Below are 288,358 nucleotides of genomic sequence, written 5' to 3' on the forward strand. Positions count from 1 at the left end.
TGCCTGTCTGCCTGTCTCACTTGGCTGGAGGTATATTGAGCCTTGAATCAGTGGTTTATCTCACTGTATCTCGTGTGAGTAGTAAGCAGGATAGGTAGTAAAGCAGACCCCGCAACAGTTCCGTCTGTAGAAGGGAGATACTGTCTCCCTATCACCATGAACAAAGAATTCGAGTGTCCTGGAGTAAGGAGAAATTGCAGCTGATTGGCTGTTGCTGGGGAGTAGCTAGTCTCGCGCACACGCCGTTTTCCTTGGCAACATGACTTCTGTTTGGACATAAGCTAGAATGCCCAGGAGGAGACAAAGGAGGGGTGTAATTAGAAAGCTGCCACTGCTGCCAAGTGAAGGGCAAGCAAAGGATCTCCATCTGGTCGCACCACTGGGGTACAGGGGCCACAGTGCTGATGTCATAGGCACACTTTCTGCTTTGGGATAAAAGGGGCAGGGATCTTAGAGGGACAGCAGAGTAAGACCTACATCCTGGACTGAGGGTGAGAAGGAGATCACCTCACTGTCTCCATCGTGTGACATTCACATTCACTCTTGGGCTTCCTGCTTCTATGGATACCAGCCAAGTGGAGTTATTCTAAGTGCAGAACCAATAGGGGGCGCCGGAGCGCAGAGTCTGAATGGCAGTGCTCCCCCACAGGCTCATGTGTTTGAACACCTGCTCTCCAGATGATGGCGCTGTTTTGGAAGACTGTGTGACCGTGGCAAGGCTGAGCCTTGCTGGGGGAAGTGCATTACCAGGGACTGGTCTTGATGGTTTAAAGTCAGTTCCACTTCCTGTCTGCTCTGTTTCCTGACTGCAGAAGCAGTGTGACCAACTGTCAAACTCCAGCCACCACTGCCCTTGCCACTGTGAGGGACTGTGCTCTCTCAAGCCTTCCTTCTTTCCCGTTGCTTTGCCAGGCATTTTGCCACAGTAGGGAAAGGTGACTGATGTGAAGAGAGTTCCTGTCTTAGCTGGGAGAGCTTAAAATGCCGGCATTCAAGGCTATCTTACTGAGATAGCCTTGAATGCCGTCTGACATGCTGCCTAATGGGCCATCCTGGGCTTCTCTTACTCTCTGAAGAGCATTCAGCTAGAAAGTTCATACACTGAAGCACCTCTTTGCACAGAAACACGAGGGTTGGCATCCACAATAATCTCTACTATGTGGGTCTCCTGCTCTTTTAAATACAAACTGGCACCTTCCCACCTGCTGCAAAAGCAAGCCACAAACTGTTTGCATTCCCTTCTTTTCCCTTGTCTCTTGATCGATCTGGTGGATTTAACTCTGGAATTTTCTCTCAGCTTCACTTGCATGATCGGAGGACGGAGTCTCCTCTGCTGCTTTGCTAGACTGTTAGAAGAAGGGGCCTTTATCAGGAGGGGGTGGGGGGCGGGGGAGAGTGTCCTAGGATTCAGCTATGCTCATACATACATTTCTTCATTTCTTCTTCCTCTTCCTCCTCCCCCTCCTCCTCCTCCTTCTCCTCCTCCTCCTCCTCCTCCTCCTCCTCCTCCTCTTCCTCTTCTTCTTCTTCTTCTTCTTCTCCTCCTCCTTCTCCTCCTCCTCCTCCTTCTCCTTCTTCTTCCTCCTTCTTCTTCCTTCTTCCTTCCTTCTTCCTTCTTCCTTCTTCCTCCTTCCTCCTTCTCCTTCCCCTTCCCCTTCTCCTTCCTTCTCCTTCTCCTTCTTCTCCTCCTCCTCCTTCTCCCCCCCTCCTGTTGCACTCATTGGGCATCTTTTTGTTGGTAGTAAAGGAAAACAAGTTGGATCTGGTTTAAGCAGAAAAGAGTGTGCTAGCTCCCATAGCTAAATAGTTCAAGGGTGTTCAAAGGGAGCAACCCAGGCTTGACCATTTCTTGGCTTTCTTTTTGATGGCCTCTCTGTGTGGTAGCTCCCTGAAGCCCTGGGACAATCTTACCTCTTTTGTTTTGTTGAGACACAGGATCTCACTCTGGCTCATTGTGAATTACGGATTCTCCTGTCTCTGCTTCCAGAGAGTTGGTCACCACACCTGGCTTGCTTTGTCTCTGGTCAGCAGTTGCAGAAGAGAGAACAATCAGCCTTCTAGATTCATCAGACATTCAGGGACCAACTTGTACTGTCCCTTTGAGTGACATCTCAGAAACACTTGCTGTGACCCAAGGAACTCGGGGCTTGGACTGAACATAGGTCTGGATCACACGACCATGCCTATCTCTGAGATTGAAAGACACCCTGATCTGCAAAGAAGAAAAGAAGAAAGAAGAAAGAAGAAAGAAGAAAGAAGAAAGAAGAAAGAAGAAGAAAGAAGAAAGAAGAAAGAAGAAAGAAGAAAGAAGAAAGAAGAAAGAAGAAAGAAGAAAGAAGAAAGAAGAAAGAAGAAAGAAGAAAGAAGAAAGAAGAAAGAAGAAAGAAGAAGAAGAAGCTGCTGCCTGACACCTGTAGAGGTGGGAGAATTGAGGTCCATGATGGCTAATCTTGCTTGTTAGTTGGACTGGATCTGGAGTTAACCATAGCACAGCTGCTGCATGCTTTTTTGAGGGATTGTCTTGGTAAGAGTATCTGAAGTGAATCTCACCCTGCATATGCACAGCGCCTTCCAGTGACAGCCAGGTAACAGGGAGATGAAAGAAGGACGCTCTACATTTTGCCTGCTTTCCTTGACTGTTGCTGGCAAGTCCATCTATCCTGTTGCTGTGACCGCTGCATTTCTTTACTGCTATTAGAAGCTTCTTTAGGCTTCCAACATAAGACCAAAGACCAGTGGCTCTTTGGGAATCCTCCAGGCCATCAGTGCCAGACTTGGACTGCCACACCGATAGTCCTGTGGATCGAACAACTACTGGACTCCCGGACTCTCCATTGTGAGTCAGCCATTGTTGGACGACCCAGGCCCCTTTAGATCTCCCTTAAATATATTTTCATGTTATCAGTTCTGTTCCTACAGAGAACCCCAACTAAGTAAAACCTAAAGGAGAAGTACTGGGCAGGCAGACTGTGTGTTTTTACCTTTGCCTTGGTGTTCTGGCCAGGGGTTCAACTACAGAGCTGGAAGGGCATGATCCTGTGAATAATAGCTTTTTCCTTGCCATCCGACTGTGTTGCTAAGTACCCAGGATGTATTTCACAGGACTGCCTTCGGGACATGCAGCAGCGGCAGGGGTCCCTAGACTACACTTTTGCCCAACTGAGTACAATTTAGGGATTCCATCAAGTAACCCCCAGATCCCAAAACATTTCTTAGAACAACCCAACACTCAATGAAGTACAACACATTAGTTACAGTTTATTGTTCTTATAGTAACTATTATCATCACCATCACCACCACCATCACCACCACCATCATTAGCATGGATAGACTGGTTCTCTCTCTGAAGGGATAAGATTGACTGAATTAATGATTCTGTGATTGAACTTGGCCTTTGGGGCTTCCTTCCTTACAGGACGGAATGAATGACTGATGGCTAGAACTCCTAACCTTCTAATTCCACAGCTGAACTTTCTTTTGTCTTTATTATTTTTTATTATTTATTTATTTTTGTGGTAGGAATAATATTAGGCCCACAGAGTGAAAGATTTCCAAGGAAAGGGAGGGGTGTGCGTTCCTGTTACAAATACCCAAAAGCACCCTCTGGAGAAGGCGTCCTAGATGAAGGACCATCTTAGCCAGGCTGACAGCATCCTGTACTCCTTGTTTCACCAGTGCAGGAACCGAGGCATTTGGAGTAAGCCTCTTCAAGATCACGGGCTTAGGGGGAGAATCAGGAGAGAAGCAGATCAACTCCTGGTCCCCATCCACTTTCTCCATTGATGCCTCTGCGTCTAGGCCCAACTCTGGTGGAGGCTCTTTTTCCCATAACCCAACAGGGCCCCCTCTGGGGTAGCCTTCTGAACACTTGTTCTCTGTTCGAAACCTTGCCTTTTCCCCTAAGACTGTTATCTTGAAAAGGTTTACTCGGCATGCCTCGGTTTCCTCATTTGTGGAATGTGGTTTTCGGGGTGTTGTCAGCCTGGCTAAGACGGTCCTTCATCTGTGAGCCCAATATCGTTTGAAGTGGTGCACATAAAATCTCAACAATGTGGTCACCTGTACAAGACCAGCACAACCAGCAAGCCAGAGTGCATGGGGGCAAATTTCTCAAGGCTTGCCCTGGTTGAAGGCTACAGGCAGTAACAGCTGCAGAGGGAGGAAGAATCAGTCTTCCCAAGAGATGATGAACCCCTGATAGGGAAGAGGTTTTCTGTCCTTAGATACAAACCTATGAGCAATGCCAACTCTACTTGACAGGAGATATATCTATAGCTGTCTATCCCTGTATGTATGTATGTCTCTCATCTATCAATGTATCTATCTCTCGTATGTATGTATGTATGTATGTGTCTATCTATATATCTATGTATCTATCTATCTATCTATGTATCTATCTATCCATCATCTATGTTTCTATGTATCTATGTATCTATCTATGTATCTATCTATCTATGTATCTATGTATCTATCTAATCTATGTATGTATGTATGTATGTATGTATGTATCTATCCTATGTATCTATCTATGTATTTATTCATCTATGTATCTATGTATCCTTGTATATATCTATGTATCTATCTCTTCTACCTATGTATCTATCTGTCCATGAGTCTATCTCTCCTATGTATGTATGTATGTATGTATGTATGTGTCTATCTATATATCTATGTGTCTATCTATCTATCTATCTATCTATCTATCTATCTAATCTATATATCTATCTATCCATCATCTATGTTTCTATGTATTTATGTATCTATGTATCTATCTATATATCTATGTATCTATCTATCTAATCTATGTATGTATGTATGTATGTATGTATCTATCTATCTATCTATCTATCCTATGTATCTATGTATTTATTCATCTATGTATCTATGTATCCTTGTATGTATCTATGTATCTATCTCTTCTATCTATGTATCTATCTATGTATCTATCTGTCCATGAGTCTATCTCTCCTATGTATGTATGTATGTATGTATGTATGTATGTATGTATGTATGTTTGTATATATGTACAGGAGATGATGAATTTGAGAGTGAGTGGGGGGGCACAGAAGGTGTTGGAGTGGGCAGGGTGATGGGTGGAAATAATGTAAACCCAGGACACATGTATGAAATTCTCAAAAAAAAAAGATTTAAGTTGCAAAGGCCAGCTGTGTTTTTTCTCATCACCGGGTTGAGAGTCTGTGACTTTGGCTTTACAATCAGCCTTTATGTTCTCAGAGGCAGTGATGGGAGGACTTGGGGTGCAGTTAGCCAGAGTCAGACACTAATGCTTGCATGTGGGGACAGTGACTGATGAGCCGTCCTCGACATGCAAGATCGGGGACATGGGACCGTGCGCTCCATGCACACCCCATTCCCTGTCCCCCTTCTCACTGTTGCCATCTCTAACATGCATGGAGTTCCTACCATGAACTGGATGCTGCACACGGGGTCCTTGTGGCCTTTTTAGTGGTCTCCACACCTGACAGATGTGCTGCCCTTTGAGGCTGTGTAGGGGGTTAGGAGCACTTTGGGGACCAGATACATTTTTTGCTGCTCTCTCAGATTCCGATGAAGCTGAAATAATCCAAAAATATTTCTTCCTGGGGATCTTGAAGCCCAAGAGATGGGAGATGATGCATGTGTTGCTGCCCCCTGCTCTTAGTCATGTTTCAGTAACAAATTGTTTTCCTTGTCTGAGCCTGTAGGTCTTGTTACTCTTGTTAACAGTCTCTGACTTCCTTTTTGGCAGGACAGTTACATTTAGCTCAAGGGCATGGTGTAAGTGATACTAACAGTCGCCACGAGATGGCGCCTTAGTTCCGAGCAATAGACCGACCAAGGAGGAGCCTGGAGTGGAGGAAGCAGAAAGCCTTGTGAATTCAGGCTATTTCCTGCCTTAGACAAGACTTCATTCTAGACTCTGCTTTGCCACAGGTCTTCTGTGTCTGTCTTTATATGCTTAATTACAAAAATAGGGATTTTAGTAAAGTAATACTCCCCTTTCCCCTAGAGAAATGTGAACATCAGGAGACCAGACTGCAAACACTAGGTTTCTCAGTGCACAGGTGCTTACCAGAGCCATTTTCATGACCTCTTTGTATGGCAACAGTGAGATCCTGGGAACAGGGGTGGCAGTGGGGGAACCCACAGTTGGGCAAGGTTGACCAAAGGGTTCCAAGCCAAAGCTGAATGAAGGCGGGAAGTTCTAGGTTACCGTGGCACACTCGGGATGGCTGCAGCTACAGATGCTACAGTTTGTTTAAAAAATGATAACAGGAAAGGATTTGGAACATTTCTTATTATACATGTTAAATCATTTGAGGAATGAGTTATGTTTACCGTGATTGAACACAGTACAATGTACACATTAAAAAATCACCTAGTACAGTATGCACAGTTTTGATGTTTTTATGCAATTATCAATCAGTCACAGATAAGTTTAAGGTCTGGGAAGATGGCTCAGTCACTACTGCACAAGCGTGAGGGACTGAGTCCTCAGCAGTACTCATGTCAAAAAGCCAGGTAGGGAAGCACGTGCCTAGGATTCCAGCACTGGGAAGCAGAAACAGGAGATCTCCGAAGCCAGCCAGTCTAGTTGAATCCACAAACCCCAGGTTCAGTGAGAGACCCTGCCTCGAAATATTAAATGTGAAGAATGTTTGTCAACTTGACCCAAACCTGGATACCCCAGGGAGGATGGAGACTGAGCTGAGGCATCCCTCTTACCACCTAACGCATGTCTGTAGAGGGGATGGGGGTTGGGGTGGGGGATTGTCTTGATCCCTAATTAATGTGGGAGCGCCCAATCCACTGTGAGTGGTAACGCCCCCTGGCAGGTGGTCTGGGGCTGTCGCAGAAAGCTAGCTGAGCAATTCAAAAAGAGCAAGCCAGTGGGCAGCCTTCCTCCATGGCCTGAGCTTCCATTTCTGCCTGGAGTTAATGCCTGGACTTTTTTCATGATGATGGACTGTTCCCTGTCAGCCAAATAAATCCCTTTCCTCTCCAAGTTGCCTTTAGTCAGCGTTTTATTATTAGTTTTTTGTCTTTTTTGAGACTGGATCTCGCTGTATAGCTCTGGCTGGCCTGGAATTAAAGGTGTACACTGCCATCCCTACCAGGGCAGAGTGTTTTTTATCATAACAGCACACGAAAAAGACAGAGTGGTGGAGGGCCACTCAACATTCATCTCTGGCCTATGTGTATACACATGCACACCACACACGCACACACACAGGCACACGCATGCATGTGTGCACATGCGTGAACACATGCACACTTATGCACATACACAAGTATATGCACACACACACACAAATAACCTTATACAAGCAAAAATAAATTTAATTTAAATTTAAAAAGAGTGCAAGAATTCTTTCGAGCCTCTCTGTCTCATCGTTGGCAGAATAGGAACAGTAAACGAGCGAGCACATACGGGCTGTGGAGACAGAATCGGATAATCCGTGTTGGGTTATTTCCACACTGTGTAGAAGGGAGCGACCAATCAGTAAATGTCTCCTGAGCAAGTGGCTTGTCTATGAGTCTGTCTGTCTGTTCCCAGGGCCCCCCTCTCCTCTCGCTTCTTACTTTACCGGAAGACATCCTGATGTCAACCTCTGCCTTCCACATGTGCCCATGCACAGCGTGTATGTATGCATGTGCACACATACATGCCATTTCTTTATGTACATTGCAGTTGTCCATCCATCTCTGTTTTGAATCTATATTCTACTGAAGAGCCCCATACTCGGGAGACCCTTCCTCAAGCCTCCGGAATCGCGACCACCCAAAGATCACAAGAAACCATACCTGGATGCAATCAGCAGAGGTTTATTAGGGAAAGAGCTGGCAGCCAGCGGTCTGACCAGGTACTCGCGCTGGAGTCAAGGTCCGACCCCCTCGGCCAGTCCTTGGAGGGTTTTAAAGGGAAAAACCACAAACCAGGGGAGTGGGATGGGGTTGTTAAAGATACAAAACATGAAAACAGTGGAACAATTCAGAGGTATTCACTCTAAATGATTAGTGTCATGTGGAAATCGCCCTGCATTCTTCTCAAAAATGTGGTTTTTACCATGCCATTGTGCCCTATCCGGCCATTTCAGATTGCTATCTTTACTTTTTCCGGCTATAGGGCTAGGGCCCCACCTAGGTGGTAGCATCTTTATCTGTAATCAGGAATGCCTTCCTGCCTTGGGCGAGGCTTGAGGAATGTAATCCAGCAAGTGTCCTTCACCTGGAATGTGAAGGCCTGAAATCTTATTTTCAGTTCTGTAAGGCAAAAAATCTACACATATTTCATAAAATGGCCTTTATAATTTTTCACTCTACATTCCTCACTTTTTCCGATTTGGTTATGTTTTTAATCATAAAAACTCAATTATTAATAAGTCTATTCTCACCCCACTTTTTCCGATTAGGATCTTTAGAAAAGTTTAAACTCCAGTGTCATCATAATTACCATTTTCTTGACCCAAAGTCTTATATTGGTGGCGCAACACAAAAAGCTGAACAGCATTTATCCTTTCTCTAACAAAAGTTACTAATCTATTTTAAATGTAGGGGCCTATGGTTAAGAGCAAAAGTAAAATCACAAGGGGTCCAGCAAGGGAGGATTGAACCAACTCTCGAATCAAAGTTGCTGTGCATCTCTATTTTGTCTCTGGTCTAACTTTTTTCTGAATTTACTCTCTGGTCACTCTTGAATGGTCTACATAATAGTAACATTTTTTCTTAGAGCAGCACACAGACTTTCTCCTTTAAGAAACAGCAAGTCTAGTAACAACTTAACTTTGTTACTGACTGTTCTAGGGCTCTCAAATCCACATCAGTGGCAGCTCTCAGCTGATGAAGATAATGAGGTGTCTGTATCAATGTAGTTACACCTGTCTCTATACCTATGGCCACTCCTAGTCACAATGTAACAGCTAGAGTCAAGGAAAATAGGCTGTCTGCAGAATCATCTAGGGTGTATCTCAAACTCAGTTCAAGAGTACCTGCGGGATCTAGCTGGACAAGTACACAATAATCTTTGTTTTCATCAAAGATAGCAGTGGAAACACATGGTGTTAACCCGGAGCTGTAAGTCTACCATTTATCAATTTTAGGCAATAGGTATCTGTTAGCAGGGGTTCTTGGGCTCTATTCTATTGACTAGGGGTTTCAAAATATTTCCTTTTCTTTGTAGCACACTTTCAAAGTTGTCTTCTGACTTTTCCACATTTTGTGGCACATAGCTGTCTACATATACATAAAATCACATATATAATAAAGAGAAATTGCAAAAGGAACAAATCTATATAACTCTAGATTCACATTTCAACTTCAATCTTGTAATCACAAGCTGTCATTTAACCTTGGGTGTACACACACTAAGTCCCACCCTCCAAGGCAGCATTTTCCCTGTGCCTCTGGGGTGGTCTCAGGAGTCAAGGCCTGCTGCTTCTTTAGCCTTGTAGAATAGCAGAAGACCTGGAGCCAAAGAGTAGGGGGTTGTTCAGGCATCTGGATCTTCTCCAGTTGACATCAGTCACAGGTGGTGATGGTGAACTTCAAGGAGGTCGGATGGTCCACAGCACCAGGAACAGTCTTTTAGTAGCCTGAAAAATCATTTCTCACACAAAATGGGCATTCTGGGTATGGAGCAAGAACAAGGGACACTCTAGCCAGCGCCAGTTCCCAAGGGTAGTTTAATTTTAGGGTCCTGTATATTCTCTCTACCTGTCCTGAGCTTCGGAGACAATATAAACAGTGGATCTTCAATTCCTGACTTACCTTAAAACTGCTCTTTGATCTAATTACCTAGGACACTTGAAACCTCGGGAAGGTCCCTATTCTAGGCTGTTTTCTCCTAGGTATTTCTTATCTACTCTAAGTCTTATTATTTCTCTGGCTTAGAACCTAAGGTCCCTTATACGCTTTAAGTCTCTTAGCTGCTTGGTTGCACTCATATCTTAAGAGTCCATCTGTGTATTTAGCCTGGTAAATCCTTTGCTTTCTGGGGAGTATAGTTCTCTCTTCTTGTGTGCGCCATTGTCTATTTTAGGCCCCAAACCTGGGAGGGCTCCTGTATCAAGCCACTTGATCTGTCCGGTTGTTGCCTCAGGCTGGAGTCTCCTCCCTTTTTGGTATCCTGGGCAACAAATATTTACAGCTTCCGGTTTCATCAGGGTTTCCTCTCTTGGCATATAGCCTTGCAGGCATGGACTGTGGCAAAAGCATACCTGTTGTCCATGCAGATGTTGGCTTTCTTGTCAGCCCCAAGTTCCAAGGTTGTTCTCTGCACCGATGATCTCAGGGGTGGGGAGTCAGTCCAGATGGCATGTGTCCACCACAGTAGCGCTGGCTTGTCTCTGGCCAGCATGGAGAAAACTGCTCCCGTCTGTAAAGCATGTTACCTCGGCTCCCGGCTGGAGTCAGTAGGAGGAGCCTTTCCTCTACCCGTGAGTTCTTGTCAGTTAGTTGCAGCCTGTCTGGGCCCCAATCCTGGGGAGTAAGTCTCAACCCGACAGAGGGTAGGAACAGTCTAGGATGACCATAAATGAATGGGATACCCAGCCCATCTCTTAGTCCACCATTTTCGGGTAGTCCATGAATACCTTTTGACCCATTGGCCTGGAGGAAGCCCCTGTGTCTATCAAAAGTTGGGTGGCTCCAAGCTGCCCCGTCTATCTCAATAGCCATCTTCACACAGAGCTGTTATCTTCGCCACTTGGGGTGTTTTTCGAGGCCTGGGACTTTCTGGCCCTGGCTTCTATTTGTTAGGACCCTCTTGGACCCTGAAGCTGGCTCCTTTACTTGCAATGCACACACTGGTCTTTTTCAAAGAGTTTTATCTCTCTTTGATTGGAGTCCCTTTTTTCTGCTTTCTGTAAATTCTTTCCTGTCACCTTTCTCTTTCTTCACCTCTCTCTAGTCTCCTCTATTCCTCTCTATTCCTCTGGACTCACAGCAACTGATCTCTATTCTTCTTCTCTACTCTTTTCTTCTAGACTTACACTAAACCTTCTCTATTCCTCTTCTCTATTCCTTTCTTTTAAATCTTCTCTCACTTGCTATTACCATCAATCATTTTAATATGTAGTATACTTCCTAAATCTTTCAATGACTTATCTTGTAGTCTCTGTAGCCTCTGGAGCCTTGTCTACACTGACAGAATGTCTCTATGAGCTAGTCTAGAAAGGCTGTGGGTAACTTATCTGATCTCTGCTTAACCTCATGTGTCCTGATCAAACTTAGTGGGGTCTCATATAATCTTCTCTCTCAAGACCTATCAGCGGAATCTGGCGTGGGCCTCTGGGTGTCCCTTACCTTCTGTCACATGGAGGTCTCAGTCAAATCTGCTCCAAATTGACCTGCTGCTGACCACGGCCTGATCAATTGACGGGGTCCCCAATCTGAAGACCAGAACCTGCAAAGGTCTTGTGAAAGCAAGGCTTTTACCTTATTTATTGCTTTGAACTCTGTGTAGACTGATGCATTTGTGAGGCTGCATGACTGCTGTTCACATCACACTAGAGACCACAACCTAATTCAGTCTGCAAACAGTACCTTGTCCACAGGTGTAATGTGAGCTCACCTCTGAAGCTCTAAGAAAGAAACCAAATCAGAATGAATAGCCTTATCTATAGCATTTCACAGCAAGGATTATTAAGATGTTGAAGGTTCATACAGTTATTAACAATTTTTAAAAGGCAACTTGAGTTACATTTGACACTTATTTGAATTTAACTTTTAACAAAATAGAAACTTTGGTCATAGTTCTATAAAAACCTTTTAAAGAGTTATTTCTGATTACAACAAGAACAATAAAGTAAACATTTTTATGTCTAACGTAAGAGCACAAGTCTTCACCACTTCTTTAATTTTATCTTGTCAGAACTCTCATCTTTGAACCAAATCTTAATGAAAATCTCATACAAATAATGAAATTGTCTCAAACAGTAATGGCTAAAAAATTTATCAAAACTGAAGGATATATATATATATATATATATATATATATATATATTCCTGACTCATATATATATATATATTTCTGACTCAGGGCAGCCTATAACTTTTAAGCTGTAATTTTAGAAAAAAGCACTCCTTTACTTATAAAACTGGGAAAAATCATTATCAACTTCCTTATTACAGAAGCTAAAAAACTGCTGGCCCCCTTTTTTTTTCTACTTTCTGCTGGTGTCCTTCTCCTAGCCACAGAGCAGGGCGAATTATCAGTTTTTCTTGTGTAAATCAAGACTGCCTCACAAGTAAGTTTTAAACTAAATTAAGTAAGCAGTTTTAACCAGTTCTTGTCTCTCTTTTTTTTTTAAAAAAAAAAAAAAAATAATTAACTCTCAGGTGAACAATCTTGCTGTGGCTGTTTGTCTAGCTGTCCTGGCTCCACTGCCAGGTTTTTTTCTTTTTTCTTTTATCACCTGGGTTCTCATCTATCTTCATAGGCGGCAGGTGGAAAACCGCCATTTGTTGCACTAGTGACCTCAAGGTACCCAGTACAGCCAGGAATACCAAACTAGGTAGCTGTTGCACGCTGTTGCTGTGCTGGGGAACCATGAGTTGTAGCCCGCCAAGTGGGGGCTGGGTGAGCGGGCTGGGTGAGGGCACCCTCCATGTGCTGTTACCTGAAGCATACCCTACATGCGGTAGGCGGGCTGTAGGAACACGAACCGCGAGCACGAACCGAGGTAGCTGCCCCTTATTAAAGGACCTGCCCGCCTTTCTGCAGTTGTATTCTTGTACCGGCGGCTTCATTTCTCTCTCTGCCGGCAATCATGTTACCTATTTTTAACTCAAGATGTTTAACACAGTAGATTAACAGCTAACACACAGATGATTTGCCAAGAAAAGACACACACATATAAAAAAACAACACAAATAACTCACCCCTCTCACGTGTAGTACATAAAACACAGCTCACCCCTGCCACGGGTGGCACAAATAACACTTAACTACATTTGGTCACGACCCCAGATGGAGAAGGATTCCACATCTTCTCCCAAGTAGGAGCGCTCAGTCTCTTGAAACCTGACAGTCAGATCCTCTGACCTTCTGGAAGGCTTCTCACCTTCCCCCTGAAATCCAACGGTCAGATCCTCTGACCTTCTGGAAGTCCTCTCGCCTTCCAAGTAAGACTCCAATAACCAGACAACACGGTCAGTCTTCACAGATTCAGATTTAACAGATTCAGACAACTTGGTCAGCCTATGCTGGACCAAGTCTAACAGATTTCTAACATACCAGCAATGAACAACCCAAAAATAGACACACTGCCATGAGAGCACAACTACCACGGTGGCCATTTCTGACCTTTTCTCTCTAGTTTTCATTGTTAACACACAAAAAGACTAACAAAAAAAACCTGTCTCAATCTCCAGTGCCAGCCAAGAGGGATTCCACGTCCTCTCCGGCACCTAGATGCAAACCTGTGCCAGCCTAGAGGGATTCCACGTCCTCCCCGGCACCTAGATGAACCCCCAAACGTCTCTGGAGGTGCAGCAGCTAGTGACTCTCTAGCACGTCTGCTAATCACTCATTTGTCCCCTCTCGAAACAAATGGTTTACTGCCCCTCACGAGACAGAAACAGCTGCCAGTCTAAACCGAAGTGCACTTTTCAGAAACCAAATAATTCAGACAGACGGGCACAAACAACTTAGAAACCAAATAACTTAAACAAACCTAGACAAAACAGCACACGATTTAGGCAACCCTAGCACACGAGAAATCAGACGATTTAGGCAAACCCGCACATGAAAAACCAGAAATCAGTACATGAAAAACCAGGCAATTTATACAAAAGGTCACACAACAATCAGACAGAAAAACCGCGGTGTCCCTTTACCTCCCAGCGTGGTTCTTGGATTAAGGTGGTCGCATATCCAGGACGAGCCCCCAAATGAAGAGCCCCATACTCGGGAGACCCTTCCTCAAGCCTCCGGAATCGCGACCACCCAAAGATCACAAGAAACCATACCTGGATGCAATCAGCAGAGGTTTATTAGGGAAAGAGCTGGCAGCCAGCGGTCTGACCAGGTACTCGCGCTGGAGTCAAGGTCCGACCCCCTCGGCCAGTCCTTGGAGGGTTTTAAAGGGAAAAACCACAAACCAGGGGAGTGGGATGGGGTTGTTAAAGATACAAAACATGAAAACAGTGGAACAATTCAGAGGTATTCACTCTAAATGATTAGTGTCATGTGGAAATCGCCCTGCATTCTTCTCAAAAATGTGGTTTTTACCATGCCATTGTGCCCTATCCGGCCATTTCAGATTGCTATCTTTACTTTTTCCGGCTATAGGGCTAGGGCCCCACCTAGGTGGTAGCATCTTTATCTGTAATCAGGAATGCCTTCCTGCCTTGGGCGAGGCTTGAGGAATGTAATCCAGCAAGTGTCCTTCACCTGGAATGTGAAGGCCTGAAATCTTATTTTCAGTTCTGTAAGGCAAAAAATCTACACATATTTCATAAAATGGCCTTTATAATTTTTCACTCTACACTACCTGTCCATTCATTCATCCGCCCATTCATTCATTCACCCATTCATTCATTTAACCATTCATTCACCCACCCACTCATTCATCCATCCTCTCATTCATTCATTCATTCATTCATCTACTCATTCATTCACTCACTCATCCACCCATTCATTCATTCATCCATCCATCTACCCATTCATTCATACATCTATCCATCTATCCTGTTATCCATCTCTCTGCCATCCATTTATCCACCCACCTGCCTGCCTATACATCTACCTATTTATCCATCTTTTTATCCATCCATTTAGTCATCTGTCTGTCCATCAAAACGGTGTATGTGATATTGAGAACAACACTCTGGCTCCAATGGTATGGAATAGGGACACTATTAGTATGTACTCAGGAATGTTAGATGCTAATATAAATAATTATGCAGGCAAAGCACCCGGCACTGGGTTGTCGCAATTACAAAAGCTCACAAGAGATAATTTGTTTTATTAAGATCTGACTGCCACACCCAAAGGTCACACTTTGAATTCTTCCTTGGGCAGAGGTTAAACATCCAGCTCAGTTTAATTATCTGGGGTTTTGGGGGAAGGGGAATGGTGATGGAGACTGGGAGAGATGGCAGAGTAGGCTTTGAACAGTGAGTGGAGACAGGGAACCCAGTGGGGGAGGGGGGTTCGCCTGGGACCATCCTCTCAGACAGCTGTACTGCTAGAAGAGTTTTCAGCTGATCTCAGTGCTCCGTGCTGTGTGTCCATGAGGGAGGAGAGGAGGCGACGGCACAGGCTGGGCTTAGGGACATGGTGCCGTCTTGCTTTCCTCCACGGGGACCAGCCCCTCTATGTCAGGATAGTACGCTGCCGGATGGGCATATTGACCCGGCTCTGTAGCCAGCTGACGTAATCCTCCTGTGGCATATGGATGATGTGTTCTCTCACAAACTGTGGGGTAAACAGAGTTACTCTCAGAGTCTGGTTTGAAAGCTAGGCTACACCGCCACTCCCAACCTTTCCTTGCTATCCCAGAAGCCTTTGTAAGTGAAATCCAGGATGCCCCTGACGACTCAGACACTCATATTTAGGTTGGTGCAAAAGTAACTGAGATTTTTTTTTTTTTGCATGGCTGAGAAATGTATTATTTGACGTTGGAATACATACGTAAGTAAATGTGGCTATGTTAAGTACGGGTTTTAGTGCGCATTTCTTGATTTACATGTTTGGTAATGACTTGTTGCCTTGATGTTTATTTTGTACTATGGAAATTTATGTTAGTCAGAGGGCAAATTTGAGTTGCTTTCTTTTTAGAAAAAAAATTATTTTTCATTTTGTATGAGTGAGTGTGCGTGTGTGGAGGCCGGAAAAGGGCATCGGATTCCTTAGAACTGGCGTGACAGGTGGTCGTGAATGACCATTTGGGGGCAGGGAACTGAGCCTGGTCCTCTTCATATCTCCACAGTCCTCTGATGTTCTTATTTGAATTCAGCAGAGACAATGTGTTTGTTCTAGGGGCTAATGAGAGCCACCACTGAAGCTGAACCCTTTTAACAAGACTCAAGAAAGCTGCTGTTTGAACTGTCAGTTTCTCTTACTGTGCCCAACAACACCCATTTCTTGATTTGAGTTGTGACAGGGGCCAAAAGGTAGACGGGGGTAAGATAACCAGTGATGGTCATCTCTGCGGCTGGACTGAAAGCAGCTCTAAAGCAGTTCTGGAAGCCAAACTTGGTATATACCAACACCCATCATGGCCACTGTTTGTTGGGCTGCTGGTCTGATGCTTTACATCAGGGAATGTCCCGGGGGATCTGGTGACCTCTTCTGGCTTTGGCGGGCATCAGGCATGCATGTGGTCCTTCTAGGTACACACAGGCAAAACACGTGTACATGTAAAACAAAAATAAATCTCAGAAAGGGAGGGAAAGCCACTCAGATTTGCTGTGGTGGCTCTTCTTGGTTGTCAACTTGGCCACCTCTGAGAGCAACTAAACCCCAAGCCTCTGGGGGGTTATCCGAGTGAGGGAATTTTTCTTAATTAAATTGTTTGAAGTCAGGGGTGGGGGTGGGGGAGGGAAGCTGCTTTTGATCTGGATCTTTTGGAGTGGGAAGATAACACCTTTGATTTGGGCCACACCTTTCCGCTGGCAGCCTATACAGAAGACACGGAAGAAGGGAGCCCCTCTCTCTGCCAGCTTGCTCTCGCTTTGGCTGGCAAATCCGTTCATTCCCTGGCACCAGAGCCTGCTTCTTTGAAGACCAGCTCAGACATCCAGCCTTGTGGGCGACATCATGACTGGACTCTTGTACCTTCCAATGGTAGACAGCCATTGTTGGGGGTGGCAGGGCTACAGCACATAAAGTGTTCTGATGAATCTCCTTTCTGTATATACATATTCACTCTATATGGTGTCGGAGAGAGAACCCCGACTGATGCATTTGCCTTTTGCCAACAGACCAGTGCTTCCAAGGGTGAGTGAAGTGGGCTGAGTTTGGAGCTCTGGGACATGGGGCTATGGTGCTTTGGTCTATAGACACTGGGGCTGTGGAGTTTGGGGCCATGGAGCTGTGGGCCGTGTGTTCATCCAGCATGTTCCTCTGACTTCCTTCCGGCTCATGTCTGCTTCTTCAGTCACCTAGACAACCCTCTTGCTGGGAAACACTTCTGTAACCAGCATCGTGTAGATGAAGCTTTCCAAGAGTTCACTGGATACGAAGGCATGGGCTTTTACAGTATTAGAAAAACCAAACATGTTTCACTGGGATAAAAAAAAAAAAAAAAAAAAAGTGTATCGATCAGAACGGTCCCTGTTCTGGCTCACAAGCGTGTGTCTGAGCCTTGTCGGACTGATGCAAAACTCACCGTCTGACACCTCAGTTAGTCTGCACTGACCTGTACTTCGGGCCAGACTGGTCGTTTGGGGGAAAGGGCCCCGCTCCAGTTTCTTGCTTCGATTTTAAACTAATCTTGTTTAAGCTCATCTTGTTGCCGTTCACCCAAGAAAATTTGAGGAGAGGGAGAAAACCCAGCTAGATACATATATTTTTTCTCTTTTACTTCTTAATATCTTAACATTTCATCAGTGTATATTCATTATATAAAGAGATGGGTTTATAATGGCTCAACCAGAGCATGCTCATTGATCATGTCTCTGCCAGTTCCCCCTCCTGTCCCCACTCCCGTTAGTCCCCTTAAATTTTCATGTCATGCGTGTGTTTGTGTGTATGTTTATGTGAAATCTAGGCTCTACAGAGAGAAATTCTGGTAATCTGGCTTTTAAAGCTTACTATAACAACGCTAAGTTATGTCCACTTCTCTGTAAACAGGCCGTGTCTTGCTCGGGGCCTTCACATGGGTCTTCTTGTGGCGTGTCTCGTGCCTTCTCTCCATGATTCTGACTTCTCAAGGTTCAAGTTGAGGATTAAATCTTCCCTTTGTCAGTTGCCTTGGTTAGCTAGGTCCTCCCTGCTTTACTTTAAACCTGGATGTATTACTGGGCATCCAGTGCACCTACACACCTGCATCACCGAGCATCCAGCCTGCTTGGGACCTCATTGACATGTCAATTCTCTGTTGGCAAATTTGGTCTGGTGCTTGAGGCTCCACAGTTTCCCCCAAGCACTCGGTGAGGGCCACAATGCTGGCCCATGAACTCACCACACATTCAAATTTCAGTAGCATGCTTTGAGATGCCGGTTTCAAGGACCAACCCACTTACATCCCCTCCAGCCTCCCTGTCTCCAGGGAGTACCACCAACAGAGACTCTAAGGACCCAAGGACATGAATAAGAATAAGAACTCCTGGAGGGCGGAGTCCTGGAGGGCGGGGTCCTGGAGGGCGGGGGGGGGGGGGGGGGGGGGCGGGCGGGGCCCTGTAGGGCGGAGTCCTGGAGGTGGGGGTGGGTGGGGGGGTGGGGGTGGGGGTGGAGGGAGGGTCTGTGTCTTGGGATGACTGGGTCTAACACACTTAAGCAGTGATTGACTGAGAACACCTGAGGCGCTGTGGGGGAGGGGTGCTCGTTACCTCAATGGCCACCGCAATGTCGGGGGAGCACAGCTCCCAGGTCCGCAGGTCCTGGAGCACTTTCAGGAGGACGTGGGGCCGGATCCTCAGGTCTAGGTTCTCTCCAAACTTCTGCAGTTTCGTCAGGATCTTTTTGGCAGGCCGGAAGTTCTTCAGATCCTCAGGGAGTTTGGACAACAGATCAAAGTACCTTCCGGCCCAAGAGGAAAGAGGCGGTGAGGGAGCCTAGGAGGGGGCCGAATCCCTTGGTCCCTCTTCATTTTCATTTCTACTCCTCTTGGGTTGTTATGGAGGCAGCCTGAGGCTCTCCCTGGGGGACCTGTCACCTAAACCCAGTTTCTGTAGGGTCACACAGGAGGCAGTGTTAACTTTTAAGGGGAAGAAAATCCAGGCAGGGCTAGCTTCTGTTTCACGGGTTAAGGAGGAAAGGGCTGCTTTAAAAGATCGAACTCGTAAGATAGCTTTCTATAAGGCAGCTAGTGTGGAAATCCAGAGAACAAGATGCGGGCGGGGCATTTAGGGTTCCTTTCTGACTGTTAATCATGCCGGGATGGACATGGACACATCTGGGGTTGTTTTCTGGGTGACAAGGGCAGCAGCAATGATGATGGTGATGATGGTGGTGGTGGTGGTGATGGTGATGATGGTGGTGATGGTGGTGATGGTGGAGGTGATGATGGTGGTGGTGATGATGATGGTGGTGGTGGTGATGATGGTGGTGGTGGTGATGATGGTGGTGGTGGTGATGATGGTGGTGGTGGTGGTGGTGATGGTGATGATGGTGATGATGATGGTGATGGTGGTGGTGGTGATGGTGGTGGTGACGGAGGTGATAGCATGTGCATTTTTTATTGCCGTGATAATAAGCTCATCTGACAGTCTGTGTCTCCTGCCACCACTGGGAATTCGATGTTGAAATGGTAGGACAGGCGGGTTCTAAGCCATCTCTGTCTAACATGCTAACCTACCTTAGTTCTAGGAGCCTGCTTTCAGTGTGGTCAGGGCTTACTTGGGACAAGCGATGGATGCCACGGCCTTACAGAGTGTTCTCAGGGCCAGCAGGTACAGCATTTGCCACCCATGCCTGACCCCTTGAGTTTGATCCCCAGAGCCCACAGAAAGGTGGAAGGCGAGGAGGGAATCCACAAAGTTGTCCTCTTACCTTGACGCGTGTCCCCCACTTTCTCCCCCCCACCCCCAGTGCACTGACAATTCAATGATAGAGTTATGTAATTTATGCTGACAAAGATGAAGAGTGCTGTCCTCCATTGCACATAGGCCATGGTAGAAGGCTCTGAAGGAGAACGTCGCCCAGCCAACATTCTTGGATTCTCGTTTTCATACTTACGGAATACATTTGTCTAACACACAGTGGGTGCTCAGTGGTTAGTATCCAGAGAACTAAGAAATAACTGGATGAGTAAGGGGCCCAGCCAAGCACCCTTTGTTGGCCAGCCACGCTTCATGTGACTAGGTTTTAATCCAGCTTATGGCGGCCCCTGTTACCCCACAAGACCAACAGCTCTGACCTTACACGGGCTCTGAGGTCAGAAGCACAACACTAATTCTCCACTCTAATATCTCCATGTGAGTTCATTTCTAATTCTTCTGCTTTCTTCCCAGACAGGGAGGGTTATAAACTAACTCCCCCTCCCAACACCCCCCCACACACACACACACACAAGCACTTTGGGAGCTTGTGTATCTCTGGGGATAGCTCTGCCTCATCAGACAGCAAAGCTCTGGAGGAGTGAGGCATTGTGGGTAGTTCTCCACTTCTCCTATGACTCAGGGTCATCCTGGCAACGTCACAGAAGTAAGACTGTGGGGGGAATTCTAGGTCCACCTCCCCCTTTTGCTCCTGTTTTTCTTAGATCTTCCTTTACTCATCCTGGCAGAATGGGGGTCGTGACATGATATGTCAGACTCTGACTCAACATGGCAAGCGGGCGAGCAGTTTGGGAGCAAGCAGAGGCTCACGTCCTGTGCTCAACCAGGTTCAAACAAGTGTGGCCTGGGACGAGGGAATGGACTCCTTCGAGTCTCAAGTTTCCTTGTGAAATAGGGGTGTCATGTGTATCTCCCAGGACTTGGGGGAAAAGTATGCAACATTAAATTTTCTTAGGGTAGCCTCTGCCACATCTGTCATTCTCTCAGTTCATAGTGATTTCTTACAGCTGGTCACTATTTCCTTTAAAAATACTTTTTGTCCTTTTTTTTTTAATTGACATCACTGACGTATCTCTAGTATATCTAGGGCACATGTTTGACATGTCAGGACTTTGTCCTTTTAAGACAGAGTCTCAGTATGTAGCCTTGGTTAGCCTGGAACTTGCCGTGTAGACCAGACGGTCTTGGACTCACAGGGTTCCACTTCCCCCTGCCTTCTGGGTGCTGGATTAAAGCAGTGTGGCACCTCGATCAGCAAATGTCAGAACTTGTGTACGATGTGTGATGTCCCAATCTGGATGCTTACTACATTCACTGAACATCCAACACTTCTCTGGAGAGAAGACTCAGCATCCACCCTTCCGGTTATTCCGAACCGATTAGGGCCATCACCCTGCCATGCGGCAGCCCCCAGCCCCCACTATGTAGCTGCCTGTTCGCCCGTGCACTGAGGTACAGCGTTCCTAGGGTATGTCTGCCTGTGACTGTGTCCCCTGAGAGATTTCATTATTTTGTGGGGTTATGCAGTGATAACTTCACAGAACCCAGACTCTACAGACATTGCTTTGATGGACAGGTTTGGTTGCTCTTTAGCGTGTGTGTGTGTGTGTGTGTGTGTGTGTGTGTGTGTGTGTGTGTAGGGTTGGTGAGTGAACCCTCCTTATTTTTAAATCTGGACCAAACACAAGGTAACTGTGAAACCTGGGCAGGTTTCATGACATGTGGTTCTGAGGCTGATAGGTGTCCCGATGATTGTGCTTGGATCTGAGTTTCGGGGGGCGGGGGGACCCAACTGGTGGCCAACAGTAGATGGGAGGTGATCTCTAGGCTACTAAAGAACATTGGGACTGACTGTGACTCAAGTCCCGGAGACCGTGTTGTCTGGTCTGCAGGGTCTTACCAGTGGTCGGCAATCTCCTCCGCATCCCCCTTCACTATGGAGACCTGGTGTCTCATCTTTGACATGTCCTTCTGGAAGTTCGAGGCGACAATAAAGGAGTGGAACTTCTGCAGGCCTCGTTCCTCCTGGCGCCTGTGGAGTCGTGTGGAAGAGGGGGAGAGCAGTCAGACACACAGATCCCCCTCCCCTCCTTCAGTCACCTGGTGGCTTCCTCGAAGGGTAGTGTGGTTCCACCTCTTCTTCCACAGGGCTGTTGTTACATTGTAAATTATGGCCAGGCCCGGGTAGGCTTCTACAGCGGAGATCGACGTCTCCCTCTCTGGGCTGTAGTTACATTGTAAGTTATGGCCAAGCTTGCCTGACAATAGCTCCTTTCAACACTCTGAAATGATTTTGCTGCCCCTAAGAGACAACGATTAAAATCTGTGTGCAGAGCACACTGAGTGTACTGCCAGGCACACAGTAGGTGCTTAACTCGTGTTGGTTCTTCTCTCCCCTAGTCTTATCATTTGCACATGTGCCCTCCCTCCAAAGACGATTCATACTGTGAGTATGTCCGTGGCTGATTCCCCCCCCCCCCGCCCCCAGCACCACACTTTGCATCTTAGAATATTCCTTGAGGTCCCACGTGACCCAGTGGTCCTACCCTTTCCAATGGCGTCATCATGCTTAGCATTTCACGCCTCTTCTCCGTGATGAGAGTGACCTTTGGGACAAAGTGTGGCCTCTGCTGGTAGGCTAGTGAAGCCTTTATGATCTGGTCTCTCTGGCTCTCTGATCCGCTCTGCCCTCTGGGATTTTGCTTTTTCGTGGGAGTTCCTTCCTTTCCTAACTTCCTAGCTGGAGTCTCGGGTCTGGGTCCTACTTTACTGCTTTGCCATGTACAGAGCCCTTGGTACGAGACTTCTCTGAGCGTGTTTGTGGTGGTGTAGGGGTCTAAATAATGCCCCTCACCTGTGGGGTTGCTCTGCAGCATAAATGGTGAGGAACGGCAAAGTCCTTAACTCAGTGGGAGAGCACACTACGTAACACGGTACCCTGGAGATGACCATCACTGCCGTGCACTAATCTGAGAATGTTTCCTTTACAAAGATGTTCAGATGACTTTCCCAGGTCGGGGGTTGGGGGAAGGGGACCAGCTCTCTATACCCCCTCAGCCCTCTGCTCTCCCCCAACCCAGGCTCTCCCTGTATGGTAGATTCTTAGGTACCCATCTTTGACTCTAGACAGTGAGCTCTGAGCAGGGAGGGAGGGTGAAAGAGTCACCTGGGAGCTCCAATGAGATGAGCGAGCTCCCGGGGAAAACTTAGGAGATGGGCCGAGGTAAGGAGAAGGAGCCCAGTGGCCACTTAACGTTGAGGCCCATGGTTGGCATTCTGACTGCGTGTGACTTTCTTGCCCCTGCCAGAGTCCCCAGGTACATTCCTGCTTTAAGAGTTTGGATGTAGTTTCCCTGCCACCTGGGATAATTCTTGTCTCTGTTCCTTCTCTTCTGGGTTCCTGAGCATCCTAGAGCCACCTCCTTAGAAAGGACCCGCCCGCCTGTGTTACCCAGCCTGACTCAGGATCCCTGGTTTCTGGCTCCTTCCCTCCAGCTTCTCTTCTCACCCACCTCTTCCTCCTCCTGCTTCTCCTCCTCCCCTTCCTCCCCATCTTCCCCTGTTCCTCCCCTCCTCTTTCTCCTTTGCTGTTTCTCTTCCCTCTTCCTTCCATCCTCGTCTCTTCCCACACAGGATGATTCTAACTTGTGTCTCTGCGGATGCAGAGATTTCATTCCTGCTTTCCCAGAGGCAGAGTCAGCTCCCCAAGGAGCGGCCGGGGATGTCTCTCTTTGCCATTACTCTAAGCCCCGGCTACTGGACACATGCTGAGCATGCAGTAGGTGCCAGGTATCGGTCCCTGCAGTGAACTGGACATATGTGAGCTCTTACTTCCTGAGGATTTCCATCCTGTCTTGTAGGCAGAAGCCAGCCTCCTGGGCTACGCTGTAGAACTTGGCCCGCATGGTGTTACACACCCCGGTCTTGCAGTAGATGATGTCACGGTTAGCTCGGCTGTTGACAAGAGAACAATTGGGGAACAGGGCCCAGTGGATACTCCTGGTAGCTTCACGAGTCCCATTAGCCTCCCCTAGCTCAAGATGCCCCGAAGTGGGAACTGCTGGTGTCCAACCAGGCTCTCCCTGTACACCGTGAGCCTCCCTCTGCATCCCCTTAGGAGGCTGGGAGAATGGGTGGTACCCAGGTCTTATACATGAGTCCACAGTGAGGCAGCTTCCACAGGAGCCCAGCAAAGGCAAGGGCAGTGAGCTCCACCTCCATCTCTGCCCCATCTCAGCTGCGTGGCCTCACGTGGGACACTGCACGTGGCCAACTCTCTGCCTGTTGCTGTGTAAAATGAGACAGTGCTCCCGAGTGGCAGGAGACCTGGGAACTGTACACTGTCACGGGTGTAGGATGCGGCCCGTGCACTGCCGAGGGATCACACATCACTTTCTACAGTGCTGTCCAGTGTCTGGTCTGTGAGACCTGTCTCCCTCTCTCCTGTCTATGGCTTCGGGGAATCTGGTCTGCGCTGAAGCTATGCCCATGGCCCCGGGAGACAGAGGATGCCATTACTACAGTGAGGTCTGACTCTGGCCCACGCAGTCCACTTCCCCACCTGGCTTACCTCTTCGACTTCTTCTGGGTCACCTGAATGTGGCTTTCTCCACTCGTAGTGCTGGACCGCTCGCTGAAACACCAAGGAGGCAGTTTCTAGTTGTTTCCATATGAGGTCCCTCTGAGGCCCTCCTGGCATGTGCTAGGCCCCCAGAATTCAGGCGCAGTGGAGACTCTTAATCTGGGCACCAGGATCCAGCACTCATCGGTGTGATCCATCTCCAGACTTGGACCTTGTGTCTGTCACGCTTTCTGCCTGGAGTGTCCTCCTCACCCCTCTTCTGCCATCCCTATGGTTGTTGTTTTGTCTCATGGTCCACAGTGAGCCCTGCACCCTCAGACTCCTCACCTTTGACCTTTTGCCTCAGCATGCATCTTCATGGACGACATGCATCTTCACAGGTGCATGCTGGTAAAGGGGTGGCAGAGACTCCACCCCACCCCACCCTACACCGCCTTTGGTGTTCTTCCCTGCAGACTCAGTTTATTCATGGAGCCGCTTTTCTAAGCCCAGTCCCCAGGACTGACCGCTAATCCAGGTTGTCAACTTGAGCACACCTGGAATGAGCTACAACTGAAGCAGCTGGGCACTCCAGGTGAGGGGTGAGGGCTTTTGCTTGATTGGCTCATTTGAGGTGGGAGGACCTACCTTAAACTTACACCACACCTCCTGGTGACATGCTACGTAGAAGGAGGAAGGAAGCCTGCTTGCCCTTACCCTTTCTGGCAAGTTCATCTCTCCTGCTGCAGGGGCATTCCCTTCACTGCAAATAGAACCCACTTCCTCAGGATTCAAACATAGACTGAGGACAAGCGGAGACTTCCAGCCTTGTAGAGTGAAGGCGTACTGGATTCTTGGCCTTTCCTTAGGGAGACGGCTATTGTCGGACTAGCCAGACCACAGCCGTAAGTCACTCTAATATGTCTCCCCACTACAGCCTTTAACTCTTTCTAGTTGTGGAGTGATTAGGTCCCTTGCATTAGGGTTCTGCCTGGGGACTCGAGCTGAGCCAGCTCTCATGAGTAGATGATCACTTTCTAGATCAGACCCGCCCCCCCGCCCCCGCCTTTCTCCTAGGACACTTGAATATCCGTGTGTGTGTGTGTGTGTGTGTGAGAGAGAGAGTATGTGTGTATGTGCACACATGTGTGTATTACATATGTATGCAGCCACCTTGCTTTTCATGTAGGTCCTTCCTGCTTGCATGACTAGCGCTTTTTACCAACTGAGCCGTTTCCGTATCTCTGAGCAACATCTTTTGTTTTGAGTCGAGGTCTCACCGTGTGGTTCTGGCTGGCTTAGAACTCCCTGTGTAGACCAGGCTAGACTTGAACTCACAGATACCCCATTGCCTCTACCTCTTGAGTGTTGGAATCAAAGGTTGTGGGGAGTCGACATAAGGCGGCTATCATCCTTGCAGCCATCTTGAGCCACATACCCTGACAAGAGACTTGATTACAACAGCCTACAACAGCTGAGCACACTCTGATAACATCTTGTTTTAGATACCCAGGATCTTCCCTTGGGCGTGTGAGACTTAAAGGTGTGATTTAGAGCCGAGATTTCAGGCCCTTTGCACATGCTGCTCCTCTGCTTGGACCCAGTTTCCACATTTCCCCTCCTCACGGGTGGGCTGGCTTATCCCCATTCTGTAGGTCTCAGCTTAAATACTAAGCTCAGCCGTGGTTACAACCTTGGTGGCCAACGGAATTCCTATCCCTCCTCCATTTTTTTCTAGAATACTTTCCATGGTCATGGCTCTGTGGCCAATCATGGTGCTATTCAGGGGATACCTGTTATGTTCTCAATTCTCAAGCATGGAAAGAATTCAGGGATCCATGGAGACAGACTGTTAGCATTTCTTCTAGGCTCCGCCCCACCGCTACCTGGCAACAGCCAGGTGTGCGTGACTCAGTATAAAAGGGACTGCTCATTTCCTCCTCTCTCTTGCTCTCTTACCCTCTCTGTCCCTTCTCTCCCCATCCCCCCACTCCATGTGTTCATAGTGAGCCTCTATGCTTGCCTGCCTGCCTGCCTGCCTGTCTGTCTGTCTGTCTGTCTGTCTGTCTGTCTCTACTGTCTTCCCAACTCCTCCTCCCCATGCCCAAAATAAACTCTACACTATACTATACCCATTGTGTGGCTGGTACCTCAGGAGAAAGGGATGCCTCAGCATGGGCCTGCAGAGGCACCCCCTCCCCCACACCATACCACACCTCCACCAAACAGATTCCGGGTTCTTGATATCTATCTATCTATCACAGCACAGACAGAGAAAAAAAATTTCATGTCTATTTTACCTAGCCTTTCACTGAGGAGGGAATGATGGGCATTTGGATCTCATGACAGTTGTGAGAAGCGGTCTCCAGAACCATTCCTGCTCAGGGCTAATCCACAATCAGTGCTTGTTAGACCTGCTGCGAGGGCTTACTCTATAATTCAGGATTGAGGAAGCTCAGAGCATGCTTCAAATTGGGAAGCAAAGTAATCCAGCAACCTGTATCGCCCTCGACGCCTTCAGAATCCTAATCTATCGCCTGCACTTATCCTTCTGAGACATCTCCCTGGGCTTCCTTGTACTTGCTAAGGGCCCAAGGCACAAGGATGTCCCAGTCAGATGTATGAGCATACTTGTGCCATCTGCTTATTGAAGCTTCCGGACCTAGTGCAGCTCCTGACCCACAGAGGGGACCTAGGAAGGCTTGAATCAGGGGGACTGACTCCATGTCACATGACAGTTTATTCCAGGAAAGGCAAGAGGTAAAGTCCTCTCAGAGTAAGTTTCTCTAGTCCTATGTGTATTTGTCCCACTGTATCATGCTGCAGATCTCGGGTAGGCAAGATGAAATTTAATTTTAAAATAGAGGGCAAGGAGTCACGTGGCATGCTTTCTCAGCTGTGTCTCTTCATGGGTGGGAGAGTTCAATGAAAATCATGGGATAGAAATGTCGGGGAGAAGTGTCTGGATGCTCACTATCAGGTGCCCCCCCCCGGGGGGGGGGAGGCAAAAGGAGCCTGTTTTCAGTTATGTCAAAAGAAGGGAAAGGTGCTCCTCCCTGGGCATCTGTGTGGTAGTCCTCAGACAGGACCTGCTTCCCTGCCTCTGTATCCCACCACTACCCCCCACCCTACCCCCCAGCTGCTGCAGGCTTCAGAATTTCCTACCTGGACTTGTGTGTGGTCTGCCATTCCTTCCACCCACACTCACTCTTGATTTGCTTGTCTAAAGACAGGATGCTGCAAAGCAAGAGGAAGCTTTTAACAAAGTGTCAGATGCCAGGCGCCCTGTAGCAGCAGGTGTCAATGGCAGGACCAGATGCCTCCTCCCCAGTGAGCTACAGAACAGAGGAGGCGCAGCAGAGGGAATGCTTAGGGGGTTTGCTGAGAACACGGATTCTGGGCCACGTGTCCAGAGATTTGCTGAACCAAGGATTCCCTCCTTTCCCCAGAGTCACACACCAAAGGCCAGGGTGATCCGCCCCCTTTAGAGAATTGCAGAACCTCAGAAACACATACATAGACACTGGAGACCTGCACCTAACTCAGGAACTCATAGTCAACTTAATCACACACTCTCTCTCTCTCTCTCTCTCTCTCTCTCTCTCTCTCTCTCTCACACACACACACACACACACACACACACACTCTACACAATTATATACACATTTCTAGAATTAAAAATGTACCTAGAATTTTACATACACAACAGGAATTATACACACATGTATAGGCAGATGAGGCATTTGTAAAACACACCCAGAATTCCACATTTAGCTAGAATCACACACTCACCTAGAATCACACACTCACCCAGAATCACACACTCACCCAGAATCACACACTCACCAGAATCACACTCACCCAGAATTACACACTCACCCAGAATCACACACTCACCCAGAATCACACACTCACCTAGAATCTACACTCACCCAGAATTACACACTCACCCAGAATCACAAAATTACCCAGAATCCACACTCACTCAGAACATACTCACCCAGAATCACACACTCACCTAGAATCTACACTCACCTAGAATCCCACACTCACCCAGAATCACACACTCACCCAGAATCCCACACTCACCCAGAATCACACACTCACCCAGAATCACACACTCACCCAGAATCACACACTCACCCAGAATCACACACTCACCTAGAATCCACACTCACCTAGAATCCACACTCACCCAGAATCACAAAATTACCCAAAATCCATACTCACCCAGAATCACACACTCACCTAGAATCACACACTCACCTACAATCTACACTCTCCCAGAATCACACACTCACTTAGATTCCACACTCACCTAGAATCACACACTCACCCAAGATCACACACTCACCCAGAATCACACACTCACCCAGAATCACACACTCACCCAGAATCACACACTCACCTAGAATCTACACTCACCCAGAATTACACACTCACCCAGAATCACAAAATTACCCAGAATCCACACTCATTCAGAACATACTCACCCAGAATCACACACTCACCTAGAATCTACACTCACCTAGAATCCCACACTCACCTAGAATCCCACACTCACCCAGAATCACACACTCACCCAGAATCACACACTCACCCAGAATCACACACTCACCTAGAATCCACACTTACCTAGAATCCACACTCACCTAGAATCTATACTCACCCAGAATTACACACCCAGAATCACAAAATTACCCAGAATCCACACTCACCCAGAATCACACACTCACCTACAATCACACACTCAGATTCCACACTTACCTAGAATCACACACTCACCTAGAATCACACACTCACCCAGAATCACACACTCACCCAGAATCACACACTCACCCAGAATCACAAAATTACCCAGAATCCACACTCACTCAGAACATACTCACCCAGAATCACACACTCACCTAGAATCTACACTCACCTAGAATCCCACACTCACCTAGAATCCCACACTCACCTAGAATCCCACACTCACCTAGAATCCCACACTCACCCAGAATCCCACACTCACCCAGAATCACACACTCACCCAGAATCACACACTCACCTAGAGTTTCACCACACCTAGAATTCCACACATATCTGTAATTTCACACCTATAGAGTCTCAATGCTCCTGGAAATAACCCCCACCCCTCCACCCCATATGAGCATCTACACAGAAGCCCAGAACTACATTCCTCATGGAATTCTATATCCAGTCAAATTGCCAGGACTTGGAGATAGAGCCCACTTGAAGGGTTTCCTGGAAACCAGAGCTGCTTTGGGGGTCCTGCCTTGGTAGGTCTGAGATGAAGTCTAGATGCTGGTGTCTTCCCAAACACATGGTTCTGGTCCCTAGCATCATGTAGACGCCATCAGTACATGTGACAAAGAAGCCATCGTCCTACAGCCTTGGGGCTGGGGTTTGGTGGGGCTGGTTTTTTAGAGAGGTCTCTGTGAATCTCTCAGCCTGTCAGCTGACCTTAGGTGCTGTGTGAAGTGAGGGGAGCTAAGGCTTTTCCTGTCCCTATTAATCTCATAGAAGCTTCAATATCTGATGCTTTACTGAGTTGGTGAGATTTTATTTTTTTTTTCTGAGAAAGAATTAACAAGGAAGGGCGATTTCTATAATTTCTCCGTAGCTATGGGTATCACTGAATCAAATGCAGAGTCCACGTGAAAGATTTCTCCAGGGTCAGATGCTTTGTGAACCACATGGGAGTCATCATGGATGACCTAGGTGCTCCACATACCTAGGTGCTCCACATGCCTTGGTGCTCCACATCTGTGAGGTGAGCTGTGCTGGGTAGGTTTTTGTTTTATTTTATTTTATTTTATTTTATTTTTTTCAGCTTGATAGAATTTTGAGCATTTGAGAGAAGTGAGCCTCGATTGAGAAACTTCCTCCATAAGTTTGGTCTGTGGGTGTGTCTCAAAAGAACGGAATTGACTAATGACTGATGTGGGAGAGAGCCAAGCCCACTGTGGGTGGTATCATCCCCTAGGCAGATGGTCCTGGGTAGTATAAGAAGGTAAAGCAAGCAAGCCACGGGGGTGGGTGGGGTGGGTGGTGGGTGGGGGGTGGGTGGGGTGGGGGGGGGGGGTGGGGGAGGTGGGGGGGGGAGCAGCATTCTTCTGTGGCCTTTGCTTCAGTTTCTGTCTCCAGGTTCCAGCCCTGACTTCCCTCAGTGTAGGACTATGTGACCTGGGAGCTGCAGGCTGAAGTTAACCCTTTCCTTCCCAAGCTGGTTTAAGTTGGTGTTTCATCACAACAATAGAAAGCAAACTGGAACACGTGGCAATGGTGACAGTGGACACACTTGCCTTAGCACAATGCTGCAGAGGTTTGTGCCTCTTATATAAAGAATAAGAGTAATGACTGTGCCCCTCCCGGCATCTCTTGGTTGCTAACTCTATGTCAGGGAGAAGCTGGCATGTTAATAAATGCGTCATCTCGCTAAATGCTCCAGAGACTCATTGAGACAGGCATAATTTCCAGCATATTCACAGTGCTTTACAAGCTCAGCATGGTTTGCTAATCTCACCACGGCCATTTTGGATAGGTTGCTAAGGGGATTCATTTTACAGAATGGTGAACAGACTCCAGAGAAACAGCGTGCCAGATACTCAGAAACTTAATGATGGGGATGGAGACATTCCCTAGTCTATTTGGTTCCAAGCCACACCTTGGTGCTCCACATGCCTTAGTGCTCTACACGCCTTGGTGCTCCACACGCCTTGGTGCTCCACATACCTTGGTGCTCCACAGTCTCATTCCACAGATGGGAGGACACACGCTTAGAGAGGATGGAGACACCTGTCCATCAGGCTTTGGATCTGTACCAACTTGACTTAGAAGCCTTTACAAGAAGGGAGGTCTCTGTCTGAGTGGACATTTGCCACCTTCCTTCGCCTGTCACTAATGCTGACTGCGCAAGCGCCTTATGGACTGGCACTGTCTCGGAGGGCCTCCACGTTGTGCCACCTTAGGTGGTGGGTTTGAGCTGAGGCGGCAGCAGAGAGATTCATCAGTAACAGGCAGGGGTGGGGTGTGATGTATTTGAAAACATTGGGCCGAGTATAATTACAGTGATAACGATAACCAGTAAGTCATGGCTGGTGTCCCGGTAGGCTGAGACTGATGATAAAACTCTTCCTTGCTTCATTTGTTTTCCGTAAGTAATTTGCTTTCTCAGAGGGAGCCGCAGGGGAGGAGGGAACTTTTGACTCCACACCCGGCATTTTCTCTGGAGCAGTTTCAGAGGCCGCAGGTCCGTGGATGAGGCTTCTCACCAGAAAGATGGACACCTTGGGTTCAGGCTCAGCACTGCTTGGAATGTCCAAAGACGCCTGTGCTTTTAGAGTAAGAGTAAAAATCCTCCGGGCGAGGGCTTCCAAGATGAAGTCCCTCACTAGCGCGTGCTTTTCTCTATCTATTCGGCTCTGTCTCTGTTCCCTGACTGTGCTGTGGTCCCTCCTAACCATGACAGCATGAGGCTGCCTGCATGCTCCTCCCCCATGAGGTACGTCTATTTGCATATGGCTGCCCCCATGCTCCTCCCCCTCCCCCTCCCCCAACGCTGTACGTCCATTACCTTTGACAGTTTATCCCAGAGAAAGAACACACTGATTCTCATGACTATCCTTCCCTGACTGGATCTGTACCCTACCCCCACCCTGATGCTTTCTGAGCCAGGGTCTTGCTATGTAGCCCAGGCTAGCCTCAAAACTCAGGATCTTCCCGCCTCATCTCCCGAGTAATGAGATTATATGGATAAGCCACCACGCTTATCCTGTGTTTATATTTCTCTGACTTTTTCTCAAGTGCTGGGGATGCAGTCCAAGGTTTTGCACACACTAGCCCCGGAGCTGTCTGTAGCTCAAAACTCCCCCCCCCCTTCCCGCTTTTTTTTTTTTTTTTTTTTTTTTTTTTGTTCATCTTTTATTTAATTTTGACAACTCCATGCCTGTACTCAATGTGTCTTAATCATATCCATTCCAATCCCATCCTCTCTGGCCTGTAATTTTAAAACCATGCTCTTGCCTTTGCCCAGGAGCTCTGGCCCCTCCCTGCTTAGTTCTGTGATTGGCAGCCGCCAACTTCACCAAGCCGCCATCACCAACCCGGCTTCTATTTCTACCTACCTGCGCTCCATGAAATGAAAACACTCAGACCATTACTTTCGAATTTACCTACTATCACAATTGCTGGGCACAGAATCTCCTGCCCTAAACTTATGGGCTAGCCTGTATCTACTAGCCTCTGCCGACCTCCTTGGCTATTCACCAGTTAGAGTCCAATGGTGTTAGCTTCCCCAAGATCTTACCTGATAGCTGCCTGCTTCTCATTCCAAAGCCTGTCCAAAAAGCGCCCCCCCCCTTCTTTCCCTGCGTCTTCTTTTCCTCCTGGGACCCGGAAGTCCCACCTGTCCCTTCCACCCACCAATTGGCTCCTGGCCTCCTTTATTGACCAAATCAAGAACCAATTAGGGAACCAGGCCTTACCATCAGCGCCTCCCCCTACACTCCACCCAACTCCCCCACTAGACGCCCCTCAATATGTCTCATCTAACCTCTGTGTTCTCTCTCCCCCCTCTTGCACAACCCACTGAATCACTGCCGTCCACTGGAATGTTGACTGATCTCCATGCCTGGCTCTTGCTCAGATCTTAGGCATGTCGCCATGACAGCAGTACGTTTAAGAGTGCAGCAGCCATGTCGTATCCATGAGACAGCAGTTCGAGGCACTCCACCACACCCTCCAGGTCTTACATTCTCTCTGCCCCATCTTTTGCCATGTTCTGTGAACCTTGCGGGGCGTTGGTATCGCGTCTAGCACCCAACAGCCATTTGTCCTCAGCATTTTGACCGGTTCTGAGTCTCTATTGACTGACTACCGCCCTCTGCAGAAGAAGCTCCTCTGGCTGACACTGAAAGCAGTGCTATTTTATGTAAAAACCCCTAATTTTTTTTTTAATACTCATGTCTTCAGGCTCTCGTTGAGTACAGAGTTTACACACTCATGAAGAAGGTGGGTAACAACAGGGCCCCAGGCAGGCCGAGTGGCGATGTGTCAAGGTGGCTGCCTTTGGAAGTTAGAATCATCCAGATGTGAGCAGTTTGAGTCACCTCACTGTTCACCAGCTGCGTGCCTGTTAGCTTTAGCCTCTCTGACCCCTGTTCTTTTATTTGTGAGGTAAAGAGAGTAGCTCCCACCTCGTGAGGTTGTTTCAAGAATCCAGGGCAGTTGCACACATGCACAAGTACACAGCTCAGGGTCTGGCTCCATGGTTGGTAACTGCTACTGTGGCAGCCATCGCTCTTTGACTGACACCCTTTAGCTGCCCAAGGAATTAAGATGGCATACCTGGGGGCCTTCCTCTGTATCTCGTTCTCCACCAACATGGTTCTTCGGGCGTCCTCCCGGACCATCTCCAGCAGCTTCTGCAATTCTGATGGGAACAGGAAAGGTTACCCTTGACCTGGAGACGGGATGGTACATGGATCTCATGCCTGGCCTGGGGATGCCTCTGCCTGTGGGAGCCAGGGGCCCTGACAGGGATCCTACCTGGCACTAGAAGGGGCAGCTCCTAGGGTCTGGCAGGTTACCTGTCTGTCTTAGGGTTTCTATTCCTGCACAAAACATCATGACCAAGAAGCAAGTTGGGGAGAAAAGGGTTTATTCAGCTTACACTTCCACATTGCTGTTCATCACCAAAGGAAGTCAGGACAGGAACTCACACAGAACAGGAAGCAGGAGCTGATGCAGAGGCCATGGAGGGATGATACTTACTGGCTTGCTCAGCCTGCTTTCTTATAGAACCCAGGACCACCAGTCCAGGGATGGCACCACCGACAATGTCCTCCCCCATCAGTCACTAATTGTGAAAATCCCTTACAGTGGGACCTCATGGAGGCATTTTTGTCAAGGGAGGCTCCTTTCTCTGTGATAACTCCAACTTGTGTCAAGTTGACACACAAAACCAGCCAGTACACTACCCGACCACCACTCCTTGACTTAAACCCACCCTATGATTTCCTATTCTTTTCCTGGCAACAGGGCTCCACCTGACTGAAGAAGCCTTGAAAGATCTTTTAAAACAGGTTATTTTTTGCATGTGGTGTATACCTGTTCCTGTGTGTATGTGTAAGTGGACATACGCATGTCTGTACATGTATGTGGACATAACACGTGTGTGTGTGTGTGTGTGTGTGTGTGCATGCATACGTGGGATCAGAGGTCAAAATTGGGTGTATTTGATCTCTACCTCATGTTGTTGGGCTGAGAGAGTCCGTTTCTGAAGCTGGAGCTCACTGACAGAGGAGACTGGCTGGCTAGCAATTCTTTGTCCCGTGTCTCCCTGCTGGGCATTGAGATTGCTGGCAGGCACCACCACATCTGTTTGGTTTTTTGTGGGTGAGGAGATTGAACTCAGGCTCCCATGCTGGCATAGCAAGCAGTTCACCGACTGAGCTATCTTCTCTCCCCCCCCCCCCCCCCCCCCAAGATCTTATACTTTGCTTAAACCAGAGAAAGCTGTCTCAGGTTCTGCCACGAAATCTTGTTTGGGGAAGTTGGACCGATTATTTTTCAAACTGGTGATTTGCAGCCTGAATCCAGACTAAAATTGCACTTTGTGTGATTTGAGCACAACCTTGGGAAACCAAGCTTTTGTTTGCATAAACATCCAGACTCCCTAATTCCTTCTCTGAAAGGATCTAAGACTTGACTGCGCTGTCCTTGGTTCTGCCACACACTGACTGGGTTTCAGACAGGCTTGTGATTTCCGGCCCGCAGCGCCGTGTCAGCTGACCCTCATCATGGTTCCCTGTGTTGGAGGTTTTGGTTTCCGGTTCCTGATGCTTTGGGAATGCTGCCACGGGTCTCCAGGGGGCTAACTTCACCAGTGTCGAGTCTGTTCTGGATGAGCTGCCAGAAGACGGGGTGCAGCTGGAGGAAACAGGGTTATGGGACCATATGTCTTAGAGGGCTTGTTCCAGTCTCTTCGTTTCCATATGCCTTGCAAATACTTTTTGATGCCTGGCCTCCGCGATTTGGAGCTTGTCTCTCAAAAGATGCACTGGATTCCTAATCTCTGGGACTTCAGAATGTGATGTTGATCGGAAGCAGTTACGGTAATTGTGATTGGTAAGGATGAGACCACACTGGAGGGTAGCGTGATAGGCTCTCTCATGCTAGTGTGACTGGTGTCCTTGGAGGAGGAGGGGGCACGTCAGGGTGAGCATGGCCGTGCGGTGCCAGAGACAGAGGCGAGTAGCGTGTCTATGAGCGGAGGGATGTCAGCCTTCCTAGCATCTGCCAGCTAGAGAAGGCTGGCAAAAGGAAGGACAAGCATCTCTTCATTGACCTCATGATTTTGAAAGCCAGGTCCCCAAAAGTTTGAGGTGATATATTATTGTTGTGTTGAACCGCACATACTGGCATCCCTAGAAAGTCACAGATACTCTAAAAATTTAGAAAATATGATGCAGAGTGAGCTGTGTGTTTCATAAAAGACGAGAGTGGGGTGTAAGTGAGCAACAGTGTTTTACACAGTGTTTTAAAACAGTGTTTTACAGGTTTGATAGCAGACCACCAGGAAACACCACGTCCTGAAGCATGTAGCTGTCCAGGGTGCTGAACCAACCCTTGGTTGGGGATGGTACAGAATTGGGGGTGGGGGAGGGAGGGAAGGGAGGGAGGGGAGGAGGATTGAGGTGGCCTTGGCACAAGGGGAGTAGAGAACACAGATGGGCAGAGCCACTGACATAAGGGGAGAGTTCTGAAGTAGTTTTCAAATAATTTGGGGAAGCAAAAAGGAGACAAGGAGAAAATGAAATTTGAGCATTTGAAGGGAGAGTCATAAGACTGTGCTCTTGGATTTGCCTCAGAATAAACATATTACATGGCTGGCCTCATTGATATACATATATTGATATATATGTATCATATATAAAAGATATATCAATGTATATTTTTATTAACATATGTTAATATACTAACCTACACATATATATTTATTTATATTTGCTTTGTGGTCCCCTGGAAGGGAGTGCAGTGGATGGTATCAGACTCACACACACAGACACACACAGATACACACACACACGCACACATACACACACAGACCCTGGCAGAAACCTTCCTTAACGATGGCTTCACATCTAGTGTGCACCAGGCTGAAGGCATGAAGCAACACACCCAGGCCTGCAGGAGTCTGATCACTCTGCATCTTCAAAGCTCTTTAATCTTGGGAACTTTTATTCTTTTTGTTTGTTTGTTTGTTTTTCATCTGAAAGGCGAATTTTTTCCAGTTCATTTTCCCTGCATCCTTTGCAGTTAGATGTAGTCCTATGACTGAGAGATCTAGGCAATGAGGTTTTACTATTCTCTCCTTCCCACCCTCTCTCCCTTCCTCCCTTCCTCCTCTCTGTGTGTATGTGTGTGGAGGTCAGAGGGAAATCTTGGAGTCCCGCCTCTCCTTCAACCGGTGGAAGGAGACTCAGGACCCTTCTCAGGCAATCAGGCTTGGTAAAAAGTACCTTTCACTGCTCGGCTCATTTACCTCCGTGAGGTTTTGGAAGTGCGGTGTAGAGCTGCAGAGAAGATTGCTTACCACCTCTGGGTATGGGTGCTTTTATACCCTGTCTGCTGCCTTCTGCTTCAAACCTGGGATATGGGTGTGATAGGTAGAGCTCTGGTGGCCACTCTGGGCCATGAAGTGATATTGGGGTTGGCCAACTGAAAAAAAAATGGAGTAAAGCAGCCCTGTGGTGACACTTATCTGTGGTGACACTTTTGAGGGTCATTTTTATCCACTCTTGCTTGCTCAGCCTTCTTTAATCTGTAGGAAGATGTAAACATTGATCTTTTTAAAGTCACTGCCCCCTCCCCCCAGGCCTCTGTGCCAACCAAAAGAAGTGTCTCTTTGACGCCAGCAGATAAAAACAGTAAACTAAAATTAAATCTTCAATAAGGCCTGCTACAAAGTATCAAGAGACTTTGAAGAGAGAGAACCCGGTTGGGTCAGGTCAGGTTTCACAGGGGAAAGATGCACCAGAATTGGGGTTTGAAGATCAAGGGAGCATCTACCAGCCCCAGGTGTGTGTGTGTGTGTGTGTGTGTGTGTGTAGAGACAAAGGAAGTGACATAGGATGACGCTCTTCCCGAACAGGAGTTCAGCTGGTAAGGCTGGGCTGCTCTTATGAACCAGCAGGATGCTAGCTCTCAGCGTCCCGAATAAGTTGTCTTGGAGGCCAAGGACATGACTGAAAGGTGCTCCGCTGAGGGTGGAGGCCAGGTGGTCACTGTGTCCAGCATCTAACTCTCTGGGTTAATGTGGAGGAAAAAAAAACAAACAAAAAAAACAGCGAGTAGGGGCAGGGCAAGCAGCAGTCTATTAGAAACTGTCAAGCCTTGATCCCTCTCCCCAGCCTCATCTCTTCGGGTCTCAGCTCAGTGGTCGGAGGTGAGAAGGGCTTCTGTGGACCAACCTTGCTTGAGTTTTAGCCACTCCAAGCTGGCAAGAAGACCAAGCCTGCTCTCTAGATCCAGTACTATCTGGCCTCTGATGACTAGAGATCTTAAGTCGTCTTGTGCCTCATGGCTTCCTTGTTTTCCCGCCTGAGTTTTCCTTCTTAAATTCATGATCGTCTCATTCCTCTTATCACGGGTGCTCAGCACACACACGCACACATACACACACACACACACACACACACACACACACACACACACACACACACACACACACACACACAGAGGAAGCTTCCAAAGTTCTTGTGAATCAATGTCTTGCTCCCTCTCTGTCTCAAGTAATGCCTCTGCCCAGAGAGTAGCTTTGAGTGCTCCAAGTCTCCCCTGGGCACCCATTGACTTGTCTTGACTCTTCCTTATACTTCTGGAGTTTTGCTTGGTTTTGGTTCTGATAGACCTGGTGTAATCCAGACTATAGGTCCACTCTGACCTCTTTGAATATAAACAGCACCCAGTCCTTGCCAGTTCTTCCTGGGCCAGCCTCAGCTCAGCTGTCAGACTTCATCTTCACCTTGTGACAGGAACTCTGCCATTTTTTATACTGTGTGTGTATACTGTGTATACTGTGTATACTTTGTATACTGTGTATATGAGGCTCAATGGCTCATAAGCTCCTGGGAATTCTTGCCTTGGTCTCCCATCTCTTTGCAGGAATGCTGGGATTATGGAAACTTGAATTCCACATCTGGCTTTTTTTGTGGTTCTGGGGATTTGAACTTGTGTCCTTATGCTTGCCCACAGAAGCCCTGCTATGCATCTTATTATATTTGCCCAATGCAGGGAATACTGAGAATGAATATTTGACATGATTTGTGGAATAGAGCCTTGAACAGTATTCATGGTTTTAGATTTCTTTCTTAAAAGAAGACCCATAGCTTTCAGGAGATTCTTAGGAAGTCTAAGACTGACTTGTGGACTGATATAAAGGTGGCTGATATGAGAAAGCATATACTTCTGTGCAAACATGTAGATCTACGGCCCTTCAGGTTCGGACTTGGGAGGGAGAGGGTCAACAATGGGCTGTGTCTTCTGCTGGGTCGATGGGAGCCTTTTAAAGTCAAACTGGGACAACAGATACACAGGTACAGACTCTGTCAACTTCATAAAACTGTTGGCTCGTACATTTAACCATGCACAGTTAAAATAGATGGTGCTTCACGAGCTGGGGGTGGCAGCAAATGTACGTCTTTAAGTCCAGCCTTCGGGAGACTGAGGCAGGAGGATTGTGAGTCACAGGACATCTTGGGCTATTCTCTCTCTCTCTCTCTCTCTCTCTCTCTCTCTCCCTCTCTCTCTCTCACACACACACACACACACACACACAGAGACATGTCTGTAAATCAGTGTAGACATCAGGTACTGAATTTGAGGAAGGCAGAATAAGATAATGTCTCCATCATAATTTCTATCTTCGTGAAGTGTGGAAAGGCTAAAATTCTATAGAGATTGAGGTGAATATGATATTTTTAAGGTGTTATGGGGGTAAATGGTGATTGTGGCTGCATCCCTGTGGGGAATGGCCCTTAGTGACACAACTTATGGGGGGGGGATATTTTCAGTCTTTTTGGGGCTGTGGGTGCGAGGAGTGAAGTCAAGGGAAAGGACTCAAAGGCTTTGAAACAGCCAGACTACTGAGACCTTTGACCTCCGCATCTCTGCTGAAAAGACTAGGAGGTGGGTCGGGAGGGGCTCAAGGACCTAGGAATGTAAAGGCAGACCTCAGTGGGCTCTTCAGTGGGACTTACGGAAGTGGAGGATTTCCTCTTCTGGCTTAGTGGAGGATGACTCATTGTCTTCGATGTCTTTGCTGCCCGTGGGCTCATCAGAGCTGGGGTTCACCGACATCATGCTGCTCTGGGGAGAAGAGCCCCCACTGGTCCGAGTCAGGCTGAGGGTGGAGCCTCGCTTGCTGGGCTTGCGGCTGGCTGTGCGGATGGCGGGGGCTTTGAATTTCTTGGTCTGAAGGAAAGAGGGAAGAAGGAGGGATGTCAGAAAGGATGTCAGAAGATGGGGAGGGAGACGGATGGGGGATGGGAGGGGGAGGAAGCCATAGGGAGGGGGACAAGGGGAAGGGAGAGAAGGGGGAAGTGGGAGGGGGAGGGAGAAAGAAAGAGTGGGAGGGAAGGAGCAAGGAAGTAAAGAAGGAAGTAGGGAAGGAAAGGAAAGCGGTATTTTGAGTCCCTGTTGAGGTGGAGGTGAGGGTCAAAGAACGCTGAATTCCTCCCGGGCTCCTTCTGAACACCACGGGCTCATGCTGGACCTGGAGTGATTGTCCATCACTGATCATCACCCAAGCCCATCAGAAGACACTAGAAGTACCCTTGTCTTTATACTGATGATCCCGAGAGAGTCTCTTACTGAGCCAGAGCTCTGCTGGCAGCCAGCAATCTCCCGTCTCCACCACCCTCCCCGAGGAGCCGAGGTTAACAAGCACACAGCACACATCACCGTGCCAGGCTTTTGATGGAGGTGGCGGGGATTTGAACTCATGGTGGGGATTTGAACTCAGGTCCCCATGTTTGTGCAGCAAGCCCTCTGACTCACTGAGCCAATCTCCTCAGCCCCAGAAGTAATTTCCCTTGAGAGCTTTTAAGATGAAAGTGCTTGAGAGAGACTCGGGTTGACAGCGTATTTATAGGTCCCAGGGAGGAAGGTGTGTGGGGGGGAGCAGCTGGGGTCCTGTAGGCCTTACTGAGATTTACCACCACGATGCTCTAGATGGGGAGAATTGCACTCAGCAGGTTTGCTTCTGGGAAGTGCGTTAGTAATGCTTTGCTCAGCTTCCTTGCAGGGTCCTGACTATAGGCGGAACTTCCCTGCACTGGAAGCACGGAGCAGGGAGAGGAATATTTTGGTTGCACAGAGGAAGGGAGAAGGTGAGGGAGAGAGGAGAGGGGTGATTCTTCACCTCTCATCTCTTTCTTTGCTTTGTTCCCTTCCCCAAGGTTTTGTTTTTTGTTTTTTGTTTTTTTTTTTTTTTGCGTTTGTTTGTTTGTTGGCAAAGTTTTGAAGGAGGAGGTTTCATTTCGGATGGGACAGGCAGGGAAGGCTGGAGTTTGGGTTGGGTTTAGCCAGTTCTCAGAGGCAGCACACAGAAAGGCGGGAGATGGAGGGGAAAGTCAATCAACATCGAGACCTTATGTCAGCCAGGACGGGCAGCCAGCAAAGTCAGGAAAGTCCCTTGTCCTGACCTTGCAGCTTAGCCAGGAGCTTGTCTGCCTGACAGGATGATCCTCACCCCCTGCCACCCCATGAGAGAAGATGTCAGAGCTCAGGGTTGACCCACGCAGAGGTCCCCCCTGCCTGCTTCAGCAGGCACTTGGCCCTGGAGAATAGTCTTTAGACAAACACCATTGTTGAAGGTTTAACAGCCTGTGTTTGGGGAGGTGGGGGGCAACCTGGAGTCTGGCAAGGAGCCCCGGACTCCTAGCCGATGGACGGACTAGAGCATCCAGTTTCCCCATTTATAAAACATTGGGAACGGACTGAGATGATCACAAAAGGACCTTGGTGTCCTCTGCAGTCCTACACACACCTTCCCTGAGCAGGGGATTTCATCTGGTGTTCCTAAAGTTGTTGATAATTAACATTCAATTAGCCACCCGGGCCAGGAGACCCAGAGCAAAGGGCTGACACTTGTGATTAATTGAGAGCATTGGGGAGGTGAAGTGTGGGGGAAGGCATGACCACTCCAGCCTGTTGTTTGCTCTTTGTGGAGCTGACTCCCCCTGACTTACATCTCCGTGTGCTTTTCTTCATTTCACAGTTTGCTCAGGACTGATACGACCGCTGCCATGTTCTGCCTCGGGAGAGCCTGGCTTTTTGTTGTTGTTGTTTTTGTTTGTTTGTTCCTTTTCTGTAATAGGGGAAGCTTTCCCTGAGTGAATCCTTATGCTTTGTAAAAAGCAGGGGCTGAATGCCCATAGGGAGACATATTTTGCCACTTTTTTTTTTAATTACAAATTTGGAGAAAACCCTACACATTTGGCTTTTGTTCAGAGTGATGAGTCCTGGGTTCCTCTTTGCATGGGGGTAGTATGGGTCCCCCTAGTCTCCCTTTTCGATATGCTTCATTTTGCTACGGACCTCACCACTCCCTGCTGTGTTTCAGTCAATGTGATTTTTTTTTTTTTTCCGTTGACAAGATTTTCTGTCTTCAGGAACATGGCATGCTATGGATGAGGTCTGTGCATACCAAAAACCCACTGTTGGCTAGGGTCTGTTTCTAGATTCCCATTTTATAGATGGATAAACTGAGGTCAGGGGAGGAGAGAGGGTTCATCCAAGATCACAAAGTAGCCTGAGCCAGAGTGGCTGCTCCAGTGTCCTGCCAGGCCTGGAGTGGACCACACTACTGCCAAGGTCTGACCCATATACTCTGCAGGGGATTCGATTGTGAGAATTCCGTGGTAGTGTTACTGAACATTCTGGAAGGACACTCCCCCTCCCCTTGCCCCCAAGCTCATGGCTCCTACTGCTTTGTGTGTTTCTAGAGATAGGTGTACACCGTGTCTCCATAGCAACTTTGTGTGAGAAAACAAAAGCTCTTGCTTTCTGGGTCTTGCTGATGAAAGAGGAGGAAGCAGGAAAAAAAAACAAAAAAAAACCAAAAAAAACCAAAAAAACCAGTCCTGCCATGGGGAATGTGACTCTGAAGAACCTTAGGTTTCACACATAGGCCCAAGGTGGACTCCCAGCCCAGCTGTGTGACCCCATGCAAGTCGCTCAGACTCTCTGAGCTCCGACTAATTCTCCCATCAGAGTGTAAGAATGGTGTCCTGTGGGACATTAAGAAGGCAGTATGAAGGAATGTTTGAGGAGGTTGGCCCATTTGTAAGTATATTGAAAAGTGCTTCTCATTAACTGTTCGTCTTAGGTTTGTTGCCTCTCTCTCTCTCTCTCTCTCTCTCTCTCTCTCTCTTTCTCTCTCTCTCTCTCTCTGTGTGTGTGTGTGTGCAAATGTGTCAGAGGACTCTCTCCTTCCACCATGCCAGTCCTGGAGATCGAACTCTGGACATCAGCCTTGGCTGCAAGCCCCACTACCTCTGAGCCATCTTGCCTGCTCCCATTCTCATGCTTTCAAGTGCGTTTGCATATCCTTTCCCTGAGCTTCTCGCTGGCCATGTGGTAGGTGGAGGTGGGCACTGTTTTGGTTCTGTGGGTGAGGGGACAGGATCTCTGTACACCCAGCTGATAGAGGCTTTATCTGTGCTTGCGGACTAGATGGACTCGAGAAAGGCATAGCTTTGGGTTGAAGATAACAGACCTCAAAATACCCTCCTGACAGCAAAGACACGTATGGCCTGGAAGACTGTCTGGGGAATAGGGGGGAAGGGAGGGAGGGAGGAAGGGAGGGAGGAAGGGAGGGAGGGAGAGGGAGACAGAGAGAGAGAGACAGAGACAGAGCTGAGAGCCTATTGGTTTAAGAGCAAAGTGAGCCTGTTTCCTTCTTGACATCTCACTAAGCAGGTGCCCATCAAACCCTTCTTCCCCTTTCCTCTCTTCTTCCAGTGTGTCTGGCCAAATGTCATTTTTCCCCCCCCTACAATCCCCAGATAACCATTTTAATTAAAATTTACAAACAAACAAACAAACAACAAAAACCCTAACAAAGGTGGCATATGGTATTTCCTTTGCTTGGAGAACCACCTAGACAGACACCTAGACAGCCTCCTAGGTGGACACCTAGACAGACACCTAGACAGACACCTAGACAGACACCTAGACAGACACCTAGACAGCCTCCTAGACAGACACCTAGACAGACACCTAGACAGACACCTAGACAGACACCTAGACAGACACCTAGACAGACACCTAGACAGACACCTAGACAACCATCTAGACAGACAACTAGACAGACACCTGGACAGACACCTACACAGCCTCCCAGACAGACATTAATAAACCTTTCCCGTTAGAGACTGACTATGGGATGCACACTCCTCCCCTTGCCTGGGGCCTGGGCTTTCTCGGGGGTATGGGCTCTGTTACCTTGGGTGCCGTGACGAAGTGATCCCACCTCTGCCCCATGGACTTGTCCTTGTTAATCTTCTTTATTGTGCTCTTGCTGCCGCCTGGGTCCCTGCGTGAGAAACAGCTTAATGAGTTTTCAGTTTGCAGAGTCTTGGTTTATTACAAGGTCCCCCCTTCTTACCTTTTCCCTAAAGAAAGGTAGATTCAGGCTGCTCTCTGGTATGGTTTTCTCTCTCTGCTACTTTTGGAGTGTGGAGGGGTGCAGTTCTCCATAGATGTGTCTTTTGAGGGGAATAAACTGAAGGCTGGGAAAGACCCATTTCCTGGGTGAGGACTGAGGGAGATAGGATACATTCGCACGTATTCTGTACCTACTTGTGTTCTGGACTTGGACGTTATGGAGTCCAGGGTGTGAATGCAGTTATGTCAGGGGTGGACCAGGAGGTGTGCTTGTTTCTGGCCATGCCTTGTGTGTTGTTCACAGGCAGCAATGTCAGGGACATTCCTGAGCATGGCAGAGCTCAGAACAGCTGGGCAGGAGCAGGGAGGGTGGTCGAGGGCGTGGTGAGCTGCATGACGAATCCCCTGGTGTGAGGCCTCAGGGTGAAGTTATCTGAGATGCTCTGTGTCAGATGCTTCCGGGCACTCATGGAATCATCTCCATCACTATCACATTAAACCAGATTCATTATCTCCCCCTCTGCAGCCAAGGAGAGGACCAGAGGCAGGGGTCCCTGCTCCAGGGCTCTGCACCTCTCTTATGCTGTGATCTTGAATTATTATTATAGTGCCCCCTCCTCCTCCCTGTGAATATGTTTCAGGCCTTATAACACCATGCCCTTCCCAGGTGGGAACTTTCTGGATAAGAGACAAAAGCCCCAAAGGGCTCTATGGGTGATTGTTCCCCACAGGGTGATGACAGACATGTCACCAAATTTGCCATAGTGGCATTTTTCAGTGGGAAGTGCTGCATGCACCATGTATAATTATAACCCTTCCACTGGGCTCGGGGAAGACCCTTACAGTGAAACACATGAGCACGCCTCGGAATATAGGATGTGGATATTTATACTTAGTGAAAGAAAGAGAGACTCTAAAATTGGGGCTCCATGTCAAGTTTCAGTTTGGTTCATTTTGGTTTTGGGTCTGACTTTATGGCCAAATGAGGTATGAAAAAGCTGAGGGTTTTTTTGTTTGTTTGTTTGTTTGAGCCTTTAGATTTCCAATTTAATGGTTATGGGACCTTGGGTCTTCATTGGTTCACAAGTGGGGAATCTCACTGTGTGATCTAACTACCTGTATGATCAATTAATTGGCTTATCAAAATTTCCACCCCCCTATTCTTTCATTATCTAATCTATCCATCTACTTACTGTACGTCTATCTATCTTTCTACCCATCTACCTAACCATCCATCCACCCATCTATCATCATCCATCCATCATCTGTCCATCCATCCATCACCCATCCACCCATCCATCCATCCATCACCCATCCATTCATCTGTTATCCATCCATCATTCATTCATGATCCATCTACTCATCTATCCATTATCCATCCATCAACCCATCCACCCATTGACCCACCCAACCACTTATCCATCCACCCATCCACCCATCCACCCATCCATCCACCCATCCATCCATCCACCCATCCATCCATCCATCCACACATCCATCCACCCATCATCCATTCATCTACCTGCCCATCCATCCACCCCACCCCCACACACCCATTGTAACTTCCTCACTCACACTTACCCCTTCACACCCCCATCTATCCATATTCCTATTCATTCAAAAATTTCACTAGCCATACATCCATTTTTTAAAACCCCATTTTCTCTGCAGGGTAGTTTTGGGTGCGTGAGACCCGTGATGTACTTGGCTGGCTCTCACTCAGCCTGTACGGAGCAGGGATTTGAGGAGATGAAGTGATCAGAGCGACTTTGATGGCAGGGGCTGGGGGCTGGCACTCACAGTGTCCAGGCTTGTCAGAGCCTGCCCCCACATGATGGCTGTGGATCACAGTATTCAGGTACAGGGGACAAGAATGGCTGGGTGAACTCAACTTCAGGCTGGCTTCTTGTAAGGAGTGCAGAATAGCAGATCCACAGGCTGTCACCAAGAAGGAGAGGGACTCTTTTGCCCCTGAGGCAGGGACCCATTGGTTGTCTAGAAGTTCACAACCGTGACATAAGAAACAGACTCCAGAATGGGAACCAGGCTGGGGGGGTAGGGGTGGGGTGGGATGTGCCTCCAAGCCTTTTGTAAGACTTTATATTTGATTACACAATAAAGAGTTCTGAATAATTAACAGAGAAGCTCATTTGAGTTGGTTCTGCTTGCTTTTCCCTTGAGTAATCAAATTAGGCAATGTTTAAAATCCAATGTTTAAAAGCCCCTCTCCTGCCTCACGCACAGTGTTTCAGCAGAGGCCCTTTCTGAAGCCTGGTTGCAGGCTAACCAATAGGCGGCCTTGGTGTTCCACGGTGCCTTTCATGACCACAGGGCTTTTGGCTTTCTTCTTTGCTAAGGCAGCCCCCCCCCCCAACCCCCCACCCCCGCTGAGCTGCCTGCTCCTTCTTGAAGTTCAAAAGCAACCCCCTTTCCCTTTCAAAATTAAATCTGGGCCCAGCCAAGCTTTCAAAATCTTAAATATTCAGGCCCAATCGGGGAGATGGAAGCTTTCCGCTAATGCTGACTTCCAAGGCGACCTGAAGTCTATTGCGACTTCAAGCGGCAGACTAAATGAACTAAAGCTGCAGGCAGATCCCCGCAGACCTTCGGCAGCCCTCAGTGCCGCCTCTGCAAAGCCGTTGATAAAGGAGAGGCCAGGTTAGACAGGATCGGGCTCTCTGATGTTTCCTTCTCGGTAGCAAATAAACCCAAAAGGAAGATCAATAGGTGGGGAAGAGAGATTAAACGCTGCTGGAGCCGGGAAGTCCACTGCTCGCCTCCCCGAGGAAGCTAAAAGCCAGTCAAGAACCTTCTTCAACTAGTGCTGTTCACCTAATGGAACCGGCTTCCCTGGCCTGTGTCCCCGAAGTCCCGTGTCTCTCTGTGACTTGCTTTGTTTAAAAATTATATATACACACCAGCATAGAGTGAGAGTGGGTGACCTTCTTGTGCAGATGCTCTGCCATCTGGATCCCGTGTTCTGCTTGGCTGACGGTAGGGACTTGGGTTAGGCAGGATCTCCGTCAGCCTGGCTCCGCCCATCCCCACCCCCACCCCCGCTATAATGAGCAAGGGTCTGGTGTTGGATACAGAAGCAGAGCCAAAAGCCAGCTTCAGTGACAGGGAAGAGGTTAGCACATCTGTCTGGCTCACTGTCTGGGGGACCTCTGGCGACTGTCCTTGCCTGTCAGAACCTGTTGTTATAGGCTGGAGTCTGCCTGATCCACTGCTTTCTATGTGCGTGGCTTTGTGCAGGGCCGCTTAGCTTCTCAGGGTCTCCACCTGTGAGAGGTGGGTAAGGATATTAGCTGGGCCCAGGGATTGCTGTGGATGTGAAGAGAAAAGACTCTCAAACGGGTGAATCAGGTTCAGCCATTAGCAAGGATAACACGCTTTCATCGGCGGGAGGGAGCTGACAGTAGTGGAAACCGAGGTGGGGCGGGCATCTCTCAAGGGGAGAGAGCTGTGATTTTCAGACCATAATTTTCCCCCTGCTGATGCTTTCTGGGGGCGCCAGTTTCCCAGAAACCAAGGGAAGAGAGCATCCGGCAGAGGCTCGGCTCTTTCAGTTGAGTCCTCTGAGCACATTTTGCTCTCGGAGGTCACTTGATGATGTCTATCTGTCGGGGCAATCAGAGCAATTTTCTCCAACGCTTTACTCTCAGTTTCCCGGCTCTAATACTGGGTGAAGAGCCCTCTTCTCAAGATGAAAAAAAAAAAAAATCTCCTCGGCTAGTTTAGGATGTGCGTATGCGCACGCGCGGGGTTCTGTGGCAGAGGGGAAGAGGTGCCGATTACACATGCCAGGGAGGGTCCAGTGGTCCACGCTCCTGGGATCTTCCAGGCTGGGTGGCTCTGTCCTGCTTCTTCAGAAATAAGTGACCATCTAGATGATCCTGCTGTGTTCTTTCCAGAGATGTTGGCTTGGGTACCAGAGTGGAGATTGATGCTGTTGTGTTGTCTGGGGAGAGGAGTGTGTGTGTGTGTGTGTGGTGGGGGGGGGGTATAAGTCAGATATTTCCCCAGGATGCCAGGCAAATCCCCTGACTCCTTGTACATGTCCTTCTGCATGTCAGCTCCTCCTCTGGTGGCCAGGTCTGGTCCTGGTTCTGTCTGTAGGGAGCCAGACATGTTTAGGTCCTTGGTGGGTTCTGCCCTGATGTATCCTGGTAAAATACTGGCTCCTCTTAGTGTGATCTTAAATCTTTTTAGTCCATGTTGACAGCTCATGCCCCTGTCCTGAGCACATTTCCGAGAGCAATCGAAGGCAGTGTGTAGGTTGACGGTCATATCATTCCGATCCAAGTCCTGCGTGATCAGCTTCCTTCCGTGTGGAAGAAGGGTGTCCATGCTTTAAAGGAAAATGTTGTGTGTGTGTGTGTGGGGGGGTGACGAGCTGAGGGATGAAGTGCTATCGAGCATCTCTGGGCTCGGGGGCTTGAGTCTTTAGACAGTACAAGCGATCCAGTGTGGGGGGAAATCTACATGTTGATTTGACCTAGTAAGTAGTGCTTCTCAGAACCGAGTCCCAAGAGATCTCTGCACTTTTCCGTGAATGAGATGCAGTCGGGCATTCTGTGAAGCGTGGGTTTTAACGCCAAGGATTTGGGAGCAGTGTGAGCATCTGTCCGTAGAGATTAAATGTGCTTCTCCATCTACTTGGGAGTGTTCCCTGCTGGGAATTCTTTTCCGTGTTAAGCATGTAGTACTGTGGAGTCGCTGAGCTGCTGCCGCCCTGCTGCTGCCGTGTTGGTGCATATTCACAAGGGGGAGGTGCCACAAAGATGTGGGACACACCACCTTATACCTTTACAAAGGGGTTTACGCTCAAGGTGGGATTTCCCAGCTGGTAGAAAAGCCTTCACACTTTGTATATTTACATGTGGGGTTAGGGGGAAGTTTTTGCAAGTGAACACCCCATTACCTTATAGCTTGGGCAGTTTTATTTGAAAGGAAGATAGGTGGTGCGTGGAATGTATTTCTTTTGAATGAACTGAGTTTTGGTGCATGTGATGTATGACTGTGTGTATGTGCAAGCATAGGTGTATGTGGGGTACATGCATCTGAGTTGGTGCACGCAGGGGCTGGCCAGGGGCTAACAGTGAATGTCTTCTTCAACTCCTATCATCCTGAGCTTGGAAGTCATTGTTTTGGCTTGACCAGATGGCCAACAAGTCCCTGGAATCTACCCATCTCTACTCAGTGCAGAAGTTACAAGCATGGATCACCATCCCTGGATTTTTCTTCAAGTGTGGGGGATCTGAACTTGGGTCTTTGCTTGTACAGAAAGTACTTTACACAGAAGACCATCTTCTTATCCCTGGGAAGCTGTTAAGGTCACAGTGTTTATACAAACTCTGGGAACCTACAAAGACATTTTGAAATAACTGGGACGATGTGGTTGGTCAGTGTGGAAGGAAGCCGTGGGAGGGGAGTGTGTTTCCCAGACACCAAAACTTGTTTCAGACAGAAAGCCCATTGGAATGACTAGATTTGTGGGTAGGTGACTGGTTTATGTTTGTGACTGTGTTTGTGATGAGTTTGGGTTGATAAATATTGATCGTCAACTTGAGGGTGCTGAGAGATTCCTAGGAGATCAATACTTTTATACCCATTTGGTGTATCTGTGGGCATGTTTCCAGAAGATGCAGGCCCTGGCTTGGCGAACGCTTTCATTATTTGATGGATTCAAAATTTTGAATGCATTGCCTGTGTCTGCGCGCCGCACACACACACACACACACACACACACACACACAAACATACAGTGTGCAGGCAGTACAAGAGGGTGCCACAAGAGGGCAGCAGATCCCTTGGACTTGGGGTATAGACTGTTAGAAGCTGCCACATGGATGCTCTGAACCAAACCCTGGCTGTCAGCAAGAGCGGCTGTGTTCTTAACCAACAAGCCATCTCCCCATTTCTGGGTTCGAACTCCACTATTGGAGAGGGAGTGGGCGGTGGCTGAGGTGAAGGAGCGACCAGGGACAACGCTGAAGAGCATGAGGAGGCCCAGAGAGAAATTCGTTTGTGAGTCCACAGCGTGCTGGTGTAGCTTGCCCATTTCTGTGGTGTAAATGATCCCACCACGGTCTATTTTATGCTGCCACTGTGTCGCGTGCAATATGGCACCAGGCAGAGACGCTTGTAAAGCGGTGTGTACAGTGGGCTCTGGGGAGAGGGTAGGTGCTGGCTCCAGCTCACCTGAGCCCACCGTAGGTGCTCAGCTCATCCACAGAGTGCATTAACTCCTAAGGCAGACCACCCGTCAAACAGACCAAGGGGAGTGTGGGAAGGGTAAGATCCCCGCCCCTGCCCCTTACCACCCAAGCGAGTCCCAGGTTGCAGTTGGGTACAGGGCTGCTGGGCTTACTTGGGGTTCCAACAGGCAATCAAGGGCCTCATGGTGTGGTGGGTGTGGTCGATAGTCAGGGCCTCTAGAAGCCAGTGGAGAGCACACAGCTGGCGGTAGAGGGGATCCCTGCAGAGACAGAGGGAGAGGACACAGGGACATCTTTTTAGAACACCGTTCACAGAGACTGCAGCTGCTCCGGCTTCAGTCGGAGCGCTGGCACACAGGTAACTGGTTTGGACCCATTGTGTATGACATGCCTGTTGGTCCCACTGTGCAGATGGGGACGCTGGAGGCCCGGGGGCCTTAGGGAGACCACATGACCATGTCACCGAGCTAGCAAGACTGAAGCATCCAGTTCCTCTGAATTTGAGTGTAGTGGGTGGAGTCTCTCCTAACTAGAGGTCATGCATGACTCAGGGAGACAAAATAAGGAGTGAAGGCATTAATATTACACCAATCTCTGATAATTTATCTGATCTTTAAAACATGCAGTAAATAGCCTGAGGGTTTAAGAAAACCTGGAAATAGGAAACAGTATTAGCAGGATTGACGGGTAGCTGGCCATTGAAGAAAAACACGCCGGGCACATCATTGGAAAATGAAAGAGAATGCACTGCTCAATAGTGTGTCTGATTGACATTTTTGGTCCTCTGGGGACCCCATACTAACCATCTGCAGTGGACTACACGTTGGCTGGTGCTACTCTCTCCACATTATTTTAAGGTTCCCAACAACCTGGCCGGGCATGAATTATTATCCATATTTTAGACAAGGGGGAAGCTGAGGCCCAGAGAGGCAAAGCCAGTGTTGTTCAAGGCCACACAAGCTGGTTGTGAGCAGAGATGGTGTCTGAATATTCGATTTGATGCTCACGGCAACTATAGGGTATAGTATCTGGTGGGAGACCTGAGGCTCTGAGAGGTTCAGCGAGTTGCCTAAGGTCACACAGCTGACACCGGTGAGGGACTGAACCAAGGAGTGACCTGGCCCAGAGATGGTAGCCTTAGGGAGCTGACTAACAGAGTGACCAATGGAAATGTGTTGTGGTCACTCTGTTAGTGAGGTCGGGAAAGGGTTAAGCTGACGCCTGTAGCTTTCTTGGAACTGAGGTGTAGTCCTGGAAGCTGTCTCCTCCCCCAAGAGTTCTCATTCTTCACTAATGGAACAGAGCCTTCAGTTACCAAGCTTTGTGATGGCTTTTTCCTGAAACTGCATCTTGCCCAGACCATTGCTCCCCAGGGGTTTCCAGGCGCAGTTCTCCCAGGCCCAGGAAGGGATGGCTTCTCAGTTTCCAGGAAGATCTTGCCTCATACCCTGAGTGCAGCTGCCTCAGGGTGTCTCCTGAAAGCTTTCTAGTCATCTAACATGGAACAGAGCTGTCTCACCTCTCTCAGCTTCTCTTGCTAGGGTGTAACTCTCACGTCCGAGGACAACTAGGACACCTCCCTCCTGCCCACTCTCTCCTCTTCCTCCCTCCCGTGTGTGTGTGTGTGTGTGTGTGTGTCTTCTACACACATCCATCTGGATAAAGAACAATTTACTAAGTATGACTCAGCCCTCCTTTGCCTTGGGTCCCATTGTAGGGGACAACACAAGTCTGTAGCTCCCTGTCCAGCGTTTAGACAATGAAGTCATCGTGTCATATGCCTGTTTCTGGGCCTTAAGTATCTCGATGCTTCCTAATTGTAACACTAACAAGTTGAGAAAGGCTGGGACAGGGGCCCTTGCAGGTCTTGGCTATGGGGATCCATGCAATGGGAGATGGGGTAAAGCAGGATGGGTAGTGGGGGATGGAGTCTGCTTGGTCGTGAGGTGGTACTGGAGACATGGGGCCTGTGAACATCAGACTCATTCATTCCCTCCCTCTTCCCCTCCCCTCTCTCCCTCCTTCTCTTCTTCCTTACACCTAGGATCCCACATACCCACCCCTTCTTTCAGCACTTCCATCCTAGTGATTTATAAAACTGCCCAGCACGAGTCAAAGTGGACCCTCTTTGCCCTTGCTTAACATCTCCAACCTCCCCACACCCCTAAACCACCTATCGTGTGGGCTTAATTGTGGAGCTCGAAATTTCTTCTGTTAAAACTGTAACCCGGGTACCTCCAATGTGTTCGGCGATATGGCCTTTGAAGAGGTTCTCCATTTAAAAGGAAGCCATTTTGGAGGGCTCTAATCCAGTCTTAGTGGAAAACAGAGGGAAGGTGACGGTGAGGAAACAGAGAGAGGACTACTGTGTGCCGTCAAGAAGGGACCGACCCTGGCAGCACCTTCCCCAGAACTCTGAGACAGTAAACCCTTCTTTTAAGGTCACAGGGAAGCCTACCTTGATCTCTCTAGGTCTGGGTTAGGTACTGTCCAAGGATATCCCTACAAAACTTCCCTGAGTCTCTGCACCCCAGGTCTCTGTTTATCACGGCTGCTTGGTCATTTACTGTCCTTGCTCTCAAGGACCTGCAAGTCATAGTCCTGGCGAGCACATGGCGTGGATACAGGTGGGTTCAGCATCCTTCTGCTTATCCAATGGAAGATGGCAGGAATTGGATGCCTTGGATCTGACATTTTTCCCCAACTGATAGTTTGGGATTCGATTCTTATGTCCAGGGCCACTGATGTGTGGTGACAACTCAGCCCCAGCCCCAAAAGTAACTGTGGGCATCCCAAGATCAGTGTTATTCATTCACTGCCAATGGGTCACTCTCATCCTTGTGAATCTGGGAGGAGGGTAGCACCAGTGTCCCTACTTTGCCAATGAAGGAAACTGAGGCATAAAGAACCTGGAAACTCATCTAAGGTCAAAAGGCCAGCAAACGTTAGAGTCAGAATCTGAGTCTAGCCTCCTGAATCCCTGCTGTAAAATAACCAGTTGATGCTGGTCTCCTGCCGTGGGGTGGCACCTTCCTTTCTCATCAGGAAAAGCCTTCATCTTCTGGGTCTAGACCACCTACTCTGCTTGGGAGAAGTCTCAAACCTGACCCTCACTCTCCTAATCTGTAGTGAACAGACTGGAAAAAAACCTATCACGACCAAACCTGGAAGTGAGCCTGGTGGCAATCTGTCTTTTCTCTCCAGGTCACAGGAAAAAAAAAAGACCACCCTCAGATTTAAAGAGAAAGCACTTATCTGCTTGAATGTAAGGCACAGTGGGTAAACTCTCCACATGGGCTTGTACAAGGCTCGAGTCTGCAGTGCCCAGGCTCAGGACCTAGGCGAGCATCACACACCTGTACAACTCCAGTGTGTATGAGCATCCCTGTGGGTGGGGTGGAGGAGACAGTCATTTCCTCTTGTTAGCTGCCAGACCCAGTGTACAATGCTGTCCCAGCCCTTGTCCGATGGCAGATCAGGACACAGGGTGTGGGCATGCTTTCACTGAGACTTTGTCACTTCAGAAGTGTAGTGAGCCGCTGTTTCAGTGGCTACACGTTTGCATTTCCAAGATTGGCCCTGGCCGCATGTTTCTCCAGATGTAAACATTTAGCTGCGCAGTTGCTAGGCAGATAGGCGTACCTTAGCCACTGCCAATCCCGAGGCATATTGGGTGGTGAGCGAACAGCCAATCAAAAGTGAATACGTCACTCTGGATTGTACTTAAGCGGGACCCCTTCCTCAGCTTGGCCCTTCCGCGTCTCTCCACGTTTCTCCACGTGGGTGATAAAGATTAAAAAGCCTCGTTTACAGTAACTACCTGATCTCTGCGTCTCGTGATTTCTCCGCGGATGCAAAGCTCTAGGGGGGGCGCGTTAGACAGAAGGATGGTAGGAAGCTGTATCTCAGAGCTCTAGACCGCCCCTCCCATTTTGAAAAAGGAAAAGCCAGATCTCACACACCCCTGGTGATGCAATCGATCCCTAAACGGCTAATTCAGGATTATCGGCCGGCTTTGGGATCAATCTCACTGGGATTGAGGGACTAGCCAGGCTTTGATCTACATTGGATGGTGTGGTGGCTGAGGGCTTAAGAAACGTCAAGTGGAGACTAATGTTATGGGTAGAATGTGAAATGTTCCCAAGGCTCAGTCTTGGTGTTGGTCCCCAGCTTGGGGTGCCCTCTGGGGAGACTGTGAAACCCCTGCTTTGTGATCACTCCATGTCAGACTCAGGGCTCTGGGAGCAGGCCCTGTGAGTTGTAAGGCTTGCTCTGTGATCGGCTCAGGATCAGCAGACTGCCTGATACATCCTCTGCCACGGCATCCCCTCTAGGCTGGGCTGTACCTCCTCAAACATGAGCCAGAATAACTTCTCTCACATTGCTTCTTTGTCTCTCGTCTTTTTATAATTGTTTACAATTGTGGCTGTGGGGAGGGGATGTGTGGTGCTGCACTTGTGGGGGTCAGAGGACAGACTGCAAGAATCAGTTTTCTCCTTCCACCTGTAGGTTCAAACTCCGGTCACCAGGTATGGCAGTGGGTGCCCTTACTGGTCTAAGTTGCTTCTTGTGCCCCTTAAGTTGCTTCTTGTCAAGCGTTCTGTCACAGTGGAAAGAAAACTGGTGAACACAACCAATTGGGAAGATCCGGAGAGATGCCTCAGCAGCCAAGAGCACTGGCTGCTTTCCCACAGAACCGGGTTCAGTTCCCAGCATCCACATGAGGCTTACAACTACCTGTAACTCCAGCTCCTGGTCTGCTTCCCTCTTCTGAGCTCTGAGGGCATACCACACACACACAGATCCATCCATACATACACACCCACACATACACACACATATATACCTCAACATACACACCACACACACATAGACACATATACCCATACACACAGACATGCACCCACACACACACACGCACACACACACATAGACACACATGTGACACCCACACATACACCTTTATACATACTTACCTATACACAGATACCCTAATATACTCAAACATATACACATATACACCCATACATACACGTACATGTACACCCCCACATACTCCCATATATACCCATACACACACAGACACACGCATACACACACATACACATATACTCACAGGCACAAATATACCCATACATACACACACATGTACACTCCCACATATCCCCATACACATATACACCCATACACACACAGACACGCATATACACATATACACATATACTCACACACACACATGTACACCCCCACATACACCCCCTACATACACCCATATACACAGACACATAGCCCCCACATACACATATACACACAGATACAGGCATATACACCCACTCTCACACACACCAGCTACACATATGCTCACAATTTAAAAGTAGTAAAAGTAAGTCTTTAAAATACCCAGTTTCTCCTCACTCTTCAGTATGATACTCTGTGCTCTGACTTTGCTACCTCATCTTATCAGGAGATCGAGCCTTTCCCTCCCTCTCTGTGCATTCTGCAATTCTGACCAACTTGCTCCAGGGAATGGCGGAGGGCGGTTGACCCTCCTGTGAGCCTTTGCCTTGAGAAGCCTTGGGCATCGAGGCCCTTGTTCTTAGGATTCTTCTGCTTTCTCTTCTGCAGAGAGGGACAAGGAGACACCGGGGTGGGGGTGGGGGTGGGGGTGGGGGTGGGGGTGGGGGTGGGGGTGGGGGTGGGGGTGGGGGTTCAGTGCGTGTGGTGTCTACAGAGTGGCAATTCTTACTGCAAAGACTTGTGGGCCCACAGTAAATCTAGAAATGTATGGCAGCACTGTGAATGCCTTGCCCCAAGGCAGAGGTTTTCGGGGGTGAGGGTGGAGGGCATGTGCAATTTTGGACTGAGGGGACGTGCGTGCGTGCGTGCGTGCGTGCGTGCGTGCGTGCGTCCGTGCGCGCGTCTGCCTGCAGATATCCGCGGTGGTCACGGCTTGTTGGCCGAGGGGTGCTGTTGACATCTGCTGGGCGGAGGCCCAGGATGCTACTTTTAAATACCCAGTGGGACACAGCAGAGCCCTTCACAAGGAGGCTCTCTCAGTCTCCAGACTGCAGCGGTGCCGAGGCGAGAAGCTTATCTTTGCCTGAACGTTTCCCAGTGAAGAGCTGTGGACTTGTGGCTCTGGAGCAGACACGAGAGGGACCACATGTCAAGGTTTCTGGAAAGCGAGCCTGCTCTTTGGAAGGTTGGCTAGTCTCTGAGTACCATGGGATGGGGAGATCATGCCTTTAGGCATGGGCCCGCAGGGGCTTGTGGGAAATAGCTCTCTGAGTCTTGGGGGGTAAGGGATCATGACCCCTGAGCCTCAGCTGAGATGATGACGACGACGATGATTTTGTACAAACTCTGCATAGAGAGCTCAAGACAGATTTTATCTTTGGCAAATTATTTGGTGTTTGAGTGTCTGGCTTGGTGAGGGAAGGGATAACTCCGGCCCTGCATACTTGCTGATGTGGTCTAACCTATCATATCCACTCTGTCTATTCTGGGTTTTGTTTTTGTTTTTAATGAGCCAGTTTTGCTGGCTCCAAGCCCCTTGTCCCTTTCAAGGGGACAAAGGAGCAACTTAAGGGCTCCTGATGCGTTAGCTCTCGGGGTCGTTTTAGTTTTCTCCCCATTCCCGACCCAGCAAAGCTATGCGGAGATAGGGCCTGCTTACACATGAGACTCAGGCAGGGAGGGCGCCATGATACAGCTGTGGATGGGCGTGAACGGGCGGATGATGACACCGGCCTCCAGCTTCTTTATCTTGTCGTAGTCGTAGGTACTGAGGGGAAGAGCAGAAGGGGGAGTGGAGTGAGTTGGATGGAGGAAGCAGCGTTGAGGTTCATCTATGTCAGGGCTTGACACGGGGTGCTGGGCACCTACGGGGTGCCTGGCAGTCATGCCAGTGTGCTGGGTGAGAATTCTAGAGGTAATCGGTGAGCACGGCACACTGAAAAGAAAACAAGGCTCGCCCCACCAGAGGAGACAAGAAAATAAACAAAAAGGTAAATTCCTTGTTTCTGAGACACCAGGTGTAGGAAGGCCTCCTCCAGAAGGAGAGGGAGGGAGCGAGAGAGGGGATATGGTGGGAGAGAAGGGGAGAGGGAGAGGGAGCGAGGGGGAGAGGGAGGAAGGGGGGAGAGAAAGAAACCTGTGTTGACTTGCTCGCTCAGACTCCCAGCTTGTAGGATTGTGTGGCTCACACCCAGGGTCCTCTCTGGAAACCCTCTCCCAGACACAGGCCGAGGTAGACGCTATACACCTTGAAGGTGTTTTTCGGTTCAGTCAGGTTGATAACCAAGACTGACTAGCACGCTTTCTGACTCCATTCTACGAAGGATATTTTTGAGACCACATTTCAGTGCCCCCCACCCCGTGTCTCTCACAGAGGAAGTTGTCTCAGTTACAGAAAATGGTATTCTTTCAAATATTCCTGCATCATAGGTGTCTTCTAACTGAATTCAGCCTGCAGGTGTGTTTTAATCTGTCTCTCTCTCTCTCTCTCTCTCTCTCTCTCTCTCTCTCTCTCTCTCTCTCTCTCTCTCTGTGTGTGTGTGTGTGTACAACTTAATCAACTACCCCTGTTTCAAGTTTTAGACATTTCTTGTAAATGTTTGGTTTTTAAGACCTTAAAAATGCCGGTCACTCTGGGCCATATCTCCACTGGGTATCAGTAGCAGCTGAAGATTGGGAATGGCTCCCCACTTCGCTGGGGTCATGTGCCCCAGGCTTGGGAGTCACTGCCTTCTCTCGGGTCATGTACCCCAGGCTTGGGCACCCCTGGTTTCTCACTCTCCTGTTCCCTTGAAGCTCTGATTACCCAGGAGCCCCATCTAAGTGCTTTTCTTACAGGATGGGCCCTTGGTTCATTGACTCTCACAGTAGCTACTGAATATCTTCTCTGTGCAGGGGCAGCGGGTGTAGCAAGGAAGGAGGCCGACCCACCCTTTCCCCTCCTGAGACTTACAGTCTCGTGAGGGTCAGGGGTGGGCATAACCAAGCGCACAATGGGGCTAGGTGTGTATAGGGAAAATGCTCAGAGTTTCCAGCTGAACACTGGCTGTAATCCCCTGAGGGCGTCATGACAGTTACAAGGGACAAATGAGAGATGGGTCCCAATACGCTTCCATCCTTGGATCCTGGCTCTGTGGCGGGTTGACTCATTAGAATTTGCAAAAGTGATGTCCCACCGGATTCAAGAGTGAGCGGCCTTTCCTCCTTGCCTCCTGGGATGCTGTGGACATCCACTCTATGAGGGATCCCTCAGCCTGCAAAGACAGTGTGCCACAGGGAGAGGCGCCAGGCTGGTGTGAGGGAGCCACCTACTTTGAGCCGCCCTGACTGGAGGGATAACTTCTCTCCTTTGATCCCAGATCTGGGAAAGCTGTAGTTGTTGCTTTGAGTTAGTGTGTTTTGGAGTAAGCATTTCACGGCTGCAGGAATGAACTGGACAGACGGAAATAATGAACTGGAATCTGAGGGTCAAATGGAATTGACCGGACAAGTAGAAGGGAGGACTGGCTGGTACTAGGGAGAGCTTCAGGGGGCATGTGGTCAGTGGGGTAGGGGGAGGCAGTGAGCACAGGCAGGAGCAGCAAGCCACGAGCAAGGCTGTCTGGGCCTGTGAACTCTACCCAGAGTTTTCTTTTTTCCACAGAGGAAAGGATGCCCTTGAGAGAGTTCTGTTGGGAGCAATTTCTCCTTTAAAAAGATTACCCTAGCTTCCTCTGAGGTTGTGCTGGCACGTGAGGACCAAGCACCTTCCTCTGATGAATCTGAGGACAATCCTTGGGTCAGAGAGCTAATTAAAAGATAGCCCCAGAATCTAGGTGCCCCAGTTTCCGTGGGCATTGACTCCTTATTTGACACTGGAGCTGAAAAACAAACAAACTAGGAGGAAAAATAAACCCTCATTGGCAAATACATCTCTTCGTTCTGTCCTGCTGAACATGGTTACATGTTCCGTGTCTCACCGAGGAAAACAGAGTCAACCCAGACCTCACACTCCCAAGTCCCTGGTTTGATGCCTTCTCTTGATTCCAATAATAAGACAAATTCCACTCCCCCAACGTTTTTTTTTTTGGCCTGAATCTGAGGCTGAAAAACAAGGTCATTGAGCATAGTGGCAGGGACGGCTCACAGGCAAGAATCTGTGGTACATGCTTGATTTTCCCTCTTCCTTACCTAATCTGTCAGACTTAAAGCTTTTGCCTGCAGTCACTTAGATCCTGAGGTGTGTGTGTGTGTGCATGAATGCATTTGTGTGTGTTTATGTTTCTGTGTATGTGTGTATGAGTGTGTATAGATATGTGTATATGTATGTATGTATGTGTGTATATGTGTGATTGTATGTATGTATGTATATATATATGTATGTATGTATATATGTATGTATGTGTCTGTGTATATGTGTGACCTCTGCTTTGTAAAAGCAAAAGGTCATGTGCTTGGTTAGCAAGAACCAATAAAAGAACACGTGCATTCTTAAGACCTCTACATTGGAACCATATTTGTAGAAGGCAGGCTCTTAGATATGCGATGCGTATCTCTGTGGAAAATATGATTTGGGGGCCAAAAAATATAAGGAGGTTAGCTAAAGGAGACCCGGAGAGGTCAAAACCACTTTGTTGGGTTCTAGTCGCCGACAGCCGAGCGTGTTGTATAAGCTTCGACCTGCGCTGTTTCATTTCATGGACTCCTCATAGCAAGCATGGGCATTCGGTTCCATCCGTAGGGCTGGAGTACATGGAGGCTCAGAGAGGTCCAGCGAGCTGCAAAGTCCAGCAGTTGTACAGTGGAGTCAGGACTCAACTCCAGGTCTTGCTGTGGACAGTCTCTTAATGCCAATTCATAAAGCAAGCCCCAGCCCTGCATCTGTTGCTGCATTCATGGAGTGGGCAGCCATTTATTTTAATAACTGGTCTTGTCCAGCTCAGAGACCCTGCCAGATAAGACTAACAGGACCGTAGAAAGGAATAAGTATAAACTTATTAAACTTTAAATAAACCATGTCTTGCATACCCAGGGGGAATGGCAAAGGACCAGAGAAAGGTGTGGATTCAATGAAGCCTCTTCAACATTTTTCTCTCCTTATTTGGTACAGGCTGGGTAGTGTCTCAGTTAGGGTTTCCATTGCTGTGAATGGACACCATGACCAGGGCAACTCTTATAAAGGAAAACATTTCACTGGGGCTGGCTTACAGGATCAGAGGTTCAGTCCATTATCATCATGGTGGGAAGCATGGCAGCATCCAGGCAGGCATGGTGATGGAGAAGGAGCTGAGAGTTCTATATCTTGAGCTGCAGGCATCAAGAAGAAACTGTTCCATACTGGGCAGAGCTTAAGCATAGAAGACCTTAAAGCCCCACCCCCACAGTGACATACTTCCTCCAACAAGGCCATACCTCCTCCAACAAGGCCACACCTCCTCAGGCAAGGCCACACCTACTCCAAGGCCACACCTACTCCAAGGCCACACCTACTCCAACAGGGCCATGCCTTCTAATAGTGCCACTTCCTAAGGGCCAAGCACTCAAACATGTGAGTCTATGGGGGCCATCCCTATTCAAATCATGTTCCACTCAATGGTTTCCATAGGCTCGCAGCTATAATATAATACAAAATACATTTAATCCAACTTCAAAAATCTGCACAGTCTATCACAGTCTCGACATTGTTTAAAAGTCCAAAGTTCAAAGATTTATGCAATCTTGTAACTGTAATCCCCTATAAAATCAAAATCAAGAAGCAAGTCACATATTTCAACACCATAGGATATATACATTTTCAAAACACAGGGCAGGGAACATAGTGAGGAAATACTGGACCAAAGGAAGATCAAAAACCAGCTGGGCAAACTCGAAACTCTGAATCCTCCATGTGTGACGTCAAAATGCTCTTCAGATCTCCAATGCCTTTCATTTTTTGTTGACTGCAACACACTTCATGCTCTTGGGTTGGTTCCATTCCCTGTCAGCAGCTTTCCTCAGGAGACATCCCATGCTCTGGCATCTCTACCATCTTGGGGTCTCCAAGGCAGTCCAGGTTTCACCCTCACAGCCTCACACAATGGCTTCTCTGGGCCCTTATGCAGGAACACCCTTGCCACATGCCTGGCCTCGGCAGCTTTACTTAGTCACAGAACCCCTTTTACGCATGGCCTCTTTAGTGCTCCACGCAGGAGCACCCTGCCACATTTCTAGCTTCAGTGGCTTTCCTTTGGAAGGAAATTCCATCCTTGATTCTGAATCTGTAACTATATGGCCAAAGCTGCTTGCTGGGGCTGGAGCATGGCCCCCTTGTTCAATTACATCTTCACCAGCTTTCTGTTTTCCATGGTTTCCTTCACTGCCTAAGCTTGGCTGTCCTGGAACTTGCTCTGTAGATCAGGCTGGCCTTGAACTCAGAATTCCGCATGCCTCTGTTTTCCTGAGTCCTAAGATGTCCATTGGTTTTCCCAATGTCATTAGTTAGAGCATCCTTAGTCACCTCACCTGGACCTAAGCTTTTCTTTAATTCATTTTCATAAAACGGAAGCTTAGCCTGGTGGGGTCTTGCCCTGAGGTTGCTACTCCCTTAATTCATTTAATATCAATGAACACAGGATTTAGCTCCATTCTCCTTTAATCCTTGAACCACATGCTTTGTATCTTTTCTTTCTAAGCTTGCTATGTTTCATCAAAACACTCCTCATTAGAGTGAACCACAGGACAGAGTCTTTGCTAGGCTGGTTTGAGATTTCCTTTGTCAATGCAATTAATCTAAATCTCTTCACCTTAACCTCTGATAGACCCTTCAGACAAGGGCAAAATGCAGACACAGTCTTTACCAAAAATACCACAAGAACAATCTCTATCTATAGAATACTAAAATTCTTTTATGAAAACCCTTGAGCCAGGCCTCCAGAGTTCAAATCACCCTCAGTATCAATGTCTTCCATATCCCTACTAAAATAATCCATTAAGTCCCACTTAAAGCATTCCACTGATTTCCAAATCCGAAGTCCCCAAATCCACATTCCTTGAAACAAAAACATAGTCTGGCTTATCATGGCAATACCCTAGTCCCTGGTACCAACTCTATTTTAGTTAGGGTTTCCATTGCTGTGAAGAGACCTCACGACCAAGGCAACTGTTATAAAGGAAAACACTTAACTGGAGCTGGCTTACAGTTCCAGAGTTTAGTCCATTGTCATCAAGGCAAGCAGCATGGTAGCATGCAGGCAGACATGGTTTTGGAGAAGGAGTTGAGAGTTCTAAATCTTAATCCATAGGCATCAGAAGAAGACTCTGTTCCACATTGGGTGGAGCTTGAGTATAGGAGACCTCAAGGCCCACCCCCAAAGTGACACACTTCCTCCAGCAAGGCCACACCTCCTAATAATGGCACTGCCGGTCGGGCCAAGCATTCAAACACGTGAGTCTGTGGGAACCTAACTATTCAAACCACCACAGGTGGCTTTTTCATTAGAGGACAGTTTCTACAAAATGGAGGGAGAACTTTTGTTCTTTTTATCCTGGGGTAAGTAAGGCTGCAACTTCCACAGCAGCAGGAGATTGCGATTGATGACTTAGGGCTGCATGCTTCGGTGGCGTGAATGGAGCCAGCTCTGAATCTTCTCTATGCAATGTGCCTGAGGTGATAGGCCCAGTAATGATCCCAGTCCAGCCACTGCATATTGCATGAGTCATTGAGATCCCACACTGTACCCTATGAACACACATGGTCTGTATATGACAACTAGGTGAAGGCATTTTAAAGAAAGAAAACACAGTACTGCCCTAATGACATACGCTGGATACCAGGGCTTCCTGATGGACCAGTTCTGCTGTGTCATCATTGTATGTCTTGGCATCGCACGCAGTGATCCATCAGCCTTATGGCCCTGACCGAGCCTCCACTCTCTGGATGTGTTTTGTTTTTCCTTCTAGATTCCTGTTTGTTCTTTAGACTGAAAGGGATAGGTAGAGTGGGGTTCAGGGTACTGTGTGTCTACATCTTTCAGTACCTCACAGTTAGGTACATGATAAGAATTCCTCAGATTGTGGTAGTTTAACCAGTGAAGGGCCCCTACGGGCCTGCATGTCTGAACTCTTGGCCTCCAGCTGGTGGTGCTGTTTGGGGATGGTGGTGGTGGTGGTGGTTGTTGGAGGAGGAGGAGGAACAGGAGGATGAGGAGGAACAGGAGGAAGAGGAGGAGGAGAAACAGAAGGAGGAGGAAGAGGAGGAGGAGGAAAAAGAGGAAGAGGAGGAGGAGGAAGAGAAGCCTTGCTGAAGGAACTGGGGCATTGGAGGTGGGCTTAGAGCCTTCACAGACCAGATCTGTGTCCTGCTCACCCCTACTTCCTGAGTGCAGGTGCTGTATGACCAGGCAGCTTCCTGATCCAGTCTCTATGCTTTCCCACCACGGTGGAATGAGTCCCTTTAGAATTTTAAACTAAGCCAAGCCCAAACAGAAACCCTTTCTCTTGTCATTTGCTCTTGTCCAGGGTACTTTCTCACAGCCAGGGAAGAGAGCAAGAGATTCTCTTTCTACTCTCCTGTCTTCTTTGAACCTGGTCCAAGACTTGATAAAGAAACCACTGATGTTTTGTGAAAATCTTCTGGTCATATCTCACACCATGAGGCAAAAACTCCTGAAAGTATGCCTTCTGTCTCCCTCTCCTCATGAGGAGGGCTCCCTCAGCTCTCTGCTTGGCTACTCTCAGCCTGCTTCTGAAAGGCAGTCCTGCTCACTGCTGTGACAACTAAGCTATCCCTCCTGGTGCTTTCTGGGCTGAGTGTGTCATGGCCATTCAGAAGTTTTGTGGGGTAGGAAGTGTTGATGAGGGGCTGTAAATCATAAATATTGTTCTCTCATCTCAGATTGAATAAATGGCTCATAAATGATGAATGAATGACAGCCAGCTTAGCTTGAACAACATTTTGGATGAAAGCAATTTAAAAATGCTAGACAAAATGGAAAAAAAAAATTAAAGAGGAAAATTTAAGGGTGGTAAGTGGCCATTGAAATTTCGGTAGAAGTTGTTTAGCCTTAACCAGCATGGGCACCAGAACCTCTAACCAGCATGTACGGTGCTTTCATCGGAGGACACTTGTCATCCACTCTGGCATAGCACCAAGGAGAAGGCTCAGAGGAGGCTGAGACAGTTCCACAGTGGGTGTCACCTGGAATGTTGGACCCTGCTGTCCTCTGACCCCTAAGTGAAGTAAGCCATACAAAGGTCACACGTGGTAGGAATCTGCCCATAGGAACTCTCCTTTGTGTAGGATGTGCACATCAGTCTTTCTTTAAGTTAATGCCCTGATGACAGAATTTAGGGAATGACGTAGAGGAAATTTGCTCAATCATAGTTTCATGTTGGAATCACTGAGGGAAACTTTAAAAATGCTGAAATGCTGTGAACATGTAACTTCCCTACCCACGACAGAGCCCGTTATAGCTGGCTTGGATGTCATCTGGACACTAGTGGTTTAAAAATCACTCCAGGTAATACTTGTTTATTATATATGTGTGTGTGTACACACACATATACTGGTTGGAGACTGTATATATATGTGTGTGTATATATACACACAATATATATATTGCTTGGAGTTTATGTATTTACCCCCACATATCTATATCTATCTATCTATCTATCTATCTATCTATCTATCTATCTATCTATCTATACACACACATATATGTCTGTCTGTATATATATATATGTATACATATATATATACATATATAATTACTCTCTATATATGTTGGGGTCTAAGTATATGTGTGTGTATACACACACATACACATATATTGGTTGGGGGGTTTTGTGTATGTATATATGTGTCTATACACACACCTACACATCCACACACATATATACCCATATATATACACACACACATATATATTGGTGTCTGTGTATATATGTATGTATTCACACACACACACACATTTTCAGGGTATTTCAACTCTGCTGTCTCAGCTTTCTGGGTAGCCGAGATAACCAGCATGTCCTCCAGGAGATTCTGTGGGTTGCTAGGGTGAGATCTGCTAACTGGTTGCCGCTGCAGCTGGTTCCTGTTGCCTCTCCCTGTCTGCTTTAGCCGTCTCTCTATTGCCTGCGTGTGCTGTGCATGGACTGTCTACGCAAGCCGAGTCTCCTGGGACCTTGGTTTGTAATAACTGACTGGTGAAGCCGGTAGGTTTTGTTTGCACAGAGTTTGCGACTGGGGATGTTCTAACTAACAAGGTTGGGAAAAGCAGCGGGCACTGTAGTCCCTGTTTCTACATCTCTCCAATGCGGCTGATAGATTCCTGTTTTGTAGACACACCACAGAGCAAACCCTCATCCCTACTGCTGTGCTTGGTGCTATGGTTCCTCTCGCTGTTTTGTCTGTGTGAGCATCTCAGAAAGGACTGGCCTGCGGATCGTCCTCTCCCAGCTGAGAGATAGGCGTCATGGAAGAGAAGTGCTTTTACTCAGAAGTCAGACTCTTCTGTGTACCCGCAGCGTGTCGAACTATGGGCTGCAACTGGTGGTACAGAACGGAGACACTGATTTGGGATAAAATGAGTTAGCGCAGGCACACGCTATGAAGACCAAATGGCATGGCATGTGGTTGGCTAGAAAAACCAGGGGAAGGCAGCACTGAAGATGGCTATTGAATATGGAGCAGAGCTTTGGTTGGAGGAGGATGTGGGGAGGGATGGGCTAGAAGAAGATGTGGAAAAGACGGGGAGTGAGATGCATACGGGAACCAGCAAGCTTTCCTCTGTCCCTCTCGCTACCACCAGAGAGGAGAGTGGAGTGTGCAGCAGAAGATTCTCCATTCAATGTTGGAGAGTGGAGATGGCTAGGATGCCTAGGCTGGGCTGAGGAAGGCATTGAGTGCCAGCCTGGGGAAGGGGAGCCGCCCAGAGCTAGCCTTCAGCACCTTGTGTCTCCCGAGGCCGCTGCCCACTTACGTCAGCAAGGTGTCCCTGCAGTGGATATCCGAGAACTTCTTGGCCGGCTGGAACTTGTTTAATTCTTCCTCCTGCAGCTTCTGGAGCTGCTGCTGCTGCTTTTTCATGGCATTTTCCTCTCGCAGTATGGTGAAGTAACCGCGGCCTATCTTCACACACTGGATCAGGAAGCTGAAGGAGAAAGAACAGGATGGGGAGGGAGCAGGAGGAGGGAGGGAGAGGGGTAAGGTGGGAGGGAAATAGCAAAGATAAATTCTTAAACATATCAGGACAATAACCGTCTGTCTTTGCATCAATCAAAGGGCACCACAATCAAGCCCACAGGATAGGACCCTTGAGTGTGACATGTCCCCCACAGGCTGCTCCTTGGCTCCAGCTGCTGGTGTGACTCTGGGAGGCTGTGGGGATTCTGAGATGAGGGAGTAGCTGGAAGAAGTGGGTCATGACAGGGGACCTTTGAAAGTTCTCTCCAGCTTCTGGTTCTGCTTCCAACCATTGTCTCCTGGTCAGCTGAGAGTCTCACAGGACCAGCGACTGAGCTGAACTCTGTCTGGCCATCCCTGCCACGATGGAATGAATCTGTGAGCCAAATTAGAGCGTTTCTTCCTCAGACTGTCTCTGAAGTAATGAATATTCTCTCCTGTCTCACATTTCCAGACAGACAGACCCCAGCTTGAGTTGTGTATCTGTCTTTGACTGAAGACTCGAGATACATCATTTAATCCCTGGGAAGCTATGTTATGCCTCCGACTTGATTTATGGACTGTGCTTTCTACCCTGGGCCTGCTAAGGATGCTATGAGGAGACACAGATTCAGAGTCCAGGCCAGGGAGGCAAGTCAGTGGGTAAAGTGCCTGCTACTCAAGTGTGCAGATTTGAGTTAGGACTCCATGTAAAAAGACCAGAGGTGGCACCTGTTCTTGCGGGGGGTGGGGTGGGGGGGTGGGGGTGGGCGTGGTGAGATAGGCAGATCCCTGAAGCTCATTGGCCAGCCAGTCAAGCTGATTGGTGCACCACAGCTGGAGGGAGAGACCCTGCCTCCAAAAATAAAGATGAAGAATGACTACAGAAGACCTCAGGCCTCCACATGAATGGAACTCACAGGCATACACACTAGTATGGAAGTGTGCACACACACACACACAGTACCAACCACCCCACAGTACCAACCACACATACGCACACACACACATACACACAGAGTACCAGCTGCCCTACAGTACCAACCATACACACACACACAGTACCAACTGCCCCACAGTACCAACCAACCACACACACACACACACACACACACACACACACACACACACACACACAGAGTACCAACCGCCCCACAGTACCAACCACACATACAAAGTACCAACCACACACATATGCATACACACAGAGTGCCAACCACACACATACACACAGTACCAACCACACATACACACATGCACACACACAGTACCAACTATATACACATACACACTCATAGTACCAATCACACACACAGTACCAACCACACACACACATGCACACACATGGTACCAATCACACAGAGTGCCAACCATACACATACATGCACACACACAGTACCAAGATGCACACACAGAGCGCCAACCATACACATATACGGTACCAATCACACACACACATGCACACACATAGTTCCAATTGCATACATACAGAGTGCCAACCACACACACACACACACACACACACACACACACACAAAGTACCAATCAGAATACCAACCACACACATGCACACAGAGTACCAACCATACAGACATGCACACTCACAGAGAGTACCAATTACACACACACACACACACACCTATGCATGCCACACAATTCACAGTCCACAGGATTAGAGGATTTTAATGCACAGGAAGAACTGGACAGTGCCAGGCCTTCAGAAGGACTCATTCATGATTATTGACGGCACAGCAGGTGGCACACAGGGGCTGGGGTCTGGCCAAGGCTTCCCTCTCTTCAACTTGCACACGTACATTTATGGGCTTTGCTTAGGCATCTAAGTTGTCAGGTGTTGGTGCCTGCAGTACCGAGTGACCTGTGTTGGGACTTGACTTTCTTTGCCAACTCAGCTGCAGCTTCTTGATCAGCCCTGATGCTGGCTTGCTGGGAGGAGAGCCGGGCCTTACAGCCACACCTCCTTCCCTTTCCCCCTCTTTACCCAGAGATAGGATCTGATAGCTGTGAGTTGCAGAAGAAGAAGGAATGCATGAGTGTGTGCATCTGTCTGTCCCTCTGTCCGTTTGTCCACCCCTCTGCTTGAGGTATTGTCAGGCAACACAGTAAACTACCACCTTTTGGGTTGGGGCCTGAAATTAATTTGTTCTTCAAATTCTTGATAAGCAACCTATGTATGGCGTCTACTGGGGATATGGCCCGTGGACAGGACCCCGGGGGCTTCGGTGCTCATGGCCTTTTAGGGGAGAGAAAGGCACAAAAGGCCAGCAGTTACACAGAGTGAGGAGAGGGGACATTCTGGGCTTTCGGGGAGGGGGTACCTAATTCAAACTAGAGGGTGTTTGGAAGCCTCTCTTGGGAGATAAGTGGTGTTTGATTCCTCTCTTTTGAAGTAAAACCTTTTCTCTTCTCAGGGTTCTCGTTGTGTGGGCCTGACTGGCCCTGGATTCAGAATTCTCTTGCCTCAGCCTCTGAGTTCTGAGATTACAAGCCTGCACTATCGTACCCTGGTATTGTTTAATTTTGGATGCAAATCTCAGACATTGTGTTACTTTTTGCGGTGACAAAGTACTGGGCAGAAGCAATTGGAAGGAAGGAAGGAAGGAAGGAAGGAAGGAAGGAAGGAAGGAAGGAAGGAAGGAAGGATGGATTTATTTTAGTTTCCAGTTCCAGGGCTTCCCGGTGGGGAAAAGTGTAACAGCAGGAGCAGGAACTGGGCTGGTCATATGGCATCCATGGTCAGGAAGCAGCACAAGAGGGAGGGATGGGCTATTAAACCTCAAGGCCCGCCCCTATGACTCACTTCCTCCAGCGGGGCTCCTAAATGTTCTACAGCCACTGGGGACCAAGTGTTCAAACCCTAGAACCTGCGTTTCCCACAGTAACCACTAAAGGACGCTACTGTGACCAGACGCCAGCATGGCTAAGCTGATGCCTATTGATTTTCAGAGGAGGATTAAGATGTTACTAGGGGCATTTTCAGTTTACAGGAGTAATTGTAACTATCCACCTGGGAAACGCTGGGAGGTTGGGGTGGGGTGGGGTGGGGCTGGTTTTTACCTTTTCTAATTCACGCCATTCAAGTGCTGACGGATGAACCAGAAAGCATAGATGCTGACCAGGGTGTGCTGGTGGCCTGCCGTGGCGGGGCTGTAGCACAGAGTAGGCAGAAGCCTGGAGCCCTGCATTCTGAAGTGAGTCTGGGTTTAGCGGGCTGCTGGGACTGTGCCTCCTAAAGGTGCTTAGCGTGTTTGTGGGGGCTTTCTAAGTTAGAGAGCTCCAGGGACAGGCTGAGAGTCAGAGGCTGGTAAACTTGAGGAAAACGACTGAGTTTTTAGCCCCATCTCCAGGCAAGGCAGCTGGAATCCCAGCTGCTGCACCTTCTGGAAGGACCCAAGTGACAGGTGAACGGGAACGGGCGAGGGGAGAGTCTAGCCTTGATGCCAGACGTACCAGCCTGTTCCTGGAACTTCAGATGGTGGGGACTACTGAACGAGCTCCAAGGCGTTCCCTAGATACTGCAGAGGCCCATTTAAAAGATGTTTGATTTTATTCTGCACAGTCCCTGCATGCGTCCCACACCTTCCTTCTCTTCGTTACTGCTGAGTACTGATTACTAGGTTATTTGTAGCACGGGGGCTATTTGCCGGGAAATAGCAGTTTTTGGTTTTAATCCACTTATGGGGGTTCTTTTGCTTATGGTTCACGGGGTGTAAAGCTCCCCTAGCTGACATAAGAGGGGATTGGTGTGGAGGGAGATGATCTCCAGTGCCAGGGAGCAGAGGCAGAGAGACATGTTGTATGATGCAGGTTCCTCTGCCAGACATAACTTCTTCACTGTTGCATGGGGTGGGTGCTTGCATTTTCAAGGGACATAGGTTCTCTGTATGGGAGTCTGAGAGTCCATTGTAAGCCCCTGAGAGGACTGCTTGCTGTGCAATAGGGAGGACTCTGCATGGCTCAGCCAGGATAGGGCAGAGGAATGGGGGAGGGGTGTGTGCCTCGAAGGCAAAGGAGGGGATGGCTTCATGTGGGATTTTTGCTTTGTCACTTTTTGGGGGGTGTTATTTGTGTGTATATGTGTGTACGTGTGCATTGTGTGTGCACATGTGTATTTGTAGTGCATGCACACGCATATGTGCATTGTGTACATGTATGTGCACATGCATGCATGTATGCAGTGTGCACATTGTGTACATGCACGTCTTCGTGTATGTGTGCACCTGTGTACACGTTTTTGTAGTGTATGCATGTGCATGTGTGTACACATGTGTGAGTGTGTACACATATGCATGAATGTGTGCAGCGTGTGCACATGTATGCTTGTATGTGTACATGTGTTTGCAGTGCATGTATATGTGTGAACATGTGTGTGCATGTGTGTTCACATGTGTACACGTGTGTATTTGTGGTATATGCACATGTATCTGTGTTGAGCCTGTGTGCAGAGGCCAGCAGAGGATGTCAGATGACCTGCTCTACCATGTTCCATTTTATTTTCTCGGCATGGATTCTCTCACTGATCCTGGAGCTAGGCTGGTAACCAGGAAGCCCTAGCGATCTGCCTGTCTCTGCCCACCCGCAGCAGGGCTGGCATCACAGACAGGAGATTACCCTGACTTCTGATGTGGGTTCCCGGATTTTAACTCAGGCCCACATGCTTTTACAACAAGAGGTCTGACCTGCTGAGCTATCTCCCCAACACCTGGGTGGGCTTCAAAGTACCATTTATTTTCAAGGCCTTGAAAAACAGATGTATTAACCAGCTCTGGATGGGGTCCCACAAAATCTCTGGCTTGGCAGAGGACAGGGTGCAAACAGCTGAACAGCGTTGTCTCTGCTGCAGCCCCTGCCCGCGGGTGGTACAGGTTGCGGGGGTGGGGGGTGGGGGTGGGGGGTGGGGGTGGGGGTGGGGAGTGGATCTCTCGCCCAGTGTTAACAGCTCTTGCTGAGTCCGTGAGGGACCCCGGCTAGCTGGCGAAGAGGGAGGATTCACAACAGAAACTCTCGGACAACAGGGATGATTCTTGCACCCCTTTTACTTCTCAATTAAGCTCAATATATACAGTTTGGGGTGGGTGAAGGTTTTAGCAGCAGGTGATTCCATTGGCTTGGTCTGAGATTTTGGGGGGATGCCTCATATGCATGAGGAGAGGCTGGGGCACTATTCCTACATGACCTGATGGCCATAACCCTCTCTCTGTGGGAGGGGCTGTGAAGGGTGGAAGCCGAGAGAGCCAGGGGCCCAGGAACAGAGCTAAACGCCATCATCCCAAGGGGTCTCTGGGGTTCAAAAGCTCGTTCTACCAGGCGCCTGGTTGTCTCTCATAGCTTAGCGCCCCACAAACAGACACCCCACTTTGTCTCTTGAGTCTGAAATTCTCTGCTTTGGACTTTCTCTGTGGCCAGTGCTCTTAAACACCCTGTGTCTAAAGGATGACTTGACTGTCTGTCTGTCTGTCTGTCTGTCTGTCTGTCTGATGCTAAAACCTATGGAGAAAACAGGGATGTAGTAGGGCGGCTTCCTAGACTCCTTTATCTCTACCTCCAGGCTCCAAGCTCAGAATTCAGCAGGAAGTTGCGTTTCTGTACCACCCACTGCTTGGTATGCCCAGGTTATCCCTAGTAACCTAGTAGTAAGCAGTGGCTCGCCCTCTGCCTTTGGGGTCATGTTCTGCCAATCTAAGACGATGTCTACTGCAGACTAGGCCATCGCTCAGCAGGTCTCTCTCCCTTGCCCATCCTGTGTGCTCAGGGTAGGGATGTCTTTCCCACTGGGACTTGCTCAGTTGACTGGATGTTAACACCCTGTTGTGCAAGTGTATGGAATGAATTTTCTCATCTGGGCCCAGGAGAAGCTGACAGCTGTCATGTCTCACTAGACCCAGAAGCGAGAGAAAGGTAGGAAACGTGTGTATAGGAACCCAGAAGCTTCAGCCCAGATCCCCTGACCCCACAGCCCCACGCCTTACAAAAAAAATGTCTATTAAACTTACTGAATTTGGGGGAGGCTGCTTGTTACACAGCCTCAGCATGGAAAGAGCTGATTAATTAGTTAATTAATTTCATCTATTGTAAAACAAAATATTGTTGTATTGAGGAAAACCAGGGAAACATGTCTGTTAAATGAAGGTATGATTATATGTTGGCTTCAAGTTTGGGTATGTTAAAACGTGAGGAAGTGTGCTTTTTAGATATGGTAAAACATGCCATTAAACAGCCGTTTTCCCCAGACTGTAGAAAAGGGGGGGGGGGGCTGTAGATAAAGCATGGAACACAAAAGAATGAATGGTTTCTTTTTTTTCTGAGAAAGGTGGGGCTATTAGATAAAATATCAGTTCTCTTCTGTAACATTTACATTAACTAACATTAACATTAACATGTAAGATTCCTCCATGCCCGGGATGTTAGGTTTATAAAATAGTTGGTTGTTTTGTTTTTTAAGACAGAGTCTCAGGTATCCCAGGCTGGCCTTGAACTTGTGATGTAGCTGAGGATGGCCGGACCCTCTTTCCTCCACCTCCTGAATGCTGGGTTGCAGCGTACACGGCCATGCCCTGTTTTATGCTGTGCTGGAGATGGAACCCAGGGTTTTACCAACTACCCTGCATCCCCAGCTCAGTGCTGCTAGGTCTTAATCAGCTCTGCCTGCTGGAGATGCTGCCGTTTGGTCTCTTGATCCACACACTGTGAGGTGAGCAGAGCTAGTTCTCGGTCACTAGAAATGGGTCTTGGAAGGTTAAACACACCCCTGCTTCCTGGTTGGCTGTGATGGGGACAGCCTCGACCACACACTTCCACAGCCGGGAACCAAGCTGATCCACCAAGCCCTCCTGGCCACTACAGACTGGAACATTCCGAGACAAGGAACCCATGCTAAACTGTTTTGCCATTATCTGATCTTTGTCAGGTATCTTGTCACAGCAACACGATGGCCATCTTGAATTCTGGACACATCTCTGGGTGAACAGTGAACCCACTGCAGCCCTGGCCTAGCTACTTTCTTTTGTTTCTTACAACAGAACTCTCCAGAAAGCAATGGTCTGACTGACTCATTAGACACCCGTTTTCCTTGCTGGACTTCGGAAGTAAGGTTTTGACACACATCATCATCTCGAAGTTCTTTCTAGGTTCCTGGGTTGGACAGTCCCACCCTGTGTGGGCACTCTGTGTGTAATAAGCCTGAATCCAGCCCCTAGGAACACCGAATTTTGATGGTTCCTGTTGTACAATGTCTTTGCTTCTGTAAGTTGGCTACAGTCCTCAACCTTCATGTTAAATCTCTAGATTCTCAGATATGTGTCTTTTTACACACCTCTATGTGTTTCCCCTCTTTGCTCCTCATTACGCGCCCCCCCGCCCCCAGTCAACCCACATCTCCGTTTAGATCCTGCGTAGAGATGTATGATATGACATTTTTTTTCTTTTTGTGTGTGTGTCTGACTTAAGTCACGTCACGTAAACGCCTCCCAGGACTGAAAGGAAACCGGAACTGGGCAGCTCTCAACATGCATGTGGTTCTTGAAAGAAGTTGCAGACTGGAGAGTTGAGAGAAGGCTTGAGATGAGAACACACTCGTGTGTGTGTGTGTGTGTGTGTGTGTGTGTGTGTGTGTGTGTTCAACCTCCATTAAGGAGAGAAGAGGATTAACTGCTGTCACGGACGGATAGCCCAGCCATACCTCAAAAGAAAAGAACCCAACTTTTAATGGTGTTACAGCTCTGCGTCCTGCCAGTTTTCACTCACATTTTCTGTCTCTGCCTACAAAAAATATGGGGTTATAAAGACAAGAGTGCTTTGGTGGAGAAGGCTGGATGACTTTCCTCTGGAGAGATACTCCTGGCAACAAGACTTCAGGGGTGCCCTGCTCCTGGAGGGGGTTATCGCCTACACGGGAAAATTTCATGTAACCAGTTTTACCCTTTTCAAAGAGTACCAGATAAATCAGTGTGCTCCCCAGGTGCCGAGACTGGAGGTTTAGAGAGCCCACTTCATCTGGCTGGCTCACCCATTCCTCGATTTGTCGGCCCACTCTCAGGAGGGCAGGGTGAGCGTGAGGGAGAGCGGACAGGATGGAAAACACCATCCTCTGTCTCTCGCCCATTCGGAAAGCTGGATGGGGCAAGTTAATAATGCCGCTCTGGTTCCGGCAGCTCGTCAGAGCATTTATTTTGCATTGAGATTCCCTGCGTTTAGAATGCCCTGTTTATACAATAACTTAATAAATCTAGTCTGGCTGCCAAATTGACAAGAAGGTGAGACTCATTCATTAAAATGCAAATGCGGCTGAGAGGAAATTTGGGATCTATTTATTACAATAATTGAACCTCACTCAACGGTAATCACAACAGAGTTTGAACTGCCTTTTCAGACAAAAGGAGGGTGTGTATTAAGCCCCTCCCAAGTTACCGTCTTTGTCAGCGTGCAGGTTGAAGCTCTCTTCTGGGTGCTAACGAGGGAGGATTTTCCTCTCTTGCTAGGACAAGATTGCCCAGACAGAGGTCGACTACATACACAGAGGGTGACGCTGGTAGCATATTGTATGAACACCAGAATTGACTGAAAACAGATCCGAGTGTGCATTTCAACCCACTTATTAGAGGAGAGCAGAAGTGGCCCTGGGTCATTTGCTGATTGTCCCCAGCCTCAGGACTTCATCTCTCAGACCCCGCATTCATGACCCTGCCTCCTGAGTGACTCTGAATGAGGGGCAGCAGAAAGGCTAGTTCTGGTGGGGGGGCGCAGGTCACGTGACTTTGTGGCTGTTCTCTTCAGCTCCTCTGTGAAGTACAGCCTGTGATTCTTAGGGATGGGCAAGGCACTTCTTGCCTCACAGACTCTGCTTAGTTGGTGCTGTCAGTGTCAGGGGCCCTTGGGGTGGGAGATATGGTGGCTTCTGTGCTGCTGCTGCTGCTGCTGCCGCCGCCTGAGGTCTCCACTGAGGTGATGCTGGGTGTCTCCACTTTGCCATAGAAAAGAATTTCAGAAAAGAAGTTCAGAAGAAAAGCTGAATTTATTTATAAAAAGGTTTTGATATAGAGTTAACAGTGGTAGAGCAGGACAGAGGGAGGGAGAGAAGGAAGGAGGGAGGGAGGCAGGAAGAAAGAGGGGGGAGGGAGGTACAGAGACACAGACAGAGAGAGTGAGACAGAGAGAGACTTCATTTGAGGTCTCACTTGCTCATTGTCTGGAGTGCTCCTTCTCTTCCCAGCCTGCTGTCCGTGGGGCTGGAGGGCTCTTTTTTGTTTGTTGTTGTTTTTTGTTTGTTTGTTTTTTTTTTCCTTTTCCCTTTTGAGACAGGGTCACTAGGTACTTCAGGTTGACCTCAAACCTTTATCTTCCTGGCCACCCAAGTGCTGGGATTCTGTGTGTGTGCCACATGCCTGGCACAGGCTCATTCTAAATCTCAGGTCCAGCCACTATGACCAACAAGCTCCAGTTTGCCCAGTGGCTGCCTGCTGTCCTCAGGACAACGTCATAGCCTTTCCTCTTCTGGGCAGTCCTCCAGGACTTAACCTCTAACCACACCCCTGAGCTCTCCGGGGCATCTTCCTGGGAACTAGATGTGCTCTTCTGTCTCTCTCTCTCTCTCTCATTCTCTGTCTATCTGTCTCTCTGTCTCTCTGTGTGTCTGTCTATCTCTCCCTCTGTTTCTTTGTCTGTCTGTCTCTGGCTTTGTCTGTCTCTATCTGTCTTTTTTATGTGTCTGTTTTTGTCTTCTCTTTGTCTCTCTCTGTCTCTGTCAATCTCCCTGTCTCTGTCTCTCTTTGTCTCTCTGTCTCTTTTATGTCTCTCTCTGTGTCTGTCTCTCTGTCTCTTTGTCTATCTCTGTCTGTCTCTCCTGGTCTGTTTCTTTGTCTGTCTCTGTCTGTCTGTCTGCCTGTCTGTCTGTCTCCCTCTCTGTCTTTCACACACACACACACACACACACACACACACACACACACACACACCCCACCTCGGTCTTCACTTGGCTGGTCCTGGCTTAGCATCCTCTCCAGCTCTGTGCTCATCACACTGAATGATGGTGGTCCATTTACTAGTTGGCCCTTCTTTCCAGGCTGTGGGGTTATTTTATTTTATTTTTAATTAAAAAGTTTAAAGCCTCTGTGTGTGTGTGTGTGTGTGTGTGTGTGTGTTTTGCCTGCATGTATGTGTGTCTGTGTACCTCACAAGTGCTTGCTTGGTGTTTGGGAAAACAAGAGGGCATCAGATCCCCCTTGGAATTTGAGTTACAGACGACTGTGAGCCACCAGTTGGGCTAGAAGTTGAACCCAGGGCCCTTTGAAGAGCAGCCAGTGCATGTAATGTCTGAGCCATCTCTCCAGCCCAAGCTGTGGGCTTCATAAAGGACAGAGTCTGTCCTTTCTCCCCGGTTTCCAAATGCCCATTCCCCAGCTTCCTTAGTGGCAGACACCATGATCTTGGGCTTAAGTGTGCCTAGACAGACAGGAAGGAAGGAAGGAAGGAAGAAAGAAAGGAAGAAGAAGAAGAGAAGAAAAGGAGCCGTACAATCCTCGGTTTTCTGGCTACCTTTTAGACTGAGCAGGCTAGTGAGACACAAGGGAGGGTCCTGGGAAAATTCTTTGATGGATTTTGGTGTACCTTTTTTGGCATGAATTCTAGTCTCTTTTCTTTTTATTGCTTGAGGGTTGGCTGTAACAATGTAGCCTCCCACACCTCCCAACCATGTTGCTACTGGGGGAATCCTTGCAGCTGAAATGCATTTGAGTTGCATGTCAGCAACAGAGCAGGGAAACTGGATACTGGTGACCATGGGACCACCCTGTTGGTACTGGATTGTCTTCTTCCAGAAGGAAAACTTTTATGTGAAGGATGACAATGTTGTTGTTACTATTATTGTCGTTGTTACTATTATTGTTGTTGTTTGAGACAGAGGCTTGTCTTGTAGCCTACCCTGAACCCAAACTGGTGATCCTTCAATTTCATAGCATTCCAAAAGCTTAAACTATAGGCATGGGCGGGCCACAAACCCAGGAAGGGGTGTGATTGATTTTTTATTGTCCGTTGGCTTTTGCTTGTTTGTTTGACATGGTCTCACTGTGTGGCCCAGGCTGGCTTCCTCAAGTGCTGGAATTACAGGTATGAGCTGTATACCCGGCTCGAGGGTTGTAATGTTTTATTTGCTGCAGCCAGGTGACTTTGGGGCTCTGCTGCCTACAGAACAGTTTCAAGCAACTCCTCTCTTAGCCAAACGGCCACAACACTAACACTGAGCGCCAGCATCTTTGGTTAAGGAAAGAGGCACAGAGTCTCAGAATAGGACCTCTGCAGTGAGCGTTAGGTCTGGGAGAGGTTTTAACATGCAGTTGGTGGGTGAGACCTGGAGGAACCGACCCTTTAAGGACCGGGGTCTTACAGTGAGGGGGCAGGAAGGTGGCCTGCCGTTGGATATAAACAGGCATCTTCTGCAGCAGTGGTAGCGGTGCCTCGTGGAGGCACAGTGAGAACCCAAGCTTGGTGCTGTGGTCACTTCAGTGAACTCCCCCAGTGTCTGTCATGCATCTGTTATCTGTGTTCTGCTCATAAGGAAACAAAAGCTCAGAGAGATCAGGTAGACGAAGGGTCGAGTCAACACCCAGTGGAGTTTGAGTTGAGATCCCAGCAGCCTGAGTCGGCAGACAGGCACAAGGAGGAGGTGGTGGCTTTGCACACCGTCATTTCCTTGTCACCCAGTGTCTGTGACCATGGGGTGACTCGTGTCACTCTTTTGAGATGCATCTTCCTCAGTTAAAGCAGCAGCTCTCAACTTCCCTGACACTGTGACTGACCCTTTAATACAGTTCTTACCTTGTGGTGATCCCCCAACCATAAAGTTATGTCCCTTGGTACTTTGTAACTGTAACTTTGCTACTGTTATGAATCATAATGTAAATATCTGATATGTGCCCTCTGTAAAAAGGTCACTCAATCCCAAAGGGGTCACGACCCACAGGTTGAGAACCACTGGGTTAATGGCTACCAATCTGTTATAGTTTGAATGTGAATTACATCCCCCAAACTCCCAGCCCCTGCCTCGCTCATGAGTGAACGCTTAGTCTTCAACATCTGTGCTATTTTTTTTTGGGGGGGGTGGAAACTTTGGGAGGTGGGAACTAGCTGGAGGAAGTATGTCACCAGGGAGAGTCTTTCAAGGTTATAGCAGAGCCCCCATCTCTCTGCTTCATGTCAGCTAAGTAGTGAGGGACAGGCTCTGGCACCCCCACCCCTATCCCTGACCTCTGTGGTGTTCTGCCTTGAGTACAGGAGGCCAAGAACCACATATATCACCCTCTGAGGACATGAGGCCAAGTGTATTTCCCTAGCTGGGGCCATGACTCAACCAGCCAAGTGTTTGCCACCCAAGCAGGAGGACCCAAATTCAGATCCCTGGCTGTCATGTAGAAAGCCAGGTGAAGCACCGTTCACCTTTAACCCCAGCAGAGACAGGTGGGATGGATCCCTGTGGGGCTCACTGCTCAGCTGTTCTATCTAAATCTGTGAGCCTCAGGTTCACTGAGACACCCTGTATCAAAAAATAAGGCTGAGACCAAGGAAGACATCCAAGGGTGACCTCTGCCTCATAATGCATGGGATACCCCACAAGTGTGTGTATGTGTGTGTGTGCGTACACACACACACACCGTCCTTTAAGCTATTTTGGTCAAATATTCAGTCAACACACCATCCTAGGGTACTGCTGGAGATTACACATGAGCAGCAGTTGCCAGAACAGCAGGGGGATCTGGTTTATGGCACCAGCTACTGCTTTCTTCTTTACTGTCACAGTTCATCACCAACAGTCACTGATGCCGTAGGCACTGTTGTGACTCCCTTGACTTGCGCACAGCCAGGGTGTTGGTTTGGCTGTAAGCCCCACGAGGCTGCTGGGAAGCAGTGCTTGCTTTAAGTGGCAAGCTTAGGTGCTTGTCTTCCAGGAGTGATGGCAAGAACAGTCTAATTAGACCACAATTATGTTGGGATTTGGTGAATCGCGTTATGAGGCAATTCACAAAGGTCCGGTGAATCTGCTGTGCAGAGTTGGTGTGGACAAGTGCCTGGCTCTTGAGCAGTAATGAAATTTATTAAACCACAGGACCGGGAAGTTAACCTCCACGCTGCTGAAGGAGGAGCTCACACAGGCGCCTTCTAATTATTTTAAGTGGTTTTTTTTTTTTCTGGGTTTTAATTTAATCGCTACCTCTGATTGTCACTGAAGAAAATAGGGTACGCGGGGGTGGGGGTAAGGAGAAGAGAGTAACAGAGAGAGGCTGGGGAGGCAGGGCCTGCAGAGCTCACCCCTATGCATTGGGGAGTCACACTGGTCCTGCTGACCAGTGAATGTCAGTCAAGCTAATTGGTTGATGTGCACTGAGCAGACAGAGTTTGAAGATCAGGGAATCTGTCAGACCCAGAGGTCCTTTTCACATTTGTGACCAGCCATGCATCATATCTGATCGTGTGTTTGGCCCCCTACACATACAATCAGTGTTGGCCATCAGTGTGGTAGTGTTGACATCCAAGGCCTAGTGAGCACTGCAGAGGAAGGGGTGGAAGACAGTAAAAGCTGGAGCATGGAGAAGAGTCCACTGATGCAGCCTTATGGATATGACATGCTACTGCATTTTGAACATGCATATATATCTACCTGCATACATTCATGCACACATACACACATGTACATATATACATAATACACATATGCACACATGTACACATATATACACACATGCACATACACATGAATATACACACATACACATATAATAATACATTTGCACACATACATATGTACACATGCACACACATATACACATATACACACATATACACATATATACACATATGCACACATGTACACATATACACACATGTGCATACATATACACACACACATGCACATATACATATACATATACACATAAATATATGCACATACATACACACATGCATGCACACACATGCACATATAATACACCTGCACACATAATATACATATACACACATATGCATATACACATGCACATACATATATACTCAGACACACATATACATACATACATACACATACATATGGATTCACACACATACACACATTCATATACATACACATTTATACACATATACATATACACATATACATATACACATACACATATATACATATATACAGACAGACACATACACACACATACACATATACATACATAATACACACACAGACACATACACACACACACACCAAGAAAGAAAGTAGGAAGGCGTTAACTGGGAGGAGGGAGTTGAGGATAGTGACTAATGGGGGTGACGGTGATCCCAATGCACACATAGAACTGTCAAAATAATGAAAGTTTCCTGGCAAAATGGGGGTGCCATGTAAAAGAGGCTGATGACGGTGTTGTCTGTGAGGCAGTTTATAATCTTTAAATCAGAAAAGCTTCTGTAGGCGTCCTCTAAATAAAGCCAGCTAAAAACTGCAAGTTAGAGGCTGGAGAGACAGCTCAGTGGTTAAGAGTGCTTGCTGCTTTTGCAGAGGAACCAGGTTCAATTCCCAGCTCCTACCTCTGGCATCCAGGAGCGGAGAACCTGACACCTTCTTCTGACCTCCACAGGCACCCATAGAGTTGTGCACCCACACAGACACACAGACATACCAAACACCCCACATACCCCAAGCCCCCCATACAAACTCAAAACAAAAGCAAATCTTTACAGAAACATCCCCCACCCCCCCACCCCCCAAGTGAAACGGGGATGTGAGCCTCTGTCCCTGCTTTCTGACAACTCGAAATCCACAATTCACAATGGCGGTCCTCAGCTGCCATGAACCTCACCTGAGGTCCAGACACTGCTCAACCCCAAGGGTGTGCGGAGGCAGCATGTACTCAGGGGAGGCTAAGGCGGGGTGTCCAGGCTCTGATTCTAACTAAACCGGCCACTCTGCTCTGTCAACTGGAGATGTGTAGCCACCACCAACGGCAGCTGCACTGCTCGCATTGTTGGTTATACCAAGCACCAGCTGCACTGCCATCACCATCATCACCATCATCACCATCACACACATCGATAACGGCATCACCATCATCTCCCCCCCCCCCCCCCCCCCCCCCGTGGTTGTGTGAGTATCTGTGACTTAGGGTGGGGTCACCACCTGAACTCTGTGGGCTTCAAGCCTGAGCTGGTTTCTTTTGGTGATTTTGCAAGGCCAGGTTGTCTCATCTGACTTGTAAATGAGGAGAGGTGAGGGTAAGGCACACAGCAGCAGGGGAGGATTTAAAAAACAAAACCCAAAACAACAACTAAAAAAATCCCGGTACAGAATCCTCAGCTGAACATTCAGACAGCTTTAAGGAAGAGGGGGTGTTGGTCCTTGCCACCCAACCATGTTATTGTTAGTCAACGGGTCCACAGCAAGCCCACTCACCATGCAGGAGGCAAACACTGATGGGGTGTGTGGCGGGGGAGGGGGGAAATAATATGCAAACTTTGAATGTTCATGAAAAACAGCACCCATGTTTCTGGAAATCTCATCTCTTGCAGGCAGATACAAGCTGGACATCCCCTCCCCCAACTGTTCGGTACATAGTAGGGACCCCAGAGGTAGGTACATGCTGGACTCTTCACCCTGCCCCTCCCCATTGCTTGGTGCACAGTAGGGACCCTAGAGGCAAACATGCTGGATTTCCCCCCACCCATTGTTTGGCACATAGTAGGGACCCTAGAGGCAGATACTTGCTGAACTTCCCCCCACCCATTGTTTGGCACATAGTAGGGACCCTAGAGGCAGATACTTGCTGGACTTCCCCCCACCCATTGTTTGGCACATAGTAGGGACCCTAGAGGCAGATACTTGCTGAACTTCCCCCACCCATTGTTTGGCACATAGTAGGGACCCTAGAGGCAGATACTTGCTGGACTTCCCCCCACCCATTGTTTGGCACATAGTAGGGACCCTAGAGGCAGATACTTGCTGGACTTCCCCCCACCCATTGTTTGGCACACAGTGGGACCTCATACTATTTGTCATCATCAGTGAATAAAGCACCCAGTTTCTGAAGTGAAGGGAACAGAAGGATCTGGCCGGCAGTTTGATCCAGTTTGATCTCCTGTTGACGGCCTGTTTCAGTTTATGCTCGACTGTAGTATCTGCGTATCGACAGTTCTGTTACTATCTATTGCTGTAATTAGAGGCCGGCACCTCTGGCCACACTTCCCATGATTCCCTGGTTCACTCCAGACACCCTGCTTTCTCTGCAGGGAGCATAAATCTTCCCTGTTTTTACAAATGCACTGTCACTAAGTAAACATGATCAAACTGCCTGGCATTTGCATGCATCCTGCCTGGCTGAAATGCATTCATCCCTCACCCCTCCTCTTCCGTCCTCCCCCCCACCCCCACCTCTCCCTCCCAGGTATCTTTAATAAAGACACTGTTTCCAAGGTTCTTTGCACAACTCAGAGAACATGCATAAAGGGACACTGGCCTTTCCCTTCAAAAACTGCCCACTGTGGGTGGATGGTGTCTGGGCCTGGAGCCCTCCCTCACCCTTCCCCTCCCCCTTCCCCTCCCTCTTCCCCTTCTCTTCCCTTCTGCAGCCTCTGGCTTGACACTGGGAATTGATGTTCCTGACCTGACTCAGAAACTGTACTGAGTCTGAGAAAGACCCTGATTTTCAGAGTTGCAGAGACGAGAGCATCCTGTGGTAAGTTAGAGACAGAACCTGGACCACTGTGAGGGAGCGGGGTGCCTGTCCACGGTTTCCAGAGTCCTGTGCCTTCTAGAGACAACCCTTGCTGACTTAAAATGGCAGTAGAGAAACCGCAGCAGTCTTTGGCCTTCTGTAACCCCGGTATATCATCTTTCTACCGTGCACCAGTGTTACCTCCTAGTCCGTGTTGTGACAAACACATTGTGTGGCTTTCCAGGTGCTTCTGTGACTTCCTTTTTTCATGCTGGCTAGATTCATCTGGGGTCTGTTCCCAAAGCATCTAATCCAGGCTTCTGGGTGACAACCTCTCCCTTGGACAGCTCCTTCCTCCTGAGAGACCCAGCCCTCTCTTCTGTCCCCTGTCCTGTCTTCCTAGGACTGGGTTTGGAATCTCCTGGGAGACACAGTGCGCTCTCTCTCTCTCTCTCTCTCTCTCTCTCTCTCTCTCTCTCTCTCTCTCTCTCTCTCTCTCTCTGTGTGTGTGTGTGTGTGTGTGTGTGTGTATGAAGTTGATTCCAAAGAAGCTTAACTTCTAGGGTCCTGGATTGATTATAAAGAGACAAAGGAGGAATCAGCTGACAGGAAGCACTGACGTCTCCCCTGTCTGTGGTCGTGAAGTGACCATTCAAATAGCCACGTGACCCTTTCCCTCACCTTCTCTGCTGCATCCTACCACGAAGGACTTCGTTGCCTCTTAAACTCTCATCACCACAGATCTCTATCCAGTCACGATGTCAGGTGTCTTTGTCATAGCAGCTAGAGAAATGACCAGTGTGCTTTGCTGCCTTACAGGCTGCAGATCAACTCACTGGGTCCCTCAGGTACCAGGCTTGTTCTCCCTCTTATTAACCTCTTTATTGCCTCTGGTTATTCTAGCAGCACCAAGGACTGTGCTCAGAAGCCACACCACTCCATAGCCCAGGGCTCTGCTTGTACCACCTATGAGGAGCTCACTCTTCTGAATCACCAGCATCCTTCAGACTTTGTTTAGTCACAAGCCCCGACCCCATGCTCACCGGAAGTCGCTCAGGTGAGGTGAGCTGCACCTGTGAACTGCCTCTTCCCATCCCTGCACTAGAATGGGCACCTCAGGAACTTTCTAAACTTTGCTGTGCGCCAGAAGCTGGTGTGGTGTGGTGATCAGCACACGGGGCGTGCTCTTTGGAACACTGCTGCATGGCAGATGAGGCCACTTGGAATTCTTGAATTTATAATACCAATTAGACACACGCCGACTTTGCCTGGCATATAATAAGGGCATTTCTGGGCGCGCCCCCTTTCTCTTTGGGTGGAGCAGGCTGTAGAAGTGTTTGTGCAGAAACAGAATGTTGAAAACAGTGTGGAGATGAATAGCTGTGCCCCTGCATGTACGTGTACACACACACACACACCTGCATGTGTGTGGATAGTCACATATTTACATATACACACAAATGTATAAGATATAAAAACAAATACATATATGTACAAACACAAATATATACTTGTACATATTTTTTTCAGTCAATGAACAAATGGAATGGCCTTCTGCACACCACTCAGGGAAATTACTTCTTTATGCCATGATTCAATCTCTGACCGACTCCCTTGTGCTACATGACTACACATGGTGCCCAAGCCCCCCAAAGGGAAGGCAGATCCAGCCTTTAACATCAGGTCACACAGTGTGCACGCATGGTGCTGGGTCATGCTTTGATTGATTACAGGATTGAGTGGGTGTTTCAAGCTTTGTGATCTCACTGAGCACATGAGTGTGTGTACACATGTACACATGTACACATGTACGTACACACACACACACACACTTTGTCCACAAAGACACCACAGTCCCTGGAAACACTCCATAATGATTTTAGTGGCAGAAACTTTAGACAGTTGTCTTGTTGGAGGAGGATGCTCACCAGGGCTGCACCCTCCCCTCCCCTCCCTCCCCTCCCTCCCCTCCCTCCCCTCCCCCACCTGGCGCTCTCCTCTATCAGGTTAACAGATGCCTTGGCTCAGGACTACTCTTTAATTACTGTGAGTCAGCATTTGCACAAGAAGACCGAGACTCTTCTGGAAGAAGAAGAAAAGAACCTGCTGAGCCTCGACAAACAGTGCCATACACATCCCAATTAGGGAGATTGCTGGAAGGCAGCTGAAGCCCCACCGTGGCTCTGGTTTCTAAGCAACTGCCATTACAAGTTCTGAACCTCATCGGAGAGGGAACATCACCAGGCCTGCCTTGTTAACGAGCGGAGCGATGCGGTGCACGCACCTCTTCCTGGCTCCCCTCCCTCCCTGCCTCTGCTCTTGTCTGTTTCACACCCCATCACATTTAGAGGCAGAGGGGGTGGCTTTGGCAGGTGGGTGTTGATGAAGCTGCGTGTGTCCTCGAGGTCAGAGTCCCTGGCGAGGGCTTGGGCTCCCAAGATGCTCCTGATGTGACCCATTGCCAATGGAGCACGTTAAAACCCGTGTCCGGTGGGACTCACGTCTTTTGTGTTAATTCATTTGATTCCCACAGTGATCTTGTCGTGCAGAAACTATCATTTTGGAGACTGGAGGAGTGAAGCCACTTGCCCTGCCTCTCACGATGGGAAGGTGGCAATGCCAAGCTTCTGACTCTGCCTGTCTGAATCCCAGAGCCTCCCCCTCTTCCTGTTCCTCTCCCTTTCACCAACTCCACTTTCTTTCCCCTCTCCTCTTCCTCCTCCTCCTCCAACTGTATATATTTTAGACCAACAACTTCATAGCTCAGTATCTGCACACATGGAGTAATCACTGTCGTCAAGGTAATCAGTGCGCCCCTCATCTCCCACCCCACCCTCTCTTCAATGACGAGAACAATGAAGATCTAGCTGGTTGATGAGTTTCAAGCGTTCAGTACATCACAGAATCTGGACCACCGTAATGCAAGTCAGGGCAAGGCCAGGCTGCACGGCTGGGGCATGGACCCCACCACTAGCATCCTCCTGGGCTACCTCTACCCCTGGTCCCTAGCAGCCACCGTCTGTCTCTGTTTCTGTGAATTTGGCTGTTGCAGATGCAGAATCTTTCTCCATCCCTTCACATCCTGGTAACTGCCAGCATCCAGCCAGGTCCCTGCCCCTAGCAGGCAGGAAAGCCGTATGGTGCGTGGACGCAGACTAGCACTGCATATGAGCCACACAGATGCGGATACAAACCCTAGCCCACAATAGCCACCCTTTCCTATTGTGCTACAAGGGCTTAATGACTAAATGGAATGGGAGGGGTTGCTTTTCCGCGACCCGCCAGGGTGGCCATTTAAAGACGCATTAAGCGGGGAGAGAGTAGTTTTTCCCAGGGCATACAGGCAATTTCCGAAGCATCGCTGGTTTATAATTTCAGGATGGACAGCAGAACAAGACACAAAGACCATCACCGGCCTGCATTCTTCCTGACAGTGTGACGGCTGTCTGGAGACACGCATGTCTTTACGGATCTACAGTGGCTTTTCTCTAAGTGATGTTCATACAGGGGTATGATGCGATTGAGGAGGGTGTAGTCAGTGGCTTCTTCTATTTAACTCACAACCTCACCTTGCCTGTCATAAGAGGAAGGATCCGACAGGCTCCTGGATACAGGGTGGTTTCCTGTCACTCTTTGTCCTTGCCACAGTTCATTTCTAGAGACCCTAGGCGGATGCGGTACCTTTTTCAGGACCATGGCTAGCTCTTCCTATTCACCCAGAGCCTGCTGGTTGCTGTCCCTCTGCCAGTATTCCCTTAATGGTCTGACTTGGAGGACTGAGCGTCCAGTTCCTGTCTTTCCCTTACCTTGGTGATGGTAACCTACTGAGTGCTACCTCAGGGCCTGGCACAGAGCAGGAATGTAGTCAAGTCACCCAGCTTCCCAGGGCCTTTCCACCTCACGCCTGAGAAGGCTGCTTTTTCTGCCTAGGGTGTGTCTCCTGCCTCCTGGCGTCCCCCTTACCTAGCCACTGCCTATTATTAACTAGTTCTAAAACTTCCAAAAGGAAAAAAATATTTGAAAAACTTACATGGGCATCGAGGGGGAAGAGGCAAAAGTGAGCCAGATGTATGCATGTGTACATGTGTGCATATATGCACATACTTTTTTGGTGTGTGCTTGCAGTGTGTGTATGGATGCACGTGTATGGAAGCCACACATCAGTCATCAGTGTCGAGTGTCTTCTTCAGTCAGCTTGCAGTTCAGTTTGTGTACACATGCATGTATGTGCATGTGTGTATGTGTACATGTGTGGGTATGTGCCTATGAATGTGCACATGTGTGTGTATGCATGTGTAAGCATGTACCTGTGTGTGCATGTGCTTGTGTGTATATGTGTGTGCATGCATGTGTGTGTGCGTGCACACACATATGTGTAAGTGTCTGTGTATGCATGTGCTTGTGTGTGTATGTGTGAGGGTGTATGTGCTTACGTGTGTGTCTGTGTGTGCATGCACCTGTGTTTGCCTGTGCTTGTGTGTATATATGTATTACATGCCTGTGTGTGCACACATGCGTGTATGCATGTGTGTATGTGTGCCTGTGTGTGAATATGTGTGTACATGCCTGTGTGCATGCATACCCATATGCATGCATGTGCTTGTTGGTGTTGGTATGCATGTGCATGCATACATGTGTGTATGTATGTGTGCATGTGTGTGTGTGTTTGCCTGCATCTGGGTGTCACAGATTGTATGTGGAAATCAGAAGACAGCTTGTAGGAGCGGGTTCTCTCCCTTGACTGTAAGGATCCCGGAGACCATCAGGTTATGAGGCTTGCCAGCAGGTGCCTCCATCCATCCAGCAGGTCCTCTGTCTGTTGAGACGGAGTCTCTCAATGAATCTGGGTGCAGTTCTGTCTTACAAACATGCAGCGCTGTGCCCAGTTTTGACTTTTATTTTTAAACATGGAATCCTGGGGATCCGAACCCAGGCCCTCTTGCTTGTGCTGCTGGTACTTTGATTAACAGACTGGGCCATCTCCCAGGACCCCTCTAAAGTGGTGTCTAGTGAACACCTTCACTCTTCAGCTTTGTAAGCTCTTGTTTTTAATCTTTCTATAACTGCCAGGAAAGCAAGGCTCACCTGCCTAGCCCCGTGGGCCTGGGACACTGCGTTGCTCACCCTGTGGTGACATTTACTTTGGAGCACACATTGTGGCTGACACCCCAGCATGCATGCTTTCCCACCTGCCATGCCCTTGGGCTTGGGTGATGGTAAGGCCTTCAAGTGGAGCTCATGGCGTTTCAGGGCTGCTTGGCAGTAAACGTTCATTTGCTGTCTTGAGACAAAGATGAAGATTCAGGTTTCTCGTTGACTTGTAGCTACGATTTAGCTTTGTTTCAAATACTCCAGTGGAAGCATTTCTTATTTAAAGACTGTTGTATAAGCGCCTTCTAGGTGGTTTCACACTCATGTTTCACTACGGGGCTATTTTGGCAGCTAGACCTGAGAGTCCAGTGTGCCGCAGGGCTGTCTGTGCACTTCCTATAAATTGGACCCCTGAGTCTGGCAGTCAGGTTTTCCCGACCCTCAAGCTTGGCTCTGGTACAGCCTTGGGGACCCGGAGGAATCACTAGTCTCCACGCTACTTGGACTGTTTGGCTTTTCTGTCTTGTGTTTTTGTTTTGTTTTGTTTGGTTTTCTTTCTTTAAAAAAAGAAAAAAAGAATTGCTTCTCTAGGCCTTCCGGCTCCCTTTGTTCTGGTTTTCATGGGAAGTTTGAGGACAATCAAATTCATGGCGGTTTCTAGGGGGTCCTCTTAATCCAGGGTTGGGGTAAGAGCGGCTGTGATAAGCTCAAGAGGGTTTTGGCTTTGGGGAAACCCACCTTCCACCTGCTGCACCTCCACTGACTTGCTTTGTGTGATCTTGTAGGTTCCTCAAGGAAGGGAGAAATTGTGCTCTCTGTACAAAATTGTCAGCAAACCAAAGTCCAGAAAACCTCAAAGCTGAGCCTTGTGGAAATCCTCGAGACTGCCTTCCTTATGTAGGCTGCCTGAATGTCTCTGAGCAATGTATGTAACCTATGAATTTTAAGAGCTATGGTGGTATGGACCATTAAGATGTTGGTCAAGCAGGGCCAGCCAGCATGGGCTTTAAGGTCAATGTGGTGTATTCTCTAAAGTGACACCTTGTGGCCGGGAGGAGCAATGGCAGTGTAGCACCACCGTTCGCCTATGTTTATCAGAAAGTCAAGAGGGGAAGAACAAGTTCCTAGAGGGAGACACTAGATATCCTTTGAACGGTTCATTGTGCTATCTGGAAAAATGAAAGAGGTGGGAACTGATATTTGTGGTTCATGCTACGAAAGAAACAGCCCTTACGTTCCAGTTCTGTGTTTTCCTCCCCATGATGGGCTGGCTCATGGGTAAGGAGAGAGGAGATAGCCTGGTGACCTTTAGGGTAACTGACCTTTTACCACTCCATTGCTTCAGGCCATTGTCTCTGGGAACAGTAATACTACTGGATCAAAGTGATAGTAACAAAAATGTTAACAACTACGACGTTGATGACGGCAAGATCCGACATGTGCGTTAACCATCTTCTGCGTGCCAGCCAGCATCGTACAACTGATGTCTGCAGAGCACCTGTCTGTTGTCCCACAAGACGCAGCACCCCGGGTCCCTGAGCTGTCTGCTCTGTACTACGGCTTCTCATTTTCCAGTCAGACAGGGACTCGACAGCTCAGGGCCACTGGACAGAAACAATAAGAAAGTCTCGGCTGGAGGATGTTTAGATCCCCCGTGGCAGAGTCAGGCATCTGGGCTGAGGCTCGGCTGCAATGATCAGCAGTACCGACTGCAGTCACTGTGTGTGATTGCCGGGCAGTGTAAACCCACTTGTAGGAGTCAGGTCTTGGAGCCAACCTGACTCCTGGCTCTGCTCCCCATTTACTGGTTGTTTGAATGTGGGCAGGTCACCCAGTCTCTCTGGGCGTCACTGTCTTCATCCACAAAATGGGAATGATAATATAACCTGACTTGCAGGATGGCTGCAGATTAAACAAATGGAATTCGTGTGCCTGGCGCATAGACGTCAGAGTGTTGTGCTGAGGTCCCAGATGCATGCTGTTATGTGTGGCTTTTTATGGGTGGGGGATTTGTACTCAGGTCCTTTTGTGCAGTGAGTACTTTACTGAGCCATGCCCAGCCCCCAGCCCGCACTTCGCTTTTAAGTGAGATCGTACGTGACTGGGAAATGTCAGCTACTGTTACAGAGGAGGCTGAGGAAAAGAGATAGTCGAAGATCGTCTGGGTTAGAAAGGATGAGCAGGTTAGAGGCGTGGGCTGTGGCCTGTCTGAGCAAAAACTGTCGATGTAACCAGCTGGAGATGTTGGTGGCTGCAGATTAGAATGTGCAGTCTCTATCATGCTTTAAGGCTGAGTTCCCAATGCTAAGCCATTGGTAGACCATCGAGGAAGGCTTCTGGGGGGGCGTGTCCTTGAGGGATGTACTCCGCCCCCTTTCCTTCCAGCCTGCTATACAGTGAGCAGTAACCTCTGCCATATGCTCTCACTCATGCACCAATGCAATGGGGACAAATGACCATGGATTGAGATGTCTGAGACCATGAGCCAAAATAAGCTTTATTTAAAAAAACAACAACAACAAAAAAAAAAACCAAACAAAAAAAGATGATGGCCGGAATTTTGTTTTAGATGAGGTAAGGTGATAGACCTGTAGGCATTACAGGAAATGGTGAGCCCAGGGTGTTATGGGTAAGACTCTGTGTGAGTTTGGATAGTGTTCCGGGCCTGGGTGGAAATGAAGACCTAGCTTTATCTGTGGCTCTGCTGGGCGTCATCAGGGAGTTTCGGGGGAGGGGGGTCATTTCTTCCACAAATGCACTGCGCTTTCATTCACTTTACCGCCCCCCCTCCCCCAGCAATCCACCTATTTGTTGATGACTGCTGTGCTAGAGCGAAGGGGCGAGCGTTAAGTCTGAGGTTTTCCAGCTTCAGAAGCAGCAGCCACCGCTTTCCTTTCCGTTTTGGTCAGAGGCTCATTCTGTTCCAAGAGTGTCTGAATTAGCTGTTTTCGGTATTTCTGTGTGTGTCCTGAGGAATTCAGTTAAGAACCCCAGAGCTATGTATATTTAAGAATCAAAATATATAAAGAAGTAAACTCTGAGGATGTCTAAGCATTGCTTCCCCCCCCCCCTTTTTTTTTTTTGCTAACAGGAGAAAAACAAGAGGAAAATTTAAAATAGCTGAGAACTCTAATGGTAATTAGAAATTAGTGTATAAATTAAGGCTCCACTCTTATGGTGAAATATTATATAAATATTGGTGTAGTTATGATGTTTGCATGGATATTTGATATCAAAGAGTTATGGGTAATTTTAGGTATCATGGTATTATGATGTATGTACCTTTAAAAAGAGTTCTTGTCTTCTTATATGATTATCTAAATATTTATAGATAAAATATATAATGCTTTAAAATGAGAAGAGGAAGATGTTTAAATGAAGCATATTGGATTTATTTATACTTTTATTGATATGACTGACACTTCTGTAGGAGTTTGCTGTGTTTTGTCTTTGTAGATATTTTAGTGTCTTCATAATAAAAAGTTTAGAAAATGAAACCACTTATTATGCTTGTTTAAATGATAGAAGATATTAACATCATTTTCTAAATTGAAGTCACATTACTAACAGTGTATTCAGAACACTGCTTTTAGTGAAGATACCCACATCTGTGTGTTTGCACCAACAGTCACTGCACGCTGCACTCTTAGATTCACTGGTTAACTTTCCTAGGCTGTACTGTTTATATAGTTCAGAAGGGTCTTTAAATAATCCGCTGAGGCTTGTGATACAGCTCAGTGGGTAAAAGAGCTTGCAGCCAAGCTCTGCAATCTGAGTTCAATCCCTGGGACCCACATGGTGGACCGAGAGTGCCAACTCCTGAAAATTGTCCCCTGACCTTCACACATGCACTGTGGCAATGCATGCCACCTACACGAAATAAATAATTTAAAAAACCTGGGCTTGGGAAACACATTATCTGCTAATGCCAAGCACATACCAAGTGGGTGAGCCCACACCTTCACTTCTCGGCAGTAGTGCTTACATATGCTCAGCTCACACTGTCTTAAGAACGTTCCCAGCAGCTGTAACCGTCCCAAAGTGCAAAGAAACCAAATGTCCATTGACACCAGAGCAGAGAGATGCTGCTGCGTTTGCACGGAGAACACGCAGACCCAAGAGAACGAGTGTCACTCAGGTGTCGTGGGAGAATGTCTGAGTCACGGTAGTGATGAAACAAGCCCCACACTGAGTGCCAAGGGGACAGTTAGTTTCATTTTATAAAGTCCAAGTGTGAGGACTCGGGGTAGTGGCTCTCTCTTTGCAGGGCCTTAGTGATCGGGAGGGGAGCATGCTTCTGAAGGCTGGGAGGCCGCAGTGAGGTGTCCATGTCTTTTCTTCCCATGGATGTGAGTTACACTTTCCCTTGGAAACTCAGAAGTGCCTCAACAGGCAGTTAAACCTCCTTCTGGGAACCTTGCGTGTCAGAACTGGTTTCCACGAGGATATAAAGGCCTGGCTGTCCTGCTTGATTTGACATCAAGACATTTGTGAGCTATCACAGCTCTGAAGTAACCTGTGAGGTCCACTGAGTACCCCAAATTGCTTCTCAGCTCAGTGTGTTACAGACACTCCCCTGGGAGCATTTCTCAATGAGCACCCCTTACAGACCCTGCTCCTGGGAGCACTTCCCAAATGAGCACCATGCTACAGTGGTTGCTGTGGGAACTGTACTCAGAATCCCACCAGCCAAGCAGCAAAGGGAACACATCCTCAAAGTGTGCAGAGCCAATACATTGGCTCACGGGAGCTAGCTGGGCCCGCCTCTTTCCTGCTTTCTGTTCTATGTCACCAGGCAGATGATGTTGTACCTGAGACATCAGTACATGTTATACATCAAGACCTATTTGCCCCATGGAGGGCCACACGGTGAGTGCTGAGAAGTGGTCCTCCCTCCAGTGCAGGGCGGGTTGCTGGGAGCACTGCACACGCTGGGAGCACTGCACTTGCCACATCTCTTCACGAGGGTCAGACGGGCTGCTGAAGGTGAGCTGGAACTAGAAGCTCGAGTTTAGTTATCTGGGATGTCCAGACAGGTGCAGAGACTCCTCTACTACCGGATGTCACAGTTGCTTTAAGATGCTGCTGTCTGGACATGGTGACACTTGCCTGTGATCCTGTCTACTCCATAGGCTGAGGAGGGAGGGTGGCAAGTTCAAGGCCAGACTAGGTGAAACCCTATCTGACAATAAGAAAAACTGGTTGGGATGTCTCCTGGTGGCAGTTACCTAGCAAATGGGGCCCTGAAATTAACACCTCGGTACCACAAAGCAAGCAAGCAACCCACAATTGGCTCCGATGCATCTTTGAGATAGGGATACAGTTTGTAGTGCTTCTCAAACATCCTGGGCTCCAGAACCGGCTTCTTCAGAGTGTATGGAGTAGGATGGATGCTCTGTTCAACTGCCCTGGGACACTCTAGGCAAGACGATGTTTTCTTATGGTGTTTATTTATTCATTCATGTATATGTTTATTTATTCATTTATCTATTCCCAGGTTGGGGGACACAGTCTGTGTGTTGAGGTCAGAGGACAACTTGCAGGAGTCAGTTCTCTCTTGCCATGTGAGCCCTGGGGACCAGGCCCAGGTCATAGGCTTTTATGCAGAGCCATCTACCTAGCCTGTGACCTGTTTTCTTACACAGCTAGAGTGAAATATGTCTATTTAAGTCCCTTGTGTTATGTTGGGGGGACAGAGAGAAATGATATTATCATTCTGATGAAAATGTTGGAAGACTTAAAATCATCACTGTCATTTTCTCTCTAGATTTCTCTGCTAATTGTAGCGGATCTGGAAAGTCCCGTGGTAAAGGAGTGGAAAGGAACTCAATCACAATAGGTATGCCTCCCTTCTCTTGGTTTTGGGTACCCCTGCCCCATTTCCCTAAAATCCTGGTAGGAAGTGCAGGGACCAAGGGACCAAGTGAACTCATTTGTGTGTGATTGTGTGTGTGTCTCTTTCTCTGTGTGTATATGTGTATGTGTGTGTGTACGTGTGTATATGTGTGTGTATATATATATATATGTGTATCTGTGTGTGTGTGTATATATGTGTGTGTGTGTGTCTATCAAAGAGAAAAAAACATTTGTACTTCTGTTCTGCAGCATGAGGGCCCATCCTCCATCTTTGGTAAGGAGGAAGAGGAAGAGGAGGAGGAGGAGGATGAAGAGGAGGAGGTGGCGGTGTTTGTGTGGCCCAGGAGAAGGCAAGGGTGGACTGAAGTATTGCAGCTGACCAAAAAGGGGTCGGGCCACAGGCTCAGGCCTCCTGGCTTCTGTCTGTTTTTGGAGGAACCAAGGGGAGCAGGTGATTTGCTGGATTATTTTGTCCTTTGTAGAAGTCTCTGAGGGACGGTACTGGGTTCCATCTGGGTACATCAGAGAAACGGACTGGCTGGTCCAAGTTCACACGGCAGACAGGAGATGGACTGGGCTGCCTTGTTTCTAAAGCTTTTTTTTTTTTTTTTTTTTTTTTTTTTTTTTTTTTTTAAATCTGGGAATACTTTCAGGTTGTCTCAGGAAACTCAGCATGAAAACATCAAAGCGTCTTCTAACTGGTCTGCCCACAACCCCCGACACCTGTTCCTTTAAATCTCAGCTTTATCTGCCTTCCATACTCTTTCTTTGTTAATCAATCCAGGGAATCAGGTTGATTGACTTATGTCTATCTTTCCAATTCCTCACCAATGGCTAGCAGTGGTAGGATTTGAACCCAGTTCCCAAGCCAGCTAACTTTCTGCTATGCCAAGTGAACCCTCCGAGCCTTGGTCTAAAAATGGCCGTGCTGCTCCTTATCTGGGAAAGAATTTCATGAGACGACTTTTCATACAAATCTTTATGCAAAAAGTTTTCATAGAAATCTTGATGCAAAAGTTCCAGAGATTTTGGTGTTTGGGTTTTAAGCGCATGCGCCTCTGGCCACGCCCTCTTCAAAATGGCAGCCGCTGTGATGGAGGCTTAGCCTTAGGAAAGGAACAAAACCAACCTTTTACTCTCAGCTGAGAGTGTAGCCAGGGAGAGCAGAGGAGGAGCTAACCCCAAGACTCTGGTTGACTAGAGGCATCAGATACACAGAGACACGGAGACAGACAAGGAGTGGGCAGGGTGCTTGGGTCACAACCAGGATGGTAAAAAAGCAATTAGCTTGAGCCAGCTTCCCCCAGCATGAGTGTGTGGCTGGGTTTATTAATTCCAAGTCAAGAATGTGGGCCAAATGTTTGTCCTCACAGAGCATACAAGGGACTCATTAATAGCAACATCACTGGCTTCAGGGCATGGGGGAGATGTGATTGACATACATCTTGTTTTGGGTACAATCCAGAAATTTTAACTAGGCCTACGGCCAGTGCATATACTGGTATACAGGTCTAGGGTCTTAAACAGTTCTGAGGCTTTGAGACAAGACCCCAAGTGTTGCAGAAGAGACAAAGGAAAGACTCAGGGCTGGACTTGGGGCTGTGAATGTTCGTGGCTATGTATATCCAGGCACTGGATGATAGGATGCAGAAGCTAGAGGCAGCACTCAACAGATGCCAGAGGCAACCAATAACTTCCCAAATGTTTAAATTCACTGACTGAAATCCAGTCTCATCCAAACCCCAATTCAAATTAACGAGACGTTATTATAGCTGCCACAATATACTCTTGTAGCTTCTAATTTAGAGATGATAAGGTAAAACCTGTACCATGACATCATCTGGGAAAATGGCTGGAAACCAAGTCTGCGCTCAGAGGAAAACAACACTGTGATCCATTAGTGATGTCTGTCAAGAGCTCAAGGTAAGGGCGTGCGTGTCACACATCTGTAATCCTACACCTAATATTTTTTCTCAGTTGAATGATGAATTTGATATCGTATTTGGGGAGTGGGAGTGGGGAGGTGGGTCAGTTGGAAAGATCAACAGGTGAGCAATTATGAAGGCCTGGGTTTGACTCTTCAGCCTACATGTAAACAGCTAGGTATGGCTGCCTGTATTCTTGTAACTCAGGGATGGGAGGCAGAGACAGGGACACCCCTGAGGCTTGCTGGCTTTCAGCTTTACTGAGAGAACCTGTCGGAGGAGAATAAGAGACACCAGCACCCTCCCTTAGCCTCTGCATATGTATGTACCCACTCACAAACGTGCATATACAACACATACTCACACACACACACACACACACACACCACGGGGGAGAGAGGGAGGGTCATCTCACTCTATCTACGAATCCAGACACAGATAATACTTCCAAGTGAATACCAATAACATTATCAAACAACATTTACTTATGAAATAGCCCGAGAAACGGGCTGGGATGCTAAAAGCACTACATTTCCTCTTCACGTCATGAACAGGAAACCATTTCACGTTTCTTGGTTGGTGAGCTGACCTCCCGAGAAGGATGTGTTCTAAGAGCACACGTACAGGGCACCAGGGCTATGGTAACCTCATGGAAATCCAAGTTGGAAAGTTGAGAAAGGGTCTGGACCAGCATTTAGACGGTAGCTCATGAGGGTGTGGCCCATGGGGGCGTGGCCCGTGGGGACGTGGCTCCTGGGGCGTGGTCTCTTGGTTGAGCATTGGTACAGTGCAGGGGCTGGCCCTCACTCCTCTCTTCCCCACCCATCCCCACCCCTCCCATCCCCACCCCTCCCCTCCCCTCCTTTACTCTTTTCTGTGGGTTCTTTCTAATTCATCTCTCCTTTCAGCTTCACCCTGGCACCTCTGCCCACCCCACCCCTCCTCACCCATCCCCACCTTTCTTTATTTTTAATAGCCCAGTTCCTCCCTCTTCCACTGCTAGCTGCCTGACTGTTGACGCGGTTTCTGTTGTACCTTCCCCACAGCGAGACTGATGTGCGCAATAGTCCTTGGGTCTTAGTTCATGGCTCCAAAGCCTTCTCGAGGTCAGGTGCGTGGTTACAATAGACAGAAAAAGGGGTTTGCAGTACCTAGTCTTTTGCAGCAAGCCCCTGCAGATATTGCCCACTGTGAGTGGAATCATTATTCCCCGTCAATCTGGGCTGGGTTGTGGCTTACTTTGTCCACAGGATATGGCAGAAGTGATGTTTTTGCCACTTCCAAGAAAACAAATCTCGAGGTCTTTTTTAGGACCTGCCTTACCACCAGGAGACCAGGCCCAGGTTAACCTTAAGAATGGGAGAGCATAGTTGAATATCCCTAGGGTACAGTGTGGAAGGATCACTGTCAATGAAACTCTGATGGCCAATGAGCTGAGGCAGGGTTAGAAGGTGGGACATCCGGCAGAGAGAGAGAGGAACCCTGGAAAAGTGTCAAGTGTGGGAAGATTTGCCACCTGGACTCAGAGAAAGTCCAACTGAGGAGAGGTAACTAGCCATGTGACAGACATAAAATAGTATAAACAGGATAAGTGAGCTAGTGAGAACAAATCCAGCTTAGCTTATGGCCAAGGCATTTTAAAATAAAGATTACCTCTCCAAGATAGAAAAGCCTGGGGTTACACATAGTGCCCCTGACCAAGGCCATCCTTGGCCTGCCTATATCTACATGATCTCTGAACACGGTCAGCAAAGCCACCCACCCAATCCTCCACTAATTACAGACACACAAGGGAGTCCAGGAGACATCAGAGGTGTCCTGGTTTGTCTTAACTGTCAACCTGACCCACACAGAGGTATCTAAGAGGAAAATCTTGATTGAGGAATTGCCTAGTTCACGTGGTCTGTGGGCCTCTCTGTGAGAGGTTGTCTTGATTGCTACATGGTGTATGAGGGCCAGCCCACTGTGGGTGATACCATCCCTAGGCAGGCGGTCCTGGTCTGTATAAATACTTTCTTCTTATTATTAACAAGAAGAGAAAGCCAGGTAATCATGAACCCATGGGGGAACAAGCAGTGGTCCTCCATGGCTCTTCCTTGGAGTTCTCATTTCCTGCAGTGATGCCCTGGGACCTAGAAGCCCAATAAACTCTCCCCTCCTGTGGTGGTTTGAATGAGCTTGCCCAGGGAGTGGCACCATTAGTAGGTATGGCCTTGCTGAAGGAGGTGTGGCCTTGTTGGAATGCGTGTGGTCATGTTTGAGTGGGTGTGGCCTTGTTGGAGGAAGTGTGTCATTGTGGGCGTGGGCTTTGAGACTTTCCTCCCAGCTGCCCGGAAGTCAGTCTTCTCCTAGCTGCCTTCGGAACAAGTGGTAGAAAGAACTCTCAGCTCCTCCTGCACCGTGCCTGCTTGGACGGTGCCATACTTCTGCCATGATGATAATGGGCTGAACCTCTGAACCTGTAAGCCAGTCCCAATTAAATGTTGTCCTTTATAAGAGTTGCCACGGTCATGGTGTCTGTTCACAGCAGTAAAACCTTAACTAAGACACTTCCCAAGCTCTGTTGCACAGAGCACGTCATTATTAGGGTGCCAGGCTAGAGCACGTCATCACAGCAATGGAATGAAACTAGGGTGCCAGGCTAACTGTGGGCTCACAGTTCTGTCAAACAGGTTGTGCTGGTGAATCTTGGTTGTTGACAGGACTGAGGAGTGCCTAGGAGACAAGTAAATCACACCTTTGGGTTTATCTGTGATGGCGTTTCCATAGAGGATCGGCTCAGACAAGGGCTCCCCTTAATGTGGCCAGCTCCTCTAAACTGAGGACCCAGGGAACAAAAGAGGGGAAAGCCCACAGTATAGGCATCCAGGAACCCATGTGTGTGCATGTGCGTGTACCTGTGTGTGTCTGTGATGTGTGTATGTATATGTTTGTGTGTGTCAGTGTATAGGTGTATGTGGTGTGTATGTTTGTGTTGTGTATATGTATGGTGTATATGGTATATCTGTTTATCACATATGTGTATGGTATGTGTGTATATGGCATGTATATATGTATATGATGTATGTATGGTGTGTATATGTCTGTGGTATGTATGGTCTGAATGTGCATGTACATGCATGTGTGTATATATGTATATGATGTGTATATGGTGTGTATATGTCTGTGGCATGTACATGCATGTCTGTATATGTGTATGGTATGCATATGTGTATGGTGTCCACATACATGCACATGTATGTGTGTGTATGGTATATTTTATGTGTATATGGATGTTTATGGTGTGTGTATGGTATGTGTATTGTGTGTGTGGTGTGTGTGTATGGTGTGTGTATTGTGTGTGTGTATGGTATATATGCATGTGTGTGTATCGTTTTTTACTAGCATGTTGATCTTCTTCCTTAGTGTTAACTGAGTTATCAAGGTGAATAAGAAAATCCATCCCATGAATCCTTGTTTGGGAGCACAACATGGACAGGACAGGCTGCGAGCCTTTACATCCTAACAGGTAGATAGGGGTACCACAGTAGGTCTTCAGACACACGAGTGCTGCCTTTCTCTTAGGCTCTCATACCCACACCGTCACCCAGTCTAGTGGCTGAGCCATCCTCTTCCCATTGTTTCTTTTCCTGACCCTCAAAGGTGTCACCCTCACCATGGCCTTCCAGGCCATCTTGATGCCGTGGGTGTAATTATATTCTTAAAATCGGAACCTCCCCCGCCCCCGCTCAGAACCCTCCAGTGGCTTCTCCAAATGTTTCTGCATGGCCCTCAGAGCCTGCCTAACAGTTCAGCTCCATCTCTTCCCTCTGTCAGCCTCTCTCACCCTGCGGCTCCACACAGACCTCTCTGACGCTGTAGTATGCCCAGCATGTCCTGACTTCATCACCCCCTCGATCCATGCTCTGAAATATCCCAGCTTCTCCCCCTTTGTGGGAATGGCTGTTTTCTCCCCTTCAGGCATCAGACCTAGGACCTCTCAGTATAAATTATTACAAACCTTACACACAGACACACACACACACACACACACACACACACACACACACAAACACACACACTAACCATGTCCCCTCCATCTCCTAGTCTAAACACCATCTTGGTGTGTACATCTCCAACCCTCAGGCTCTGTTTGCCAGATGACGAGTGACCTCATCTTGTTAATCTGGAGTTCTGTTCATTGCTTTATTTCTAGCACAAAGGTCACTCTGCTTGCTGTACACCTGGTGGCACCTCATGCTTAATATTTAAAATAACAGATGAACTCAGAGAGCCAGAGGTACATCATGAGGATTCATTTTTATTGCCAGATTGCCTGGACTTAGGATCGCATATAAGACACATCTCTGGCCATGTCTGTGAGGGTGTCTGTAGGGCAGTTTAACTGAGGAGGGGAGACTCTTTCACATGTAGGTGGCGATGTTCCCATTGCATGGGACTTAAACTGAATGACAGGAGTCTTGAACTGAATAAGAAGGAACAAGGGGTGGAGCCAGTGGAACAGCCTCTCCCCCCTCCCCTTCCCTCCCTCTCTCTCTCTCCCCCTTCCCCTTCCCTCTCTGTGCCTTCTGACTGTGAGGTGACTGGTCACAGTCACACCGTATTCACAGTGTGAGCAGGACTATGAGCTAGGACACAAAAATGGGCAGAAAAAAGAGTCTAGGGTCCCAAATGCCTTTTGAGGACACAGCTCTAAACCTCTAATGACCTGAGTATCTTCCTCTAGTCTCCACCTCCATAAGGTTCTACTATTCTAGAAAGCACCACACAGGACACCAAGTGCCCATGGGCCCTGGAGGATCCCTGACCCAACCCAGAGAAGTATTTACCCTCAACAGTATGTTTGTGTGTGTGTATATGTGTGTGTGTGTATGTGTATATATGTATGTGTGTGCATATATATATACACACACACATAAATATATATTGTATATATACACACATAAATGTATACATTATATATAATTAATAATATGTGAATGTAATTATTATCAATATAATTAATATTAATATTGAGCATTATATAATTATACTATTGTTTATACACACACACACACACACACACACACACACACACACATATATATATATATATATAATAAATTTGGTCCCAAACCCACTTTAGTCTTAGCTATTTCTAATTGCCTTACTTTTGCTTCTGCTGTGTACTGAATGCCATCTGAAGAGACGGCATGCCAGATCTCCTAAATATGTGCTTGCTATCTGCCCTACTGGGTCTCCCATGGGGCAGAGGGGCTGGGAACCCAACACCATTTGCTGGTGCCTGAGCCCAGCTACATACATTTGTGTCGTGGTTAGATCATGGCTTTGGGCGAAGCATCTCTGTAATAGGCATGTTTGCCTTCCTCGAGGCACATGCAACAACAAGGGTCTGCAGGAAAATACACCATTGTTCCCAGGCTGGCTCAAGAGCCGGGCCCACAAGGAGACTCTAGTTGTCTCTCACCTGTGCTAGCAGAGAGCCTGCAACTTGGTGGCACAGGCTGCCCCTCCCCACCGAACATCTGGTGGAACAGGCGAGGAGAAGGCAGTTAGGGTTATTCTGGCTTGGCATCATGTTAAATTGGCCACGGAGCCAGGGGCGGTGTGACTGAATTATAAGGAGGCTGGAGCGTGAGATAAAAATCCAGGGGCTTTGGCTCACGGTGGGCTTGACTCTAATGGGAGATGATACAGATTGAGGAAAAAAAAAGCAGGTCGAAGAGATGGCATCTCTTCTGCTAACAATTCACCTCACTTAGTAATGTAGATAGACTGTGCAAATGTGCATGTGTGTTCACATATGTGTGCACTCGTGTTGTAACCCTCTGCAGGCAGCATTCCCTGGAAACCAGAGCTATTCCTTCCGAAGGGGGTTTCCCTATTCCTTGACTGTCAGTGGGGGTGGTAGGGACATTGCAACGCTGTGTCTCGTTTCCTGCTTGTGGCTCTTCTGTGTGTCCCTGTCTCCCCGTCCGTTTCACGTTCATCAGTCAAGCAGGCTGACCCTGTCTGTACAATGGCGATGTTAAATTCTAGCTTACTCCAGATCTCTGGGAAGTGGCGCATGTGACAGACTCCCTCAGCCAACTGCAGGATGTCAGAAAGCATCACCTGTCCCATGGAGCCTCCTCAGTCTCCTGAGCTGGTGGCATCTCCTGCCTTCCGTCTTTCTCAAGGCTTATACCACAGGTGTGCCAGTGAGCGGTTCCCAACCATTCCCCCACCAACCCCGCAGGGAAGGAGGCGGAGAAGCCCTGATTTGCTTTCTGATTTCCATCCCATGAATATTTCCATCATGGCTGATTGGGGATAATATGGCGTCAGTAGACCCGGAGCTGGGAGGGCGTTTGGTTCAACTCTCTCTGTATTCATTATTTTTCTGTTGCTGCGATGGAATGCCCCACCTAAAACCAACTTAGGAGAGGAAGGGTTTATTGTAGCTGACTTTGCAGAAGGAATGCAGTCAGCCATGATGTGTGGCCTCAGACCCACAAGCCCGCTGGCCGGCAGGACTCTAAGAGACCAGGAAGTGTGGCCGAGCCATAGAACCTCAAGCCTGGGTCCTAAAGCCCTATCTTCTCCAGGGAGGTCCCATAGCCTCCTGAAATGGCGCCACCCACTGGGGAACCATGTGTTCAAACATATGGGCCCCTGGACATTTCCTATGCTAACTGCGATGATGCTTCGTGGGGCCTTTTGTTCTGTGCGTGGATTTCTGACTGTTCTCCACACAGACTGGATGAGGACATTTGACCTCATTTACCCCCAGTTACCCATCTCGTGGCCCTTGTTACAAACAAAAAGACACATGGGGTTTCGGGACTAGTACTTTCTCCAGGGCATGAATGGGGGCGGGTGGGGGGAGGAGACACACTGGAAACCTGGCCGGTGCATGTTAGCGCATGACGCATGCGTGCTTCCTCTGGGAACTCTGGACTCAGAGCTGTTCATTGCTCTTCCCCTTCTCTTTTATAGAATGTTCTCGTTTGCTCTCTGTGGCTGCAATGAAATACTCATCAAAAGCAAGTTGGGGAAGAAAAGCGTTTTCTGGCTCAGGACTCCATCCAGGCTACAGACCATCCTTTGGGGAAGTCGGGGCAGGGATCTGAAGTAGCTGGTCACATGACAACCACAGCCACGGGCAGAGAGAAATGAATGCACCCAGGGCCCAGACCATGGAGTTAATGCCGCACACACTCAGGGTGGATTTTTCCACCCCGATTAACACATTTATGAAGAAACCCTTCACAGTCATGGCCACAGGCCGACCCAATCCACACAGTTCCGGGTCTCAATACATTGTGTTCGGTCAACAATCAAAACAGAACATCGCACGAACTGAGCTGTTTCCAGCCCTAAATCCTGTTTCCTTATTGAATACAATTTCAGTGATAGTATTTTGGGTTAAATAAAACCTTATCGGAATCGCTTCCGTCTGTTCCCTTTCTAGTGTGGATTGGCACAATTTAAGAGATTATATCATGGCTAGGCCCCAGGAGAGTAGACAGGGCTACCTCGCACACGGAAAGGCCTGCTGCTCTTGGGGTGGTTTCTTGGCCCCTTGCTTAACCCTATGACCTATCCTCCAGCCCCTCCACATAGGCTCGCCCATCATTCTGCAGTGCTGGACAGAGGTCTGGAAGGGAGGCATCGAGGATACGCTCATCCCCAGTGTTCTTTTCCCAGCATGCCTCACGTGTGTTTTATGCCAAGTCTTCCAATGGATGTCTACGGAGAGACTTGGCCCTGCCCCCTGTCCCCAGCCCTGCCGGCAGTGTCTGCGGCTCACAAGTCATCCCTCACAGAGCTCACTCACCGGCTTCGGATGAGGTCCTTTTTAAGGTTTACTACTTCCTTGTCTATAAACTTGATGTTCTTTGTTGTCTTGTCTGAGGCCTGCTGGGAAGACAGGAGAGGAGAGGGAAGGGGGACGTTACTACAGGTGCTCCAGGAGACGCTGGATTAACATAAGAGGCCCCTGTATCTAGCGAGAATCAGTTTACACAGAGCGAGGTTCTGCTCCAGCTCATGGTTTGGGAGGCTCCGGGCTGTCGCTGGTTGGCCCTGTTTTGCTTTGGACCTGTGTGAGGGTCAGGGAGCATGGCACAGCAGAACGGCTACTTCTAAAGCTTGTGGGAAACACACTGTGAAAACCTTTCGGAAGGACCATTCATGCCCCTTAGACACAGTATCTGTGGTTAAGCACCCTGCAAGAGAATATCCCTGACACGGATGCTGGGGCTCCCTGGCAAGGCTGCTCAGTTGCTTGTGAAGACAAACACCTGCACATGCCACAAGAGAAGACAAACTAAACAATCCGGATGCATCTAGACCATGAAAAGCGATGTCCTTTCAACAGAGTGACGCAAGTACCTTTATGGAAACAGGGGGATGTTTTGCATACTTTGATGGGAGGCCATGTTAGAAAGCACCATTTATAATATAATTTTGGCTTCAGTTTTAGAAAAATAAAAAAATGTACCTTTCAAAGATAGGGAAGGACATGGCCCCCAGATGTAGAGTTTTCTCTCTGGCTGTGGCTGTGACCGTGGTGGGTTTTATTTATTTATTTTTCCTAGCTGATGTGGATTGGATATCATATGACTTTGCAGTAGGTATGAGTTAGTTACATCATCAACACAGAGAAGAACTTTAAAAAATGGCCACACAGGTGCTGGAGCGATGGCTCAGTGGTTGGAAGCTCTGTCCGCCCTTGAAGATCATGGCTTCTCACAACCATCTGTAACTCCAGTGCCAGGGGACATACGCCCTCTTCTGGGAGTTCCATGGGAACTGCATGCATGTGGGACATACTAACCCAGGAAAAGCATATACATACACACATACACATACACATACACTGTGTGTGTGGTTGCGTGTGGTATGGTGTATGTATACAGTAGGTGTGTACTGTGTATATACAGTGTGTGATGTGTGTGTTGTGTGTACATATATATATGTGTGTGTGTGACTGTGTGGTATGTGTATATGTATGTACATGTATGTATGTGGTATGTATGTCTGTGTGTTTGTATGTACATATGTTTGTGTCTGACGTGTGTGTGTGACTGTGGTGTGTGTATATCTATGTATGTATATGTATGTCTGTGTTTGTATGTATGTATGTATGTATGTTTGTATCTGATGTATGTGTGTGACTATGTGGTGTGTGCATGTATGTGATGTGTATAGTATGTATTTGTGTGTAGTGTGTATGTATTGTGATGTGTATATGGTGTGTGATGTATATATGCATGTATGTTGTCTCTATGTGTATGTGTGCATGTGTGTGTGGTATGTATGTCTGTGTGTTTGCATGTGGTATGTATATGTGTCTGTGTATGTATATTTGTGTCTGATGTGTATGTGTGTATGGTATGGTATGTATATGTTCTATGTATGTGTATTTGTGTCTGATGTGTGTGGTGTGTATATTTGTGTCTAGGTATGGTGTGTATGTATGTATGTGGTGTGTGTGGTATAGTGTGTATGTGGTGTTTGTGTGGTATATGAATGTGTGCATGCCTGTCTCTGTGTGTGTCTGTGTGTGATTTGTGTGTGTGCATGTACATCTGTGTGTGTGTGTGTGCTTGTCTGTGTGTGATTTGTCTTGTATGTATTTGTGTGGTGTGTTTGTGTGTATCAGAGAGAAACCACATAAAGGAAGAAGGATTTGTTTTGGCCCATCATCTTAGGTTAGAGGTCTCTATCTGTGGCGAGGCCCTGTTGCTCTTAGGATTGCAAGAGGGTGAGGCAGAGAGGTGGAGGCAGGAGGGCCTGGGCGGGGGGGGGGGGGGAGCCGCTCACCCCAAGGCAGCCTGAGAGAGGGTGGAGAAAGGTGAGCTGAAGGGGGAACATGAAGGGGTGAGAAGGTAGATATGCGTGACGAGGGTCGGGTGCTGGGAATAAGATACAGTCTTCAAGGTCACATCCCTCTGATCTCCCTTTAATATCTAGGGCCTGTCTCCTCATTTCCTCCCCTCCCAACTCTGGTATCAAATCATAAACCCATTAATAGACTGATCTCCTGATTGAAACTTTCATTATCTAACGAATCCCTAAAGCACCCCCCACCCCCAGACATTATCCTTCCTGATGCTGTGACCCTTTAACACAGTTCCTCACGCTGTGGTGACCCCCAGCCATGAAATTATTTCATAAATAATCATGGCTGCTTTATTGCGTAATTTTGCTACTGTTATGACTCATGGTGTAGATATCTGATCTGCGTACCCTGTGGGGGTGGCCGCCCATGGGTTGAGAACCGCTGACACAGGGTGCTCATCTGCGTGCATGTGTGAATAGGTGCAGTTTGGGTGGGGGTAGCCATGGGCACTTGCAGGCATGGATGCAAGCATGTGCATATACTGTGTGCATGTGCACATATGGGTGGCTGCAGGCATGTGTGCAAGTGTGTGCATATGCTTGTGCGTGTGTGTTTGTGCACGTGGAGGTCAGGGGGACAACCTTGGGTGTTGGTTCTTGGGTGATTTTGTTTTATTTGAGACAGGGGCCTCTCACTGGCCTGGAGCTTTGCTAAGTAGGCTAGCCTGGCTAGCCCGCTGGCTTCCGGGGATGGCCGTAGGTCTTCCCCAGCCACTCTTGCAATTGCTGGATGCACATGCTGCAGTGCCTGGCTGTGTGTGCGTGTGCGTGTGCGTGTGTGTGTGCGTGTGCATGTGTGTAGGTTCTGGGATCAAACACGGGTCCTCATGCCTGCAAGGTAAGTGTTTTCCTCAGTGAGCAGTCACCACAGCTAGGATGGGTGAACCTTCAGAGTGCAGGAGACGCGTAGGAACCAAACCATGATGGTGTCCAACTTTCAAGTATATTTCAATTCTTTTTTACTTTATTCTTAAATTATGTGTACATGTGTCAGTCTGTGCGGGTGAGTGCGGCCGCCCACGGAGACTGGAAAGAAGTGGGTGCTGGGTCCCCTGGAGCTACAGTCACAGGAGGCTTTGTGAGCCAAGCAACGTCGGTGCTAGAAACTGAATCTGGGTTCCGTGGGAGAGAAACACTCTTAATGATGGAGTTGCCTGTCTAGCCCCATGTATTATTTCCATGAGTGACGGGGGGAAATGTGCCTGTGTATCAGGGCTTTGTGTCATCACACCAGTCTGTATTGCTGTGTTAGAGAATTTACAACCCCATCATCAGCCTGACACATCTAGGGGATAAGATAGCTCTGCAGCTCGGCTGGCACCACAGTGCAACCTCAGGAAACCACTCCTGGCGATTTTTCAATGGCAGTCCCAAGCCAGCAGTGATAAACAGCTGGAAGAGGGAGCCCTGGTTCTCGGGACAGACATGAGTATCATTCAATATGAACAAAGTTAGAAGTTTGAGAAGCATCCCAGAATTACTCTTTTAAAGGGAGTCGTGCCTTACGGCTCAGAGATCTCTCAAGCTTGTCACTCTCTTGTATCTGCCTCCCAGGTGCAGCCACCACCCCTGGGCTCCAAAGTCACTTCTTTTAAAACTATTACAGAGTTCATGTAGCATATATGTGAAAAGCCTCAGAAGTGGCAGTCCCAGCCCACAGGGCAGCACAGACAATGCTGTCTCATGGAAATAGCCATGGGGCTGGGTTGTAGCTCAGTGGTGGAGCACTTGCCTGGCAGCTTCTGCAGAAGCTGCTGCCGCACCATGGAGAGCAACAAGTGAGATGCTGTCCAGCTGCCTGGTGCTGTCACAGGACAATGCAGTGTTCCTGAACAGTAATGCTGGAGTCAGCACACCTGGAGCCTGCCACTTATGTAAGAGTGCACCAGGGGCTGGCTCAGTGGTTCATGGGCTTGCCGTGCAAGCTTAGGACCCGAGTTCAGATCCTCAGAACCCATGTACTAGTCAGATAGGCATGGTGACCCACCTATAACTCCAGCCTGGGAAGGCTGGAGATGGGGGGGGGGAGGGGAGGTCTCTAGAGCAAGCTGGCTGGCGAGGTTAGCCATATTCAGTGAGCCTTTGGGTTTGACCAAGAGACCCTGCCTGATTGAATAAGGTGGCTCTGGGTTTGATTGAGAGGACCTGTCTTATTGAATAAGGTGGCTCTGGGTTTGATTGAGAGGACCTGTCTTATTGAATAAGGTGGCTCTGGGTTTGATTGAGAGGCCCTGCCTGATTGAATAAGGGGGAGGCACATGAAGGAAGATTCCTAGCATCAGCCCTGGGGCTGCCAACGAACACACACCCATGTGCATGTGCTCCCAATACACAGGTGAGCACACAGGTGCAAACAGGTATACACACATGCACACCATGTGCTGTTTATCACACGTACACAAAAAGCTGAAATAAGATTAAAGACTACGGCAGATGCAGTTACATGGAGCATGGGGTGTTTGCTTGTGGTGCTGGTCCTCTGTGTTATTGGCTTAAGGGTTTTCTGTTCTTCATTTTTATGATTTTGAGAGTGCAATTCATTATGTATATACACATATATATACATACATATACACACACATATATACACATACATACACATATATATACATACACATATATACACATATATACATACATATACACACACATATATATACACATACATACACACATATACACACACATATACACACACATATATACACACACATACATACACATATATATATACACACATAAACACACATATATATACACATACACACATATATATACACACAAACACACACATACACATATATATCTCTTCACTCTAAGCCAGGTAGCAGGTTGTTGCCAGGGCAGCATCTCTGAGTGGTCTTGATTGTGTCACTTTATTTCATGGTGGATTTAATCACAGGTAGGCAGCAGGCTGGACCACCTAGGTTTCTATGGGCACGTTCTATGATGTCTGTACAGTGGTGGCGTGGCCCCACACTGCATTCCTCTGGTGTCCCCACCGTAGAGCATAGCTGCCTGCTCCTCACCCCAGCAATCCCACTGCCATCCAGAGAAGCCAGGTAGCTTCCCCTCACGAATGTCTCCCACAGCAGTGTGAATCATTCTGTCAAACCCCCAATTCCCCAGCAAGCCGGCATCGTGGGGCTGAGCCACGGTTGGCCCAGACGGCGAAGATGGTTCTGTTCTGTGGCTAATGTTTTGTGTTGCTGTATATGTTTGTTTATTGGCATGGAAGAGTGTCAGCAGAATATGATTTCACGTGGAAATGCAGCTTATGTGTAAAGAAATTAGACTGTACAGAGTGCTCATATTTCCACTGTGTAGAAATTTCTCACAATTTTCTATCATCTCGTCTAGACAACTTTTTTTTTTAAATTGATGTTGAAGAATCCATGTCATGATAGAGTAATATGGAAGTAAACACAACAAATCAACAATGGGGCTGTCATATCAGGGTGTCGGAATTATAAGTTAATTAAACAATCATTCTGACTTGGGTTGTTCTTTTTCCTAATTTTCTGTAATTTACATATATTAATTCTAATTAAATAATGGCGTCTTTCATGTTTGTAGGGCAATTTTTGACTAATTCTCTCGATGCGCGAAAATATAAATGTTTAACGCTGATTTGAATTGAGCTGTCTAAGGGCCTGGGATGATGTGAGTGAGCCGTTGTATGCAGTTTCCAGATGGGAAGCAAGCATGTAGTTCTGTAGAAAGAGTGGAACATCCCAGAGCAGTTACAGAACTGTTGGAAGACCCGGAGAGCCAAGCAGGGGCAGCAAAAAGAAACCCTGGATATACCTTGGCCAGCCATCAGGCAGGACGAAGGGAAAGGGGCCTGAGAAGCCCTGGGGTTGGCCTGCCTGCCACAGGAGGGCAAGTTCAGGTCTTCTGAGAGACAAACAGGGAGACTCTTGGGCCCTCCCTTCTTCCCACTCTCTGATTTCCTGCTGGATCTTTTTATTGTTTGAACCTAGGGATTCTGGGAAATATAGTTTTTAATGATGTGCTCCCCATATGGGATTTAAGAAATGATGGCTCAGAGGAGATGGTTTTGGGGCTTGTGGTGTGGGTTTAGTAACTGGGTCCTAGCTAAGTCTGGGTTAGCAAGGCATAAGTGGCCTTTTGGACCAGAGGGCTGGTTCTTGCTTTGATTTAAGTGTGTCGCCTTAGACTGTAGATGGCCCTCATCCTTTGATCCTGAGCCAGTGTTCCCAGGATTTCCCTGTCACTTCCTCTGAAAATCTTCACCAAAAGCTGTGGCAGTCAGTTTTCTATCACCATGACAGATATCCTACATGGTCAACTTATAAAGAGAAAGGGTTTATTCTGTCTCACGTGACAGACCTGACCATGGCTTTGAGGCCATGGGGAGGTGGATGGTACATCATGGTGGAGCCCATGATGGCTAAGTGAGGGAGATACCTGAGTCCCTCAGTCCTCTTAAGGGGCACCCCCCAAAGACCTCAAGACCTCCTAGAGAGTCCTTGCTCCTTAAAGGCTGTCAGGCCTCCTAGTAGTGTCAAGCAGTGTTGAAACATACGAACCTTTTTGGAACGTTCCAGATCCATGGTTCTAGGCTATCTACAACCCTCTTCTGTGTTCTGCCCTTTTCTGGAAACCACTGGAAGTTCTGCATTTTTATAGGGACCACCTCTTCCGTTAGATCTATACGTTCAACCAGGGTCCTTCATGCCTTGTGACTTTGTATCCCACATTAACATTGACACTGGGTCTTTTTACCCAGGGGACTCAACTTCCACAGGACTTCACACTGAAGACTGTGTTCCCTCTACAAAGCTAGAACGCATCATCGACAGTCAGGGAACAACCCACAAAGGTGACGAACGCAAACACCGTGTGAAGCCCCCGTGCGCCCAGCTACTCGATGACTCAGCCTGCTTGCAGGAGACACGCCTCAGGGACAGTTCACTTTGGTGACCTGTTCTTGCACTACTTGGGTGTGTCACTGGCCTTTGGAGCCTCCGATGGCATTGTCTGTTCCCTGCGTATCTCTCCTTCAGCAGGTGGTGTGAGGTGTGCAGACAAGGACTGTGAAAAGATGCCTCTGTGATGTCTGTGATGGACCACGCTGGCAGCTGATGGGTGTGAGGAGGAGGGCAAGCATGCGACCTCTAGGGATGGCCACCCGTGGAGGTGACTCGGTTGGAGAGAGAAGGGCTTCACTATCAGCAGGAGGCCCCGGGTCTGTTATTTAGATCAGACTGATGCTGAGTGAGCCACATTCCCTTCCAGAGCCTCAGTTTCCCCATCTGTTCAGTGGAGCCCCTGCTAATCCTACCAGAACCATCATCTCTTTGCTAACCCATTATCCCAAGGACATTCCTGCTCAATCATGTGATGTCATCTGTCCACGCCACATTACAACTCCATGTTATGTTATAAGGGACTGGTGGAGACTTAGGAAGGGTAAAGAAGACGCATGAAACAGTGAAGAAGATGCTGCCGGGTGACAAAGCCTGGGCGTGGCATTGGGCTCAACTGACATCAGAGCATCTCTGTGTGAGAAGGGTGTCACTATGTAGCCCAGGCTTGACCTGAAGTCATGATCCTCCTGCCTCCCCCATCCCCCAGTGCTGGGATTATAGGCATGTACCACCGTAGCCTGCAAAGCATGTGTTCTTAATGACAGTAGCCGGCCTCCCCCCGACAGGGTCCTGTTTCCCATAGTAGGGACTACCTGTTGATCTAAAGACAGCGTATCCTCTGAGTTTTTGTGACATGTCACCATAAAGACTTCAATAAGGCAGAAAATCGGCAGGATCCGTTGAAGGTCATGGCCAGAGGAGCTATCTTCTAAATATCTGTTTTCTCTGTGTTTTATGAAAGGGTGTTCTAAACTCATCTTTGTTAGGCCTGAAAATACGATCTTCCTGGAATCAGATTAAGATGGAGATGAATTCTGCTGAATGAGCTGGGTTTGATACAGACATCAGGGAACAGCTGGGATGCTCCAAGGAGCTGTGAGGGGGAGGGGCTGCTTGAAAAGAGATGACTGGTGGGCAAGCCAGAGATTTGGCAAACTCTGGACCCCTCCTGGGGACGGCTCAGTGAGCTGGGGATGGACGCTTGACATTGGCTTGAGGCTGACAGGTAAGTTTAGTGGTGGCTTTATAGTGGGGGCAGGCAGTTTCCTTCTGGGAGAATGGGTGTTTTATTTTTTTGATCATTGTCTTAGGGTTTCTGTTGTTGTGATGAAACACCATGACCCAAAGCAACTTGGGGAGGAAAGGACTTATTCAGCTTACACTTCCACGTCACTGTTCGTCACTGAGAAGAGTCAGGGCAGGACTGGAGCAGGAGCTGAGGCAGAGGCCATGGAGGGTGCTGCTTACTGGCTTGCTCCTCAGAGCTTGCTCAGCCTGCTTTCTTACAGAACCCAGGACCACCAGCCTGGGGATGGCTCCACCCACAGTGGGCTGGGACTTTGCAGATCAATCATTAATCAAGAAAATGTCCCCCTCCCCCCCCAACCCCCCCGCATGCCTATAGGTTAATCTTATAGAGGCCTTTTCTTAGGTAAGATCTCCTCTTCCTAGGTAGGGTCTAGGTTTGTGTCAAGTTGACAAGAAACAAACAACAGTCAGAGACTCATAAAGATATGAAACAGGTACTGGGATGCAGAGTAAGGGGCCTCGGCCACAGCACACGCTTCAAAGTGAAATATGAAGTGTTGAGTTCATCACGAACCTCTTTGCCAAGGGTCGGTGGCCCTCCCCTTCCCACACCTTCTTATGAACCCAGGGGACACTGAAGGAGAAAAGAGAAGTGACAGAAGAAGGGAGAAGACTCTCTGTCTTGTTTGTGTGTGGTGAGGGGGGGCTATAAGGGAGTTTCTGCTAAGAACTCAGAGTTTTCAGGGTGGTAAAGGGCCACCACCCTGGGGGGGAAGGAAAGCCCCTGCTGTCTGGGTTCAGACTGTGAGGAGAGACGGCTGCACCGTGGGGCACTTATTATGAAGGGGGAAATGGACATGGTGCCTCTAATGTGGTAAGGGCTGCAGATGCCACGGGGTCACTCTGGCCATGCCGGGACAGACATATTGCTTGTGCTCCTGATGTGTGGATCTACTGTGTGTCTGTAGAGCATCCTTCCTGTACTGTCCCAGCTTTCATGGCTTAGTGGCTTAGTGTCACTTCCCAAGGAATCCTCCTCACAGGCATCCTTAGTCCTATCTTGCCAAAAGGGATCCACAGGATCCAGAGACAGGGTGACTTCTTCAAGGTCACAAAGACACTGGCGTGGAGTGCAGCCTCCTGCTCCTGTAACCCTTCTCTGATGTCTGAGGGGGGGGGGGAGGTCAGTGAACTGCGATCCTCTGTACTGGGACGAGGCTAAACCCTTGTGGGAACTGTTGCCTGTGTGTGGTTTCCTGATCTGACAGCTGCCCCTTAGTGATTGTCTTTCTTCAAGCTGTCTTCCCTCCATGCCCGACGTCAGTCTCTGTCACTGCCAGCTGTAGACAACACACACAGCCTCCCACCTCTCTGCTCCTGTTCCTTGTCTCTGCAAGCAATCAGGGGTGCAAAGCAGCGCCTGCCTGCCTGGTCTTCATCAGAAACCGTGAGAAATTAGACTTCATGCTTGGTACAGGGAGCTTAGCTGGGCTTACGAGCAAAGATTCCTGCCACTATGTCACGAGCACTTGTGGCCTTTACCCACTGAATCACGCACCACGAGTTAAAAACGAGAGAGAGAGAGAGAGAGAGAGAGAGAGAGAGAGAGAGAGAGAGAGAGAGAGAGAGAGAGAGAATGAGAATGAATATGAGGATGTTTCCAGAGCTGGGTAGCCAAGGGCCTCCAGGTCAGCAAGGGCAGGATGCGGAGATGTACCGGTAGGTGGCGCTAGAAGCCGTGGCTTTCAATCAAACTCCAGTTTCTTTTGATCTGCCCGAGTCTGCCTCTCTCAGCTCTCGCCTGATTGAAATGGAAATTGGCTGCCAGCTCCCTCGAGCTCCCACCAGCCAGGGTCTAAGCTGGAGTGCCAACGGAGGTGCCGGTTTAAAAAGATAACAAACCATGTTCCTCTGAAAGACCAGCTATGGGCTGGAGAGAAGGCTCAGGGGTTAAGACTAGCTATGTGGGATCAATGGTACAGCTGTCAGATGCTGGTAACCAACCCAAGCCTCTGTGAGGGGCTCAGGGCTGTCCTTCATAATCCTGGATGAGCTTAAGGAAATAGGTTCTGGGATGGAGCTTAAATTCCATGTCAGGGAATGCACTAAGATTCTTAGGAAACAAGGGCTTCCTCTCCATTGCCAGCTTCCTGCCAGCCAAAGACTGGTTGGAGCACCCCGAGGTCTGCCCTCATCAGAGAGTTTTTCTGTAATTGATTAGCAAGGTCTGTCACCGCCTCTGGAGGAATCAGTACACTAAAGGATACATGGTGGCCAGCCTGATCAAGGAAGCAAGGACTTCCGTTCCACTGCCAGCTTCCTGCCAGCCAAAGACTGGTTGGAGCACCCTGAGGACCAGTCTCATCAGAGAAATTTCTATAATTGATTAGCAATGTCTGCCACAGTCCTGGGAGGAATCAGCACCCTCAAGGATATGTGGTAGCCAGCCTCAAACTGTGAGCCCAAAGAAAGCCTTCCATCCCTGTGTTGCTTCAGCCAGGAGCTAGCCCAGCCTCCCGGTGGTACCCAACTTTTCAGCCTTGACTATCCTATGGAGAGCGTCTAATGTTCCATACTGGAGCTGACTTTAAGCTACTGCTGAAATAGAAACCAAGGGACAGAAGAGCTGGCTGGAGTTGGTTAGAGTGTGGCCCTTGTGTGAGCCTTGGTGTGATCACAGGGCTCCTAGGGTGGGATGTCTATGGTGATTTCCCCAATGGGAGACACAGAGGTCGTCGAGGATAGCCCAGGTCTGCCACTGCTGCGGATGCAGGGTTTAGACAGCAATCCATCCTTCCTCTGCCTAGCGAATGCTGAGATTACAGCCACCCACTTGAGTATACTGTGAGGGTTCGAGGCTGCCTGAGGGTGTGATGGAGGAGGAGCAGGTATGAGTGTGTCAGGAAGCTGGGGCCTGAGCTGGCAGTGGAAGCGTCTATAGGTGACTCTCCCTCAGTTGGGCAGTGCCACGCAGACACCACACATAGCTCACAGAGCTCATGTCAACCTGAAAGCCAGCAGTTGATCTCTGATCTTCCCACTCTCCCTCCACCTCCCCTGAAGTAGGTCATGGAGAAGCTAGAACTCCACCTCCAAGCCACAAAACCAGACAGGTGCCTCCATGTGCTCCAGCAAGGTCCTCCCTCCTGTGACAAGTGGACAAGTATTCTGCCTCCTCTCTCTCTCTCTCTCTCTCTCTCTCTCTCTCTCTCTCTCTCTCTGTGTGTGTGTGTGTGTGTATGTGTGTGTGTGTGTGTGTGTGTGAGAGAGAGAGAGAGAGAGAGAGAGAGAGAGACAGAGACAGAGGCAGAGAGAGACAGAGAGACATCTAAATAGTCCTAGCTGAAACCTTAACACTATTTCTTAATGTCTGTGATTCTTTCTCTCTGGCCACCCCCTCCTGCCCATGCCCCCCAAATCTATTTCTTTAATCAGACTTAGCATAGAAACACACAGTTCCTCCTGGGGCTTCCAGCCATCATTTGGAAGACTGGGTGTCATGGAAAAAGCAGGCTTCGATAAACCCACTGTGCCTTTCTCCTGTTGGTCTTTCCTTGCCACAGGCCACGCATGGCTCTGGAGATGGCTGACAGGAAAGTGCCACTTTTCTTCCCCTGGACAATTTAGACGGAGGATGCGGCCAGCAGGAGCTTGGAATGAAGAGTATGATTGGGGGCTGGGGTGAAAGGAGGGTGTGTGTCATGGGGGTCCTTCTGATGACCTAACACACAGAACACGCCTGAAGCTGGCAAAGCCATGTGGAGGCCATGGGAGGTCATGTTAGCAAAATCAATTTTGAATTGAGGAGCCCAGCCAGCTACTGAAGATACAGGAGGGAAGTCCATTTCATTAAAATAAAAAGAAAAATCAACATAGTTTTTTTCTAAATGGCTTAAAAACAGACAGAGGGGAGGAATCAAAAAAAAAAAAAAAAAAAAAAAAAAAAACCATCACTCCTGTCTTGCCAGGAAGGTGTTCACATTCTTCTCTGGAGATGACTGGAGTTGCCAAGTTTTGTGGATCCTTCTAGAGAGACATGCATGCATACACGCATGTATACACATACATACTTATGTACATACACACAGTAAAATTTGTCATGTAAGCATGAGGAGAACTGAGCCCATGTAAAAGTGCTGGGCGCAGCCCACACCTGTAACACCAGCACTCAAGAGGTAAAGATTGGGGGTACCAGGGCTCCATGGCCAGCCTACCAAAAGCAGTGAGCTCCAGATTCAGGGAGAGGCTCTGCCTCAAAAAATAAGGTGGGGAATGATTGAGGGAGACACCCAACATTTACCTCTAGCTTCTATATACATACAAAGACACAGAGGAACACACACACACACACACACACACACACACACACACACACACACACACACAAGCTCAGGTCTCATTTTCTCCTATATCCATTTACAGTATGCAGTTTCTCAAATGGCTCCAGAGACCCCTATTCCCACCTCTGTGTAACCCTCTTTCTCGGGAGCCCAGTAACCTCCTTGGAATGAATAGAAAACGACAGAAACGGTGGCTTCTGACATTGGGTGGCAGAGGGAGCGTGACTTTAACCTTGGCCATTGGCTCCTGCTCCTGGTTGTGAGGTTCTCCTTTTGAAGGAGACCTGCGTAAACAAGGAACTGAAATCTCTGCTGAAGCCAGTGAGCAGCTGACATGTGCCAACAGCCTTGCGGATGAGCTCAGGAGCAGGGACCTTTCCACGCAGGGAGCCCGAGAGACCAGCTGCCCTGGGGCCATCTTGGTTGGGGTGGAGACAACCGCAAGCCAGAGACCTGCCGCTGAGCCACACCTGGATTCCCAGTCTACAGCAGCTGGAGGTGATAAATGTTTGTTGTCTTAAGCGGCCCACTTCTGGAGCAATCTGCGACATGGCAATACATCACTGAAACCCAGCCATGGGGGACTAGCCCTCCCTGGGAAACAGGTAGTACTCGGGGTTGCATAAACTCATTTAATTTCTCTTCAGGGCCTAATCACGGCTTTCAAAGAACTTTCTAGACCAAAGAGGTCCCAATGCTTTCCAAGGTGTGCGCCGGCCTGGACACGGCTTACTGGCAGTGTGCTTTCACACCTAACTTACCACGGGGGACAGGCGACGGCAGCCTAACTGTAATTAGTAACATGAGTTACTGGTACAGATTTGTGTGATTCCCCGTGGCTCTTCCACACATGGAAGCATCATGTCTTGCTCATGCCTTCCCTGGCTTCTACCCTCTCTTGCTCTCCTCTCCCTCGATGTTCTATAATCTTCATTCAGATCATTTAAAAAAAAATTTCATAGATGACATTGAAAGTGTATTTGTATGTGTCTTACATGTGCACCACATGCTTTTTTTCCTTGAGGCAGGGTCTGTCATGAACCTAGAGCTACGGTGGTGGCCAGCAAGGCCCGGGGATCCTCCTGTCTCTGCCCCTGCCTGGTGCTGGTGTTTGCATGGGTGCTAGGGATTTGAACTCAGGGTCACAGATGTGCAGCTCGCCCACAGGGCCTTTGTTCCAGCCACGGCTATTAGTCTTTCTGCCTTTGGCTTATTTCACTCAACACAATATTCTCTGGCTCCCGGCCTTTCCTTCCAGATGACCTGAATGTACTTTTTTATTTTGGATATATCATTCAAACAGTATTTGTTGCATATGTGAGCAGTCTTTGCTTTGTCCACTCTGTTGATTTGCATCTGAGCTGATTCTGTGTCTCTGCGGTGCTAATTCATAGTCCCTGCCGCCCCCCCCCCCCCCACTGGTGTATGAGAGTTCCCTTTACCCACCCATCCTCTTCTTATCAGGGCTGTTTTTGTTGTTGAGACTTTATTAGTATGCTTGTTAAATTTTGTATCTTGTTTTAATTTCTCAGTGCACTCGGTTATACAGAGTCTACGTTTGCCATGCTCCCCGTCTGTGTCTTTGTCAGGCACGACAAACCCAGTTGGAATGTTCCTTTCCGTGGCTCCAGGCATCCCTTGTGTGGTGTTCTGTGCTGGCGTTGCTGGCATCATCGGGACTGACCTGGCGCCTTTTACAGTGACCAGATGTTTGTCCCCAGCTGTTCTCAAAGCCGTATTTTGAGCTGGTGTGTTCCGGACAGCAAAGGGAACAAAAGCATCAGGCGAAGGAGCTGGGCAAACACAGAATCCAGCAGCAGCTCAGCCCCCACCCCAAAGGAAGAGCTTAACCCCAAGTAAGCTGCTTCTGCTGCTCCCAGCTTCAGCCTGTGGTTGGCAAGTGGGTCAGAATGTGAGTTTTCAAGATTCTGCTTATGCTTATGAAGTAAAAGGAAAAGCAACCGGCTCTGATTTGAAATCTCCTGTATTTGGCTCAGCTCTTCTCTCTTGCATTCATATTTAAAACCACCCGTTTAAATTGTTCTTCTCTGCATGCTGTAAGTAGGGTCTCTCCTCTCTCCTCTGGTCCCGTGCAGTGTGTGTGACCTTGTCACATGGCATCTGGCGTGTGCAGTGTGTGTGACCTTGTCACATGGCATCTTTTGTCCAGGGCACGGTGCCAAGCACTGAGTGGTTTCTTGGCAGTTGTTTGGTGAGTGACTGGATGGATGGGCGTGATCATCGATTTGCTGTTTGTTTTTTTTTTAACTTTTAGACTCAACTCAGAGACAAAGCCTGGAGTCCCAGGTGTAGAACGGAGACGGAAATCAGTTGACCCTGGCAATGAGGCGGCAGTGCTAGGTACACAGAGGGCTGGTGAGATGCCGGTCCGTAAGGTAAAGGGCCAACAGTGCTCTCTTTATGGTGGGTGGAGAAGGGAACGTTTGTATGCAACATAGTTTCTTTTTTAAATTATATGTTTCAAGGCTGGAGAGAAGACTCAGAGGTTAAGAACACTGGCAGCTCTTGCAGATAGATGTCCAGGATTCAGTTCCCAGCACCCACACGGCAGCTCACAATGGTTTCTAACTCCAGTTTCTGGGGAACAGACGCCCTCTTCTGGTCTCCTCAGGTACTGCATGCACGTGATACCCATACATATGCTCAGGCAGAACACACAAAATAAAAATAAAGCAGGAGAACTAAAGGCAGCGTTGCTTTTGAGGGAACAGGAGGTGACATGGGGATAAGGAGGAGTTTGAACTTGTCTCTCATAACAAGTCACTGAGGTTCTGGGTGTACTCGAGCTGAGACATGCACACAGGACTTGGGATAATGTGCATACTGACTGCTCAGACTGCCTGAGATGGGTTAAGGGAGAGTCACTTTGGCCCATGGTTTTAGTCCATCACAGGGGTAGCCTGTGGCAGGGGCTATTCACCTCACAGTAGACCAGGGAACAGAGAGCAGGGTGTGGACTAGGGGTCAGCAGTAACCTTCAAAGCCCACCCCCGCCAACCCCCGAGGAGCCGGTCTGCCCCTTAGATCACTCGGGGTGGGGGGTGAGTGTGAGCCAGGTGTTTTTTTTTTTTTTTTTTTTTTCAGTCAAGCAGGGAGATCTAGGAGTGCATTTTAATTGGCATGGCCAGAGGGCAGAGAATGTAATTTGTTTTCTGATTCTTCCCCAGCGCTGGGACTAGGATGCTTTGCTGAAGGTGAGGTGGGCTCTTCAGGGAGCGTGTCTTACACAAACTGTGACTAGCTCAGGCTGGCCAATCAGGGGGGAGGATTGAATAAGTATGCCTAAATGGCTAGATTCCCCCACCACACACCCTGCTACAGGGCTAAGTTCCCCTCACCCAATAATCCCAGCAGCTCCGGAGAGGAAGGCGGATTCCTGCTCTTTGGGGCTCTGATTCTTTGCTTCAGAGGTTTGCTTTGAATAAACTCCAACTCTGCTTGACTTTCAAACTCTGTCCTGCCTTTTGATTCTTTAACTGGCAGGAGAAATAGACCCAGTCTTGCACCTCTACACTTTGACACCATGCTGTGAAGTTTTCATGACCCCCCCCCAAAAAAAAAAAAAAAAAAAAACCCAACCCAGCTCTGTTAGCTGAGAAAAAAACCCTTCAGAACATGAACTAGCCAGGGGCAATTTTTTCATGTTCAAACCTATGATACCTGAAGTGTCAGAACTGGCTGCCCTGAGTGAAGGTGGATGGGGATGGGGTGGGGTTGAGGGTAAGGGGAGAGGGGTTCCTATTCTCCAATTCATTTTCTGTAGTAATTTTCAAACTTCTTATGCTTTATATTAATTTTCTAAAACAAAAAACCAAACAAACGGTTTGAGAACCCTGATTGAATTAAAATACAGAGCCCCACTTCGTCCCCTCAAAGCTCAACAAGCGTGGAGAGCGCCAGCAAAATCCATCTGCATTTCAGAGTCAAGACAAAATTAATTTGGAAAAGAAAATATGGCCAGGGAGCAGAGTTAGCAACCTCAGGAAATCCAGGGAAATGTAATTGAGTAAGAATTATCTCCTTAATTACTTCTGACCAAATCAATAACAACGCCAGATGAGAAGCCCGAGGTGGCCACCAATGAGCACCAAGCTGCCCAGGGACTAACTGGGGTTCGGACTTGTTTGAAAAGCAAAGCAGCTTCCTTTCCACCCTTAGCCAACACCGTTCCTGGGGTGGGGTGAGGCAGCTGAGGCTTTGCAACTGTCAAAAGCTGAATTCACCCAGAAGCATTCAAAGAGGTGGGCTTAGTGTCTTTGATAGTATCAGATAGGCATTTTCGAGGCTTCTCATCTTCTTGGGGCAAATAGGGGACAGAGGCGGGACCGCCATGCAAATTAGGGAGAGGTGAGCAAGTGCCCCAAGGTAGGAGGCCCTAGGCAGAGCTGCAGAGATGTCTTTAGCTCTCCCTATCTTGGATGTAGAGGTAGGGGGCAGTGAGCATCTAGGCTCAGAGAAGCCCTGCTGGGTACACTTCTTAGATCTCTCCAGGTTTGGGCTCTGGGTTAAGGTCCTACCTGTGGCTGAAGCAAAGCTGACTCCTTTGCCTAACCTCAGACACCTCCACACTGCTGGAGGCTCCTGATAAGTGGCCAGTCTCCTTGCTTTCCTTCCACAGTCTGCATCTTCATCCATGCTCTCCCAAGATTTGTCAGAAAATCATCTTCACTGTCCAAGACACTGGATCCAACTCATAAACAAAAAGCAAAACAAAACCCACCCACCCACCCAAACTAAACAAATCAACAACAACAACAACATCAACAAAACCCCCAAACAACCAAACCAAACAAAAAAGAAAGCAATAACAAAAACCCCAACCAGATGTCTTCCTGGGTGTGGTGGCTGACACTTAATCCAATACCAGAACACAGCAGGCAGAGACAGGAGGATTGCTACAAGTTTGGGGCCAGTCTGGCTTACCTAGTGAGTTTCAACCCAACCGAGGCATAATGAAACCCCAATAAAACAACCCAACCCCCACAACCAAACCACCACCACCAAACACAACGCACACCTTTAACGCTGCCTCAGAACATCTCACGGTAGGTGGATAAGGCAGGCTGTGGCAGTGCCATGCCCTGTGGGCTGTGGGCATTTTACTAGCAAGGAGGAAGGGCGTTTGGGATTAAGGGGAATGACTTCCAGGTCAGAGCAGGCTCTGAAGGGGCTGGTGGTGATGAGCATGTAGGACTGTGGGACTGTTAATTAGCTCACTTTAATTCCTGCGCAGTGGAGCCATACACCAGAACCTATGCTACATCCCAATATGTACCCTTTCCGTTGGTTGACTAAAACATAAAAGGGCTAAGAGGGAAGAAGATGGTGTGCCCTCAGAGTGTGCACAGGTGAGCCAGAGCTGGAGGAGAGACCATCCAAATGCAGCATACAAACAGGGCTGGGGAGGGCAGAGCAGTGAGGGATGAGGAAGGGTGGGACCTCTCCTGGGGAGACAGCCAGATGTGTACTGTGGCCACCTCCTCCCCCTCCTCCCTCCTCTTCCTTCTCTTCCTCTACCCTCCTCCTCCTTCTAACCTCCTCCCTTCTCCTCCTTCCTTTTCCTTCTTCTCCCTCCTCCCTTCTCCTCCTCCCTCCCCCCTCCACTCCTCTTCCCTCCATCTTCCTCTCCCCTCCTCTCTTTTCCTCTCCCCTCTTCCTTTTCCTCCTCTCCCCTCCTCCATCTTCCTCCTCCCCCCCTTCCTTCTCCTCTGTTCTCCCCCTCTTCCCTCCTCCTCCCTTTTCCCTCTTCCTTCTCTCTCCTCCCCTATTGTAAGGAGCAGGCCTTTAGCAGGACCGACTCCATTTTGTAATAGGAAAGAGAACAAGTTTTGATATATTTTAAAGCACTATGATAACTAAAAGTTGTTTTGAAACCCTGTGAATCAAAATATGTAAAAATAAGCTGTTTTAAATAAGTAAGATAACTACCTACAATGAAGTCATAGCCCAGCGATAACCAGACACGTCTGGCTATGTGCCATGCACGTGAGCAGTAACCCCAAATTCAGCATAAAAGAGGAGCCCTGACCGGAGCACGATATCACACTGGCAGCCATGACTGGCTAAGGTGATCCCAGGCCTCCTCTGCACCCGACCATCAAAGCAGCAGTCGAGAGACCGACATCCCTGACTGCATGGTCAACCCCCCACCCCCTTTCCGCTAGGTCAAATTCAATCAGCTGGAAGCCGCAGCTCGACCTCCAGATTCTGGACCTGTAGCGGAAACCATCATAAGGACTCAGGTTGTATAACCCATGAATGAATGATGTATTCATTACTATGTTTATTTCTTTGGTAATTAGCAATTTATTATTTGTGTTCATTGTGCTGATATTGATAAAGGCAATGCATAGGAAATGTGGCAATACCTCATTGTGACAATAGCCTTGGCATTGGTAATAATATATTGTTTGCTGTGCATTATTAAAGAGCAATTGAATGCCAACTCTTCCGACTTTGGCGTACTCTCTCTCCCCTCGTGGAACTGACAATCTCACAGTCAATCCAGTATATGACCCCTGAGTGGAGAAAGACCTGTCTCTCTTCTCCCTTCGGGGATACTAAAGCCTTATCACAACCTGCTCATAACAAATAAGATACTGGGCTCTCGACACCTATCCTCCCCCTCCTCCCTTCTGCTCCCTCTTCCCTCCTCCTCCCTTTCCCTCCTCTACCCTTCTTCTTCTTCCTTCTCTTCTCTTCCCCCCTTCCTCTCCCTCCTCCCTCCTCCTCCTGCCACTAATGCCATCACAGAAGTCCCACATTCAGAATGTCACCCAGTTCTCATCATTCCCCAGAGGCCCTGTCTCTATTACCATGAACACAGGAGTCTGTGGACCGGCATCTGGGAGACACCCCACAGGGCACGGCAGAGTCAAACTCAACCTATGCACTGGTGAGGCAGTCTTGTGTTCTTTCTGCTTCTTCGGCGGAATGTTCCCAAGGACACCCGGCTGGAGACCAGATCACACACAGCCTCACCTGCCTGTGTGCCAACAAGTAGGCACTATGAATCAAAAGAGGGTGGGATGGGAGTCTCACAGATCTGTGCTCACTGCCAAGAGTTGTCAGCACACGAGTCAGTGCTGTGAACTCCACTTTCCCTGTGCATGGAATGGAAACAGCCATGGGCCCCACTTCATAGGGCCATGGTGGAGATTCAGCCCACTGATATATACAGAATATCACACCTGGGTTTATGGCGAGGGGGTGCCAGGGATGGCAGTTGTTAATGTGACTGTTGTCATTAATAAGGTGTGCAGTTCATGAAGCGGTGAAGCACAGGGGAATGGCCACGGGACCTCAGGCTTGGCGTGGAATTACAGCGGCCGTTGGTCTGTGGGGGCCCGTCGGTGAGGTAGGGTTATTATCTGCCCTCTGCTCCCGACATGGGAGCTTTATGGAGCTTTATGAGGATTAATTACAAGTTTTATAATGTGCTGCACACTTTGATGATCTATAAACAGAGACGTGTGGTGGTGGAATAAGTTATAGAATCCCCGTTACTGTGGACCTTGAATGGCTTCCCTCAGGTATCTGGATCAAATGTAAGAGGATGAAGTGTTTAATGTCCCCATCACTTTATAAGCCCCCAGGTAGGGGGCCTGGGCACCGTCAGATGATCTCAGTGCCTAAGGAAGGAGGTATGGATGGAGATCCTGAGATCTGGAGAGCTTCTTCATGGCCAAGACCCCATCATGTGTTGTGCCAGGAAGCGTTTGTGAACCCCCAAAGACCACCAAGGAGACAACTCCCACGCAATCGCACTAGAGGCTTAATTTACAAGTTCCAGCTTGGGCCACACTGCCGTCTCTGATGCAGGAGAATGGGAAGGTGGAACCCTCAGCCTAGTTTCAGGTAAGCATTTATAGAGGTGAGAAGTGGGTATCCAGCCTGGAACACATCTGATTGGGGGGTGAGGGTGCGTTATAGCCTTTAATATAGTTGGCTGGTGCTGGGAGCCAAACCATAAACTCAACTTCTGTGTTTTTCCTAATAGGGGGTTGTTGGGAAGTGAAGTGTCAGGGGAAGGCTTGTGACCTGGAGGTGCAGATTTGTTGGGGGATAACCAAAAGATCTGGTCTCTCACACGTCTGCCAGTGGATCTCAAGCCTTGAGATGGGGTTTGATCTACAAACAACTACTAACTAAACGCTCCATGGGTGGATGGATGAACTTATGGGTAGACAGAGGAAAGGACAAGGGACAGACAGATGGACAGATGAATGAGTGGATGAATAAACAGAAGGAAAGATGGATGGACAGATGAGAATGATAGGTGGGTGGGAACAGGAAGTGCTGAATGCGTGTGGTAGGATGGGCAAATGGGTAGAGACACATAGGTGGATGGATGGATGGATGTGTGAGCTGAGGAAAGGATGGATGGACAGAGGTATGGGAAAATGTATGGGTGGAGAGATAGATGGATGGATACAGGAAAGGATGGATGGGATGTTTAAGCCCCTAGAAATTGGGTAGATTTGAACTCACAGACTTAGGGTCTGATAGGAGGAGAGTCACAACTGGGATTGGAAAGGAAGGCTTAGTAGACAGTATCACGACCCAGAGGGATGTTTGACCCCAAAGACAGACTTATGTGGGTTGTCAGCTAAGAGACTGTTGGCCTTTAGTTTCCCTTCCTAGTCTGGTGATGTCTAAAGATATCATTTTCTCTGTTAATCAGGACATCTGAGAGCCGCCTCCTCCTACTGCTGCCTGGACCACTTTATAGTAAGGTGGGAATGGCAGGATGCATTTTACAGCCTTGAAAATGGGGTGTGTATGTATACTGGGCAATGCTCAACACAAACAGAGGCTTGGCACATAGTGTGACTTCAGGCAGCGCCTATGAGGCACCAGTGTCATCTCATCCTCGAATTACATGGAACAGCAGCCTCCTTCTCTCTCTCTCTCTCTCTCTCTCTCTCTCTCTCTCTCTCTCTCTCTCTCTCTCTCTTTCTTTCTTTTTAGAGCTGAGGACTGAACCCAGGGCCTTGTGCTTGCTAGGCAAGCACTCTACCACTGAGCTAAATCCCCAACCCCCAGCCTCCTGTTCTCAACACACTGGGGAACCTGCTGGCTGAGTGGGATATCCTCTGGTATCTGCATGGCAAGAGGCAGGTAGCCACAGGTAGGATGGGGGGCAGCTGAGGCTAGACCAGATATGTCAGCCCTACCTGCCCCTCTCCTGCATTGTCAAGAGTCTTATTGTGAAGTCAGGGAAAACAGAATCCCTCTCGGTGTTCTCATCTTTGGTCCCCGATCTCCAGACTCCCCCTGAGATGTAAATATAGTTGAAACAGAAATCAAAAGCCTTGTGGTATTAAAGAAGAGAAGCTGGAGTCTGTCACTGAACCAGGAAGTCACTGGTTAAGCTAAACAGGTTGGCCAGCGAGCCCCCCCCCCCATCCCCATCTCCATCTACCCAGAGACGAGATTGCAGACACCCACTGCCACACCTGCCTTCTTGATCTAGGTGCTGGGGATCTAAAATCAGGTCCACGATCTTTAATAACTCAGCCAACTTCCTATCCCATATTCCTCCACCAATCTTCTGCCTCCTCCTTTGAGGAACTTCCTTTGCCATCTGGTGGCCCTGGGTCCCGGTTCAGCTTCACCCTTCTGTGACCCTGGGTAGATTATACTTCTCTCATCTGTAAGAACAGGGATGTTAGGAATACTGCCTTCCTCTTTAGGTGTGGGGAGAAATGGAGATGATGAATTCGAGGCGCCTTGCACAGCACCTGGCATTTAGTGTGTGCATAATAAATGCTGGCTGTTAAGACGATTATGGGCTCTGTTAATGGGCCCCTCAGATTCGGAAGGCTGTCCTAAATGAAGCCACCCTAGAAAAGGTCACTGTGCATTACAATAAGCTTAAGACTCAAAGGTGTCCTTGAGGTGGGCAGGCTGGTTTTGTCAAGTACGGTTATGGTTATCTGTGGCTGTGCTCATCGGAAAATGGGAAAGCATGTGTCTGGACCAAGATCCCTCTAACTACCTTCCAGGATTACCAGTTTCCTCTTCTTGAGGATGTCCTCAGTAGGGTGCCACACCCTCCTTCTGCAGCATCTATGACTCCTTCCTTCTCCACAGGGCTGGCTTCCCTGGTTGGTCTCCCCTGTTCCCTCAACAGCCCGGTCTCTTCAGTCTGTGTTGAATAGGGAGGTCCCCTCGGTATTCATATGCCCACACCCAGGATTGTGGAGGAGTGGGGTGGAATTTCACTTTTCTTGACAAAATACCAGACAAAGCAGGGAAAGAAGGAAGGTTACCGTCCATCATGGTGGCAAGTACGTGGGGGCAGCTAGCCACACTGTGCTCACAGTCAGAAAGCAGAGATGGATGCTGGTACTCAGGCCCCGCCCCCTGCCTGCCATTTTAATTCAGTCCAGGTCCCCAGCCAATGGCTTGGTGCTGCCGTATTCAGGGAGAGTCTTCCCACCTGACGGTAGTTCTCTCTAGAAATGCTCAGCGCTGTGCTTCGGTGGTGATTCTAAACCCGGGCAAGCCGACTGTGAGGATAAACCGCCAGGGTGGCCTGATCTAGAAACCAGGGCTTTGCAGATAAGTGCAGGGGGGTTAGGGCAGGTCTAGAATCCCTATCCAAAAAAGATGATGCAGCGCGCGGGCGAGCTAAGCAGACAGCGGGGTCGAGGAGCATCAGAGGCTGCGGAGCCAGCAGAAGCTGAAGCTGGGAGAAAGGCAGAGAAGATTGTCTCCCTCCAGAGAGATCTTGCTGACGCTCGGGCTTAGGACTTCTGACTTTCTCAACTGCCAGAGACAAAATTTCTGTTGCTTGAAATGACCTCATTGTAGATAATTGACCATCACAGCCACAGAAAACAGGTCCGGCATCTTTATATAGAATGGGCCTTATTAGGCCCACTTAAAACCCTTCAATGGCTCCCTGCTGGCTCCGGAAGGAAGTCTCAGCTGTGTATCTGTCATTTCCTCTTCTACCTACCCCTCACACACTGTCCTGACGTCACTGAGTCATTTTGAAACAAGCTGAGCTCTTGGAAGCACACTGGGTCCCCTGTGGGGTGACAGCTTTCTCTTTCTTTGTGATCTACTTCCTGTCTCTCACTTGAAAAAAAACTCCTAATCACCCTTCAACACCCAACTTAAATATCATTACCACCATGAAACTTTCCTATGCATGTTGGTCTTCAGTTCTTTCTCAGGTGGCTGGGTCCCACAGCAACTGGCCAAGCCTCTCTTCTTGGGACACCCAAGTTTGGGCCACCACAGAGCTTGTTAGCTGTGAATGTTTCCCTATTCAGGTGTGAGTTGCTGGAATCAGAACTTGTCTTTTTTTTGGGGGGGGGGGCAGTACGTGCTTCTAGGGGCATGTATCATGAATATGGAGGTGAGGTAAATTTTATAAAGTGAGATGTGACAGCTGGGGAGCAGGGGCGGCTGTTTCATCTAGGCATCTATGGAGATAGATGCTCAACTTCCATGACCCGTCTTGGGGAGAGCCGTCAGCCATGTGGCTATTCGTGTCATGCCTCTGTTGCCTGTGGGAACTACAGCTTTCTGTACTCCTGTGAACCCTCCCATCATAGTTACATTTTTATAGCTGTGAAGAGACAACATGATCAAGGCAGCTTATAGAAGAGAGAGTTTACTAGGGGCTTGCTTACAGTTTCTGACAGCTAGTCCGTGGCCATCATGGTAGGGGGCGCAGCAGCAGGGAGGCAGGCATGGTGCGGGACCAGTATGTGAGAACTCACATTTTGAGACATGACCAGTAGGAAAAGAGGAGAAGTAGAGAGGGAGGGAGGGAGGGAGGGAGGGAGGGAGGGAGAGAGAGAGAGAGAGAGAGAGAGAGAGAGAGAGAGAGAGAGAGAGAGACAGGCAGATGGACAGACACATAGACAGACAGGAATGTTATGGTCTTCGAAACCTCAAAGCTCACCCCCAGTGACATGCCTCCTCCATCTCGGCCACACCCCCTAATCCTTCCCAAACAGTTCCGAGTGCAGACCAAGTATTCAACCGTGAGCTTATGGGGGCCGTTCCGAGAACACCTCCTGTTCTTGGGAAGAATTAGAGGCTGCATCTGAGATTTGAGAGAACAACGCTTGGGAGCAGTAAGAGACCCTAAATTTAACAGGAACCCGAGAATGACCCCCTGCTGGTGGTATGGTAATCATACAATCCCACGTGTGCCAAAGAATTACCATGTGCTTGCTCCATGGAAGTCAAGAGGAGCTGCAGGAAATAGTTTGAGCCTCAAGGGGCGGGCAACAGAGACAGGAACTAAGCACACAGACTTTAGCTCCGGATAGATTCTGGTTTTGAACACTTGACTCTTCCCCCTTGACCTTTGATGTGTTCTTCAGTCTCTCTGAATCTTAATTTTGTGTGTGTGTGTGTCTACACTGGTAAAGATGCTGAACCCTGTCTGCCTCATGGTGTGGCTGTGACCATTTTACCTGGTGTACCTAGCCCTGCCTGATGTGCAGCAAGCTATCAGCCGACAGTTTTTATAGTATTTTAAGGTCTAGTAGGGATATGACTAGTTCAACAACCATTTCATAGGGTGGGTTCTAAGAACCTGCTATTGGTAAGGGATCTTGGCATTTGAGAATGCAGATGCTCAAGACACCAATGGTGGGCCATGGGCACAAAGAATGAAGTCATTGAAGAAAGAATTGAAGGAACATATATTTAACAGTGTGTGTGTGTGTGTGTGTATGCACTTGCTTTCAAGAGGTGCTCTTTAATGTCTGACGGCTTCAGTGTAGCCCTGCTGAGACACAGAAGGCCACCTGACCGGCTATGATCCTGCCCTGCCACTGAGGTGAGCTCCATCAACCGCATTCACGCTTCCTCGATGCCTGCCTTTTGCTGAGAATGTCACACAGGAGCAGGAAGCTCAGCCTGCTGACGGTTCCCTTCCTCCTGAAGCCTGTCCAGTCGTAGGAACAAGGATGCCACTATGGAGGTTCTTTCTAAGCCACTGGGAGAGGAATTCCATTAGCACACGTCTCCCCATGACTTGCTGTCTGAGTTGGTGTGCACCCACTGTACATCCTAGAGGTTGTTTATGGTGACTATACCTACACAACAAAGCTTGCTGCTTACTAAAGGTGAAGGCCTCTGGGATGGCCAGTTTCAGACATCTGGTATATAAGTGGAGATGCAGGAAAAATACACGGCATTCCCAGGCAGATTAAAAAGCTTTGGGAGGGATGAAGGGAGACATTGCTGGAAGGCCTCTTCCCGCCACCGCCACTGTCTCTCTGTGCAACCCCTCCCCCTCCTTCATCCCCCCTCCCCACCGCTGCTTCTGAGCTGTCTTTGCAGCAGCAGTAGGAGTCTCCTCGTCTCTGTAATGGCCTAGATCTCATTTTAACGAGTGCACATGATTGAGTTTGTCTAGCTAGAGATTTAATGACCTGTAAAATGTGCCCTGGGCTCCTGGGAACCCTTCCGTGTAGCATTTGCACCTTGCAGACTCCAGGTCTAGGCTTGGGATGTTGCACTTGCCTTGGTTTAGAGGCCAGAGTTTTAAAGCCACCCCCCCATCCCCATAGAGAAAAAAAAAAAAACAAAAAAACAAAAAAACAAAAAAACATTGTGCCTGGCTCTGGTCCATGTGCTGTAACTGAACATCAGAGAGCACGTGCACTCCTGACTCAATCATTCATTCATGCACTCGTTCATCCTGTAGGTATTTATTGAGCATCGTATGTGCCAGGCTTTGTATTAGGCTCGCACTGTGGGAACCAACAGTGGCAGCCTGCTCTCCTGGTTGTGCACCATGAACCTTTGGTCTGTTGAGACGCTAACATGGAGGCTCTCATCTGATCCGGGCTACAATCCTCCAAGCTAACCGCCCTCCCCGTTGAATTGCAGCTTCCTTGGGATTGAAATGTTCCCACTGGGAGTGGGAGGGAGGCTCAAGGGACCCTGGAGGTAAAAGAAATGTCAGGTGTCTGAGAGAGTGGAAACTCATGAGAGCTTCTTGAAGGCCTCTTTCTAGCTTTGCAGAAGGAACAGGTGCCTGCTGATGGAGGTGGGCTGGGGCTGGGGGTGGAGTGGGGATAAGGATGAGGGTGAGGTGGGGATGAGGGTGGGGTGGGGATGAGGTAGGGGGATAAGGTGGGGTGGGAATAAGGTGGGGTCGGGGTGAGGGTGGGGTTGGGGAGGGCAGGCAGCTCTGACAAGCCAAGCTGCAAACAGATTTCTCAGACTCATTGAGCTGCATATGAGGGGTGCAGAGAGCTCTGTGACTGTAAATTTTGGGGGTTTGTCACTCATGTTGGGGGGGCGGCTGTTTTGGAGATGCAGCCCTGCTCCTGTACCGCCTCACCCATATTCCTGTGAGCGACCCTCATAAGAACTCAGTGGCTCACCAAGTTGGACTCTGGGGTGCTCTTTACTTTGGTCTGTCCTGTGTTCCCTTTCCAGGGTGAATAGGTGTGGGTGGAAAAGTCTGTCACACAACACACTGCTGTTTTTAATTTTGTGCTGTTTTGGAGTGAAGCCAGGTCCTCGTGCATACAAAGTGTGTCCTCACGAGCAAGGGCTGTTAGGACAGCTTAATCAGTAAGGAGCGTGTTTGCCTTGCAAGCAGGGGATCTTGAGTTCAAACTCTCAAAAACAAAACAAAAAAAAAAAAATGTTGTTAACTGTGTTGGTAGGCTCTTGTCATCCCAGTGTTGTGCATGTGGAGACAGGGGGATTGCTGGCACTCACTGGCCAGCTGGCCTTGCCTAATCGGTGAGCTCTGGGATAAATGAGAAGACCCCCAACTCAAGGAAACAGGATTTACAGCTTCCCAGAGGTGGTACCCTGGTCTCCACGCATGCACACCCTCCTCCTCATTCATCTACATGTACAGGAACACACACAGGAACACACACAGGAACACACACAGGAACACACACAGGAACACACACAGGAACACACACAGGGCAAATGACATCCTCTAGTGTGAGTTGACCTTCCAGGCTCAATCCTTAAAATAGAAAAAAAATAGCCAAGACTGATGGGCCTCGACTAAATTCTCAGGGGAGGGGCTTGGGTTAAGGGTCCTTTGCTCATTTAGTGTAAAGTAGACTGGGCTGCTGTATATTGCAAAGTTGTGGATAGTCTCATCAGAGGATGTTCTCAGATGAGCAGGACTTCTGTATCTGTTGCTCATCAAAGAGTGTGGGACATTGTAAAAGAAATGATACTGAGGCCCAAAGCACACATTGAACCTCACACAGAAATAGTGGGAGTTTTCAACACCCCACTCTCACCAATGGACAGATCATGGAAACAGAAACTAAACAGAGACACAGAGGAACTAGCAGGAGTTATGAACCAAATGGATTTAATGGATACCTACAGAACATTTCACCCTAAAACAAAAGAATATACCTTCTTCTCAGCACCTCATGGAACCTTCTCCAAAACTGACCATGTAATTGGACATAGAACAAGCCTCAACAGATACAAGAAGATTGAATTAATCCCATGTATTCTATTGGACCACCACAGACTAAGGCTGGTCTTCAATAATAACAAAAACAACATGGAACATATACACATGGAACTGGACAATTCTCTACTCAATGATAACTTGGTCAGGGAAGAAATAAGGAAATTAAAGACTTTCTAGAATTTAATGAAAATGAAAGCACAGCATACCCAAACTTATGGGATGCAATGAAAGCAGTGCTAAGAGGAAAACTCATAGCTCTGAGTGCTTTCAAAAAGAAACAGGAGAGAGCATACACTAGCAGCTTAACACACTTAACACTTACATCTGAACACTTTAAAACAAGAAGAAGCAAATACACCCAAGAGGAGTAGAAGGCAGGAAATAAACTCAGGGCTGAAATCAACCAAGTAGAAACAAAGAGAACTATACAAAGACTCAACAAAACCAGGAGCTTGTTCTTTGAGAAAATCAACAAGATAGATAAACCCTTAGCCAAACTAACTAGAGGGCATAAAGACAGTATCCAAATTAACAAAAATCAGAAAAGGGAGACATAACAACAGAACTGAGGAAATTAGAAAAAAAATCATCAGATCCTACTACAAAAGCCTATACTCAACAAAACTGGAAAAGCTAGATGAAATGGATGATTTTCTAGATAGATACCAGGTACCAAAGTTAAATCAGGATCAGATAAACCATCTAAACAGTCCCATAACCCCTAAGAAAATAGAAGTAGTCATTAAGTCTCCCAACCAAAATAAGTCCAGGGCAAGATGGTTTTAGTACAGAATTCTATCAGACCTTCAAAGAAGACCTAATACCAATACTTCTCAAACTAGCCCGCAACATAAAAATAGAAGGAACACTACTCAATTCATTCTATGAAGCCACAGTTACGTTGATACCCAAACCACACAAAGACCCATCGAGAAAGAGAACTTCAGACCAATTTCCCTTATGAACATCGATGCAAAAATACTCAATAAAATTCTCGCAAACCAAATTCAAGAACATATCAAAACAACCATTCACCATGATCAAGTAGGCTTCATCCCAGGGATGCAGGGATGGTTCAATATATAGAAATCCATCAACATAATCCACTATATAAACAAACTCAAAGAAAAAAAAAAAACACACGATCATCACATTAGATGCCAAAGATGCCTTTGACAAAATACAATACCCCTTCACGTTAAAAGTATTGGTGAAATCAGGAATTCAAGGTCCATACCTAAACACAATAAAAGCAATATATAGCAAACCAATAGTCAACATCAAACTAAATGGAGAGAAACTTGAAACAATCCCACTAAAATCAGGGACAAGACAAGGCTGCCCCTATTTATTCAATATAGTACCCAAAGTTCTAGCCAGAACAATTAGACAACAAAAGGAGAACAAAGGGATATAAATTGGGAAAGAGAAAGTCAAGATATCACTATTTGAGGATGATATGATAGTATACAGAAGCAACCTCCAAAAGTCTACCAGAAAGCTCCTACAGCTGACAAACCTCTTCAGTAAAGTGGCTGGATAAAATTGACTCAAATAAATCAGTAGCTTTCTCTACTCAAAGGATAAATGAGCTGAGAAATAAATTAGGGAAACATCACTCTTCACGATAGTCACAAATATAAAATATCTTGGTGTGAATCTATCCAAGCAAGTAAAAGATCTGTATGACAAGAACTTCAAGTCTCTAAAGAAAGAAATCCAAGACGACCTCAGAAGGTGGAAACATCTCCCATGCTCATGGATCTGTAGGATTAACATAGTAAAAACGGCCATCTTACCAAAAGCCATCTACAGATTCAATGCAATCCCCATTAAAATTCCAACTCAATTCTTCACAGAGATAGAAAGAGCAATTCTCAAATTCATCTGGAATAACAAAAAACCCGGGATAGCAAAAGCCATTCTCAACAGTAAAAGAACTTTTGGGGGAATCACCATCCCTGACCTCAAGCTGTACTACAGAGCAATACTGATTAAAAACTGCATGGTATTGGTACAAAGACAGGTAGGCAGATCAATGAAATAGAATTGAAGATCCAGAAATGAACCCACACACCTATGGTCACTTGATCTTTGACAAAGAAGCCAAAACCAGTGGGGGGAAAAGACATCATTTTCAACAAATTGTGCTGGTTCAACTGGTGGTCAGCATGTAGAAGAATGCAAATTGATCTATTCTTATCTCCTTGTACAAAGCTCAAATCCAAGTGGATCAAGGACCTCCATATAAAACTAGATACACTGACTCTAATAGAAGAGAAAGTGGGAAATAGTCTGGAATACATCGGCACAGGGAAAAATTTCCCGAACAGAACACTAATGGCTCATGCTCTAAGATCAACAATCAACCAATGGGAACTCATAAAATTGAAGAGCTTCTAAAAGGCAAAGGACACTGTCAATAGGACAAAACAGCAACCCACAGATTGGGAAAAGATCTTTACCAAGCCTACATCCAGTAGAGGCCTAATATCCAAAATATACAAAGAACTCAAGAAGTTAGACTCCAGAGAACCAAATAACTATATTAAAAATGGGGTATAGAGCTAAACAAAGAATTCTCAACTGAGCAATATCAAATGGCCGAGAAGCACCTAAAGAAATGTTCATCATCCTTAGTCATCAGGGAAACATAAATCAAAATGATCCTGAGATTCCATCTCACACCAATGGCTAAGATCAAAGATGCAGGTGACAGCAGATGCTGGTGAGGATATGGAGAAAGAGGAACACTCCTTCATTGCGGATAGGACTGAAAGCTGGTAAAAACACTTTGGAAATCAGTCTCGCAGTTCCTCAGAAAATCAGAAATAGTTCTACCTGAAGACCCAGCTCTACTACTACTGGGCATATACCCAAAAGATGCTCCAACATATAACAAGGACACATGTTCCATTATGTTTATAGCAGCCTTATTTATAATAGCCAGAAGCTGGGAACAACCCAGATGTCTCTCAACAGGGGAATGGGTACAGAAAATGTGGTACACTGACACAATGGACTACTACTCCACTATTAAAATCAATGACTTCATGAAATTCACAGGCAAATGGACAGAACTAGAAAATATCCTGAATGAGGTAACCCAGACACAAAAGAATGCACATGGTATGTACTCACTGACAAGTGGATATTAGCCCAGTCTCAGATCTACCCATGATATAACCCACAAACCATATGGAGCTTAGGAAGAAGGAAGACCAAAGTGTTGATGCTTCAGCCCTACATAGGAGGAGGAACAATATAATCACAGGAGGTAGAGAGAGATCAGGACCTGGGAGGGAGAGAAGAGGGGGAGGGAAAGGAGACAGGATCAGGTACTGGAAGGGACAGGAGACAAGTACAGAGGGTCAGGAAATTGGATAGAAGTATGTAGCAATGAGGGATGGGAAACTTGGGGTAGCCACTAGAAAGTCCCAGACACCAGGGAAGCAAGAGGCTCCTGGGGTCCAACGGGGATGACATTAGCCAAAATATGCAACAAAGGGGAGACAGGACCTGTAGAGACCACCTCCAGTAGATAGGCACAGCTCCCAGTTGAGAAATGGGGCCACTCAGCCATCTAAAAAATTTTAAACCCAGAAATGTTCCTGTGCAAAAGGAAGACAGGGATAAAAACCAGAACAGAGACCAAAGGAAAGGCCATCCAGAGACCACTCCACCCAAGGATCCATCCCATCTGCAGACACTAGACCTGACGCTATTGCTGACGCCAAGAAGCGCCTGCTGACAGGAGCCTGGTCTGGCTGTTCTCTGAGAGGCTCTACCAGCACCTGACCAATACAGGTGCAGATACTCACAGCCAACCATTGGGCTGAGCCCCGGGACCCCGATGAAAGAGCCAGGGAAAGAACTGAATGAGCTGAAGGGGATTGCAACCCATAATAAGAACAATATCAACTAACTGTACCACTCAAAGCTCCCAGAGACTAAACCACCAACCAGAGTACACATGGAGGAATCCATGGCTCCAGATGCTACATACGTAGCAGAGGACTGCCTTCTCTGACATCAAAGGGAGGGGAACAAATGGTCCTGAGGAAGTCTGATGCCCCTGCATAGGGGGATGCTAGAGTAGTGAGGTGGGAGTGGGTGAGTGGGTGGAGGAGCACCCTCATAGTGGCAAAGGGGAGGGGGAAGGAAAAGGGGGGGATGAGGTGGGGGGGGTTGTGGAGGGGTAACCAGGAAGGGAATATCATTTGAAATGTAAACAAATAAAAATGATTACTTAAAAGTGTGGGGCGGGGATGACTGGAAAACAACAGTGTCATGTCCCCTGTCCTCAGACCATTGCTTTGAGAGGTCCCGTTCTGTCCTCTAACACCGCACTCTTTTGGGCCCTGTGTGCCAGGACAAAGCCGTCTTTTGGTCTCTGAAAGGGTTTATGCTTCTCACAGTTGAGGGGACCTGGGCTGCCTGGCTTGGGGATTGTAGCGCTGGTAGGGTCCTGTCCTGAGTTTTGGCCTCGGCTCTTTGTGGTGCTGTGCAGAGATTTGCACAGGAGTGAAGGAATGGCGTGCACAGGAGTGAAGGAATGGCGTGCACAGGAGTGAAGGAATGGGGTGCACAGGAGTGAAGGAATGGGGTGCACAGGAGTGAAGGAATGGCGTGCACAGGAGTGAAGGAATGGCGTGCACAGGAGTGAAGGAATGGGGTGCACAGGAGTGAAGGAATGGCGTGCACAGGAGTGAAGGAATGGCGTGCATAGGAGTGAAGGAATGGCGTGCACAGGGACCCTGAGCACTCACACGCTCACCCAGCGTGCCGCTGGTGGGAGGCGGGTCCCTGGTGCACATGCGTGCACACACATATACACACGACACACCCGGCAACCAGAAGGTGGCAACCCCGGGCCAGCATTTCTGCAGGGCTCAGAAGAAAGGCACGGGGCCTTCACTGACTTAACATAGAAAATCTCTCTCAACCTATACACAGAAATCCTCTTAGCCCCCTTACCTGTGTACCCACTGCTGAACACACCAGGTACCAACAGATAGCTCCAAACCTGTGGTCACACAGACAGCCATGGTTAGTCTCAGTGGGTCACAACCGGAAATGCACAGTCCTGAACGTGAAAGATTTGTGGGGAGCAGTCGGGGAGTGGTGAGTGGAAGGGAGGTTAGGGGTGAAAGTGGTTGGTGTTTATTTTGTGTGTGGAATTGTTTAAAACCGTATTGGATTAAAAAAAAAATTCTTGGGCTTGGATATGGCTCAGTGACTAAGTAGATGTCATGCAAGCATGCGGATGGGAGGTCAGATTCCCATGACTGATGTAAATGTCTAGTGGGCGTGGCATCCTTCATGGGCGTGGCATCCTGTGTGGGGTATGGCAGCTGTGTGGGTGTGGCAACCTGCATGGGCGTGGCATCCTGGGTAGGGCATAGCAGCCTGTTTGGGCATGGTAGCCTGTGTGGGCGTGGCATCCTGTGTGAGCATGGCATCCAGTGTGGGCGCGGCAGTCTTGTGGGCGTGGCAGCCTGTATGGGGCTTGATGTCCTGTGTGTGGCGTGGCAGCCTGTAAGTTTTTCCAGCATCAGAAGCGTGAGATGGGAATCTCCAGAGCAAGCTGTCTAGCAGACCATCCATACTGGAGAGCTCGGAGTTAGGTTGGGAGACGCTGCCTTGTTGAGTAAGATGGAATCGTGCTGAGATGATGCTCGAGGTCACTCTCAGTCCTACACACACACACACACACACACACACACACACACACACACACGTATGTGCACATAGCTACATATGCAAGAAGAGGAAAAAAATAATTTTAGCTGGATAGTGAGATGGCTCAGAAGATAAAGGAGCTTGCAGCTAAGCCTGAGGACCTGAGTTCAATCCCCGAGCCCACATGGTGGAAGGAGAAAACAGTCTTCTGCAAGTTGACTTTGATCTCCACATGTGCACCATGGCATACGCTCCCTCTCCAAACAAATACTTGTGAAAAACACAGAAATTCTCCTTCCTTTCTCTATAGCTAGCATTAACAGCAAGGGCAGCAATAGCAACAGTGGGTTCCACTTGCTGACCCTTGCATGCTGGACCCTCAAGCCTCCACTTCCTAGATGCTATGCTGTTATTAACAATCATGCCAGTGAGCCTCTGGAAGTAAGAAGCAGGAGGACCAAGAGTTTGAGGGCAGGCTAGTAGGGTATGTGAGATCTTGTATCAAACAAACAAACAAACAAACAAAACAAAACAAAACACCAAATAACCAAACCAAACTGAACCAAACCGAAACCCCCTTCCCCAACAAATAAACAAAACAGTGACTTATCCGTTTCATGGTTGGGATTTTCGTCACCATCTAGAACAAAAGCAGAAGCTGAGGTTCCATCTGAGCAGTTAGGTAGCCTGCTCAAGTTCACCCAGCTATGGAGCACGTTGGGCGACATTCTGACTCATAGCTTTCTGGGGCTGGGGCTCAAGCCTGCACATACCGTCCACACCTATGGCACTTATTCTCTCTGTCTGGGGGCCAAATGAATCCATGGTTCCTTTGGAAGCTCTTAGCATCTGCCGCTCAGAGGATCCTTTGTAAGGCTTCAAAGCACCAAGATGTCAATGGCATTTAAGAGAAGCATTTACGAGACTCATTTTCACAGAGGTCTATGCACATAGCACACTCATGTGCATGTATGTATTGAGATGTGTGATCTGTGGGTTCTAATATTCTGTTTTACACATCTGCCGTAGCTGTCTCTCTGTATGTACGTATTTTGAATAAGTCTCAAGTGGCTTAGAGATGCTGAGAGTAGCTGCTGAGATGTTTGAGCGACGACGGTGCATTTTCTGACGCTTCCTGAATCTGTTGGCAACCTAACATCTTCCCTTCACAGGCTTTGAAAAGTCAAGCCACGTGGGGCTGGGTACCTCGGTGAAGCAAATGGTTAAGATCCCTGGCCCTGTCAGGAAATCGAATCAGCCAGGATTTAACACGGCATGCCTGGTTGCCCTGAGATTAAACTCCAGGAGATGTAGAGGGGTTGTGTCTGCTCATCGGGAGGCATGGCGGCTTTGAGTAGCTTTACGGAAACAAATGTGGATGAAAGTCCAGAGAGTAAGCACACTGCAAAGAAACCCACCGGCCAGCGTTATCTGTTTAGACCACCCACATCCTCGGTTGGTGTGGCTGAGTGGTCAGGATGTGGGTGTGGCTGAGTGGTCAGGATGTGGGTGTGGCTGAGTGGTTAGGGTGTGGGTGTGGCTGAGTGGTCAGGGTGTGTATGTGGCTGAGTGGTCAGGGTGTGGGTGTGGCTCAGTGGCCACGGTGTCAGCATTACCTGACAGCACCTGTCAGAAGTGCAGAATCTACATCCCAGTCTGGCCTCAGGGCCATAACTTGCATTTTGACAAGATTTCTAGACAGTTCGTGCTAGAGTCTATCACATTATTTGGGTCAGTTTTCATACGCCTGGAGAGTGGTTGCTGGCTTCCCCGATGATTCTTCATCTGTGCGTTCATCCAGCTGTTCTATTTAAAGATATATGGAATTTATGCGTATGTGTGTGAGCCTGCCTGTGTGTATGCGCTCCATATGAGCCTGAGGTGGGCAGAAGAGGGCACTGGCTCTCTTGGGACTGGAGTTACAGGTGGTTGTGAGCTGCCTCATATGGGTGCTGGGAACCCAACCCAGGTCCTCTGCAGGAGCAGCAAGACTCCTAACCACTGAGTTATCTTTCCAGCCACTTAAATAATGTATTAAAATTTATTTATTTATTTATTTATTTATATTTATTTATTTATTTATGGTGTGGGTCCCAGGGCTTGAATTTGGGCCTTTACCCAATTAGCCGTCTTGAGGCTAGGCCTCACCTCATCCATTTAAAGAAAATATATGGAAAGTCCGTTGACGGCCAGGCTTCAGGGATATGACTCTAAGGAGAGAGGTGATGTTCCTGACTTCATGAATCACGCTGCTGATGTGAGAAGACAGGATGCAAACATTTAATTACAGAACAATACAACAACCACAGCAGATGGGGCTTGGCCTGCTTCTAACAAGGAGCATTCGGCGAGCAGAGGGGATTTTTGTTTGTGTGGTTGTTTTTTTTTTTTGTTTTTTTTGTTTTTTTTGTTTTTTTTTTTTTGTTGTTGTTGTTCTTTGAGGTGAAGTGATATCCACGCCGAGATTCATCTGTGAGTCTGTGAGGAGGGTGTTCTGAACAGAAGCAACAGCTTGACCCAATAAAACTTTATTCATAAAAACAAGTGGTGGGCCACACGTGGCTGGTGGGGTGGGTGCTGTTGACCCTGGTGCAGAACATATTTTAAAGGCACGTGTCTGAAGAGTAAGCGTCCACAGTACTCACACACCTCTGCCGAGCATGAGCGGGTGTTCCTAAGAGTGTTGCTTTCCGGCCCTTTCTAGAATGCTTCAGATCACAGGCCTGCAGAGCCATGGGTGCTACTGTGGGGGGAGCTGCGGACCTGTGTGCTATGGTGAGGGTCTAGGAGAATACATGCAGAAGAGAGATGCAGCCAGGACACCCTCTGACAACCTAGAGGACCAGTCCTCACAGTGAGCAAACGAAGGGAGGCTCAGAGAGGGGGATGGGCTAGGAGGGTCTGTGGTCACCCAAACAGAAATGACCCCAATCAAGAGAAAGCTGGACCCCAAACTGGTTGTGCATCTGGACATGGAAACAATGGTGCTCCATGTGGCCCTTCCTTTATTGCTTTTGAACACTTGGCAAGGAGCTGGGAACCCACTGCTTAGAGTCTGGAAATTGGGTCACCACGACCCTCCGAGTGAAGGGTGTTTGTGTTTGCTTCCTGCGCGGTTACGGGGATGTGAGAGGATCAGAGTGAAAATGAAGAGATGACTCAAGAGAAGATTGTTTACTCTTAAGAACCTTCTTATGCCTTTCCTGACTATGCTTTCAAGACAGAACTTTAAAAAACATCAACAAGACACACAGAGGTACAACACAGTCGATCTTGCAAGTGAAAACTGAAACCAGTGATAAACACATCAAGCCCCCTCAGTCTGTTAGTCACAGGGACAGCACGAGAGACAGGAGATGGCTCCTCTGGTTAAATGTCTTTTCGTTATATTTTAAATTTTTCAATCAGGTGGATATATATGTGTGTGTATGTGTGCATATGAGTGTAGCTGCCCCCCCAGAGGACAGAAGAGGACATCTGATCTCTGGAGCTGGAATTTCAGGTGTTAGTGTTGGTGCTGAAAACTGAACCCAGGTCCTCTGCAAGAGCTGCCAGGGCTGCTGAGCCGTCTCACAGCCCCCTGTGTTTCTTTTGAGATGGGATCTCCATACATGACCTATAACAGCATGAAACCTGTGATCCTCCAGCCTCAGCCTCCTGAGTCTGGACCACCATGATTGAGTATTAAAAGTAGTTATACACTGATTCCAACATGGGAAGCCCTGAGGCACATTCTTAAGATTTAAAATCTTGCAAAAATAGACGCACATAGCATGATTCTGTTAGGGAAGAAAAAGAGTGAAAGTATGTGTGTGCGTGCATGCATCCGTGAAACTGCCTGAACAGTCGTGCATGGTGTGCACATCTGGACACAGAGATCAGAGGTCAACTTTGGATTACTTTTATCACTCCCCACTTTATTTATTTATTTATTTATTTATTTATTTATTTAAGACAGTGTCTCTTAGTGAACCTGAAACTTGTTATTTCATCCAGCCTGACTGGCCAGAGAGCCCCCAGAGACCTTCCTGTCTCTGCCCTGGCATGGCCAGCACTGGGGTCAACTCTTTTGTGGATGCCAAGGGTCTAAACTCAGGTGGCCATGCTTTCTCAACAAATGCTTACCCACTGAATTACCTCCCCAGTTCTAGAAGAAATCAGTTCTAAAAATAAGATATTTGGTGGTCTGCACCCATGCACCTATGCAGCCATGCACCCATGCGCCTATGTATCCATGCACCCATGCATCTATGTATCCATGCACCCATGCACTTATGTGTTCATGCACCTATGCACTCATGTACCCTTCCCATGTGCCTTTGCATGCTTACTTCTGTAATAAAGGTGCTGAGGAGATACATCAAACACACACACACACACACACATGCATATACATGTGCACACATACATGCATGCACGCACACAATGACACACATGCATATACACACACATGTGCACACAAATGTACTTCCTTTGGGGAAGGGAGATGGACAGAAAACTCTAAGGCTTTTTGTTCTTTGTTTCTTAAATAGCATTTATTTTCTGGATAGACAAATGGATGAATTTATGGCTTCTGTCCCCCCAAAAGCCAAGCAAGTTTCCACCTGCTCATTATAGAAAATATAGCAAATGTTGGAAGGTTTGTTCAAACCATGTAGGACCTCTCTCTCTCTCTCTCTCTCTCTCTCTCTCTCTCTCTCTCTCTCTCTCACACACACACACACACACACACACACACACACGCACACACACACAAAGGGGACCTCTATTTCAGACCTTGGGAAACAGAGGGGGTTCTCTCAGCCCTTCTTATGTCTTCTTGCACGTGGAGTGATGCATTTGGAAGGTGGAAGAGAGGCATCATCATAGGTGAAGAAGGAGGAAGGAGTGGTTGGAAAAAGAGAAGCAACTGGAGGAGCCGGAGGGGGTGGGGGGATCTTACAAGCCAGTCGCGCATGTGAATGAGTGAGTGCAGAAAGCTGTCAGTCACCAAGCACAGGAAAGTGCACCGAGCACATACTAACCGAATCACATACTAACCGAGCACATACTAACCGAATCACATACTAACTGAGCACATACTAACCGAATCACAAAAATGCTCAAAACATTGAAGGATTTGGGCTGGGATGTAGCTCAGTTGGTAAAAATGCTTGCCAGTGTGTGTTCAGCCCCACAGTTGCCCAGCACGACTTAACAGCCAACCTGGTGGCTTGTGCCAGCAACCAGACATGACGGAAGGCGCATTGGACACTTAGGGTTTTCCTCAGACAGACAGACAGACAGTGCAGAGCCAGTTCAAATTCTATCAGACCCATGTCAAAAAAAGAGAAAAAAAATGGGACAGAAGGGGAGTAGGAAGGAGGGAGGGAGGGGAGGAGGAGAAAGAGGGAGAGAAAGAGAGGGAAGGGGGAGGGGGAGGGGGAGGGGGAGGGGGAAGGGGGAGGGGACAAAGGGTAGGAGAGGTGGGTGGGTGCCTCTTGCACAGAAGTCTTAAGAATTCTCCAGAGGAATATCAACCACTGATTCTTTTCCCTCAAAGACTTGGCACCATACGGGCTTGACCTTCCAGAGGAGAGAGGCTTCTGCGAGAGGCCTGATGGGTAAAGACAGCAGCGGGCATGGAGTGTGGTGTGATTGCATTCCGCCCAGTCTCCTACATTTTTTCTGGGTTGGGCACCATTTGTTTCAGAGCTCCTGTCGTGTGGCCATTAAATCACTGTTTGCTCTGACAGTGTCATTTCTGTAATACCCTGGAGGAGCATGCTGCACTGTCTCTGGGTCTGGAATGCTGCCACTTGGTCATCAAGCACAAAGGCCCTTGATGCTGTCTCCAAAGGCGCTCCTTGGATGTGGCCGAAGGAGGACCCCCAGATAAACAGCTCCTGGAGCCCAACAGTGCTCTGTGCATTTGCAAAGTCAAATTATCCCGGCTGGGGAGAGCAAGAGCGCCCACTAGTACTGATTTAGGAGATCAGGTCTAGCAGATGAGTGAAAAGAAAACAAGGAGGCAGAGAAAATACACCCCCCCCAAAAAAAATTCAGAATGGCTGCTCCCTTCTTGGTGAGAGATGGAAGCAAAAAATTTCAGACAGGGTCTAATTGTAGTCTGAAAGGATGGTTGAGAACGGGGAAATTGGAGATCTGCTAAGAGCTAGGACATGAGGTGGGTGCTCTGGGTGGATGTCCTACAGCCCAGTCTCGGGACCAAGATGAGCCCCACGAGTACTGGATGAAGCACTGCACAAGGCCCATCCCTTGAACAATTCATTCATTCATTCATTCATTCATTCATTCACTCATGAGTTCAGCACTGGTGGCTACACTTGCTGGGCTTCTGCAAGGAGACCAACACTGAACAAGAACAGGCTCATGATGGGGTTTGGATGGGGCGATTGTTTGCAAAGGTGTAGGCAAGGCGTATGGAACTCTTCTCTCTCTCTCTCTCTCTCTCTCTCTCTCTCTTTCTCTCTCTCCTATCCTATTCCTTTACTCCACTGTGGTATTCCCTGTTGGCTAAATCCAGCTGGAATCAGAAGAACAAGCCAGCAGGGCTTTAAATTCTTATCCCCCTGAGGTGCTGAGCAGGGGGATGTGTGGCAAGGGGTCATGGAGGGGCAGATGGAATTCTTCTAGAGCCTCCATGGTTCCCACCAGAGCTTGTATTCTAAGCCAAACAAGCACTTTCATGCAAATCAGAAAAGACAGGACATGGTTGTAAAAGGCCCAAGGAATCAGGACACATGGGTTAGCAGTGTGTATGTTTATGTGTGTGTGTGTGTGTGTGTGTGTGTGTGTGTGTCACTTGATGTTTGGGTCAGGGGCTCAACCCACAAAATGTGACACCTCTCATTAGCACTATTGCCCAGTTGAAGTGTCATGAGGTAGAGAGGAAACTGGAGAATAGGTGGAGAACTCAAGAAAGAAGCAACAGGGTGTGTGTGTGTGTGTATATGAAAATGTGTGTGAGTGTATGCATGTGTATGTGTTGAGTGTGTGTGTATGTATTCATGTGTATATATGTGTGTCTGTGTATGTGTGTGTATATGTGTGTGTGTGTGTGTATGTGTGTGTATGCATGTTCATGTGTATGTGTGTGTGTGTGTGTGTGTGTGTGTGCATGTCCCTATTTGGTTTCTCAATATTCTAGGGACCCTCTACCTGTCAGTCCTGCTGCCACAGAGGGTCATCATTATGACCCAGAGTAAGCAGGTGACAGGTGACACATACACAGCCTTTCTGGAACATTAGGCATCATGATAGTGACATGGTGACAGAGGTGGTCAACAAGGGGCTCCTGATTGTAGGTAGGCAGAGACCAAGGCGGCTCCTCTGTGTATAGGCACTGGTAGGAGCTGCTCGGAGCTTGCAAGGGACTGCACCACTGCTCTCTTCTCCCGGCTCTGGCTCCCTGAACTGTAATGAGCAATTTGTCTCTCAGCCTTGATCCGCTGTCAGCTGGGCTGACACAGACTTCGAGTATTAATTTCTCTTCAAGCTGTCTCACATTGCAGCAGACAGGGGGATGAGAAGTGAAGTTGGTGTGCAGGGCTCTGAAGCCTGTCACCTTGCTGCTTTTATTAGTGGTGAAGCTGTGGGAGAAGATGAGGCCCGAGTTGTGGGTCCACGTGGAAGCATCCTTCAATTCGCAGCCCCGAGCGCAGCCCCCTCCCCAGCCACTCTCCTCCTCTGCATGGTACCTCCACGGTGTCTCCAAAGCAATGGGTGTCATTACAGAGAGATGTGTAGACACCCTGTACCCCTTCACCATCTTCGAGATGCTTGCCCATCTCTGATATCTTGTGGGCTTCTCAGACTTCTGTTTTTGGGGGCTCTGTGGTCCATGGGAAAGGAAATGTATTTATCCCATTCGGGTTTAAAAACAAGTGAGATGCTTCCTGGAATCCAGTGGTGGGAAACCTCAGCTGAGTCTGCTCTCTCCTGAGCACCGGCATCTTGTGTTTTCCTCTTCTCTGGCCCCTTTGTTTTCTTACACAACCCACCATGGCTGTGCCCATGTGCCAGCTCTGATCTGGAGATTTATTGGACCCCCCATACTCTCCACACTCAACATTTATCTCTGTCAATCTTCTAAGACCCAAAGTCCACATTTTTGGATTTTTGGAGAGCTGGTGCTGGACGTTTCTCTCTCGTCCAATTATCTGAGGCCCAGAGAGTGGGGACATCTTCCCTGCCACCTGCTTCTACTTCCCCCTGGAGGGGCTGAGGGTTTGAAATGAGAGGCCCTCGTCATGGGTTTCTGACTTGGGGTCTAGGTTCTTTTGCTCCCTGCCCCAATGGTCTTCTCTTTAGGATGGGGTGCAGATGGGGCTTTGAGGATTCATGCCATGCTGGTTGCTTCTCTGTGATAAAACACCATGGCCAGAAGGAACATGGGATGGGAATGGGGTGTATCTTGTCCTACAGGTTACAGATTACACTCCTTCATCACGAGAAGCCAAGGTCGGAACTCAAATAGGAACCTGGAAGAGGCCCAGACTTTAGAGGAATAGTGCTTATTGGCTTGTTACACAAGGCTTGCTCAATTTTCTTTTTTATGCAACCCAGGACCATCTGCACAGAGGTGGAAGCACCCACAGTGGGCATGACCAATCCGTATCACTCACTCATTAATCAAGAAGATGCCCACCACTGTGATCAATGTGACGGAGGTGATTCCTCCATTGAGGTCCCTTCTTCCTAGGTGACGCATTGAAGAAGAAGAAGAAGAAGAAGAAAAAAAAAAAAAAAAAAAAACCAGCCAGCACACATGGGAAGCCGGGTGCAGGGACAGTCAGAAAGGCTGGCAGCTGTAAAATCAACTACCATTGAGTCTGAATGTCAGATGTGCAGCCTCTGTGGGATTTGGTACTGATTTTCCTGAGGTAGGACGCTAGATGGGCGTCTCCATATGGGATGCCAAGAAGTAAATTGTCACGCTGGTTTGGCTTGTTGTCTCCAAGCTCCTAGTCCTTCTGTATGAAGAGGGCAGCTTCCCCAGGGGAGATGTCAACAGGCCGAGAGCCAGACCTTCAAGGCCATTATGGCTCACTCCCTCTCATGCATGCCAGACAATCAAGACAAAGAGTGGGGGTCTTGAGAGAAATGGAAGGCTTTAGGACTGAGTATTTTTAGTCCAACAATGAAAAAAAAAAAGGAGATGGGTTAGGCAGAGGAAATACAGCGAACCTTTCAATTGGCAAGGGAAGCTTCACTGATTACAGTAATGGGGAAGGGGTGGCCTCTCATCGCTGGGTATAATCAAACCAAGTCTGCTTGGTCCAGGGCGCATCTGTGTTCTCCGCATGCTGCTCATTCACAAACGGCCCTTGGGATCTTCCTCGTGCCCTGCGTCACTTCTGTGACCAATTGCTTTGAATTTGTCTTTAAGTGGACTCATTTGAGACCATAAAGAACAAAATCCCGTCATTTTCAGGAAAATGGAATTGTGCAGTGCTGTCCTCAGACTCAGAAAAACAGGAGTGCATTCCCCCCTCTCTCTCTTACGCACGCACGCACCATGAAGCAAGGGGACTGCAGAGGACTGTTTAACAGTTGAGGAGAGGAGACCTAGAGAGGTAGTTGGAGAACACCCATTTTAGGCCACCCACAACTGCCTGTAATTCCAGGTCCAAAGGATCTGATGCCCTCTTCTGGCCACCATGGGTTCCTGCACTCATGTGTCTATACTCAACACACAGATACACACATGGATATAAAGAGGGCTGTTTAGGATGAGAGGGGACAAGCAGGGGTAAGGACGGGGAGCGGGAGAGGGAGCCAGGGATTGAATACAGTGCCAACTTTGAACCTACGTTCTGTCATTATGAAACATACCACTTTGTATGATGAGCATGTACTAGTAAAAATTTTAAGAACCGGGAGAAGGAGAAGCAATGCCAATGCTGTATGGTTATGAAGAAAACCATTATTAGCAGGAGCACAAAGGTATAAGAGACCTGCAGTGTCCTTGGCTTACAGCCAGACACTGGCCTGCACGGGCTCTGAGTTCAAGATATGCCGGTGCGCTGTTGAGGGCAAGACAGGTGCAAGATGGTGCTGAAGATCAAACTGACCACATGCAGAGATGCTCTGCTTTATGTCATGAAAGGGACAGAAGGGGATTTAAAACGCATTGTTTATCAGTTGCAAGATTCATGTTGTAAATCTGTGTCACACTGAGACACCTCTTGCCCGCTGCGATCAACTGTGCTGGGACCCTGCTCCCCTCTGAGAGCACCACAACCAGCCAGTTCTAGATTGGGTGAAGGAAGACCTCTTTGCTATCAGTTTTTGATGTCCTTTATTGCCAAGGGTTAATCAATAACTAGTAACTAGTAACCAAACTAATAGCTAGTAAATGTTTAATGACCTGCTTTCCAGAAAAGAAGAGCAGGAGGAGGAGGAAGAGGAAGAAGAAAAGGAAGGAGAAGAAGGAGAAGAAGAGGAAGAAGAAGAAAGAAGGAAGAAGGAGGAGGAGGAGGAAGAGGAGGAGGAAAAGGAGAAGGAGAAGGAGGAGAAGGAGAAGCAGCAGCAGCAGCAGCAGCAGCAGCAGCAGCAGCAGCAGCAGCAGCAGCAGCAGCAGCAGCAGCAGCAGCCCAGTTCACAGTGCTTGCCAATCCCCCTGGTGTAAACATTCTCTTCATGGTTCCGCTGGCTGTACCACCCGGATGGGTGTAGTGGGTTCTCAGGAACTACTGGGAGCTGTTTCCTGCACAGGCTTGTCCCAACAGCCCTGGTTATTCTCTTCAGAGCATAAGACAAGGCTGGCATCAAGATGGAATACTTGAAACACCTCCAGAAAGCTCCTGAGCTCTCTATCCACCTCTAGAGGATCGATATTCGTGAGGAATGACCTATGTCTCTGGCACTCCCAGCTCTCGACCATGGTCTCTCCGGACCCATTTCTGAGGTGGAAATGTAAAGGTGGAAATGTCGACATCCCTCCTTACATGTTGCCAGCCACTGGGACGAAACTTTTACTTTTCAATCTGTGCAGGGAATTCAGACTCCAGAGGAGCCTGCCTGACTTCAAAGTCGAGATACAAGTCCCCTACTCTGGTAGCTTTCCTGGGTTGGTTCAGAATAACCACCACCCTGCTAGTTTCAGCAGTCTTCACAAGGTGGAGGGAGAGAATCTCCGTGCCTGGCTGTGGTGGGTCCATCTCCATCCATTGGGGCTGTTTGCATAAAACTCTCATCTGAATATGATTTCTCTGAGGCCCTACTATGTGCCAGCAACTGTGTGCTGATCCCAGAGTCTATTTCATGGAACCATAATAAGGATTAAGTAAGACTTGAAACCGCCCTGCCATATTGGGCCATGAAAGCCCACGACAAGGCTCTGTGCCCCCTGGTTTCCCTGTCAATGCTTTGGTGACGGTGGGGCTGCCAGCGGCTCCCGGCTATTCTTCAGCCCAGCCCCGCCCTCCTCATACCTTCTGGGTACCTGTAGCACAGAGCATTGGGTGCATTCTACATGGAGTACAATGCTTTTTTTTTTTTTTTTTTAATCTCCTCTCGTAAGCTTAATTGTGAGTGGATTGCAGGACGCCCCTTGCTGGACGATTTTATATAAGGCCGTGATGTTGGCATGTGCTTTGCATGATCTGTGGCCATCTGCCTCAGCTATTTTTTAGCATGTTAGTAAAGGTTTGGCGTAAGCTCTCATTGTGTATGTGTGTATCCGTTTCCCTCTCCTCTCCTCAATACTGGAATTGGGACCTGTCCAATACAACGAAGCCAGGCTGAGTTGGGTGAGAGGTGTTCTAGAAAAGTAGGGAACTAGTGGTCCTACATCGACCCTGCTCCCTGGTCCCACACCCACCAAAATGAGTTTGCTTTGGGCTAATGTTTGTTACCAGTCTCTCAGGTCTGTGGCTTGTCTGGTGTGTGCAGAGCCAAGATCTCATGCATGGCTTTGGCGCCCAGTGCATGTCCAGCAGGGGTACTTATTACCAAGCTGTGTTGAGCTTTGGCCTGAGCAGAAGACTCAGTATGTCATGTGATCTAGCTTTGTGTCTTGAGGACTTTGGCAGATGGAATCAATTTCAGCAATTCTCTTGTCAGCTTATTGGAGTGGGAGCAGAGACGGGCTCTGTCCTGGGAGGCAGACTCCATGTTGGATAAGAGCATGAACCAGCCTCTTGGAGGCTGATTGGCCTAATAGCCAGTTATAGAATTGTTCTGAGCCATGGTGTGTCTGAAGAACAGGATGGATAACAACTCCCACAGAGGCTTGGTGTGGGATTAGTGGAGGCCCTTTGCACAGTGCTGGCGTGAAGCAGACTTGTCTTTATGCTTCCTGGCAACACACCCTGGAGCCTGTAGTTATGGTTATAGTTATAGCATGGGAGAAAACAGGCAGAGATGAAATGGACAGGCTTTGGGGCTGAATTGCTGGGTTTGATTCCAAGCTCTCTTGTTGTGAATCAAAGCAGGAGTACGAGAGGACCTCGCTAGGTGGTCAGTATAACCGTATCCACCTTGTTGTTATTATTATTATTATTACTATTATTTTATATTTTTGAGACAGAGTTTCTCTGTGTAGCCCTGGCTGTCCTGGAACTCACTCTGTAGACCAGGCTGCCCTTGAACTCAGAAATCCACCTGCCTCTGCCTCCCAAGTGCCAGGATTAACCTTGTTATCATTTATGCATGTTTACGTGTCAGTGTGTACATGCATGTGTATGGCTGTGTGTGTTTGCACACATGGAGGGATGGAGGCGGATGCCAGGTGTCTTTCACAATTACTGCCACCTTACTTTTTGAGAAAGGGGTTTTCACTGAATCTGGAGTGCACTAAGTTGCCTATACTGGCTGGAGAGCACGGCCCAGGGCTCCCCATCTCCCGCTCTCTAGCTCTGAGATTGTAGGTGTGTGCTAACACAGATGACCTTTACATGACTGCTGGGGATCTGAACTCAGGGCCTCAGACCCAACATGAGGACCTGCATTCAAGGATTGCAACATTAGGAAGGCTGAGAGTCACTAACAGATTGGGACTCCCTTACTTCCTCCCTTATGCTGCTTCTGTTGTGTATTTCCTTGAAGCTCTCATGAAAGTGGCAATACGCTATTTCTGATGATAGTTAACCTCTCCCTGTGCCTCCATTTTTCCATCTGTGAAATGGATTGCTAATAGCATTAAGCCTTGTAGAGTAGGTTCTTCCTGGCCACCCAGGAGTGGTGTTACACTAATATTTTAGCACATTTGGGCCTCACAATAACCCAGGGGCACACGTGTTGGCTCTCCCTCCGATGAAGGGGAGACCTTGAGATTTTAGTCCCAAAGCCAGTAAGTCCAGCTACTGCAGCCATCATCTCTGCGGGATTGGAGCGGCTCGGCCCAGCTGGCTTCCTACCCCGAGTGAAAAGCTTGCCATCCAACCAGGAGCAGAGAGGAGATGGAATTCTCTTTGCCACAGAAACCGTTATGGCTTCAGAAAGAGAGAGAGGGAGAGAGGGGATGGAGGTGCAGCAGGTTCCCGGAACATTATGAACTCAGCACGCTTACACTAAAGGCTGCCTGGACGAGAGATTAAGTGTGGGTCAGGTGGCCCAGTCGCCGAGGTGTTCAGGCAGAACCAGCGTCCTGTGGAAACTTCTGGATGCTTAGAAATGGGCCGTGGCAAATTTTGTAGTTGTCAGTGAGAGAGAACACCTGGGGTGAAGCCGGACCTTATTCATTTACCTGGACTGAGACCCCTTTATACAGTTTTATAAATAATATTAGGTTATGTTATATATACTGATGGGTTTCATTATGAAGTTGTCATACATCTATATAATGCATCTTGATTATATTCACCCATTACTCCCCGTCTCTGCTGATCCCTCTTTTCTTCCCATCCAGCCCCCCCCCCCCCCGAACTCTACAGCTTTTCCCTCTCTGGTGCGTGTGACCCTAGAAGTTTAACTAGGGTTGGGCGTGGGTGAGGGGTTAGTTACAGGAACATGGGCAACCACAGAACAAATTCTCCCTCTGGCAACCATTAGCTGCCTAGAGACTCTCAGGGAAAGGGTGGGCCTCATGAGTGCTCCCCCCCCCCTTTCATGACAGGAAGTAGACCAGCTTTGTTGCAGGTCTTGTGCCTGTGTGCTCAGCTCCTGAGCTCATGGCTGCCTGGAAGAGGGTTCCACAACCGTCTTCCCCTGTCCCAGCTTTTACGTCCATTCTTCCTGCTCCCTCTTCAGCCTGTGACCCGAACCTTGGAGGGGGTGATGTACACACCCCACTTGCTCGGGTGTTTGATGGTAGAACTGGAGTTTAAAATTTCACCAGTGGGGTTTCAAGTGCACCATAGTTGTCTATCTCTGAAAGGAACTCCCCGCTCCCCCCAACCCCCACTCCCCACCCTAGGAAACTATTCTGGGCACAGAGTCCCACAGGGAAGTGATTGGGAATCAGGCTGCTGGGGGGGGGGGAAGTGTCTCAACTGTGGCAAGCAGCGCTGAGCAGACAAAAATTCACACCTTCAGATGAGGTAAAGGATACTCAGAGGGGCTGGGAAACTTACTCAGAGGCACACAGCCATACTTCCTGAGGCAGGCCCTCTCACTGAACTGGGAGCCTGATGATCTGGCTTAGACTTGCTGGTCAACAAGGCTGAAGCATTCTGCCTGTCTCTACCTCCTCGGCACTGGCACTGGTTTAACTGGCACAGGCCACCATGCCTAGCTTTTTATCTGGGTACCGGAGGATCCATACTCAGGCCTTATGCTTGCAAAGCAAACAGAAGGCTAGCGCTAGCCTTCTGTTGACCTAGAACTTGTAATCCTCCTGTCTCAGTTCCCTGACAGCTGGAGTGATGGGCCTGCACCAACACTTCTGGCAACATGGTCTCTCTCCAGAAAAAACTTATTCCTTGGGGAGAGACCCTGGGGCCAGAGTGCACAGCTGCTCAGGATCTGGGTATGCATTGAGTTTTTTGGTTTTGTTTGTTTGTTTTTCAGACTCTAAATGGTAGTTAGGAATGCCTCTGAGATCCTGGCAGGGAAATTCTCAGGCTTGGGAAGAACTGACACCCAGGTAAACCTGGGATTCTAATTAGCTCTCCTACCTGGCCCATTTTTCACCCATTCACGCTCCACCAGCTCACCCTTCCCGCCATCCTTCTGTGCCCCCATCTACCCCTCCCTCCCTCCCTCCCTCCCTCCCTCCCACGACTGTCCACAGAATCATTTCTCCAGGTCAGCTCTGGAAACAGGTTAGAAGTGGAAGTTCAAGATTTTGGCCCCGGAAGCAAATGCTTAGGGGTCACCACCATTCAAGCCCCCCCCGCCCCCCCCGCCTCCCATGCAAGCAGCGGGTGCAGAAACCATCTAGAGACCCTGTATGTTTTTTTGTGTGTGTGAACCGTTTTGAGTATCTTATTCCCACACAGAGAGAACCTGGTCTGATGCAATGGCCGCCCGTGAACAAGTGTGAGGATATATACCCTAAGAACTAGGATCCTGTAGGGAGAGCCAGTAGGTCCGGTGGCTGAGAATACAGCCAGGGTTCCAGGGTTCACAGGGTTCACAGCAATGAACGAGACAGCCCACGTGTTCCAAACCAGACTTTGAGAGAGAGAGAGAGAGAGAGAGAGAGAGAGAGAGAGAGAGAGAATGGTTTTGAAAAAAGTCCCTGGTACTTACAGGCTGCAGTAGTTCTGACTTATGTCTGCATACCACCCTGAGGCTGCTGATGCAGGAGCTGAGCCTGGAGGGGTACAGGCTCCTCCCACCGACCCTGCAGAATAGCCTGAAGGAGCCCTGAGAGGGACCCTTTGTCACCCATCCAACCATGACATGCATTTGGGGATCGTTGCCTTGTGAATGAGGTACGAGGTGTCACCTCTGTGAGGTACAGCTTCTCTCAAGCAAACGTGGTGTTCCCGTGCCCTCTCCTAAGCCTGAGTGAGCACGGCAATTCATTATGGTGACAACCTGAGTCTCCGTCCCAGACACCTGGCGCGTCATGGGCATTGGGAGACTTGGCCAAGAATTTAACAACAGTGTGGTGATTTTATTTGAGGTGCTTTCCTTAACTCATTATGGAGTCTATGGCTTGGAGAGAGGCATTGAACTTGAAAAAAATTGATTGTATTATTTGTGACAATCTGAGAGCAAGGGTGAAGTGGGGACCTGGACTGAATGCCTGACAGGTTCCAGCAGGTTGAAATAGGTTGAATGGCCACTTTTTCTAGCTGGGCTTCAAGCTCACCTGGGGGTGACAGAACATTTATGTCCTTATCCCCTAGGTGACTTTGTTCATTCACAGCATTTGCTGCCTGGGTCTTATCAACATTTCAATCTGAACTTCTTGCATTTAGACACTGGGTTCTAGGTGACCCACACACTTCCCGACACCCTTGACAGGCCTCTTGACCCCCTTTTAACCACACCCATACATTCGACAACCACTTGTAGCACTTGCTCTGTGCCACCATTGTGCTGGAAGCCAGGATCAGCAGACATCACCAATCAACCCCTGATTGCGTCATTTATCTTTGTAACAAACAACCCTATGAGGGTTCTCTGTTCTCAGTCACTGTTCTCAGTTTATGGATGGGAACACTCAGGCTCAGAGAGGCAGAGTAACCTGCTTGCAGTTGCGCGATGGGCGAGAAACTCATCCACAGTCTTTTAAAATTTTTAGGGTTTTGTATTTTTGTCTTATATATGCGAGTGTCTGCCTGTCCTGTGCATGTATGCAACATACGTGCCGCCTGAGTGCCCGGTGCCCGTGGAGGTCAGAAGAGAGCAGCACACACCCCCCCCAGAACTGGACTTACAGATGGTTGGGGGCTGCCATGTGGGTACCGGGAACGCCACAGGGGCTCTCTGCAAGAACAAGTGCTGCTAACCACTGAGCCATCTTTCCAGCCCCTCCCCTGTGATCTTAACACCTCTTGTCAGCCTTTGTCTGGCAAGGGTGGTTCCTGGGAGCTTGAGGCGGCTTGCACGATTGGTCCAGCTTTGTGTTCCTTCAGCCTCAGATCGTCTCCCACTCAGTGGATGTAAGACGTGCGGTGAGCATTTAATAACTCAAGTGTGTGAATGTGTGTAAGGGTGTAGGGGTGTGTGTGTGAGTGTGCATGTGTGTGAGCACGTGTGTAAGCATGTTTGTGCACGTGTGAGCATGTGTGTGAACGTATGTGTGCATGTGCATGTAAGAAAGCATGTGGGAGCATGGGTACATGTGTGCATGAGCATGTGTGTGAGCGAGTAAGCATGTGTGTGAACATAGGTGTGCATGTGTGAGCACGTTGTGTAAGAGAGCCTTTGTGAGCGTGTGTGCATGTTTAACATTGGTGAGCATGTGAAAGTATGCGTGTGAGCATGCGTGTGAGCCATATGACTGCATATGTGTGTGAGAGAATATGAGTACACGTTGTGTGAGAGAGAGAGCACTGTGTGTGTGAGAGCATATGTGGGCATGTGTGTGAGCATGAGTGTGAACATGTTTGCACGTGTCAGCATGTACAAGAACATTCATAAGAGCATGTGTGAGCATGTTGTGAGTATGTGTGACCAAGTGTGTATGACAGGGAGCATATACGTGTAAGAGAATGTGAGTACATGTTGTGAGAGCAGTGTGTGTATGTTTTCAATGCAACAGAACCAGAAGAGACTTCCCCCCACCCCCCAGCTGCCAAACCTTTGTTGGCAGTTTTCACTAGGGAACAGGAGACTCACCAGGAGACAGACTCAGCCCTTCTTGCCTTGTAAGTCTTTCTGAAGGTCTCCACCTCAGGTCCTTTCTCCCCAAATATGGTGACTTCTCAGGCCTCAGCCTAGGCGAGAAGTGCCCCATATAAGGTCAGGCTTGTAGCTTTCATCCCGTGCCAGCCTGCCAGGCTGGGTCTTCTCCCTGGTGTGTCCGCTCTGTAACCTCCATGGGCCAGACTGCCAGAGACCCCAGTGTGGGGGCTACCTCACCTCATTACCTAGGTATCCTGAGAGAATAGATTGCTCTCAATCCCTGCCCTCTTCCCTTCTCTCTGGGATGAGAGGAAGCAAGGAGGAGGAAGAGGGGTTGGAAGTGATGGGGGGCACAGGTGGCGGGGGCACGATTAGTGCCAATTAAGTTTGAGGCATTAAAAGTAAGATGGCCGGGAACCGGCACTTAGCTGCTTTACCTGGGGCCGTATTCATTACAAGCGGGAGTCGCCATGGAAACCCAAGGTTTGGACATTCATAAGCTCCTGGTAATTATGTGAAAAGTTCCCCAGTGCTGAAAAGGGGGCAGGAGGGACCAGGCTCCGCCAGCTCTGCTGGAGTTCAAAGCCAAGGCAGCAGATGTCATCGTCGGTAGGTAATAAGGACAGACGCAACTTCAGGTGCGTTTTCATGGTTGCAGGCCCAGGGTTTGAAAGTCTGAAGGTGTATTCTGTAGTTTAACATGGATACCACTCACGTGTCTGAATATAGGCCCCTGGCTGGATAATTTTTGTCAACTTGACACAAACCTGAAAGTCACCTGGGAAGGGGAAACCTCAGTAGAGAGAATGCCTCCATCGGAAGCCTGTGGGGGTGGGGCATGGGTTTTCTTGATCACTGATCGCTGTCTGAGGGTCCAGTCCATTGAGGGTAGTGCCATCCCTGGGCAGGTGGTCCTGGGCTGTGTTTGAAAGCAGGATGATGGAGACTTAGTGGGCAAGCCAGTAAAAGCAGTCTTCCTGCTTCAGTTCCCGCTTCTACCTCGAGCTCCTCTCCTCACACCTCCTGTGATGGAAAGAGACATCCCTTTTCTCCCCTGGTTACTTTGGGCCAGTGTTCATGGCAGCAGTAGGAAGCACTGGCACACTGACAGGGCTTGGGATGCCTGTGAGGGCTGTGGAGACTTCAGTACTTAAAGCCTCTCTGGAGCGAGGAGGAGGATGGCTGGGAATGGGCTGCTTGCTGTTGAGTTGGTACTGCCCACTCCCTGCCACCTCTCAACTTCTGGTTCCTGGAAGACACGAGGAGAACGAGTCCCAGCTGCACACTGCACGGAATCACCTGTGCATTCCTGTGTGTGTGTGTGTGTGTGTACATATGTGTGTGTGCGTGCATGCTCGCCCGTGTAGACCAGAGACAAAACCTTGGGTGCCACTCCTCAAGAGCCATCATCCACTTTCTCCTTTAGACAGGGTATTTCACTGAGCCAGGAGGGTTGGTTGACTAGACTAAACTGGCTAACCATCGAGGCCCAGGGAGCCTCCTGTCTCTGCCTCCCCAGCACCTAGATTCTGAGCCAGTGCCTGGATCTGAACTCAGTTCCTAAGGTTTGTTAATGGCTGAGCCATTTCCCTAGTCCCTTGATCCCACCTTCTTTTAAACCCTTACCTTTGATCATGAACAAGAACAAATACAAAACTAAACAAAACCCCGGACCCCAAATGCTACTTTTACAGACGCAGAGGGTAGTCTGGCTAGCGCTGGGTAGTGACAAGCCTCTTTATTTCTGCTTCCGATGACTGAGCTGCAAGTGAGTGCAGACAGAAGTTCTGCTGAGGTGCTTTCTTGGCTGTTTCTGGCTAATCCAGCAAATGCTATCTGTTTACATTCCATGGGTTAAATTATGGGCCAAGGGCAAGTCACTCTGGCTCCATGCTGCCACAGTCCCGCCAATGCCGGACCGCAGCAGCCTCAGCCATCTTAATCAGGATTGTCCTCAGGTTTGGGTCCTGCTATGACCATCGATGGCACCGCCTGAGGGAGATGGGTCGCCTCATCTTCCCAAGTCTGACCCCTTAATTATCAAATGTAGCAGCCGGGCGGTGGTGGCGCACGCCTTTAATCCCAGCACTTGGGAGGCAGAGGCAGGCGGATTTCTGAGTTCGAGGCCAACCTGGTCTACAGAGTGAGTTCCAGGACAGCCAGGGCTATACAGAGAAACCTTGTCTCGAAAAACCAAAAAAATTATCAAATGTAGCTTAATGCGGTCCTCACAATTGTCCTGAGGATTCAGTGAAATAATATGCTTGAGATCTGCCTGTCACCACCCGCCTCTCCATGTGAACATGCAGTGAAGTGTCAGCTTCCATCTGATTTCCACCGCTGCTGAGTTTTCTGCACACTCTGGGGGTATGCCTTCTCCAGAGCCCTTCCTGAATCACTGGCTGGAATCACCCTTCCAGCTGTTTGCTCTCCTGGTAGCCTGTGCCTGTTCTTTCTCTCATGCTCACCCTGCTTGGAATGGCTTATCTGACAGGAATCTCTGCCCTGGAGCTTCTGGTCTCCACACATGCATGTGCACCTGTACATATCCAAGCACATACACACACACACTCACACACACTCACACACATGCACACACAATACACATACATACTCATACGCATACACACATACATACACACATATATACATATACACACACATTCATACACATACTCACTCACACATATACACATACTAACACACATACACACATATATGCATATACACATACTCACACATATACACACTCACTCTCACACATATACATATATACATACACACATACACTCAAACATATACAACTCACTCTCACACATATACACATACACTCACACACACTACACATACACATTCACACACATACACACTCATACAATACACATACACACATACACACACTGTACATACACACTCATACAATATACATACACACATATACACACACTCACTCTCACACATATACACATACTCACATACTCTCAAACACACATTCACTCTTGCACATATACACATACACACTCACACATATATACACACACTCATACACTCACTCCCACATATACACATACACACTCATACTCACACACATACACACTCACACACATACACACACTCATACACACACTCTCACATATACTCATACACACACATATATGCACACACACTCTCATGCACACTCACATACATACTCATACACACACTCATAATACATATTCTTTCTCTCTCTCTCTCTCTCTCTCTCTCTCTCTCTCACGCACACACACACACACACACACACACACACACACACACACTCACACGAACACTGCCCCACCTCTGATAAAACAGATTAATTGAACAACAGGTAAGAACAACCGGGAAGCTTGGAGAGAGAACACCGCACTGAAAACCCTGGCGGCTAAGCACTGAGGTTCCTGAGAAAGACGGTGTGGAGGTGGGGCTTATTGTCCTTGTAAGTCAGATGGGGGGGGAGGGTGGAAGACTTGTAACTTCAAAGTTGCTGGAGAGATGTGGGGGCAGAAGCCCAAAGGAGAGAAAATTCCACAACAAGGAGTATTTAGGAACTATAAACAAATGCACAAAACAACCAAATGGCACCTTAAAAATACCATAAAAACTCCCCCCCCCCACTATAGTCGGATGATAGCCAGCGAAGATGCTCTTTACAGCTGTCAGCGAAGGAAACGCTTTTTCAGACAGGCGGAAAGAAGGATTTTCCTTAATGCTGAACTTATAGGACATGGACAGGGCTGGTGGGTTCCAGCCAGGGTCAGAGTTCTGGCTGACCTCTCTGCTTCATGATTGGCTGGCAGATGAAAGGCCCTCCCACTCCAGCCTTTGCGAATGCTACAGTGTCTCTGAAGCTGCAAGCTAAAATAGGCCCTTCCCCCTCCTAACTGCGTCTGCCACAGCCACTGATACTACCGGTGGTCTGCGTCTGGGATATGGCCGCTGTGGATGACCAGAAGCATCTACCAGGGGTGAACAGGGGTGAATCTTCTGAGAAAGAAGATGCCAGACCACCCATCCTTCCTCCTCCATGGAGAGCTCTTCGACGGGTGAACAAATAAGCCATCAGCGGCATGTTCCTGTAGTCAAACCTTTCCTCTCCTGAGCCGTTTCTGTGGAGTGTTCGATTACAACAACGTAAAAGTAACGCAGTACCAAGAGATGGCTGTGGACAGGTGATCATTAATGGCAGTCTCTACTCCAGGGACAGGCAGGCAGTGTGTGGTGAGGGCCATGACTGTAGCGTCCCAAAGGGTTGGAGGGAGAGTAAGAGAGATCATGAGAGAGTCAGAGATAGCTTCTTCACCAGATCTTGTGGTGGGTGTGGTAATGCATATCTTTAGTTCCAGAAGTCAGGAGGCAGAGGCAGGCAAATTCATGTGAGTTCAAGCCTAGCCTGGTCTACATAGTTCTGTGGGGGAGGTGGGCTGTGAGAAGCAGCTGGGTGCCTGGTCGAGCATAGGCCTCGAACCCTGGACCTTTATCGGATGGATGCCAGGTATTCAGCTCTGCTGGGGCGGGGGGGGGGGGAAGGCTGGTTCTTTTCATTCAACTTCAACCCTCCACAGCCCCTCCCACAGAGAGCTCTATGGCCATCAGTCATGAGGAACAGTGCCTCAGGCTCTCCCACATGTAGATGAGGTATCTCCAAGCTCTCAGATCAAGCCAATAGGCATTATCTGCTGCCAGACCCTAACCCACCCCAAAACTGTATATAAGGGCTCTATTCAGAAGTAAAAAGTGTGCGAGAATCATCCCACTGTCTGAGAGTTTCTGTCTCAAGAGCTGTAACACTTAGGAAGAGGTCTGCTCTCCTGAAATGCATTCGGGATTCCCCGCTCCCCACTAGCTAGCCCGTACCTCCCCAGGACGGCTTATCGTGGAGAGACAAGTGCAGCACTTGAGAGCAACCAGGCAGTGACGGGCTTCTCCGGGCAGAGGCAGCAACTGACTCTCCCTGCTCGCACCCTGGCCCCGGCCGGGCCAAAGATCGTCGTGGGACACCCTCCAGAACAGGGACCTACATAGTTCCATAGACAGTGAGACCCTGTCTCAGAAAAGACAATGAAAGAGAGAGACAACTGGCTGATCTATCTTACCTCTGGACCCAACAAAATACTTAGGAGCTCAGAATAGACATAAGCACCAAGGCTTAGACTGGGTACCCACCCTGGGATCCTCAGAAGGACCAGAATATCCTAGTTACCCAAGGCTACCTCAAGGAGCGACTAACTCCCGCCCCATTTTACAGATAAGGGCACTGAGACTCTGAGAGCTCATTTATTTATCTGGGAGACTCCTCAGGCAGGACTCCTGATGTGCCAAACACGAATCCTTCCTTCCAGCAGTGTTAAACAGGAAGAGGGCTAGATGCTGTTGAAGGTTGCTTTCTGGCTTTCTGGTAGGGTTGGAATTGAACTGTCACTCACTGACTCACCTCCTATTTGGTATGCTTGACACACACACACACACACACACACACACACACACATACACACATACACACACACACACACACACATACACACACACACACTCCTACCCCTACCCCAAGCTGGTGAATCTGCTTTAAGAACAGTGGAGCATTTTGGAGGTGGGGCCCATCCTGGGGGTGGGCACAGGTGGTGCCACGGACCCAGTTCTGAGGGTATCCTCTGATTTGTCTTTCCACCATGCCCTACCCTCTCTGGTGGAGGAAATCTCTCTGAAACTGTGAGCAGAAATCTCCCCCACCCGTAAGCTGATTCTGGTGATTCTGCCGGGGGTTTGGGCCAAAATAAAAAGAAGAAGAAACTCATTCCCCAGCATCAGCCCTTCGAAGAACTGGGAGCAGCCGATCGGATCAACTGGTCAGTTTAGAATCACTGCCGTGCTTTTAACAACCCAGGAGAGGATTCTTCCTTTTGGTCTCTGTTGGCTTCCATTCTGCAACTACCTGAGCACAAAGCCCGTGCCTGAAAACTTCCTGACCCCGAGGAGGAGAAGCACAGGGCCTCTGGGTGAGCTTGTGCCCCACCCCACTTCTGCCTGAATCCACTGGACCTGTGGCACCCACCCCCAACCCCAACCCCAAAGTCACTAGAGCTATGCTTGGCTGGGAACCAGGCTATATAAAATGAAGAAATGATCTGCCATAACACTGCCTGGTCTGCTTCGATGCCTTGTGGCCAAGTTCTTTATCAACACGCCCTCCCGCCCTCCCTCCCCTCGGCAGGCAGCGCTGTGGGCAGCCCTGTGCTCTGTGTGGTGCTCTGAAAGAAATCATCTCCTTTCTCCTTTGTAAAAAGCAGAAAGGCAACCTTCAGCAAAGGGTCACGGATACTGAGAAGGCCAGAGGCCAGGCACTTCCCGAGACCATGACGCTTGCGGCCCTTTCCTTCACTGTTGCCTCTCCGTTATCAATCTTGCCTAATGACCTATTTACCGGAGGCACACGGTTATAGACAGATGCCCACCACAGTCCCGGGCGGACGAAAGGGCATTTGTGTATCTGAGAGGTGGGGGCGGGGTTGCTTAGTAGTCGGTCTGAAACACTGGTTCCTTTGTGCCAAGTGGCCAGCTTGGCTTCTCTGTCTCTCCTCTTTTTAAACATATGAGATGGTTGAAACAATTAATTAAGCTAATTAAGCAAAGAGAAGAAAAGGGATACATAATGTATTGTTCTTCATTGTTACAATGACACGGAAGAGAAAGGAGGAGGGGTAAGGAAGGAAGGGAGAGAGAAAGACAGAGAGACAGAGAAAGAGGGGGTAGGGAGAGAGATTGATTTAAGATTGAAGGCTCAGCCTCTCACACTCCCAGGGAAATAGACAAGCTTTTTGCTTCCTGAGAGCCAGCCTTTTCCTCTGACTCAGGGCAGGCTGCTTAGGTGGCACTTGGCCTCAGCCCAACATCCCCTCTCTCCCATCCAGACCCCTGCTGCAGATTAAACCCCGGTCCCTTTAAGCCCCAGAAGAGGCTATTGTCCTTCCCAAGCAGACAAGGGCCAAGTGAAGACCCAGAAAGGAAGGAAGAGGGCAGTCTGTGAGTAGCCACAGCCTGGCTACCTGTGGTTAACGTTCTGTGGTCAGGGTGGTTTCTCTCTCCACATGCCCATCACTTTTCATGAGGATGTCACAGGCTGGGAGAGCACAGTCGGAAACTGAATTTGGAGAAACTCAACAAAGTGAAGCCAAGCCTCCGCCCCAGAGGGTACCTGTACGGGTGGCTATGAGCATCCACGGGGAGTGGGGCAGGGGTGAGGGCGGGGCACCTGGGCCTTTGTGGGCAGACAGACCTGGTTTTGAGAGTTGATCTCTCCCTGAACAGTGGGCCTCTGCCTTAGTCACTGTTCTATTGATGTGAGGAGACACCATGGCCAGGGCAAGTGTCTTATTTAAAAGGCAGCTGGGGCTGGCTTACAGTTTTAGAGGTTTAATCCATTGTGACACCATGGCCAGGGCAAGTGTCTTATTTAAAAGGCAGCTGGGGCTGGCTTACAGTTTTAGAGGTTTAATCCATTGTCACCATGGGGGCGGGGGGTGGTGGCGGGGAACATGGCAGCACACAGGCAGACTTGGTACAAGAGAAGTAGCTGAGAGTTCTACATCTGGATCCACAGGCGGCAGGAAGAGAGAGCCACTGGGCCTGGCTTGAACTTTTGAACTGTCAAAACCCTCCCTCAGTGACACACTTCCTCCAGCAAGGCCACACCTCCTAATCCTTCCCAAGCAGTGCCACTCCCTCATGACTAAGCATGTGAATATATGAGCCTGTGGGGGCCATTCTCATTTGAACCACCACAGCCACCATTCAAGTCCCCTTTTCCCTCTGGGTCAGTCTTCCTATCTGCAAAATGGAAGTGACATTGCCTCCCTCATAGGTTTGTCGTGGGGCCTAGAGGTAATGTCTGTTGATCACGTGCTGTGCTGTGCCATCTTGGTACATAGGAAGAAGGGAAAGGACAGGCTCTGTGGCAGACTAGTTTCAGGTGCCATGGGTGGCAGACTCAAGCCACAATGAGATGGAAGGCTTCACAGAGTCTCCGAGGTTGCTGAAGAAGAATGGTCCCCGAGCCTTGGCTCCCATGAGGAGGTAAGCAGCGGGCAGGGAGGGAGGGATTTGAGAAGTGATTGATTACCTCAACACCAACTTCTGTGATGCTGGGCTGTGACCACAGAGAAAAGGAGGCAAGGACCACACAGGGATGGTGTGGGGGGTGGGGAACCTTGCAACTGGGGGGTTGGAGGTGCTGGTCTTCCAGCACCTCCCTGGGAAGCTTATAGGACAGGTGCAGGCTAGAGAGTCTTCTGGGGAATGAAGCGTGGAAGCCATTTGTTCGTGGTGCTTCTCTTCAGCTGTGTGTCAGTGAGAGCGTACCAGCGAGCCTCCTCACAGCCCAGAGCTCTTCTACAGGAATGTGTGCCTTACTGATGGCTATGACTCTGGAGAAAATGTCTCTGCCACTTACATCAGTGATTAACTGTCTAGTTCCTCCCGGAGGGAGGGGTGGAGACCTCATGGCTGATTCCCCGTCCCAGGGTGGTGAGGGGCTCAGTCCTGTGGCAGTCATGCACAGTTCACTGGACTACAAATACATACATACACACACACACACACACACACACACACACACACACACACCGTTGTGTAGGAACAGAGGTAGTTTGACAAGAGAAGGTGACAGGTATGAATATGGCTGAGATACATCAGGCACAGGTATAAAGCACAACCAAGCCCATTATAATGTACATTTAACATATGCTAATAAAACACTAAAAAATATGGAAGAATCAAGGTTGCCTATGTCTGCTCCCACGGACCCCGTGGGCTGGCACCCAACTCCCATGGTCCTTCCATCTCACGGTGAGGAAGCCAGCAGGGTTGGTGTTCTCCCAAGTCACCCAATGCCTTCTCTGAGCCTTAAGATGCCTCCTTTAAAAGGTCTAAAAATATCTGAGAGCGTCTTGATTAGCAGACGACAAGTTCCGCTAATAAGCACAGGAACGTAGGTGACAACCCTGCGCTAATTACCTTTTAGGCATTTGCTTCAAGGGCTCTTGGGAAGGGAACATTGCCGGCTGTGTTACCCTTTTGGCGCCTTCTCCTGCATACATATAAAACAGACAGCTGGAGAGCCGTCATTTCTGGAAATGTCAGCGCCTAAACATTCTTAATTCTCGATATTTGTGGGCCACTGGCTTTGATTCCTACATGGCAGTAGAGAAAGAGGTGAGTATCCTTCAGCAAGCACTTCCCATACGCCGGGGACGTTCCTGAGCGTCACACCCATCAGTCCTTCTAACAAACCAATCAAGTGGGAACTGTGGGAGAGAGGAGACTGGGGTACAGGGAGTAACTTGCCCATAGAGATGGTGATAGTTCATCCTGATTGGGAGACACACCTCCAGGTGTTTCTGTTGATAGTGTCCAGGGAGGGGTGAGTGAGGAGGGAAGACCTCTCTTCACAGTGAGCAACGTGAATGGGGCTACAGAGAGGGTAGAGTTTGCTTCACATAAATGAGGTCCTGGGTTTCATCTCTGTTACCCTAGCAACACCCCATCCCCAAAGAGGTCCAAGGAATCAGTAGTGTCCCCTGCTTGCCTTTGTTTCTTCCTGAGTGGGGTCCTTTCTTTCCCTAGAGAGCATCTCACTCCAGTTTCTTTGGCCTTTTAACATGGAAGGGACACCAGCAGGTGCACCCTCTACCCCACAGGGAGCTTCCGGACCTTCATGGATAGATTGGTACTACTTAGGTATCCAGCTATGTAGATGGAACTGAACTGGCTGCTTCCTATTCTAGAGTGCGGCTAGCCATTCTGGGCTCTCCAGACCCTGTTCTGTAAAAGCAACTTTAATAAGTCCTTTTATGGTGTGTATCCTGGGCCCCGAGAGTTAATTCAGCTGTTAAGAGTGCTTACTGCTCTTGTAGAGGACCTGGACTCAGTTCCCAGCACCCACACTGGGCAGATCACGCCTTCCTGTAACTCCAGTTTCCAGGGGATTCGGTGCCCTCTTCTGGTCTCTAAGGGCTCCTGCACACACGTGGTGCACATACATGCATACAGGCACATATGCACATAAATACAGCTATCAACCATCTTAGTGTATACACCCATTTCAATTGCTTCCGTTCCGCAAGAGAAGCCTGCCAATCACTAGTTTGCCATCTCTGTGGAATAGCCAGCATAGGTCGGGATACAGGTGGACGGGGCACTGTGGGTTCCTGCTCAGGTGGGATCTACTCAGGTGGGATCTACAACTGCCTGAGGATGTACTTGCAGAAGTGGAAGAAGGTTCCCTACAAACAGATGCTCAGGGGGTTCTGCCCTGTACATGGCAGAACCATGGGCATGTGTACATGGGCACTTTCTGAATGTCCCGTTCTCTAAGCCAAGTGGTCAGATATCAGAAAAAAGGATCACATTTACAAAGCTGGGTGCTTTAAAAAACAAACAAACAAACAAAAAAAAAACCAAAAACCAAAAACAAAACTCCTATAGGTCAGAGCTTAGATTCAGAAGGAATTCATTTAACTGGATATACCTAAATTATCCAACACAATTAAGCTGTTTAAATGACCAGCATCTCCGCCCTTCCCCTCAGTTTCCTCTAGCCCTGTCCCTCATTAGCTGGGCCTATTGTCCTCTTTCCTTTAGCTAGCAGGTCTTGGCAGTGTATTGACCTGGAATGGAAACACGCCTTCCTTAGAAACGTGGCTCTAATTAGAAACAGCCTCCGTGCCTTCCACCGAAAGGGTTCTGTTTGGGGAGTCGACTGCTTCATTTCTTGCTTCCTTCCCTGTGTTTAGCTCTTCCCTGTGCCAGAAGCCCGACAGCATATTTTAGCGAGATCTCAAGAAAAATGCAAATGTCCTAGCCCGTGGTCACGGGTACAGTCAGATTCTCGTGCATTTGGCCTAAAGCTAAACGTGACATTCTCCTTTTTTTTTTTTTTTTCTGTCAGAGATTTTTTAAGCATACTCCTAAGAACTTGCTCCAATGGATGCCTCTCTGAGAGAGGTGCTGGCCTCCTGTTCAGTGTTACCACAGCTCACAGGCCCCTCTCGGCAACACGGGCTCTCGGAGGTTATTTGGTTTGGGCTTAAGATCTCGACTCCATCACCTGCTTATGGGGAATATTGACAGTGTGACAGGATGAAAGATCACCTAGGAAGTAAACCCCTGGGCACATCTGTGAGGAGTGATCTCGGAGGTGGGAAGACTCTCAGTGTGAGTGGCACTAGTCCCTGGGCTGGGGTCCTGGACCGACTAGATGGGAGAAAGCGAGGTGGTCCCCAGAATGGATCACTCTCCTCTTTACGGTTGGAGGTCTGGTATGAACAGCCTCCTCAAATATAATGACTCCAATTATTATAATGTCTCTAACCCACCTTCATAACTGTGAGCTGAAATAGACTAGTCCTCTCTTAAGCTGCTGTTGTCTGGCTGTTTATGTCAAAAGCATCCTGAAAAGTAGCTAAGACATCTGGTGTCCCCGAGCAGGAACTTGTGCTAAAGGCTCAGGCTCCTCGTCTCTGTACATAGAAGGTTGTGACCTCATCGGCTCCATGGGACTGAGGAGTAATGGTGCCTGATAAGTAGGGGGTTGTCATATTTCTTTCTCCAATCACGTCACAACAGAGGCCAGAAAATTCCAGGTTAGACTCTCTGCTTAGATGAAGCTGAAGGAACCAGGGAGCTCACATGGGTCCCCCAGAGTCATCCAGACAGGCAGCAAGAGAGCTGGGAGCCAGGGTTCTCCCTTCCGGGCAAAGGGCTATGGCTATTCTGTCACCATGTGGACCTCTGGGAGCATCTGGACATAAAAAGCCATGGGCTTGGCTGTTTCTGGTGAGGATGTTGAGAGGTAGCTCTGACCTGTTCCCTTCCTGGGTTCCATCTAGACCAGTGGCCCCTCTTTCTATCCCAAGTGGAGCTGGTTTGCTTTTGATACTAACGGCTGTCCCATGAACCAAGCAACTCTGGAGAGAGGGGTCTGCTTCAACCACAGCCTAACTGTATCCACCATGGGGCAGGTCCTGCTGGATACTAGTGTTACAATGACATCAAAGCCAGCCTGCCTCCTGCTGTGGAGAAGTTGTCAGTTTGCCAAGGGAGAAGGTGTCAAGTAGGGAAAACTGGTGAACAGGAGCCTGTGACCTAGTTTGGGAGGGGATGAGCAGGGAAGGCTTTGTCTACAAAGTCGACATCAAGCTAAAGCTGAAACATTCTGGGAGGAGGAAAAAAGATGGAGACAGACAGACACAGATACAGACACAGTCACAGATAGACAGACAGAGACAGAGACAGACAGACAGACACACACACACACGAGAAACAAGGCTGGGGGAAACTTGGTGGGCTCACACAGTACCTTCTAAACCTCATTAAAGATATAAATCCTCATCCTGAAGCATGTGTCTCTCTGTATGCATTATATTTGTGAAGTAGTGAGAGTTTTGGTTTCTTTAAAAACCCAGTTAATGTTATGTGAATTTGTGTTTTAATCCCTGGTATGGAAACTGCTTCAATTTGTCCACAGCCATTGACTATGATTGGCTGGTGCTCTAAGAGGGGAGTGATTTTGGCCAGCTGCACTTCTGCGCTGAGAGGGGCAGGAGACACTCTGGAGAAGGCTGCTGCTGCTGCTCCCCCTGCTGCCACTGCTGCTGCTCCATCTGCTGCTGCCCCCCTTGCTGCTGCTGCTGACCCCCTTGCTGCTCCCCTTGCTGCTGCTGCTCCCTCTCCTGCTGCTGCTCCCCTTGCTGCTGCTGCTGCTGTCAAGTGACCCTGAGCAAAATGAGCAAAGAGATGAAAAGAAGAAGCTGGAGATATCTAGACTACAAAGAGTGGACTTGTCCCAGTGAACTCATCCCTAATGAACAGGAAGTAGTCTAAAGAGATCTATGCCCCCTTTCCCCTCTACCCTTCTCTCCTACCTAGTGTTTGGGGGTTGGGAGGGATTGGGGTGGGATAAAGGTTGGAAAGGGAAGAGGTAGAAGAACCTAATAAAATAGCGTAAAAAATACATAAAGGAACCTGTTCCTTAGAACATAGCTGTAATGATGTCCCTGCTCAGCCCCTATGAACTAGGAGGATAGTATTTGCTTTGTCCCAGTGTCTCTCACTACCCCAGTCTGTGTCCAGCCAGTGTTCAAGATTCAGGTCACTGAAAGATTCCTCCCTGAGGAATAACTCTTATGGTACCAGAAGGCACTGTGCAAGCTTCCAAAGGAGGGAGGCGGCCAGCAGTCAGACCCAGCTATGACACCTCTGAGCCACATCAATGACCAGCAAGGCATTATACCAAGTCTGCAGTAGTGGCACATGTACCTTGGCGGCAACCAACAGCTCTCTAATTGAACTTAAGATCTGCTCAACAGGAGGCCATGCCTGGTGCTAGAAAACTGGCTAAGTACCCACTGCTAGCAAAGTCATGGTTGCTTGTTGGAGAAGAACCCACAACCAGTTTATTAGGCTGGCATCACCCTTAGCAACAGTCTATGAACGTCAGTCCTGACAACCACAGAGAAGTGTAGTCCTCACCCCTCATTGCAGACATTTCTCTTTGCAACAGACAGAGACCACTACAGAAAAACACAACCAATCGAAATGCAGAGTTATGGAGCCCAGGCATGGTAGATACATCTACAAAACACCCTGGTACCTAAGGCTTGGGGATCATTGCAGAAGGGGGAGCAGAAAGATTGTAAGGGCCAGAGGATTGGGGAGTTTGCCGGGAGGTCTTGTTTCCTGGTGACATCTGGAGCTATGCCTGCTGAGTCTCACCAATATGGCCGCCCAAATGTGAGCTGAACAAGAAGGGCTCCAATGGACATGCTAAACAGATGGAGGGAAGCCCATGAGGCCTCAACCCTGCACAAAGAACTACAGGCAACTGAGGAAGGCTGGGAGTGGGAGAGCTGGTCCTCCCCAGGGAGGACACACCAGTTGGTGCTCCAGTGCCGAACCATAAGCCCCAATAACATAATTCAGGTAGCATTAAAAGACCTGAAAGGATTATATTTAGGAACATATATTACATATATATCATATATAATTATATATAATTACATATATGTGCATATATATTTTTCTACTAATTCAATATATGTATATTTATATATGTACATGTGTATGTATACATATTGTTATATATACATATGCATACATAGATATTGTATATATACACATATATACATACATACACACACACACACATATATATATATATATATATATATATATATATATCAACAGTAGAAAAAACAGAGAACAGAGGCTGTGAACTTGAATAAGAGCAGGGAGGGCTCACCATATGGAGGAAGAAAAGGGAGGGAAAGGAAGAAATGCTGGAATTAAATTATAATCTCAAAAATAATTTTTTTTAAAAAAAAATCAGGTTACATGCTTCTTTATAGAGTCAGCTCTTGGTAGCCATCGCTTCTGCATCCATGAGTTTTCCCCAACCGGGAAGTACCAGAAACATTTCACACATTTCTGTTTCTACTGAAAATGTAATTGTTCCCTGAACATTGCAGCATGGCAGTGGTGCCCTCGGAGTTTGTGTTGGGTCAGGTATTTGTAAAGTCCCATGGAGATGAGTTAGAGTACCCATTCCAGTGGGTGTGTGCAGGTTTGGTGTAGACACCGTCACCTGTCACTTCATGCCAGGGGTGCACGTAGTTGTGGGTTTGGGTTGTGAATAGGGTCCTGTTGGCATTAACTAAGCCCCCTTTGATGAATAGTTACTTAGGATTCTCTCCAACAGGACTGTGGGATCCTCGGGAGAATACCAGGGATTGCTTCATGTTAGTGTTCTTCAAACATCTGTCACAGGGATAGGTAGGTCTCCAGTGTAACCTCAGAAGATGATCCTAGCCTGTAGCTTGGGGAGCTGCCTCCCCTTCTCACCCCTGAGCTACAGCATACAAACCATTTGTACTCTCCTCACAAACCAACCCAGCTCCATGGTCTTCTGAGAAGCCTCAGGCCACCATCTGCCTGCCAACAGAATCAGTAGACACAGATGGCTTTCAAGTTCTTACAAAAACCCTCGACGGCATACATCCCAGTTTGGGCAGAAATACTTGAGATCTGAATGGGACCCCGGAAGATGTCCCTGGTGGGGTTTGAACACAGGAACTCAGAGTGGGAAAATGGCACTGTCTCTTGATAGAAGGTATCCCGTTACTGGCGACAATGGTTTTGAATTTAGCTGTCAGAAAGATCTCTGAAGGGAAAAATAAGTTGGTCTGTTCACCCTGAGAAAGGTATGATTGGCTTCTGTTGGATTTGACATAAATGGTAAATGCCTCTCAGTGCCGAAACCTGTACAGATTCACAAAACATTTGGGTTCAGCGGTGCCGCCCAAGGTTCAGAGAATGTGCAGACATAGGAAGGAGGTCAATATGGAGTGTCCTTTTGCCATTCCATGGCCTGGCTAAACAGTTCCCGTACTTTCCACAGCTCTGGATCCCTCCTTTTGTGCCCAGACTATGCCTCAGTTTCCAGAATGAGGTCCCTGGTAACCCAGCAGCATGTACTTGGGCTTCTGTATCAGCTGTGGGTGGCTGCTCCCACAGGGAGATGCTACTCCTTCCCCCCCCACCACCCTCCCCACACTTGTTTCTCAGTCACCCTGCCCTGTGGTGTCTGAAGGAAAGGACATGAAAGGGAAAGCTTTAGTGTGGCTCACACCGGGGCAGGCGTGTTCTCGGATCACACCTCATGGCAGCCAGGAAGCCAAGAGAAACTATACACATACACACATACACACACACACACACACACACACACACACACACAAGTTCAGTTCATCCCCTGGAAATGTGCTCACACCCACCGTGACAACTAAGACTGAAGATCACCCTGGTCCCTCAGATGGCTTTCCTAGGGTACCACTGTGGGCAAGTGCAGTCATCGGGTGGAACTGGGATACTGGTTTTCAACCTGTGGGTCGGGACCCCTTTGACAAACCATCCATCTCCCAAACCATTTATATTGTGACTCACAACAGTAGCAGAATTGCAGTTAGTAAGTAGTGATAAGATAATGTTATGGTTGGGGGTCACCTCGACATGAGGAGCTGTATTAAAGGGCGCTAGGAAGGCTGAGAGCCAGTAGGCTAGGACAAGGATGCCTTTCTTTTTTAAGACCCATCTGTCAGCGTGTGTCTAAGGAGTCCGAGTGTTGGAGGTTTTATGAGCTCATTTATATCAGTCACTAATGATCTGTCAACCCAACGCCATCTCCAGCACAACCATCTGCCTCCTGCCCTGCTTTCTGCATCGGGGTTTGTGAAACCTTCCCAGCCCCTCTTACACTAAGCAAAAAAAAAAGAATGGCAACACTATCCTGGCAGATGAGACAGAGGAGGATGCTTGTTTCATCCAAGAGGCACATAGGGCTCTTGGCTGTGAAACCTGGAGTTGGGGTAGTTATTTTGTAACCAAGAGAAGAGGTCACTGCATTCCAGAGCTATTGAATTGATACAGAAACCACCTGCCTCCAGACTTCTTAACGTAAGAGAAGCAAATTCGTGTTTATGTCACTGGGGTGTTGGTTTTTTGTGCTTGTAGCCTGCAGTGGTCCGAATCAATACACGGCAGTCTCCTTTGATTTTTTTCTCAGTAACTTGTGGCTCTCCATGGGATTTCAGTGTGAACGATGGGACCAGACTGAGGACTAAGTCCAAGAGACCTGAACTATGCTCATGGGTACCCTCTTTTTAATGAACTAATTCATTAAAGTAATTATTTTGAGACAGAGTCTGGTTGTATAGCCCAGGCTGGTCTCAAATTCATGATCTCTCCAGCCAGAGCTTCCAAGTAGTTGGAAATGAAAGCCTGAGCCGTCCTCCAGGGCTGCTTCCTTCTCTACAACCTAAAGGTTCAAGCTGGGTCAAAATTTCTGCCACCAGGGTGAACTCCTGAAAGGTGTCTTAGCTCCTAAGCAAAGCGAAAATGGGCCCCAGACCTGTGCTCTCTGGCCTCTCCCTGAGCTGGGATCTGGCCTTGCTTGTGATGGGGCATGCTCTACTGGGAGCTCTTAGCCTCTTCTAGACCTTGCAATGGTGGTGGGTATAGCTTCAGATTGGAGGTGGCATTCACGGCCAGCCAGAGAAGAGAGAGAACCCAAGCCTATAGACCGGAGACTGTCTCAACACCTCTGAGGCATCTATTTAACTCTTTAGAATGTCTACCTCATGGACCCCAGTTTCACTCAACCGGGTTCACAGATTCTCACTCTGGCCAGGTCCAAAGGGGGACGGACTTCAAAGGCAGAGCTCCCCGCTAGGTCTCTACAGCTTACACTGCAAGAGGGAGACTTTCTGCTTTGTCTCTCTCCCTCCTCCCACAGCCCCCTCCTCACACCGCCTTATTCTGGTCCTCAGCAGAGCACGTCTACCCTTCCTCAGGAGGAAATGAGTCAGCTCCTTCCTGCCTCCTGACTGATCACAGAGAGGGGTTGGTTGCTGTCACAGGGTCAGCAATAAGACACAGTGAAGAGGGTTCACTATGGTGGATAGTTCCAGGCTGGAACATTAAGGCCATGAGAGAGAAGGGGTTGGGGGGGGGGATGGAGCAAAGGAGGAAGGGAGAAAGAGAAAGAAACAGAGAGACAGAGACAAATGGAGAAAAGGAGGGAAGGAAAGAAAGTAGAAAGGAAGAAAGAAAGAAAAACACGAACCAAGCCAGAAAATTGCAATTGCTTTGTACAGTCCCCATAGGTTCCCCCTTGGAGAGAGGAAAGGCTCCCTGCTATTTTCCTGGCCCTAGTCTTGCCTGCCACACAGGGGCTGCCTACCTTCCTTGCCCCAGCATTAAATCACAAGCGGTCATTAGATAATTTACTGCTTTTTCAGGGTAATCAGCCATCCTGTGCAGGGGGTGTGGCATCCTTGATTAGAGGGGATCACCTGCCTCTCTCCTGCCCTTTACAATGCCACACTTCCTCTGCTGAGAGAGGAGAACCACAGTGGAGCTCGGCATCCTGCTAGCTGGGGTCGCTCAGGTGGGAAAGACTGAGGTTCTGAACCCCCTTGCCCCTCCCTCTTGGACTGGAGGCACTCTGGGTGCAGGGCGAGCTGGGGCTCTGGGCAGACTCCTTCTCAAGTCTGTTCAGTCTCAGGAGTTCTGCCTGGGTCCTCATCCCCTTTGCCTGCCTGCTCAGTTCTTAGGAGAGAACTAGACTTCAGGCTCCAGAGAACTCAAGGATAAGACCTTAACCCTCCAGTCATTAGTGAGATGAAACACCACCCTCCTGGTGCATCGGGTTCTATTCGAATGTAACCCCCCACAATCCCATCACTTTCTCTAATCAGTGGTCTAAGGGTGGGAGCCTTTCTGCTGAACTTCCTCTGTGGTGAGAGACACACTATGTTCTGCCTCTTATCGTCTCTGAGAGCAGGGACTCATCCTGTCACCTCATTAACTTGCTTTTATAGTGATATAAAATAAATAAATTAATTAATAAATAAACCCAAGCCCATCATGAAACACAAGCTGCACCAAGAAAGAGAGGCTTGGTAGGTTCCAATTTATTTATTTTTTCCTAAAGAAATGGGGGTGGGCAAGATGGCTCAGCAGGGTAAAGGGGCTTGCTGCTCTAGCCTGGTGGCTTGAATTCTGCTCCCAGAGCTCATGAACAGATGGTAGGTGAGGATTTCCTTTTTGTGAATCCTCAGAATACTCATATACTCAGAGACCTCACCCCCGGCCATGTACCCTGATAATAATAAATACAAATTTAAAAGTGGTACATGTGTTTCAAAAAAAATTGCTGAGTAGGGGGTGGAGAGGAAGAGATTTGCCTGAGGTCACCCTTAGGTGGGGTTGAACTCCATATGGGTTCTTGGAGAATCTACTCATGTTTGTATTAGGGAGTTAGGAGGAGGCTTCGCCCCTAGAATATTTTTGAGATGTTTTAGGATCTGGCTAAGTTAAGTCTGTTTGTTTGTTTGTTTGTTTTTTCTTCTTCCTATCTTTGGGTTTCATGATGGCAAGGCAGGAACTCCAGGCCCCAGGAGCCAAGGTCACCACCCTTCTAGAATGTACAGGGATGTTGGAAAAAGTCAAGCTATTTACCTTTGCAAAACACTTCAGACTGTGTGGTCACTTCCTTAAGACCCACTTCCTATATTGTCAGAGAACAAGTTGTGGGGGTCTGCTGGGCTTGTCCTTTGTACCTGCTCTGGTGACAATCAACTCATGCTTTGCTCTCCCTCCCATCCTGCTTTGCCAGGAAGTTTGGTTCCACAGGGGATGCTCTGGGTCAGACCCACTCAGTGAAGAATTTAGAGATGACAGGAGAGGCCCAAGGCTCAATTCTGTAGAGGGATCATCCCCAGTGGGCAGAGCAAGGAGAGGTGAATGAAGATGTATTACTATTTTAAAAGGACCAGTCTTGGGGTTGGAGAGATGGCTCAGAAGTTAGGAGCACTCGGTATTCTTGCAGGGGACTAGGGTTCCATTCCTTGTACACACACTGTAGCTCATAACCATCCTTAACTTCATCCAGTCCCAGGGGATCCAGCTCCCTCCACAGGTATGAGGCACGTACAGTGCACACCTAAGCATGTGGGCAAGACTCATAAACACAACAAAATCATAAAAAGCAAAAGGGCCTTGGAACATTCTGGGCCATGTATAAACTGGAGAGTTTTAAAAGTCCTCCAGGAGCTTTCCGGAATCCCAGTGGGTGGAGCAGCTGGCATCCCTACCCTCCCTCCCTTGGCTAAACATGGTGGAGTAAGACTTCGAAAACAAGCCGGGTGGTGGTGGCACACGCCTTTAATCCCAGCACTTGGGAGGCAGAGGCAGGCAGATTTCTGAGTTCGAGGCCAGCCTGGTCTACAGAGTGAGTTCCAGGACAGCCAGGGCTACACAGAGAAACCCTGTCTCGAAAAACCAAAAAAAAAAAAAAAAAAAAAAAAAAAAAAAAAAAGACTTCGAAAACATCAAAGTTAAACGTACTTAAAAACATCATCTACCCCAGTAATGACATTTGCACCTAGAAACCCTGGGTCCAAGTCGGTACCAAGGATACAATCACATGTCTCCTCCGCACTCATACACATACAAGTAGACAGTCTCCATACTTGAGTCTCTTGTTACTCTTTCTACTATTTTGGCCCATCTTGGTCTCATCAGGGGAAAAAGAAAGGCTGGTGGTGGAGAAATTCGCCTCACAAACAGCCAGCCTAACCTGCAACCTCATCACCCCCACCCCCAAAATGTGACACCCTTGCAATCACCCTCTCCACAGAGTGATAGGAAGGGCTTGTCTCTCCAGCCCAGTGGTTCTCTGGAACTAAGTTCTGTGATGCTAGTCTACAATTCATCTTCATTTCTTCCCTACTTTCCACATTGTCTCTATCAATTTAGTCCATCAGTTTGGAATTACTGCCTAATGGATAGCTCGCAGCTCTGACCCGCGTTTTCATTCTCCGTGAGAAGCCAACCATTGAGAGAAACGGGGATGTCTGGACAAGTTCATTATATCTAGGCCCTCAACCCGTTCCCCCACGCCCCCATCGGCGGACCTGAACCTAATCCATTGCTCTTATTTAGCAGAGAGATGGTGACTTACCTGGGTCAGTTGATCTGAGCCGGAAAAGAGCCAAAGGGCTTTCTTGCTGGGGATTCTTTGTAACTTTTTGGTGGCTGGCACTTTGGTCATCTTGAAAAAGAAACTCTTCAGTCTTTAAGCTGGTGACTCCACTGAAAGGCTTTTTGTTGCTTTTTCCAGAATCTTGCCTTCAACACTCACTGGTGTGAACCGGTCCCGGAAGTTCTCCCAGGCCCCCAAGTCCCAAGTCCAGAGACTGAGAAGAGGTTTTTCCTCGAGGGCTTGCTGCAAAGCTGGGCATTTGGGTAAGGAAGCCTTGCTAGGCAGGAGCAGGCAGACCTGTGACTGTTTGACTCGCACAAAATCAGTTTTATACGTTTTCCCTCTTTAAAAGGAGGAGATATCTTTCTCCTATAAGCAAAATAAAATGTGAACTGAAAAAAAAAATAAAACTCTATAGATAAAAGCCCCACCCTCGACCAGCGAGACGAGGGAGTAAGGCGGGCCCCACCATGGGGCTCAGCCTTGGGGCTCAAAACTGCCAGGTAGGGCACGCTCGGTTACCGGGCAACCGCACGCTAAGGCGCGCTGTCCCTTCCTCCTCGGCCGGGATTGGTGGAGACGTGGGCCCCAAGTCTTCTGGGTTGCTGGAAAAGGGGGCTCTGAGCTGATGGCTAGCCAAACTTTTTCGGCGGTGGAGTTGAGGAGGTGTTTACATTTTTCTGCTCAGGCCGGGGGACTCCAGTCTTCTCTCTACTCGCCTATACAGTTTTCTTCTTTTCAAAGTCGGTTTCACCTGTTGCTGATCGCCAAGAGCCTTTTCTTAGGCTTTAGATTAAACCCTCACAAGTGTGCCGTCAGGTCGGCAATTATCAGCGGCAGGTGCCTATTGTTCTTTCCGCCTGAAAAACTTCTACAGGTCCTTCAAAGCCCACATACAGATACAGCTTTAGGTACACGCCCATTTATATGTATTTTACGAGTATAAGTATACGTATGGGTGTGACATTTATCCGGAGTCTACAACATACGACGTATGTCTGTTTCACAGTTCAACATCTCTGAACTGCCTGACATCCCAGCCCCAAACTGACTGAGTCTAAACCCCGAGGTTTTACCCACCCACCGAGATGAGCTACCTAAGTGTGAGTTTGGAGCTTCCAAGGCCTTAAAAATGGGGTGGGGGTGGGGGAAGGCTGCAGGATTACCACTGGCAGCTAAGGATTAAAGAAATAACACGTCCGGTAGCCCAGGTACAGCGATGGCTGCCAGTAGGTTCTGACTCTGGGTGTTCTCCTTGCTCTGGGCTCACAGCGGAGCAGATGTTAACACTGACTAATATTCATTGATCACCTGCTCTGTGCCAGCCTGCAACAATTTAACCCATATATTTTGATTCATATGCCTTCTCCTTGGCTGTATTTTATCCCGTCTCAATCCGTTTGTGTTTCATGCCCAAACCTTGAGCTGTGAGGGTTATGGTCCCACCATGGGTCCATCTTCCTTCGTGTCCCCTCCCACTGCAAGATGGCTCTCCTTCTCCACAGCATTGAAACTGCCTGCCTCCGACTGTTATTTTGTTTCCATTGTCTGCAGACTGAATCTGACCTCCCTCTCCACAGGAAGTCTGGGTCTGCCTGCTTTCTCTGTGCATAGCATTCAGCAACCACGGAGTGTTTTCTGAAGGATGCAGATAAACAAAGCCCTGTTTAGAGGTCCGGCCTGGGCCTGAGAACGTTGGACAGCATAGGAACTGCTGAGCCTAGCAGAGCAGAGGAAGAGCAGGTTATAGGGCATAGTGGGTCTCAGGTGAGACGGAGGAACAGGAAGATGGTTTGTGCTCAGCTTGAGAAGACCTACACAGAAGCATCACATCATTGTTTACTGGCAACTGGGCTAGCGTCCTGGGTTCTACTAGGGTACTTCCATGTCTGCATGCAATGTAATTTAAACAGTTCACTCCTCCTTATGCCTCATTCCCCTCCCTCCCACATGCCTGCACTTCCTCCCCGTAGATTCCAAAATTTAAAAGAAAACAAGAAATTCCTGTCTTTTTTTTTTTTTTTTTTTTTTTTTGAGTCTGCCTTATTTCACCTAACGTTATAATTCCTATTTCTACCCATTTTCCTTGAAACTGAGTGATTTCATGGCGGAATAAGACCTCTACTGTGAATGCAAGACGTTTGCTTTGAAGATTACATGTGCGTGCACTGGTGTGTGTGTGTGTGTGTGTGTGTGTGTGTGTATGTGTGTATGTGTGTGTGTGTGTGTGTGTGTGTATATACACTTGAGTGCAGTACTCATAGAGGCCAGACGAGGGCACCAGATCTGCCCTGGAGCTGGAGTTACAGGAAGTTGTGAGCTGCCCCATGTGGGCCCTGGGAACCAAACCTGGGCCTACTAAAAGAGCAGTAGGCACTCTTCACAGTGGAGCCATGGCTCTAGCCTTGGGACCATGCTTTGTTTGTTCATTCATTTGCAGAGGGGCACTTAACTGATTCAATGACCTGGGTACCATGGGTAGGGCTCAGGCTCTGCCCTCAAAGCAGCTTGGTCCCTGAGCAGCCTCAGTAATAATAATTGTTTGGATTGAGGCTGACATTGAAGGGACCAGCATAAAGGAAGTGCTCAGTGAGTTTGGTTTGTATATGCTTGGCCCAGGGAGTGGCACTATTAGAGGGCATGGTCTTGTTGGAGGAGGTGTGGCCCTGTTGGAGGAGGTGTGGCCTTGGAGGAGGTGTGGCCTTGTTGGAGGAGGTGTGGCCCTTTTGGAGGAGGTGTGTCCCTGTGGGTGTGAACTTTAAGACCCTCATCCTAGCTGCCTGGAAGTCAGTATTCTGCTAGCAGCCTTCAGATGAAGATGTAGAACTCTCAGCTCCTCCTGGACCATGTCTGCCTGGACGGGGCCATGTTTCCTCCTTAAAGATACTGAACCTCTGAAACTGTAAGCCAGCCCCAATTAAATGTTGTCTTTTCTAAGACAACATTTGCCTTGATCATGGTGTCTGTTCACAGCAGTAAAACCCTAACTAAGACAGTGATGTTACTCTGACATTACTCACCCGAGTCATGTGAGAATTGGCAAATCAGAAGGGTTTTGGAACAAGAAGACCTGTGTTCAAATCCTGGTTGTATGGTTGATTGGTCATTAGACCTTCTTCCCCTTCTCCCAGCTTCAACTTTTGTCACACCTGTGAAAGTCACTTGTGCCTACAGTTCAGCCATTTTATTCCTGTCACTGAGAATAAGGGACAGAACAGGTGCTGAGAGCTCTGGTCCCAGATGGCTGGCAACATCTCCCTTCTCTGGTTAAGGGTTATACAGCTTAAAGCAACGGGCGAGCTCCCCAGTGTTTGAAACGTTCAAGCAAATGCTATTTGGCTTCTTCACGGGCATGTGGTTCATGAATTAAACCAGTGTTTAAATCCCACCCCACAATTACCAGCTGTGCAACACTACCTAAATAATTTCTCCTAGAGCCTTAATTTTCTCCATACAGAGTGGTGGAAATTGTACACCCATGGAATGATATAATGTCCAGAAAACATCGAGTCCACTGGCTGGCATGTAATAAGCACTTGGCAAATGTTACCTACCTTTATAACCATATGAACCAAAGCACAATCTGTTAATTTGGGGATCAACTATTTAAGGGGGAAACGCTCTCTGATCTGAGTGCCTCTGAATCTACTTAGCTGGGGAACACACACAGGGGAGGGAAAGAGAGGGGGAGACACACAGACGGACAGAGGAGAGACAGAGAAGAGAGACAAAGAGGCAGACACAACAGAGACAGAGAGGGGAGACAGACAGACAGACACACACACACACACACAGAGAGAGAGAGAGAGAGAGAGAGAGAGAGAGAGAGAGAGAGAGAGACAGAGACAAGAGACAAAGAGAAAGAGACACATACACATTCACACAGAGACAGAGAAGAGAGACAGAGACACACACAGAGACAGACACAGACACAGGGAGATACACACAGAGTCAGAAGAGAGACAAAGAGACAGACACACATTCACACAGAGAGGAGAGACAGAGACAAACAGACAGACACATACACACATACACACAGAGAGAATATAAAAATTCATTTCAATTGAGATTTTTCAATAAGAACATTCTAGGATGGGTTCCATGTGTGCAATTGTCTTGATAGACTTTGTGTCTCCCGACGTTCCCTGTTTGGGGAGCTTGGTCCTCAGCTGGTGATGCAGAGGAGGTGGGACTTTAAGGAGTGGGTCTACTGGGTAGTAACTGGGTTCTTGAGAGTGCTTCCCCGTGAAGGATTTAATGCAATTCTGGGATGCTGGTCAGTTCAATGAGAGGGTTATTACAAAAGAACAAGTCTGGTCTTACCCCGTTTCTCTAAGGTCCTGCCCCTGCACGTGATCTTTCTTGTTCTGGTGTTTTCCACCTTGATGCTGTCTGCCATGACTTAACGCAGCTGGCGGGCCCTCACTAGAGTCGATGCCATGCTGTTTGAACTTCCGGCTCCCAGAACCGTGAACCAGGTAAACCTTTTTCCTTCATAAGTTGTGTGGTCTCAGGCACTCTGCAAGTGGAGACAAGCTAATACAACCCGAAGCATAAAGAAACACAAGGGAGGGAGTCAATACTTTGAGGGCGGAAAGAAAGATTGGTGGGCGTAGCCTCTCCGAGGAATAGTTCTGAGAACGGCTTGGCCAACACAACATGGTACTTCAGAGCTGGTAGTTCAGCCGTGACTTTAAAAGATGATTCCAAAACTCCTTGACATTAGCTGCTTTTGGATGGTGCGGCGGTTGGTTATGACTGGATACTGTGGCCACTGGAAAGAATGTTCCCAGGTGCTCCGAGCTCCTATAGAAGGAGGAAGTGGAAGACGATTTGGAAGCCGACATAATTGGTACCAAGTCTTCTCATACGCCCAGATCCTGAGCAGAAATGTTTGCTTCCAATGTGCCTGAAACCCGCACTTCCTTGAGAAACGGCACCCTCTGCTTCCTAGTAATTAATTTTGCTATTTTAATTTATTTTGCTTATTTATTTTATAACCTTTAAAACAAAAGTAGAATCTCGAGAGTCCCGTTTATTAAAGAGGTAGGTCCGCATAAATTAGTAATTTTTTTTAACGATTTGGTAGCCATTATGTGTGTGTGGGAATACATTAAAACCCCCAAAAGTAAATAAAAATTATTTTTAAAAATACTGTTTGTATTTGACTCTTAAATGGGTACAGTTTCTTACCAAGGGGACATGGGTACATAATGTCCACTGCCCAACTCACCAAGACCGGATGTCAGACTGGACTCCACCAACTTCGAGTTCTGTGTCACAGTGAGTTTTGTGCCTGTTGCTTTTTGTCACAGCCATACTTTATACCCAGCTTTTTCAAGAGTTCAAGTAGAATGTGACTCGTTGTTGAAACTGTGTGTGCTAGTCAGCCAGGGATGCCACACAAGGTGCTACATACCAGGTGACTGACTAGACAGCAGAGACTCATTTTCTTGTCACTTGAAGTCACTGAGCTCTAAGGGACTCCTTTCCTTCTTGGACTCTCTCTTTACTTGCATATGGCTGCCTTTTTTCTTGTTTGTCTTCACACCATCTCCCATGGCATGTCTGTGTCCACACATATTAGTGAATACTTTTACTTAATCGCCATTATGAAGAGCCTGGTTTCAAAGAAGGTCACATCCTGGGACACAAGGGGTTGGGATTTCCATATACGTCTTGGAGGAGAAGGGAATTTCAATCAGAGGCAAGATTTACATTGAACTCATATATGCCTTTGTGGGCTTTTTCATGCCCACATGTTAAAATTAGCCCTGGTCTCCTATGTGCATTTGGGATGGCTTCCGTAGCATCTTGGTGTACACTCTGGGGACTGGGATGTAGCAACACATTCTGCCTTGATGCAGTGCAAACTCTGAGAGCAAGAATTGAGCAGCCATTAAGAGTTTCAAAACAAGGACCAAAGGGAGCTTAGTGGGCCCACGCTCTCTTCCTCTCAGTTTCTTTAGCCCCCATTCAACGGAGGCACCCCCAGACTGGCTGATTTACATTTCTCATTCTGCTGCCTCCCCCCTCCCCCCCCCCCACTAGCACTTCCTGGATGATCTCTCAGATAAACTAAATCTTTCCAAACTTCTGAGGGACTTAGCCTGGGTCAATGTCGACGGTAGAATCATGAACGCCAGACTTTCGTCAAGCCAGGACATCAAACCATAGCTCGCTGTCTGGGCACCTGACTTGTCTCCTCTCACCCACTCTTATCACATGAGATTCTTACCACCTTTGATCAACTGTCCCCCTAACCTCCTTTGCATTGTAGTATCTCATCGATACTTGAAGGAAGGTAGCTTTTTCCGTACATCCCTGAACACCAGGAGACCAACACATTTCCAGATAGGTGAGCAAGTCTCCTCACAGTGAAATATTTGACAACTGTGATACGAAGTGATTGTTTAATTCTTAACTCCCCTTTGATTTATGCAAAATATGAACTGAAGGGTGCGGAGAGACAGGCATCTTCTTCTCCCCATTTGCCAAAAGGGAAAGGCATCCAGAGGGATTAAAAATAGATGTATCAAGTAGAATAAAAATTTCAGAATGTGTCAGACACCAGCTGGGTTGGCTGAATTGAAATCTCAAGATCTGGTAAACACTTGGATGTCCGTGACTAATACATATGTTTGGCATTAAAAACCGATTGAGAAACGTCATCATTTTGGTGGGTAGAACCTTCAATATGCCTTACTGTGTTGTGTCTAGTGCCACCACGAGCTCCCTCTGGGTGTTTTTTACTGAAATGTCAGCCCTGGAGTTTCAAATTATGGGACCCAAGGCAAGAATAAAACTTAGGTCTCCCTTGACACCTGGTAGCTCGCAATCTGTTGATGTAGAGCCTCCGAGATAAATACCAGTGGCTAATGTCTATTTGTACCACTTCCATGAATCCAGGGGCTTCATTAGATTAAAGTGGGATTATAGCAATGCTCCCTTACCCCTTGGGGTGCTTGCTGGTGCTACCTCATGCTTGTCCTGTTCTCCAAACTGCAGTCTAAGGGGTTGGCAACTTGGAACTTGGTACAGAAGAGAAGCCAGCTGAACGGCAATTTGTCTCCTTCCTGCTTTCTATCACAGCTGATTTGTCAGCACACACACACACACACTCCTGAGCTGGAGCAAGGAAAGATGCTCTCTTCTATCCCACAGGGAGTACTTGGGGCTTGGTCTTTCCAAGGCCTTGGTTTGGTACTTCTAGTTCCAGATACAAGACAATAAGTAGCTACAGCTTATAGTTATTTATTGCAGGACATCCTAGAAACAACACACCATCCATCTTGGCAGTGTTTTTAGATTCATTCTCTCTCTCTCTCTCTCTCTCTCTCTCTCTCTCTCTCTCTGAAAATGCACACAGCATGCTGTTTCCTGAAGGCTGCACATAGTAGGGTTTCACTGGAGGTTTGGATTCATGGAGAAGACTGAAGCTTTCTGGAGTCAGTGACTTAAAATTAAATGTGAGGCATCACTGATTTTTTTCAATTAAATAAAAATAAATAAATAAATAAATAAAGGTCTCAGGTAGGGTTTAGCAATAACTTACAAGAAGGGTGGAAATCCACATGATCTCTCTTGTTCACCAGGTATCTCCTCATCCTCAAATGATACATCATAAACAGCCTTCCTCTTATAGATAACATCTCAATGTGGCTTTAAAATGAACGTTTGCTAAAGTGGGATTCCAGCACATGGCTTTCCAGCAGTGTGTTGAGCCGTTTCCTTAGTGATCCATTCCTATCCCAAGTCTACAACTGGGCAGCGTCTTGAGAGTGTGAGGGCGTTCTGTTGGTCGGTCACAGAGCCTGAAACCAAGCATTGAGTGAGCATCCACCTCTCACTTAGGGAGGCATAGTGCCAGGACATGAAGCTGAGAGCCGATCTGATGTCAACACCGTTGTCTTGCTGGTGTCCTGTCTAACATCATCACTTGGTTAGCTTTTCTGGTAACTGAAAAAACTGACAAAATAAGTGTGGGAAGAAAGATGGTTTTGACCTTTGGTTTGTGGTTGCTTGGCTCCACTTGGGTAGAGCATCACAATGTCATGGCTCCACACACTTGGGTAGAGCAACACCATAGCATGGCTCCATGCACATGACAGGATATGTGGAAGATGGGGCTGCATGCCATGTAGCAGGCAAGAAACATAGAGGAAGACAGGAAGGGGCAGGGAGAAGATACAGGTTCCAAGGACACATTCCCAGTGACCATCGTTCTCCAAATATCCCCCTTCACTGAAGTCTACCCTACTGTCACAAATGGTGACCAGTGTTTAACATGAACCTGTAGGGTTAAGGAGCATTCTATAAACAAATTGTAGAGACTTTCATTGGGGGCACTGTCTCCATTCTACTTCAATCAGTATTGTTTTGGGGGTAGGGTCAAAAGAGAGCGTTTATTACTCAAGGTTGGAAACCACCCCTGCCTCATGACAGCAGTGTCATGTGACAGCAGTGTCACATGACAGCAACAGGGGTTAGCACTCTGCTAGGGTTTCTCCTCGGAGACTTTACATGCTGGAAATGCCCTGGGTGTAAGACCCTGGAGGTGGCAGGAAGGAAGGAACTTTAGGAGGTGGGACCCAGGGGGAGGTCCTTGAGTCATTGGTGCTGCCCTCTGAATACTAAGGTGTTCCTCTTAGACACCCCCACCCTGATTTGTGTGTAAGCCCTGATCCCTGAGTAGTTCTTTGGCTTCCTGTCTTGCCCTACAATCTTTCTCCAGTTCAAGCTGTCAGCATTGTGTGCTGTTCAACTCTGAGACTCTTACCAACCTGGTACCTATCAAGGTGCTAGAGTCATTGTTAAGTTAAATGATACAATTATCTGTCCATGTATGTAGTTCTGCTCTTAATCTGTCTGTCTGCCTGTCTGTCTGTCTGTCTGTCTATCTATCTATCTATCTATCATCAACCATATATCGATGTATCATCTATCTACCTACCTATCTTCCATCTATCATCTATCTACTTACCTATCTTCTTTCTATTTGTCTATCTATTAATCATATATCATCAATCATCTATCTATCTATTCATCTATCTATCTATCTATCTATCTATCATCTATCTACCTACCTATCTTCTATCTGTCTGTCTGTATCTGTTATCTATCATCTATCACCCATCTATCATTATCTTTCTATGTATTATCTATCTATTAGATTAAAATATGCGCACACACACACACACACACACACACACACACACACACACATATATATATATATATATATATATATATATATATATATATGCTGATTTTCTAGTTTTCTGTTCTGTTGCTGTGATAAAACAGCCTGACAAAAAGCAGCTTACAGGAGAAAAGAGGCTTTCATTCTGACTGACACATCCAGGTCATAGTTCATTCTGACTGACACATCCAGGTCAGAGTTCATTGTAGAGGGAAGTGAGGGCAGGAACTCAGGCAGGAAGAGGAAAGCAGAAACTGTGGTGACATGGCACTTGCTGGCTTGCTGACAAGCTCACACATAGCTAGTTTTCTTTCATAGTCTAGAACCACTGCCTAGGACTGGTGCTGCCCACAGTGGGCTTAATTCTCCTGCATCAGTTGACACTCCAGACAATGCCTCAAAGACAGGCTAATCAGATCTGACAATTCTTCTGACACATTTTTCTTGGGTGACTCTAGGTTGTGGCAAGTTGAAACTGGAGCCAACCAGAACAGCTGGGTATAAAATATAATAGAAAGTAGGTACAAAATATATTTTAACCATGATTATTAGCTCCTAAGTTCTTTGTTTTTCAGGAAATTCATACTCCCCTTCTTCTCTTTCTCCCCCTTTACTTTCTAGTTTTCTTCTTTTCAGTTAGAATCCACTTATAAAGTATGCTTTAAGAGTTATGACAAACAGAAAATATACCAATACAGGGATAAACCAATTTCATTCCTGACTTGCATATGGTCTTTTGACCTCAGAAATTATAAGTACTCAAGATTTGAGAACAAATATTAAAACATTACCAGCATGCCAGGAGATAGGTCCAGATTAACAGAAAACCAAGAGAAAAACAGAAACAGCAAAAACAAACACAAAGAGACTGAGACATTAGAGTTATCCAAGGAAGACTCTAGGAGCTGGAGAGGTAGCTCAGCAGTCATGAGCGCTTGCTGCTTTTGTTGAGAGTTTTGCTGAGTACAGCTCCCAGCACCCACATGGGGAGGCTGACAATTGCCTGTAAAACTCCAGCTTCAGGTTTTCTGATACCATCTTCTGGTCTCTGAGGGTACAGGTTCACATACATGGACACAGACACATACATAAATAAACAATAAAATGAATCTAAGGAAGACTTAACAGCAGAGGTGACAGGGCTGGAGAGATGGCTCAGAGGTTAAGAGCAGTAACTGCTCTTCCAGAGGTCCTGAGTTCAATTCTCAGCAACCACATGGCGGCTCACAACCATCTGTAACGGGACCCAGTGCTCTCTTCGGATGTGTCTGAAGGCAGTGACATAAAAAAAAAAAAAAAAAAAAAGCCACGGTGACAAATATGTCTGCGAAGCTATAGAGGTTCCCTGTCATTGAAGTCTCCCTCCTCCACAGACCCCTCCTCTCATCCAGGGTAGTTTTTCACCCCTCTAGTTCAATTTGAGCTTTCCCCCATCCCCTGCATCACTGAATGATGTGTTTAATCTTCTCTAACAACTGCTTTATGTCCTTATTTGTGAATAATCACAATTTATGAGTCAGTTTCCGTGCATTGGTTTTCATATTATTTTGGGTCATATTTCCCCACTTCCTTTGGCACGTATGATAATTTTTCACAGGCTATCAGACATTATCACCTCTATCTTCCTGGATGCTGGGTGATTCTGTGTTCCTGTGAATGCTGGTGAGCTTCGTCCTGGGTCGTAGTGAAGTCTAAGCTTTCCCGGGCTTTCTTTCCAACCTGTTGGATTCAATTGGAAACGCAAACCTTTCTGAGAACTCTCTTCATGCCTCCACAACCAATGAGCTTTCTCAGCCTAACCAGTCATATTCGATGCCATTGTTGCCTCTCTGTGAGTTGAGGCTTGCATGTTGCTCCTTCTCCTTATTTCTGGTGGTTTAGTCTGAACTGCCTCATATGCGTGCAGGTTTATGGCAGGGCACTGGGGGAACCTTTGAGAGATACCTAGTTTTTTTGCAGCGAGGCTATAATTTTGTGAGTACTCTCTCTGGGAATTCTGGATGCCTTGGTTTCTGTGGATCCATATCACGCCATCCCAGGGACCAACATAGCCATTTCTTCCCTGGGTTCAAAAAACTCTGCATTCTGCGTGAACTGGTCTCTATTTTTGAGTCTTTGCGAGTTTGTCTCCAGTCCCTTGGAGGTCATGGTCTTTTATAAACTTGTGTTTTAAAAACCCTAAAAAAGTATTTTCAGGGGAGAGTTCATTCCATTTTTATCCATCATAGCCAGAAAGTCTGTAAATACATAATGCAATCATTAATGTACACAAGAGGCAGACTCAATAATACGAAGTTGCAGAAGGTCCATGGGAAAGATGAGGATAGAGTGTGTTTGGACAAGAGGAGGGGATGCCGAGTGGAGAAGGACAGGGAACTTACCCTGCTGATGGTATTGTAGCCAGCAGTTCCCTGGGACACCAACTGTTCAAATGTTAAACACTATCCATTATTTGTATATTTTTCTCAGCAAAAGTTACACTTGAATATACCACAGTAGACATCCTTTTTATTTTGGGATTTATTAATGTTACAATGTAAAACATTTCAGCCCGTGTTACTGAGGGGTGATCTTTAGATTCATGCTGAGACCCGTGTAGAGCTGGATTTGAATTGCTGTACCCACATTTACTTCCTATGCAACCTTGGGCCTGACCATCGTCTCTCTGCACCTCAACATCTCTCCGTGGTCTCTTTTTCGGAAATGGATGTAATAGCGGCAACTGCCTCATGGTCTGACTGTGGGGATCAAAGGATGTAAGAGACATTTTGTAGACAGATGCTGGGCACAGAGTAGATTGTGGGTGCGTATGTTTCAATATGTTTCAAGCTACATATCTATCGCTATGGAATCAGGTCAGCAAATTGGGTGACATTCTTGCAATGGGATACAACTCAGCTGCTAAAATATGAATGAGATCCTGTTGTTTATGTGGCTGAGGCATGATCCAGAAGTCTTTTCGGATTGTAATTCTAGACTTGAAGGGCAAAAAAGAGAGGGAAGAATTAGCTGAATGAGAATCTGTAGAAGAAAGCTACACAGTGAGATTGAGGCCAAATAGTGAAATCAGTCACCCTTCTCAACCCGGAAGGAGGAGCAGGAAAGATGGAGACTCCCGGTGCACTTTTTTTTCCCCCTAATTTTCCATTAATGTGAATGCCTTCAAGGAGAAATCAACCTCCAAGCATCTAAACCCAGCTATAACTCTGCAGGACTTGGGAGCCCACAGCCCTGCACACATGGGCCACTCTCATGAATCTTAGAGCAGAGCGAAGGATGAACAATGGGTTAGGTAGCAGCTTCGGAAATAGTTGTGCAAAGCACATAATAGGCACAAGCTTCATTACTACACGGTTTTTCCTGAATAAAATGACATAGGGACTGGGTAGATGCCTCAGTGGGTGAAACACTTGCCATGCATGCATGAGAACCTGAACTTAGATCATACACGCCCACATAAAAAGCCAGGTATGGCAACATGCAACCTTTAACCCAGGAACTGGGAGGACATGGACAGGAAGTTCCCAGGAGCTCACAGGCTGTCTAGCCAGCCAGCTTATTTGAAACAGTGAACTCTAGCTTCAATGAAAGAACCTGTGTCAAAAAAAAAAAAAAAAAAAAAAAAAAAAAAAAAAAAAAAAAAAAAAAGACCAATAGAGCAAGACACCCTATATAGACGTATGGGTTTCACACTCATGCACGGACAAGCATACCTATACATGTGCAATGCACACACACACATACACACATCACTTATACACAAATGTATATACACACACATATATATATATACATACATACATATGTACACATAGATATGTACACATATATGTGTGCATACACACTCACATATATATGTATATATGTGTGTATATGTGTATATGTATATATATATATTTGATATATGTATATATATCCACCTTCACTGGGAGGGGATTTTCTCTCATACTGAGGTAGGATTTTTTAGTGATTGTTATGTGAGACTTTTCCTGGAGAGACAAACATGCCTACTTAACCTAGACAGGGACTCTAAGGCAGACCAAAGGTGTGATTACTCCAAGGTCCAACTTGCGGAACTGAGTTGAGTTACTAGCAGAAATATGGTGAGGGGTTATTTCAGGAACAGAAGCAGTGGTGTCGCCTGACAGCCAGGCACAGACTACTACAGGCGCAAAAGCTCAGCTCACCGCTGGTGATGATTCGCCAAAGCTGCAGCCCCGGAGCCTCCGGCTCTCTGTGAGAGGTTCCTCTCCCTTGCATCTCGGCTGGCTGGTTGAGCTTCCCCCAGCAGCTGTTTACAGCTTCAAAAACCCTGGGGAAGGACCCTTGGGAGTCTTGTACACCTCAGCCTTCTCAGACATGAAGTTTGTTTACCTCCCAAGTCTCATTCTGGTGCCTACAGGGAGGGAATGTTTCAATTCAAAGGGAATTGCTACACAAGGTGATGTGGGTATTTGGAACACCAGTCTACCATAGCTGCCCTATCTGGGATGAATAGATGTTTTTCCGGTCTCTCCAAAGGAAGGCAGTACAAGGAAGGAGCCCCGGAGGTGACAGGTGACTCTGAGGACAAGAGGAAGCCGTCTAGAATGCGGATAACTTGACACTTGGCTGTCATCTTTACTGCTTCAAAGCTTTCCTCATCCAGCTGCTTGTGTGATTTTTAAAAACACAGCAATGAAAATAAATTTCAATTCTGTCCTCCATGTAGCACACAGCAGCCAAGAGGTGGGCGTGGCGGTGGGGAAAGTTACCGTCTGGAGAGAAAAGGAAAACAAATGGCTTTCCAGGTACAAAAAAGATTCCCTGGAGGACTGAACATCCTCAGCGAGGCTGCCAGATCCATCAGCACCATGATGAGGATAGACGGTCTCTGTGTCACCAGCAGCTCTTCTCGACATTGTTCTGGGGAGGTGGGTGGGGGAGGGGAACCACACAAGCTACAGATAGGAATTAGAGTCCCCTACTGTCCTCCATCTCTCTTTCTCCTCTGTCCCCTCCCTACATTTTTTCTTATACTTTTTTTTTCTCAGAGCTTAGAGTTTTGAACCCACAATTTGTTTATGCATTCCTGGGTTTGCTTCTTTTCAGGCATTTTTTTTATTTTTCAGGTGCACTTTATGGAAAAGTCTGATTTTTCCCCCCAATAGTATCTTTTTAAAACTTTTATCTTCTCCCTTTTCCCCTATCTATTGGTTTTGTCCGATGGCGCCATTGCTTCAGATCCAAGGATAGTCTGAGACACACTCCTATCTCTTGATCACCCATCATCCGACTCCTGGCACCTTGGTGGGAACTGTCTCTGTTTTCCTCAGCTCCAGTGACACTTCTTACTCAATAAATGATGCTCTTTCAAGCGGATGTTGAAGGGTGTGACATCTGGAATATACATAGCGGCACCCTCACACAGTGACAGCAGCTGTAGGAAGGAAATGAGCACACGGTGAGATCAAGAAGTGGGAAAGACTTGCGTGTCCTACCAGATCACCCCATCCTCACCCAGCCATTCTTCCCTGTAACTCCAGTTTAGTTTTTCAAGTCTTGTTTGTTTGTAAGTGTCTTCCTCCTAACAGACAGATCCATGGGCTTAAAACAGAAGAGTAAAGTATTTCCCCCTGAGTGACAGGCATGGGATACCTCCCTATGAGTTATTGGTTAGGGGCCCACCCACAGAGAGACACGGGCTATTTCCAATGCTCTTGGCTGATCCCTGAGACTAGATGATAAGACCCTATTGTTGAAGTCACCACATACTTTTTAGCTTCAGGATGTAGAAAAATCACTCTGGAACGGATCTGGAGAACTGTTGACTCCCCCTCCCCCCATGGCTAGGTTACATAGTGTTGAAAGGGGCTATTTCAGCTGCTGGAGGAGAAGGGTCCTTGATGGACTTACCCAGAGCTGGACCATGCACGATACAATGTAGACCTGTCATGTAAGATGTGTTCACTGTCACATTTGTGGCATGAATGTGTGGGGTAAACAAATGATTTTTAACTGAACATGAAGCCTGTTCCACAGGAGGGGTTGATGCCTAGTACTGCAAACCCATTCCAAGGCCCACGTCCTATTAGGAAAGCCACTACTAATATTTGCTGAATGGTCATATAGAACTTTTTCCTAAATGTATTTATACCTGTGGATTACTGTAACTCTCAACCTTGGCCAGAGAAATGTCTGTCCACAATGGGCATCACTTAAGAAACAGATTTATAGCTAGCCCAGGAACTGAGAAAATGCAACTATTGAGCACTCTGCCTTAGATGGGACATCTATATAAAACCCTTCAGCCTTAGACAGACATCTATATAAATGCTTCAGCCTTAGATGGTGTCTTAGCTCAGCGTTTACTGCTGTGAACAGACACTGTGACCAAGGCAACTTGTAGACAACATTTAATTGGGGCTGGCTCACAGGCTCAGAGGTTTAGTCCATTATCATCAAAGTGGGAGCATGGCAGCATCCAGGCAGGTATGGTGCAGGCAGAGCTGAGAGTTCTACATCTTCATCTGGAGGCTGCTAGGAGAACACTGGCTTCCAAGCAGTTAGGATGAGCCTCTTAAAGCCCACACCCACAGTGGCACGCCTACTCCAACAAGGCCACATCCACTCTAACAAGGCCACACCCACTCTAACAAGGCCACACCCACTCCAACAAGGCCACACCTCCAAATAGTACCACCTCCTGGGCTATGCATACTAAAACCCACCATAGATGGGACATCTATATAAACCCTCCAGCCTTAGACAGACCTCTATATAAATCCTTCATCCTTAAATAAACCATTTATATAAACTCTCCCCGCAAGGCTCAGAGCGGGTGGAGAGAATACAGCATCTGGAGGATGGAAAGGAGTACTGTGCATGAAGTGCTGTTTCTGGATACGACACAGCCATTCCACTCATGAACTTACCGCAGCCGTGGATAGTATAAGATCAAGTCCACAAGAGCAGCCAATATTCGAGCAGTAAACAGTAATTGGAGGGCTATAAATATAAACGGGAGAAAGCATGAATGCGGGGAGTGTTGGAGGGTGTCAAGCTGGAGTGGGAAGGGGCATCTGGAGGTAGAGATGACCAAGATAAATTGTATCTACGTGCGTGGAACTGTTGAAAGCCATTAACATATTTGAAAAGGGCAGAGAACAAAATATCTTCCCTCTTACATGTAGACTTGTTTATCATGGAAACACGCAAGCCGCAAAGGAGTTAACCAGCCGTAACATCAAATAAAGCAACAAAGTTGCCTCATATGAGGTTTGTAAAACAAGCGTTCACCAGTCGGAGGTTGGGCCTTCCATGAGGGAGGTGTTAGGGTGGAGGGACCTTAAGAGGAGGAGCCTAGTGGGAGGCAGCTAGGTCATAGGCATGGTTGTACTCAGAAGAGATCTGGGCAGTTCTTAAGACCCCAAATTATTATAGAAACTGTTACAGAAGAGAGCCCCCACCATTGCATCTCTTCCTAGCTTCCCATCTCATCATGTACCCTCTCCCTTTTATCACATTCCAGGTGTTTTCATCTACCACGATGCTATCTATATAGCCACCGAGGACCCTCACCAGAGAGGACATAATGCTGTTTGGACTTTCTGCTTCCAACCCTGCAAGCTCAACAAACCTCTTTCCTTTACAAAGTACTCATCCACGGGTATTTTGTTTTAACCACAGAAAATGAACTATCATGACTACTGGTGCTATTGCTTGTGGGGGCATATTTATTACGAGTATTTTCCCTAGGTCTTCAGAAGTCTATTATCTTTCAAAATAAAGCGATCTTTTTCCTCTTACGTTTTAAACCGAAATGAAATTCACTTCTAACTTTCTGAAAACTTCCCCTTCGCTGCACACTTGTTTTTTTTTTTTTTTTTTTTTTTTTTTTTTTTTTTTTTTTTTTTTTTTTTTTTTCCCCACTGGCTTTCAACGTTTTCATACCGCGATACCCGGTGACAAATAGATTTGAACTGAGAAGCAGAACATGTAACTAGTACATGTATGTTTATAATTGAAGTTTCCTGAGCCCAGAGTCACCTCCATTATATATGATACACCCTATTATTTTCCAGTTTGTTCCCTTTCATTTTTTAAAAATATTGGTTATGACCCAGTAAATTGTTTCCAGGACCCTCTAATGGGTTATGAAGCGCATTTTGAAAGGCACTCTCCTATGCCACGGTTTTAATAGCTCTCCTATATTTGGCACGCCACGGTTTTTAAATTGCATGGAATCACAGCGAAGGGCTTGCCTGGCCTCCTCATATGCAGAGGAGCTAAATTTTTATTTTCTCAGCAGCTGGAACATAATTTCCCCTTAGGAAGGGGGTTTTCTTTTTAGGGAAATACCGTCATAAATGCTTATAAGAAGGTTGGTGCTGGGCAGAGAGTGGTCAAGCCATTCTACATGGGAGTAAGCATCGGTGTAGGACTGAGAACTCTGAAGGAGAAGGGAGCAGGGCTGTGGGCAGACCTTGAGGGAACAAAGCCTACAGGAAGCTTTAGAAACAAAGACACTACAAGCTGCGCCCATGCCTTGCCTTTCTGTGTTGGAAACTCACCCACCTCTTCAGGAAGGTTTAAATTTAACCAGGTTTCTTTCTCCAACAAACAATAGAAATCCAACTGAAACTGGACTAAGGTAAAATAAAGCAGTAGTATTTGTTTGCTTATGAAATTGAATACCCTAGGCAAAGTGTATTCTGTGTTAGATCCTGGGCCTTTAATAATATTATTCAAACCTGGGCATCTCTTTATATCTCTCTTCTATGGTTTTTCTATGATCCATTCCATGACATTTTCCCTGTTCTTTTAGAGGCCCAGAAACTCAGGGGTCTGGAAGGAGCGTGGGCTCTCAAGTTACTACACTCAGTAGCTTCCCTCCCCGACAAAGAACCTGGACAAATCCTCATCTGATTTTCTGGATCCTATGACCATCTTTGATCTGATCACCATGGCCAGAGAAATGATGGGTTGCTCTGGGATTGGCCAAGACTGGATCATCTGTCTACCCTTGGAGCCAGCGATGGGTTCATACTCACATCCTCTTGGAGAGAAAGTAACGAGAAAGGATATTTTCTCCCCAAATTGCTTTGGCATGAGGAGAGGCAGTGGTGGCAGCGAATTCAACATTGGTCATTGCACATGAATACTGTGTGTGAAGATTAACGCAAAGGTGGAGTCTTCCTGTCTGGTGTAAAACAGGTGACAAGAATGATGTCTAAATGGGACCAAGAACAAACCAGCAACACACTTTACCATTTGCAGAGACTGGGGCTGGGCATCAGAATTTCTACAAATTGTCTAAAAGATGGTGTCTTAGTTAGGGTTTTACTGCTGTGAAGAGACACTAAGACCAAGGCAACTCTTATAAAGATAACATTTCATTGGAGCTGGCTTACAGATTCAGAGTTTAGTCCATTATCATCAAGGTGGGAACATGGCAGCGTCCAGACAGGCATGGTGCAGGAGGAGCTGAGAGTTCTACATCTTCATCTGAAGGCTGCTAGCAGAAGACTGGCTTCCAGGCAGCTAGGATGAAGGTCTTAAAGTCCATGCCCACAGTGACACACCTACTTCAACGAAGCCACACCTACTCCAACGAGACCACACCCACTCCAACAAGGCCATGCCTACTTCAACAAGGCCACACCTACTCCAACAAAGCCACACCTACTCTAACAGGGCCACACCTTCTAATCGTGCCACTCCCTGGACCAAGCATGTACAAACCATTACAAGGTATCTATTAATTTTATCAAGTCTTAAGAAGAAAGTGTCTTTGAAGGTGTCTGGAATACATAATTGGAGAAACCAAGGCCCAGAGAGGTTCAGAGGCTTCCTTACAACTGAATTTTCACTACAGCCAGGACTACACAGTCTCTTTCTACAGCTCAGCCATGTTTCCTCTACATTACTCAAGCTCCCTCTCTTTGTGTGTCTTCCACATAAACTGGAAATGTCTCTGTGTCTTGTGCCTCAGCACCTGACTTTGTGAACCTTTGTCCAGTCCCTAAGGCCACCTGGGGCTCTGTGAGGAACCAAAGGAAGGAGTTCACAGAAAGATCCACTACATGACATTTTCCCTGTTCTTTTAGAGGCCCAGAAACTCAGGGGTCTGGAAGGATGCACGAGTCAACCAAAGAAGGAGCAGCAGGATGCTGTTTGCAGAACAAGAAGGAACCATGCACGGGAGACAGATAGCTGGGAAGGGCCTTGGAGTTTACTGCCAGCTCCCTATTCATTGTGGTTCTGTGAATATTATCTTATTTAATCAACACAAAAATTATAGTTTGAAGGAAAATAGCAAGCCACATTCTGAGGTGCTGGCAGGTGTCATGTGTCCGCAGCCTCTAAGGCTGTTTCTGGTGTGCTCCAAGTGTCTACTACCTTGAGTCTGGACCAACAGATACGGGACAAATGTCAGCTTATGATTTCTAAAGCTGGATCGTTAGGACTGTGTCACTTTGGCTTTGGCTTGAGGTCATAGGTAAGTCTATTTTCTCAGTTATCACCTTAAGGACAGGTAAGTGAGAAAGCCCCAGCTGAAGTCACCAGATGCACCCTGGGTGAAATCTCTGCCACTGCAAATAGTTCCTAAGCATCCTGCCTCAATCCAAGCTGCAGGCTACAAGACCACAGCAAAGAATTTGATTGTGTGTATGTGTGTGTTTGTTTGGGTGTGTATACATGTGTAGGTATATGTACATGCGTGTGTCTGCATGTGTGTATGTCTGCATGGGTGTGTGTACATGTGTGTGCTGTGTGTTTGCATGGGTGTGTGTACATGTTTGTACATGTGTGTTTGTGTGTGTTTGCATGGCTGTGTATACAGGTGTGTGTATGCATGGCTGTGTGTACATGTGTGCACATGCATGTGTATGCTGTGTGTGTATGCACATGTATATGCTGTGTGTGTCTGTACAGGTATGTATACATGTGTGTGCTATGTGTGTGTACATCTGCATGGGTGTGTATGCATGCATGTGTCTGCATAGGTGTGTATACATGTGTGTGTATGTATACATCTGCATGGGTGTGTGTACATGTGTGATCTATGTGTGTGTATGTGTACATCTGCATGGGCGTGTATACATATGTGTATGTGTGTCTGCATGGGTGTGTGCACATGTGTGTGCTGTGTGTGTCTGCATGGGTGTGTGTACATGTGTGATCTATGTATGTGTTTGTGTACATCTGCATGGGTATGTGTACATATGTGTTTCTGCATGGGTATGTGTACATGTGTGTGGTGTGTGTGTCTGCATGGGTGTGTGTACATGTGCGTGCTCATGCATCACAGGATTGCAGGTCAGAAGTCAACACTGGGTGTCTTCCTCAATCATTCTTCACTTTATTTTTTAATTTGGTTTTAAAATTCTTTCTTTATTTGATGTGCACTTATGTCTGAGTGTCTGTATGTTCTCCGTGTGAGTGCAGAAGCCAGCAAGGCCAGCAGAGGGAGTTGGATCCCTTGAAGATGGTTGTGAGCTATCAGAAGGGTCCTGGGAGCTGAACTTGGGCTCTCTGTAAGAGGAGTGGGTGTTCATAGCTGCAGAGTTGTCTATCCAACCCCTCCACTTTATTTTTGAAGACAGGGATCTCTCACCAAACCTAGGACTCACAGATGGTGTAAGCTGGCTACCCAATGAGCCTCAGGGATCCTCTTGTCTCTGCTTTCCTGACCCTGAAGGTGAAAATGCTTCCTCCAGCCTTTACATGGGTGCCAGGGATTCAAACCTTGAACCTCATGCTTGTACAGTAAGTAACTTGCCATGTTTTAAGACATTAAGTTTAGTCTTCTTCAGAGAATTAATCAGATACTTGAAATTTCCATAGGATACACATTGCATAGAATATACATGTATGTATGCATGCATGTATGTATGTATGCATGTATGTATTTCCCTACCTATCCATCTATTGCCTAGTGATTAACTCAGCCTGAGGTCTTAGCTGGTTGCCTAGCCAATCAGTGAGTTCTAGGTTCAGTGAGAGACCCTGCCTAGAAACATAATATTTCTGCATGTGCATACGATGTAATTTTAGACGCAGTCAGCCCCCATATCTGTGTGTACTGGGCATGAGGAGTTGTTTTCTCTTGGTGTTATTCCCTATGATACAGTAGAACAACCATTTACATGGCATTTCTGTGATTCTAGAGATGACTTTAAAATGCCCCCAGAGGGTGTGACTAGATAGTGTGTGGATACGATGCCCTATTGCACATAGGGACTGGAGCATCATAGATTTTAGTATCTGTAAAAGGACTCTGAGCTGATCCCTTGTGCGTCTGGCTGAGTATGGACAGATTTAATTCATGGAAGTGGCTTGTGGGACCATGGAAGCTGCAAAATCCAAACTCTGTAGGGAGGACTGGAGCCTGGCGGCGTAGAGGAGAGCTGGCATTGCACTTGAGATCTGGGGAAGATTCCAGTCATTTCTCCCTTCAGCTCATCCATCAGAGAGAACCCATCCAATTAACCAGATGCTTGAATTGCCATAGGATACACATTGCATAGAGTATGTATGTATGTATCTCCCTACCCTATTGCCTAATGATTAGTTACCCTTGAGAACCGTCTCCCCCATATTTATGTACAAGCCATTCAGCCTGGGGTCTTAGCTACATGCCTAGCCAATCAGTGAGTTCTAGGTTCAGTGTTCTATGGGATCTGCCCTATGCAAGACCCACAGATTTGTCAGTCTTATCTAAAAACTCGTCTATTCAGACGAGTGTCTGATCAAACAACTGGGCACTGTGCACCAGTCTTGGGGAATCTATTATTAACGACCACAGGCTGCCTTGTTATATAATTGAGTCATGGGCACAGCCTCTCACAGCTGGCTGATCTGTGCTGGGACCTTTTCACAAGGAGTTATTTACTTGTGTGTATATGCATGTGCACATGTGTTTGCAGGCGTGTACACCTGTGCACATGGGCGGGGACCAGAAGAGAGCACTGGGTCTTCCCCATCGCCACCTCTGACTGCTTCTTTGAGGCAAGGTCTCCCCCTGAACCTGGAGCTGACATTTTCTCAACCAACCCGGAAGTCAGCACGCCCTTTGACTATCCCACCTCTGCCGTCCTCTGGGCTGTGCCTTCCTCGGATGTGCAGCTTGTCACGTAGGTGCTGGGTCCAAACTCTGGTCCTCATGACTGTAGTAATAGCTCTTAACCACGGAGCCATCTTCCCAGCTGCCTTTCCCCTTTGCAGTAGAGACCTTTCAGGGTCTGATGTTCTGCAGAACACCCTTTAAAGGCTCAAATGCTTATGTTTTTAAGTCACAAAGAACCAAGTTTAACTTTTGCCTCTACCAGCTCCTAGCTGCAGGATCTTAAGCAATGCATTTAAACGCTGAGCTGACATTGCCTCATCTATAACATTAAACGAGTCTCCTGGTCTCAGTACAGCTGCGATGCGGAAGTTAAAGCAGCCGCAGAAACTTTCAGTCTGGTACCTAAGCATGCAATTTTAATTTTTATTTTACTTATTCATTTTATTTACTTATTTATGAGTCGGCCCCAGACTTTGCCCTTCCAAGGTGCCGTGCGCTTCAAGGCGATCTTTGCGCAGTTCCAGCTCCCACCTCAGTCTCTAAAAACTCATCTCCCTATTTCCCTTCCTCCCTCTGGTTCCTGTTTTCCCCTTTCATTTTTCTTCGTAAAGTCGGGTTTGCCTCACTGGGGAGCACTGTGTGCTTCACAGATTCATCTTACCTGTCACCTCAACCAGCCGCTGCTTTTCTATGGACCACTGCCTCCCATTTCCCATCATGCTCCGCTCTCTGCCTTCCCTTCCCTCCATCTACTCCAGCTGCTGGGGCCCTGCCCAGGCTGCCTCCTCAGGATGGAGCCTTTCCCAGTCTCCCATGACAGCAGCCAAAAGCTGGCTGAGTCCTCTATGCCCGAATGGCTGGAAGTTATAGGAGAGTTGAAAGGAAGCAGATGCCAAAGCTACGCCCAGCTGTTGCTGGCTGTAGCTGCTCAGGACCCCTGGATCCAACTGTGTGGTTTCCTATGGAGCTTCCCCACCATGATAGCATCTGTTTTTCCTTAGAGCTCCTATGAACCTGCCATTACCCAGTCTAAGGCCTTTGTAAACCCACAGCGTCTGGCCTTGTTCCAGGGCAACTGGTAGTGGAAATTCTCCATCTATTTAGAGGGGCCCTTCCCACTAACAGGAAGATTTTGTTGCCCAATGTCTTGTATATTAACCAGGGTATGTCAGAGGAATAGATCAACTCGTGTGTGTGTGTATGCATGTATATATGTATATGATTGTATGTATGTATCTATATGTGTATATATATACACGAGTCCATGTATAGTGTTTATGGCATCTATTCTTCATGAGAAATTGGCTTACGTGTTCTTGAGCTGAGCTTAGACGCAGAAGAACTGGTAACCATGGCTCCATTCTGAATCTATCTTGGTCCGTCTTGTGCTACTGTAGCAGAAGACCCTGGAACTGGATATTTTATAACACGGAGGAAGGCATTGTTTACAGTCCTGGTGGCTGCAAAGACCTATATCATGGTGGCGTCCCTGGCAAGGGTCTTTGTACTGCACCTTCACGTGGTGGAAAGCGGAAAGGCAAGGGTGGGGATGAGGGAGGATCGCACTGGCCTTTTAAACAGTGACTCGATTAGAGCTCTTTCTGCTCTAATCTCCTCCCTAAGGTCCCACCTGTTAGCACTGATGTCATGGCGGCTAATACCCAAGCATTTAAAAAAAATAGAGAGAAAAACCTCTAAGTGTTTTGTTATGTCAAAAGGCTTAGAAGCAGGAAGGCTGATAATGTTTATATGTGAGGCTGAGTGTGCAGGGAGGAGGGAGAATGAAGAAGGGGAGGAGGGAGAGAGAGGGAGGAGGGAGAGAAGGTGAGATGGAGGGAGAGAAAATATAAGAGAGAAAGAGGGGGAAGAATAACCCAGGCCTTCAATGAATGAGACCCATCACATTGTTGGGCAAACACTCTCTTTGGGTCATAAGTTCACCTCAGTCTCATTGATACACACCCTGTGTACACACTCAGAAACCATGTTTAACCAAATACCTGGGCAGTTCATGGTCCAGTCCTGTTCGCTGTAAAGTTAAACATTGTGCTCTCATTGAGAATCTGGACAGTTGCTGTCATGGCTGTACCTCTCAGTCACTCTCTTTCCTCCTGGCAGAAGTCTCCGAGAGGAATTTCCTGACACCTCCCTGCCCAGATTTAAAATCAAGACAGAGACTCGGAGGGAGAACTGAAGCAGAAGCCGTGGGGGAGTGCTGTTTGTGGGCTTGCTCCTCATGGCTTCCTCAGTTTACTTGATTATATAACTCAGGAGCACCTGCCCGGGGGTGGGGGTGGGGGAGTGGGACATTCATAGTGATCTGGGCTCTCCCATGTCAATCATCAGTTATGAGAATGCCCCAACATACTTAATCTGACAGAAGCACCCAGTTCCCTCTCCCCAGATGGGCCTAGCTCGTGTCAAACTGATAATAACACATTCCCTTTTTAAGTGGATTCCCTCTTGGAAGGCTTCTAGGTTACCTTTAGGTAAGGTCACATTCTGAGTTTCAATGACCATACAGATACTAAGAGATGGTTTTCCCGCCGCCTCTGGAAGGCTGTGGCGGGTCCTACAAACCTTACTCCAGAGGAACACTGTCTTGGTTACTTTTCTGCTGCTGTGACAAGCACCCTTCAAAAGCAACCGGAGGACGAGTTTTTTTGATTTGAAGGTTTCAGAGATCACGGCAGGGAGGGCGTGGTCACAGTTGGAGGGGTTCATGGACCATGGCAGAGAGGGCATGATCACAGTTTGAGGGTTTCATGGATCTCCGCAGGGGAGGCCTCCAGCTCATAATCCTCCCGCCTTAGTCTTCTAAGTACTAACACCATTAGTTTGTATTGTTCTGCTCTGCTGAAAGCCACTGTTTTGTCTTTCAGCCTCTCTCTTTTCTGGGTACAGAACCCTGTTTTTCCTTGAAAATATTCACCCCATGGCACCCTCAGTCCCCACGGTACTAACACCGTGTTGAGGTAGGACTCGCCTCAACACCCCTAGCCTCAACACACACTTGATTTCACACGTAACTTCTGTCCTGCCAATGGGTCTGTTTTATCCATTCTTCACAGTGATTGGCCTAGGTGTGGACATGTGACCAATGCTGAGCCAATGAGACTCTAGGAACTTGTAATTTGGAAGCTGGGAGAAGTCTAGACATGGGGAAAACCATGTGAGAGGCACCAGGGGAAACTGATGCCTAGCTAGGGAGAGTATTCTCCTCTACGTGGACCTGAGCCTGAAGTTTGCATCAACAGCAGCCGTTCCATTTACGGTATACTTTTTGGTGTAATGTCAGTGTGGTGGGTGGGTGTTTTGCATCCCAACGTGTTCTAATTAATCAATGCGATTTCGCCCCCTCCAGTCCCTACCTCAGTAGCTCCCCGGTAGTTCCAGGAAGCCCCCAGTAGGAAAACTTCACTAGGACTGGAGAATTTCTTTCAGGTTTCCTTCCTTGTTTCCAAAAGAGCCCAATTTAAAGCCTCCGTGGAGAGGTTTATAATTGGCCTGTGTGAGCAAGGGGGCCGGCTGGTGAATGTGTGCCAACAAATAACTCAAGCAGGCAAAACGCCTGGGGACTCAATAATGATGTGGAAAGGCCTAAGATTTCTGTCAAAGCAGGGGTCAGTGAATTAAAATTCTCCCAGGAGCGAAGGGCCTCTGAATGCTTATTTCTGATAATCTTATTTATGTCCCAGGGTAAGTAAATCTGTCTTTTGTTTGGTATTGTTCAATTCGCCGCGCTGTTTGTAATTAAAGGGGCGGGGAGTGGGGAGATGATTGAGTTCCTTAATTGCTTCTGTTCTGGGTGACTCCGAGTCAGAAGGAAAGGGCCCGGGTGGGTAGCCTGTTCTGCCATGGGCAGCCGAGGATCAAGTGGCAAAAAGGAAGCAAATACATTGTCATTAGTGTGATCAATGGGCGCAAGCAGGGCCTCCTTGGCTGTGTGAGGTCTTCCTGGGACACGGTAAGAAACAGAATAAATGACTGGTTTCAGAATCACCCCTATCAAGGATTCCCTGGAGGAAAGATCACTCACTCACCGTGTTCCTTCTACCATGGTTTTGGAAGTTGAGGAGACGATAAGACAAAGCGAAAGCCCATATAGCCCTAACTTATGAGGAGATGTTATAGAAAGAGGTTAGTGTATACAAATTAAAAACAACAGACGCTCGCTCACAAGCAGGGCTTCCTACAGGACTAGATTACACTGAGGGCAATCACACATGAGTGTTTTATTTATTTATTTATTTATTTATTTATTTATTTATTACACTGTCGCTGTCTTCAGACACACCAGAAGAGGGCATCAGATCCCATTACAGATGGTTGTGAACCACCATGTGGGTGCTGGGAATTGAACTCAGGACCTCTGGAAGAGCAGTCAGTGCTCTTAACCTCTGAGCCATCTCTTCAGCCCCATGTGAGTATTTTTTAAACAGTTTATTTATTTATTTATTTATTTATTTATTTATTTATTTTGTGTGTGTGTGTGCATGTGTGCTCACACACATGCACACACACACACACGTGAGTGCAGGTGCTAATGAAAGCCAGAAGAGGGCGTCAGATCCCTCTGAGCTGCAGTACAGGTTATGTAATCTGACGTGGGTGCTAGGAACTGAACTCAGGTCCTTGGGAAGGTTCAGGAAGGGCTCTTAACTACTGAGCCATCTCTCCAGCCACCATATCCATATCCAACTGTTTTAAAAGTTTGCAAAAATCCAGAGCTTGCTAAAGATAGAACTCAACCATTAAGAGTACACACTGGTCTTTCAGAGGACCAGGTATCAGTGTTTAGCACTAGAGTGAAATGCTGGGGTTCCATTCCCAGCAACCCACATCTGGTAGCTTACAGTTGTTACCTCTAACTCAATCCCAGGGAACCGGAAACTCTCTTCTGGCCTCTGGATCCCCACACTTACATGTGCACATGCTCCAATATATACACATAATTAAAAATAGCATTTGCGGGAAGCTCACATTGTAGGCATGTCTACCTGAACTGTACAGTTGATGAGATGGAGACCCTGAGAGAGGTTTAGGAGTTTGTAGGAAACCTAGTGGTCCATAAATGATGAAGCTGACATTCATATCCAAGTTGTCCCCCCTGCAAAGCTATGCATCATCCCCTGACTGCATTCCCCTGTTAAAGAGACTTTTATTCATCTGATGTAATTGTCATCTCCAAGACTTTCTGCCTCTATCTGCTAACCCAGGCTTAGTCCTGGCAGCTTCCAGCCTCTATACAGTCTTATGTAGGCCTAGAATGTTTTCAGCCTCTGAGACTTGCTGCTGAAAAAGATCACCCTTTGTCTTAGTCAGGGTTTCTATTCCTGGACAAAACATCGTGACCAAGAAGCAAGTTGTGAAAGAAAGGGTTTTTTCAGCTTACACTTCCACATTGCTGTTCATCACCAAAGGAAGTCAGGACAGGAACTCACGCAGGACAGGAACTTGGAGGCAGGAGCTGATGCAGAGGCCATGGAGGGGTGCTGCTTACTGGCTTGCTTCCCCTGGCTTGCTCAGCTTGCTTTCTTGTAAAATTCAGGACCACCAGCCCAGGGATGGCTCAAACCCACAATGGGCCCTCCCACCCTTGATCACTAGTTGAGAAAGTGCCTTACAGTGGGATCTCATGGAGGCATTTCCTCAAGGGAGGCTCCTTTCTCTGTGATAACTCCAGCTTGTGTCAAGTTGACACACAAAACCAGCCAGTACATCCTTTCTTGTTCTTTCTGAATTCTGGCTGATTCAACTCAGCTGTTCTGGCCCAAACTCCTCTCCAACTTCTATCTTGGCCTCTGACTGAGTTGCTTTGCTTGGCCTCAAACTGACTTTGGCAATATGTTCTGATCTTCTGGCTCCTTCTCATTCTCTTGCTTGCTCTGTTTTCTTTTGTGTCTATGCAATCTGCTTTCCTATAACTGTCCTAGTAAAAGTGCCTCCTTCTCCTTTCTCTCTGCACTGTTCTCTCTTTAGTAGCCCCTCTTTCCTCTCTGTCCTCCTAGAGTTGGGCATATCCTATTCTGACAAATCTTTCTCTGATTCATCACTTTGTCTGCCACTCGATTAGACAAACTAACTTTATTTTCATTGTTTGGGATTAAAGGTGTGTACTAAGGCTAAGCCATACCACAACTAGAAACAGGTTTTCCCAGCAAATAACACAATCTCGGGGTTCACAGTGTGACCAAATGTCCTGCAACCCCCTCCCACCATCATGGCAGCATCTAGATTTGCCCCATTCTGTAGCAATTTTTTTTTTTTTTTTTTGCTACGTCTCCAAATCTTTTCTCTCCAGGTCTTTGCAGCTGTGTAAAGTAAGGACCACAACAGTCCTGTGTAATGGAGCCCTTGGATGCAGACAAAAGACACTCAGAATTGGGTTCATTTAATCAAAAATTGGGAAGTAGAAATGAACATGAGCACACACGGAGGAGAGTCCACATGAGTAAGAGAAGAAGCCCATCTGGAAAGATTGCACAGCGAGATTCCAGCTAAGTGAGGGAGGCAGAGGTCTGGTTGACTGGAGCTTGGGGGAAGGAGAGATGAATAAGCAGACACTGAAGGGCATTCAGGATGGGGAAAATCAGGTCTGAGGGAGTTGTGATGGATGTGTGTCTTCACAGACTAAGCAAGACCTAGAGCAAATCCTACTGTGAACTGTAGGTGCATCTGACCACCGTGTACCACGTGGGTTCATCAGTTCTAGGGAATGTCCCACCAGGGGTGCAGCGTGCTAAATAACTGGAGAGGCTATGCCTGTGTGGAAACAGGGGTATCTGGGAAGTCTCTGCACCTTGCAACTCAGTATTGATGCCAACCAGAAACTGCTCTTAAAATAGCGTTTGCAAAGTAGAATATTCTAGAAGGGTAATGGAGAGCTAAGGCCTCTCTGGAGATCTTAGCTCTTCTGCTGTGTGTGTGTGTGTGTGTGTGTGTGTGAGAGAGAGAGAGAGAGAGAGAGAGAGAGAGAGACAAAGACAGAGACAGACAGACATAAGCATGTGTGTGAGAGAGACAGACAGACAGACATATGGATGTATGTGTGTCATATGCATGTGTTTGTGAAAGAGTCAGGCAGACAGACATGCGCATGTGTATGTATGTGAGAGAGTCAGACATACAGACATGCATATGAGAAAGAGAGAGAGAGGAGAGAGTCAGACAGGCATATGCATGTGTATGTGTGTGCCATACGCATGTGTGAGCATGTGGAGACCACAGGTCAACCTTAAATCTTGCTCTTCAGACACCAGGCAACTTATTGTTTGAGACAAGGTCTCTCACTGAACCTGAACTTACTCATTCAACCAGACTGGCCAGAAGTGAGCTCCAGGGATCCAGATGTTCTGCTTCTCCAGTGATGGACTTACAAGCATACCCTACCATGCCTGGCTTCTTAAATAGGTGCTCCTGCTGGGGATTAAATAGCTCCTTGTACCTGTGTGACATGCACTTTATTGACTTCATCTCCCCATGCCTCCCTTTTCTGCGTTTACCAGGAACCATGTAGTGCGGGACTCTTCTCAAACAAGAAGAATATTCTAGATGTTCCGGTGGTTAGCACCTAAAATATGCTCTAGACTGGCTGGCTTTGTGTCCACTTGATACAAGTTAGAGTCGTTAGAGAGGAAGGAGCCTCAGCTGAGGAAAGGCCTCCATGAGATCCAGCTGTAAGGCATTTTCTCAATTAGTGACCAATGGGGAGGGCCCCGCCCATTGTGGGTGGGACTAGCCCATTGTGGGTGGAGCCATCCCTGGGCTGGTGGTCCTGGGTTCTATAAGAAAGCAGGCTGAGCAAGCCATAAGGAGCAAGCCAGTAAGCAGCACCCCTCCATGGCCTCTGCATTAGCTCCTGCTTCCAGGTTTCTGCCCTGTGTGAGTTCCTGCCCTGACTTCATCCAGTGATGAACAGTGATGTGGAAATGTAAGCTGATTAACCCTTTCCTCCCCAACATGCTTTTTTTTCATATAATAGAAACCCTGACTGAGACACCCTTCACCGCACTCCCACCAGGACTGTGGTTATGGATATCTTTAGCACCAGGTCTGATGCAGTCAGTGTCCAGGAAACAGTGGTTATTATTCTCCTTATGAACAACACTCTCCGGGAAGCAGCAGCCTTGGCAAGCTTCATGCCTGCTGCAAACATATTCTGGGCTGTTCTTCCTGTGGGGTGATTTAGGCTTTCTTTATGAACAGAGACATAAACCAAGCTAACACATCCTCCAGACAGAAGGAGGCTGGCGTGTCTTCAAATTGGTCACTAAAGCGTGTCCTAAATTGGGGAAGAAATCAAAACAGATTGCATCTAATTTCTCACAGTTCCGAGCAAGAAATTACCTTTTTAAGTGAAACGTCGCGGCTCTCAAGCTGTTTGCAAACACAGGGTTCGTGCACGCATGTGTGTGAGTGTGTGAGTGTGTGTGTGTGAAGTGTCTTGCCTTTGCTTGGTTTTCTGAAGTAGGCTCTCTGCCCCATGAGGCTAACTGGACTTTCAGGGGTGAGAGGCACTGGAATCTTCTTGTCTTGTCTTCCATGATGCTGTGAGGTCAGTGAGCCTCGATCATCCCACAGATGGGTGAGTGGGCTATTAAATGCAAAACCAGAGGTTTCCAGTCAAGCCGACCAGGGCTCACATTGTGACTCTACTGCTGCAGACCGTGTTTCCACATCTTGAAAAACCAAGCAGTTTACTTCCTAGGCTCTGCAGAGGTCCCCAGAAGCTGTGGATTCTGCTTGATACTGCTGTGGGATACCTTCATATAAAATTGAAAACTCCATCCCTTCTCCTGAAAGATGTATCTGGGGTTGTGGTCTGTGGCTTGCTGTGCAGATGCAAGCAGGAATTTTATCCCTTCCTTTGTCTGTTGGACAAAGCCTGTGTGCGGCACGCAACCTGTGTGGCTGTTCACAGGGTCCGTGGATATTTATCTAAGCCCCCCCCTTTCTTTACCCTCTCACATTCTTTCTCTTTTATTCAGTTTGTATGTGCATGTATACATGGTGTTTGTGTACAGCACATGTCTATAGGTGGTAGTGGTGGGGATGGACACCTGCCACACAGAGACCAAAAGAGGACATCAAGTGTCCTGATCTTAGCCTTACTCCTGAGGTAGAGTCTCAGGGAAATCTGAAGTAAAAATAAATACTTAGGGTGCTGGAGAGATGGCTCAGTGGGTAAGCCAACTTCCTGTGCAATTGGGAGGACCTACTGCCAGGTGGTGGTGGTGCACGCCTTTAATCCCAGCACTTGGGAGGCAGAGGCAGGCAGATTTCTGAGTTCGAGGCTAGCCTGGTCTACAGAGTGAGTTCAGGACAGCCAGGGCTACACACACACACACACACACACACACACACACACACACACACACACGAAGAAGAAGAAGAAGAAGAAGAAGAGGAAGAGGAAGAGGAAGAGGAAGAGGAAGAGGAAGAAGAAGAAGAAGAAGAAGAAGAAGAAGAAGAAGAAGAAGAAGAAGAAGAAGAAGAAGAAGAAGAAGAAGAAGAAGAGGAAGAAGAAGAAGAGGAAGAAGAGAGGACCTGCGTTCAGATCCCAGGACCCACATGACAAGCTGTGGTGTGTAATTCCATCACTTAGGAGAGCAGGGACTGGAGGGCTGACAAGCCTTGCTGACTGACAGCCTAGTTAAACACACACACACACACACACACACACACACACACACACACACACACACACACGGGAAGGAGGGGCTTATAGCACAGGTTGGCTGCCGGCAAGTTGCAGAGAGTGTCCTGTCTGCACACCCCCTGTGCTGAAACTAAAGACCTGCACCATCACACCTGGGTTTCACAAGGGTATTGGGAACAGAGCTTAATTTCCCAGCCCCAGAATACGCTATTTCTAATCCTTACATTGCACAGAGCAGAGCATCATTTTGTGAGGAAACGGAGGCCCAGAGACATTTCTCAGGGTGCCAGCCAGTTATTTTTGCTCTTACTTTTTTTCCCTACAGAGTATTATAAGATAGCCAGGCATGGTGACGCATGCCTGTACCTCGGTTCTCAGAGGGCTCAGGCAGGAGACACTGGAGTTCTAGGCGAGTCCAGACTATAGAATGAGACCCTGTTTCAGCTCTTTCTTTACTCCAAGTTAGAAAATCTACACAAGAGTGATGTATACATTTTAAAACTAATGTTTGGTTGCACATAGAGTGAAATGATGTGTACATTTTAAAATTAATATTTGGTTGCATGCTGAGTATTGGATATTTTAAATGGCATTTCTGCACATTTTTTCTTGTGTATCTCCATTCCTGCTGCTGCTCTTTCTTGTCCCTTCTTTCATCCCGTAGTTAACCCCTTCTGTTCCCATGCCTCCTGTATTCTATCATCTGCTGTCTCTTTCCTTTTTGAGTCCCCCCCCCCCCCAAGAGTTTTTCCACCTTCTCGGCCCCTTTTCTTCTTAGGGATTAAGCACATCTAGAAGACCCCTCCTCAATAACTATCCTTCCCTTACCAGTGGGATGTACAGTGCTAGTGTGAGGACCATTTTCCACATTCTTAGCACCACAAATAACACATCTTCATAGGCTAGGAAATCAAGCCTAGGCGTGAGAAAAAGGAGTCATATAGCACAGAGAATTCTGGGAACATGCTACTGTGTTTCCTTCCTGCTGAGTTGTCCGTGTGTGTGTGTGTGTGTGTGTGTGTGTGTATCCCCAAGTATGTGCATGTCTGGGAGTATATGCATGAATGTGTAGATCTGTGTCTATGCATGTGTATGTGTTATATGTATGTACTTGTATGTATAAATGCGTGTGCTTGTGTATATGTCCATGAGTGTGTATATATGTGTGAATGTGCATATTTGTGTCTATGTATATGCTGGCTGTGTATGTGTGTATATGTGTATTATATATGACTGTGTATTCTATATATGAGTGTGCCTGTGTGTTTTCATGTGTATATATGTATGAATGTGTGTACTTGTATCTATGTATATGCCTGTGTGTGTCTGTGTGTGGTTGTGTGTATGTGTGTGTGTATATATATATATATATATATATATATTGTGTGTGTGTATTATATATGAATGTGTTGTATATATGAGTGTGTCTGTGTGTGTTCAGGAGAGTATGTGTGAATGTGTATACTTGTGTGTGTGCCTGTGTGTCCGTGAGTGTGTACATGTGTGCGAATGCCGGGCACCAGTTCACTGAACCTGTGGGAGAGTGCAAAGCTTGCTCCTTCCCCTCCCAGGCTCCTGTGTTGCTATGACAACGACACCGGAAGAAGATGAGATGAGATGAAGGGGGAAATTTTTCCTGGGGCAAAGTTCAGGTGTGCTTTGGTTCCCTGGCATTTAGAGCATTCTTTCAGATTTTTGGAGCTTCCTGATTCTGGCTCTCTGCTCTGTCTGCAGCTGTCTTTCATCCGAGACGCTCTTCTTCCTGTGTTCTGGGTTTGAGCCCCCTCCGTGAATGGCACAGGTCTAAGACACAGTGATGGTTGACTGAGGGGCAGGGGTGGATACGTAATGGAGCTGGATAGACAGCTGAAGAGGTCCGTTCTCTGGGTTCCATTCTCAGCCCCATAGAAGAATAACTCCAACCACTTTAGGCCACTGTGAGGATTAAACGATGACTGACATCGCGTACCTACCACAGCACTCAGTGAGTGACACCTGTCACCAGGATCCCCTCTCACCTCTCCTTCTTTGGAGACTTCCATGACAGAAAAGCTGTTGCCTTCGGACAGTCATTTCTTGGAGGCAGACAAGAACGAGGCCTCTCGTCTCCTGATCCCTTCTTTCTCTGATGCCCGGGGTGGGGGCGGCGGTTTGCAGCACCTTGTAGCTCCTCTTCACCTCTGTACCCCTCAACTGTTTCCTTTCAGTCCCGCCTATACCACACCCCAACTCTAAAGGTTTCTCTTGTATTACCTGTGTTCGGGACTTCTCCCCGCTTGACCCTACCTGCCCTTGGGGGTTAGGGGTGAGATGGCATGGAATCAACAACACAGACTCCAGGAGTTGGTGAGAAACGCCCAGCAAGCTCCTTTAATACCCTCTACCCACACCCCATTGGTCCCAAGAAAGCATCTCTTCAAAACAGCAGTTCCTGATTGGCTGGCGTTGTCTGCAGAAGCAACCCTGGGTCTCTCAGGCAGTCCTCCTCAATTAGGTCCTCTTGAAGGAAATGCTTTTGTGCCTGTGTACCCCTGGGGTGTTTACGTAGAGGCAGCCATGCTGTTCTTGCTACACACTCTTGTCCTTCTGCCTTTCCTAGAAATGGTTAAAAGTAAAAACACCACGATGAATGCAGTTACGCATGATAGAACCTCTGACCAGGTCCATCCCATGGATTGGGACCGAGGTTCCCTCCGCTGCTGTAAAAGGGAGTCACACAAGTAGCTGTGGACGAGGTGAGGTTCCTCCTGCCTTGCTTTCTTCTTCAGAATAGCCCTATGGATGAGGAGAGTTGAGCACAGACCTGTTTTCTGACCCACTTTACGGATGGAGTGATAGACTGAGATGAACTAGTGAACAGAAAGCCAACCAGGAGGAAACTGGCTTGAAACAACGCATGCAGTCGTCGACTCAGACATTTGTGGGAATTGGAAGACATTGCACCTGCCCTGCTGGAGACCTAGATGTTAAATTGGGTTTTAGGTATGCATTCCAAGTGTTGTGTATGACTGCATTCCCCAAAAACCCACTGGGAGCACAGGACAGGGAGAACAGGAAAGAATCTCTGATAATTTAAAAGAAAAAAAAAAAAAAAAGCACTTTTTTTCCCCCAGATCTGACAATGTCTACATGGTATAACTCTGGTTTTGTATCCCCAAATATGTCCTCAGTTGATAAATGGCACGGGCACATTTTAGCAAATTCTCTAAGAGAACCAAGACTGAACACAACCTCAAGGAAATGAGACAATGGTAGGGGTAGTGATGGTGAAGACGATGATCATGATGGTGATGGAGATGATGGTGATGATGGTGACACTGATGTTGATGGTGATGCTGTCAATTGTGGTGATGATGATGGTGATGGTTAATGGTGGTGGTGTTAATGGCGGTGGTGGTGATGGTGATTATGATTATGATAGTTACTTTTCCCCTAGAGGAGAGTCATTCTAGTCACTGCATTAAACTCTAGCTCCACTTCACTGAAACTCAGATATAGATCACTTTTTGCTCCGTATTTTAGATGAGGGAACCAAACCCCAGAGATGCGAGGTGACCTTCCTGATGTCACGCACAGCTGCTAAGAGGCAGAGCTGAGATTCTAACGCGTGGGGACGGAAAGCTCACTCCGTTTATTACACTTTCAGGGTCCTGGCTTCGTTCCTCCAGATCCAAAGAGAAGTCGAGGCACAAGCTCCGCCCTCATGGACTTTCCCACAGAATTGTGGGTCAGACACAAGTCAACAGTGCGCGCCCAGTGCTCTCAGCCCAGGAAAGGGGCACAGTACATGGGTAGACGTCGCTGTGTCTTAGATCTTTCTTTAGTTTCTCAGCTTCCTTCTGAGATCTCCGGGTGTGTGCTCCCTTCCCCGGGATGCTGCGGAACAGTGATATGATTCTACCCCTGACAGCATCGAGACTGAGGCTTGAGCTCAGGTAATCAACTCTGTTTCGAGGCTGGCGCAGCCGCAGACAGTCTGTTCTCAGCCCCACTGGCTTCTCAGTCCTCCCTGAGGTTTAGCTTCAGAAGAATGAAGGACAAGTGCCCTTTGCCTATCACCATCCACCCTGAACGAGCAAGCTGAAGGCAGCAAATGTGGCCTTCCTAGAGATGGCAGTCCCCAGCAGCCTCTCATCTGAGGACAAAGATGCTGCTTCCCTGCCTCTGGCCTTTCACTCCCACATGGAGCCGGGCATTGTCCAGCACCGAGCTGACCATGTGACAGCTTTAGGATTTACCTCTGAAACCCTACTTTAGCATTCCTCTGTACAAGCAGTTCAAAGCAAAGCCTGCCATTTGCCCACGGCCTTTTAGATGCTGTCCAAACAGTAGACATTCTCTGAATAATTGATATGTGGCATCAGCTACTTTTGTTCCCAGCCCCATAGCTCTTGGACAACAACATCATATGGGTCCTTCCCGACTCAGAGTGAGTGTCCGACGGTCTGGTTTTTCTCACTTGTTTATCAGTAAGAAAAATGTCTTTGACATTGATCGTGGTTTTAATCTAAAAGTGTCCCCGGAAGGCTCATGGGTTAATGTTCTACCGCCAGTTCATGAGCTTCTGAGAGGCAATTGGATATGCAGGCTCTAGCTTCTAACTTCTTCAAGAGATCCATCATTTGTGGGCCTGCTTGAGGAAGTCAGTTAATGGAGATTGGTTTTCTAGGGGGAATCTCTTAATCTTGGACTCTGGTTTTCTGCTCCCTGGCCACCACAAGGTGACCAGCCCCTGTGGTCTATTTCCTAAACTATACCTTGCTACACCACCGTCAACCATGGGCATGAATGCTCTAAAACCGCGAGGCAAAGTGAATCTTCTTTCCCTTTCGTTGGTCCCAGGTGTCTTTCCAACGCTCTAGACGGCTGATGTAGATGTGCCTATGTGCTGTTGAACAGTGACCGTGTCCTGCCTACTGAGTGGCCGTAGTGACTCCGGTGTTCACGGGCTCAGACGTGCTGCAGGCAGAGGCTGCAGAGGGATTGGATGTGGCCAGCGTCTTGCTCTTCCCAAGTGATGGCGCTACCCTTAGGTTCTCTCCATGCTGTCGAGGGCACTTAGAAAGGCACAGGGAGAGAGACAGCGTTTCTGTTCGCTGAGACTGTGGGGGCTGGGAGCTGCAGGCTGTCTGTCACTCTCCTTTGGAGAATTTTTGTGAGTGTTGGTGCCTTCTCTGTCTGTGAAACGTGATAAACCCTTTTTGAGTAACGGGGTGGGGTGGGTCAACCCACCGTTATGAATACTCAAGTTGACGTGTGGCTGTTGCCTTTGGCATGTTAGAGAAGGCTTCAGACCTACATAACCCCAATCAGAATGTCGTGGTATTTTCCAGCACCCCAGGTCATTGCAAGGAGAACACACCCGCCATTGCCTTGGGGTGCGTAAGCCTCTCAGTTGTGGTTCACTGACACCACAGCACCCTTCTCCCTCCATCTCTCTCTCCCTCTTTCCATATTTTCAGAGCTGTGTATTGTGTTCAGTACCCTGTTCACGCTAGGCAAGTGTTCCTGCCATTAGCCCATGTCCTCTCTCTGTATCTACCCATGATGCATCTGGTTCTTCATAACCCATATCCACCGGTTCTCCTCACTCCTCCGGAAGGTTAGGCAAAGTGTCTTATATTCCTCCAGCTCAGCTTTCTTATTTATGTGTCTCTCCGTCTTCCCACCCCCTCTCTCCCCCTGACCCCCTTTCTCTCTTACACAGAGAACACTAGCTTTTGCTGATGACAGCCCACCTCAGCCAGTTGTGTGTTTCTGGTTTCCCAGGCAAGAGTTTGACTCCAATCCAGAGGCCCCTCCAGTCTGCAGAGGCACAAATCAATGTTTCCAAGCATCCTCAAGGCTCCCTACCACTAGGCATCAGGTGAGTGGTGCATACTCCATTGCTATTCCTTGGGGCTGGGGATAGACACTGTCAAGACTGTGAGAAAACCCTCCTTCATCCCTGGCCAGAAGTTCAGCCTGGACTCTCATATACCCTTAAATACAATGAGAAGCACAGGCTGGGCCTGAGATGAAACCAGTTTCAGCCACCTTCTTTGTCAGTCATCCTGGGAGTACTTTAAACATCTGAAGACTTGGTATTTGAAGCTATTTCATTCTTGATTTTCTTAGGGAAACTGGCACAACAGAAATACCATGTCTCATTTTAACACGGGCAGTGGAGATGGTCAGCCCTGCCCAGGTTCACACATCAGTGCTGGAAAGGCAGCGCCCACTTCCACTCTCCATCCCTGGGCACCTGGCTGCTCCCTCTGAAGATGAAGAAGACACATCTGCTGCCCCCAATGTGAAATCACCCCTCCTTGGAGCAGCCATCCACCAAAGACTTAGGGGAGTGTGTGGATGAAATCCCCAGCTCCTGGTGCCTGCGTTAGTTAGGATAACTCCATGTCCCAGGATTGGAACCAAGGGACTGGGTAAGAGAAAGAGGGACAAGTTTAAAAACAGAGACAGGCCATGGAGTGGTGGGGATGGTCATGGGCATGACCATAGCTTTGGGTCATTTGGTCACTGGTGTCTCTACTGTCTGTCCCATCTTCCTTCCTTCTCTCTCTCTCTCTCTTTCTCTCTCTCTCTCTCTCTCTCTCTCTTAAAGATTTATTTATTTTATGTGTATGAGAACACTGTCACTGTCTTCAGACACACCAGAAGAGGGCATGGGATCCCATTACAGATGGTTGCGAGCCACCATGTGGTTGCTAGGAATTGAACTCAGGACCTCTGGAAGAGCAGTCAGTGCTCTTAACCACTGAGCCATCTCTCTAGCCCCCTCCCCACCACTCCCTGGCCTGTGTCTGTTTTTAAACTTGTCCCTCTTTCTCTTACCCAGTCCCTTGGTTCCAATCCCGGGTGTTGTGTTTTCTTTCCTAGCTCGTGTTTTTGACTTGACATCAAGCTCCATCAGCCCAGAGAAACACTCTTCTTGTCGTGGATGATGTTCTTGGTTGGCACCATGGCTGTCTCTGTACACCTCTTAGGTCCTTAGCTAGAGCACTGTGCATTTTTGTCCACCGGTCAGAATTTGGAAGCAGTTGCGTACACTAGCTGAGCGAGCCCGTCTGTCTGTCAGGGGGACGTGATGGCTGCTGGGAATCTGCTAAGTGAGAAGATTTTAATTGTTCCCAGGCTCGTCGCCTCCACCTAATTTCCTCTAATGAGCACACTCAGAGCAGCGAGGAGAGGCACAGGATTGGATGGCAATTCAATCCCTGGTAATGTCAGATGGATGGCAGCGCTGCTCCCCGGTATTCCATTTGCCCATGTCTGGGAGCCAGTCTCCATGGATGCTAATTCAATTACACAGAAACATAGAAGGAAATTGTCAGCCAAATTGCTGCCACACAGCCCAGCTGTACCTAGCTCGCACCCCCAGTGTTGTTTCCTGCTGACTCAGCAGCAGGCAGCCTTTTCCAGTTAGAGAATGACCAACCGTGCGTGGGGGTGGGGATGGGGTGGGGGTGGGGCAGGGGTGGGTGGAGGCTCCCTTCTATCTGGAATGGCTACTTTGTTTCCTCACATTGCCACCTTAGATCCCTGTACAGAAAGGAGACTTTTAAAAAGCTCTTCTTGCTTGTTTTCTCTCCCCCAAATACTTTGATACTTTCAATTCATCACAACCAAGAAAAGATACATGAGACGTTTAAAAGAAGCAGTAGCTTTCTGCTTATAAGTCTTGTTTGAACACTGAACCAGGCACTACACTAAGCAATAAGACTCTGTCATTGAGTGAAATGTGGGGCGGGGGAAATCCATGGCTTTTGGTAGTTTATAATCTGGACTCCATTTTCGTTCTTTTCATTTTTTTGTGACATTTATTTATTTATTTATTTATTTATTTATATTTATTTATTTGGCGTAGTACTGTAGCATGTGTGTAGAGGACGGAGGGCAACCAAATACCTTGGTAGTCAGGGATTTACATCCAGTGGCTGGAGATAAACTAGCATGCCGGAGAGTTGTTGCTCTTCAATAATTAATGGTTTGGATACAGGACAGGCTGGGGCATACATGAAGCAAGAATTTCTATGTTCATTATTCTCTGTTCTTATTCTGTCTACCTCTGCAGAGTCTCCAATTTGCTGCTACAAAGAAGCCTTTGAGAAAGACACTAAAATGTCTCTCCAAGGCAACCATGTAGGACTGGCAGATTGTATGCCACGGAAGACTCATGAGAATTATCACATTGTAGCGGCAATTGATCTGTGTGTATATGCTAGCAGTCCTTTGGCTGCGGAAGTGGTGTGTTGCTTCAACAAAATGACGTGTACTAGTAAGCGATGTTTGGGCTGACCCCCAGTTAGCTCTTCCTTCAGGTCCTCATAACCTATGCCCTCATCCCCTAGGGACTTGCTTCTAATGAGTAAACCACACGGGACATCATGGGATGTCACTTCTAACAGTGAAGGAGGAAAAGACCAGCATCCACATGGCTGTATGTGGTCCTTCCCCCTCCCTCATTTTGAGGAAACAGGCGGCCATATTGTGAATGATTGTGTGGCCAGAACACGTTCTCTGGCCAGCAACCCCCGAGGAAGTATATCTTCTTTAACAACAACCTCGTGAAGAAACTTGGAAGACCATCCATCCCATGTCAAACCCTTAGATGAGATCACAGCCTGAGTGATATCTGGATAGAAACCTGGTAGGAGACCCTGAGCCAAGGGACCATAGTGAACCCATACCTAGCTTGCCACCTCACAGAACGTGTAAGGCAATGCATGCTGTTGCTGTAAACCACGAAGATCTGAGGGAAATTGGCTGCACAGAGAAAGGTAATTAATTAGCATATTTGGCCAACTTCAATTAGAAGCAGAGTTCTTATAGACACGTGCTTTTCCTAGATCAGTGGTATGGTATTGTGTGAGTTGTTGGTCTTCCTGTATCATCTTTCAACTTAGACATCTGGAGAAAGGCTGTGGGTGGCTTTCATATGTCTCCATCTCTCTTGGCATGCTGTTCAAGGGTCTGAAGGAGCAGGAGAGGAGAGGTAAGGGCTGGAAAAGGCTCACCTGACTACCACCACACCCAGAATTGGCATTGGATTTCTCTACACTTGAAATTCTCATAGTTACACAGGTGATCAAAGCCAAGTCAATTATTTGGAGTTCATCTTGGACAACTTGTGCCTGTGCTGTCTCCTGGAGTGACGGGATTCAGCAGTTCTGGCTCGGTACCTTTCTCCCAGATCCATAAGCAGGTAGTAGATGCTTTGTCTCTGACATCTGTGGGGTATTCATGTCTTGGATGCCAAGCCGATCTGTGGGGTATTCCTTCATATCTTGGACTCCACCTCGGTTTCTACGCAGCTGCTGGAGTCAGGGCGAGACTGTCCCCATGTCTTTGACTCCCTGACATGGACTAGATGTTTCTTCTGCTTCCTTTGCGCCTTCTCTGAAGTGTTCAGAGGCTCTAGTCTGGCTAGTTCATACAGTTTTCAGGCTGTGGTTGATGGCATACAAGAGGCAGCATAGCAAAGGGGAGAAAGAGCTGCTTGCAGCCCTCCTTACAGAGCTGTGGTTAGGGGAAAGCATCTCTCTCCCACCTCCCCCAGCGGGGAGGAGACTCACTTTCTTAGGACCACTTGCTCCAACAAAGCCTTTGTCTTGTCTGAATCTAGAACCTTTACACACTCTGAAAGTGGGTATGGGATCAAAGAACCCAAGTTGTCTTCACCCAGATCCTTTGCCAGGCCTCTGTCTTGCTTATCTGAACAACCCATCACTCTTCTTGAATACTGTTCTTTGCTTGTAAGGCTTGAGCTGAAACTAAGACCCACAGCATCCCACTCCTGCATGCCTCAGGCCTGTGGTCACTTTTGAAGACAGGGTGCCGATTGGTCATGTTTAGGTTGTCATAGGAGATTGCACTGACAGATCCCTTGGATTTAGGTTAGTTCTTGCATTCACACAGCTCAATAGGCTATGTGAGAAGTACCTCAGACCCGTTCTAAGTCTGGGAGCCAGTAATCCAGCATGATTTCAAAGGTCTTTCTCATGGAAGCTTCCTGCTGAGCTCAATAAGGGATTTGTTACACAGCATTATTGTGGCTCAGGATAGCTGATACACTTGTGCTGGGACAAGACATGAGAAAGTGGACTTTGAGCTGAGGAGTCCCTCAGATATCAGATGACAACACAAGATGCCGATGTGGGTTTATCCACCTCCGTCCTGATGGGAAGATTATTTTCTTTCTTGGGTACACTCAGCTTCCTTCAGGACAAATTCCTCCTGGAATTTGCCAAATTCCGTCAAAACCCTCCAGAACTGTGTAGCAAACAGGACTTCCTCTGGCAGCTCGTTAGGGTAATTGAAACGTGGGTGGAATGAGAGTGAAGTGCTCCCCATCATTGGCAGTCCTGGAGAAATGGCGAGCTCTGTCAGTCCCGTTAGCACCATGTCTGAATAGCTTCCACACCTTTCCAGACAAATCAAACACACAGGCTCCACATGCAACGGAGAGATGTGTCCACAGAGAGTGGTGTGGATGTGCACACACCAGGCCCAGCATATTGATGATGAGGAGAGCAAGAAGGGTGGACTCTATCTTTACTGAGAGGATTTGGAGTCAAAACAATCTTTTTCAAATCCCGATTGGCTAATAATAATAATAATGATAATAATAATAACAACAATAATAATAACAATAATAACAATAATAATGAGAAAGCTAATTTCTAGTGAGTGATTTTTAGTAGCCAGACTCTGGGCTAAGACATTTAAGAAAACAATCTGATTTAATCCTAGATAGAAAGTCAGAGTCAATGCCTACTGGAGTTTCTGGTATGTATTGAGTGAGCACAGTAGTTCCGACATGTTTAGCGGGCAGGGGAGTGATTGACAGTCTTGTGAGGTTGAGGTATTGGCTTTCATCTTCCAGATGAGGAAATAGAGGATTTGTGGCTGGCCTGGGTTCCTGTGAACATTGAGGGTGGGAGGAAGCTTGTCTAAGGATGCTAGCTCCCGGTGTTCATATTTTCTTCAGTCCTGATCTCTGGGGTTTCTAAGGAAAGGTTTAGATATTAGTAGTCTGGACTTCAGCTAGAGCTGCAGCTTACTGGTTGTGTGATTGGCATGTGCAAAGCCCCAGGTTCAACCTGCAGCACAGAAGAAATAAAATTCTAATAGTCTAGGTGTCAGGGGCTGCTATGGTAATTACATAAAGCAGACCAGGTAAACCAAGATGTTGCCTCGCACTGGCTGACGGTGTGAACACCAGGCTTGGCTCCACGATCTGATTTCTGGTTGTGTGCCTTTGTTTCCTAATGGTGTGTATAGCGTGGGGCAGTGTGTAGAAGGGCCACACGGGAAGAGCAGGAGAAGCCTTGTGGTACCGGGACCCAAAGAAACATCTTGGTTTTACCACTTGATTTCGGTGTCACCTGTTCAATGTCCTGTAGCATCAAGGTTGTGTCATTTACAGCATGGTGTTCTCCTCACGCTGGGCTCAGGCTACCCGGGAAGCAAGTGTGGGCACAGGAACCTACTCATGAAGAACGTCCATTCAACAAACACCATATGCTTGTGCGAATCAGTCAACAACAGTTAGGTGGGGGAGAAATAAAAAACAAACCCCTAGCAGCACACAGTGTCCCTTGTTGGATTGTTTCTGAGACACAAGACAATGTGTACTGCCGCCTGGTATTTGGAAAATGACTAGCAAAAAGTATCTAATAATGAGTCAGCTGACTGAGCTCCAGTGGGTGTGTGGGGCTCCATCTGAATCAGTTCATTTAATGCTCCCACACCCCATGGGTGCTGTTGGAACCGACTCATTTTACAGTTAAAGTTGAGATACAGACGTTAAGCAACTTGTCTAAGGTCTAAGCTCTAATCTCTAATAGAAAGGTTTGCTTTCTTAGAGGACGGGGTATGAGGGAGGGAAGAAAAGAGCCACTTAGATTGAGCTAGGACCAAATTCGATGGATCATGAACTCAAGAGTCGGCATCTTCTGACTTGAGCTCTGTGCAAGTGTACGTGTATGTATGTGTGTGCATGTGTGTGTGCGTGTGTGCATGTGCATGTATGTGCATGTGTGCATGTGCGTGCATGTATGTATGCATGTGTGTGCGCGCGTGCGTGTGTGTGCGTGCATGTATGTGCCTTCCCCCATCCCATTCATAAGCACATATATACATATATGGGGGATGGACTTGCCCATGCATGTCTGGTGTTTTTCTCGATAGTTCTCCACTTTAGTTTTGAAACAGAGCCTCTCATTGAACCTGGAGCTCACCACTACTGAGTCCCTGGGATCAGCCTGTCTCTGCTCCCAGTGTTTGAGTTATAGATGAGTGTCATGGTTTGTTTATGCTTGGCCAGGGAGTGGCACTATTAGAAGGTGTGGCCTTATTGGAGTAGGTGTATCACTGAGTGGGGGGATTTAAGACCCTCATCCTAGCTGCCTGGAAGTCAGTCTTCTGCTAGCAGCCTTCAGATGAAGATGTAGAACTCTCAGCTCCTCCTGCACCATGTCTGCCTGGATGCTGCCATGTTCTGCCTTGATGATAATGGACTGAACCTCTGAACCTGTAAGCCAGCCCCAATTAAATGTTGTCCTTATAAGAATTGCCTTGGTCATGGTGTCTGTTCACATCAGTAAACCCTAACTAAGTCAGTGAGCATTACCCTGCCCAGCTGTGATGCTGGGATCTGCTCTGGTCCTTGTGCCCGCTGAGGAAGCACTTTACCTCAGCTCCACAGCCCAGAGTAAATAGTTTCAAGTATCCCCTGTTGTCTGTGAAAAGTTACTTCCAAGGTCGCCCTTTTGTTCTTGTGTATAGGTGTGTGCTCTCACGTGTCTATGTGCACATGCATACATGTGTGTGCATGCATGTAGGCACATGTAGAGGGTGAAGGTTGGCATTAAAATGCTTCTTTGATTATTGTATACCTTATCCATGAAGTAAGGCATCTTAGTTGATCTCAGAGCTCATCGATGCAGCTGGTCTAGTTAGCCAGTTTGCTCCAAGGACTAAGTTTCAACCTTTGGAATTACAGGCAGATTTTCATACCCACCTGGCATTTACATGAACTCTGGAGACCCAAACTCTGGCCCTCATGCTTTGGAGCTAAGTACTCTTTAAAGGGTTGTCCAGTCTACAGAGCAGAGGTACTAACTAGTCCTTCACTAATGCCCACAAAGGAGACCACAACTGTGGAAGCAGATTCTCATACTGTGGGAAGTCATTAGTCACCTGTAAGTCTCAACCGGAGGGCCCCGCCCTGTGAGAGATTTTCTATTTACATTGGCCTGTCATCTGGTGCTGTTACCCAGGTCAGCCATATTGCTGAGACTTCACGGGTTTCCCACTTCAGACTTCCTGGTAGTTTGACATTTACAATCTTTCCATCTTTCCATCCTGTCTTCTGCCATGTCCCCTGCGCCTTACGTGCAGGAGCCTTGTCGTACATGTATCAAACGTGGCTCGCACCTCATTCTCAGCTCTCCTCGGTATTTTGATCAGCAAAAGTCGGTGACCCCACCCCCCCCACCCCCATGCCCAGGGGACCTACCGACGCACCTTCTCCCCCTCTGCCCCGCCAAGCTTCAGCAATGGCTCCAAATATTCTGGAGAGGGAAAGAACGGGTCACTGCATTTTATCTGATTGCGGAGCACTAGAGGGGAGATTGCCTTTGTGTTTTGATTGCTGGCGCCATTGGATGCTATGAATTTGTTCAAGATCATCTGTCCATAGGAGCTGGGGGGCACAGCCATCGCAGGCTGATGATCCAGAAACAGGAAAAAAAATGTGGCTTCTCCAGCAGACCCATGCCAAGGTTTTGTGGCAGTCCCAAGGCTTGGTGTCTAGAGAAAACTGTAGTTTTCTCTGGACTGGTTTCCTCCTTAAGCAACTGTATTCAATTTGTGTCTTAGTAACCACAGCAAGGGAGAGTTAAGGAAACCTAATAAGAGTCCCATGGGAAAGTTAAAAGTTTGGTACATAAACAAAAGAATGGGGTTGCTGTGTGGGAAAAGCCCACTGTGTGAGCGGTAAATATCTTCTATGTGTTTAGCCCTGCAAGCTTCTTCCAGCTAAACCTTTCATGTGACCGCCACAGGAAAGAGGAGGTCCGTGGGGAGCGAGGAGCAGAGTCTCTGGGAACTTGTCCAAGGCCGCTCAGGTCAGGGGCAGAGGATTCTGACTCAGATCTGCAGCCCAGGCGCCTCCCTGACTCAGTATTGTAAGGAGGAGATGAGCCAAGAGGCCTTCCTAGGGAAGTAAATGCATTTTTGAGCAAATAGCAGTATCTGAGCAAGATGGCCGGTAAATAAGCCTCCCGAAATTCTTTGGGAGGCAGTTTCACTCAGAATGTCAAACATCTTTTTTTAAAAAAATAAAAATGTCCTCAAATCCTACTTACTGTCCTTCTTAGAGTCGGACAAGATGCCCCGTGGCATCCAAGCATGCGTGCTCTGGTTTGCAGTATTTACTTACTGCGTGTGTATGTGCCTGTGTTCATGTTTTGTGTATGTGTTTGTATTTGAGCGTGGAACCCGGCTGTCAGGATCCAGTGTCTTCCTCTGCCACTCTCACTGAACTTGGGGTGCGCGGATTGTCTGGACTGGCTGCTTACTGAGTTCTGGGCACTGACCTGACCTCTCTCTACACCCTTAGAGCTAGGATTACAGATGTACCCCCTGCCCGGCCCCCGCCCCCCGAGTGGGCACTGGGGATCTGAGATCCTCATGCTTCTGTGGCTGGCAGGCCTCCCTGGCCCCAGCCATCTCCCCGGCCTCTCATTATTCTTCACAGAAACCAAAAATTGTGTGGAATTAAAATGTTCAACCGGAGCATACCGGATTAAGTAAATGAATAGATAAATAAACCAAGGCATTACAAAAGTATCTCTGATGACCCCTCACTCCATCCCGCTCTAAGGCTTTATTGGAAAATGCTCACAAGGGCTTGTCTTTTGTGGTAGATGAATGCTTTTAGGCAGTGGTGACCGGCATGATCCTCATGACAGATGTTGCCATTGGTTCTGTTATTATTATTACATGTGTGACTGGACTAAACTCGGACGGAAACCGTTCTGAGCACAGAGCAGTTGCAAGAGGCCACTGTTAACTGTACATGGAGGACAAGGGTCACAGGCATCAGGCTAGACCGAGGAGAATCATGGAGAAAGGTCAAGGAGGCACTGATCTTTGATAAATGCCCACCCTGGGCCAGGCACTTGTTAGACTGGGTCTTGTGATAATTACATGGAGTATCTAATACTGCCCCCCCCACCCCCCAGAGCTCAGAGAGGGTGGGTCATTGGGTCAAGATTGCACAGCTTGCAAGTTATTTAGTTCCAGAAAGCTCACACACTTTGCTCTCTTCTTCGGGGCATTTGCTTCTCAAAAACACCAAGGTCAAGAGTGGGTCCACTGATTTAAGGAGAGGCTGTGGGAGCTGGCAAGAGCTGGTTGCTCATCCAGCCCAGTCTCTTCTTGTAGTGATGCTGGAGTCAGAGTCCAGCCTGCCATTCCCCTGTCCTTGCTTTTTAGTCTCAGCCTGCAGCCTCAGCTTTGCCTTGGACTTAGAAGGTGAGCTCATGAGAGCAGTACACACTGCCCTGGTCAGTTGCCTGCTGCTATAACAGGGTATTGCAAAAGGAAGCGTTGTCTAGAATGATACCAGGCAGTTGTCTCTGTTGAGGGTCTCAACTGCATCACGACATGGTGGAGAATCGGGGTTGGAAGGAAGAAGGGACGAGGTGTTAGCCTTGCTTTGTAATAACCGGTAGTTGCAGAAACTAACCCATTTCCCCCAGGAGTCACATGAGTTTCCTTGATCAAGACACTACCGGAAGGTCTCACCGCCTCACTGCCATTAACTGGGGGGCAAAGTCCAGACGTGAGTTTGGAGGGGGCAGACTACATTGAAGCCCTCGGGAGCAATGATGTGTGCTAAGAGACCCATCCTGCCCTCTTCTGCCGGGTGTGGTGGCTGATATTGATTGTCAACAGACCATTGTAGAAAAAAATAGGGAGTTTGGGCATTTTCTAGATTAGTTTAACTGAAGTGGGAAGATCTAACCTACTGATGGATGGCACTAATATGTGGACCGGGGTCCTGGGTTAGATAAAAAGGGAAACCTCTAGGAGGACCTTCACTTCTTTTTCCTGACTGTGGCTGCAACATGACCAGCTGCCTCCTTCAGCTCCTGCACCACTTCCTTGCTAAGACTGTACCCTTGAACCATGAGCCCTTGAACCGTGAGCCCTTGAACTGTGAACCCTTGAACTGTGAGCCCTTGTATTTTGAGCCCTTGGACTGTGAACCTGAGCAAACTCTTCCCTTGATGTTGTTGCTTTTGTTGGGTAGTTTGCCATAGCAACAAGAAAAGTAACAAATCCACCGGGCAACCTCACCTTTCCAGGGTTCATTTTTCTTACCTGGGGAGTGGGGTTATTAGTGTCCATCATTATGAGTACTTTATGAATGTACAAATAATATTTTTAAACATTTGGCCTTCGTTAGGTAGAGTTAAATCCTTTTTAGAGAATTCTAAAAGCATCGGTGTGGCAAGACAGCAGGAGCACCCACCCATCCTGGAGCGAGGAACACAGGCCAGGCAGAAATGTGTGTATTTTGGAGTTCCACAGAAAAGCACTTATTTTATTTCCTTTGCCAGATTAAAAAATCAGTTCCACCTTAAAATCCCCCCCGCACCCCCCCCCCATGAAAGAGTTTGAAAAGGTGATATTTAATTGATCATAACATCCTCGGACTCTCAGGCAGGCTCCCTCTTCCCCTTGCTCATCACTGCTGATTGCTCAAGATATTTTTTATGTAAACAGAAGATGGCTCCTGCATAATTAGAGCCACCCACCTCACACCCCCACTGCTCTCTCTGCATCCTGCCCTGTCATCCGCCTCTCAGTGAAGATCAGTTGACAGTTTGTGCATTTGCTGAGTCCCTGAGGTACCAAGGGTGCTGGACTAGGACCCCAGAGGACACTGACTGGAGTAGCTTCTTCACTCAGGGCTGTGGAGGCCACAGAGGCAGGGACAGCATTCTGTGGCATCCATGTTCCTTCCACCTTTTTCTCCTCCTCGTTCCCTGTATCCTGTGTTACCTGTTTGCATCTATCAGGAGAGATTCTCTTTCCAAACTCAGCAAGCCTGTGTCCTGTCCTTGATTTTCTGCTAGGTAACTCTGGGTAAGCGAGGGCTATGTTTCAGGTAGGTGTAGTCCTACCTGACTGTTGGTTAGGCAAGGCTCTCCTGCTGTGATGGTTTGTATAAGCTTGGCCCAGGGAGTGGCACTATTAAAAGGTGTGGCCTTGTTGATGGAAGTGTGTCACTGTGGGGGTGGGTTTTAAGACCCTGGTTCTAGCTGCCTGGAAGCCCGTCTTCTCCTGTTTGCCTTTGGAACATCAACTCTCAGCTCTTGCACCATGCCTGCCTGGATGCTGCCATGTTTCTGCCTTGATGATAATGTACTGAACCTCTGAACCTGTAAGCCAGCCCCAATTAAATGTTGTCCCTTATACAAGTTGCCTTGGTCATGGTGTCTGTTCACAGTAGTAAAACCCTAACAAAGATACCTGCTGTGGTAGCTTCCCGCACCGGAGCAGGGTTAAAATCTTCTGATTCCAGCTTGGCCTTGCTGCACTGATCCCTCATAGGCCATATAAGGACCTGAGTGATGTAACCAAGAGCAGAGAGTGCTGTACCACCCTCCATCTCTTGCACAGTGCTGGATTTAAAGTGCCCCGTTTAGGGATGTTCCCATAGATGACAAGTTTCATGAGGACAGAGGACTGACTCTGAGTGGCTGAGATTTAAGTCCTTTAGGATATGTAGCCCAAAGTGCGTCTCTACCCCAGCCTTTGTTTCCCAAACCATAGTATAAGAAGCGTCAGCATACCACGTCAGCACACCTCTGTTGCCACCCCGATGGAGATGTTCCTATGACCATCAACATGCCTTTCTCATCCGATGGACCCAGGTCCATCTGAAACCATGAGCCCAAATAAATATTCCTTCCCTTAAGTTGCTTCTATCTGGGGTTTCCACCCGCATCCCCCGCCCCACCCCAAACACACCATAGTATAAAATAACATACAACACAAGACACTAGAGGGTAGAAACCGGCCATGTCTGCCCAGGTTGTGAACTGGAGGTAATTGTGGTTGGTGGGGGAACCTACAGCCCTGGGCATTGTTAAGGACTTTGCTTCCAGGTGCTCTCGGCCACTTACATGGCAACCAATGCTGATTGCAACGAGAGAGGCTGGTATCATTCCCACGAAGAGTCACTTGTTCTAATGAGAAGGCAAAATCCAAACAAATCCAATGAAAATAACTAAACATTGTCGCCTATTGGGAGAAAGCAGGCTGGGCTTCCTTCTGCCTTGTTATAAACTAAGGTTTAGCCAAAATAAGATTTCTCAGAGAGTGGCCAGGATGGTACATTTTGTGCAACGGTGACGATGGGTTTCTGTGAGTGAGAAGAGCATTGAACAACAAAGAAATACTGGGTAAGAGATTGATGCCTCCTTTCAATTTCCCTTTAATCCTTCTAGACAAGGGAAAGCCTCAGTTTCAGCACTAAGATGTCCTTAATGCATTTGAACACTTACTAATTCCCCCCCCCCGCCCCCCACCTTCACACAAGGCAAAGACAGCAGCAGGATCAATGGCCCTTTGTAAGTCACAGCATTCTGAGTTTGGTAGCAGCAAACTGCCCCCCAGCACCTCCTTTACAGTTGCTTTGTGTTCATGTAAGTGGTTCTGGCTTTTCCACTGATATTGTAGAAGTCTGATCTTGAAGTACATTAAAGACCCACATGTCAACCAACTTAATACTATTCGATAAAAATGCATAGCATATACAGAAATGGCAAAGGGTACAGGGGTGTCAGGCTTGTCCTTCTCCTGGGTGCAACCTGAAAGCCTCTCAGTGCTTTTACACCAAGTTAGTAATTTGTAAGTAAATTGCAAATGTGTGTGCTTTGTTTACCCAACACAATGGTTCTCTTAAACTGTTGTTCTTCCAAGATGTATCCACCACTATGTCTTGTCAGAATTGTTTCACAATTTCTTTTTTTGTGAGAAACTCTTCCTGGACCTGAATGACACTGGTTGGTAGTAGGGTGCTTGCTGAAGGAATGTTTGCAGCCAGGAACTAGAAGGGGAGGGGCTTTTAGTTGTTAGTGATGGAAGATCTAACAAAGCCAGAAACAAGAGGGGGAGGGATGGTATATTTATGGTAGATTTTGATTCATGAAGGTTTACAGTATGATGTTGTCCAAGGCTTCACTTTTCAGCACTTTCCTCAGACCTGCCAGCCTTGGTGTCTTTGTCATCTGGGGGAAGGGGACATGTCAGCATCTAAAGAAACAGGTCTCATTTTTATATACTCCAGATCCTAGAGAAGAGAGTATGTTTGCCTGCCAAGCCCCCTCCCCCCCCCCCCGCCAGCCTTTTGGAACTAAGGTGGAAGGCACAGTTGGATGAAAACCAAAAGACTGATAATTTCCAGCCTTGTAACTTTCTGTAACTGTATTAAGGCCTAGAAGCTGATGGATTCTGGAAACTTAAGACTCTCATGCTTATTCTGTGACTGAAAACTGCTGACTGCTTTTCTTTTTAACTCTTTGTGCTTAAATAAGTGCTAGGGTGAACTTAACCTTGTGTGCTTAAATAAGCACTGGGGAAACTTAACTCTTTCTTACTGTTCTGTGCTTCAATAAGCACTACAAAAACCCTTAATGCTTAAGTAAGTGTTGGCGAATTACAAACAGGATTTATCTCTAGTATTCCTTTCTCTGGCAAGTCAGCCAGAGCCTCTTGCTGGCCAGGTGAGAGGCTCAGAGCTCACTGACTCTTTTTAAACCAGAGATAAAAGAAAGGAAAGGAAAGAAGTCACTCACAGGGACAGCACACACAGGGTTAAACAGAAAACAGCTGCACCACCTTTCTTATTGCTTTCAGCCTCTTTATAGCATTTTAGACAAAATGTTTTCTATGTAAGAAAAAATTTACCTCATAGATAAAAATGTTACTTAAAAGGAGAGTTACAGAAAAGTATCAATATAAAGTTTGAACAGTGTTTCATTCTGTAAGTTCTTTATAAGTTCAAAGCAATAGTTTTTACATGGCCTTGCCTTATCATAGTACCCACCTGTGGCTTCATCCTTGAACCTGAATGTTTTTCCTTGAACACAAATTCGTCCCAAGCCTGTATCTCTTTTTAGTGTAATTGTGAAAACTCATTGTATGCCTTCTTATGCAGCCTTGACTTACTATTTATGAGGAGTGGGCACATTCTATTCTTGATTCTAACTTTATTACAACTTTCTAGCAAAACAACAAAAAAACATCTTAAAACTTTCTTCCTAAAAATCATTAGAATGACTTCTATGAAATCATTAATTTATCTAAACAACATCAATTCAGGAAAGTCTGTCTTTATGTTGATGTTCAGGAAGTCTGCTCAATAGGGTGGGCTAATGCCCAGGAATCCTTAGGCTATGTAATGGTGACAGGAAAGGCACATCAACAGCAAGAAGCAATACTGGGATGATGTCTCTTGGGGCCTTGCCTCTCAGAGCTCACCCATTACAGACTGTGAAAACAACAACAACAACAAAAAACCAGTGGGCCACATCCAGGAAGGTCACCTGCTAACCTTAGCCTTTTTCAGATGGCTCCTGATATTTGCCCCAACATGCCACAGAAAACCCTGGAGATTCACTCCAACTGGACCCTTCTGGGTCACACATCAATGTTGGAACTGGTCAGCAAAGAGAGAGGAATGGAATTCACTTACTGGCTTCTTAGTCACGTGACTGGTGCCTGCCCGCTCCCACCAAATTCTATTCCTCTCACAATGTTCACTATTTCTTCTGGCTTGTGCAATCTTTTCACTCCCTTTTCTGTGATGTCTACTGAGGCATGTGTGTCTATGTGTGTGCAAGTGTATGTATGGGGGTGTCCATGGAGTCCAGAGGTGGGCATGTAGGATTCCTTGAAGTTATGGTCATGTGCTGCCTAATGTGGGTCCAGGAATCTGAACATTGATAGAGCAGGAAGTTCCCTTGGCCACTGAGTCATTTCTCCAACCCTCTTCAGTCACATGGAATCCACACTGAGATTTCTAGGAAGACAGTCTACCTAATGGTAACTCCTCTACATGGAAGCCTGTGAGCTGCAAGTCTGAGGGCAGAAGAGAGATAACACCACTCCTGTTTTGTGGGTACAGATTTGGGAGCCCGAGTTTCACTTTAAGAATCTGTGCTCTGTTCACTTTCACTTGAGAGTTTCTTAATAAAAAACCTGAATGAAAATATTCTAGATTTGTTTCAACTGCCTGTGTACAGGACAGTGAGAACTTTGAATCGTCGCCATGTTAAGATGTTAGGAACACCCAACACATCTATCAATGGCCATGGGTAGTAGCCAGTGGGCGTAATGGAGAACTCTACAGGAAGAACACGGTGGAGCTGGGAGTGATCAGAGGTGAATCTTGTTCTTTCCAGATTCTTGTCTTTTCTGACAATGTTCTTACTACTTATTATGGGATATGGTTGCCATAGTGACGAGAGGTAAAGGAGATTGTACAAGATAGTATTGCAGAATACACACCATAGATCTTGGTTTCGGTCCCTTCTGGGAGTTTAGCTTTAAGCATCTCGTTGCCTGCAGACAGAGGTTCACCCAGGGTTGAAGTGTTTCCTTACATCCTACATCAGAACTGGCCTTTGTCAAGGAGCAAGACCTGATAAAGACAGCCTCTGGTTCTGATAAATTAATCATTACTTCTCTGAGGATAATATTTTATAGACCAGGAGTTTGAGCCAAAAACAAAAACAAAACAAAACAAAAACAAAACAAAACAAAACAAAAAACCACGACTGAAAGTGGTATTATGTGCTAAGAACAGGGCATTATGGGCTGAGAACAACACTCCTGCTGAAATGAAGGGTAGCTGGTGATGTGTTTAGATGTGTTTATAAAAAGATAAAGAGATACAGAATATGTTCTATGGGTGTGGTGAGGTATGGGGAGAAGGGGATGTCTCAGTGGGCCCATGCCGAGGCATCCCTTCCCCCTGAGGGACCAGCCACACACTGGTATAGTATAGAATAGAGTTTATTCAGGGCATAGGGAGGGGAGTTGAGAGGGTAGGTAGTAGGGGCAGAGAGAGAGAGAGAGAGAGAGAGAGAGAGAGAGAGAGAGAGAGAAGTAAAGGCCTGCCATGAGCATGTGGAGAGAGGGGGAAGGGAAGGGGAAAGGGATGAGGGGATGGGGGGACAAGAAGGCAAGAGATCAAGAGTGCAAGAGAGAGGAGGGGGCAAGCAGTCCCTTTTATACTGGTCAGGCCTACCTGGCTGTTGCCAGGTAACTGTGTGTTGGAGGTGGAGTTTAGACAGAATGCTAACAGCATTCTATCTATCAAGAGATAGATGCTCACAATGGAGTCAGGGACGTTCCCTCTAGTGTGCTGATGTAAAGGTTCACAAATGGCCACCTCCATATGAACTGATATGACGTCAGGTGTTTACTCAGAAATGCCCCAGTGATGGGATTCTGAGGCAACAAGCTTGGCCCAATGAGGTGGGCGTGTGACAGCCAGTCTACTCATCCGTTCGACATTTTCATGACGAGAAGAGAAGTTAAACCAGAGGCCATCTAGTCCCACTCCTCTCGGTTGTAAACTGTATTAGTCAGACATCTCATCACTGTGATGAAACACCCAAGGAAACAGTTCTGAGGAGGAAGGATTTGTCAAGGCTCATGCTTTCAGTGGTTTGAGCCCTTGGTTGCATGGCTCCATTGTTTGGGGGCCCCGAGGTGAGGCAAGACATTTTGGAGGCTATGGGGGAGGGCACTGTTTCCCTCATGGCAACTAGGAAGCAGAGAGTGAAGTGAGCATGCCTCCAGTGACCCACTTCTTCCCAGCATGCCTCCAGTGAACTACTTTCTCTTGGCAAACTTCACCCCTACACTTCCACCCCTCCCCCAACGATGTCAATTATGACACTATAAGAGAAGACATCTATTAAAGAAGTCAGAGCTGTTACGATGCAATCAGTTTTCCCAGAACCCAGCTGTGAACCCTGTCCTCATAGGGGCTATACCTTCAACGCTTGAGGTTTTTTTTTTTTTGTGGGGTGTACGCAAGCTGGCATGTCAGCGTGCTGTAAAGAGTGTACGAGGTTTAACAGATGCTTGTTGACCATCCTCAGGGCTATGGGATTCTTTATGCTGACCTGTAGGCTTTTACCCACTCCCTAGTGGGACAGATTTCTATTCAGTCTCTTGCCATGCCATTCATCAGCTGACAAATCCTTTTCAAAACTGAGAAAAGAAAATTATAATCAAAAATTAAAAACACTGACCTCTAACTATATTTTGGCCTCTTGTTGACATGACTTTGTGGGTGAGGCACTTGTAACATTCACACAAAGACCTGAGAGTTCAGATTCCACAACGCAGGCAAAATCTGTGTGTAAGGCTGGAGTAAAAGACAGTTGTGAGCTACCCTGTGAATTGAACCCAGGTTCTCTGCAAGAGCAGCCAGTGTTCTTAACCACTGAGCCTTCTCGCCAGCTTCCCGAGTGACCCATGTTATATAGTGAGGAACTACCTGTATTAAGACATACCACCTGCTGGGTGGTAGTGGTGTCGGCTGCTGGGCTGATGGTGGCAGCGTGTACCCTTAATCCCAGCACTCAGGAGGCAGAGTCGGGCAGATCTCTCTGAGTCTCAGGCCTCTCTGAGTCTATAGAGTGAGTTCCAGTACAGCCAGAGCTACACAGAGAAACCTGGAATTAACAAACAAACAAACAAACAAACAAACAAAAGAGACACACCATCATGGTTTTTAAAAACAGACAAGATCAGATAAAGATCATGGAAACACTCAGAAAAAAGAAAAGCACATGCCACATACTAAGGAAGAATCTGATTGGTGTCAACAAGCTAATAATAATATCAAAGACTGCAGTCAATAATAATATCAAAGACTGCAGTCGATGCATGGATGATGCCTTCAAAATTCAGTTATTTAAATCTTGAATGAGTGTCAAGAAAACGATCACTGAAAAGAACATGTTCAGAGCAAAAAATAATCCAGGGTTTCCCCAAGGACCTTTCTTAAAGACTTACTCAAGGAAATATTCCAGCAAAATCAATGTGCAATTCAGAAAAGGTACAGGGAGCCCAGATTGGGCTCAGAGAAGGGAAAGATCCAGGATCCTTTACAGAGGCAACTCTCCTGTGTCAGACCTGAAGAGGAAACAGTACCATTTTGGGAAAGGATGGTGTGGTGGTTTGGATATGCTTGGCCCAGGGAGTGGCACTATTAGGAGGTGTGACCTTGTTGGAGTAGGCGTGGCCTTGTTGGGGGAGGTGTGGCCTTGTTGGGGGAGGTGTGGTCTTGTTGGAGGAGGTGTGTCACTATGGGGGTGGGCTTTGAGACCCTCCTCCTAGCCATGTGGGAGATGTCTTCTGTTTGCTTTCTGAACAAGATGTAGAACTCTCAGCTCCTCCTGCACCATGCCTCCCTGGATGCTGCCATGTTCCTGCCTTGATGATAGTGGACTGAACTCTGAACCTGTGAGCCAGCCCCAATTAGATGCTGTCCTTATAAGAGTTGCCTTGGTCATGGTTGTCTCTTCACAGCATGGAAACCCAAACTAAGACAGATGGGGAGAATTTAAGAGAAGAGAAGCAGAAAGGGGCTGAGAGGAGGAGGAAGAAAGGAAGAAATAAGTAAGAGGGAGGGGAGAAGAAAGGAGGGAGAGGGGAGAGTCAGAGGGAGAGAATGACAGAGACAGAGATACAGCAGAAGACTGGGGATTGTGTTTCTGGAAGTCATGATGTTTTAACTTCACTACATCACTTAAAACAGCAGCTGGACCATCTGGGGAGGATGTTACATTATATGATGTTATATGAGAGTACAAGGACTTCAGTGTAAAATCAGAGAAATGTCTAATGATGAACCCGTTACACCTTATTAAAATAAATACTAATTACGAGTCTAAATATCCCGGAACACAGAACACAGAGGAAAGGTCGGGAAGCAGAGCAACCGAAGCCCTCATTCTGAGTCTGACATCAGGCCCATAAAACCACGCGGGCTCTTGGTTTAGTTCCCTGGCGATGGACACCACAGGACTCTCGGGGAACTATTCCCACCCGCACAGCATCTTGCCTCCTTCGACAACTCTAGAATCTCAGCATCGTTAAAAGTCTCTCTCCTCTTTGGCGCATGCTTTTCTCTGATTCAAGCGGGTACCTGTGATGCATTCGGGCGGGCGGAAGAGGAATTGAGATTCCAATCACGTCTCCCCTCCGTTCCGTCTGATTTTCAGAAATTGCAGCAAATCAGTGGCACTGGAAATTGGCCTATATTTTTTTTTCTGGGGGGGGTGGAGGGGGGCGGCTGTTGGTTTGATGAAAGAGCAAACACAAATGGAGTTTATAAATGTAACTAATCAGGAAGTTAAAGAGAGGTTAAGCCTAATGGATTAATCAAGTCCCCCTGGGAGGTGCGGAGCAAAGGTGGGAGGGAGGGGAGCCAGTGGTGGCGGTGGCGGAGGCTGTTGTCCAGACTGATTTAATGAACCCTAAGCTCTAATCAGCCCTTGAACGTCTGGCCATGCTCCCCTCTTCTGTCTGTCTTTTCTTGGAGGGTGTGGAGAGCTACCCTACCTGAGCAGTCCGGAGGAGCAAAAGAGCCAACTACCAGACACCAGCTCTGATTTCTGATTCTGCCTCTTTCTGCCCCTGTGACTTTAGCTGCACGCTTTCCCACTTTGAGCTGATGTTGCCTAAAATTGGGGTGAGTGTCCCAATTTATCTCCATTTTAAGGTTTCTGGAAGCTGATAGAGGTGATGCCACAGAACAAAGAACCGGAGGTGAGAACAGAGATGGGGTGAGAGAGAGGCTGTTGAAGTTCCCTTTGAGAAGATCAAGTGTGGGGAAGACTTCAGAGGAAGCCTGTATCTAGGGATGAGAATATGGCCTCCCGAGGAGGAGTTTCCTCTGAGAGCCCAGCATCCTTGTCTTGAAATCTGAGACCTCGGCGGGATGTTTCAAGGATGACAGGGAGGGTTGAAATCTGGCTTGTGTTCTGAGTTTGTTCATCTGAAGACAATGTCCAGGTCACGCCTATCCACTATGTTTGGACAGATCTCAGATCTGCTGCTCTGGTTCACACCCTTTTCTGGGTTTCTCCTGGGAAACTGAGATCCACGGCTTCCCATCTGGACTCCCTTTTCTCTGTTTTGAGCAAGGCTGGCCTCAACTTTACAGTGTAGTAAACTGACCATGAACTGCTGATCCTCCCCTGTCTCTACTTCCCAAGTGCTGGGATCACATGTGTACATAACCACACCCAATTTTATGGGATGCTGGGGATTGAACACATGGCCTTGGGTGTAGTAGGCAGGCTTCTATTGCTTAGCTATGAAACATTGTTTTCCTTCACTGTCTCTTCCCTCCTCTCTCTCTCTCTCTCTCTCTCTCTCTCTCTCTCTCTCTCTCTCTTCTTCCCTTTCTTTCTCTCTTCCTCCTCTTCCTCCTCCTCTTCTTCCTCCTCCTCTTCCTCTTCTTCCTCCTCCTCTTCCTTCTCCTCCTCTTCCTCTTCTTCTTCCTCCTCCTCTTCCTTCTACTCCTCTTCTTTTGATAGGGTCTCATGTAATCCAGGCTCTTAATCACAAGCTCCAACCTTATCCATCGAGTCAGGATCTCTCAGTCAAGCTCAGAGCTCACTAATGTGGTTAGTCTTGCTAGCCAGTTTGGTAATAGCTACCTTTTGAAGCTAGAATCACAGGTGGGCTTCCACCCCGACCTGACATTTACTTGGGCTCTGGGGATCCGAACCCTGGTCCTCACGAATGATTGTGCTGTGAGCTCTAGAACCTTTGAGCTGTCTCCCCAGGTCCCTCTGTGCTGCTGTTTCTGTCTTCCTTCATCCTTGATGGTTGAGCCAGCTGCAGGGTTCTCCTTCCTCGTTTCATTTACAGCCACTGAATTTCTGTAGAGAGTTTGCTCCAGGTGTGTTGACTAACGGGCTCCATTCTGCACTTTTATTTACTCTTCTTCTCATCCCCTGAAGCACAGGTGTGATGGCTGGAATTCCTGCAGCCATCTTAGGCCCAAAGGACTCAGTTGTCAGTAGTATTGAATAGAGAGATCACCCTCTTCTCTAAATACTGAGGGACTCCCAAGTGAGCTTGGCCTGACTCCATTCCAAGTGGGCAGAGTCCTTCAATGGGTCCTGTTGTTACTCATGACTGAACTTAGAATTCATACTGAGAACCCTGGCAATCAACCCTGTGCCGTGTGTGTGTCCTCTTCATGAATAGTCACACATAATGTGTGGAGGTAAGAGGTCACCATCAGGCATCTCTCTCTCTCTCTCTCTCTCTCTCTCTCTCTCTCTCTCTCTCTCTCCACCTTAGATTTTGAGGATCTCCCAGCTTTTCTCCTGGATCTGGGAATTGAACTTAGGTCTTCATGGTTACACGGTGAAGACTCTAAAAGCTGAGCTGTCTCTCCAGGCTCGCGTACATTGATTTTACGTTGTCTTGCATTCGTGTCTTTGCCACACCATCTTTCATTGGAGTGACTTTAAAAGCCTGGTCACTGGTCCCCTGTTTTGAGTTTGTCCTGACAGATACCTGTGACCAGGTAATTTCCCACATTTTGGCTAAGTAAACTTTCTAAAACCTAAATACGGCTGTGCTCCTTCTGGGAAACCCTGGAATTGTGGGAACTGAAAAGATAGATGCTAATGGGTCACATGATTGGATGTCACCTGACTCTGGACTTCTTTCTTGGCAGACTGTCCTTATTAAAGGGCAGGTCAGCTACCTCAGGCCTCTGGCAAGAGGCTGCCGATGTAAAATGCAGAGTGATACCTCCCTGGAGAAGATCCAGTCTCTCCAGAGGATTCTAACAGCAAACATCTGGCGAGGGGTTAAACAGACATTTCAAGTCAGTAAGAACACTTGCTGCTCAAGAGGACCTGAGTTTGAATCCCCACCAACCTCTAAAACTCTAAGATTGTTTTGGGCACACATTTGACCCCAGGACTGAGGGGTAAGGGATGGGCAGGGACAGAAGAATTGCTGGGACTTGATGGCTGCCAACCTATTTCTAGGTTCTGTGAGAGCCTCTATGTCAAGGGGATAAGGTGGCAAGAGATGGAGGCAAACATGGAACAGCCTCCTCTAGTCTCTATTTCTCTCTCCCTACACACACACACACACACACACACACACACACACACACACAGACGTGTGCACATGCACATGCACAAATACACACTTCAAGCCTAACATTGCTGTTTACACTGGAGACTACTAGGCTCACAGAGGGTAAGGGTCACAGCTATGCTTGCCCTTCAGTGGCAGAATTGGGAGAGGCTAGGACACGCCTCTTCAAACATGATTGACAGCCAATGCAGATTCCCAAGCCCCCCCTGCCCCCCCCCCCCTTCTCACCTTACAGACCAGGTGTCTCCGGTTCTCTGACTATCTCAATCGGAGTCACACTGATGGGGCTGGATTGTAATTAACACCAAACACCCGAAGTCTTATCAGTTGATAATTACATACATACATTTCTGTGTATAGGAATATAATACTGTTGGCTCCATTAAGCACCATTATCGATGTACGATGTAATAATTTCAATGTAATGAAACTAATACATTTCAGAAGAGAGGAAGGAAGCATCCCACGTCTGCTGCAAATTGGATTATCTCAGGCCAGGAAGTCTTTAAGGTGGTGGTTGTTTTCACAAGCAGCTCATGTAATAAGAACAGTGCTTTTGCAGTTTATGTATGAGTTTCCCATGCTCTACTGGGCTCTTGGATTCTTTCTGAAGTCTGCGGGTAGATACATGCAGAGGAAAACTAAACCAAGAGCTGGGTGTGGTGGACCCAAGGGGCTGTGTGGGGAGCCAACAGAAGGCGGCTATCATCCTTGCAGCCATCTTGAGCCGTATACCCTGACAAGAGACTTGATTACAATAGCCTACAACAGCTGAGCACACTCTGATAACATCTTGCTTTAGATACCCAGGATTTTCCTTTGGGTGTGTGAGACTTAAAGGTGTGTGACTTAAGGGTGTGACTTAGAGATCAGATTTAGAGACAAGGCCTAAGGGCATGACTTAAAGGCATGACTTAGAGGCGTGGCTTAGAAGTGAGACATATGAAAGTTGAGAGGCAGACAGGAGAGCTCAGTACAACTTGGAGTAGGAAACACATTATTAGGTATTAGACACTTGGCACTTGGAGGAAGCACTTGGAATTAGACACTAGGCATTAGACATTAGACACTTATACTGGGAAAGAGACTAGCAACTGGAACTAGGATTAGGTGCTAGGAACTAGACTTGGAGAGCAGAAGAGAGACTGAAGAATAAATGGGATTGACTCACACTCTGTCTGGTCTCCATTCTTCGATTCCATCCTCACTCTCTCTCTCTTGCTGAACCCTGACCCTCGGACCTGAGCAGCTTGGGGCAGTGCAGGCTCTCACAGTTTAGCCCCTAAGGCTTTTGGCAGTGTGGGTTTCAATACTGACAGGGTGGCCCCGTGACATTTTGGCCCCCAAATGTAGGGCAGCTCAGGCCGCAACAGGGCTGAAGCAAGAGGACCTCTACTCCAAGACCAGCCTGAGCCAGATAGCTAGCTCTCACTACAGACAAATCAAGCAACCAAGAAAAGGCAAACTGAAAGTCTTTATAAATTAACAGTGTGGGGGAGATTCTTGAGTCTCACAACTGAGTTTCCCTGGGACGCCTGAACTCAAGGATGGCTTGACCCCAGGGTTCGGGCATGGTAAGTTCTCAGAGTAAGAATCCACCTTGGAGATGGCCATGGCTCCTGCTGGTGGAAATGTGATTGGGCCAAAGAAACTCTAAGCTGAGGAGACAATGGAAGTATACTCCATCTCCTGCAGAACTGGATTCCCGGGAACTGCAGGGCAGTGAGGATCTGATCCCCCAGGATATCAGGGTTACTCTTAGTTATGAGAGCAACCAGTCACTGCTAAACACCATTCTGTGGAGAAGCTTGGTGTGTGTGTGTGTGTGTGTGTGTGTGTGTGCACGTGTGTGGTGGCTGTTGTACATGTATACTGAATCACATCTTAGGAAGACTGCATACTTAATGTAAGGATCTATCTCAAATATTTCCCAAACCCTGACCTTTGAAGAGAATTTGGGTTACAAAACTGACTTTGGTTATTAGTGGGTGAATTGGGCTCTTTCTCCCCTCCCCTTCCCTCCTTCCCTCTCCCTCCCTCTTTCCCTCCCCTTCCTTCCCCCTCTCTCCTTCTCCCTCTCTCTCTCCCTGCTCCCCCTCCTCCCTCTCTCTCCCATGTTCCATCTAGCAAGTTTTAGCTGCACACCTGCTCAAGGGTGTTGTGTGTCCTGCATGGTCAGAGGCTAACAAGCTGCTGCAGAGAGGTCATCATCAATTGTGGTGGTTTTCAAGTGGGGGTGGCTCTCCTTTAAGGAGACCTCAAGCACTGTCTGCTGATGTTTTGGGTGTCACCCTTGGCGGGAGAAGGGAGGTGACAACTACTGTTGGAATCTAGCTGTTGCAGGCCAGAGATAATCGAATAGGATAGCCTCTCTCACCACACAAAACAGATTATCCTGCCCCTAAACACCCACAGTGCTAAGGCTGAGAAATAGATGCGTGATGCTGCCTGAAGAATCGAACTTGGCTGTGATTAGTCATGGCTCACCTTGTCACTACAGATCTTTGGGGTGTCCCTTGGCCGCTCTGAGTCAGTTGTCAGTCTTTTTAAAGGGCAAAGGTTGCTTTCTTCCCTGGTCACAATGGAAGAAAATTAGACCATGAACCATACTCTTAGTGTCTGTATAGCTACTTTTCTGTCGCTGTGGTAAAACACCATGACCAAGGCCACTTATAGAGGAGGGTTTATTGACTTAAGGTTCCAAAGAGATAGGAATCCTGTCATGGCAGGGAGGTGTGGCGGCAGAGGATTGGTGGCTGGGGCAGAGCCGCAGGGAGATGTGTGGCAGAGGGCGTGGCTGCGGGAAGGACTGGCTATGGGGAGGAGGGGCATCAGAGAAGTGGCCCAGAGGGGGTGGCTGCGGGGAGGCGGGGCGGCAGAGAGAATGGGTAGCAGGAACAGGAAACTGTTTACAGCTCAACTACAAACACCAAAAAGCAACGAAACACACACACACACACACACACACACACACACACACACACACACACGCACACACGCACACACGCACATGTGCACACAGAAAAAGCAAGCTGGAAGCATGTAAGGCAAGCCCACCCCCAGTGACATTTTTCCTGCAAAGCTGCCCCTCCTAAACCTCCCCAAACAACGCCACCAAAAGGGGGGGACCAAGTGTTCAAATGCCTGAGCCTGTGGGGGACATTGTTACTCTGACAACGGCATTACCCATCTTTCAGTGGCTACCCCAGCTACTATTTGTATGGGGCTTCTCAAAGCCCTGCTTCCTACAGTCTAAAACCTACCAGCAGGTCCTAGTAAAGGCCAATTCCAAAGATACCAATTATTGGTAAGAGGAAGTCCAGAGCAATCTTAAGATTTTTTTAACCCCTTCCTGGCAACATCACAAGTGGTGGCTACAAATTTAATTTTGAATTTAATAATGCCCTCTCCCCACTAAGCAGACTATAGACTCCTCCAGGGTGGGGACTGTCTTTCCCCATGTTCACAACACCCAGCACAGTGTGTGGCTAGATATCATCTGCTCAATCATTAGAGGCAGGCTGCCTGAGTTTAGCTCTCGGCTTCTCTTCTTGCTGGTTGTCCTTTGAGTAAGCGACAAGTTTTCTGGGCTTTATTAGCTTCAACTATAAAGTGGGTACTGAAGTTCTCTGCAAAGAGTTCCTGGGGATTGTTGAATACTGTGTTCTGTCTGGATCCTGAAACTTGCTGGCTGCATCGAAGGCTCAGCTGTCAATACCACCATAACGATCATTTCAATTTAATTAATAGACACTTCTCTACTGCAGGAAGCCGGATCCTGGATGGATCTGTTTCTGCCTCTGTCTTTGAAATTATTTGGAGAAAAGTTTGAGTTTTCAGAGAAGCTGGCAGCTCATCTGAGCAGAAAAATACAAGCCAACTGATTTCTTGCAAGCGACTCCAGGGATGCCTGGGTCACTGAACAACCTTTCTCCCTTACCTAGAAATAAAATACGAATTGGTTCGAAGCTTGTCTCATCTGAAAAGGCCAAAGGGGCTGGAGTGGCCAAAGATCAGTAAGGATGGTTTGGTCCAGAGGGGAAATGATTCATGGTGATCTTCTGGGAATGAGGGAGGGCCAGGAGAGACATAGGCAGAACCGAAGTAGTCTCCTGGACCTCTTCCTGTACTCTGAGTGGCAGGATGCAGAGAAAGCCTCAGCTAATGCACGTGGAGAGGAGAGCACTCCTGTTCTCCAAATCATGAACTGGGATGTTGAGGGGCAGGTTCAAGGGAAGAGAGGGACAGAGAGGCTTAGAGCCAGGAAGACCCAGACCAACAAAAAGATGAGTCTCTGCTAATGTGCTGAATACCTGTGCTCATCTTGAATTTGTATATTGATATCCTGACCGCACAGCAACTAGTGTGGTGCTGGGGGCTGAGACCCTTGGGAGGTGATCAGGTGAGGAGAGAGACCCTTCACAAAATAGTAGGATTAGTGTCTGTCTTAGGGCTTTATTGCTGTGAACAGATATTATGACCAAGGCAACTCTTATAAGGACTATATTTTCTTGGGGCTGGCTTACAGGTTCAGAGGTTTAGTCCATTATCATCAAGGTAGCATGGTGGCATCCAGGTAGGCATGGTACAGGAGAAGCTAAGAGTTCTAAATCTTCATCTCAAGGCTGCTAGTGGAAGACTGGCTTCCAGGCAGCTAAGATTAATGTATTAAAGCCCACACCCACGGTGACACACCTACTCCAACAAGCCACACCCACTCTAACAAGGCCACACCTACTCCAACAAGGCCACACTCCAACAGGGCCACACCTACTCCAACAGGGCCACACCTACTCCAACAGGGCCACACCTACTCCAACAGGGCCACACCTACTCCAACAGGGCCACACCTACTCCAACAGGGCCACACCTACTCCAACAGGGCCACACCCACTCCAACAGGGCCACATCTACTCTAACAAGGCCACACCTTCAAATAATGCCACTCCCTGGACCAAGCATACACAAACCATCACAGTGTCTGTTAAGAGACGCTGGGGAAGAGTTTCTTTTCACAGGGAGACAGGGAAGAAGAGAGCCATTGTAAATCTTGTATGTATTCTTAGCCAACCAATGCTCAGTCAGCCAGTCTCTCACCCTTGGAGGTCCAGATGTGAGAGGGAAATTCATGAGCATTTTGTTTATTTGTTTGTTTGGGGGTTTTGTTTGTTTTACAGACAAGGTCTCACTTTGTAGACCAGGCCAGCCTTGAACTCACAGAGATCTGCTACCACAAAATGATGAAATTAAAGTGTGCACTGGCTTAACTTTCTGTTCTCTGTAAGCCACTCAGCCTATGGTAATTTGATACAGCAGTCTGAAGACTGAGATGAGTACCTACTGTGTACAGGACAGTATATTAATTTATCTGGTACTCATGATGAGTCTACAAGGAAGCTTAACTTTTATATGTCAAGCCACAGTGGCCCGTGGATGACAAAGCTTGTACTTTTTAAATTTGTACACCAGGATTTTATTGAGTACCTAGTACATGGCAGACTCTGTGCTAGACAAGGGGGAAACTGAAACAAAGGAAGACCACAAGGTCATGCAGCATCCTTTTGTGAACTGCCATTCTGGGCTGGAGTGTGTGTGTGTGTGTGTGTGTAGCAGGGGTATAACAACAGATAAATAACTTTCTATGGCTTATATGACTGTGAGAAAATGAAACAGGAAAATCAATTTTCAGGATAAAAAGGCTATTTCTGAAAAAGACAAAAGTGAGGAATCTGTGTATTTTGGAGCAGAAAAAAAAAAATCCCAGCAAATATTAAAAGCCTGAGACAGACACTTGTCTGCAGGTAGGGTGTGTGTGTGTGTGTGTGTGTGTGTGTGTAATTAGATGGTATTTGTTGACAGAGAATGAGGAGGGAGGGTAACTGGAGATGGGATGTTGGATTATGTGGGCCACCCCAAGGGGCATGACATTCTAGAAAGGCAAGAGCGAGCAGGCAAGCTTCAAATGATTTAATTAAAAAAAAAAAAATCTCCTCATAGGCGTGCCCAGCCATTTTGGGCTTTTAGTTATTTCCAGGAGTGGTCAAGTTGACAACCAGTGAAAGATCTCATGTAGCCTGGGCTGGCCTCAAACTTGCTATGTAGCCGAAGACGACCTTGGACACATGAACCTCCTCCCTCCTTTCCAAAGGGCTTGGATTACAGGTGTGCCAGCATGCTGGGCTCTGATCCATTCATCGTAATAGGCTTAAACTCTCCAAGCATGAGCAGGATTCCTTAGCATGGTCTCTCGTTCTCTTTCTAGAACCTTAGAAGTAGCTTTACAGGGCACAGATGTTCACTAACAGTAACAGCTAATGCGCTAACAAGTATTCGATCTCATTGAGAGCTTGATGATTCTGTTGCTCAGCTTTCATCACTATGACAAATGTCTGGGGTTAAAAAAAAAAATCAACTTAAATAGCAGAAGGCTTTAGTTTATTGCGGCAGAGGTTTTGAACCCTGGCCAGTCGGCCCTGTTGATTTTGTTTAAAGAGCACGTTAGAGGCAGCTGTTTGACCCACAGCAACTGGGAAACAACCACAGACAGGAAACAGCTCAGTGTCAGTATCCCATGAGGCCATACTCTTAGTGACGTCACTTCCGTCCACTAGGCCCCCACCTCACAGAGGTCCCATTATCTCCCAGTAGCACCGATGGTGGCTGAATTGTCAACACACCAACTTTTGAGAAAACACTTACTTAAGCCATAGCAATACTTCTTACTTAGAAAATCTACAAAGATAAAATCGATCATCCATGGTGACATTTTCATTATATACTATTATTGTTGCTACAATTTAACCAAAAAAATGCGCCCCCCAACCCCCATGGCTTATGTCTAGAAGACTTGTCCCCAACCGGAGGTGCTGTTTTGGGAGGAGGGACCTGGGTCTAGGAAGCAGTGCTAACCCTACCAAATGAACCTAAAGACCATTACCCAGGTTCTTGTTGTTGAATTAAACAAACTTCTCTCAGACAGAGCTGTTTCCCTAAAATGGGATTTGAAGGAACATCATTGAACACAGGAGAAAGATTTATATTGCTAAAAACTGCAAGGCTAGGGGGGTTCTAAGGGTTGGGAGATTTCCAGGGGAGTTTTTGTTATATAGGAACTTGTCAGAACGTCACAAAACTATTTGGCAGAACACCTTTATCTTGTGAGGGTGGGATGGGTGTAGGTCAAGATTCAGTCAGGTATGACTCTAGTCCAATTCCAGGAAGGTTCAAGTTATGGTCAGGTCAAAATTTAAGACGTAGAAACTTAAGTTTTGTAGGAAACAGGAATGAACTCATTTTGACCCTTATAAAAGGATGGCTGCTACTGGTAAGATGGAGTCAAGATAGTTCCTGGAGGAGTCCTGTGAAGATAATGCCTTGTCCCTCCCTCCCTAAGGTGAAGAACCTCACTTACTCATGCTACTTCTGCCATGGCAGAACCTTCTGGAACCCTGAGATAAGATATATTTCCTTTAAGTTGATTCTGTCAAGTGTTTGATTCGAGTGACACAAAATGACTAACCTCCATTTTAAGGAAGATACGCTTGAGGCTCAAAGAGATTAACCACTAACCCAACACCATAGAACTCTGAACTGATAGGGGTATGTGTTCAACCTCAGGCCTGCGTGTGTCTCTGTTCTTCTACGCTGATCTTGAGCTCACTAGGGTCAGAGCAGTTTTCTCCTGACAAAGTGTGGCTTTAAGCAAGACAGAGACCCTCTCTGTGTCTTAGTCCCTCGTCTGTGGGATAGGAATTAGGAAAAGGGATCATCTCACAGACTGTATCCTATTTTTTTTTTCCCTTGGGTGTTGGGGACTATGATAAAACATGCTGGCAAAGGAAAACCCAGGAAGAAAGAGATTTATTTCAGATAACAGAAAGTAAAAGTACACCATTGTGGAGAGGTCCTTGTAGCAGAAGCTGCAGATCACATTAAATCCACAGCCAAGAGCAGGAAAAAAAAAAAAAATGAACACACGCATGTTCACTCCCTCGCTTGCTTGTATTCTGCTCAGTCTCTCCAGTCTTATACTCCAGGGCCTAGGGAATGGTGCTGCTCACGGTGGGCTGGGTCTTCCCATATTAATTGACTTAAAACGATACTCCACAGAGATGCCCATAGAGCAACCCCATGTAGACGTCTGATCCCTTATTAAGACTCTCTTCCTAGGTGATTCTAGGTCGTGTCAAGTTGTCAATTAAAACTATTCTTCACAGTTACTTTGGGATTTAAAGAGAAAGAGAAAGATGTCTGAGGCATGATTTTGAGAGACCAGATCTTTTGGGTTCAGACTCCATCTTAACCTGACCTAAGGTTGAACTCAAGTTAACTAACAGGTGGGTACCTAGCACCAGGCTAACCCCCAACAAGACCTTCGTCTAACACCAGTTTCCAGGTTATTCCCCCCAACAAATCTGCACCCCCAGGTTACAAGCCTGCCTCTGGCACTTCACTTCCTAACAACCACCAGTCAGGACGAAAACAGAAGTTAAGTTTATGGTTTGGCTCCCAGCACCAGCCAATTATGTTAAAGGCCATCATGGCTCACCAATCAAATATGTATCAGGCTAGATGCCCCCTTCTTGCCTCTATAAATGCTTTCTGAAACTAGGCTCAGGGCTCTCTAGACCAAGCTTGGCCTTAAATAACGAGATCCTAATGCGATTGTATCAGTTTCAGCTCCTTGGTGGTCTTTTGGGGGTTCACAAACATTTTCTGGCACAACAGTTTGACCCAAGTCAGCACTCCAAAACAGAATGTTCTTAACTTTTCCCAAAGATGTGCAGAAGGAGTGAAACTTTCCCCTTCCCTCAAGTCTGCAGAGAGTTAACCATAGAACCTCTGTCTGTCAGCATTTTTCTGATCTTGGCACTAATTATGCAAAGATCATTTTGCCTCTGCCATGTATAATGAAAATGATTTTACAGAAATGGAATTTATCATGCAATATGCTATGAAAGGATGCATTTTTCTAAAAAGACTACCTTGCTTTTCCACCCTTTTATTTATCTCCCCCTCTTCTCGCTAGATAATCAAATACAAACGTTATATTAACCTCCCAACCACTTCAATTAAAACACTCATCCAAAATTTGAAAACAATTAAAAAAACCCATCATCTCAGATTTAACATTCTTGGGTGGGGGGTGTTTCCATTTTCTGCCACAATGTAAATGGCAGGTAAAATTATCACAGGAGGCACCTCCAGAAAGCCGTGTCTCGGGCTCCACCCATGGGTCCTGTGATTGTTCCCTCAGCCCAGGTCGTATTAAAAATCCATATACCATGGAGTACTTTTGTCATGTCCAAATGCATTGAAATAATTGATGGCTGTAATGAGCTCACCATCTGTCTCCTTTCCCTTCTTTCCCTACTCAGGAGATGGTGTATGGGAGGAACAAGAATAGATTCTTCTCTCGGGAGGTCATAGACTCGAGGAGAGATTTTTTTAGCTTAGATCTGCTGAGCAAGGGTTCTTTATTCCCAGATGAGGTCAGAACTGGCATTTCCCAAAAAGAGCATGCAAGGATTTTGTTAGGGGTCAAGGAAGTTAAGCAGAGCAGGAAACCCTTGGCTTAACATGAGAGAGAGAGAGAGAGAGAGAGAGAGAGAGAGAGAGAGAGAGAGAGAGAGGTTACTATGTATACCAGGCAAGCTGGCAGATGGTGGAGTGGGGTCTTCAGGGTGAGGCAGACTCATTCCTCCAGACTCCTGGGATTGACACTCTCATGTGGCTTTGCTACATATGCAAAGGATGACTTACCGATGTGCACCCCAAGATTTCTGGGATGTTTTGCTCCTATTGGTCACCTATTGACCCAGCAACCAACGGTCTAACAATCTATTACAGAGGTACAATCGCTTGCATGCGTAAAAACTTACCCACAGCTGTGTCCACTATAAACACAGACACAAAACATCCCTGAAGAACTGAACTCTCCAATGGAAAAGAATTCACACATTGATGGTGATGGTCTGGCCTCAGGAGGAAGTGCTTTGAAAGCATTTAAAGGTTTATCATAGAAGAGTATTTACTGATGGGGGATTGGGTATATTGTTAAGACACAGAAAACAAATTGGGTATCAAATAACGTGATCTCAGTTTTCTGAAAAATTAAAAAGATGGATATCCATGGCAGTTTGAGGGAGAAGCAGGGAGCAGGTGTGTTGGCCTGGGGATCTGGGGATCTGCCTTGTTTACATTTTTTTTTTTTTTTTTGGATCAAGGAATTGTACTCACCATCTAAAACATAGACCCCACCACTGAGCTATACCCCGTTCCTAGGGCTCTATTTTATCAACTCCTCTGCTGACTTCGTTTTTAGATACCTCCCCCAAAATGCATCATTTTGACTGCTCAGCAAAAAATATAGTCATTTTCAAAATGTGAATGGGCACACAAATGGGTTGGAAACTTTGGGCAATCAATGCTGACTTGGGGACCAGCCTGGCTGTCTCCTGGATGATCTGTCCTTTTCCAGTTTCTCCATCTTCTCTCTCTCCTCTTCCTCTCCTCACCATCCTTCCTAATCATGGATAGTCCTGCTTCTTCCATCCTGTCCTGAGCTCAGCCTAGGACTTTGCTTGTCTGTTACCTGTCTTAGGGTTTGTATTCCTCACAAAACACTATGACCAAGAAGCAAGTTGGGGAGGAAAGGGTTTATTCAGCTTATACTTCCACATTGCTGTTCATCACCGAAGGAAGTCAGGACTGGAACTCAAGCAGGTCAGGAAGCAGGAGCTGATACAGAGGCCATGGAAGGATGTTGCTCACTGGCTTGCTTCCCCCGACTTGCTCAGCTTGCTTTCTTATAGAACCCAGGACCACCAGCCCAGGGATGGCTCCACAATGGACCCTTCCACCCTTGATCACTAGTCAAGAAAATGCCTTACAGCTGGATTTCATGGAGGCAATTCTTCAAGGGAGGCTCCTTTCTCTGTGATAACTCCAGCTTGTGTCAAGTTGACACACGAAACTGGCCAGTACAGCACCATTGTTTGATTGTCTCTGGAAGGTCATAGTTCTCTGGATATACCTTTAGACAAGAGTTCCAGGAGCATTTACAAGGGTCCAGCCTTCTCCACCATGGGGGAAGGTCACCTTCCAGTTTGCAAATGTCTTGGATCAGAACTGTTGAGTGACTCAGTTTTAGTCAGATGTGGTTCAATCTTGGGCTGTCCTTAATCAGGACTGGGTGTGGAAGAGTTCCCTTTATGGGGTTCTATGGTTAGATAAGCCCAATGATAGACATCTATAGCACAACATTCAAATAAAATAACTCAAACAATCCATGTCCAAAATTTCCACCCAGGAGTCAGATCCTATGTCTTTTTATTTTTTTAAATTTGTGAAAGTATATGGCATATATGTGTGTCCATGTTTGTGTGTGTGTGTTTGCACATGGAGGCCAGAGGTTGACATTGGGTGTCTTCCTCAATCTCTCCCTACCTTTCTTTTCTTTCTCTAAACTGGAGCCCACTGATTTTTAAGAGCTTGGGGGCATCTGCTGCCTCCACATCCCCCACTGCTGTGATTAGAGGCTTCACCACTGTGCCTGGATTTGCCTGAGAATCCAGGAATCTGAACCCAGGATCTGTCCTTGAGCAGCAAGCACACCCACCCCACCCCTGCCCCCAGTCATCTCCCTAATCCAACATTTGTGTTCTCTGCTTTGACTAAGACATAATTGTTCACTTGATTTTGACTGACCTATGGGTTAATATTCAAAGAATTGGTAGTAGGCTATTAAGCCTATCTAAGCATGCACCTAGCTAATTTAGACTCTATTTAGGCTTAGAGACAGACAGAAAATCATGATTAGACTGTAAGACAGGTTGGGCAAGTTTTTCACTGCACATCCAGAATAACAACTGCTGTCTTTCATTCAGGGCATCCCTACATGCAAGCTACTGAGACCCACGGGCCTTATGACTTCTTAAGTAGCCTTTTTGTGAGTTAAACTTGTTGTTGTTGTTGTTGTTGTTGTTGTTGTTGTTATTATTATTATTATTATTATTATTATTATTATTATTATTTGCTGGGAGCCAAGACTTCCTTCTTCCTGAGAGCAAATATCAGTTAAGTGGGTAGCCTGAGTTAAGGAAGACCTTATTGGCCCTCCTGCCTGGGAGAGAAAATTAGCAACTTGAGCCTAACAAATGTTTTATTGCCCTCTTGCTCATGAGAAAGTTATTTGGGCTAAGGAATGCTTGCAAAAAACTTAATTACCGGATGGCCCTAGACCCTGCCCCTCCTGTCTGCTTGCCTTTATAATGGCAACCCGAACAATGAAGTTTTAGCACTTGATCAGACAATCAGACCTGTGTTTCTTCTTTGTGTCCCTTGTCTTATCGTTCTTTCACCCCCTTCCCTAGAGTCTCATCGAATCCCCACGGTCCAGGGCAATTATTATTGTTATTGTTATTATTATTATTATTATTATTATTAATTTTTATTTTTATTATCACCATGACAGGAACTGGATAGGAACTGACCTAACTGTCTTAAGGTCACACAGGACTGGAGGCAGCTGAATCAATCCACCCAGCATTTGCTAATTACAAATCCCCCTGGATGTCACCACCCACCCACACCACCCAGAATGCTCCCTCCAAATCTCTTCTCTGGGAAGAGTGTCTCACTGCATTCTAGTATTCTATTTAGAGAAAGGCGAGTTTCTGTGGTTTAGTTTCCCCCAGGCCAGACAAGCCATATCGCCTTGATCATTTGGATTCTTTTGCTGACAAAATACCATATAAGCTGAGACTTTATTAACTCAGCAACTGAAGAGATTTGTACTTCTCACAGGATGGAAAAACAGGAATGGGGTCTTTAACTGCAGCCTGAAAAACAGCAACCATAATGTGAGATACAATGGTATTCAAGCTATTGACTATAGGAAACAGGGAAAATGGGGTAAGCCCTAGGTTTGGTCAAGGGCACTTCCTTGAGAGAGTTTCCAAGTTGTAGGCGAGGGAGAGAGAATGTGAGGATGCTCAAAATTGAAGAGACAGAGACGAGACTCTGGGAAAGCAAAGATGCCAGAGACTCTGGGTCAGAATAGTAGAGAGAAAAGAATTGCATGAGAAGAGAAAATTTTATATGTCCAGAGAGACATCTTAGATCTTCCAGAAATGAATGATAAACCTGGACATGTGGGGAAGACCAAAGCTTGGGGAAAGAATCATCCCAAAAGATTGAGAGTAATCATGGCAGGCACTGACAGAGCATCAAGTACACCATCTGTTTCCCATTAGCTTGGCTGGGAACTGCCCATGGAATGAAAACAGACTGTGGAAGATAGACTGGTCCTGTGTGAGGACTGCTGAGCTTGAGACCAAATACTGCTGTGCATAAAATAATATTTAAAAAACACTGTACTTAGCTATACAATGTTGCGATAGCCAGAACAAGAGTATCATTGTGACACTTTCTATTGAATAATACAATTGAAGGTCCCAGCCAATAGACATAGAGATAAAGGACATCTAGATCACAAAGGCAGAGGGGAAAAACCGAACAATAAAGAAACACTATTTTATCTTCAGGCGATGTTGTCATATGTATGCGCAAATCTATAGAATCTTCATGAAAGCTACTTTTGTATTCAATTAATGACTCTAGCAAAGTTATAGAGCACAGATTGACACACAAAAGTGAACTGTTTTCTATTCAATAGTAACAGGAAAAGAAAAGTTGGAATTTAAAATGCCTTTAGAACAATGTAAACACTTAAGGACAAACCAGACTAGAAAGACACATAGTATGCAGTTGAAAATAAGGAGGGGCTGGAGAGATAGCTCAGCAGTGAAGATTCTGCATTACTTGTATCAAGGACTTGGTTTTGATACCCAGCACCCACATGAGGCAGTGGAGAAGCAACTGCAGAACCAAAGGCCACAGCACCCTCTTCTGGCCTCTGTGGGTAGCTAGCACGCACGCACCCACACATACACACACAGTGACACTTGATTAAAAATAAAATAACTACTAAAAAATGATTAAAAAAAAAAACCATACAAAACACAAAAGAAAATTTAAAGAAGACTTCAATGGAGAATGCAGTCTAAACCTGCTTTTCAGTACATGAGGGAAATGAATATCTATACCCAAAGAAGAAGAAGGTATGACCGTATTGTATCAAATAAGAAAAATAAACCTTGAATGGGTAATAAGCACAACTTACAAAGCTTGCAACTGTAAAATCCTTGAGTAATAGTTACTACAGACAGTTACCCCTTCTTTCTACAGCAGAAAATACTTGACGGTATCTGCAGATATTTTTGGTTGTCGTAACTCCAGCACCCAGATAGCTGTGTGAAACGTTCTATATGGCATGTAACAGCCCCAACCACGAAGAATTATCTGGCCCAAATATTTAAATGTAAATGAATTTAAATAAATGTTAAATAAATTTAAGTGTTAGTGTCACGAATGCTGAAGACTGTTCTAGCAGAAAACTTTGTCATCTTACCTTAGGCTGCTTTTATAAATATGACTTCAAGGCATGATCTATCAGAGAGTAAGTTGACACGCCGGACTTTATTAAAAATTAAACCTCCAGCCCTTCAGAGACATTGTTAAGAGAATAGAAGGACAAGCCAGAGTCTGGATGCTGATACTTGCAAATCACGTGTCTGGCAAATGATCTGTGTCTGTCATACAGAAAGAACTCTTGAAACTCAACAATAAGGAAACAAGTGTAAAACTGGGAAAGTAGTTGAATTGAAAATCCACAAAAAAAAAAAAAAAAACGGATCTAGAGCTGACAAACAATCATTTGAATGCATGTTTGACATCCTTTGTCGCTAGCACAAAGCAAGCTGAAGCAAGGAGTAGAGGAGAGTCGTAAACGCGTTCAGTAATGCCTATTTGAGAATAGGTACAGTTGTCGGAAGACTGAACTGCTTAAACAATACTTGTATTGAACAACTCTTTGGAAACTGATTTGACTTTTCTTTTTAAATTGCAAATAACGTTCTTTTTATAGAATATACTTAGATCACGATTTCTCCTCCCTCCCCCATCTCCTCCTAGATCCTTCCCACTTCCCCATCCTTCTAAGTCCTAAAATAAAAGGTCAGCTATACCCATTCTAGGATTCAGCGCCATCATTCATAGGCACTTCCACGAGAGGAGTAAAAACATAACCTCCAGAAAGTTGTGTCCACGGTGCTAAAGCAGCCTGTCTGGCAATAGCCTCACCTGGGAATTACTGAAATCTCTGCCATGACGCCTAACCTTGTCACCTTTATGGTACTTAGCATCATCATGCAAGTGTACCCTGAATGTGTCTATAAGGATGCTTCCAGAAGGGTGTGAGCGGTCAGAGGACAACTTGTCAGACTCCTTTCACCTCCGGTCATTATGCTTGGCAGCAAGTACCTTCAGCCACTGTGAAGTAATCCAAACCCTCAAGCTGTCAATCATTCTGCACATATTCTAGAAGAAGCTATTCTTTAAGATTGAGAAGCATGCTCCTTTGAGTCCCAGCCTGGTAATTTTTTAAAAAATCTATTTCATAGCACATTGCAAACTATAGTATAATCTCTATTGTAATTGCTGTCTTCATAACAACCCACTGAGTGGGAACAACTGTCATCAGTTCCCAGATGAAGAAGCAGAGATGTGAGTGAGTCAGGCTAGGACAGAGAAAACAGAGCCAATGACATGGGTGAACGCATAACTCTAAAAGATAAATTAAATAGATAGATGATGGATAGATAACAGGTGATAGATGATGCACAGATTTATTAATTTTCTATAAAGCATTGCTTTGCCTGCTGGGCGTGGTAGGACTTTTTATTTAATCCCAGCATTTGGGAGGCAGAAGCAGAGGCAGATAGAGATCTCTGAGTTCAAGGCCAGCCTGGTTTACATAGCAAGTTCCAGGGCAGCCAGAGCTACATAATAGAGAGAACTTGACTCAAGGAGGAGGAGGAGGAGGAGGAGTGGGGGGAGGGGAGGGAGAAGAGGAGGAGGTAGTGAAGGAGGAAGAGGTAGTGAAAGAGGAGGAAGAGGAAAAGGAGGAGAGAGGAAGGAGGAGGAGGAAGAAGAGGGAGAAGGAGGAAGAGATAGAGGAAGAGGAAAGGAAGAAAAAAGATAACATTAAAGATAAAGAAAAGAATTAGCTTACACAGATTCTTAGAACCTGAAGTTAGCAAGCTGGAGGCCCAGGAAAGTTGATGCATCCATCCAGGCCTAAAAACATGAAAGACTGATGCTCCAGCCCAGGCTCCAAGGGAGGAGACACTTAGCTGTTTTTCTCAGTTTATGTCTTTAATTGGTTGGATGAACTCCACCTTATCAGGGATATTCCCCTCAGCCTTCTGTTTTCTCATGTTCATCTCATGCCCAAGGCTGCATGAACAGTCTGTGACAGGCCTGGAGTCACCCTGTCTCCAAGGCTCTTTCTTACAAGATAGTAGTCTGTCTGTCTGTCTGTCTGTCTCTCTCTCTCTTTCTCTCTCTCTCTCTCTCTCTCTCTCTCTCTCTCTGTCTCTCTCTGTCTGTCTCTCTGTCTCTGTCTCTCTGTCTCTGTCTCTCTCTCTCTCTCTCTGTCTCTCTCTCTCTCTCTCTCTCTCTCTGGACAAGATAGTCTGTGTAGTGGCTGCTGAGCCAGCCATCAGGATTTTTTGTATTCCCTAAAGATAGCTGAATGCCAGGCTGTATGCTCAACATCATATTTCCATTCCATGACAACATGACAGTCCACGTTACTGACGGTTGGACGTGTGGGGAGCAGACAGATGCCCAGCTGCCAGAGAACGAGGTTGCTTATTATGAACACGAACCCAGACTCTCCCACTCCACAGACAGTAGTCTCCTTACTTCCCCAGGCTTCTGGGGCTAGTGTTTTCCCTACACCTTCCTGTAGAAACATTGTCTTAGTCGTGGTTTGTATTCCTGCACAAAACATCATAACCAAGAAGCAAGCTGTGGAGGAAAAGGTTTGTTAAACTTACACTTCCACATCGCTGATCATCACCAAAGGAAATCAGGACAAGAACTCACATAGGGCAGGAACTTTGGAGGTAGGAGCTGATGCAGAGGCCATGGAGGGGTGCTGCTCACTGGCTTGTTCCCCATGGCTTGCTCAGCTTGCTTTCTTATACAACCCAGGACCACTAGCCCAGGGATGGCTCCACCCACAATGGGCCCTCCCACCCTTGATTACTTACTAACTGAGAAAATGCCTTACAGCTGGATCTCCTGAGGGATTTCCTCAAGGGAGGCTCCTTTCTCTGTGATAACTCCACCTTGTGTCAGTTGACACACAAAACCAGTCAGTACACATGTGCTCTTATCCCCTGCCTTTGGCCCTCCAGGGGCTGCAAGATGGGCACCACCTGTGGCCATCTGAATCACAACCTTCCAAGAAACACACCTGGAAAACAGGCTTCCTCCCTTTGCCAGAGCAGACACGCCCCATCAGGTCCACTTTGCATGGCCCATCTTAGCAGGCAAAGAAGTGGATGCTGGGTACTGGAGGCCAGTCAAGCACCTTGACCACTGGGTGGCACATCAGCTGCATGGGTATTTCTGTGTCAGCAAGTGGCAACTTTGTTGACAGGATTTGTGTTCCTCTTTTTCTTTCTTTCTTTAAATCTCAAAAGCATCAGCTCCTCCATCCATGGGAGGTTCTGAGCATCCCAGACAGGTGTCAATATTGACAGGCGAGGCCCGATGGCCCTGGCAGGGAACACTGTTATGGAGGAGGGGCCGAGTGAGCTCATTAGAGTGGCTTCTAATTGGGCAGCCCCAATTACTTGGCCGTGAGCATCGTGAATATGGATTGCTGAGAGAATGACCTAGTCTAGATTAGGGTGACTCACGCAGAAGCAGTATAAAATCGGATTTTAAAGTTACAAGTTTTGGAGTTTGAAAACAAAAACAAACAAACTTCTGGCTTCCTATCCCACCTCAACCTTTTGCTACTCATAAAATTTGGTAAAGGACACTGTGGGCTCTAAACCTCAGTTTCCTTGCCCATGAAGTGGGCATGATGGTGTTAAGTCCTCCTGGGGGGGGGGCATGATGATCATATAACTTTGTGCATTTGAGACAGGGGCCGGAACATAGGACATAATAAACTAACATAGTTGCTTCAAGTGTGTTCAGAAATAGTCATGTCCAAGGTTTCCAGGGAGGAAAAGAAGCAGAAGTACATAAAGACAAGAAAAACTATCCAGTAGAAATCACTCTAGAATAAAACAAACAAACAAAACGTGCTGAGGCAGGCTGACAAGGGCACTAAAGCAGTTAGGCTAACCATATCCCCTGTGTTAAAAGCGGGGTTGCACAGGGCGAAGCTCAGAGGTAGAGGGTTTACCTCTTGTGCTTAACCTCAACACCAGGAAGAATCCTACAGTGAAATATAGAAAGGAAAGCTGAAGAAACAGCCACGGTGAACGTCTGAAGATGAGATCCTCAGTGTTAGCCATGAACAATGTGATGAACGGTGCTAGTCATGGACTAGACGTTGTCAAAGAAAAGATTAGTGAACTGAAGACTGGATGATAGGAGCTATCCAAGATGCAATGCAGGTATCCTCATCTCTTTTCTATCGCCGCGATGAAACACTGAGACCAAGAAGTGGCTTAGGAAAGGAAGGGTCTTTTATCTCAGCATTCCCGACTAGAGCCCATTCTCCAGGAAAAGCAACAGGCAAAGTTGAGAGCCAAGAGAAACACAGGCGCCTGGACTGCCTGTGCACCTTCTGCTGATGTCCAGCTAGCATTCTTCACTCATGCAGTTGAGGCTGTACCCTATAGAACAATGCCATCCATATCCAAGGTGCATCTTCATACCTCCGTTAATCAAGACAGCCCCCTAGAGCCATGCCCACAGGCCGACCTGATCTAATTTCCCACTGAGAGACTTCCCAGGTCATTTTAGGATATGAAGAGTTGAGAGTAACCTTAACATCCTTAAGACTAACCAGAACAAGAGAAAGGGGATTTAAGAGAAAAAGAGAGGAAAGCCCGAAGAGCTGCAGTGGACAGCTTCAAGCAGCAGAATACCCATGTCTTTGGAGTCTCAAGGAAAGAAAAAGGTGACATAAAAAAAATGTAGCTCAGATGCTCTGAGCTGTGTGATATCTAACTCCTAAGATCACTGTGAGGACATGTGTTTATAAGCCCCTAGCCAAGGACTCTCTCCTTCTCTCTTGTTTATGAGCAGAGACTCCCATGACTTCTCCTGACTCTCCCCCACCCCATCCTATCTCAGGAGAGCTGAGGATGAATTACAGGCTCCACCCTTTACACCACCTAGCTTTAATTTTTTTAAAAATGTGAATTACGGTGCATACCTAGGTCATCAGGGTGTTTATTCTAAAGAAGAGGATTTCTCTGAGTGAGATTTCCCTTGCCCAGAATTTTAACCGGGGGGAGGTGGTAGCATGGCCATGGGCTTTCTGAGGGACCACATGCCTGCCAGAAGAAGGCCAGGAAGCGGGATCGCAGAACCGGAATGAGACCCCAGCTCTAGCACTGTACGATGTCACTGTATCATATGCTGACACCCTGGTGAGTTTCTGGTCTTTGTTGAATGTGCCACACCTTTTCTCAACTCTGGGCCAGGGTGTCTCGCTTGGAGAAATTCCCTCCTTTAGGATAAGCATCCCGGTGATCTGCCCACTATAACTCACATAAAAAAAAAAAAAATAAAGCTGGATGCAATGGCTATGCCTGTAATCCATCCTCAGCTCTCCCGCGATAGGATAAGAGTCGGTAGAGTCCAGGAGAAGAGAAATGTCCATATTGGAAATGCTTTCTTGTGGCAGAGGGATCGGATCTTCCTGGTACCTCTCTCCCTCATTTGGCACTCATTTTTCTTACAACCATGCACTCATTCAGTCAACTTGCTAGACACATCCAGACTTTGTCTGGAGATGGAGGGACAGAAGTGAAGTTGTGCAGGCTTTGTCCCTGTCCCATGGAAGGCAGAGAAGTGAAGAGAGATTAGCAATTGCTGTGACAGGTGCTATAACACAGGTTCGGGACAGAATACAAATATCGCCAGTGGACACGTCAGGGAGGGCATCCTGGACACACATTTTGAAGGACTGAATACATTATCACCTATTCCATTAGAAAACAGACTCAGAGAGAAGAGACCTTCTCACCGCTGCGTCCTTAAGCGGTCAGAATAATAGCAAGATTCTCAACTACTATTTGTTGAATGAATTCGTCGATTGTAAAATACATCTAAGAAAGGTTTTTGGCCAAAGGAACAGTGGGAATAAAGGCACAGAGTTGCAGAAGGGCCAGAAACTCACCAGGGTGTCAGCATATGATACAGTGACATCATACAGTGCCAGAGCTGGGGTCTCATTCTGGTTCTGTGATCCTGCTTTCTGGCCCTCTTCCGGCAGGCATGTGGTCCCTCAGAAAGCCCATGGTCATTCTACCACTTTCCCCTGGTTAAAATTCTGGGCCAGGGTGTCTTGTATTAAAGCTGATATTAAGCCATAAAACATAATACATTACGACACCATAAAACGCTGTGTAATTGCTATAAAACCATAAAATGTAATGTAACAGGCACGGTGTCCATTCCGCGCCTCACCGTCTCAGACAGTTACCTTCTACTCTTAGACAAACAAACAGTTCTTATTCATGGCTACCTCTGGAGAAAGGTACAGGGAAACCCTCTCAGATGAATCGTAGCAAAGACACCAGAGAAGATGTACTGTGGTGTGGAGGAGAATCCCCAGGCTTGGCGGTTAGACTGAACCTGTGTTCCAAATCTGAATCGATAATATCTAGACTGAGATGCTGAAAAGCAGAGCCACACATGGGGGATTCAGGCTGGTTTCCTCCCAGAATTCTATTTGTCTGGCTCTGTTTTTTTTTCCCCAACAGCCTCCAACCTTGATCTCCTCCGTCTGGATAGTAATACCTGGTGGCAGGGGTTCTCAGATCCCACATCAGTCACTACGAGACCAGGATTTCTTCTGGGAATTGATTTGAGGATGCAGGCATCCCTGAGCAAGGTGCACGGGTGTGAGCTGGTAGCTGGTAGCATTTGCAGTGTTTGGGTGAGGGGTACACCACTGGCAAGGATGTGGATAGGAAAGGGTGATATCAACTACAGGTGACACAAACACCTCAGGATGTAAATTGTGTCATTCTGCCCAAAGGCCACCTTCCTCCCTCTGTACTTTTATTATAAATTGTAGATGACACAACCTATAGTAAAACACATATACATAAATCAAATGAGGTCGGAAAGGGGTCTGATACAGTTCAAGGGTGACAAACAACATTTGACACACAGATAGTCCCCTACACTGCATGTATGAATAGAGCATCATGCATGCACACTCAACGTATTTTAAAATAAGACAATGCATTGCGGTGGGAGATGGTGATTTATATCCTGACAGGATTAAGTGTGACATTCATGCATATGCATGTTGGTTCAGGCTGGTGCCAGGACTGCCTGCAAATATGAAGTCATGGTTTCCCAAGTCCCCTGAATAACCTGGCATGGCATTTGCATAGGATTCATGCCCACCCCCTGTCCTCTTGAAACTGCTTTTTATATGACAGAATTGTTTCGTGCACAGTTAAACTACTGTCCAGGGAATAATGAAAGAAAACTTGGGAAGAAAAAGAAAGTTGTTTTTTTTTTTTTTTAATTTTTTTTCTCTTTACATTACAGTTTGTGGTCCTTTGTTCAGGGCAGGAATTCAAGCAAGGCAGGAACCTGGAGTCAGGAGCTGATGCAGAGGCCATGGAGGGGTGCTGCTTCCTGGCTTGTTCCCCATGGCTTACTCATTCTGCTTTCTTATACTACTCAGGACTACCTGCCCAAGGCTGGCCCCACCCACACAGAGCTGGGCGGTCCCACATCCGTGATCAATCAAGAAAATGTTCCACTGGCTTGACCACATACCAGTTCTGACAGAACATTTTCTCAAATGACCCTTGCTTGTGCCAAGTTGATACAAAACTGTGTATGTGGTGTGTTTGTGTGTGTGTGTGTGTGTGTGTGTGTGTGTGTCTGTGTCTGTGTGCATATGAGCTTAGAGACCAGGAGAAGATGTCATGTCTTGGATCTGGACGTATGGGCATTTTTAAGCTGCCTGACCCATGTGCTAGGAACTGAATGCAGTTCCTCGTCATCTAACAGCAAGTGCTGTTAGTTACGAAGCTACCTCTCCAGCTCCTGTTCAATGTGCACAACCACCTCCTCCCGTCTTGGAATGCACATGCACAAGTTCAGCCCAATGGTAGATTTAAACTATTTGCAAAATAGAATCCAGAAATCTTCTCCCAAAATGCACAACAACAACAACAACAAAGCACAAGACAAAAGCATCATGGACTGAATATGAACAATGTTTCAGGCAAACAGTGCTCAGATGAGTGCCAGAGCCATTTAGTGAAATGGCAGGGAGCTCCAGCCATGGTTCCATGACTCCTGTCCTTTAGATTCAGTTCAGTGCTGGGCACATTGTGCATTCAAGCTATGATTTTTTTTTTCTTTTGAAGATATCTACATGGTGTAGAAATATGGTTGGTGAGTTATGGAAGAGAAGAGGGATATGGGAGTTTGCTTGGTGGGAACTCACACTGCCTGGGAGCTCAGGCTCCCTGAGTAAGGGGCTAGGGCGTGATGGGAGGGGCTAGCCAGGTGCCAATCATGGGAAACGAGAAGAGAAAGAGAGACAGGGCATGGAGGTAGGGGGAGGAAGAGAAAAAGAATAAAGGACAGAAATGAGAGAGGGACAGATATACAACAGATTTCCCTTTCTGTCAGAAAGACAGAGCGAGTCAGAATTAAGGGCTTCAAGAGGAGACTAGAGGTGTCCCTGCCTGTCAAGAATGCAGTTCTTAATCCCCAGTGGTTCTATGAAGCCGCAGACAGTGTTTATCTCTGTATACAGTGTCCTTTCTCAATAGCAACAATAATGAAAAAAAGATGGAATTGTTATAATAGAATATAATTGGGGCCTGAGAGATGGCTCAGTGGTTAAGAGCACTGGCTGCTCTTCCAGGTGACCTGGGTTCAATTCCCAGGACCCACATGGCAGCTCATAACCACCTGTAACTCTGTTTCAGAGGCTCTGACACCCTCACAGAGATATACGTGCAGGCAAAGACACCAGTACACATAAAAATAAATCTTTTAAAAAAAGAGAATAGATTGTTCTAAAACATATTGAAAGCTCGTGAACTCTTTATTTATAGGAATTTGTATTTTATTTTATTGCACTACAGTGGACAGTAGGTCACAGGAACCAAAGAGAACAAGCACTGGATTAGAAGGGAGGGGTGTCACTGGATGTTTAGAATGTATATCGGAAGAAGAATGTCGTGAGAGGGGGCTGCAGAAGCAAACAGAAACTGATAAAACTGTGGTCAGATGACACACAGAGACCCAGGTGATGACATCACCATGTGTACATAACCTATGTTCCTGTACTAACTCATCCAGTCTACACAGTCTATGCATACGCCTCTACAGAGACCCCTAAACCATGTGGAATATTCCCCTATTCCATTCCACTCCCTATTCCTTGAAAGCGTTAATCCCAGATGGATACTAAGCAAAGTTTGGGGGACCCTCTCCTAGACCCCATGTGATGGCAGAGTGAACATTAGCAGGCCGAGTCCGTTCTCTAGGCCAGTCGCCCTAGAAGACATCTTGTCTCTCTCAGAAGGAAACCGTGACCTGTCTTGATTGATAGTCAGGCCTGACTGTGCCTTGCTACAGCTTGGCTTCCGGGTTGCCTTCTTCCTAATGCAGTTTACAGCCCACCCAAATGTTATTAGTGAGCTCAACAGACCATAAAAGCAGACCGGAAATGAGTCAGCGCAGCAAACTACTGTGACGTTCAGGGAGAAACACAAAGAACCAGTAAATGGAAGAGGCTCGCAGCCAGAGAACGAGGAGCCGAGCCACTGCTGCAGGCTGGACTTAGGAGTCAGCAGAGACCGAACAGCCCAGCATCTTCCAGCACCTTCCAGCACTACTGGCTGTGTGTGCCTGAGCTCAGCTGAGAAAGACTCCGTGGATATAGGCATAGGAGTGGCCAAAAATGGGAGAAGGCTTTCAACTCCCAGGGTAAATGATAAAGCTTGCTGAAAGTCCAGAAATATATATATGTTCTGCTATGTTACCTCCCTGCTCCTGCATGGCAAGAATATTTCTAGGGAAGGGAGATGTGTCATCAAAAGACATTGGCTGCAAGACAAGTGTGGGTGGTGTCTTAGTCAGTGTGGGCAGTGTCTTAGTCAGTGCGCTATTGCTATGAAGAGACAACAGGACCACAGAGACTCTTAATTTTTTTTTTAAAAAAAGGCATTTAATTGGGTGCTGGCTTACAGTTTCAGGGAGGGAGGGAGGGAGGGAGGAGGGAGGGAGAGAGGGAGGGAGAAAGAGAGAGAGAGAGAGAGAGAGAGAGAGAGAGAGAGAGAGAGAGAGAGAGAGAGAGAAGCTTGGTTTGGGCTTTTGAAACCTTAAAGCCCACCCCCAATGACACACTTCCGTCAATAAGGCCACGCCCTCTAATCCTTCTCAAGTAGTGCAACACCCAGATGCTAAGCATTCAAATATATGAGCCAAAGGGGACCATTCTTGTATGAGGTGCTGGGGAGGATTTCAGAGATTCTATAATCCATTATGGGGAGATCATGGTCTGGACTGGGCACATCTTTCTAGAGAACGGGCTACCAGGCCTTTGGATTTGCACTGAGCAACTTCAGGGATCTTGCCTGTGGGATCAACCCATGTTGGATAAGATTTTGCAGATGTCTTCAGGCACTGGGAAATTGTAAAGTATCTCTAGGAGGAGAAGAAGAACATATCAAATGAAAATATATCAGGCAGGAACCTGATGAGAAAGACAGCCTGGAAAGTCCTCGCAACGTTTGGCTAAAGAGCTTCAAGGATGGGGGTGGTAACTGTTAGGTTTATGTCACTTCCGGTTCCCCTCTGTGCTGCAACGCACACGAGAGACTCAGCCTTTCTGAAAAATCTGCATATTAGTTGAGGTGAAGTTTAAGCTGCTGCAACAAAGAACCCCCAACTACAGTGCATTAAGAGAGTCACTTATTATTCTCGGTTTCGCTCCACGCCTTCCTTGGGTTCAATGGTTCGATGTCTTTCTCAACCATTGTCTTCACTCAAGCCGCTGCTCCGCTGTATGAGAGCGCATCCTTGTGTTTTTGTAGATAGCGACAAAAGAGAAAAACGACACAATGTACTTATTTCTTTCAAGCAAGTGAAACAACACTAGCCAGATCGTTTTGCTCCTATTCCCTTGACTTGACCTTAGTCATACCAGTTCATCTTGCCCCGAGGCAGGCTGGGAAATGTAGTTCCCAGCCGAGCAGCCATAAATTCAACTAAGAAAGAGAATGGGATTACTGCAGTCTCAGAGATGGGAGGCGCTGTACTTTCTCCGCAGGGGTTATTCGCTTTGTCAAATGCACCCTTGCCTCATCTTTCTAAAGCATCAGGGTTGCTAAAACACAATTCCTTCTGGTACTCTCGTTGTGTGCTCCGGAAAGCCAAAGTCCTGGAATTACTTACCAAGCACCGCTGGTTCCCAGCCGCTCCCCAGGCTTCTAACTTCATCTCCTTCCTCATCCTTTCTTACTTGCTCACAGATTCCTTGGCCTTCTTCAAAGGCATCAGCCTACCTGAGGGCGTTTGCACTGCTGTGAGGCTCAGTCAACACCTTCGAGTGCTCTGAGCCAGGGATGGGCCTAAAGAGTCTCTGCATGCGCTGTCCTGGAAAGAGAGCAAGCATGGTCTTGAAAAACAGACTCTTTGTAGCAGCTCTGGAAATTGGTCTTCATTCTTAATGAGAGATTGGTCAGCGCATTATGATGCTATCAACTGGTGTTATTCTGTGATTAGGGAGGGAAGAGTCTGGATGGAAACAAAGACACAAGTGGAAAGATCTGGAAAGGACATCTATGTTTATCACGATCCTGCTCAGAATAGCCAAGATGTGGAAACAGCCCAGATGTCCATCAACGGAAAATGACGAGAATGTGGTACAGACACAATAAAGTTTTACTCCGACATTAAAAAAAAAAAAAAAAAGAATAGAATTACACCATTTAAAGGCAAATGGATGGATCTGGAGATCACTGTGTTCAATGAAAAACAAACCTGCTTTCTCTTCAATGGGAGACAGATTTAACTAGATTAGAAAGGGGCTGTGTGGGAGGAGGAATGGAGGGATGAGAGAGGTTCCGGAGATGAAAGGAGAGAGAGAAAAATCACGTTCTCGTTCTCTTTCACATGCACAACTTAAATTTAAATCGCATGAAGACAGAAGGAGACTAACTGGGTTGGGGATATGAAGGGGACCACAAGTGGGGGACTAGAAAAGGCACACACACACACACACACACACACACACACACACACACACGTGTGCGAATGAAAATGTCATGAGAAACCCAGTGCTTATTTACTACAAAGCCTTCATTTAAAAATGTATCATTTAATAAAAGAATCCAGGCTAGAGAGATGGCTCAGTGGGTAGCTCGTGCCATGCAACTGTGAGGCCCTGAGTTCAGATCTCAATGCACACAAAGCAGCATGTGGGCAGGCAAGCAACCTACAGCAAGATGGGACGGGAATCTCTAGAATCTTCTAAGCCAGCTAGTCTGGTACACACAGGGACAAACAACAATCGACCCTGTGTCTAACAAGGTGGATGGCAAGAAACAACATCTGAGGTAGTTAGTCTGATCTCCGCACATGTACCATGGTATGTGCATGCCCACACATACATGAATGCACACACAAACACACACACACACACACACACACACACACACACATGTTTAAAAGGGCCTGTCAAAAAAAAAAAAAAAAAAAAAAAAAAAAAAAAAAAAAAAACAGAAAACAAATGAATCTCCAGGCAGGGTTCTTGGGAAAAGATGGAAAAGGATTAGAGAAGAGAATTTAAAGACTGAACTTCATTTGACAGACATGGATTTGAGTCATCTTGCAGTTGGTATGAGACTAGATGTCCCATCCATGGAATGGCAGCTTCCTGGTCCCCACTCTTCAGGAAATTTTTCTCCATTAATTTCTTTATTCACTTTATATCCCAATCGCAGCCCCCCTTCCAACCCCCTAACACAGCCCCTCCTCCATTCCCTTCTCTGAGAATCGGGAGAACCCTCCTGGGTACCAACCCACCCCAGCACATCAAGTCACTGCAGGACTGAGTCTCCCACTGAGACCAAACAAGACAGCCCAGTTAGGGTAACAGGATTTGTAGGCAGGCAACAGAGTCAGGGGCAGCCCCTGCTCCAGTCGTTGGGGTACCCTCATGAAGACCAAGCTGCACATCTGCTACACATGTGCAGGGCCCTAGGTCCAGCCTGTGTATGCTCTTTGGTTGGTGGTTCAGTCTCTGGGAGACCCCAGGGGTCCAGGTTTGTTGACTCTGTTGATCTTATTGTACAGTCACTATCCTTTCTGGGTCCCTCAATCCTTGCCCCAACATTTCCACAAGATTTCCTTAGCTCTGTCTAATGTCTGGTTGTGAGTCTCTGCATCTGTTTCCATTGGCTGCTGGGTGTGGCCTCTCAGAATAGATATGCTAGGCTCCTGTCTGAAAGCATAACAGAGAATCATTAATAGTGTCAGGTTGGCTCTCACTGATGGGATGGGTCTCAAGTAGGACCCGTCATTGGTTGACCATCCCCTCAGTCTCTGCTCCATCTTCATCTCTGTACTTCCTGTAGGCAGGACAAATTTAAGGTCAAAGGTTTTGTGGGTGGGTTGGTGTCCTTATCCTTCTACTGAGAGTCCTGGCTGGCTATGGGAGGTGGCCACTTCAGACCTCATATCCCCCACTGCTAGGAGTCACAGCCAGAGTCACTCCATAAACTCCCTGAAGCCTTCCCCATCCCAGGTCTCTGGCATGTCCAGGAGATGCTGCCCTGCCTCCTACCCAATGCCTACACCTGATCCCCCTCCTGGTCCCCTTCCCATCCCCTCTCCCACCTAGTTTCCTCTCTCCTTCCACCTCTGACGACTATTTCCCCTGCTGAGTGAGATTCAAACATCCTCCCTTAGGTCCTCTTGTTAGATTCTGTGGGTCTGTGGATTGTAACGTGGTTATCCTATACTTTATGACTAATGTCCACTTATATGTGTGTCCATACCAAACATTTCTTTCTGTGTCTGGGTTACCTCAGGATAATATTTTCTAGTTCCATCCACTTGTCTGCAAATTTCATGCTGTCTCTGATTTTAAAAGTTGAGTAGTATTCCATTATGTAAGTGAACCACATTCTCTTTATCCATTCTTCAACTGAGGGACTGTTTCTGGGTTGGGTTTGTTTGTTTGTTTGTTTGTTTGTTTAAGATCCATAAAATAAATCCAACAAACACCAGCATTCTTGGTAACCATGTGTCCCAGCCAGTCCCCGGGTTTCTCACAAGCCTTGTCACAATATTGATCTAGTGACTACATGTGTCATGCTGATTCCTGTCTCAGTTGGAGAGCTCAGTCTGAGATGCTGACTGCACACACATGCCTTCAGTGGCCGTACTGATCAACTTGACAGGAGCTAGACACCCAGCAGACAACCCTGGGCCCTTCTGTGAGGAACTTTCTAGGCTGGGATAATTGAGATGGAAAAACACACCCCAAACCGAGCAGTGCCAGTGCTTGGGGCTCGGGTGGAGTGAAAGAGAGGGTGGGCTGAGTGTCGGCATTCAGCTCTCTGCTTGCTGACGTCAGAGCCCGTGTGGGCGCCTGCCCCCACCTCCTGCCACCACACCCTCCGTAGCATAACAGACTGTGTCCCCTGGATGCAAATAAATAAATCTTTCTTTCCCGAATCTGCTTTTATCAGATCATTTTGCCCCCATGTTGAGAAAAGTAACACACCTGTATTTCTCTAAGGCTCCAGAGAGAGAGAGAGAGAGAGAGAGAGAGAGAGAGATGAGCAGCCGGCATGACGCTGCATTCTGAGCACTTTGTGTGTTGAAAGGACACACAAGGCTCTTCATGGTCAGCCACTCAATGTCTAACTGTGTAAGCATTTCCTTATCTGAGCCTTGGTGCTCTCAAAGGAAAGCAAGAAAGCCAGGAGGTTTTGACTCGGAGGTCTCTGATGACCCTTGGATATTCAGAATGCCTTTAAAGGGAGGGCTTAAAATGTCCTAGGGACTATAAGCGTCGTTGACTTGCACTAGAATCCCAGAGGTGAGCATTACTATAGAAGACACTGAGATTGAGAGTCAGGTGACATCCGCTAAGTACTGGGTGCATCTAAATGGCAGCCATGGCACTGGGACCTCTTGATCTTGGGCTGTCAAGGTACCAGGAGTTCTGAAGAATTGACAGTCTTAAGAATGGCAGGCATGGGGCACAGAACTCCTCCACGCTGACACTAGCACGATCACTTTATAGGCGAATCTGAACTGGCGCAAAGGCAGATGTCATCCTGACCTGACTGCCCTTGCTCTATAGATCCTATGTAGCTGAGGTCTGCAGAGACAGCACGTTTGAGGTATCGAATACGATAGCCAAGGTGAACATTTCTTTTCTTTGCCCAACCAGGCATGGTATGCAACTGGCTGAGCTTGCTTGGCACTCTCTCACTCATGCACACACTGGAAGTCATGTGATTGCCTGTGAATCCAGCTGCGGCTCAGGCAGGAGTGCAGGGGTAAAGAAAGTGTGTGTGTTGCAGTAGACGGTGAAAATCCATGCTTTTCTGCTGGGAAGTTTGACCCTTTGAAACCCTTAGACACCAGGATACACACTGAGGAAATTCTCAAGTCAATTACATACATCTATTTGATGGAGACAGGAGTGGATATTTAAAAACAGAACAGCGGTTGTTTAAAAGTATATATTTGTTTATAAAGTATGTACATACGCATATAACCTCAAATATACCTAATGGTTATATTTTAAATTATTAATATATCAGTTGCATATATATATGCAAGGGTCTCACCATGTACCTTAGGTTGGTCTAAACTAAGATCCTCCTGCCTCAGCTTCCTTAGTGCCGGGATTGCAGGAGTGGGCCATCACATCTTGCTGCTATGCATATTTAATAGGAAATTCCTAAGTAGCTTTACGTTTATAGAAATACTGAGTGCAAAACACAGAGACTGATCTCATCCCTCCTACACAGTTCCCCTGTCATTAAAATCATGTTAATGTCATACATCCACTCAACTGAATATTATTAAGCATTATTAGAAAGATGTGATCTGCTAAAGAATGAGTCAACATTGCCATATCATCATGAATTATATTGCTTACAGCTGGGTTCATTCTGCGTTATGTGCTCTGCTATCTAGATGCTTTGACACATGAGGGATGATGTATGTTTACCAAGAGGGTTTAGCATAGCAGAGTTCCACTGCCCTGAAGACCTGCACCATGGGCAGGTGCACATGTACATGTGTACACATGTGTGTGTGTGGAAGGCCAACGTTGATGTTAGTTGTCCTCCTTGAGGCAAGGTTTCTCTGTTGAACCTGAAGCCTGCCCATACTGCTAGTGTCTTAGTCAGGGTTTCTATTCCTGCACAAACATCATGACCAAAAAGCAAGTTGGAGAGAAAAGTATTTATTCAGCTTAAACTTCCACATTGCTGTTCATTAACAAAAGAAGTCAGGTTGTCACAGGAATACCCCATTATGCTTGTGTGGGACCATGATAGGATGACTTGGGTTTTGGTAGAAGCACTGGCTGGAAGTAGCCTGGAGACCCAACAGGTGCCCATTGCCTGTGAGGGATGAGCATCTATTTCGCCACGATCCCAGAATCCAGGCTCCTGACACGTAGTGAAGACCTCCATTTGATCTACGCGTCAGTCATGCAGGACAATGCAGCCCCTCCCAAAGAGCACAAGTAGAAGGCGTGACTACAGGCCCTAGAGAGATCTCCATATTAATGAGTTACCTAAAGGCCAGAGGGCCGTAGCTAATTAAGTATTCTTTCCCAGACCCTCCTCCTTACAAACGATATTTAACCAAAGGCCCACACTGGGGGTGTGGCCACCGCCAGACCATCTACATCCTGCCATGAAAACAAAGCTCTGGAAACCCATGGACTTTCACCAGTCATTTGGGGGCCTGTCTGAGACAAGCGAGTAACCAAAGAATCCCTTTTCCAGGATGGTCCAGAGCTCTCCCTCCCCCTCCCTCATTTCTCTCTGATGGTTGTGCCTGCACGCCCCTCGCCTCCATTCTGCCACTCCTCCCAGTGGCATCTGGGAGTCCCAGAATGGAGGCCAGTCAGTCCCCAGCCGCCTCCTGGCCCAGGGATCCCCACTCGAGAGCCCTCCCCCACCCCCCACAGAACTTCAGACTGAGTGAGGACTCCCCACACCGGGTAGGTCCCCAGCCATTTTTTCACAGTGTAGCGCATGCCCAGTGCAGATCAGAACCAACTCAGTCGAACTTCCTGCATTTGCTTCTGCTTCTTTCTGGAGGTGCGTCTCCCTGTGGCGCCCGTGAAGAACAGAAGACATGTGGGACCCACAACACAACAGAGATCCACAGGCTCTCATTTTCCTCACATACTAGTAGCAATTTCTGTCTTAGTTAGGGTTTAACTGCTGTCAACAGACACCATGACCAAGGCAATTCTTATAAGGACAACATTTAATTGGGGCTGGCTTACAGGTTCAGAGGTTCAGTCAATTATCATTAAGGCAGGAACATGGCAGCATCCAGGAAGGCATGGTGCAGGAGGAGCTGAGAGTTCTACGTCTTCATCTGAAGGCTGCTAGCAGAACACTGGCTTCCAGGCAGCTAGGATGAGGGTCTTAAAGCTCACACCCACAATGACACAGCCACTCCAACAAGACCACACCCACTCCAACAAGGCCATACCTACTCCAACAAGGCCATACCTACTCCAACAAGGTCATGCCCATTCCAACAAGGCTACCTTGTAATAGTGCCACTCCCTGAGCCGAGCATATACAAACCATAACAGCTAGTCTAGCCGGCTTGTTCTGAACAGCCCTATTTCTGCCTCCTGAGGACTCTGTTTACAGGGCATGCCACCCACAGCACATACTAAGAATCCGAGTCCTGGTCCTCAAGCTGGAGTGGCAAACCTTTTATCCACAAAGCCATCTCCCCAGCCTCTACTTATTGTGTGGCAGTATGACAGCCTATTTCTCTATTTGCCTATTAAAGGACATTCCAGTTGCTTCTAATTTGGGGCAATTATGAATACAGCTGCTTTAAGCATTCATGGGCAGATCTTTTGCACAACCCCCCCCCAACTCATTTGAGTAATTACTATGACATGACAAGGAATGGTGTCCAGATCCTTTGGTAGGCATAGGTTTAATTTAAAATTTTTCTTTATTAGTTTTATTTATTTTATTTTACATATGAATATTTTGCCTGCACGTCTGCACACCACACGAGTGCTCGGTTTCTGCAGAGGTCAGAAGAGGGAGTCAGGTCCCCTGGAACTGGGGTTAGGGATGGTTGTGAACTACCATGTGTGTGAACTGGTAATTGAACCCAGGTCTTCTGCAAGAGCAATAGGGGCTCTTAAGCATGGAGACATCTTCTCGCCTACAAGGTTTGGAATGACACCTCTCCTTCCCAGGGCAATGAATGGGATATCCGGTTGTCACCCATCCTCACCAGCCTTTGATGCAGTTGGGGTGTTAGCCTCTCTAGAGGTACACAGTGGTACTTCAGCCTCGTTTGATTTGCTGCCCTCTGATAACATGCAGGCTCCATGCATATTGACCATCTGTGTGTCTTCCTCAGTGAGGCGTCTCCTCAGACCTTTTCACAACTTTAAAATCCAAATTGTGTTCTTTTCTTGTTCTTCAGGAATCATGGAGTTCCTAGGGTTTCTTTGTAAACTTGGTAGAGTTGGTCTTCCATCTGTGGTTTGTCTTTCACAGAAATGGAAAAAATTCAAATTTGGATGAATTCCAACTTATTAATTTTGAATTTTGGCTGTCAGCATCAAATACAAGATCATCTAAATATTTCTCCCTTGACCAAAACACCTCCCGCTAGGCTCTCCCTTCCACTGTTGAATAATCATAAGCTTCAACAATGGGTTTCAATGAGAACAAACCACATTCACGATATAGCAGACATTCTCCTAATGAGGTAATCACCGTTTAAAGAGCCCACCTCCAACACTACCAGAGCAGTGGCCAGTGTGAATTTTGGTGAGAGAGACCATATTCAAATGGATACAGGAGCCAGTCATGTGACAGCAGCTACAACACAGGAAAGGATACACAGCATCCAGAGAAAGCTGTCAGCTCCAGCAGACAGCAAGTCCAATGATTGAGACACTAGGGGATTTTACCACTGGATTGATCAATCAATCAATCAATCAATCTCTCTCTCATCCCAATTCTAGTCTATCATTGATCTGAATATAAAATAACTGCATCAAAATTGCTCCTGGAATGCTCTACCATGCTGGAGGAACTAATCATGTCTCTTTCTAAGACTTCCTTCAAGAACAGGTCTCTGGATTTGTGGTTATAAACCATGTTGAGATTTTATCTATATTTGTATTATGTATTTGGTGTTTATCTATCGATGTCTATATCATTTATGTCTTTATTGTCTATATCTATCTGTCTCTACTTAACAATCATCTACTGTCTGTCTATCTATTATCCATCCATCTACCTATCTATTCATCCATCCACCCATCCACCCACCCACCCATTCATCCACCCACCCATCCATCCATCCACCATCCACCCACCCACCCACTCATCCACCCACCCACCCATTCATCCACCCACACATACATACATACATTATCTATATCTATCTCTATCAATCACCTATCACCTATCTATCATCCATTTAAATAAAAATATTGCTCATTTCTTTGTATTTTCAGACTCTAGACCACCCCCTGCCATGGCACCTGTGTCCTCTGTCTGAGAGGCAGGTGGAAAATGGTACCAAGGGAAACTTCAATGGGGCAAGTGTCCTTCCTGTCTCACTCTTACTCTGGGGCATAATTTACAAACGTGTGTGGTCCTACTTTTAATCTTAATTTTTGGAGGCTTCTATTAATCACCTTTCATTAAGATGCATAGTTTTTCTACGATAAGCTCTTCATAATTGAGACGTGTTTTATAACTCCCCATCAGCCAGTCACCAGATGTGCTGGAGTCTTAGTCTCTGCTCCTAAGCACACTCGGTCACGGGTTTCACACTGACACCACTTTAGCTGAATCATTCACAAGACTGGCACTTGACGCACTGGTTTTAATTGCCACTTAGGATGTCCTCAAAAAATTATGTTATGATTTGATTTCCCATTGAAACAGAAAGTCTCCGTGTATCCGGAGAGGCTACTGAATCCAGCAAGGACAGAAATCTGACCCCACTGAAACAAGTTGCTATTTTGGGGGAAATAACTCTGATTATCCCCCCCCTTTCTTTTTTTTAAACAACGCAAACAAACAAATCTTTGCTGAGGTCCCCCACCCCCGAAAATGGGAGCAGCCACAAGTAGACGGAGCTGTGTTATATTTTGTCACTGAGATATGTACAAAAGAAGTTTTGTGTGCGTTTGTGTGTGAGATTGTGTGCACAACAGTGTGCTGCACACAATGAAGACCAGATGTCAGCGTTGGGTCCCTCAGATGCAGTAAAAGTCTCTTGTTTGAAGACAGTCTATCACTGGCTGGGAGATTGGCAGATAGGCTAGGCTTATAGCCAGTGAGCCCTCGGGGTCTAATCTCTGTCTCTGCCAGTGCTAGGATTACAAACATGGACCTCTATGTCTGGCTTTTTATGTGGGTGCTATGGATCAGCTTGGGTCCTCTTGTTGCATGGATAAGCACTGTATCAATGGAGTCACCTCCTCAGCCTCTAAAAAAATTTCTTGTTATACTATACACCAAGCCGGAGGCAGTGGAGATGAGAGAAACTGCCAAATTCTTTAGGCCAGACAGAAAGACTCTCAAATGAAGGATGCTGAGTCTGACTAAGGTACTGCACGGGGATGCTGAGGGCGTGCACTGCCACTTAATTAGAAGAGGTTTTACTTTTTTCCCTTCTTAATTTCACCTCAAATAATGGTGTATCTTAAAATCAATTGTTTTACATGTGATGAAATACCATTGAATTCAAGCTAATTAAACAGGCTCTACAATTCCAGTTTAATGATCAGTTAAGTCTCCTGGTAATAATGATAATGAGTTGTATTTATTTGAGTTTCTGTGTTGTAGCTGTCTCCCTAAAGATGTCTCCTGAAAGGAGAAAACAGAAGGGGAAAAAACCCTCCCTACTGAGAGCAAAGTATATATGTATAGGTTGTATGAATATGAATAATCAGTAATGCTAACAAAACTGTGAGCACACATTAGCTCAAGAATGCTACTTCTAACTCTTGAACCCTAAACCTCCTTCAGATAATTTGGGTTATAGAGCATCATTGGTTGTTCCAGATACCTATATAAATCCTTTTGTGTACTCAATACATTAGTAACTTTTTTTTTTTTTTGCTAGATGGTTAACAAAAATAGTTGTCTTAACCCGTGTCAATGCTATTGCAGAAGCAGTGGTGCTAGCAATGAATGGAATTAAAGCTGTTATACCAGCAATAATCAAGCCTGCTACCCTCTTGCTTCTTCTTAAAGCCTAACTCACTTCTTCCAGCACTTTCAAGTTTCTTTCAGCGAATCAAGTTTTTCTAATACTCAGGGCAGTGAGACGAAAGCTGGTTGATAGACCCCTGTAACAGACATGCCAGGTTTCAACACACTAACACAATTGGAAATTATACGGTCAATGCAAGTTACAATAAATACTGTAGAAGAGACAAAACCAATTTTAGCTTGACAATTAAAAGAGCCTTAAAACATGCACTAACCCTTGTTTGAAATCCAGATCCTGTCCCAACTTTATCTCTTGCTATCCTAACATCATAGTGAGCTACAGCTAGCTTCCAAATATGTCTCTGACAAAGTCCAGATCCAGTCTTCCAAAAGTAGACTGTTATTTCCAGTATTGGATTGGTTTCTAGACCAGTACATGATTGAGTCCTAATAGCTAGTCACCTTTAAGAAGAATACAAGAGACATTGTAATTTCTCTTTTTGATTCTCTATCCAACAAGGTCTGAAAACTTGATGCAAGGCAGCTTGTCCCATCTGGGATATAGTCAAGCAAAGGTGGGTCAGGAACATATGTCCAATGTAGTTCCCCAGTCACCCTTGTCAGGGCACTCAGCAAGCTCACAGGTTGGCATCATTCTTTGTCTCAGCAACAGTATGTCTCACCAATCTTTTTAAAGTTCCATGGGCCTCTTCCACAATACTTTGTCCTTGAGGATTATACAAAACCCCCATAATAAATAGTTGACAAAAAGTCTCGACTGCTCTACTACAATTGCCAGACCCATTATCTGTTTTTTAATTGGATATTTTATTTAACTTTCAATGTTATCCCTTCTCCCATTCCCCCCCAAAACCCCTTATCCCATCCCCGATCCTCCTACTTCTATGAGGGTGTGCTCCCACCATCCACCCATTCCCACCTCCCTGCTCTCAAATTCTTCACCACTAGGGAATCCAAACTTTCAGGGACCAAGGTCCTCCTCTTCCACTGATGGCCATCCTCAACTACCTATACAGATGGAGCCATGAGTCCTTCCTTTTGTGTTCTCAGGCTGGAAGTTTAGACCCTGGGAGCTCTGGTTGAGTATTTTGATACTCCTTCTAAGAAAGACCAAAGCACCCACACATTGGTCTTCCTTCTTCTTCTTCTTGAGCTTCATGTAGTCTATGCGTTGTATCTTAGGTATTGTGAGCTTTTGGGCTAATATCCACTTATCAGTGAGTTCATACCATGTGTATTCTTTTGTGATTGGGTTACCTCACTCAGGATATTTTCTAGTACCATCCATTTGCCTAAGAATTTCAAGTGTTGTGACAAATATCAGTGGAGTAGTGTTGATTTTGAAATTCACAATGATTGTCATTATAATTAGAAAAAAGTTTAAAGACACCTGTAGGATATTTGACATAATCCTAACACCTCTCTGAGTGTGTTAACTTTGCATAGTGAGATTATGAATTTAAAGAATGCTGCTTTGTTGAGCTTTGATGCTGCAGATAATGCCAATAAAATTAACCATGGTCTGAAGTCAGTATTTCCATTTTGGTCAAACCTCAGGAATGGCATATATAGCTTGATCAGACTAGCCCTTCTTGTCCTGGAAATACTTTTATCCTACCCTTCGTGTTAAAGCTTATCTTTAACAACATCAACATGTAGGCAGCCAAAGTACATGGTTTGAACCTGAAAATATATCCCCAGACATAGTCATTAAATTAACAGGCTGGCAAGCCAAGGATGGGTAAGAGTCTGCACAGAGCCTTACCAACCTAAGACAGAAGTGCATTGCTTTTGATAATGCATATTCCGTGATGGGTAAGGAAGGCATTCTTGTCAGAACGATCTAAGACAGGCTCAGTCTTGTTAATGAAATAAAAAAGGGGGAGAGGTAGAGAGCCTTTGGGACTGCTTGGCAAGAAGCTGACATGGGCCAAGGACAAGGAAAGGGGCTGCTTGGCAGGAATATGACATTGGCTAAGGATGAGGAAGTAGGCTTCAAGCAGGAATCTGACATTAGGCTAGAACAAAGAAGTAATTTCAGATAGGAATCTAAATCTTAGGCTACAACAAAGAAGTAATCTCAGGCAGAAATCTAAATATTAGGCTAGAACAAAGAAGTAACTTCAGACAGGAATCTAAATTTTAGGCTAGAACAAGAAAGTAGGCTTCAGACATGAAAATGACCTTGGGCTAGGACAGGGAAGTAGGCTCAGATACTTTGGTCATCCTGATAAACCTTTAGAAACAGTGATCATGGGAGTGTTCGTGTTATTGGGTTTAATGCCTTGCTTTTTCTTTGACTATTTGTGTTTATGGTATTGCTAAACCTTCAACCTAGAACTGACCTTAATACATGCATGTAACCACAATGATATAAAAGCATAAAGGAAGAGGGGGTATAGGATAGGGGGTTCTAGGGAGGGGAAATGGAGAAAGGGGGTGACATCTGTATTGTAAATAAATAAAATATCCAATAATAATAATAAAAGAATGCTACTTCTAGGAAAGAAAGTATGGACGAGCGTAAACATTGAGCTCCCAGGACATTCACTTCTGTCCGCTTCATTTATAAGAAGGGAAAACGAGAAGGAGCCTAACCATGTAACGTCAGGGCTGCCCCTAAATCAATGATGAGGTGTCCATTTGACAGAATCCAATAGTAGGCAGACCTTTAAAAGGGAATCCTGAATTCAGGGAGTGGAAAGATATTCTAGGTACACTATGCACTGGAGGAAGGATGCAAACTAGCTTATTGTCATTTTGGCAAGCCAATCATCCTGAGGATTCTGTCTGTGGCAGGGCAGCCACAGACAGAATGGTCGTTTGCTTTGTTCTCTGAAGTGGGGGGAGGGGTGTTGATTTTCCTCTAAATTCTCTCATTTTGCTGCACTAAAATGTTTTATGGAGTTAGAAAAAAAATAATAAGACTAAGGAAAGGAAAGGAAATTGATGTCATCCCTGCCCCCAGAGAAATGAGAGAAAGCTGTCAGCTGAGACCACTCAGGTATTTCTTTGGCTGGCCACAGGCTCCTGCTCCAGTAATGACTTCTCTGGAAGAAAACAAAACAAAACAAAACATCTAATCATTCTACTAATAAAAGCACTGTGGTGGCAAATAGTTTTAGTTCAATAATCCGAGAAGACAGTAGTGGATGCTCTGGTCTGTTTTCATTTGTGTGGGGAGTCGGGGAAAAGATTTACCAAGTCGGTAAATATTTGCTGCTTGGCTGAATATTTTCGTCTTTTGTCTTTCTGTCTCTTTGCTTTTGCTGCTAACAGTTTCTCCCTCAGTAGGGGGTGTGGAGTAGAATCCAGATGAGGGAAGAGGAAAAACTGGGAAAGAATCTGCTACAGACTGAATGTCTGTGTTCCTCAAAGTCCAGCCACGCCTTGGGGTTGGAGAGGTGGCTCGATGGTTATAAGCAGTTGCTGCTCTTTCAGAGGACCTGTGTTCAGTTCCCAGCGTTCACGTGAGGTGGCTTCTAACCACATAGAACTCAAGCTTCAGGGGACCTGATGTTGTTTTCTGGCTGCCAGAGGAAACCACATACACATACTTTAAAAAAATCTGTATCTCAAAGCTTTCATACCCAGTGCAGCTGTGTTTGAGGTTATTACAGTTTGAATTGGGCCCCGTCTTACTCAGACTCGAGCGTTGGACAGTGTTTCTTAAACTGATGCTACTGCTTTGGGGCCTTTGGAAATTTGGAGCCTGGCTGGCAGAAGTGGTTCACTGTGGCCTCTGGAGGAGATATTTACCTCTGGCCTGTACATTCCTCATTTGGTACTGCCAAGGAGTGAGAATTCATGGGCAAACACACGTCCTTTGCTAAGAACAGAGGCATCCATCCTAGCGTCCATGATGACCCTGTGCCTTAAAGAACTGTTCTAAAACCACAAGACAAAATAATCCTCTCTTCTCTTGTTGATTTCAAGTGTTTGGTCACAACCTTGTGACTGTAACTACCAGCGAGGAGGATGCTGTGGGAGTCACGAAGCCTAAGGGAGTCACAGAGGTGGGGCCCTGGTTCTGTGGTTAGTGACCTCACAAAGGGGCAAAGCAGAGAATCTCTGTCTCCCTCTCATCTCTCCACACTGTCAAGACAGCATGGAGGTTATGGTCTTCAGCTGCTGAGAACAGTTCAGAAAACTCAAGTGGGCCAGTACCTGGATCACGAACTTCCAACTTGAGACTGTGAGAAAATAAACAGCTGTGTTTAAGCCACATGGCTGGCTTCCTCTGTGGTGAAGGGCTCTCAGCTTCCTGCCTTCTGAACAACAGCAAGAAGCCTCTCGAACATGTTGTCTGGACGGAAAGGAACCAGCTGGAACAGCTCAAATCTTCTGTCTGCCACTGCTTGACTAGTTAACCGTGGGCTATCTCATCACAATGAATCCCTACATTCTCACCTGCTCAGTGAAAATACTGGTTGCCTACTTACCATCTTGGATATAAGAACTAACTGAGATAATATTATCTGCCGTGACCTTACTACATCAAGTCCCACTGAAAACCATCAATAGATGAACAGATGAAACACCAGATGGTCTATGTGCTTACAGATTGGGAAAATTACTACTGTAAAAATGTGGCTATCTTACCAAAAGTGACAAGCAGTTAATACAATCCCCATAAAAATGATAACATCATTCTTTACAGAAGTGGAAAAAAGTTTCAAAATTCATTTGGAAGCACAAGAACCTTGGACAGTTCAGTCTTAAGAACGAAACAAAATAAAGCATACACACAGACACACAGACACACACAGACACACACACACACACACACACACACACACACTGGAGGTACCCCTGAACCTAATTTGAAATTATATTACATGGCCACAAGGTACAAAACAGCATTGGGCACAAAAGTAGAATCAGAGATCAGTCAATAACAGAAAGTCCAGACACAAACCTGCACAGCTTCAGCCTCCTGATTTTTGACAAAGACTTTTGTCAAATATTTTTCCAAAAACACACATCGGAGAAAGGGAATTTGTTATATACAAAGTACTCACACATGCTCAACAAGGGCTTCTTCATCTCAATTTTAAAACAGGCATTTAAGGAACAGGTACCACTACCAAAGTTTGCATGATGTTGGAATTTATTGAAGGACCAGACAGAGCTCCTGACCTAATAGGATCAAAGCATGTCCATACACACACACACACACACACACACACACACACACACATACACACACACACACATACACACACACATACACACACACACACACACACACACACACACACACACACACACACACACAAACAAACACAGCACATTATGATTGTCCTATGAAGCAAGAGGAAACCATTGACTGCAGGCTGAGGGAGATAAGCATTAACCAAGCAAGCCCACTCCACTGGGTTTGGTAGCGTGAACCCTGGCATTCAGAGAGAATTGTGAATGGAGACCCAATGTCAGGTCATATAAATGTTCAGGCCAGATAAGGAAGAGCCCCGTCTACCCATGATGAACACTATAAACAGTAAGTTTTCATGCCTGTCTCAGCATGTAGAGGTGATAGGTTGCCTTACAAGAGGTGCCATTTTTTTTTTAATGTTCTAACAGTCAAGTATAGAGAGTAAGAAACACCAGGGAAGACATATGTTATATTGATTTGTTTACTATGATTATAGTCGCTAGCATTTTCCTGCAGATGACAAAGCTTCATTCAACAAATGGGCGAGTGAACAGATTATCCTCCAAAGATAAAGTACGAACGCAGTAAACATTTGATAAATCTGTGGCTTCATTAACTGCTAGAGTCTGTGGAGATTAAAACTGCATCCAGAGTCCATGTTACCCCAGTCAGGATGTCAGCCATTAAGAAAATAAGAATCTGGGACTGGAGAGATCGCTTAGCGGTTAAGAGCATTGGCTGCTCTTCCAGAGGTCCTGAGTTCAATTCCCAGCAACCACATGGTGGCTTACAACCATCTGTAATAGGATCTGATGCCCTCTCCTGGTGTGTCTGAAGATAGTGACTATTCTCACATACATTTAAAAATTAATAATAATAATAATAATAATAATAATAATAATAATAATAATAAATTCTGGTGAGGTTATAATATGGATAAAAGGGAAGCATAATCAGTATGGTCTTTATGGATAGTGAAGGGAAGTTTCTCAGATAAAAAGAACCTATCTACCACAGGACCTACGTATATCACTCCTAGATGTTCACCCAAGACTCCAAGTCAACACAGAATGGAGACATTTACCCACTAATGCATACTGCAGCATGATGTACAATAAGTAAGTTAAGGAAGCAACCACCAGCCTAGGAATGGAGGAATGGACAAAGGAGATGTGATGTAAATGGGTATGTGTATATGTATATCATATATATACATATCACATACACACATATGCACATACACACACATATACATATATCCCATCACTCAAGAGGCAGTGACTGGAACAGGTGGATCTCTAGGAATTCAAGTCCAACCTATATACATAGAGGATTTTAGGTCAGCTAAGACTCTGTCTCTATAGCGAGACCCTGTCTCAACAATAACAGCAGCAAAGACAAACTTAGATTGGCCCCTATAAAATACTCTAATCTAGTCTAATCCAGCTACTGATCTTACAGTTTTCAATCTTACTGATCACTGGCCATTTTTCAGCCTTAAGCATTCATGACTACTGTTAAGAATGCATCTGTGCTGGTGTATGGACCACACCAGAAACTTGAACGATGCATTTTAAAATACTCACGGAACTTTATTTTAAAACAGAAGATCCATGCATTGCTATCAAAAGTCACATTTTTTTAATGAAAAATCTTATTTCCTCAGATCAAAATATAAGTGAAGGAGAGAGTTGTATATCCCTTTACAAGTCATTTGAACACCCACAATAGGAAGATGCTGGGATTGTCCCAGATGCTCCCACACACATTCTCCTCTGGGTCACATCATCTCTGCAGAGTCCCTCTGTGTGATAGAGGGCAGGAGAGAGAAAACAGCACCTTAATCATGTTGTCTAAATTTGATCATGTAACAGGCACCCTTTTGGATTGCTGCAGCTCTCTTCAAGAGCCATGGAAGGATCTAGAAGGATGTCTACCATTTAGCATTTTGCAGCCATAAGGTGGAGAGCTGGAGACACGAAGGGACTTTTCTAAAACTAGAGGAGAATTTCTCAGATGATAGCGGCGGCACTAAAGTTGATCCAGACTACCGGACCCAGAGTTTTTCCTGTGTCTCAGCGCTTCGTGGAATCTGTGACACAATTCTTGTAGCAGGACTTTGTTTTACTCATTTTTTTTTCTCAGAAGGAGAAACAAATGAACAAACAAAAAGCTCAGAGATGTAGTACCAGTTAGTTGCCCAAGATCACACAGCTAGCTGGTCAAACCCATAACTAGGATTCACACTCGGAGTTGTGTGCTTGAGTTCTGGCTTAGTCTATCGCGTGTACGTCTGTGGCATAAGATATCGTATGTGTTGAGAAGCCCAAAGAGGAAGGGTCCCCTTAAAACATCATCCTCGAGAGCTTGAACGTGTGGGGTGCTCCAAAGCGCTGGAGGGTCCTGAATCCCCCCAAGTCTGACATCAGAGATGAATCTGGATGCAGTTCCTCTAGTCTCCAAAGAGGGCACTGTAGTCCTTTTGAGAGAATTTGCCCAGTCCATCAAAATCATTTCGTCATAGTTCCCTAAAGATTCAAAATGCCACTAGTCAATCGATCAAGCTGACTAAATTTGCCTATTTTTCAGAACCTGATTTTAAGAACAAGTCTTACCAAACGTTATCGACTAAGAATAGACTTTTTTTTTTTTTTATAAAATCAGTGACAAGGATCCGGCAAAATGCCGTTTTAATGTGCTCAGTGATCATACTCAGTAAATTTATATTTTTTGAATACTCTTATCATGGAATTATTCAAGGTGTTTTAACTATATTAAAGATTCTGTTTAAGATATTCTCCGGGAGCAAGCAGTCCTAAGAAAGCTAAAACAGCCCCCATGATATTTAGCTTCCGACAAATGGGGCTTAAAATACTGCCAAGGAGAATGTGTTCACTGAGTATATTAGAGCATTCATCTCCAAGTTCAGCAAGTTCAGCAAATCCATGTATTGCTGCTCTGGCTTTAGGCCAGGTGTCCATCTGTGGGGAGATACTCTGATTTCTGTGGGAGTCCAGGGTGTATTAGATCCCACCTCAAAACCCGTCACTTACAGTTAAAGCCTCAGAGGATAGGAAAATATGGTTATGGTTAGGCTGGCCACCAGGTGTGACTCTAGTTCCGGGGCATCTGACATTGTCTTTCGGCCTTCATGGGCACCTGCACATACATAGAACACATACATACCGTCAGGCGTGCCCACATGCACACACAATCTTTAAAACACAGGATCCCTTTAATGAGGATAACAATAAAAAGACAACTGAAGTGGCTTCCCCTAGATCGATTCTTCAACCTAAGGAGGGGTGAGATTCGAACTTAAAATAAGAATTTTCCTCAGCTGGGAATTCTCACTCAAGCAGGGAAAGGCGTCATCTAAGGCACAATGGGGGATTTGAACTCAAAGTCCACAGTCTTGGCTACTGATTTGTATGTCCTTCCCTCTCCCCGACTCCCTGAAAAGACAGTAGTCTTCCTAGACCATTGATAAATAGCTTAGTCGGTGAAGAGCTTGTCTGGCAAGCTTTCGAACTTGAGTCCCATTCTCAGAAACCAAAGCTGGGCACAGTGGCTCAGAACCCTAAGTGCTAAGGAGGTGGAGACAGGTGAATCCCTGTGGTTTGCTAGTCGGGCAGCCTAGCCTGCTTGGTGACTTTCAGGTCACCAAGAGACCTCAAAACAAACAAACGGGAGAAAAGAGGGTAGGTGGCACTTGCGCTGTCCTAGGGCCTCCATAGGCATGTGCATATGGGTGCTCTAACTCCCACACAAATGCATTCTCACACATACACAGATACAAGCTTTTAAAAAATGAAAGATGGGCTGTAGTCCTTCTGGTGAGCACTGATGGATAGGGACTTGACACGAAGGCTTCTGGGAACTGAAGGGCAGGATTTGATGTGAGGGATTCTGGGAGCTGGAGCGCGGGGACTCCATGTGAAGGATTCTGGGAGCTGGAGGGCGGGGACTTCATGTGAGGGATTCTGGGAGCTGGAGGGAAGCTTCTTGGATATTTGAGCAGTTAGGGAAAGGAAGAGAAACAGTTGGAAATCAGGAGGACAACCTCCTCTCCTTCCTCTGTGCCATGTGGAAACAAAGGTCATAGATACCTGGTTGACCTCCCTGTGTGTACATTTGTCCAGTGGTCATGTGGAGCTCACATAATGTCTTCTAAGATGTTTAAAAAAACAAGATGGAAGGACCATAGTTGACCAAAACTTCATACGCCCCAAAGTATTCACTTTCTTCTTCTTTTTGAAGAACAGACCCTCTGTTTTGCTTCTTGAAAACACACACTACATTTGCATTGCTGATAAATTAGAAAACATACATAAAAATGTCCAATGACTCTACCCTTCCTTACTCAGAAGTATCATTGATACCTATGTCTGTCTAGGGCTTTCTATGCAGTTTTTAAATGGAATCATAGTGTACATACCATTTGTAAGCTGATACGGTTTATTCCTTGTGATTATAAAGACAATTCCCCAACACAGTGTGTGTGTGTGTGTGTTTCTGTGTACCTGTGTCTGAGTGTGCATTTCTGTGGGTGCATGAGTGGATATAAGTACCAGTATGCATGCATGTGTGGGTAACAGTATGCATGTGTGTGTGTGTGTGTGTGTGTGTGTGTATGTGTGTGGTGTGCATGCATATGGAGACCACAAGTCAACCTCGAGTGTTGTTTTCTGGAAGCCACCCACTTTTTTGAACAAGAAAAGGTCTCCCACTGGCCTAGGGACTGTCAGTGAGAACCAGAGATCCACCTGCCCACTTCTTCAGCATTTGATACACAGAGGCCACCCCACCCAGCTGATACATAGATGTCACCGCACCCAGCTGATACACAGATGTCACCATACCCAGCATTTACTGTGAGTGCTTATAGCCTATCTTCCTCACTCCTTCCACAATTTTGGTGTTGTGGGGTTTTGTTTGTTTGTTTGAGACAAGATTTCTCTGTGTGGCTGGCTGTCCTGGAACTCCCTTTGTAGACCAAGCTGGCCTTGAGCTCACAGAGATCTACCTGCCTCTGCCTCCTGAGTGACGGGATTAAATGCGTGAGCCACCACACCTGGCATTTCCAAAATTTTTGCAACTGTAAATTTCTTTTGTAGGTTATTTCCTATTCCCAATGAGGGAGGGAGGGAAGGAGGGAGGGAGGGGGAGAGAGAGAGAGAGAGAGAGAGAGAGAGAGAGAGAGAGAGAGAGAGAGAGAGAGAGCTCTACCTGCCTGTAGACCTGGAGCATCCAAGAGGAGTAGGAAGGGTTTGGAATACCTTGGAAGATTCTGCTGGGAAGCATTTAGGGAAACCTTGAGGGTAAGATTCATGGGGCTCAGACCTTCTTCACCCTGGACCCCTCTGTCAAACGGTTGTTGGGGGAGTGAAATGCTCATGTCAAATGCTCATCTCTTGTCATTCTGTCCATCCACCCAATACCCCTGTAGACTCCAGGAGGGTTCTGCCATCCCCTCCCCCATCCCACAGACCCTGCATATTGTAGATTTAATTCCACCCAGGCAATCTATAATCTTTGGCACTGCAGAGCAGCCCTTGTCAGGGCAGTGTGACAAGGCTCCTCTAAATAAAAGGACCTCAGTTCCAAGTTCTCTGTGCCCTTTACCTCCCCCAAGGGCTGGGACTTTCCAGTCCCTTCTCTTCAGCCTTCCCCTACACTCTGCCTTCAGTCACTCCCCTTCCATTAGCCTTTTTCCAGAGCCAGATGGCAGAGATGAGAGTCTGTGAGGGAGTGACCAACTGTTCCTGCTGCTAGTGTTGGTGAGAAGTGGGGGAGCATCCTTAGGAGGTGATCTCTGACCTGAGGCTGGACCACCTCTCTCAGTGTTCATTATTTAGCACGAGGGTAAAGCATGGATCACCTCAAACTCAGCATTTTTCCTATGGAATGGATACTTTCCCACACTAAATTATGTGTAGCCAGTTAGTGAGCTAATGTGTATTTAAAACATCCTGCAAAGCCTGGTGCACAGTACACACTCAGGACATGCTACTTGATAGGATTATGGTGATTTCAAAAGCCACAGAGATTACCAGGCTCTTGCATCAAAGCAGGCTTTGGAAGTTGAAGACAGACACAGTTCTGGCAATGAGCCCTTTCTTCTGGTTCTCCGCTACTCCCTTCGAGCCAGCTCTGGGCAAAGTGCATGCTGGGGAATAGTTTCATACCCTCTCACAGCCTGAAGACTTCCAAGCATGTCACCAGGCAGATAAATGGGTTCATCTCCTCCCATTGAAATTGGCTCAACTAGCGTGGAGCTTCCATGATGTGTTTGCCAATGACTAAATCTCCTGCTCTGAGATGGAAGGACCCTGGCTTCGTTCATCTCAGGGCTCCCTTGCTGGATACATAGGATTCCCAACGCCTTCTTCCACCAGTACCTGGTCCCTCTGTCTTCTGTTGCTCACATGGGGAGGGCGGGTGTGAGAGCTGGTGCAATGTTTGCCTTTCCTGCCTCTGTAAGCACTCTCTTGGATCAGCTTTGTGTGGGTGACATTAGAGGAACCACAGTTTTAGGATGGTACCCTGGGAGCCAGTCTTAAATACCTCCTCTGTCCAGGATGAACCATGCAATCTGTTGTCTCCCATTCCCCATCAGCTATGAGGGGACAATTCTCTGCCTTCCCGGGAGGAAAACATCTGGAAAGCACTCAACGCAAGTAAAGCAAGCTTGACACACATAGGAAGCTCTTAATAAAAAGGACGCTTTATTCTTCATCTTTGTTATGACTCCCCTGGGCTGAGAGCTGGTCTCTGGGGAAGAAGTTTCTTTTTAAGCTTCTAGAATCTCACAGGTGGGAGCAGTTTAGCAGAAAACACCCGGCAGCTAGGCTGAGGCTCTGACTTCCAGCAGCCATACCCTTTGGGATGTTTAGATAAGCCATTTCCTGCTCTGGAGCCTCAGTTTCTCAATCTGTAAAGTGGGGATAACAGAATGAGAGTTATTACGGGAAAGACCTTGACATCTGCCTAATCTCCCCTTAGTTACAGAGGCAGAGAGATGGGAGTAGTGAGGTCAGAGGGTCCAGGAGGTAAGAGAGCGTGGATGGCAGATGGCAGAACTCTGTGGGGTTTGTATTGGTCATAGTAAGAACTCCAGCTCCTTTGAATGAACTGAGATGTGCAACATTTGAATAGTTAGGTCATCATCTGAGTATTGGTTTCTCAGGAGCAAGCACTCTGTGAAGTGTCCGTCAGAAGATAAATGTGTGAGGCATGGCACGTTCACGGTGAGGAATATCATGTAGCCGTAGAGGAAATGAGGTACAGACACGACAGAATATAAACAACCCACTGAAAATGTGCTGAGGAAAGCCAGGCATGGTCGCATGTCTCTCTCTCTCTCTCTCTCTCTCTCTCTCTCTCTCTCTCTCTCTCCACACACACACACACACACACAAACACATATACACATAGACATTCTCACACACACATGTACATACATAGACATTCACATACAGATACACACAGATCAAACATGTACATACATATACACATACATACATACATACATACACACATAGAGAAATATAAAGATATACACATACAAACACAGACACATACACACATGTTCACACAGACATATACACACACATACAAGCACAGAGACACACACAGAGACATACAGATATACACATATGTGTACACATATACAAACACAGAGACACACATACACACAGATGTATATACACATATACACAGACACATATACACATACATACACATACTGACACATATATACACAGACATATACACTCAAAAGACATACACAAACACAAGATGCACTCAGAGACACACACACATATTTGCATACACGCACACATACACACATAAACACACAAACATACAGACATATACACACAGACACACGTACACATACATATACATACATATACACACAGACACACATACACATACATACACATACACTCACAAACATACACATACATTCACACACATACACACAAACATACACAGACATATACACACACAGACACATATACAATATACTCACATACACATAATACACATACACACATGCATGCACACACATACACAATACACACACACACACAACACACATATAATTCTACTTATTTGAACTTTGAGTAGGCTGAGCACACTCAGGGACAGACCGCATATCAGTTATCGGAGACAGAGACAGGTTGGATCAGGACAGTTGGGGAGCTCTTGCTTAAAATAAAATTTGAGGAAACAATATTAGTGCTAGCCTGTGACTTGAATATGGTCAATGTCCCTGAGTTGTTCACCAGCAAAGACGGTAAAGGGGTGAATTAATTTTCTTTTAGGACGATACTGTTTTAAAAACCTGACCATCGTGGGGACAAAACGGCTCAATGGAAAAATGAACTTACAACTTGAACTTAATCCCCAGGACCCACGTGGTGGAAGAAGAAAGCTGACTCCCACAAATTTCCCTCTGACCTCCACATATGTACTGTGGTATATGGTATGTGGCCTCCCTCATAAACATAATAAAAATGTTGACCATTGAGACATGCATAGGAACAGTCTTTGTTATAATGCAGACTTAGATCAAAAAGTAGGGAATGGTTGAAGACTTCATATATTTGTGGACTTTCCTAGTGGGCTCTGGGTGGCGTCATTAATTCTCAGTCCAGATGTGAACTCTGTTGTCATCCTGAATCCTCCTAACTTCATAGGACCATACACAACGGATGTTGTGTCATCAGGGTGTCACCAGCTCCTGCCACGACAAGGTGCTGAATGGGGCTGGTTCCTAAGAGCCTCGTGAGCCAACCCCATAGCAGAGACATTTTAGGCTGGGAGCTCTTGAGGATGTCAGCCATCTGTCCAAAGCTTGCACCACCAGTCCAGTCTGGGCAGCTCAGCTCTGTGCTGGCATCCCTGCCTCTGTTTGTTACATCACTCTGGTTGCCTGGGAGATGGATGCCGAGGTCAGGGCCTGATTAGGAACAGGGTGGAGCGGATGAGCTCATTCATAGTCAACATCCAATGTTTGCATGGAGACCTTAGTAACCAGCAGAGACGGATGGGCTTAAATTCACCCTCCAGCCTCTGGACACTATGGACAGAATAGATCATAAGGGGAACCAATATGGCGGCTCAGTCCTGGTTCAAATCTCACAGATGCTTTTTATTTCCTGTGTGCCCTTGGGTAGAAACTTTCTCTGCTCTGGTATCCCACATTCTCCAACTGAAGTAACACCACCCACCTCCTGGACTAGTGGAAAAGAATTAATGATCCCTGGATATTTGGATATTATAAAATGCCAGTTGCTGGCAGGTGAGGGGGGACATCTATGACAGAGGGTGTCAGGAAGTAAGATGGTGACATGCTGTAAGTCTGGCTGGGGAGTCTTGACTCTGATTGTAAAACCAGAAAGCAGGCAGAAGGAGACATTGGCAGGGTGGTGCTGAATTTCATTACTAACATCTGGAGTTTGAGAAGCCTGTGGGTGGAGATGTCTTAGAGTTATCTGAAGCTCTGGGGAACTTGGCTCAGTTTTTGTCAGCTTGACGCAACTAAAGAGGGACCTCGATTGAGAAAATGCCTCTGTCAGACTGGCATTTGGGCAAGCCCAGGGGCCATTTTTTTTTTTTTTTTTTTTTTTTTGATTCATGCTTGATGTGGGAGGGCCCACAGACTGGTGGCTGGTGCTACCCCTGGGCTGGTGGTCCTGGGTTCTATAAGAAGCAGGCTATGCAAGCCATAGGGAACAAACCAGTAAGTAGAGCTCTATGGCTTTAGTTCTTGTCTCTAAGTACCTGTCTCATGGGCTTCGATTGGGATGTTACTAGACAAACAAACCCTTTCTTTTCTTCCCTGAGTTGCTTTTGACCATGGTCTTTGTCATGGCAATAGAAAGAAAACCGGGACCAGTGCATGTAGTAAGGCTTTAGAAATGTTAGGTAGGAACAGTTAGGTTGCTAGAATTACAGGATACAGGTAACCCATCTTGGGAGAAGCCTAGGGACTTAGGACAGGACTCAAGCACCATCATTAAGTGTGTGTAGGATGGTTTCAGAAAGAGCAGAGCCTTATATTACCTTACAGGTTTCGTGGGAGATGCTACTCAGCCCGGCAAGTCTCTGTCCATCTCTAGAAGCTAATTTCTCTCTACTTCTTGTCTCTGTGTCTCCAGAGGAAAGGGGCTAGATCTACTGAACTGGGGCAGGAAAATAAGTGGAGTAACTCACAGAAATGAGAGAAATGCCGAACACCCCATCTCAGGGGAGGACAAGAATGGGTCCACCTCCCATGCTCTGGGGGGGGTGGTGGTGAAGGAAGACAGACATCTCAGGCTCTGTCTCTGAGATCAGTTGACTTCATCTGCTGTCTGTACTCAGGTCTGTTTGCTCGGGGTTTGATACCAACAAGATGCCCTTGCTGGCTCAGCTTAGATCAGATTTCTGTCTCTGGGAAAGGAAAATGGAGCCTTTTTGGTGGAAAGTCCCCATGAAATGGCACTGATAAAAAAGGAGGCTCCACCAGGTTGTGGGTGTGATGGATGGGTTTGAGGGTGCACCCAAGGTGAATAACCATGGGTGTTGTTCTTCAAGAACTATTTACTCTGGTTATTGACATATGGGGTCTTTTCTTTGGGACCCACAACTCACCAATTCATCCAGGACAACTGACCAGAGCCCGAGGGATCCACTGCTTTCACTCTTCCATCTTAGGGACCAAAATGTGTGCCTCTAACACAAAGCAAGGTCTTGTCTTTTTATGACAATACATACACACATACACACATACACACATACATACACACACACATACATACATACATACACATACATACATACCTACATACACACATACATATACATACACACACATACATACACACATACACACATATACATACACACACACATACATACATACATACATACACACATACACACACACATACATACATACTAAACAAAATAAACAAAAGGACAAAAGGATCTGGGGATCAAACTGAGCAAGAACTTTATAAACACCTCCACTGCCCTGCTTCAAATGTTTTCCTTCCTTCCTTCCTTCCTTCCTTCCTTCCTTCCTTCCTTCCTTTTTTTTTTTTTTTTTTTTTTTTTGTTGTTGTTGTTGTTGTTTTGGCTTTTCGAGACAGGGTTTCTCTGTAGTCTTGGCCTGGAATTCACTCTGTAGGCCAGGCTGGCCTCGAACTCAGAAATCTGCCTGCCTCTGCCTCCCAAGTGCTGGGATTAAAGGCGTGCGCCACCACTGCTCAGCTTTTAATTTTTTTTTCCTGAGGAGCTGTGAACATAAAATATTAAAAGCCATAGATAGCAAAAAAGCAGAAGGCAAAAATGTCCTCCCCACAACCACCTCCTCCCCTCTTCTCCTTGATCCCCTCCCCTCGCCCCCACCTCCATAGGAGTGACTCCCCGGAGGTTTGGAAGCTAAAGGGCATCTCCTTAGGAGGTAAGACAGGAGTGCAGCTGAGTGTATTTGGCCAACCTAACGATTTTATCAGGATTGCCTTAGGTCTGGCAGGACCCCTGAGGGATGCTGTACAAGGTGGGACAGTGTAGCTTTAATGAGAGAGAGAAGATACTTTAGAAAAATGACCTCAGTCATTCAGACTAATTAGGAAGGAGCTGGGAGAAGGTGTCTAGGCTGCCAGAGGGCTTTTGCATGAGCTAAAAATTGCCCTGAGTATTTTACATACCTGGGCTCATTTACTCCTCCCTACAGCCTGGCAGGCTACTCAGTCATTGCCCTTGAACTGCTGCCAGGGAGAGCCCGAGGCACAGAGATGCTA

The 288,358-nt window shown here is 47.2% G+C and overlaps 1 protein-coding gene and 1 long non-coding RNA gene across 5 annotated transcripts; one reads left to right on the forward strand and one right to left on the reverse strand.

Moving 5' to 3' along the window:
- Positions 1 to 14,949: 14,949 nt before the first annotated feature.
- Ccdc60 (coiled-coil domain containing 60) lies at positions 14,950 to 176,187 on the reverse strand. Of its 3 annotated transcripts, none has more exons than XM_076922566.1 (14): positions 175,629 to 176,187; positions 103,654 to 103,736; positions 66,084 to 66,254; positions 56,804 to 56,911; positions 50,280 to 50,387; positions 43,745 to 43,835; positions 39,496 to 39,709; positions 33,581 to 33,665; positions 27,395 to 27,466; positions 24,239 to 24,301; positions 23,500 to 23,622; positions 21,569 to 21,700; positions 18,499 to 18,688; positions 14,950 to 15,421 (listed from the first exon to the last, which is right to left on the reverse strand). In XM_076922566.1, exons 1-14 carry the CDS (start codon positions 175,716 to 175,718, stop codon positions 15,320 to 15,322), a joined length of 1,632 nt encoding a protein of 543 aa, XP_076778681.1. In that variant the 5' UTR covers positions 175,719 to 176,187; the 3' UTR covers positions 14,950 to 15,319. The 3 variants fall into 3 exon arrangements, with proteins under 3 accessions (XP_076778681.1, XP_076778682.1, XP_076778683.1); XM_076922567.1 differs by having other exon boundaries at positions 103,654 to 103,733; positions 175,629 to 176,147; XM_076922568.1 differs by lacking the exon at positions 50,280 to 50,387 and having other exon boundaries at positions 175,629 to 176,147.
- On the forward strand, positions 56,080 to 90,308 carry LOC143437648 (uncharacterized). Of its 2 annotated transcripts, XR_013106998.1 has the most exons (7): positions 56,080 to 56,329; positions 81,821 to 81,880; positions 82,877 to 82,983; positions 83,866 to 84,019; positions 84,969 to 86,471; positions 88,839 to 88,978; positions 89,399 to 90,308. It is a non-coding gene; the product is annotated as an uncharacterized LOC143437648 (long non-coding RNA). The 2 variants fall into 2 exon arrangements; XR_013106999.1 differs by lacking the exon at positions 84,969 to 86,471.
- Positions 176,188 to 288,358: the final 112,171 nt, after the last annotated feature.

Source organism: Arvicanthis niloticus, chromosome 24, assembly GCF_011762505.2.
Source record: "Arvicanthis niloticus isolate mArvNil1 chromosome 24, mArvNil1.pat.X, whole genome shotgun sequence".
NCBI lineage: Eukaryota > Metazoa > Chordata > Mammalia > Rodentia > Muridae > Arvicanthis > Arvicanthis niloticus.

Coding starts and splice junctions, on each gene's coding strand:
- Ccdc60 (XM_076922566.1), bottom strand. CDS start 175,718: ATGACCAAAGTGCCAGCCACCAAAAAGTTACAAAGAATCCCCAGCAAG. Junction 103,737..175,628: donor GCTCAGATCAACTGACCCAG/GTAAGTCACCAT, acceptor CTGTCTTCCCAG/CAGGCCTCAGACAAGACAAC. Junction 23,623..24,238: donor ACCCAGAAGAAGTCGAAGAG/GTAAGCCAGGTG, acceptor TCTTGTCAACAG/CCGAGCTAACCGTGACATCA.